Here is a 288,358-nt window from a genome sequence, read left to right on the forward strand (position 1 = left end):
GTCATGTGAGTTGCTCCCTGGCCTGCGGGGGAATGAACTCATGCTGCAAAGGGTACAGATAGCGTCATAGTTTGCGTCTTAACCCCTTGCTCCACGAGGGAGGCCCTATGAGGTTTACTTTGATTAAATGCATGCAATACTTTCAGGCTTTTGTATTATTAAGTCACTTTATGGCTGGTATTATAGTTTTATCAGTAATGCAACTTACTTGCGATCTTTCCATTGCTCATTTCCTCTTGCTTTTGTTTCACATTGCCTTCTGAAATTTTCCTATCATAAATCAGGTCAGTTCCTAGATTAGAGTTGTGGGACTTGGGAAGAGAAATGTAATCAATCCCTATAAATCAATGCTAAGGCAGCATCACCTTTATAGCTGATAAATTTAATCCCAGAAGTATCATTTGTGCTTCAAAATGCTCTTTGGAAGGCAAGTATATCAGGACACTAAAAGATTCAAAACGTGATTAGTCTAGACCTGTAATTTTAAACATTAGTGGTGATATGAAGAACATTAATAATTTATTAAACACAGCTTTTTGGAAATGCTTTTCTTTTTAAGTAATATAAAACCATAGCAAATGTTTCCATATAAAATATGTATCATGACTAAGCACAAAATGGCTTTGTTAATAAAATGATGCAATATAAAAATTCTATATCAAGTTTTAACCCTTTGGGACCTGAACATTTGTTCATTTCTTTCTTTTTTTTTTAAGATTTTATTATGCATACAAGAACTGGGGTACAAGCCAGAGGTGCGTAGGGTGAGAAGAGTCACCAGAGACAGACTGGGGAGAAGAACAGGTGGGCTGACTGAAATACACTGCTGAGGGGAGCAGTATGTGAGATAGGAGAGGTCTGCTGTGCCATGTGGGTTGGCTCCTTGGTGGGGCATTGAACTCAGGCCATAAAGGTGATAATGCTGAGACTTAACCCCTAAGACTTAACCCCTTGGCCACTAGGGAGGCCTCAGTCTTGATAAGTTTTGAACTTAGATAGTGTAGTGTAGTACATTTACTTAGGTCTTTAATTTCTCTCTGTAATATTTTGTATTTATCAGTGTACAGATAATTCTTTTTCAGATTTATCCTCAATTATGTAACATATTCGATGCTATTATAAATATAATTTTACAATTTCTTTTTGTCATTTATCCATTGTTAGTTAATATTTATGGCTAATTTTTGCCAATTAATCTTGTGTTCTATAATCATGCTAAACTCATTTATTAGCTCTAGTAGCTCTTTTGTAGATTTCCTTGCATTTTCTACTTAGATGATCATTCTGTCTGAAAATGATATATTATCCTTCTTCCTTTTCAATCTGGATGCATTTTTTTCCTTGAGCTATTTTGTAGGCTGAAGTCTCCAGTGTCATGTTGAATAGACATGATTAGAGATGACATTCCTGAAGTGTTTTTGATCTTAGATGAAAAGTATTACATCTTTCACTATTAAATACAGTATTAGCTATAGGGTTTTCTGTAGATGGAGTTGCCTGTGCTGTAGGAGCCTGGTATTGGGGAAGCTGCTTTTGCCATGGGGGCCTGCCCTCTGAGCACTGCTAAGCTAGGAAGTAAAACTTACTTCTGCAATATCTCTCCTGCACCCTTTACTGATAATACTTTATATTTTACTAGCTGGCAAAAAAAAATATTGAAAGATCTATCTTCATTTTCACAGATTAAACAATGAAGAATAAATTTGGATATACAAGGCAATATATTCACAATTGACTTACTTCCTTTCAGGGATTACTATGTCCGTATGTCCATTATCTTGAAAACTGTTGTTTCAAGTATCTTGTTTATTGTTTGGTGGTTTACAGTGGAGGGACAAATCTGGTCTGCCACATCATTGTACCCAGAAGCAAAAATAACCCTTTTCACTTTATTTCGAGTAGTAATTTGGGCATACCATCTGACACCTTGTAGAATCCTAATGGAAGCACTTATATATTTTTTTCATATGGTAGTTTTTTCATATGGAGAACTGTGTTATAGTATGGTGTGGTGCTCTGTGACATATGTAGGAGACTAACAAGCTTTTGAGAATGTTATTATCAGCAGGACCATTGCCAGTGTAGATTGAAAAGGACAAAGACTGTTGGGCAAATGCTGTTGGGCTCCCAACACTCTACAGGCTGGAAATGGGCTGATACAGTCACTCAGTTGCAAACATATGTTACCCTCAAAAAAAAAAAAAGGAGGAAAGACTCCAAGGGCAGAGCCCTGGGTTTAAAGAGGCACAGAGCCCACAGGCACAGAGGGAGCAACCAGGGGAGCCATGGGTACTGAGACCTGCAGGACCATGAGGCACAGATTACGCCTAGGTTTTGAAACTTAACGGAATTTATCCTGTTGGGCACCAAATTTGCTGGAGAAAAAGTGACACTTTGATTTCCTCCATTCCTTCTTGGAATGGGAGTGTCCATAATTTTTATCCTATGCTTGTCTCACCATTACTTCTGGAAGCAGATAACTTGTTTTATTCATTTCACACAGTCCACGGATGAAGAATTTTACTCCAGGATGACTCATACTCATACCTAATTTAGATAATAAGATTTGTGGTCTTTGAATTGATGGTATTTAGATAAGATTTTGAATATAGAATTGATGCTGCAGTAGGTTGAGATTGTTAGGAATGTAGGGATGGGTTAAAGGTATTTTTTTGTGAGATGGATGTGAACTTAGGGGGATCTGAGGACAGACTGTAGTGGGTTGAATGAGCTCCCATAAAGAAATGTCCATGCACTAATTCTTGGAAACTATGGTGTTATTTTATTTGGAAAAAGGATCTTTGTATATTTAATGAAACTGGGATTTTGAAATGAAATCATCCTGGATTATATGAGTGGGCCTTAAATCCAATGGCTAGTGCCCTTATAATAGACATACAAAGGACAGACAGAGAAGAGACAGGCAATGTGACCATGGTGGCAGAAATTAGAGTGATGTTGATACTTGCCAAGGAATGCCTGGAACCACCAAATGCTGGAAAAGAGAAGGAACAGATAGTACCTTAGTCTTTGGAGGGAGCAAGTCTCTACTGATTCCTTGCTTTTGGACTTTTGACTTTGAGAGCAGTGAGAGAATACATTTCTGTTGTTTTAAGCCTCTGAATTTGCATGTTTGTTATAGCAGCATCAGGAAAGTAGTAGATTTTGGTACAAAGACAAAGCTTCCATAAAGAAATGCTCATGTACTGATACTAAGACAAAGTAATCAGATACAAAGGATCATATATTGTGTGATTTCTTTTAGTTGAAATGTGTAGAATACACAAATCTTCAGTAACAAAGTAGATTGGTGGTTGCCAGCGGTCAGGGAAGGGGGCATGGTTGTGACTATCAATGGATATAAGCTTCCCTTTTGGGGTGATGAAAATGTTCTGAATATTAAATAGTGGTAATGGTCATATAGTTCTAGGACAATACTTAACAGCCACTACATTTTTCACTTTAAAAAGGTTAATTTTATTTTTTTGAATTATATATCAATACAGCTATTGTAAAAATTTAGTATTGTAAAATTTTCTTATTGACTTTATTTTTGTATCTCTTTTATCTTTTCCTTATTTTTTTTCAAATAAAATTAACATATCTACTTGGCTCATCCCAGTAGAGACATAGGAGACCTTCAAAATTACCATTTTATATTACCACATGATTATAACAATAAAAATACTAAGTGGATTTTGAGGATTATTTTGGTAGCTCTTTTAGCCCTTAGGCTTTATCCCACTAAGAAATGTAGAACCCAAAGAGTGACTTGAAATAAATGTTTGCTTCATATCAGTAGTGTACTCATTTGATACAGAATTAAGTTTGTCTTTCTTCTCAGTTTTAGGGTTGCTTTCCCTTTATTGATTTAATTTAATCTATTTCTTGAACATTTAAAACATTTACATGGGTCAAAAATCAAAACTATGTTAAGAGGTATTTCAATAAAATCTTGCTTCATTTCTATTTTTGCTCTCCCTGTTTCCCATGCTCTGCCTCCTTAAGCTAACTCCTTTAGTATTCTTTTCTTTTTTATCTTTCCAGAAATTCTGAAAAAAAAGTCAAAATAAAAAATATACATACATACATACTTTCTTAATCCCTCTCATAAAAAGGTAGCATTTTATTTTATTTTTTAATGATTTATTTATTTATGCATGCAAGAACTGGGGTATAGGACAGAGATGTGGCAGGTGTGTGTGTGAGAGGATTCAACAGTGACATAGTGGGGAGCAGAACAGGAGGATCTACTGAAATACACTGCTGAGGGGAGCAGCAGGTAAGACTTTAGCGTTCTGCTGTGCCATGTGGGTCACCTCTCTGACCGGGGATTGAACTTGCATTGCAGTGGCTGCAGATAGCTTCATCATGCTGAGACTTAACCCCTTGAGCCACCAGGGAGGCCACAAACGGTAGCGTTTTATATATACTGTTGTGTCTTTTGTGAACTTAATATATACTGGAAACCACTCAAACCAGTCCTTATCAGTGCATAGAAATCTTTTTTTCCCCTATGACTGCATATACTTAGTTTTGTGGGTAGTTTATTCAATCACTTCCTTATTGGTGAATATTTGGAATTTTCCAGTCTTTTGCTATTATAAACAAACAATTCCGCAATGACTAACCCCGTGAATATGTTGCTTGGTATTTACCCACCTTCAGTGTCGATTTCTAGAAATGGGGTTGCTGGGCATAACGGTAAATGCATCTGTAATTTACTCCCACCAACAGTGAAGGAGATGCCAGTTTTCCCACACCCTCCCCAGCCAAGTGTACTATCAAGGTTTTGGACTTTTGCCAATCTGATATATGAGAAATTATATCTCAAGGCAGTTTTAATTTACATTTATCTTATGAGTTGAGGTTAAGCATCTTTCACACATATTAACAAATCCATGGACTTTCTTTTTCTGGAATCTTTTAAAGCTTTTTTCTATAGATATTTGGGTCTTTCTTTTAAAAAAAGAATTATTTATTTATTTATTTATTTATTTTTTTTTTAAGATTTATTTTTATTTATTTATACAAGCACTGGGTACAGTCAGAAGCGTGGGAGGGTGAGAGAATTCACCAGAGCCAGAGCAGGGAGCAGAACAGGCAGAAGGACCGAAGTACACTGCTGAGGGGAGCAGCGGGCGGCAGGAGAGGTCTGCGCGCCATGTGGGAATCTCCTCCGGTGGCCGGGGAGCAGCCGGGGATCGAACCATCGCTGCAGAGGCTGCGGGCAGCTTCGCAACCCAGCGCTCAACCGCTGCGCCACCGGGGAGGCCTGTATTTGTTTTTTTTTTTTTCCTCAAAATTTAAAAGCTTTTACATAATGGTTCTTTGTAATATAACTTGTAAATATTTTTCACAGACTGTCATTTGACTTTTTCTTAAATTGCTTTTGAAGTGGCAAAAAGAATATAACAACGTAGTTAAAGAAAAATGCCTTATTATTCTGCCTCAACATAACTTATTTTTTAAATCCCCTTCTACATATATCTGTATTCATAATTAAAGATGATAAATTCTAATTACTTGCCACATCCTTTTTATTCTGCTTTTGTTGCTTAGAATTAGGGAATAAACCCTTGGATTAGTTGCATTCTAATGGGTTAATTTGTTGACATATGGTAATTTCTTAAAAAGCAGAATCAGTGTGTTCTGGCATCTGGAGTCCTGATTCAATTCCTGATCCCCCAAGGTTACTGGAAGTTTTCTCAGATGAAAATTAAACTCCCTTAACACTTGGAACTGAGTTAGTCTGGGGCCAACAATTGGATGCCAGAGTTTCATTTGTTCTCTTGAGACTAGTTAAATTCCTTGTCCTTTTTTTTTTAATTTTATTTATTTTTTTTAATAGAGGCATGTTTTTTTCTTTATTTATTTGTTTGCTTGTTTTGTTTTTGTTTATACATGCACTGGGTACAGTTAGAAGCGCGGGAGGGTGAGAGAATTCACCAGAGCCAGAGCGGGGAGCAGAGCAGGCAGAAGGACCGAAGTACACTGCTGAGGGGAGCAGCGGGCGGCAGGAGAGGTCTGCGCGACATGTGGGACCCTCCTCTGGTGGCCGGGGAGCAGCCAGGGATCGAACCGGCGCCGCAGAGGCCGCGGGCAGCTTCGCAACCCAGCGCTCAACCGCTGCGCCACCGGGGAGGCCCTAAATTCCTTGTCCTTTATGCTTGTCCTTAGCCATCAACACCGTGCCAGCACTCAGAAAACTCTCCACCCTCACCTGTCCTCTCATTTCAGTATGACTGGTGCTTCCAGCACGTACCCAGTTATATTCTCTCTCTCCCCTTCTCTTCTTGCCTTTTCTTCCTCCTCTTCTCTCTGAGTCATGGCCTTTTATGGTTTTGTCTCTATCTCAATATCCCATTTACAGTTAACAATGTGGAGAAAGATTGCTCAATATCTAAATCTAATAGAATTTTTTCTATTGGGGATGCAGGAAGTTAATGCTTCCCCTATTCATACTCCCACACTTCCCACTCCAATCTTCCTTTAAATGTTTTTTCTTTGGCAAATGCAATGTGACCAGATTTATAATTCTAAATAAATAAGAAGCACAAATTTATGATTTTTTTTTTTAGAGTTTGCAGCTCTTTTTTGATGTAATATAAACATTGGACATCTAAGTAATATGTAGAAAACACATCGAGCTTATTTTCATTTCTTATTTTTAGAAAGACAGTTACATAAGGAGTCCAGACACATCTTAGTTTGAGTGCATTTCTTATTGTCCTATTTTTCCTCCTTGTTAAATAGGAGAATATATATATATTGGGGGTGTGTTAGTTATTTAAAGCTGACAATATAGGAGCACCTCTTTTCCTGTTCCTATTTCTTCTCTAACCCCAAGATTCCAGAACTTCTAAAGCTATGGTACTAGTAATAGTGGGGCCTTATATCAAACCATCATGTTGTACACATACAATTTTCATTTGTCAGTTATAACATAATAAAACTGGAAAAAAGAAATAAAATATATATTAGCACACTTACACAAACATACCCCGAACAGCATAACCACACGCTATTGTATCTGGACAGCATGCTCGTGTTCACAAATGGTTTTGTGTATATTATCTTGCTGGGTTCTGGCCAGTTAGTCCTCTGACAGTGGTTTAGTTAATGCAATTTGTAAAATATTCTAGAAACATAAAGAACTCATATAAAGTCTTTGTGAAAACTTTAAACATTTACCAGCTTTCTAGAGATATAGTTCACATATATCATTATGTAAGTATAAGGTATATAACGTGATAATTTGATATATTTATAAACTTTGAAGTGATTATCACAATTACATTAGTTAATGCATCTATCATCTCACATTGTTACTTTGTTTTTGGCTTTTAAGATTTGCTCTTTTAACAAATTTCAAAAATACAATGTTGTTAATTATAGTCACTATCCTGTATATTAGAGCCCCAGAAGTTACTCGTTTTACAATTGGAAATTTGTATTTTTGATCACTTTCACCCATTTCTCTCACAATTAAGCCACAATTTCTTTCAACCACAATTTCAACCACAACCTAGTCTTGGATTTTTTTTTTTTAAGAGTCCACATATAAGTGAAATTACACATATTTCTTTTTCTCTGTCTGACTTAACTCACTTAGAATAATGTCCTCAAGCTCCATTCATGGAGACTTAAGTGGCAGGATTCCTTCTTTTTTGTTATCTGAATAATATGATATTGTATATGCGGCTATGCTTTGCTTAGTGAAGGGGGGAAATGCATCATTAGGTGGTTTTGCTGTCGTGTTAATATCATAAAGTGTAATTACACAAACTTAGGTGACAAAGCCTTCTATACACATAGCCTATTGGGTTCACCCTTGTATAAGCAGTCTTCTGTTGCCTGAAATGTCATTAAACAATGCATGACTGTATATGCAAATGTATATGTATATTTATATGCATATCACATTCTCTTCATCCATTCATCTTAGATTGCGTCCATGTCTTGGCTATTGTAAATAATGCTGCAGTAACCATTCTTTTCATAAAAACATGTTTATTCAATACAGTGATTTCATTTCTTTGGATAAATAGCCCAAGTTGGGATTTCTGGATCATGTGGCAGATCATATTAAGATCATATTTTTAATATTTTGAAGACTATCCATTTTTTTTTTTACCAGTGCATGTACCAATTTGCATTCCCACTAAGAGTGCACAGGGGATCCCTTGTGTCCACATCCTTGCCAGTTCCAGTATTTGCTATCTCTTTTCCTTTTTTAATTGTGATACAGTTGACATATAGCATTATATTAGTTTCAGGCATACAGGATAAGGATCAATAAATGTATATAATGCAAAATGATCACCACAAAAAGTCTACTTAACATATATGACCATACTACTTCTCTTTTTTGATGACAACAATTCTATAAATGTGAAGTGATGTCTCATTGTGGTTTTTTTTTTTAGAGATTTATTTATGCATACAAGACTAAGTGTAGGCCAGAGGTGTGCAGTGGGTGGGGCGAGAGGATTCACTAGAGACTGAGTGGGAAACAGAACAGGCAGATCTACTGAAATACACTGCTGAGGGGAGCAGTGGACCAGAGAGGAGAGGTCTGCTGTGCCACGTGGATTAGCTCACTGGGATTGAATTCATGCTGTAGTGGCTGCCGATGGCTTTATAGCACTGACTTTAACTGTGCCACCAGGGAGGCCTCTCATTGTGGTTTTGATTTCTATTTTCATGATGATCTGTGATGTTGAGCAGCTTTTTGGGTAACTTTTCACTATTTATATGTCTTGTTTGGAAAAATATCTATTCAGGTTTTTTGCACATTTAAAAATCTTATTATGAGTAAAATATTTATAAAATAAATTATTTACTATTAACTATTATGAATTCCAGATGTAGTTTGGCTATTAATCCCTTATCAGATATGTTTAACAAATATTTTCTCCCATTACATAAGTTGCCTTTTCACTTTATTGGCTATTTCTTTTGCTGTGCAGTTTTTTTAGTGTGATGTAGTACCACTTGTTTGTTTTGCTTTTGTTTCCTGTACTTTGGATGCGGTAGCCAACAAATCATTGTCAAAACCATTATCAAGGAACTTTTCCTTTATACTTTCTCCTGGGAACTTTATGGCTTGAGGTTTTAATCCATTTCATTCATTAATTCATTTCATTAATTCTATTTCATTTAATCCATTTCATTCATCTATTAATTCCAGTTAATTTTTGTGGGTGGTATAAGATATAGGGGTTCAGTTTCATTCTTTTGTATGTGAATATCCAGTTTCCTCATCACCACTCCCTGAAGAGACTTATCTTTTCTCTACTGAACATTCTTGGCTCCCTTGTTAAATATCAGTTGAAAACTTCAAATTTAAACCTTCAATCAAAGTCTTTTTGATTACTTTCTATGGTTTCAGGTACTAAAGATAATAACATATAGCAGGTTAAGAATAATAGACAGTAGAACAGAGTGTGTCAAGCTTTGCTATTTTTTTTTTTAAGATTTATTTTACTTATTTATACATACAAGAAGGTTCAGGCCACAGGTGCGGGGAAAAAGAGAATTCACCAGAGATGGAATGGGGAGCAGAACAGGCAGATCTACTGAAATACACTGCTGCGGAGAGCAGCGGGTGAGACAAGTGGGTGAGACAGAAGAGGTTTGCTGTACCATGTGGGTTAGCTCCCTGGTCAGGGATGGAACTCATGCCTCAGTGGCAGGCCATAGCCTGATAGTGCTGAGACTTTAACCCCTGCACCACCAGGGAGGCCCCAGGCTGTGCAATTCTTAACCATTTATCTGTAAGTCTAAATGGCTGGGGACCATTTTATGTATGGATCTAAGAATTTGTTAAATCTTCCACAATTTTGCTTTTCACTGTGTAAACCATTAATTGGGAGACTACTATGGTAATCTAGTAACCATAATCACTGAAAAATTAGTGAAATCTTTTAACATTATTAATTAAAATGATGAATGTTATTTCTATCTTAATAAAAGCTCATTCATTTGTGTCATTAAAAAACTTTGTTTTGGGCCTCCCCTGGTGGCGCAGTGGTTGAGCGCTGGCCTGCGAGGCTGCCCACAGCCTCTGCAGCGCCGGTTCGATCCCCGGCAGTCGATCCCGGCAGTTGGGGAGGGTCCCACATGGCGTGCAGACCTCTCCTGCAGTGCCCGCTGCTCCCCTCAGCAGTATGTTTCGTCAGTCTGCCTGCTCTGTTCCCCGCTCTGGCTCTGGTGAATTCTCTCACCCTCCCGTGCTTCTGACTGTACCCAGTGCTTGTATGACTAAATAAATAAATCTTAAAAATACAACAACAACAAAAAAACTTTGTTTTAAAAATGGTTAGTCCCATTTTCCAGTCTGTCAGATATGATTTTGTTTTTGTCTGTGCTGTCTAAACCACCAAGTGTGATTTTTAAAATCTAAATGTAACATACGTTTTCCATTGATGTTCTTGCCTGAGGCATTCTCTTCCCCATTATGACCAGTATTATAACAACATTCTATTTTTGCTTCTTCAGATTAGAGTAAGAGTAGATGAAGAATGGAAAATAAGGCTTCTTTGTTGGGGCTGCTTAGCAGTTATCATGAGTGTATAATTTCTGGAACTAGACAGAGCCAAAGGGCACTGTTAGTCTTTTAAAAGCAGCCAAGAGAGATCATTTTCCTTTGTTCCTCTATCATTACTGTGGGATCGTGACATTTTCTCCTCACACGATTCAAAAAATTGATCTGCACAGCTGCCTCAACAGTCCACCTGCCATAGAAAAATGATTCTGAGAGTGTGCATGACTCCCATGCTTATTGTGTGTGTAACCAGCTCTCATTTTCCCATGCTAATGAATGTTAACTGATAATCCCTCTGGGGTCCATTTTAGCCACCAGTTTCAGCCTTTTCCTTCATCAGCTCTTCTATGAGCACTGCTCACAAGAATGGACACAGTGAATACACTTGTGTTTGATCTCTTTCATTTCCCTTGACCTCACTCTATATTCAGAGGATATTTTCCTATGTTTTCACAGACTCCCTCTTCCCCTGACATGTTTAAAAATATGATGAGCCTCCTCTGCACTATTCTGGCCTTGTAGGACATGTTAATTAACCAGTTTCCATTTTATCCTTCTGCTGTTGCAACTTCTACTTTATCTCTGCTTCCTTGATCTACACCTTTAAATGGTTGAAAATCCCAGGGACTCCTTAATCTCTTTGCTGTTCTGTAGGAGACTGGACAATGGGGTTGGTTGCCATAGATTCAGGGACTATCAATAACAATCAAATCAGCTTGCCTGCATTTGTATACTTCTCTGATTTAAGAAGTGCTTGTCTTCGCCTCACTTAGGTCTTTCATGCTGTCTCCTGCTTGTTGAGGCCACAGACTGCGTTACTCCATTCAAATCTCTCCTGGCTCTATTCCCTCCCCAAATTAAAGTCTTTCCTATCTTTGAATTTCATTTCCTCATGACCTTACTCTTTTGAGGATAAGGCAATTGGCAGGTAGCCTCTAACTGACACTTTAGATGCCCAATACCCAGTTCCTGCTCTGTCTATGTACTCTGGCTTCTTTTTCCCATCTTGTTTCTTCCAGAGCTAATTTAGCTCTCTTTAGCTTATTTTAGTTTAATCAGCATTGGACCTGTATACTGATTTCATTCTGCTTCTCCTGGGTCCCATGACTTCCTTTTTTTTTTTTTTTTAAAGATTTATTTATGCACACAAGAACTGGGGAATAGGCCAGAGGTGTGGGGGTGAGAGGATTCATCAGAGACAGAGTGGGGGAACTGTACAGATGGATTTACTGAAATACACTGCTGAGGGGAGCAGCAGGTGAGACAGGAGAGGTCTGCTGTGCCATGTGGGTCACCTCCCTGCCCCGGGATCGAACTCATGCTTCAGTGGCTGTGGATAGCTTCATAGTGCTGCATCTTAACCCCTTGTGCCTTCAAGGAGGCACCCATGACTTCCTTATCAAACAGGTTCATGTGGTTACTCACTTGGGGGAACCACCCAGGTTCTAGCAAACATTGTATTTTTGCTGTCACAACTATCCTTGGTTGAGGCCTGACCTGACTTGGGAAGTTGTTTATGATACTCTGAGAAATTAATCCAGGGCTATCCTCCTCCTTCTTTCCCTCTTCAGACTCTTTCCTGCTCAGGTCATCAAGGATCTGCATATCATGGTTTATATTAAGATGGCTCAGTAGGGCCTCCCTGGTGGCGCAGCAGTTGAGCGCTGGGTTGTGAAGCTGCCTGAAGCCTCTGCAGCGCCGGTTTGATCCCTGGCCACCGGGTGAGGGTCCCACATCGCGCGCAGACCTCTCCTGCCGCCCACTGCTCTCCTCAGCAGTGTACTTCAGTCCTTCTGCCTGCTCTGCTCCCTGCTCTGGCTCTGGTGAATTCTCTCACCCTCCCGCACTTCTGACTGTACCCAGTGCTTGTCTAAATAAATAAATGAATCTTAAAAAAAAAAAAAAAAGATGGCTCAGCAGCTGTTGGCTGGCAACATTAGCATGGTACCCCATAAGTCCACACTTGGCCTTAGAATTGTTCTAACTCAAGACAATCACTGAAAGTTGAATGAATTTGAGAAGAATCATTTGGGAATTCTCTGACTTATATAGCCATCTCCCTGGGATACTGGTAACAGTATGAGTGGAACCTTGGGAGCCTTAGCAGGTCCATTATGAAGATATTTGTGAGCAGAAAGAATTTTTGTCATCCCTGAGGCATTCTGGAGCTGGATACATAGAGCTGACCCATTATTTCAGCAATATTACCTTATTTACAGCCTTTGTTCTGTGTTGGATATATAGTTTGTTAGTAAGGAGATTTATGATGGAAACATTTCTGATGGAAAAATCCCCATATTTTATATTTTTTGCAATATACCCTGTAAGTATAAGTCAAATCCCTGTTTTGGAGTCCAAACAAAGATGTAGTTATTTGTTTCAGTGATGGGGAAAAAAGTAGCTCAGTGTGACCTCCTAAAAGATGATTTGGTATATCCCAAATCAAAGATGTCCTCTGGAATCAATTCAGACATGTAAAGAGCAATTTGATTACAAAAGGTTTTTATCTACAGCTGTCCTTAGATTCTAAACCACTGTACTATGTCTTGTTTACTTATTCAATAAATATTATGTGTCTACTGCATGCCAAGTACAGAATTAGGTACTGTGGACATAAAAATAAAGAAAATGTAAGTTTTGTCCTTAGGAGCTTTTCTTCTAGGAAAAGGAAATGGACTATAAACAAATAATAAAATAAAGTATTATGCAAAGTACATAGAGTGCATGTTGGGGGAGCAAGGAGGGTGTGGTCAACTCTGTGTGGTTACTGGGAAGGCTGTGGTTAGAAAAAGGTTCATAGAGGAGATGTCTATTGAGCTGTGTTTTAAAGATGTTAATGGGTTAGTAAAGTAGACAGAAAGGAGAAGGATAATCTAGACAGGACAAAATGTACGCAAGATTTTAAAGAACCACAAGTAGTTTAATATGGCTGTAATACAGGAAGTATGATGCATGGGAAAATTGAGAATAGTTGTTGAAGCAGAAAGAGATTGCGTGGTGGACAAATTGTTTTCCCCTGTCAGCAAGTAAGAGTCTTGGTTGGGGAGTGGGATGGAGGGCATATTGTGACAAAAAGGGATTTTTATTTTAGAAAAATATATCTAGCAGTATAAAACGAGATTGGAGGGAAGAACAAGAAAAAGGGAAGATTCAGGAGTTACTGTAATACAGGAAGAGATTATGAAGACCTAGACTAAAGCAAGCAATGGTAAAAAAGGAAAATAAGTGACAAAGATGTTATGAATGCAAAATGGTGTGTTAGTCAAGATGTCGTGCAGAGGTGGGGGTTACAGAAGGGCAAACATCAACCATAACTCCTAGGTGAATGGATCAGTGGTTGCTATAGTGAATGTCGTGAACCCCTTAAATTCATATGTTGAAACCCAACATCCAATGTGATCATATCAGGAGGTGGGGCCTTTGGGAAGTGCATCTGTCACGAAGGTAGAGCCCTCGTGTATTGGCACTAGGCCCGTACAAAAGAGACTGCAGAGAACTCTCCCACTCCTACCACTATGTGAGGACACTAAGGAAGATTTTTATGAACCAGGAATTGAGCCCTTACTAGGTTCCAAATTTGCTGGTGTCTTGAGCTTGGGTTTCTCAGTCTCCTAAACTGTGAGTAGTAAATTTCTGTTATTTGTAAGTCACCCAGTTTGTGGTTATCTGTTATAGCAGCCCAAATGGACTAAGCCAGTGGTGATATACATTGATTGTAGACTACTCATTTTGTAGAACAAAAAGAAGTTTTTAACAAAAGTTTAAAAACTTTTGTTTATTAAAGTTTGCCTTCAGAGAGAATTTTATGGATAGAATTTAAAAAGTTGAGGCTTTTATTCATTTAGATATTTGTAAATATTGGCAAATATTTATAGACAGCTTAATTTCAGTGATTAACACCTGGATCAGTGCAAAGTTGAAGGTTGCAATCTCATTGTGGACACAAAGCACACATACATGAGATTCCAAGACATATTGTGAGACAAGACTGTGGGGTAATAATTATCAAAATGCAATGAATATTAAAATGTTCTTTTTTTAAAGATTTATTTTATTTTTACAAGGTATAGGCCAGAGGCACGGGAGGGTGAGAGAATTCACCAGAGACAGAGCAGGGAACAGAGCAGGCAGATGGACTGAAAACACTGCCAAGGGGAACAGCGGAGAGACAGGAGAGATCTGCCATGCCATGTGGGTATCTCCCTGGCCGGCCGGGAATCAAACCCGCACTGCAGAGGCTACAGACAGCTTCACAGTGCTGCACTCAACCCACTTTGCCACCGGGGAGGCCCTAAAATATTTTTTAATACTGCTATTTTTGAGAATGAAATAAAATATTAATAAAAAAATCATTTAAGCTCATTTAAAAATGCCAATGGTAAAACAAACAAACCCAGATGGCTCTTGTTATTGTAGACAATTAAAATGAAGTCATAATACTAGCACTACGGAAAGGATAGACTTGTATTGTTTTACAGAATAAAACAATTTTTATGAAAACAATTTTTATGATGGAAGGGATATTAACCATCATTCAGGTCAAGTGATTTCCCACCATGGAAATCCAGAGAAGGAGTGATAGTTATGGTTTCTCCCTCCTGAGCTTTTAAATGGAAATAGAAGTCCTAGGATTTGTTAGTGACTTATATTATCTAAATAATAGGGTCTAAACAAGATCTTAGAAAAATAAAAATGTAGGACAAACTCTACATGAAACTATGGAAACAGAATGGACTATTTTGCTTAAAATAGAATACCTATATTTAGGAGCTTTTAGTCTGGCATGACCTTGACATTAAGCCAACACACTAGTTTTAAACCCCATCCTCTACCCTTTGTATCTAAACTATTGAGTGGGCTTAACTGCTTTGCTGCAGCAATATAAAAATTGAATGCAAATTGCATATTTCTACCTAAGGATTTTAAAACATTAATCTCTCTGGGCAGCAACTCTTTTTGAGTGTGTATTTCACACACTACACAATCTACACATTCTTTGTGACCACTTCTTTGATTAAGCAAGGGATATGCCTGTGTTGAGTTCTGGTCAGGGCTTAGGAGCTTCCTGGCCTAATCTCCAGGCTGTCAGTTGTTAGCTGAGTGACTCCAGCCCCTCTCTGACTCTCTCTCTCTCTCACCTGTTATATAAAGAGATTAGACTAGAACAGTGGTTCTTAACCTGGCTATCCTGTAAAGTTAACTAAGAATACCTTGGCAGGCTTCCTTTTCAGAATCCCCATTTAACTGGTCTGTATTGGGGCTTAGGTATTGATTTTGGGGAAAGCGTCCTGAATTGATTCTAATGTGCACTCAGGGTTGAGACAACTAGACCACAAAGATCTTTTTAAAAACTTATTTTATGAAATAACGTAGACCTGCCAAGTGACAGACTTTGTGGATCAGAGACTATCTTTTTTTTTAAGTTATTTTTAAGATTTATTTATTTATTTATACAAGAACCAGGGTACAGGCCAGATGCGTGGGAGGGTGAGAGGAGTCACCAGAGATGGAGCGGGGAACAGAGCTGGCAGACTGACGAAATACACTGCTGAGGGGAGCAGTGGGCAAGACAGGAGAGGTCTGCCGCGCCATGTGGGACCCTTGCCGGCCCACTGGGATCAAACCGGTGCTGCAGAGGCTGCGGACAGCTTCTCAACCGCCTCAACTGCCTGCACCACCAGGGGAGGCCCCAGAGACTATCTTTAATGAAAAGAACACAAATTGCAAAAAAAAAAATTATATGTGGAAGAGGATATTTATTTAGAAGTCACAACAAATTACACACTTAAAAAAGCTGACAATCAAAAAAACCTGAGCACTTCATTAAAAAAGAAAATGATCTTATAGTTTTAATCCTGTCCGTGTCTGAAGTTCTATTTCTCTGAGAGTGGTTAGGCATGAAGAAATTTTACTCAGTCAATAAGAAGAGCAGCATGTACTTTAATAAACTAAAAAAATTAGACTTGAGGCTGTTGTGAGATCAGTTTCTGGGTGACAATGAGAAACCTAGCAAACAGGGAGACGCCACACTGACACAGCATCTGTGAGCACCAGAGGCACAGTCTTCCAAGGCTGGTTTGGAAGATTCTATCTTTCAAATTCAAAGAGACAAAGTTTCTTTAAAATCTTTACTTTCTCGATCTGTGTACTTTGATTTTTTATAAGCATGTATTACTTTTGAAATTAAAAAATACTTAAAAAATTCAACCACTTGTGGGCCCTCTCTTGTGGTACAGGGGTTAAGTCTCAATGGTATCATTGCTACCACCTGAGTTCCATGCCTGACCACATGGCACAGCACCTCTCCTATCTTGCCCACTGCTCCCCTTAGCAGTGTATTTCAGTGGGTCCACCTGTTCTGCTCCCTACTCTGTCTCTGGTGACTCCTTTCGCCCCTTGTAACTCTGGCCTTCCCCCCAGTTCTTCTACTCAAAAATAAATAAATAAATCTTTAAAAAAATTCAACCACTGGGCCTCCCCTGGTGGCTCAGTGGTTGAGCGCTGGGCTGCGAAGCTGCCCGCAGCCTCTGCAGCGCCAGTTCGATCCCCGGCCACTGGCGAGGGTCCCACATGGCACGCAGACCTCTCCTGCCATCCGCTGCTCCCCTCAGCAGTGTATTTCATCGGTCTACCTGTTCTGTTCCCCGCTCTGGTGAATTCTCTCACCCTCCTGTGCTTCTGACTGTACCCAATGCTTGTATAAATAAATAAATAAATCTTTAAAAAAAATTCAACCACTTAAAAACTGAAACTGCCCCTCCCAAAACAGAAGCAAAATTCCAGATAACATTTATATGATTACATTATAATGTTCAATTTTGTCAGATTTTCTTTTCCTTTTTTCCCAGATCTCTTAGGAATTAAATTTGGATTTTTGAGCACTTAGTAGTTCTCTTTAAATAGAATAAAATATGTTAAGAGTTGACAAATACTACAGACAGAAAAAAATAACAGAAATACAAGATGTTTTTATTAATTAACCACAAGTTTTTATTAATTAACCCCCTTATTCCCACTCTGTTTACTCTTTGCTGTTTCCTTTGACAGCATTTTTGTCATATTTTCTGTAGTGAACAGAAGAAAAGATTCCATTATGTGTGAGTTGTAGGTTTCGGTAGGATATTCGGCCTTGGTACTTATATATATGATTAAGGCATGGGGTGGTAGACATTTTGGCCAGACAATATTCTGGATATGTCTGTGAGGGAGTTTCCAAATGAGATTAAAAAAAACTTTTTTTTCTTTATTGAGTTGACATTGGCTTACAACACTGTAAATTATTTAGGGGAACTGGTTCACACCTCCTCAGATATATGTGAGATTAACATTTGAATGATAGCCCGAATAAGCCAGATTGCTTTTCCCAAAGTAGGTAAGCCTTATCTAATCCAGTGAAGACCTAAAAAGAACAAAAAGGTGAGTAACGGAACTCTTTGTGCCTGACTGTTTGAGCTGGGACATGGTCCTTTCTGCATTTTGATTGAATTAAAAAGTAGGCTCTTCATTGGTCTTGAGCCTGTTGGCTTCAGACTCTAGCTTGTTGACTGTAGCTTGTTGTCTTTAGCTTGTTGACTGTAGATTTTGGGACTTCTCAGCCTCTATAACTGCGTGAACCAATTCCCTAAATGAATTTCCCTCTATCTCTCATCAGGTTCCTCTAGAGAGCCCTGACTAATACAGTTTACTCACACACTCTCTGTGAGCTGGCAGGCACAATGTCACAGTGGTTATAGTGTGTTTGAGTGAGTGGTTATAGTGTGTTTGCAGAATATTCCTGGATGCCCTATTTGTTCTGGAGCAACTAATCATAATCTAAGTGTGCATGCATATATAACTGTGGATCGGAAAACTACACACACTCAATGATTCCCTAGGCCTCTTTCCCCTTAATTGGAGCCCACAAATGCTCATGGAAATGCCAATGCCAACAGATAGGAGTGCAAGTTGAACTGGAAAGAGACTGAGGTCTTGAAGTGTTACGGTTAAACTATCTTACCTTTGCAATTTTTTTTAAAAAAATTATTTATTTGTGCATACTAGAGCTGGGGTACAGGCCAGAGATGCAGGGGGTGAGAGGATTCACCAGAAACAGAGTGGGGCACAGAACAGGCAGATCTACCAAAATACACCGCTGAGGGGAGCAGCCGGCGAGTCAGGAGAGGTCTGCTGCGCCACGTGGGTTGCTCCCTGGCTGGCTGGAGATCAAACTCGTGCTGCAGAGGCTGCAGATTGCTTCATAGTGAGGTGCTTTACCCCTTGTGCCACCAGGGAGGCCTACCTTTGCAAAAATTTTTTTTTAAAGATTTATTTATTTAGTTATACAAGCACTGGGTACATTCAGAAACGCGGGAGGGTGAGAGAATTCACCAAAGTCAGGTGGAGAGCAGAGCAGGCAGACTGACAAAGTACACTACTGAGGGGAGCAGCGGGTGGCAGGAGAGGTCTGCGTGCCATAAGGGGCCCTTGCCCAGTGGCCGGGGATTGAACCGGTGCTGCAGAGGCTGCGGGCAGCTTTGCAACCCAGCGCTCAACAGCTGCACCACCAGGGAGGCCCACACCTTTGCAAATTTTATAAAAAACTTATGAATACATGAATAAGGACCTTCCCAATATATTCTTATAAGTGTCATACAAATGAGGGTTGTTGAAGCTTAACTGCATTAGATTCATAGTTCGCTGGACTCATCTATCATTTCTTTAGGGTTATTGTACCCTAAATGTTGGGAATCTAAAGTGGGGCAGGGGCATTGTAGTTGCAGAGAAACCCTGCCATGATATGCTGTTAATTCTGAAAAGTTCAAGAAGATACTAAAGCATTCATGAGAGGTGAATGAAATGATTGGCATGAGCTCATGCAGTAGCCAGTTATGAGTTGTGACTTTTTTATTCATATCCTTCTTGATCCTGACTATAATTTGACATCATCTGGTAGAGGATACACTTTGTCATTTATTTATTTTTTTAAAGATTTATTTTTTTTATGCATACAAGAGCTGGGGCACAGGCCAGAGGTATGGAGGGTGAGAGGATTCACCATAGACAGAGTGGGGAACAGAACAGGCAGATTGAACGAAGTACAGTGCTGAGAGGAGCAGTGGGCGAGACAGGAAGGGTCTGCTTCGCCATGTGGGTTGCTCCCTGTCTGGGGATCAAACTCGTGCTGCAGAAGCTGTGGACAGCTTCATAGATTGCGTCATAACCCCTTGCGCCACCAGGGAGGCCCCACTGTCATTTATAAGTAAAATTATATTTGCCAGATGGTTCCTAAATAATTTTTTTTTCATTTAAAAAGGACAGGTTTATTAGGAAAAGGAGAAAAGAAGAGAGAGACACATTCAGAGATTCAGGTAGGCAAAGAGCTTCCGCTGCTCTTTGCAAAAGGAAAATTTTTGTGAGAAGAGAAGGTTGGCAAGAGGGTCTCCTGGTGGTGCAGCAGGTTGAGTGCAGCACTGTGGAGCTGTCCGCAGCTTCTGTAGTGCTGGTTCAATTCCCTGTCAGCCAGGAAGATGCCCACATGGCGTGGCAGACCTCCCCTGTCTCACCTGCTGCTCCCCTCAGGAGTGTTTTCGGTCGTCTGCCTGTTCTGCTCCCTGCTCTGTCTCTGGGGAGTTCCTCACCCTCATGTGCCTCTGGCCTATACCCCAGTTCTTGCATAGATAAAAATAAATCTTTAAAAAAAAAAAAGAGAGAAGGTTGGCAGGAGAGCTGCAGGTTCCTAAATAATGTGATTTAAATGCTCATTCTTCCTAATTCCCCCCAAATCAATAAATCGGATGGGTACCTATAAGAATGAATATGTGCACAAAAAGGGTTTACCTATGCATCTGTAAAAAGAATTCCATTGTCTAAAAGGAGAACTAAGTCTGAGCTCTGAGTAAGGTTTCGGATCTTGTCCAGAATTTTGTATCGGCAGAGCAAAATTGTACAAGCTCTAAATACAGTCTCAGAACATACAGTATAAACTAAATGTATAAATTAGAAGCTGACTTTAGGTCATTAAAATCTTAAAATGAGGTCAATTCAACTGAAGGGGGAAATGACAATATTATTGTTTGAAGCATGCTTGTTCCACCAGAGGCATTCCAACTAACTAATGAGTTATTGCAGAATTTGTTGCTTGCTTGCAAAATTCGTTTACGAGAAGCTTCTTTTGCAAGATTGGTGGTTGTAAGAATTCTTCCAGGAAGTGAAATGGTGATGTGCTTTGCTCATTGTCAGGTGCTTTGAGTGTCTTCCTTGCAGGAAGATGGAGGCTAACTTCAATGAGGAATGTCTATCACTGATAAGATTGATTAAAAGGGAAATATTTTAGAGTCTCTATTTTGATCATGCTGTCCCTTTCAAAATGGGATCTTTGGGATGCTAAATATTCCTTCCAATATTGTCATTACTGCCCAAACTTTTTTTTAAAAAAAGATTTATTTATTTATGCATAGAAGAGCTAGGGCACAGGCCAGAGATGTGGTGGGGTGAGAGGATTCACCAGAGACAGAGTAGGGAACAGAACAGGCAGATTGACTGAAATACATTGCTGAGGGGAGCAGCAGGTGAGACAGGAGAGGTCTGCTGCGCCATGTGGGTAGCTCCCTGGGCAGGAATCAAATTCCTGCAGCAGTGGCTGGCAATGGCTTGATAGTGCTGAGACTTTAACCCCTGTCCCACCTCAAAAGTTTAGGTGTTATTGCAGTTCTTTGAATATCACCAGTGTTTGAAACTATCAGAATTTAGAGTTAGATTATAATCTTTGGAGACTAAGACTATTATAATATAATGAATATATAATGTCCATAAATAGTACAAGATCCATTAAGTATCTTTTTGTCAAAGCAAAGTATGACTATAAAATACTACAAGACAATTTTCTCCTATGATTCACAAACTAGTTCTGAAGGTAATTTTGTGGCAGGTACAGTGGATGGATTCAAAGTATTGCATCCTTTCTTCTATAGAAGAAGGTGGGAAGCAATGATCTACATTTCTTGGACATTTTTTCCAGCTAGCTGCTCAGATAGGGTTGGTTTTGCCAAACGGATATTGGCAAGAGGTGTGGAAGGAGGAGTGAGCCATGGGAGACAATGACAAGACAGGAGATGAGTCTTCCTTTGGGGAGACATTTGGTTTTTCTGGGACACTTCTAATTGAGGTCCAGGTTCTGGTCCCTAACATTAGAAATGCCAAGTAACTTGAGTTGGCAGCACCGGTTCTTGGCTGGATGATCCTCTTCTTCCTGATATTGCTGCTGGCTGTGTAATGCCCAAATCTGCTCCCCTGACTTTCTGGAGATTCCCTAAGGTGGCTAATAGTCTCTAAAAATTTCTTGCTACTTAAACTAGCAATGACAGATTTGCTTGTCTGACTAATACAAACTTCAAATGAGCAATAGAAGCATTGCTGGAACAAGTATGGAGCCTCCCAAATCAGAAGCTTGGAAACAAAAAATTCATTTGAAAAATTGATTTTGGTATTGGTTTAATTTTTCCCAATTTCTTTAGTTAGATTTCATATTGGGGAACTAGATAGTTCTTAGAAACAATTCAAGCAAAGCTTTTTGCCCTCTTTTAAGAAAGTTCATTTTGTTCTACATAAATGATACAGAATGCTTGGAATTAGGGATCCTGTAGACTCTATCCTCATAATAGACTGGAGAACAGGGAATTGCTAATGAAGCTTCAGTAGAGATGGGGAATTCTGGATATTAGTTCTCACTCTTTGGTAAGCTGGTTTACATAATTGTTTTATGCATATCTATTGTATTTCATCCATATGATTCACAAGGATGCCTGAAGTTGTTTCTGTTATTTTTGTTTCTTATTTAGCCTTTGTACTTACTGAGTGTAAACAAATCTTCAATCATGCTGCTTGACTTATTGATGGGTTAGGTGTGGTGGCCTGTAAGGGCTATTGAGGACTGTCTCTGAGGTAGCAATTGCACATATTCAATTCACAATGAAAAGAGACTCAACTTTTGGTTCTTGTGGGTTAATTATCCAAAGCTAAAATGATCATATCTCTGGATTCAAAGACTTTGGAAATCATTTTGTCCGCCCCTACATGTATATAAATCATTTCTACCATATCTTAGTTATAGGGCTGCTCTAACAGAGTATCTCACACTGAGTGGCTTTAAAGTTGTAACTTTACTGTCTCACAGACTTGAAGTGTGAATGAAGGTGTTGGCAGTGTTCGTTCCTCCTGTGGGCTCTGGAGAAGGCTCTGTGATGGCTTCTTTCTTTATTTCTGGTGGTTCCTTGACTTGTGGCAGCATAACCCCATTCGTCACATGACGTTTTCTCTGTATGCATCTGTCTCCAAATTTTACTTTATTTAAGGGTACTAATTCTATTGGCTTAGGGCCCAACTTAATAACCTCATGTTTTGTAAAGTTCTAAAAACAGAACCCAAGAACTTCCATTGTTTAAACATTTCAATCCATTCACAGTTTTAGTCTTTCTACTCCTGCCTGCCCCATTCATTCTCTCCTGTTTAGCTTCTCCTGTTTAGCTTCTCAGTGCTGGCCCTCTTCTGTTTCTCCTTCCAGACCAATTCTCCACTATTCTGCAGGCTGTTCTGTGCCCTGAGGCTGACTTGCACGGATTGCCTCAATGACTGCTTTACTCTTGGCTTCCAATGGGGTAAACCAGCAGGAGATTAGAGGCAGGCAAAGGAGTGAGACCTTTGAGACTGCTTATTCTCTCAGTTTTCTACCTACAGGGCCACAGCCATTAGACCTTGTCCCTCTACGGAAGCTAGCAGCTCGCACTTGGTGGCTTGCTCTTTATCATTCTCTCTGTCCAGCTTTGGAAAGCTGCTTCCTCCTCTTGGCTCTTCTGGCCTGGTGTGGCAATAGTCAGAGTCTCACTCTTACTATCCCCAGGGTTCTGCATATCCCTAACAGTTTCCTCACACCTTGCCATATCTTGGGAAACAGTCGCCTCAAATTACTCAATGGATTTGGCAACTTTTTTCCATCGGAAGCTGACTGGTACATATCCCTCTCCCACCTCCATTTTCTAAATGTGGTTAGCTTCAGTTATTGAGAAAAATATGAATATGTAATCCATACTAAAGGAAGAATGAATGATAGCAAAATCCCTCAGGCTCATTTGATGGAAGCAGTCGTGCGACAAAATGAAGGGACTAACTGTGGTAGAACTAACCCCCCTCTCCCCCAGTATCCCTCTAAATCAAATACACATCTCCTGCACATAAAACTGACATCAGATAAAATCACTTCTTAAGCTTTTCAACAAAATGGGCCTGGTTGACTCCTAAGGAGTCTAAGATGACAGTAACCTTAAGTAACCTGAAGTAAACATCATGTTTCTTTAAAGGGTCCTATTTTATTTTAAAAATGTCTGAGTACTTCTTTCTATCCCAAATATATCTCTGTTTGTCATATTATTTCAAAAGTATAATAAAAAAGACTATCTAGGAAGATGCCCTCTGTTTATCATGTGATTTTGCTAACAGCAGGCAGCCCTGGGTTCCTGGGGACACACAGCCCCAATATGGGAAACTTGAAATGAAGAGAAGTGGGACACATTGATAATGTTACCACTTATTTATTAGAGTCTGCCACATAGATTATTCCAGATCCATATCATCTTATGTACTTTAGAATCTTAGGAAAGTCTAAAGCATAGGAATAATATATTTTACTTCTTTATCATCAGGGCATATCTATTTGAATTTTTTCTTTTAAAATGATTTACTTGTGGATTAAATTAGTTTGATATACAGTGCTTTTATTTTTTAATAGGTCCTAATCACAGCATTTTTTTCCTACCAATCATTGTAACATTTCTCATGAATTAAAATGCCTTATGAGAGCACAGTCCCTGATTAATAGGCACCATGGGGTTTTCCTTAAGTCATCTCCTTTCATTTCATTTGGGGAAGTGAATCAAGAAAGTTTTTAACTACTTTTTTCTATGGTCAGAAATGCTTAGAATCCTGAAGATTCTTGATGAATAAACTTTATTTTTATTTTTTTTAAGATTTATTTTTATTTATACAAGAACTGGGGTACAGGCCAGAGGCATGGGAGGGTGAGAGGATTCACCAGAGACAGTATGGGGAGCAGACGGACTGATGACACTGCTGAGGGGAGCAGAACAGGCAGCAGTGTCTGCAGGAGAAGTCTGCTGTGCCATGTGGGTATCTCCCTGGCCGACCGGGAATTGAACTCATGCTGTAGAGGCTGAGGACAGCTTCACAGCACTGTGCTCAACCTGCTGTGCCACCAGGGATGCCTGAAGAATAAACTTTAAAATAAATTATAATTTATTATTACTTTTAAATATATAGTTTTATAATGACCTTATGTTCTCTCAATTGCCTCCTTAAGAATCCTATCACCAAATACAGTCACATTCTGAGTGATTGGAGTTAGAGCTTCCATATATGAATCTTGGAGGAAATATGATTCAGTCCACAATAGTATTTAAATAAAAGTTTAAGGTTCATGTTGCATTTTGTCAACTTGAACTATAGTTTTGATTCTGAAATACTGAGAGTAGAGGAGAAACAAACTTAATTTCCTTGAAAACTAGAATGGAAGAAGTACTAGAGGGTGAAAAAAACAATGGTCTAATTGTGTGCTATAAGAGAAAGGAGAGGGGAGGGAGCAATTAATTATTAAGTACCTACTATCATGCCATGGCCCATCAGAAGGCCAGTGGAGTATATGTTGAGACTCACAAAAGAGACTGGATCAGAGGAATATGTAAACTGTTCTTCACTACCTAAAGGTGTCACAACCTTTCTAACTGTCAGCTTTTTCTATCAAACGTGGATAAGAGCACCCTACTCAGCATCTAGTAAAAGTGAATACAAAACACAGAGAAAATAGAATTCCTTAAAAGGGCACCTTCACTCCTATGTTTATAGCAGCATTGTTTACAATAGCTAAGCTAAGGAAACAACCCAAATGCCCAAAGATAGATGACTGGATCCAAGAAGATGTGGTACCTATACACAATGGAATATTACTCAGCAATCAAAAAAGATAAACCCATGCAGTTTGCAGCAATATGGATGGAGCTGGAAGGGATCATGCTCAGCAAAATAAGCCAGAAAGGAAAAGAAAAACACCGGGTGGCTTCACTCATAGCAGGAATTTAGAAAACCCAAATAAAGGACCAGAAAAAAACCTAATTATAATAAAGTAAAAATCAAAATCAACAAGCAACTATAAACCAGAGACACACTGCGGGAACAGGAGGAAGGAGGGATTAGGCTCAAAACAAGGGGAGTGGGAATTGTATGGGGACTATAACCAAGATGAAAATGCATGCATTGTGCAAAAATGAAAATTATGTAAAAAGTGTATAAAATAAAAAAATTATAAACAGGTAAAGGAAAAAAAAAGAAAATAGAATTCCTGCCATCTGTTAACTGCTGTCACATATACATTTATTTTAATTTAGTGGTCAAAAAGCTGTGATTCAGACAGGCTGGGTCACCTACCTGATATCACACAATGACCAGCTTACAAGTTTAACAAATTTGTATGGTTCTAGAATCTTACACCAATTGTGGTTAAAAAGGTGGTTCAAACCTAGCCATAGTGGTTCAAACCTACTCTCCACTGCTGACCTGCTGTGGGTCTTAGATCAATAACCCAACTTCTTTTCAACCCTTTTCTTCTTTATGAAATGGAGATAATGATATCTACTTTTTGGGACTTACGAGTAACAGAGACCATATAAGCTAAGTTGCTGTAGGTGGTACAGTAGCCATTGTATCATGTCATCTTTCATTAACATTGTCACCGACTGTCAAGGAAATGTTGGGAAAATTACCTTCCTTGTGTTTCATTTTTTTCATTTTTAAGATTGAGGTAGAGAGAGCAGGACTGGAATTGCTTTAAATCAGGGCATCTCAAACTAGAGACTTATATGGGCAAGGCAGGTAACTGAGGGCCTTGAACTCAATGTGACAAATGCCAAATTTCAAGAATCCAGAAATCTGGGTCATTCGTTTGAAATCTCCCAATGTAAAAACTAGTTTGGGTTCTAATTTTGAAACGCACACACACACACACACACACAGGTATTTGTGAGTTTTACCACTCACCTGATAGTGCCAGGTTATAGTTGACTTATTTTTAGCTAAATAATGCCTAAGATTCTTTTAAACTAAATATATCAGATTCCATGTCATAAAAGAACAGTTTCATACTTAATCTTTACTTATCAGAACCAGGGTCATGGTTCAGTCTTTGACCTGCACAATTCTAATTGCTCTGCGAGTAGTTTTTCTACCCACATTTTCTCTCCTATGCCAATCCCATCCACCTTATCCAGTGTTTGTAAAGTTCTGCTAATCGTGTAACTGCCCCATTTAGAAACCGTTGACGACTTCCCATTGCCATTAGAAAAGTCTTAACTTCTTAGCCAGAAGTGACCAGCTTTCCTATCTTACTTCCTTTCTGAGCTTCAAGTTTCCCAACATCCTTGAGATGTCATGCCCCAAAGAGCTTCTGTTGCAGTCTCTCTCCAGGTGCTGCTCTGTCTCAGAAGTCACTGCCCCAGTCACACAGGTGAAAATTCTGATTATGATTCAGGGTTCAAATCAGATCCTTCCTCACTCTTAAGGTAATTCCCTCTATGGACCTTGTTCCTAGAAAAGGTGCAGGGCCTCCCTCGTGGCACAGGGTGTTGAGGGCAGTGCTGAGGCTGCCTGCGGCATGAGTTCGATCTTCGGCTGTGGGAGCAACCCACATGGTGCGGAAGACCTTTCCTGTCTTGCCGCTGCTCCCCCTCAGCGGTGTGTTTTGGGACATCTGCCTGTTCTGCTCTCCACTCTCTCTAGTGAATATTCTTGCCCCCCCCAACTCTGGCCTGTACCCCACTTCTTAAAAAAAAGATTAAAAAAAGAAAATGTGCAAAGAAAAAAAACTTATCTTGAAGTCTAAATTGTGGGAGACTGATAGTATTCTGTTTTAGTGGCATATAGAGGGGATAATATTAGTTTTCCAATAGCTTGAATTACTTTGCTCATTCTGTTTTGCTTCTTTGTGACATAGATGAGCAATATTAATAAAACAACATTTTCTAAGGCTAGTAAAAACTTTCCAGGGTTTCAGAACTTTTTTTTCTAAGGAGTACTCTCTCTCTTTAGGAAAGATTAAAGAAGGATGAAGTAGCACAGAGAGAAAATGCATCTTTTAATTTATCTATACATCTTTAATTTCTACTTGGTGCACATATCATTTCTCCTGCTAGTGTTTAAAATTCATCTTGGGTCTAAAATGAGCTAATTTTCACAATAGTTCTTTTCTGTTGGAAAAGTCACATTTTTTTCTGGTATGAACTTTCACCATGAAAGCCAAGTAATGAAAGAAAGAAGCTGGCGATGCTTGGATGTATTTCCATTGCATACATGCTAGTCAACCCGGTCATTCTTCCGTTTAGGCAAACTAAATCTAGACTCTTATAGCTCTAATTTTCACAAAGGGAATGACATAAGATAATTCATTTATCATTTCAATCTCAGCCCTTGATGACAGGTTTTGCAGCCCCCAGATGGAACACTAAATCCTTTAAAATTACTTCCCTGGTGGCTCAAGCGATACATTCTATTTGTACTGAGTCATTTTGTATTCATTAGTTACAACAAAAGAAATAGAACAATTGTCAATATATCACTGACATCCAAATAGAAAAGAATGTAAAAATCCTGGTAGAAGCAAAGCCACTAGTAGTAACTAAAAATAGTATGGTTGTTTGAAGGGAATTCTTGGAGTTTTTTCTGCCATCAGATAATAATAAAAAAAAGTCATCAACAGCTAAAAAAGATAGTTAGGAGAGGAGGGAATTTGAGTGAACTTTGTAAAGAATGTTCCCCAAGTATATTATATTAAAGAGACGATGTTTGAAAAGCAGGCATCTCTGAGCTCCTTATCATTCTGTACAGGAGGGATAGTTCCCCCTTTTTAAATTAAAATAATTCTACTATGCTGTGCTTATGAGTTGGATCTCAGAAAGCCAGGTTTGATTTGTCTTTCTTTTAAAGGACTGGCTCTGAGGGAATGAGGTCAGGTTCAGTGACTACCACCCACTAGCTGTTTCTCGGCCTGAGCATGGAATGTGGTCGGAGGCGGGCAGCAGTTGAAGGACCGGCTCATGGTAAGCTTGTGATGCTCATGCTCCTTAGTCTGGGGAAGGAATGCAGAAAGGCTTGGGAGGAGTCAGGAGTTGCGAGTAAAACCACAACTAATGAGTGGAAGTTTAGGTAGTCCTGTAAAAACCAGAATCGTAGTCATTGAGGTCATGGTTCCATAGGGTGACTGGTCTTGCATTTTTGTTTAAAAGCTATACTGTTTCATCCTTTAATCTATTTAAATATTTCATTCTAAACACATGCTTCATCTCAATCAGTTGATGAGTTCCTAAAAGTCCTATAAGGCACACTGGGAGAAAATTTAGTAAGGGAGGTGGGAACATGGGTTTTGGGACATAGCTCATCTGGGTTTGGATCTCTCTCCACATTTTCTTTTTTTTCTTTTTAAAGATTTATGTATTTATGCATACAAGAATGGGGTACAGGTCAGAGGTGTGTGTGTGTTTGGGGGGGTGTTGGGAGAATTCACCAGAGACAGAGTGGGGAACAGAACAGGCAGATTGACTGAAATACACTGCTGAGGGGAGCAGCGGGCAAATCAGGAGAGGTCTGCTGTGCCATGTGCGTAGCTCACTGGCCGGGGATCGAACTCATGCTGCAGTGGCTGTGGATAACTTCATAGGTTGCATCTTAACCCCTTGTGCCACCAGGGAGGCCCTCTCTCCACATTTTCTAAGCCAATTAACTTAGGGTAAGTTGAGGATCATCTCACAGCTTCAGCTTCATCTTCTCTAAAAGGGATTTCTGGGCCTCCCTGGTGGCACAAGGGGTTGTCTTAGCATTATGAAGCTATCAGCAATCACTGCATCATGAGTTTGATATCAGGCCAGGGAGCTACCCACATGACCCAGCAGACCTCTCCTGACTCTCCCGCTCCTCCCCTCAGCAGTGTATTTTAGTCAATCCTGTTCTACTCTCCACTCTGTCTCTGGTGAATCCTCTCACCCCCTGTACTTTTGACCTACACCCCAGCTCTTGTATGCATAAATAAATAAAATAAATCTTAAAAAAGGGGATTGCTAATATATACCTTACAGTGAAGATGAGATAATGTATATAAAATATGTAATCAATCCTAGTATGACAAACAAGAGGGATGATTATAGTTTAACTTTTGCAAATACTTGGGACGTGGTGGGTTTACTCATAAGAAAGAGATCCTTATGGTTGAAAAACAAAAAATGAAATGAAACAGATGAGGATACCAAATGTTGGACCCTAAATGACTTATGATGCTTTATTGGTTTGACTATAATTTCCCAGATGGGGAGCTAGTCCTAGAGAAGTGTGTAGCTTGCTTGAAGGAAAAGATTCTGGACCCCTTGTTTTCTAATACTTAGACAGGAAAAAGGTGATTAAAAAAATGAATACAATAGATAGCAGGGCATAATTATAACCATGGCAGCATTTACTAACTACCAACCTTGTACCAGACCTGTTCTAAATATTTGCATATGTTATCTCATTTACTACTTACAACTCTGTGAATTAGATATTGTGATTAACCCCAGCTTGGAAACTGAGGCAAAGATGTTTAGTAAATTGCCCGAGGTCATACAGTCAAAAATTGCAAAAAAAAAGTAGGAACTGCACACTGAGTTCCAATCAACCACATCTAACACAGTTCCATGTTATCCATTTATTTGCTTTCCTGTGTTAGCCTTTAGGCATGAGGAAAGATAAGTTTACAAGCTCAGGTCTTGATCCTGTAGAGTGTAAGGGAAGCTAATATTAGGGCCTGAATATTCAAGTTGTGGGGGGGGGCCTGTCGAGAACTGTGTAGGGTCCAGGATTTTACCCTGTTTCCTAACATGGTAGCCTGCTACAGTTTAATGGATGCTGGGGAGAAGAGATTCCAGAGTGAGGGACAAAAGATATTATTACACGGCAAAGGTAACAAGCAGAGTATTGGTATTACCTGTTCTGGGTCTCCAGGCCCACAAGGTTCTGTGGAGTGATGCAGAGATTTCATCATGGACATGTGCACATACAGTGAGCTGCGTTACAGGAGAGGAACATTGAGCTTGCAGGCTAAACCATTGTCAACAGATGCAAGCCTGGGGGAAATGGTTCTTCTTCCCCCAAGGTTGCAGTCCACAGACATATAACCCTGAGACACAGCCTGGGGTAAGAATGGTCAGGGCCTGGCACACTCACAGAGACTGGGAGTTGCTGAGGATTCACCTTTCTCCTCTCTCCTTCCTTTCTCTTTCTGTCTTCCCTCCTTCCTTTCTCAGGTACAGGTGGCAGTGCTGGTAATTATGGAAACCTTTCAAGGAATTTGTGAATCTTTGGGGACAAGTTTCTTCTCTTCACAGGGAATCCTCATGATCAGCTTTGGAGTATCTGGTGTACTTTTATTAAGGGAAGTGGCAGGTTCTAAAAGGTCCTGACTGGCAGATTTTTGTCTTGGTTACTTCCCAGAGGTGCTGCCCCATTGCTTTGTTCCTTTCTTGGGTGACAAGTGTTCAAGGAGTCAGAGTGCTGCAGTTTCCTGGCTGGGGACTTGCCGTCCTAACATGGACACAGCTGGTTCCACACAACTTCAGCCCTGCCGGGCCCTCAAACCACAGGGTAGAGTGATCACCTGATAAGTTCCTCTTCCGTTGTACACAGTTGAAATTTAGTTCTAAGTAAGGATATAAATGCCAAATTCTGTTAAGGATTTACCTTATAATCTCATAGTGAACTATATTGTATTATATATTTGAAATTTACTAGGAGAGGTGATCTTAAAAGTTCTCATCACAGGAAAAACAATTATAAATTTAGGTGGTGAAGGAAGTTAACTAGGTTTATAGCAGTGAACATTTTGCAATATATACAAATATCAAATCATTATATCGAACAGCTAAAACTAACATAATGCCACATGTTGATTATATTTCAATAGAAAATAAGATTTTAAAAATAAAATAAAGAAAAAAGAAATTGTGTTCCCGGTGGCGCAGCGGTTGAGCGCTGGGTTGCAAAGCTGCTCGCAGCCTCTGCAGCGCTGGTTCGATCCGCCACCAGGCGAGGGTCCCACATGGCGCGCAGACCTCTCCTGCCACCCGCTGCTCCCCTCAGCAGTGTATTTTGTCAGTCTGCCTGTTCTGTTCCCCGCTCTGGCTCTGGTGAATTCTCTCATCCTCCCGCGCTTCTGACTGTACCCAGTGCTTGTATAAATAAATAAATAAATCTTAAAAAAAAAAAAGAATAGAGACACAATTTAAATTTGTCATAAAGGTTAATTATCTGCATACATCTTCACAGTCTATGTATAAAGGTATATTTCAATATTTTAAGAAAATGTTACTTTACAGACACAATTTGTCCTTTCTTCAACAATATCTAATTTAATTATATTAATGACAAGTACATGTTAGATTTTTTAAGTATGTGTATTTAATGGTTTTCCAGGAAAACCATTATTTTTCTATTAACTCTCAATATAACTGCAGTTTTTTTCATTCATTAGAGTCCCAAAGATTTAACTTCTGTATAGATGAGGACCACATACTGTACAGATGAGGACCACATACTACATGTATCTTCCCAGCCTTTGCAGGTACACACACACACACACACACACACACCTTTTTGCAAAACTGGAATCACTATATTTATAACATTTTTTAAAATGACCTGGATTTTTAAAATCATACAATCTCATTGGGTTGCTCTCAGATCATCTGGGTGATGTACCCAGTTATGTCAAGACAAACAAAGGATCTTAGGTCAACCCTCATCAAACTCCAAAATGAAAAATTTTTTTATTTATTTTGCTGTTTCTTCCTTTTCTTTCTCCTCCTCCACCATTCCTTTTACCCTGTTAACCCTTTCTCCCTCCCTCTTCCCACTTAATTTTACAAACCTCACTTCATTTATTAGTGTCCATTGGCTTTTGTGTTTTGCTTTGTTGATTGATCCACATCCCTTGTATTATACATGTATGTATAAATGTTCAATCTCCTTGTCCTTCTGATTTGCTTTTCTACAATAATTCCTTTCATTTTGCTATAAATTGTGACATTCTACCTTGTCTTATAGGTAAATAATATTCTACATCTTCTTAATCTAATCCTCTTCAGTGAGCACTGATAGAAATTGCTTTCATGTCCTAGCTATTGTAAATAATACTGCAATGAATATTGTACAGCATATAATTTTTTGAGTTAATGGTTTCATGCTCTTTGGGTAGATGCCCCAAAGTAGAATTGCTGGGTCATGTGGTATTTCCTTTTCATTTATTTATTTATTTTTGGGGGTTAAAGATAAATCCAGATTGTTTGCCAAAATGGCAACACCACTTTACATTTCCACTAGCAATATATTGGGATTCTTCCTTTCTCTACATTCTCTCTAGCTCTCTAGTATCTTTGGGGTCGTTTTAATATGTGCCATTTTCATGGGTGTGAGATGATATCTCATTGTGGGTTTGATCTGCATATCCCTTACTATAAGCAATGATGAACATTTTTCATATATCTTTTGGTATTCTGGAGATCCTCTTTGATGAATCATCTGTTCAGATCTGTTGCCCATTTATAAATTGAGCTTCCTTTTTATTTTTATTTTTTAAAGATTTATTTTTATTTATGCATACAAGAACTGGCATGTAGGCCAGATGTGTGTGTGGAGGGGCTGGCGGTGTGTGAGAGGATTCACCAGAGACAGAGTGGGGAGCATAACAGGCAGATCCACTGAAATACACTGCTGAGGGGAGCAGTATGTAAGACAGGAGAGGTCTGCTACACCATGTGGGTTAGCTCTCTGGCAGGATATCGAACTCATGCAACAATGGCTGTGGATAGCTTCATTGTGCCGAGACTTAACCCCTTGTACCACCAGGAGGTCCCTTGAGCTGCTTTTTTAATTGTTAAATTTTTTGTATCTTAGATATTAACCCCTAATTAATTGAGTGATGTGTAAATATTTTCTCTTCTTAAGTAAGATGTCTTTCTAACCTATTATTGTTTTCTTTCACTATGTAAACTATTTTTATTTGATGTAATCCCAATTGTTTATTTTTGCATTTATTCCTCTTATGGGTTGAGTCTCCAAAGACATCTTTAAAATTGATGTCATGAAATGAATGGACAATGTTTTCTTCTGTGTATTTTGTTGTTGACGGCCTTATATGTATTAGATTTGAGGCTTAGAAAATATTCTGAACCAATAACCAGTTCTTGTGTCTGGGAGGCCTCTAAAGTAAACCTTTAAGGAGGAAGGGAAGAGAAGGGAAGGGGAAAAGACTCCTTTTTGTTTTCCCTGCCCCTTTATTTAAGGCCATTTTTTTTTAAGACTATATGATATCTCAGGCAATTCCAGAGGCTACTGTTTTTTTAAATATGAAGATTGGGAAAGAAGCTATTTATGTATAAATTGGACAGATTAATGGCTTAGAGGAAGCATAAGCAAGCCTGGAAATTCTAACAGAGTTAATAGTCATGTGCTGCTAATCCCAGTGTTCCTAACAAGGAACACTGGTCTAGACAATTCAACTATTTTTTTTTTTTATCATATGGAATAAACCATGGGTGGCAGGACCCCCATAGAGTCCATTTCTTTCTATTAATCCAAAGATTAGGGCTGAAGGAGGTATACCTGGCCTTTTCCAGTCATTTTTTAACTATGAAAGAAAAAGCAGAAAAAATGTCTCTTGCTAAATGTTTTCTTCTTGCTTTCTATATGGGTAGCTAATTGGTCCTTTTACATTCTGTCTGTAAATCATGGTCTTTCTGGTAGTGGCAATAAAGAATCTATTGGTTTTTAGAGCTGTTTCTAGTTTAACTATGGTAATTGACCATGAATAAACACAGTGTGTGCCAGGGATACAACTATTTGACTTTCAGCAGGGAAGCCCTCTGCTGGCACCTGATGTAACAGATTGAGTTTGCTATAGAGCAACTGATGTTTGGGGCTGAGGCTGAAATGAGAGAAGGGGTGAAAATGCTTGGAAGGATGTAGTAGGAAGCAGATCAATTCTGTTTGGATCTAGAATAAGCTCACAGGAGTATTCAGGTCTAGGAAATGCCACTATCCTTGTCTGCCTTGTTAGTAGTAGGGTACTGAACTTTGGACTTGGCTGATAGTTGGAGTCATATTTGTGGAAAAACAATGGTGGGCTTGATGGAGATCTCCATAGGAGGGGACGGTGGAAGGAAATGAGGAAATAAATGTCTTTGCCTTGTTTGGTCAATTGGCAACTGCCAGAAAATTAGTGCTGTTTCAACATGGACTTTAAGCACACACTGACTGTTCTGTGGAGTCAATTGGCCTATTTTGCTCTTTAAGTAGCAACTGTAGATATGGTGGTTGTTAGACTAGAATAAAATGGTAACAGATACAAAGTGCTTTGAAAAGTTAGCTGCTATACAATTATAAGGAGAGAGTATGATCAGAGTTAAGAGCATGGACATTTAGGTTACTTGGCTCATATTCTCCACAAACTCACTGGGCACCTTTATCAAGTTATTTAATCTCTCTATACTTCATTCATCACATCTGAATAAGGCCAGGGTCCCACAAAGTGGCTTAGCCATGGCAGTGATGGCCGTTGTAGTCATCATACTGTAGAGAAACAACTTTCTTCTCTCCGCAAAAGTTCAACAGTGTACTCCTACTGGCTACACCTAATGCAGTCTTTTCAGTTCTCATCTTATTTGATTTCTCTGCAGCATTTATGCATCTGACCACTCCCCTCTTAAAAGTTTTCTACTTCTTTGGCTTCTGTGACACTCTTTTTGGATTCTTTGCATACTTCTCTGACCACTGCTTTTAATTTTCCCTCTCCTCTTGGATCATGGTGTCCCCAGGGCCCTGTCCTTAGCCTAGCCCTTTCAGCTGACAGAAACAATGAAGGCCTTTCTGACCCTTTCTACTCTGCCACCCCTCCAGTCCAGGTCTTGGCCCCATTCCTGCACTCTTTCTGCAACTCTTCTACCTGTTCACTTGCAACACCAACCCCCCCCTACACTTTTGCGCTTGCCCTTTCTTCTGGCTCTCAATGAAGGTACAATAGATTAATGGATATTAGATTCTCCAGTAGCACTTTGTACAGAATTACCACGTCTTTTTAGGCTACTTGCAGGTGTTTTCCTTCTATTAAATAGGGTTCCTCAGCGAGGGGTCCTGCGTGTTCATCACTGGTCCCCAGAACCTACTTGGTTCCTGAGACACTGCGGTTGTCCACGGCACTGAAGAAAAACGAACAGAAATAATTACTTTATTCAAAGTTGACTTTTTGGGAGACCTGCCTCTCCAGGGCTCCAGGCTCCTCGCCCTCCCCCATCGCCCTGGGTGAAGGGCAGCCGGGTGGCTCGCAGCCTTCGGGTTGGGCTGGGCTGCGGCCCGCGCGCCTGCGCCCTCTGCCGCTCTGCTGCCGGCGCGTCTGTGCGCGCGTGTGTCTGTTTGGGGAGGCTTGGCTGACAGGCGAGAAGCCTGGGGAAGAGTTCAGCCGGAGTCACAGTCTCATTCACTGATTTCTCGGCGGCTGGACCGAGGCTGCTTCCCCAGGAGGCATCCAGCCACTCCTGTATGTCCACAGTCCCCCCCTCGCGCCGCTCCACTCCCAGCCAGACTGACCGACAGACTCACGAGTGAGTAGCGGCTGCTTGTGCCCTCCGGTAGCCCGGCGGAGTACCGTCCTGATGACTGTGTGTGTGTGTGTGTGTGTGTGTGAGAGAGAGAGAGAGAGTGTGTATGTGTGTGTTTGTACACACGTGTGCACGCGCGCTCGTGCGTTTGCAGGAGGGTGTCCCTGGGATTCCTCGCCGGCTCGAGAGCTTCCCGCCGGGATCCGCGCGCCCCCCGAGTGCGTACCGCGGCGCGGGTGCCCTCCTAGGCAGAGGCTCCGACGCCCCCGGCGCCGTGTGCTAGTGGCCGGGATTTCCCCGTTCAGCGCGACCGCGGGTGGGGTTTCCCGGGAAGGCTCCTGGGTAAGGAGGCGCCGGGGAAGCCCGGCTGGGAGCGGCTGGCAGGCCGGCCGTGTGGGAGCGGGTCTGGCCGCGGCGTGGGAGCCGCAGGAGCGGCAGCCCCCGGCCGCCTGCCCCTCTGCCGTTCTTATCCTTCCTCCTTTCTTTTCCTCGGCAGCATCACAAAAACGCGCCGGATACTGAATCCTAATACAGTCAAGTCCGGCTCTTTTCTCCCACCAGGTGTGCACCCCGTGCCCCCCCACCCCCACCCCCGCCCCAACTCCCCACCGGCCTGGGAGTGTGGAGAGAGCTTAGGGCCGGAGGTTTTCCCGGGACACACCTGTTCTCAGCTGTCTCTGAATGCAGGCTGGGTGCGGGGGCGCAGAGGGGTTCCGACACATACACACCGGTGTGTGTGCTCGCGCGCGCGCACCCCAGTTCCACACTCGCGGGGTGCTCGCCATGTAAATAGCCCACTTTCCTGCCCGCCCGCGTGTGCCAAGTCGGCACCGTGGGCTCCTGGCGCGCTCTGTGACAGCGTGCCGGCATCTCTTTGTTTGATTGTAGCTTCCCCACCCCTCCACAAAGCAAATTGATTTTCAGTTTCGCTTGACGCTGCGCGCTGGGACTTCGTGTGGGCCGCAGCCTCGAATGCCCCTGGTGTTTGTAATTGAATAGTTCTTACGGGCGTGTGTGTGTGTGTGTGCGTGTGTGTGTGTGTGTGCGCGCGTGCGTGCGTGTTATTTTTAGTGTTGGGAATAAAGGGACAAGCATGTTGACCTTTTTTGCTGCTGCCTTGGGCTTTGAAAACGTGTCCTTAATTGATGAAGCAGACGGATTCACTTCGTAATCGCACACACGTGCCTGAGCACAAGTGTGTACACGTATTTCTACACACGTAGCCTCCCCCTTTCCTTTTAAAAATTGGGACCAAGAATGCATTGTGTGTTTGTAAACCCCCCCCACTCCCCCCCCCAAAAAAAAAACAAAAATAAAAAACTTTCCTTTGTTCTTTTGGGCATTTTCTATTTTGAGTAATGGAGTAGGAGTACCAAAGGTGGCAATTAGTTCACTCGAATAAAAGACACTGCCTCTGAGTCAGAGCTACCAGGTTGATAATTATTAACATATAAAAGCAGATGTGCTGTTTAAGGCAAAAGGGGCGGGGCGTGGGCAGGTCGGCGGTAGACAATGAGGCAGGGGCTCAGCCGACCAACTGCTGGTTATTGTTCCAGCACTGGAGGCTGCGCTCCGCGGCCGCCTCCTCTAGGGCTTCGCTTTCCGCAAATTCCTCGGTCCCCCTCGGGACCGTCAGGGTCACCCAGCTCTGGCCCCAGGGCGGCGGGACGCCGGGACGCCAACTCCAGCAGCAGCCGCCCTTCGCTGACCGCACTCTATCTGCTTTGCAGGTTGGCAGATTTGCGCTCCAGGGTGTCGCAAGCCGAGGCGGCGAGGACAGGGCGCGTCTCGCTTAGCCAGCTCGGCGGGATGCGGCGCGGACAGCGCTAACCTTCCCCTCGCTGGGCACCGGGAGTTCTCGCTTCGGGCAGCCGTCCGCGCGGTGGTAGAGGGGATGCGCCTGGGACGCGCAAGGCTCCTGCCGCGAGCTGTCGCCCGGAGGTGGACGTCCAGCAGGACTCATCGCAGGACCGCGCGGACCGCTGCCCCCCGGGGCAAGCGGCTGCGGACCCTCGGGGCCAAGTCTTCCATCAGGATGCCCTGGGCGCCTCCCTGCTGGTGAGGATGCTCTGCCGCGCAGCTCTGTATCCCCGGTCCCGGTTCCTGGTGGGCACGACTGCACGGGCCCTTTGGGTTTGGCCAGAGGGTGAAAAAGTGAGTTTAGCGATTGAATTCGAATTCTGAGAGCCATGGACCAAGGAAGTGGGCTGCAACCCCAGGCGGGAGAGCAGCTGGAAGCAGCCGCCACAATAGGAGCTATCCAAAATAAATGTGAACCAGAGACCTTTAGGTCCAAGAGTTTACCCGTCCTAAATAGCGCCTCCTGCCGGCCAGACCCGAGTCCCACGAGTGTAGACACCAAGCTAAGCTGTGCAGAGTCTTTGGGCCACCAGGAATCCAAGCAAGGCCTGAACCGTTTGACTCCCAGCGCTTCTGCCCTGTCCACTTCACCAGAGGTGGCAGGACTAGCTGACTGTAACCACAGGGTGGATGTCAGTAAAACCGTGTCGGTGTCCTCCGCTTTGGCCACGCTCCAAGGCAGAAGGTGCCTCTACTTGGTTCTCACGGATTCCCGTTGCTTCCTGGTCTGCATGTGCTTTCTTACTTTCATCCAGGCGTTAATGGTCTCTGGATACCTGAGCAGTGTCATCACCACCATCGAAAGGCGCTACAGTCTGAAGAGTTCTGAGTCGGGGCTGCTGGTCAGCTGCTTTGACATCGGGAGCCTGGTGGTGGTGGTGTTTGTCAGCTACTTCGGGGGCCGGGGTCGGCGGCCCCTGTGGCTGGCGGTAGGTGGACTTTTCATCGCTATTGGGGCTGCCCTCTTTGCTTTACCTCACTTCATCTCACCGCCCTACCAGATTCAAGAGTTGAACGCCTCGGCCTCCAATGATGGCCTGTGTCAGACCGGCAACTCCAGGGCGACTTTGGAGCCTCCTGCTTGCCTGAAGGACTCGGGAGGAAATAATCACTGGGTCTATGTGGCTTTATTCATTTGTGCACAGATTCTCATTGGCATGGGCTCCACACCTATTTATACCCTGGGACCAACCTACTTAGATGACAATGTCAAGAAAGAAAATGCATCCTTGTACCTAGGTAAGTCTTTCCTGTCTTCTCAGATAAGTGAACTGAAAACTCAAAAGGAAATGCTTTCTTTTACATTTCCCTGGAGATTTCGCCTCCACCCCCATCTCCTCCCACACACATATTTAAGCATTGAGTTTTAATTTACCTGTTAGCCTTAGCAGAGTATATTTTTAGTTTGAGAAAGAAACAAATAGTTGCGAGTTCTTTGAACTTATTTTGAGACTCACACTTCATATTTGCGTTTCCCAAGTCATACAAACATTTAAACGTGGGATGTCTGTCTTGCTGCCTACCTTTGGGAAAGTGCTAACTTATCTTGTTTCTCGGCTAATTGCTGTACACCTGGAAAGGGTTCTGGATGGAACAGAAGTACCTGGTGTGTGGGAGTGAAGTTTTGGATTATCTTATGCTTTCACCTATTGCTGCTTCTCATTCCTGTCCTTCACAGCAGGGCTCATGAATTACCGAGACTATGTAAAACATACTTTATTGCCTCCATACCTGCGTTTCTTTCTTATCACCTATAACACGATAAAAAAAAAAAAACATTTGAGTGATATCAAATGACCAGGTTATCTTTACACAGAAGCAACATCACAAATTGTAAAGTTTATCCAAGGCTATTTTTGTGGATGGTTGAAGACCCTCAATTATGTGCACTTGGGAGAAGAATCATTACTGTTTTCTGAACAGCTGTGACTTTTGGATTTGGCTGACTTGTATGAATCAGTTCCAGTGGACAGGGGGTGCCTGGGTTAATTACAGGGTGCTCATGTTGGGCCAGGTACTCATGTGGATAGGATAATTTAGTTACCAGAAGTCTATGAATGTCAATAACCCCCTCTACTAGCCATCTCCTCAAAACTCAACTTCTTGGGAATGGATTTGAACCTTGAAAAGGATTAATAGTAGTCATACTGGATAAAATTTTTGTTTTTCTACATTTCTCTACTAAAGTCCAACCAAAAAAGATAAAAAGCTAAAAAATGGCAAAAAATATTACATAAATTTACAATTTATTACTATGTGCTGATACAAGCTTTGTGGGAATAATAAGATTTCAAAGGACAGTGAAGATAATAACTAATTAGTAGGACTATTCCTCAGTACAACTACTGTCAACAGAAGCTGTCATACAGATGTCTGAGTCATTTGTAGTCTCCAATAACTGGCCCAAATGGATTAGGACAAGAGTTTTAGAATTTATTTTTATATTTTTTTAAAGTTTTAAAAAATATTTGTTTTATTTGTTTATGAATCCAAGAACTGGGGTAGGACAGACTTGGGGGGTAGTGAGAGGATTCCCCAGAGACAGAGTGGGGCACAGAACAGGTAGATCTAATAAAATACATTGCTGAGGGGAGCAGTCGGTGAGGCAGGAGAGGTCTGCTGTGCCATGAGGGTTAGCTTCCTGGCGGGGATTGAACTCAGGCCACAGTGGTAGGCGATAGCTTGATAGTGCCGAGACTAACTCCTGTGCCACCAGGGAGGTCCAAATTTATTTTTATTATTGAATACAAGAGAAAGAAATTTTCATTCAGAGCAGAGAGGGATGGCTTGCTTGCTACTATGTCTTCTTGTTTTCAAATATTGACAGATTTTATTTATTTATTTATTTATCTATTTATTTATCTATTTATTTATTAAAGATTTACTTATGCATACAAGAGCTGGGGTACAGGCCAGCGATGCGGGGGTTGAGAGGATTCACCAGAGAGAGAGAGTGGGAAACAGAACAGGCAGGATGACTGAAATACCCTGTTGAGGGGAGCAGTGGGTGAGACAGGAGGGGTCTGCCTCATCATGTGAGTTGCTCCCTGGCCAGGCTGGTGATTGAACTCGTGCTGCAGAGGCTGTGGATTGCTTCATAGTGCGGTGCTTAACCCCTTGCGCCACCAGGGAGGCCCCTTAAGACAGATTTTTAAACACACAGAAGAGTTCAAAGAATACCATTATTTTATTTCACAACCTAGATGCAATAATGGTTCATTTTTCATAATTACTTTATCAGCTTATGAGTGTGTATTATGTATGTAATATATATTTTTTGGATGAGGGACTAAGTCCTTTGAAAGTGTTGCAGACCCGCCTAACATGCATCTTCGGAAACAAAGGGCTTTCTTTTATGAAGCTGCTGGAAATAAACAGCTATTCTCTTAAATATCAAATAGCTAGCCCATATCCGTGTTTCCTGACTTGTCCCCTCAAAGATTTTGTATAACTTTTTTTTCCCAAACAGGAGCCAATCAAGATTCACTTGTAAAAAGGTCTTAGATGGTGCCTCACCCTTTTTTCTTTTTCAGTCTCAGACTTTTTGAAGGAACAAGATTAACTAATTTATGGAATATATCACATTGGAGATTTATTTTATTTTTTTCCTGATAATGTCACTTATATTGTTTCTCCATTCCCTACATTTCTTATATACTGGAAGTTGAGTGTGAAAGTTTGATTAGGTTCAGACAAAAGATTTATAGCCAGGCTACTTCATAGGCAATGCTGTGTATTTTATATTACACACATCTGACTATTAATTAGTGATGTTAAGTTTAATCACTTGGTGGATTGGGTGATTGCCAGATTGTTCCAATATAAACATACTCTCCTCCCTTTGAACAGTGATACCTTGACTCTATATAAACATCCCAACATTTTTTGTATTCTTGCTGATGATTTTCTTTATTTATTGTAAGAACACTAAGATTTAACATTTTAGGAAGTAATTGCCCACCAAAAAGAAAAACAACCAGTGCAAAGTAGATTCATCTTACATGGCGAGCACTGTGCTGCAAAAGGGAAACCAAAAATGAGACATAATTCCCACACCTGAGGAACTTTCAGTGTGATGAATAAATACAGACAATTCAGGGTAGGAGTATGAACTGACCTGTGCAAAAGGAGGAAAGAGACAGAGGGTGTTTACTTTCCCCCAACCCCTCTCCTTTTTTCCCTTTGCTTCTTCCTTTAGATATTGATTAATAATTGATTTTATTTGGAGAGGATTTTGATGTATACATTAGGACAGTTTTTATGGACAACTCATAAGAATTCTGTCTCATATACAATGAATCTCAGTAAAAGCTATGTGTTAACACTAGGAATCTGACATGTCACATTTAATGTTCTGAGATAGGAATTGCTTTCCCTATTTCATGGATGAGGAGACTGAGGCTCAAAGAAGTTAAATGATTTGCTGAAGTGCTTCCAATCCTGTCTGACCCAAAACCTGAGCTATTCTCCCTACTTTGTGTTCTTTGACAAGAGGATTTGATAGTCAATAGAAACCAAAGGATTTGCCATGTTCAGCAGAGTTCTGAGAAAGTGCAGAAGGACACAGAGTTGGCCCAAAGTCACTAGAACCTGATCAAAACAAGATCATTCTCTGTGGACAGCAGGTTGTGTAGATTACCTTTGTAAAAATTCAAATTCAAGAGGCTGCTCTATTCTTAGAGCATGACAGTGTTAACCTATTATGATGTGGAATTTTTCCTAATAAATAACTGGTTGAATAGTTTTGTTATTTTTTTTACAGATCTGTTCTTCCATATTACCCAACTCAGTTTTAACAGTTTTTGTCAGTCTTTTAGCTTGCTGTTAAACCACAGACAAACAAACAAAACAAAGCACAACAAAAAAAAAATGTAGTCGGTTAGTAATTACAGGTAGAAACAAATATCATTTAAATAGAATATAAACATCTATCTTAATCTTTTGAAAATTTGATATAAGCATTCTGGGCATTTTAGCTATAGAAGAGGTGTGGTCTTAGATGAAATATACCAGGCTTTGTACCCACCTAATGCACTAACTCTGTAAGGAGAGTGGGTTAATGTTAACCTGGAGCATAGAGGAAACTTTTATACATTAAGAAGCAAGGTTAGCAACTAGACCGTGATTTGTAATTGTATCTTGAGGAGAGAAGAAATGAGTTCCTTTGGGGGCAAGAAATTCATGAACTAACAGGGAAACGAGAAAGAACAGCTAACCAGGTGGAGCAAGAAAAAATAAAGAGATGTCATCCTAGAGCAGAAAATCAATACTCTGATTGAATCATAGGATAAGTAATGATTTGCGTGGGCCAAACTTTGACCAAGCTATGTGGGTGCAGCCTTTCCACCCATCTTATGTAAACCGTGATTTCACGGCCAAAAGAGAGGTAGTCTTAGAAAGTGCACCAGATGAGAATGCAGAAGAGCTGTATCTCAGTCTGGCTCTACCAAGCACTGACTGTAAAACTTCAGGCAATCCCCTTAACTTCTCCTGGTCTCTGTTTCCACTGTAATATTTTGAGGACCCATTGGGATTATGTGTGCAAGCTTTTTGCCAGCTCTAAGAGGACATACTCTTCTCTATTACAGCAGAAATGAGACTCCTTTTAGTGTGGGCAGAATGGGGAGTGGGAGATATGTTCCCCTTTCTGAATAGGAAAACCCTGAAAACTTATATTTTTTATAATTAAATTTTTTTTTTTAAGATTTATTTATTTATACAAGCACTGGGGTACAGGCCAGAGGTGCAGGAGGGTGAGAGAATTCACCAGAGACAGAGCAGGTCGCTGAATAGGCAGAAGGACCAAAGAACACTGTGAGGGGAGCAGCGGGTGAGACATGAGAGGTCTGCCTCGCCATGTGGGAATCTCCCTGGCCGGCAGGAATTGAACCCATGCTGCAGAGGCTGCGGACAGCTTCACAGAGCTGCACTCAACCCGCTGCACCACCTGGGAGGCCCTATTTTTTATAATTTTTATTTTTATTTACTTTTATTTTTATTTTTTTTTACAGAATTAAAATTTATTTTAGATGGTAAAGTTTTATACATTTTAAAAAATGAAAATTCAGAAGTCTCAGAATGAAACGATCCGTATTCAACATTATAAAGCTATTTTTAACAGTGATTAAAGTAGTGAAAACATTTTACCCTTACAAAAATGTTACAGAATTCAAATCACAACTTGGATCCTCAATGATTCAAGTGTTTTATCTTATACAGTAAGGGCTGGATCAGTTTTAAGAAAATTTTTCTGGATATGCTGGGCTCAAGTCCTCTATTATCACCATCCATCAGCTCACACAGTGGGATAGCTGGCTGCTGAAGCAATTCCACAGTGGTTGTTTTTATCTTTGGTCAATTTTACATAGCCATTATCACCCCATTCTGTACCCCTACTGTTCTTGACAATCCAAAATTTATTGTTATTTGAATCTGTTCCTTCAAAGCCATAGCCAACCACCAGAACACCATGATCCAGGTCTTCGCTGCTGCAACTTGGTTCATAATAAATATCTGATTTATAGAACTGGAAGGACGAATGGCTTGCATCAATAGCAACAGAGATAGGCCCCACAGTAGCCACTGCCTTCATAAGGGTCTTCTCCCGATTTGGGATATCCACATAGCCAGTGTCATTGGCAGCAGAAAACTCAGGCTTGTATTTACAAGTATCTGAGTCCTTTGCAAGTCTTCTGAGTCCAGCCCTCCATTGTCCTTAATATACTGGAAGGCATAATCCATTAGACCACCATTGCAGCCTTCATTGCCTTGCGACTGTGAACAGTCCACCAGATTCTGTTCACTCGATGAAACAAGTTTTCCAGTTTTCCAGAACATCTGTCCTTCAAGGGAACCAGTTGCACTAAAGGCCCAACAAGAACCACACTGGCCCTGATTCTTTATAGGAGTTACAGAGCCTTTCTTTTTCCAGTCCACAGATTTGGGGACTTCAAGCAAGAAAGGTGATTGGAACATTTTCCCCATCTTCTTTTGTTTCTCCTTTTGAAAGCCATTCATCACCTGCTTGAATTCTTCATTGGTCATATCACCAAAGGAATTCATGGCCATTGTGAAGCCATGATTCCCTAGGCTGTATTCCCGATTGTGCAGTTCAATCATTTTCGTATTTTTCTCCCACACTGCTCTTCTCCATCCTTCTTCACTCATGCCATAGAGTCTCCTATGAGTTGACTTCCACTGGGACCATTGTGCATCTAAAGTCTGATCAAATTTTGGAGAAGCTGAGCTTATTCCCAAGCAAAGGGCAATCAGGAGAAGTAAAGGATTCATGTTGCAAAAACCTGCGGCAGCCACCACTGTGCAGGTGCACAAACAGACGCACGCAGCTCTTAATAGGTCGCAGGGCCAGAAGTTTATTTTTTATAATTTTTAAAAAGGAAAGAAACATTGAAAATGAAATTAGAATATTGTATAGGGAATGTCTCCTTAGAAATGTTGCACAGGAATATCTTGCTAAGTGTTTCAGTGATGTTCTAGCTGGATTAATTAAATTTTCTGAGAACCCACAGTTTTATCACCAGAGCATGTCAACCTTTGATGAACATTTTTCTTTAATGGATGAACATTTATGTAATGCCTAGAGTAACATAACAAAAGCTCCTTTGAAGTTTGAGAGGCCTGTGGTGTCCCAGTAATACCAGTTGGTCTTTATTTATCCATATAGACTGTGGCAGAACATTTGGTGAATAAGAACCAGTTTCAGGACATAAACAGAATATTGCATTTGTAACAGTAAATGCCTGTTGGCTGCTACTTTTTTTTTTTTTTACATTTTCTTAGTCTTTTAGAAGAAGAGTGAGTTTAAAATTAATTTAGTGGGCCTCCCTTGTGGTGCAAGGGGTTAAGCATCAGCACCATGAAACTATCAACAGCTACTGCAGCATGAGTTCGGTCCCCAGCCAGGGAGCTAACCCACATGGTGCAGCAGACCTCTCCTGTCTCATCCACTGCTCCCTTCAGCAGTGTATTTCAGTCAATCTGCCTGTTCTGCTACCCACTGTGTCTCTAGTGAATCTTCTCACCCCCACCCCCTGCAGCACCTTTGGCCTATACCCCAGCTCTTGTATGCATAAATAAATAAATCTTTAAAAAAATAAAATTAATTTAGTAAGTTTAGTTCTATTTCATCAAGATTTTATCTGAATATTATATATGTGTATATACACACATACATTATTATACATTTGTTCCCTTTTTGAGCTACGTTGCTCTTTCTGAGTATGAAAAGCCTGAAACATATTTTTTAAGTTGAAGTAACATTACATTAGAACAGTATCTAAGATTCAGGTATGCATCATTAAAAATCAATATCTATATACATAATATGAAGTTTACCACTGAAAGTCCAATTCTCCCCTTCACCATATAGTTAAGCCATTTTACCCCTTTTATCCAATCCCCTGTTTCCTTCCCTTCTGATAACCAATAATTGTTTTTATAGTCTAAAAGTTTGCTTTTGTTTTATTTAGTTCATTCATTTGCTTTGTTTCTTGAATATGCATATGGATGAAATCATACAGTGTTTGTCTTTCTTTGCCTGGTTTATTTCACTAAGCATAATAAACTCCAGGTCCATTTATATTGTTGCGAATGGTAAGATTTCATCTTTTTTTTTTTTTTATAGCTGAGTACTAGTCCATTATGCATGTATACCAAATCTTCTTTATCTAATCATCTGTTGATGGGCACTTAAGTTGTTACCAGCTTTTGACTAGTGTAAATAAGGCTGCCATCCATGTGGAGGTGCCTATATTTTTTCAAATTAGAATATTTATAGTTTTCCTATGCCCAGAAATAGGAAAAATGAATTGTATGAAATTTCTGTTTCTAATTTTTTCGAAGAATCACCATACTACCTTTCATAATGTTTGCACCAACTTACATTCCCACCAACAGATTATAGGGGTTCCTGTCTCTCCACATCCTCTCCAACACTTGCTATTTCTTGTCTTTTGAATAATAGCCATTTTTGCATGGATGAGGTGATATCACATGGCGCAACATATCTTTTTTTATCATAGGGGGAAGAAAAACCCAAGTCACTCCTTAGAAACTTCGTAAAGAAAAATCTTGATCACATTTTAGCAGTGTTATATGGAACAATTTATATCTCTATATAAGATTTATTTGTAGTAATAAAAAACAGACACACACACACAGAGCCTCCAGGCCAATGTTTTCTAGAACCATATCACTAAGTGTATCTGTGGCTTTAACAATTTGGGCATTTATCATCTTGATCAACAAGCTTGCAGGGTAGTCGATTAAAGGCTGGTACTGCCTTGGGTGGGGCCAGTGCCCCTCTCTTCCTGCTGACTCTTTGCAATGACTACTGTGCCTCAGGGATCACAGCCTGTTCCTCACAGAAGTAGAAAGTGAAGGAAGTAGCCCCTTCTTCTCAAGTGTGCCCTGTTCACTAGAACGGTCTGTTGGCCACTTCTAGCAAATGCGATTTTGGGGAAGGTCAGTTTTAGAATTTTTAGTCTGAATCAGAGAGGAAGACAAGTGAGATAAGTGTGGACTGAGTACCAAATGGCCTCTTAAAATGCAGGACTTCTCCCCTCTCCCCCACCCATCAGTTATACTAATCCAAATGCCATGTGGCCCTAGTCTTACTGATCTGTTTGTTGGTATTTTGAAAGAGCCCAATAAATAATCCTGTTTCCCCTCACTTGAGTTCTGAGTTAATTTAGAAATAAGTCTAAGCAAAAAGCACAAGGACAGCAAATATCATTTTTAAAACAAAAAGCAAGGTTGAAGAATGTAGCACATCTTTGTGCAAATAGACTTTCTAATAACCCAGTGGCAAGTAGAGTTACCCCCTCAGCCACAGGCAATGCTGGCCCCCAACAACGTGGCATCCCCAGGTCCCCCTATGTGGGGGAGATCAGGGGTTGCATAAGTAAGACATATGCCAATGTGGAGCAAGCCAGAATTTTTACTTCCCTTCTGCAAACTCACTCCCTAGAGACAAAAAAGAGTTGTTGAGCTGAGTATCTCAGGTTATTTTCAAATCCAGTCACATCAATCCCTCCCCCTTTTCTGGGGGTGGTAGGGGGTGGGGAAAAGCCAAGTGGAAATATACACTCTTTCTTAAGACAAATGTTTTATTCTGCTTTAGTTTTGCTTGTCTTGTTGACAAATGTGTTCATCTTTGTAAGCCACAGAAAATCCTTTTGGGAAGTAGACTCTGTATAAATCATGAATACATAAAAAATAATCTCCACTGAAAACAAACATGAGGGAGAATGTTGATTGAGAGATTTGAAAAAATGATCCAGGATACATGGAGAAATAACTGGAATGGATGCAGTGTCCAGAATGAGAACAGCTCAGTATCTGCAACCTGTGGCAGTTCTTGTAGGATGTTAGTGAATTTCACATATACCCGTGACAGAATGGATATAACTTCTGTATTCTTAGCAATTGTTGAATTTATAACAGCTTCCTGGTGGTCACTTTTGGTCTCTAAGCCAAACTAATCAGTGTAAGATGCTGAGAAACAGACTTCAGATTATAACTGAAAAACAAAAGGGTTTACTACCTGATGGTGGAAAAGAAAGTAGGGTGTGCATTGATTTGTTCAGTAAACCTACAAATTAGTAGTATTTATAATAAAGCTTTCAAACTGATTTTTATTGACCTCTTCCTTTACAGTGTTATGAATTCTGTTATGTATGTGGCCTAAAACAGTCTTGCAGATGAGTGGATAAGAGGATGTGGCATACATACACAATGAAATACTACTTAGCCATGAAAAAAGAAGTGTTCCTATTTGTGACACGTGATTGAAACCAGAAGGGATTATGCTAAGTGAACTAAGTTAGGAGAAAAACAAATACTTGGTGATTTCATGCATTTGTGGATTATAAGGAAAAAGCAAAGGAACAGACACAACTATACCAAAACAAACCCTAGAAATCTGACTGCAAAATTGAGGCTATCAGAAGGGGAGGGTCCCAATGAACTATGGTAGAGAATCAAGGGTGCTTTAGTGGGGGATGTGTATGGTAACATCAGAAGAGGTGTGCATCCATATCCCTAGATAATATACAGTACTGTAAATAAAAATTGACACAAATAATTTAGTATTAAAAAACAATGAAGAAGCCAAAAATGACCCTTCAGAAACTTTAACATAAGAGTGCATCACTGGGAGACCCTGTTAAAATTCAGATTCTGCTTCTGTTAGAGGTGGGATCTGAGATTCTGCATTTATCAGATCCTCACATTGAGGTCAGCATGACCTTCACTTCAGGCAGAATGAAGAGCAACAAGAGTATAAAGACCACAGATCTTTAGCTCTTTACACAGGTGGGCAGTCTCTCTTGGGACTTGGGGTTAGAGTCACTGTTGGTGAAACCAGCTGCTGTTTGAAGTTCTACTTCCTCAGGAAGAACCCATGATCTCTTACTGCATTTTCAAAAGTAAGATGTCAGTTTTGAGTAGTTCATAAACAGCAGCTGCTTTTTTAAAATTTCATAATTGTGTGCCATTTTTATCAGTACGAGCTCAGTGGGAGAAGGTGGCTTTGGACAAATTGTGTTCATATTGATATTAACCAAGGGAAGCACCGCTGTCTTCATTCCTCCCACCATCCTGAGGCTCTGTACTGACAGATTTCTCAGTCTGGTGGAACTCAGTATATTAGAGGTTATGTCTGTGAGTTTGCAACCCCAGGTAAGCTCACTTATATGGCTCTTTGGTGGGTGGAAAAGAAAACAAACCCATACATTTGTCTCTGCTTTTAAATTTTTAAACAATCTAGAAATTTTAGCAGTGAATTGGGTGTTTGCTGACAGAAAAATGTAAGATTTGGGCATATTGGAAGTGGTTAAATAGAGTGTGGTTCAGATAGTTTCCCTTTGCAAAAGGGTGGTCAAACAAAAAAGGGACCAACCAGATTGGTTGGCTGAGTTGTCTCCTTCAGCGATAGTTTAGCTAGGATGTGTCCTAAAGATCATTTTATTTAGCCCTCTTTGTGCAAATGAACATTTGACAAGTGAAGAAACCCAGACTCCAAGGATTTGCTCTATGGAAAACAACATGGCAGTTTCTCGAGAAATTAAAAATAATTGTCATGTGAGCCCGCAGTCCCACCTCTGGGTATATATCCAAAAGAACTGAAAGCAGGAACTCAAAGAGATACTTGAGTTGAAGTTCATAGCAGCATTATGCACAATAAAGAAGTGGAAGCAATCCAAGTGCCATAGAAAGAGGAATAGCTATAAAAACGTGGCATATGTATATAATAGGATATTATTCAGCCTTAAAAAGGAAAGAAATTGTAACACTTTCATCTACAACCTGGATGAATCTCAAGGACGTTATGCTAAGTGAAATAAGCCAGTAACAAAAAGACAAATATTATATGATTCCTTTAAAGTTCTAAGAGTAGCCAGATACTTTAAAAAATGTAATTTTTATTTATTTTTAAAATAACTTATTCTTTTAATTGTGGTAGCCAGATTCTTGGAGACAGAAAGGAGAATGGTGGTTGTCAGTGGCTAGGAGCAGGGAGGAATGGCCAGTGTTTATGGGTAGAGAATTTAAGTTTTGCATGATGAAAATTCTGAAGATTTTTTTGCGTAACAATGTGAATATAGTTAGCACTATTCACCTGTACACTTAAAAATGTTTGTTGAGGTAAAAAAGATTAAAGAATTTGTCCAAGTCATACATCCAACTAGTATGCAGTCTAAATTGATTATGTATACATTATAAACCTATTTGTATGAAAATAAATTACTGCTAGATAAGTGGAATTTAGGACAAGCCCTGGATATAGCATCATTTCTCCCCAGACTATACAACCTTCTGACACATATAGATTGACATGTGCCTCAACTTCCACCATGACTTTTTTTCAAGCATGTGGCAATTTCAAGTCATTTGTTTTGGGTATAACTTAAAAAAAAAAGAATAGGGAGTTTGGAAAATAAAAATTGGGGCTAAGTGGATTTGAGAGTAGGCGTATTGGAAGGAAACCTTCAGAGAGAGAAATGAAAGTGAAGACATATGCTTGGGTGTTCGAATTTTACTGAAGTGTCTTAGGGGGCAAGAGACTGAATTTTTGGAAATGGAGATTGTGGGTCCATATTGATGTGTTTCTGCTGTGTCAGGAGCTCCTGCAGGACCTGTGATCTCACCCTATGTTCTCCCCATTTTAGAGAAAAAGGGACGTGAATTCCACAGCCACCTGGTCCTCCTCCAGAACAATTTACAGTACTCAACTGTTGCGCGTTCTAAATCTCAGTTCCCTATCGAAAACTGCATAGGTTACAGGTGGTTTTCAACTAGGGGTAATTCTCACCCCCAACTGTAACATCTGGAGTCATTTTTTTATTTCTTAACTTAGAGGGGGCCCACTGGCATTAAGTAGTATTCTGGCGAGTGCATGGGATAGGTCCTCACAACAGAATTATCCTACTAGGAATTGCTACTGTTATGCTTGAAATTTTCTTACTCTTAAGCATTCAAATTACTTAGCATCTTGTGATTTTTATATCTTGGAACTAGAAGTAGAAATTGCTTGGTGATGACTCTGAAAGCATTGACCATTTGGATGGAGGAGACTGAAAAAAAAATCTGTCTTCTAGCAAGAAAAGGACAGGAAATATAAATTGATGGTGTACTACCCCTTGCTACATCATTGCTTGTTAGATACCATAGTATCTGTACTATATTGTGAAGTTTAGGACAAGCTATAATATACTATAGTAGATTATTTTTAGTAGGAGTAAAAATAGGAAGGTTTCCATGGTTTTAAAATAAACTTTTATTGTGGCTGTAGTTCCCATCAGTTTAAGGAAATTTTAAGAGAAAAAAAAACAGAAAAAAGCTTAATAATATTAAACTACTAAAGAAAATTTTAACCACAGAGATTTTCTGGACCATATTTTTGGAGTTGGAAATACTGTAACCCTTGAAGAGGGAATGATGTGTGTGAATGCATGTGTGTGAGTGTGGACACACTCAGATCCCTCTGGATCTGAGTTCTGTTTTAGTGGTGGTTGGCTTTAGTAAAGAAAACACCAGGATGAAGAATTCTGGAAAGTCACAAAGCAGTTAATCAGCATTCTAAAGCACAGTTCATCAACCAAACAATTGGACCTTTAGAGGAGATGGAGAGTAGGTTTAATGAGAGGTTATAAAATCTAGAATTTCTTTTGAAAGGAAATGTGAGCTTCCTTAACTTAAAAAACAAGCTTTTAATATGTTTTCATATGTGGGGTCTAACAAGGACTAGTTTTAACAGCAAATATATTAAAGAAAAATGTTTAATATGTGCCAGTCATTTGTACTAATTGTTTTATCATATTTTATCTTCAGAGAACTCTATCTGGCAGTTACCTTTTTTTTTTTTGTAATAATAGGTTCATGATATTATATTTACCATCAACCATTTTTTAAGTGTACTCCTTAGTATTATTAAGTTTATTCATATTATTGTGCCACAGATTTCCAGAACTTTTTCACCTGAAAATACAGAAACTCTATACCCATAAACACTAATTCCACCTCACTGCAGCCCTTGACAGCCCCGTTCTGTTCCTATTCTTCAGGAACTTTAGATACTTGATATGAATGGAATCGCACGGTATTTGTCCTTTTGTGACTGGCTTACTTTTCTCAGATTAATGTTCTCAAGGTCCATCCATGTTGTATCATGTGACAGGATCTTTGTCTTTTTACTAGCCATGTAATATTCTATTATATGTATATGTTCCGCTTTCTTGATCCAGTTATCTGTTGATGGACACTTGCGTTGCTTCCACTTCTTGGCTATTGTGAATAATTTTGCTATGCTCAAGGATAGGTAAATATCTCCTTGAGATCCTGCTTTCAATTTGGATATATATTCAGAAGTAGGATTACTGGATCATATGGTAACTATTTTAAATTTTTTTAGGAATATTTTTTGTGTCTCTTATCATAGCTGTACCATTTTACATTCCCACCAGAATGTACAAGGGTTTCAACTCTGAATCCTCACCAACACCTTTGTTGTTCTTTTGAAATTGGCCATCCTGATAAGTACGAGGTAATATTTCACTGTAGTTTTGATTTGTTTTTCCCCAGTGATTAGTGATTTTCAACATCTTTTCATGTGCCTCTTGGTCATTATATTTCTTTGCTAGAGAAATGTCTAAGTCTCTTTTTCAGATTATTATTTTTGTTGTTGAGTGGAGAAGTTCCTTAAACATTCTTGATATTAATGCCTTACCAGATATATCCTCTTATTCTGTAGGTTGCCTTTTTTTTATTTGAAAAAAGTCTTTCTTACAAACTATGATAACAGGAATTAAAAACCCTCCATGCTCTGTAGGTTGCCATTTTACTCTGTTGATTGTTTTCTTTGATGCACAGAAATTTTTAAGTTTGGCGTAGTCTCGTTTGTTTGTTTTTTGTTTTTTTGTCTATGTTTTTGGTGGTGTATTCAAGAAATCACAGCCAAATCCAATGTTCTGTAACTTTCCTCTCATGGTTACTTCTAGGAGAATTAATAGTTTTAGGTCTGAAAGACTAACTGAAAGTTAGGACTTTAATTTCATTTGGGTTCATTTTTGTATATCTTGTAAGGTAACAGTCCCACATCATTCTTTTGCCCATGGATATATTAAACAAAAACATTTACTATATGCCATATATGCCAGGCATTGTGCTAAAGATTTCCCAATCAGCATACCATTGAAAAGGTCTCTTTTCTTCGTTATTTAGCCTTGGTTCCCTTGTCAAAACTAGGCAGCTACTTTTATTTTTCACATTTTGTATGTGAGAAAGTCAAAGTTAAATAATGTATTCAAGGTCATCTAAAATGTGGCAAAAGCAGGTCTCAAGGTCATCATTCCAAAGTCTGTGATCTAACCACCCACCTTTTGGAGAGAGGTGCGAATGGAAAAAGTTTTTAAACTTTTTGGTATACCCTTGGCTGAGTTTCTTAGTTGCATTATATGTAAAGGAGATTAGGAGATAAGGTCAGTGTTTTCTGCCTGGGATTTTTTTTTCAAAGATTTATTTTTTATTTATGCAAGAACTGGGGTACAGGCTAGAGGCGCTGGAGGATGAGAGGATTCACCAGAGATAGAGCGGGGAGCAGAACAGGCGGACGGGTTGAAGGCACTTCTGAGGGGAGCAGCAGGCGGGACAGGAGAGGTCTGTCGCTCCATGTGGGAATCTTCCTGGCTGGCCGGGAATCCAACCCATGCTGCAGAGGCTGTGGACAGCTTCACAGCACTGTGCTCAACCCGCTGCGCCACCGGGGAGGCCCCAGGTCAGTGTTTTCTTAGATTACTTAAGTACTCTGGTTCTGTGCCTTGTTCAGCTTAGCTTGATAGGCTCGTGCACTTGGGACTTGGGTCTGGAGAGGAGTGGCTGGTTCTGCCTTTCCTTGAGACATCAGAAGTAGGCTCTTGAGCATTTCCTTATCCCCTGAGGGCGTCAGTATCTTACCTAGAGACTGCTGTCCTTGGGGAATCAGTCATTCCTTTTGCTCTTTTTCAGGCAACTGTGTATTATCTGACGGTAAATTCAGAGTTTCCTTCTCCTCCTGGGAGTTACGATTGCTTGCAGAACTGTCACCCTACAGAAAATGCTAATGCTGGTTACCTCACATAACTACAAGGGCAGGTGCAGGTAACTCTTGCTTAAAAGCAAAGAGCATATTCATACAGTTAATATTTTCAGCAGGGTGAAATTACACAATCTGAACTTGAATTGTAAATTTTCAGACTTTCTAGTATGGGAATTCTTAGCTTTAATACTTTACCAATAATAATAATAGGTTTTGGTCTTGTCAGGTGTATTTCTACTTTTTTTTGGCCTTATGTTCATTCTTTGGAAGGGCAAATAAATTGTAAGGTGATTTTTTTTTTTAAATAAAAAGTAGGGAGAAATTTAAGTGAACAAGACTTAGGGAATCCAGACCTTGGTCTTTCAGACTGTAACCAACTTCTTTTGAATGTAGAAGGGTGGACCAACTCTCCTCATTTGCAAAGTGTCTTTGTATTATCGGGGGGAAGTTATGTGCCAATGTTTTGTCTAGAAATTTACTTCTGTCCCTGGTGTTGAGTTTCAACTGGAAGGGGGAAACTTTCTTGATTTTAGCTGTATTTTAATGGCTTTCATTTAGGTGAAGGGCACCAGCAACTTTTAAAAAGATGAGCAAAATCTGAAAATTTTCCTGTGAGAAAGACTTACTCTAATATATGTGTCTATAGATCTATAGATCTAAGAATAATGATTCCAAAATTTGGTTTTGCTGCTCTTTAAGATGTCTAAAGTTATTTCTTTGTTAGGAAAACCTCAAAAGAAAGTTGTTTCAATTTCTTTAATAGGACTGGTGGGGAGCAATTTCTTTAATAGGACTGGTGGGGAGCAATCAAGAAAGGAAGAGTGAGGGATGGTACATTCTCAATAGCTAGATTCAGTGCTTTTTGGGGTATGCAATAGTCTCCTATAAAACACACACTTTCCTTCCTCTGAGGTTCTAGAACCAGGCCTCACATGGATTCTCATGGAACATGTCTGTGTCACTTATGCAAGGTCTCATACCCCTCTCGGAATGATTAATTTAGGAATGAAAGCTTCCAGGTCATCGAGTCTTGTAGAAATACTCAGACAAACATAGATGGCCAGTTTGTAATTTGACACAAACTCAACTGTAATTACTGATATGACTGATCACATCATGTGATCTTTCAGGACCTGTTTCCTTTTCTATAAAATGTTCTAGTTTGAGCATACCAGGAAATTTATAGTCTAATCTATAGTGATTTTTAAAAAACAGTTTAACTAAGGATTGGAGCATTAGAGGTGGAAAATTGTTATATATTTTATACTCCATTTTAAAGACTAACCTCAAGAACTGTCTCCTTATAATCCTTAAGGAGCTTACAATATAGTTTGTCTATTTATTTAGCACCATCTATTCTGGACAATTTGAGATGACCTGTGTACAAAGTCTAGTCAATCATTTGACATCTCAAGATTTCAATTTTCGTGTTTGTAATCGATGGAACTGAACTAGAATTTCTAGATCATATTCTCTGCTTTCTTTTGGATCTACTGTGGTATGATTCTAGAAGTAAACATACTATAGGCATTTGAATCTTGTAGGTTAAGGGTGTAGCTCTTGGATAAAAATGGAGCTACCATATGATATAACAATTCCACTCCTAGGGATCTACCCAAAAGACCCAAAAACATTAACTCAAAAGGATATTTGCACCCCTATGTTTATTGCAGCACTATTTACAATAGGTAAGACTTGGAAACAACCCAAATGCCCCAAAATAGATGACTGGATCAAGAAGATATGGTGTATATATACACAATGGAATACTACTCAGCAATAAAAAAGATAAACTAATGTCATTTGCAGTAACATGGATGGAGCTAGATGGGATTATGCTCAGTGGAAATAAGTCAGAAGGAAAAAGAAAAATATCAGATGGTTTCACTTATAGGAGGAATTAGGGGAACCAAATAAGGGATCAGGGGAAAAATAACATAAAAACACAATAAAATAAAAATAAGCAGACAACTATAAATCAGAGACATTCTGCGTGGGAGGGGTAGGGGAGGGATCAAAATGAGGGTGGGAAGAGCATAAGAGACTGTGGTGATGGTGCACTGGTGAATTGGTGGTGGAAATTCTTTGGGGACTACACCTGAGAAAAGAAAGCAAACATTGTACAAAAAATGAACAATGATGTAAAATATATATAAATAAATTATTAAAAAAAAAAACAACAGTCTAGCTGTTGGAGCCGGGTGTCTGAGTTCAAATCTCAACTTTTATGGCCAGTGGTGTAACCTGGGGCTGTTCTGTGGCCTTTGTCTGCCTGACTCCTTTTATTACCGTGGGGATCATAGTGAGCCAGTGTGAACTAACTTCTGTGATGCACTTAAAGCAGGACCAGGCCCAGCACATGATGAAGCACTCAAAAAAAGTAGGCTGTTATTATGTTTAAAAGACTAATCCTGTTTAGGAAAAAGCATGGTGTTAACTTTTGTTGTAGCTAGCAGGGTACAGCTTCTCTTGTGGAATTTCTGAACAGGTTGCCTGCCTCACAAGCTTTGTTCAGTGTGCTCCTGTTAACTGCACTTGCTGGGGTAATTGTGTGTTAGCCTTACTCTGAGTCAGAAGACATATGGTTTCCATTACATCAGGGTACTCTTGGCTGGCCAGTGCCTCTTCTGAAGACATCCACTACTCCTGTGTGTTCTTCTTCCCTGTCCCCGGCACCCTCCCCGCCCCCCCAGCTTGGACTCTGTGCTACCTTAGTCTAGAGTATCCCAAAGTATCCCTGTTATCCTTCCTACAAGTAAAGGATGACCAGGGGAGAGAGAAGACAGAGCTTTTGGGTTATAAATAGCTTCCTGATGAGATGCTCTTGCTAAGGGTTTCTGATAAATGTGATGGGAATTGTTGGCTATAATCAAGTTTAATTGCTAAGGAGCATAGGGAAGTAGCCCTAAACACATGTGCTGGTGGATTATATTTGTGCTTTTTCTGTCCTATTCTAGACTTAAGAATCTCTGATTAGGTTTCCAACCAGTGAGTTCTGGTTGCGTGTGATGGTAACCTGGAGGTTTTTGTGGTTTCTGGCATGAGCCTATAACTCTCATGGGAAGTCCACTTACTGCTATCTTGATTTATTATGGATGGGGAGAAGAAATGGATTATATGAAGAAGTGGAGAGTTAGTGCTGTGGAAATACAGACATGAGCCTTTTTGCCCAACTCGTCTCATAGAGCAGAGACATGTTTCTTGAGTGTGTATGTGTGTGGGGGTATAGGAAAAAACTCAAAATGAGTAGAATAAATAGTTACATTTTGGGGAGTTGCTTCATTCTGCTTCCAAGAAGTATGGCTTTAACTTCCTATTGCTTGAGTAGAAATTTTACAGTTCTTCTAATTCTTATTTTTCAGATTATTTTCAAAACCTCTTTATTTTTCCCTCTCACTCTAATCATAGTGAATTCATTGATTTTTCTATGTTTAATTTCCCATAAAAGATCTTACACTAAAACATGAAAATGATGTCTGAAATTAAGTTTGAAGTTCTGTCAATGAAGTGTGTGATTTGTGCCTTGATATCACAGGTGATTTTTGAGTTATCAATATTTGTTATTATTTCTTTTATCTTTATGGTGGAAACTGAAACAGGATCCCTCCAGCTCCCTTCCTATCCACTTGTTAGCCATTTATTTCTATCTATAATAACTTTCAAGTGTTTCAGAAAATCTCTGAAGATTCCACTTCCTACCCTACATTCTCAGCCAGCTTGCTTTGCCTTAGCATCTCCATTTGTGCTCACTGCCTGGTACCTTCTCGCAGCTCAGTCCTATGGATTCTAGTGGACTGTTTCCTTAGATTTTAGTTATGACTTTTCCAGGATGCTGAACCTCACTCTTCATGACTCTCTCTGCAGCTTGGCCAGTCTATCTATCTATCTATCTATCTATCTATCTATCTATCTATCTATCTATCTATCATCTATTGGCCTGCCCATCCATCCATCCATCCATCCATCCATCCATCCATCCATCCATCCATCTGTTCATCCATCTCTCCTACTCAAGCTTTCTGAGCCTCTATTTGGGTCTGGGACACTGGAATTTGCCTGTTCTAGTGTGGAATTCTGACATTTAAGCCACATACAAGTTCTGCACTGCACACAGCTCTCATTCCTGGCAGAGATTATCTTGTGTTTGTAGCTTGTGGGTTTAGCAGAACCCAGTGTTAAAGTGGCCTGTGATCATGGCTTACTGTGAGTCAGTAGCCATTGCTGTGTTTCGTGCTGCACTGTCCTCACCTTGTCCATCAACTTGCTGATGAGGCTACCTGCTGAGCTCCTGGGGGCAGGACATGGGAGGGATACTCACCCACCCCCATGGCAAAAAACAAGAACAAGAATAAAACAGAAACACACACTCTCTTCCCCTCGCCTCCCTAACACCCCCTCCCCCCAAACAACCCCTCAGGTCAGTAACTGTATCTCAAGACATGGAAATGTATAATAATAATAATTAACTTGGCATAATAATGATGATATAGTAATTATAATCATGGTCTTGTAAGTAGCCCTTGGGAGGCAGGGTGTTTAAATGTTCCACTATGCTGATTTTAAGTGAGTCAAATGATTCTAGTCCTTTACAAATTTTCTTTTGACACATTTGACTATATTCTGATAGATTGTCTTAAAAAAAATCTTTTACCAAGCAAAATCTTCACATGCTACAGAAACAATTATATTTAGGGTTAAAAAGAAGCATTCCATTTCCTCTTTGGTGTTGATAGCCTTTCGGATATTTAAAAGATTAATGGTTATTCTATCTCAGTTATTAGGCCAAAACATCAATGTTGATTTTTTGTACATTCCTTTAATGAGTTGATTTGAGATATACCAGCTCATTTTTAAACCTGTTAGGTTTGCCTTGCTTTAAGAAAAGTTGATATGCAAAAAATAAAACTGACAATAAGTAGTTTATTCAGGTGGGAAGGTAAATTTTTATATTATATTAAGGTTTTTTTCTTTATTATGAATTATTTTAGCTATCATTACAAAAAATATACTTTTAACTTTTAGAAGCATATCCAACCTCCTCACATATATTCTAATTCCACATATTTTATTTCTCATTACAGAAACTAGCTAATGAATGGCTTTTTTAATTTGGCATCATCTGTGATTCTAATTTGAGGGCTATGAATCCTTTCATTGAAGTCACAATTCAAGTTTACTCTCTAGACCATAGGTTTCCATTGGGACCTCCTCTAAGTTTTAAAACATTAATGGGTGATTATTACTCTGTTTTAATTTACTCTGACTGATTTAAAGTCTTTTGACTGTTCTAATGTGAGTAGTGTAAATTAATGTTTCAGAGGAGACCTATGAAGTTTCCAGTCAAATGCTTACTGGGATTGCTATTTGCTAATTTAGTTACTCAATAAAAACTTTTTTTTTAAATGGCTGGATATTTTATCACTGATTTTATGACCTAATTTGTTATGATGCCTTCTCTCTTTTGTATTCCTTTATTAGAGATTTTTGTTCACTATACTTCATGTCATTGTAATTTGAAAAATTCACTGATTTTTTAAAAAAAGATTGCCAGGGCCTCCCCTGGTGGTGCAGCGGTTGAGTGCTAGGCCGCGAGGCTGCCCACAGCTTCTGCAGCACCGGTTCGTTCCCCTGCCGCTGGCGAGGGTCCCACACACACAAAAAAGATTGCCAGCCTGTGTGTTACTAGGTTCAGGAGCTGATTCTGCTAGTGACTTTGTACAATCTAAAGTCCATATTGCCATTAAATATCAGTTCTCCAGGTATGGGACTAGTATGTCAACATTGGTGATAATAAGTATTGCTAATGGACAAGTTTCTAATTTCATTATTATTAAAATCAGATTTTTTTATGTCCAGTTTAGTCATTTTAACATTGTTGTGTTTTTATCTCATTAATTTCCAGAATTCCCCTTTCTGGATTTAGTTTCCTATAAATTATATGTAATTTATAGATTAGAATGAACTCATTATATTTAATTAATTAACTCCCCTTTATAGTCCAAGTTTTTGTTAAATGTGCTTTTCTCGGCCTCCCTGGTGGCGCAAGGGGTTAACCACCGCACTATGATGCGATCCACAGCCTCTACAGCACGAATTCTATCCCTGCCGTCCTGGGAGCAACCCACATGGGCCAACAGACCTCTCCTGTCTGGCCTGCTGCTCCCCTTAGCAGTGTATTTTAGTAGATCTGCCTGTTCTGCTCCTCACTCTGTCTCTGGTGAATCCTCTCACCCCCTGCATCTCTGGCCTATACCCCAGCTCTTGTATGCATAAATAAATAAATCTTTTAAAAAATGTGCTTTCTTTTCTTTCCATCCAGAAAAGTTTTTCAATTTTTTGAGAAGTTTCTTTGTAGCTGCCATCTTCCTCTCATAACATGCATTTTTCTTATTAGAGCTAGAATTTATCATGCCAGAATTTTCCAGTGAATTTCCATTTCCCCACCCTATATCATATATATTGTTTCTCTATTAAGTGATAGACTGTGTTTAAGGTTTTGAAATAAACTCCCAGGGGTTTATGTTTTTGAGTTGCACAATTCCTGTCATATAAAAAAATACAAGCTTTTAAGAGGGGTGGAGGATCAGATGCTGTTGAAGGGTACAGATACATAATGAGTAATATGTCACAGAGATCTGATGCACAGTATAATGAACAGGGACAATAATATTGTACTATAATTATGAAACATGATAAATGCAAATAATAGTGATGGCATTATATAAATGTAGTGATGATGGCAGTGTGTAAATATATCAAAGTAACACACTGCACCTTAAATTTTACGCTGATCCCTGCTATATGTATCCAATTGAAAAAATACTTTGAGATACAGACACCCTCTCTTCAGTAAGTTGGATATTGACAAATTGGAGCTGCGTTTTGATGTTCTCTGAAGGGAGGCGGTGTGGGAGAGGAGGAAGAAGTAGAATTGGCATATGATGCCTGAGCCTTGGTGTTAGACATGGTCCTGCCGCTTAATCACCATGTGAGCTGAGCCTCACAGCTGTTCTGGCTCCTCTCATTAACTTGCAAATATTTTAGACCTGGCAATGTGATGAAGCGAGAGAACTGAATACAATATCCTTTCATTTATCAAAAGATTTTAGGCACATCCTCTGAACTAGATTCTGAGTTATGACAAGGAACTGGACTGTCTTAGTTTAGTGGGGAACCTAGTTTAATGGGGAAGACAAACAATAAACAAGTAAATGATAAGAAATCACAAATCATGGTAAGTGCTGTAAATAAAGGAAATTACGTGATATTATTGCGGAAGAGATACTTAAACAGGGATCCTTCAGAGGAAGTGATGCGTAAGCTAAACTTAAGGGATGTTTGAAAACTGTGACATGTAAAATTCAATATTGGTACCTAATTTTGATGTCAAAAGCCCTAAGATGGGATTTTTTTTTTTTTTTTTTTTTTTTTTTTTTGTGGTGGGACCCTCGCTGGCGGCCGGGGAAGGAACCGGCACCGCAGAGGCTGCAGGCAGCCTCGCAGCCCAGCGCTCAACCGCTGCACCACCAGGCGAGGCCCTAAGGTGGGATTCTTAAGCATGTCTGAAGAGTATGCTTTACTCTTGAACTCTCTGCAGAGGGGATTTAGTAGGACATGGTCAAGCCCCTAAATCTGGACTTTTTTCATTTTTCTTTTTTTTTAATTAAAAGCATCTCAGATGATACTGTTATTCTGACAGGTTTGGAAATTGTTGTGGAGAAGTCCTCATCGGAAACAACCATTTCCTTTCCAAGGAATGACTTGGCTTCATCTTATATCTTGTTCTCGGGTTGTCATGTGTTGCTGCTTCTGTCTCCACATTTCTGAGTTTCTGTGATTCAGTCTTTGGGCCTCCCCCAAAGCTATTGTGGAACTGACCACATTTCCAGCAACTGCAAAACTTCTAGTGGCTATAAGATGCCATTTACAGGGGTCGGGGCGGGGACAGGGGGAGGAGGAAAGGGGAAGGATGTATTTTGAGTGTATATCTGGAACTCTGGTGCATAAAATTGTATAATAAGTAGAATGTTGTGGGTTGTTTTGCAAATCAGAATGCTTTTTTGTAACTTTATATCTATGGGAATGTATTTGGACTCCTATGGAAAGTAAGCTTGGCCATTTCTCACAGCAGAAATCATGGCACTTTCCCCCTTTGCCTAGTTTTAACATAAATTTAATATATATGTATACTTACACTTAATCTATTTTTATATGTATTTTATATAATTGAGTGGTTTAAATATGGGCTGACTTATGTTGAGATTTTAAGGTCCAACAAAAGCTTAATTTGAGTCTTGGAGGAAAGAATCAGGAGACTGGATGTCTTTTCTTGCTCTCCCACTGAGGGTTTCAGGGATGCCAATAGCAGTATATTTGAGAACACAGTGTGGCCACTGGGATTTGCTAGCGAGATGCTTTTTAAAATTTGTTTATTTCAGAAATCCTCTTGCTCTCTAAGCTGTATTTTAAAGAGATTGGTTGCTTGCCATGTGGTAGGGTTTAGTTTCTGATAGTATATGGCTAGTGACAAGTAATCTTTTGGGACACAAGTTGTCCTTAAATGGAGAATAGGCATTGGAACAGTGATTCCTAGGGTGTGAACTCAAGTCGCCTTGTTGGCCCATCATTGCTGCCTTTGGGACCATCAAGACCTGAATGATGATGGTCATTCTCTGCTGAATAAAAGGAGTTGACATCTGGTGCCTGAGCACGGTGACCTTTATAAAGCACCATGTGACAGTGAGGGCTCACCCTTTCCTTTACTCAAGAACCCATAAACTTCAAGTCTCCCCTGGCAGGAGGACCTTTAGATGGGGTGAGTAACTCATGAATTGGTCTCTGATATGGCTGTTTGTCTCCCACAGAATGTCTCACCTTTGTTTCTGCATCATTTCCACACTCATCCTGAGATGTGGGAGTTTACTGGGGAGCCTCCCATTTGATGTGCTATTAACTATGGAACAGACACTCCCTTCCTTTGGTTTTCTTTGTCATGCTGAGACTGCAACTTGTACAAGGCGTCTACAAACAATGGACAACAATGGGGAAGTAAACTCAGATAACATAAGAAGCCTAAAACTAGAGATTATAAGAGATAAGCACACATATCATCTGATGTCCATACCAGGGTGGCTCCTGGACTGGTGGCCAGTCCTGTCGTCACAGGCTGTAAACTCTCAAGAGGGAGACAGCCTTGTTGTCTGGGTTAGTAGACAAAGCTTGTACCTCTAGTGAGAGGCAGAGTTGGGGTGCTGCCCAATGGGGGAGAAGGGTCTGATGGACACAGGGAAGATGGGATGTGTGCAAAACAGTGTGGAGCTTGCACATCTATCAGTTTGGCAGGAATAGAGCATCTTCCAGAAGGAGCAGGACAGCATTTGCTCCAGATTGTGGAGGGCCTAGAAGATGTTGTGATTTATAAATGATACTTGTACCCCTAGCTTTTTGCATTTATAATCCTTGCTTGATTTGGCACCTTCTGGCAAAACGTTTATTGAATATTGCCCCATTGTCCATATTCAGTTAGCAGAAAGTGAAAATAGATAAATATGAGAGAACATAAATTATCCTCTAGAGTGTTTCTCAATATTAAAATTAATTGGTTTTGCTGTATTATCATTGGGAATACAATCTAGGAATCAATTTACGATGAGAAAGCCTGTGTGTGTGTGTGTGTGTGTGTGTTTCTTATTCTGAAGAAAGTTAACCTTTATTAGATAGAGCTTTAATTGTTCTAGGGTAACTGCTTTCTCTAAGTTATAACAGATGGTAAAATGGCCCTCATGTGTATTGAGGTAGCTGTTAAACTGATTAATTCTCAGTGGGACATTGTGTGTTAATTAGGGATTTATTTCCATAGGAGGGAAAAGCAGCATGTTGCCATGTATGGTAATTCTAAGACTTAAAGAAAATTTGAGAAATTAGTCCATTCCCCTGTAAAATGCTCAAAGGACTTTAAGAGAATTGCTCACAAGTAATAGAATTCTAGAATTTCATGCGTTGACTTTATTTTAAAAATAATCTAGACCAGTGGTTTTCAAACTTCAGTGATCATCAGAATCACCTGGAAGGCTTGTGCAAATTGCTGGATTGCTGGACCCTACTTACTGGTTCACTAAGTCCATGGTGAGCCTGAGAATTTGAACTTCTACCAAGCGTTCAGGTGATACTGATATCACTGATCTGGCAACAATTCCCTTTGTTTCACAGGTCATTGGTTTTATAGGCTTCACTAACCAACTCATTAGTTCATCCATTCAAGAGATATTTACTTCTCTTCTCTCTTCTCAGACAGTGTTTTAGGTGCTGAGGGTAGCAGTGGTGTGCGAGACAAAGCCCTGGTCTCGGGGAGCCTCTATTCTGTGCACCAGGCAGTACCTGATGTGACTTGAAGCAGGGATAAGGCCACAAAGGAAAAGGACATCAAGTAGGAAGTGGTAGGGCAGTGTGTGGTGGCCAGGGAAGATCTCTTCTGGCAGGTGAGCTCTGCAGGCAGAGGGTGTTTCAGGTCCAAGAAGGGGTTGAGGTGTCTGAGGCTGGTCTTTGGGAGTCGAGGTATCTGAGGCTGGTCTTTGGCTAAAGTAGGGAGTGTGATCAGAGAGGAAGGCAGGATGCTGGTAAGGGTCACACACATAACACATTCCTGTTACCAAATAATTTTGGGAACTGGTCTCAACAACATTAAATTTTTTCTTTATTGCAGAATTTCTTTTAAGGAATTCTTTAGAGAAATTCTTAAATTCTTTGAAGAAAGTCTTTACTCTGTTGATATCCATTATAAATCTCCAGGAGATGGAGGTATTTAGTCTTTCTCCAATTTAGATGACCACAAAACTTTTAATTCCACAATTATCTCAGACTGGTGTTCTTTGAAACCCATTTGGGAAATCTTGATCTACTGAGTTGTTCTCACTTTTCAGCTACAAAAAATGAACTAAGAACAATGAAAGGACTTGTCCAAAATAATGAAGCCTGAAGTCATGGGGTGGTGGAAGGAACATTGACTTAGGAGGTGGAAGACTATACTTGAGATTTTGCCCTAACATGCTGCGAATGCAGGAGGTGGGGGTGGCTGTAGCATGTCACCTGAACCCTGTGTTTACTTCCCTAAACTATAATGAGGGGTGACATAGTCTGCTGCTTGATGATCCTGGAGTCACGCTGGGTGAATGACTACTGATTTAATTTATTTATTTTTTCGGATGACTGAATTTGTGTGGGTTAAGGCAAAGGAAAAACATTGGGAGATACACATAAATATATTCATCAAATATCCCCATTTTGCTGGCAAATGAATATAATTCTCAGAATTGTAATTAAATTCTGAGAAAATAAAACTGTAAATCATACAATGTTGGTAAAGAAAATAAGAAACAAATAAAGATGAAGATCTATCATAATGTACTTTGTTGAAAAATTTTAACATAGATTTTAATTTGAATGAAATTTATAATGGATTTGAATACAAATGGTTAATATCACAAGTGAAACCTACCTTTTTCTATGGTGCTTTTTGTGGAATTGTTGAGGGAATAATAAAGAAACCTCTTGAATGTGGGTCTGTTATTAGTTGAGGTTACTTTGGACTAAAGTTGTCTGGACCTCATTTTCTTCATCTATAGATGATAGACTCATGGTTCTATTAATTTAAGCTGCTGTCTTAAAGATATCTTTATTCTCTACTATTTAATTTTGATTTGATATTTTTTGCCTTCAAAGGATTACATTAAAATCTCTGTCAAGGTGTGGCTTGCACCTGAGGGATCTAGGGACTCAGGAAGTGAACTGTATAAGGTAATGTGAACTCAGGGGTGTTTTCAGGTGTGGGTTATCCCTGCCCCCCTGGCCATTCTGAGTGTACTTCTTGGTCCCCTTGTGGTTGGATGGGGGCCTTGAGTCAAGTTTTGACCAATGACTCCTGTGTGTGTGTGTGTGTTTGTGTGTGTATCCGAGGCTATGGGTTCCCCCCACCCACCCCCACCAAGATTTTTTGTTCCCTGTCCTAGGAATGGCGACATTCTGGGGTGATCAACTTGGCTTCTGGAATCACATATCATGCAGTAGATCCCCCGGAATTGAATTGTGAGAAAGGAGTAAATCTTTCTTGTGGTTGTAAACTGCAAGATGTTTTGGGTTGCTTGTTACAGCTACATAGTATAGCCTATCCTGACAATTGAAAACAGTGAATTGGATAAATCTTAAGAGACTAGAGGAAGAATAGCTACTGGGAAAATAATTATTTTAAAGAGAAGATGTCACTTGGCATCTTCTTTGCTCTTTAATGCACTTTTCCTAAGGAATTCTGCTGTTCCTTGAAACAAAGTTTATTAACTTGGTTAAAAATGAACTAATGGGGGCCTCCCTAGTGGTGCAAGGGTTTAGCACCATACTATGAGGCAATCTAAAGCCTCTCCAGCACAAGTTTGATCACTGGCTGGCCAAGGAGCAACCCATATGGTGCAGCAGACCTCTCCTCACTCGCCTGCTGCTCCCCTCAGCAGTGTATTTCAGTCAGTCTGCCTGTTCTGTTCCCCACTCTGTCTCTGGTGAATCCTCCCACCCCCTGCATCTCTGGCCTGTATGCCAGCTCTTATATGCTTAAATAAATCTTAAAAAAAATGAACTAATGAGTATAGATTCTATTATTAAGTGTTCAAATTGATATACACTACAGAAGCACATAGTGCAAGAGGTCGTCCACATGGGCTTAAGATCCCAGATTGGGCAGGATTGCTTGGGTTCGGTGCCTAACCCTGTGTTACTTTAGGCAGGTTTTTTAAGCTCTCTGGGCTCCAGTTTCTCCATCTGCCAATATAGTATCTATTTCATAGGGTTGTTGTGAAGAATAACTGTGTTAATGTCTGTTAATAGGTTAGACTGGTGCTAGACCAGACACCAGACAGTCAATAAATCTTAGTTATTCTTTTCCCTCTTCCTTCTCCTCCCTTCCCTCTTATTTTTATTGACAAAGGAAAAGAGAGCCGAAGACTAGACACAATATTAATTAAAGTAGTTATCCCTGGGTAGTAGAATTCTGAGTGACTTAGTTTCGTTTTTTCTGTTTCGATACCACATTTCTTTGCAATGAATGCACATTGCTTTATAATTTAAAAAACTGTTTAAAATAATATATTTACTATGATTATTTTCTCAAAGGATATATGCTAATATCTAAATCAAACCCTATAGTTGCTGCTTTTGTCTCACTGTTAGTGTTTTCATCTGCTCTGAAAACAGCTTTCCACTTGACTTTTCTGTTGTGTTAGTGATTATTTCTATCTTTTGGTCATGTGAAATCAGTAACTTTCTTGGTCTCTTATAACTTATATTAAGTTATGTATATACATTATAACTTACACATTCTATATGCAAGTCTTATATCTTCTTTCTCTCACTATTGTCCATGACCCTCATCTAGTTCAGAATGCCACTTCATGATTGTGCTACTGGGTATTTATGTCTATTGGCTTTTAATCCTTACAGAGGTTTGCCAGACTAATGTCTTAAAATTCCAGTTGGTTGTATCATTTCTTTGCTCAAACACTTGTAGGGGTTCCTCAGGCTCCCCATTACTGAGAACAAATTCTGCTTTCCTAGCTTGACATTGAGGCCTCTCCACATTTGCTTGTTCCCTGATCTCTCAAATATTCTGCTATTCCTTATTTATGATGTTTTCTACCATGTGTCTGTATGTGAGTGTCTTTGACCTACTGCCCCCTTCATGTTCAAACTTTACTCATCCTTGAAGATCTTGCTTAAATATATCTTCTGTGAAAGTGTTCACATCTTTGCCTTTGTCAATTGCAGCAGCACTGCTTTGTTCATTTGATAGTTAATCACTGACTTGTGATTTTTTGATTTAGAAACAATATTAATCGCTGTGCATTTTAACTTTCCTGTGTTTACTGCCTCTCTCCAACCAAGGTGTAATATTTCTTTTTTTTTTTTTTTAAAGATTTATTTATGCATACAAGAGCTGGAGTACAGGCCAGAGATGTGGGGGGTGAGAGGATTCACCAGAGACAGAGTAGGGAGCAGAACAGGCAGATGTACTGAAATACACTGCTGAGGGGAGCAGCGGGTGAGTCAGGAGAGGTCTGCTGCACCATGTGTGTTGCTCCTGGCCGACTAGGGATCGAACTTGCGCTGCTGAGGCTGTGGATTGCTTCATCATGCGTTGCTTAACCCCTTGCGCCACCAGGGTGGCCTCCCCTCCCCCCAGATATAATATTTCTGAGGGGGTTTACATTCCCTAAAACTAGTATTCTGAAAAAAATTGGTGATAGATGGTTGCTGAAGGATGAATGTATCTTTAACATTGGACAGAAATAGATGCTAGAATAAAATAGGTTTCCTTTTTTTAAGAAAAAGAAAAGACAGAAATTTGATTTAGATATTTTCCTTTTTGACTTTATTATTTATATTGTTTTTCATGATAAACTGAGGTTCTTTTAAATGTCAGATCAATATTTGCTTGACTACCTCTCAAAGAAAACCTTCTGTAATTCACTTATTAGAGAAAGCCATTAAATAGTTGAATATAGGCTAAAGTCCATCTAGTAAAATCTCAGTGACAGATAAATGCTCCTGTTGTTTGGAACTCGGATTGTGTTGCACTGAAGCTTGAGCTCCTTGAGGGAAGTGACTGCTCTTAATCATCTCATGATCCTGGTGCCTAACAGTCACTGGCACATGGTGAGTGCTGACTGCGCATCAGATGAAAACTACAGAGCAGTTCTGCTGACTTGGATGGAGGGAAAGTTACATCTCAGATATTTTTAAATATATTAAATGTATGCCATGAACTTAATATATTTTTTATAATTAAATGTATTTATTTTCTTACATCATAGCACCGGTGAAGCATCACCGCAGTTCCGTGATCTTCCCTCCCCTGTTGTTTTTTTAAAGATTTATTTTCTTTAGGCATCCAAAAACTGGGGTATAGGCCAGAGGTGTGGAGTGGGGGTGAGAGGATTCACCAGTGACAGAATGGGGGGCAGATAGGCAGATCTACTGAAATACACTGCTGAGGGGAGCAGCGGGTGAGACAGGAGACGTCTGCGGCACCATGTGGGTCAGTTCTCTGGCTGGGAATCGAACTGGTGCTGCAGTGGCTGCTGATAGCTTCATTGTGCTGAGACTTAAACCCCTGCACCACCAGGGAGGGCCCCTTCCCTCTTTTGACTCCTCTTCCATCCCCTCCCCTGCTGGATATCTCAATTCCATGCTCAGCTTACAAGTTTTGTATTTTTCCTGACCCTTTGATGGACCTAATATTTTTCCTCAAGTAAACACAACGCAATTTTCAACGGCTTCGACAATAATTAAAAACTTCTGGGGCCAGGCCTCCCCGGTGGCTCAGCGGTTGAGCGCTGGGTTTTGAAGCTGCCTGCAGCCTCTGCAGCGCCGGTTCTATCCCTGGCTGCTCCCCGGCCACTGGAGGAGGGTCCCCCATGGCCCACAGACCTCTCCTGCCGCCCTCTGCTCCCCTCAGCAGTGTGCTTCGGTCCTTCTGCCTGCTCTGCTCCCCGCTCTGGCTCTGGTGAATTCTCTCACCCTCCCGCGCTTCTGACTGTACCCAGTGCTTGTATAAATAAATAAATCTTTAAAAAAAAAAGTTTCTGGGGCCTCCTCTGGTGACGCAGCGGTTGAGCACTGGGCTGCGAAGCTGCGCTCAGCCTCTGCAGCGCCAGTTCCATCCTCGGTCGCAGGCGAGGGTCCCACATGGTGCGACAGACCTCTCCTGCCACACCCACTGCTTCCCTCAGCATTGTATTTCATCAGCCTGCCTGTTCTGTTCCCCGCTCTGGCTCTGGTGAATTCTCTCACCCTCCCACGCTTCTGACTGTACCCAGTGCTTGTATAAATAAATAAATAAATCTTTAAAAAAATTTTTTTCACTTCCTATTGTGGATTGTGTCCCCCAACACTCCCGCTTAATTTAAAGCCCTAAACCCTGGTGTGACAATGTTTGAAGATAGGACTTTTAAGAAGAAATTTAAAGTTAAATGGGGTTAATCGGGTGGGGCCCTGATCTGATAGGCCAGGTGTCCTTGTAAGAAGAGGAAGCAATACCAGAGCGCTCTCCACACGTGCACAGAGGAAACACCCTGTGAAGACACGGTGAGAAGGGCCTTCTTCAAGCCAGGAAGAGAGGTCTCGCCACAACCCTGCCTGCCAGAGCCTCGATCATGGGCCTCTAGCCTCCAGAAGTACAAGCAAATGCATTTTTGTTGTTTAAACCATCTAGTCTGTGGTGTTTTGTTAGGGCAGCCAGAGCTGACGACTCAATTTCCTGACATCTATGTACTGGATTTACAGCAGGTACTACTTGATCGTGACTGTTGCCATGCTGACTGTTGCCATGCTGACTTTTCTTCACATTTCTGGTTCTACCTTCCAGCAGGCTGACAATGCTGGTTGGCTGTATGATTATCCTTGCCTCCAGTATTTGTTCCTTGAAACCTACACCAAACACCCATGACTGACCCTTCCAGATAATGGAAGAAGAAAGCAGATGAATGTGATCAGAGAACTTTTGGGGTGTAGGTACTGAGGGGTGGAGACAGGAAGTCTCAGCTCTGCATCATTTGACAGCCAGTGACACAAGGAAAGGGTAGCTCTTTGCTCTCTTTCCTTTCAAAAAAATAAAAAAAGTTAGTTATATTTGAAGGGAACACACTCTTACATAATGACAGTCTTGGCAAAGGCTCTCTGTTCCTGTCAAATTCTCTGAAGTCATGACAGCCTCTGGCCTTACTTCTTTTCACTCAACCAGTCATTGATGTTTATGATGCCCTCAGCATATCAAAGGGCTTCCTTGACCAATCTCATGTGTCTCCTGCTCTTCACATTCAATGTCCTTGACCATTTCCTTGATGACACTAAAGAGAGAGAAAACTTACTTGCCTTTCTAAATCCAGGTTGATTCTCCTCTTAGGATTTTTTGGGTACATGTAGTACTATTACACTATGCATACTCTTTTTTTGAGCACGGTGGGTCAAAATTGTGCATGGAAGACAAAATAAATGGGCAAAAGAGGAGCCAACAACTGTGCAGACTTATTTACACCTGTTATTGGCTGAGGGCGATTGCGCTTTATGCTAACTAAGCCTCGCTGGCCCAGAGTTTGCACAGTGTTGTCCCCAAACAGTTTTGACTGTTTGAAAAAAAAATTCTGGTCCTTGGGGGATAGACACAGGATGGTACTGAAATTGATTGTATATGTTTCCAAATAAAATATAGATGTTTGAGGGTAGAAATATAGATGTTTATATTTCTTATAAATATTTCAGAGACTGATAACCTTTAGATAAATCATCAGTATGTGGTATTCCTGAGGTCAGTAGGTGTGCATGTTGGTATCCTGCACCTCAGTTTGCTACATGGAGGTGTGATAGGTCTCCTCACACCAACAAACAATTCTCCAACACCAGCAGGGTATCTGATAATTCAATTCAATTCAATACTGACATTATCCCCTCAGAGAGAGCATCAGATTCCACAGGTCTCTCAAGACTGCCCTCCACATCAGACACCGCTGCAAGTCTAGGCTGACAGCAAGTCTTCTGACCAATGAGATACAGACTGGAGTTCCCCACAATCCCCTCCTCAGATTTCAGGTGCCCTGAATTTTACCTGTGTTCTGAGCAACTGGTGAAAAAATCAACTTTCCAGGACACCTTCCTCAGATTAGATTAATTTGCTAAAATGTAACATAGAACTCTGGAAACCCACTTGCTCACTAGGTCACTAATTTACTACCAAGTATTTTATTTGGGAATAGCCTGAAGGAAGAGATGCTGAAGGCAAGGAATCAGAGACAGGTACAGAACATTTATGCCCTCTCTAGTGCACCATTCTCCCCAAATCTCCATCCATCCATCCACCAGAAAGCTCTCCGAAGTCTCCCAAAGCTCCTTCTTTTCAGTTCTGATGGAGGCTTTATTAATAGATATGATTGATTAACTTGACCAAACTCAACCTCCAGGTCGTCTCTCTTCCTTGGAGGTCAGGGGAGTGATCCTGAAAGTTTCAACTCACCAAGGACAAGGCTCTTTTCCCTAGAAACCATTCCCTCCTCCTCCACCCTTTCCCCCAAATCACCTTATTAACATGAAAAAAAGATACCTTTAATTCTCTCAACACTTTGAAAATTATTAGGCATTGATAGATGTGAGTCAGGAACTGTGGATGGAGAACAAAGATGTGAGAAATAGACACTTCTCATTTCATTACAACCAAGTGACCAAATATATATATTTCTTATAAATGTTCTCCAGATAAATTTATTCCAGAATACAGCATGTATTATTACAGGATCATAATAAAATATTAAACTCAAACCCTTGTCTTAGTGTCTGCTTCTAGGGAAATCCAATCTAAGACACTTGCTACAGCAAAGACACTCATATTTGTAAGAAGATAATTTTAGATTATAGTAAGACTGTGATTTTAGTTGGAATGCTTCCCTTGTTCTGTAATTAAGATGCACAGTAGGGAAGCATCTTATTTAAAAAATAAAATGATCATACATTATATTGTTATAGTATCTGATTCATTGTTTGAACTAAATGAATATTAAAAATGATAATTACATGTGTAATCAGTTTATTCTAGGGTTGTTAGAGTGAACTGTTCACTGGAGGTATAAGGGGCTATTATCACTATCACTCTAGTCTCATACATTACAATGTTTGTGCCTCTTAGAGAATCATATTTATAAAAATACCACAAGATATAATGTAGGCCAGCAATTTTCAAGCTGAGCTGGCAGGGTTTGGATGAGAACTAATCTAAATCTAGGGTAAATGTGGAGGAATGAGTGAGGAAAACAGAATCACTTAAGCTGCTTATGATGGCTATGACCTAGGACAGGTAATGAGATTGGCTGTTTTTTCTTTTAAGATTTATTTATTTATATATACAAGAACTGGGGTACAGGCCAGAGGTGTGTGCATGTTGGGAAGTGGTGAAACAATTCGCCAGAGACAGAGTGGGGAACAGAACAGGTGGATTGACTGAAATACACTGCTGAGGGGAGCAGCGGGAGAGTCAGGAGAGGTCTGCTGCACCATGTGGGTAGCTCCTTGGCTGGGGATTGAACTCTGTGCTGCAATGGCTACAGACAGTTTCATAGTTTTTGTCTTAACCCCTTGCGCCACCAGGGAGGCCCTGGCACAGGCCACTGGATGCTAGTTTTGGATTCAGCACATTACTGTCCAAACTAATATGAACACTTTGAGCCCTTTCATAGCTTATTTTTTTTTAAATCAAGTATTTTCTTATGGTGGTAGTCAGAATAAACAAAAATTTCAAAATTATGGAATGAGCATGCACAAATTTACTGAAAGAAGCAAAATTGCTTACAGGGATGTTTGTCAACATATAATTTTGGTCAAAGGAACAGAACTAGTGAATAACCTAAGAGTTGATCCTGTGATTGTCTGTATTCCCTGAAATAACTTGAAATTATGTGATTTCCCCCCTATTTAATTCTACCTCTGATCTTTTTACATTGGCCTCAAGTGATTTTAAAATCCTATAATCAGAGAGGTAAAAGTAATATTCAAAAAAGAGAAAGCTGATCAAATAAGGGGCCAATAACGGTATTGAGTTTACACCACGATTCAGGAGGGTGTTTTTTATTTTATTTTATTTATAATTATAGTATCTTTTTAAAACAATTTAATGTATTTATTTAATATATTTTTTACATCATTTTTCATTTTTGCACAATGTATGCATTTTTGTCATGGTTATAGTCCCCATACAATTCCCACCCACCTTGTTTTCATCCTACTCCCTGCTCCCAATCCGTATTGTGTCTCTGGTTTATTGTTGCTTGTTATTTTGATTTTTACTTTATTATAATTAGTCTTTTCCCTGGTGCCTTATTAGGTTTTCTAAATTCCTGCTATGAGTGAGACCATCCGGTATTTTTCTTTTTTTTTTTTTTGGCTTATTTTGCTGAGCATAATCCCTTCCAGTTCCATTCATGTTGTTGCAAACTGCATGAATTTATCTTTTTTGATTGCTGAGTAATATTCGATTGTGTATATGTATCTTCTTGATCCACTCATCTATTTTTGGGCATTTGGGTTGTTACCATAGCTTAGCTATTGCAAATAATGCTGCTATAAACACAGGAGTGCAGCTGCCCTTTTGAATTAATGTTTCTGTATCCTGTCCCACCCAGGAGTGGGGTTGCTGGATCATATGGCAGAGGAGGGTGTTTTTTAGCTTGATAATAGTTTTGACATCAAAGTTGGTGGGGAGATTAAATGAGAGATTGTGAACTGGTGCCTGGCCCTTGTTCTCATATGATAGTTACTATAATAACAATTGTAGTCACATATGTTACAATTAGTGCAGAAAATATAATAGCAATGACAAATATTTTTATTGTTACTACTCCTCTACTATTCTGCATTTTATTAAAATTTTGAAACCCCCAAATTAGTTTCGCACCTCATTTCTTGGCAAAACCAGGTCTGATCTGATATGACTCTAGTTTCAAAATCACATATAGTATGAGTTTTCATTAACTTTTTTTTTATATAGAGGCATGTTTTTCTTTCTTTCTTTATTTGTTTGTTTTGTTTATACATGCACTGGGCACAGTCAGAAGCGCGGGAGGGTGAGAGAATTCACCAGAGCCAGAGCGGAGAGCAGAGCAGGCAGAAGGACCGAAGTACACTGCTGAGGGGAGCAGCGGGCGGCAGGAGAGGTCTGCACACCATGTGGGACCCTCCTCTGGTGGCCGGGGAGCAGCCAGGGATCGAACCGGCGCCGCAGAGGCCGCGGGCAGCTTCGCAACCCAGCGCTCAACTGCTGCGCCACCGGGGAGGCCCTTTCATTAACTTTTATTGCAAAAATGTTCACATGCTTAATTTTGGAGTGCCATTCTAGGACTTGAGGAGAAGTGGGGGCTGTGGGACATTACATAATAGATAGCATCACTCATTCTTTTACTTTTGTAAAATGTGAAAACTTCTTATTCTAAGAGACATCTTTTTATAAGGGTTTGGACTGAAAGATTGTGGATCTTAATCCATTTTATTATCAAACATGGATAACTTTGAATAATTACAATAACTCATAAGCAGATACAGAGGACTAGGATGGTGAGGCTAATGACTTCTTTCAGGTCAGTGAAATGGATATGACTCAGTCATGATAATAATGTGGAAGAAAGAAAAAGCTTGATATTTGTAGCATATCTGTGTTAGTGAAGGTTCTCCAGAAGAACAGAACCAATGGAAGATAATACCCTAATGTGTAGATGTATTATAGGAATTGATGAGTGATTATGGAAGCAGAAAGCTCTCCATTCTGCCATAGGCAAATTGGGGAATCCAGAACCTAATGGTTTAGAATTCAGTCCCAGTCTGAAGGTCTGAGAATAGGGAACTGCTGATGTTAAGTCTTGGAGTCCAAAGAATGGACACCCAGGAGGTCTGATGTCTGAGGGTGGGGAAGATGGATGTCCCAGCTCAGGAAGAAAGAGAGGGTCTGCCCTTCTCCTACCTTTTTGTTCTATTTGGAACCTTGAGATCGAATGATGGTCACCCACATTGGTGAGGGTGAATCTCTTTCCTAAGTCTATTGACTCAAATACTAATCTCCTGCAAACTCCTTCACTGACACACCTAGAAATAATGTACCAGCTACCTGGGCATGCTTAGCCTAGTCAAGTTGACACATAATATTCACTGTGATAACTTCCAACGGGAAAATGGCACCTCAATTTAGGACATGTATAAATATGAATTTTGGTTTATAAATAATGTTTCAAAAGTTAGAAACAATAGTTACTCTTTATTCATTCTTTTTTTTTTTATAGAGGCATGCTTTATTTATTTGTTTGCTGGTTTGTTTGTTTTGTTTATACATGCACTGGGTACAGTCAGAAGCACGGGAGGGTGAGAGAATTCACCAGAGCCAGAGCGGGGAGCAGAGCAGGCAGAAGGACCGAAGTACACTGCTGAGGGGAGCAGCGGGCGGCAGGAGAGGTCTGCACACCATGTGGGACCCTCCTCTGGTGGCCGGGGAGCAGCCGGGGATCGAACCAGCGCCGCAGAGGCCGCGCGCAGTTTCGCAACCCAGCGCTCAACCACTGCGCCACCGGGGAGGCCCTATTCATTCTTGTGCTCTTCAAAACAAGGCATTGATTTGTGCCATATGCCATGAACTGAAGGGACATAGAGCTCCTTCTAACTTCATGCTTGGAGGTCTGGCCCAGGTAGTGGGGAAGAGATAAAGATACATCCTTGGTGAAAATAGACGACTGGATCAAGAAGATGTGGTACATATACACCATGGAATATTACTCAGCATTCAAAAAAGATAAACACATGCAGTTTGCAGAAACATGGATGGCGCTGGAAGGGATCATGCTCAGCGAAATAAGCCAGAAAGAAAAAGAAAAATACCGGATGGTCTCACTCATAGGAGGAATCTAGAAAACTTAAATAAGGGACCAGGAAAAAGAATAACTATAAGAAAGTAAAAATCAAAATCCACAAACAACTAGAACCAGAGACACTCTATGGGGGACAGGGGGTGGGGAAAGGAGGGATGAGGTCAAAATAAGGGGGTTGCAATGGTATGGGGAATATAAAAATAAAATTTAAATAAAAAAATAAAGTAAAAATATATCCCTTAAAAAAACAAAACAAAACAAAACAAAAAGATACATCCTTGGTGGAGACCTGCTCAACCCTGGGATGCAAAGTGATTTCCACTCCTCCCTTGGAGGCAGCCTTGCATATTCATTCTACTAACAACTTTAATGCATCTTCACTCATTTTTCCAAGCTCATATATAGTCAAGGAATTGGATATTTAACTAACTATTCTCTTGGAGTAGTGATTTACTTGACAAGGCTACCAAGCCTTTTACTTAATTTTTTTTTTAGGATATTTAAGTAATCACAGTATTAATTCTGACCTTTCCCTAAATATTTTACATTAACATTATTTTCCCTCAGTTATCTAAATGCTTTTAGATGACATTTTGAGATTATCCAGATTAGCAAATACGAAATTTAGTTCTTCAGTTCTTTGTTTTTTGGTTTGTGCATGTGTTTATGTATGTGTTTGCTAGATCATAAAAAGAGTTTACTTTTTTGAGGAGAATCAATAGCTGTCTGTTTCTAAGATTTCTTACTAATTAATAGCATTGTCTAATTAATTAGCATTGTCTAATAGCATTGTCTAATTAGTTAAGCTGCAAAGATGCATTGCACTTATGAAAACTTGTGTATGATATTAATCAAATGTAATTTAAACACTGACGTCTGCTTGGCACAGCTTAGAATTCTCTTGGTGTTTGGGTTTTTCCCCTTCAATATATTTGCCTACTGGTGAAAGTTCCTGGGTATAGTTGAAAACTATACAGATTGAATTGGCCCTGGGAATTATGAGATAGTGGTAAATCTGTATTATTGAGTAGGAACTAAGGTAGAAAGAGTTGCCTCATATTACATGTTTCTTTTACTCAAACCATCCCTGATATAAAATGCAGAACTCTTAAAAAGAGCATGAGAGAATTATAACTAAAAGCATTTTTTATGACCACAGCTGACATTTTTATATACTAGTTTCTTTGGTATTTTTGGAAGTATATTAACTTTCCATTTTGAACTATTAAATATTGCAATACAGCTATATTACCTTTAGTCAGAGGTCTCAGAATTAATGCTCTGTAAGTTGTGAGATTACTTTAGAAATGTCCTTGAGAAGTTGATAAAGTGTATGAGTAAATTTGAAAATTTGACACAGTAAATTCATGAACACACTTCTAAGACAATTTTGCTCTGAAAATTATAGTATGAAAATCCAGAATTTTCTTTTTTTTTTTTAAGATTTATTTATTTATGCATACAAGAACGGGGGTACAGACCAGAGGTGCGGGGGTTGAAAGGATTCACCTGAGACAGAGTGGGGAACAGAACAGACAGACTGATTGAAATACACTGCTGAGGGGAGCAGCAGGTGAGTCAGGAGGGGTCTGCTGCACCATGTGGGTTGCTCCCTGGACAGGGATTGAACTCGTGGTGCAGTGCTGCAGTGGCTGTGGTCAGCGTTCATAGGTTGCGTCTCAACCCCTTGCGCCATCAGGGAGGCCCCAGAATTTTCCTTTTAATGATTCTGTCTTCATGTTGAGATTTCTTATGAATTATTTGTTGTTGCATAAGTTAATATCTTTCTGTGAGGAGAGCAATAATGATGGTTTGATATTTGATATATGTTGGGTGTAAACTGTGATTTCATTTAAATCACATGAGAGGGCATGTGGCACTGTGATGTAAGTGTTTGCTTTTTGGAGTCAGGCAGGCTTGGATTTGAGTCTACCGTTGACTGGTTTTGTGACTTCCATGTATTCTTTACCATTTCAAAGGCCCAGCTCCTATAAAATCGGAACTAATTGAAGTTATCGTTTAAGTGTTTTTGTTGGGAGAACTAACTATGGTGTTTAAAAAGCATACAGGAGGCACTGAAGTATTTGTTGTCTTCTTCCATTTTTTTTTTTAAGATTTATTTATTTATTTATACAAGCACTTGGTACAGTCAGAAGCACGGGAGGGTGAGAGAATTCACCAGAACCAGAGCGGGGAACAGAACAGGCAGACCCACGAAGCACACTGCTGAGGGGAGCAGCTGGCGCGGCAGGAGAGGTGGCCAGAGATCGAACTGATGCTGCAGAGGCTGCGGGCAGCTTCGCAGCCCAGCACTCAACCGCTGCGCCACCAGGGGAAGCCAATGAGGGCTCCTTTTTCATGAACATCCTCTACTCCCCATTCTGTCTCTGTTGAATCCTCTCAACCCCCCACACCTCTGATCTACACCCTAGTTCTTGTATGCATAAATAGATAAAATAAATCTTTAAAAAATTAGACAATAATTGTAGCTACCTTAAAGGTTGCTGTATGATTAAATGAGACAATGCATATGAAGTCTTTTAGCAGAATATGTTAAATATAATAAAGGCCCTATGTCTTTTCAGAGTAGTTCTGCCAATGACTATAGACTTTAATGACTAACCTGTCTTTAAATGCAAGAACAAATTTTACAGTGTGCTCTACAGTAAGTTGTCTTTCTGTACTAATTCCTGTGGACTGATGGGGAACATAAGCAGACAATATTGAAGGTGCCATAAAAAATTGTTTATTATTAGAATATATATAAATTTCAGTGGATGACCATGGTGATGTTTATGGGGACATTTGCACAGAAATTTATTTCATTTGTGCCTAAATATTTCTCTAGACTTGAACCTTTCTTATGGAAATTATGTGTCTTCTAGTGACTGAAAAATAAACTGGAATTGTATCATAACTGTGACTGCTTGCCTGGTTCTTAGTAGTGACTTACCTTTCCCAGGAGATAAATTTAATCTGCTTTTAACAGCTGGTACACTCTTCTGAGTCTTCACTATAATCACTGAAGTAAATGTCATACAACATATTTGGAATGTGTTTTTCAGATAATGTACATTTCTCTGCCATCCTTATGGCAACCAATTACTGATGAAACGAGATGGGAATCTAAATAATGAGCTTCTTTTTCGTTTCAGATTCTTTTTTTTTTTTTAAGTTTTATTTGTTTATTTATTTATACAAGCACTGGGTACAGTCAGAAGCGCGGGAGGGTGAGAGAATTCACCAGAGCCAGAGCGGGGAGCAGAGCAGGCAGAAGGACCGAAGTACACTGCTGAGGGGAGCAGCGGGCGGCAGGAGAGGTCTGCGCGCCATGTGGGACCCTCCTCCAGGGGCCCGGGAGCAGCCGGGGATCGAACCCAAACCGGCGCTGCAGAGGCTGAGGGCAGCTTTGCAACCCAGCGCTCAACCGCTGCGCCACCAGGGAGGCCCTCGTTTCAGATTCTTTTAAGATTCTTGCTACTAACAGTTCCAAGAATATTTTGATTTCTTAGCTCTTGTGGATTAATTTCTTAAATAGTAAAGGCTATGTACTACTTCTAATTAAACTTTTGTTACCATTTCTGTATTTTGAAGCTTGTGTCCCTACATAGAGAGACTATCCATTTTGGTTTCTGATCAGGCCATATTCTAATTTTGGTCCTGCCATTCTTCCAATTGCTAAGCTCTTTAACCTCACAGATATATGGCTTTCTCATTTGTAAATATGGAATGATATATTCTCCCCCCTCCCATAAATTTGTTAGTGTTGAATAGCAAAAAGGCATAAAATGCTTACTATAGTTTCATATCTTAATAAATATTATATATGATATTTTATTTCACTGTGAATTACAGTTCAAGTGAAGTATTACTTGGGATTTATTCTCTCATAAAATGAATCTAAGAAATTATTGACGCTGAAAAATTGATTTTAAGATTTATTTATTTATTTGTACAAGCACTGGGTATAGTCAGAGGCGAGGGAGGGTGAGAGAATTCACCAGAGCCAGAGCGGAGAGCAGAACAGGCAGAGTGACGAAGTACACTGCTGAGGGGAGCAATGGGCGGCAGGAGAGGCCTGTGCGCCATGTGGGACCCTCGCCCAGCAACCGGGGATCGAACTGGTGCTGCAGAGACTGCTGGCAGCCTCGCAACCCAGCGCTCAACCGCTGTGCCACTGGGGAGGCCCAGGAATTTCTTTTTTAATAAAGCTGTCCTTTTACATTTATAGTTTTTTATTATTTATTTATTTTATGTATTTTATTTATTTTATTTTATTTTTTAGATTTATTTATTTATTTATACAAGCACTGGGTACAGTCAGAAGTGTGGGAGAGTGAGAGAATTCACCAGAGCCAGAGTAGGGAGCAGAACAGGCAGAAGGACCGAAGTACACTGCTGAGGGGAGCAGCGGGTGGCAGGAGAGGTCTGCGTGCCATGTGGGACCCTTCACTGGTGGCTGGGGAGCAGCCGGGGATCGAACCAGCACTGCAGAGGCTGCGGACAGCTTCACAACCCAGCGCTCAACCGCTGCGCCACCGGGGAGGCCCTATTTATTTATTTTTTAAGATTTATTTATTTATGCATATAAGAACTGGGGTACAGGCCAGAGGTGCAGGGAGTGAGAGGATTCACCAGAGACAGAGTGGGGAACAGAACAGGCAGACTGACTGAAATACACTGCTGAGGGGAGCAGCAGGTGAGATAGGAGAGGTCTGCTGCACCATGTGGGTCACCTCGCTGGCCGGGGATTGAACCCATGTTGCAGTGGCTGCAGATTGCCTCATAGGTTGCGTCTTAACCCCTTGAGCCACCAGGGAGGCCCTACATTTATAATTTTTAATCCATATGGATGACTTGTTAAAAATAAAACATTTAAAGAGACGTGGTTTTTCCAGATACACATCTAAACAAAAACTTAACCCATATCTCTGTGATTAAAATCATAGCTTATATAATTAGAAATAACTTAGAGGTAGAGACACCCCAGTTCTTGTATGCATAAATAGATGATTATTAAAAAAATAAAAAGAATAGCATATGCAAACATGTAGTTGATACTTGAAACAGAATAAACAATACCTGTCATTAGTATATACAAAGGTTGGCAAACTCTTCCTGTAAAGGTACAGATAGTAAATATTTCAGTCTGAGGGCTGTACAGTCTTTACAGCAACCTCTCAACTCTGCTACTGAGGTGTCACACACAATTTATAAGTAAATGCAAGTGACTCTGTCCCAGTGAAACTTTCCTCGCTGGATTTGGCCAGTAGTTTTCTGACCCCTAATTTTTACAGCAGTTTAGGTTGTGAGAAGTCATCATGAAGTATTGGGGAGATCTATCTTAAGAAAAATTGGAGGATTGCTTTACAAATACTCCTCCATTGGAGATTTACTCAGTGCTCACAGCATCTCAGGTGCCTTTTTAGAAGGTGCTGTTAGATCTAATCAGGATAAACGAAAAGACATAAAGAAAATACTAAAAAATTACAATTACTCATTGTAATGTCACTACCCGAGCTAACAAGTTTTAATACCTGGTTTATTTCTCTCTAGTCTTTTAAAAAATGACTTTTGGAGGCGTAATTTATATATATTAAAATTTACCTACTCAAAGTGTGTAATTCTATGGTCTTTAGTAAATTTGAAAAGTTGTGCAAACATCACCAGAACTTAATTTTAGAATATTCCACTTCCCCTCCCCCAAATTATCATGAACAAAATGAACATAATTAAGGTGTATCATTGGATAAGGTTTGGCATCTACATAGATCCCCATGAACTATCACTGCAATCAAGACTGTGAACATAGCCAACATTGCCAAAAAGTTCCTTGAGCCTCTTTGCAATCCTTCCCTTTTGCCCACCCCACCCGCCCTTGGGTCACAACAGATTTTTTTTACTAGTCTGATTAGTTTGCATTTTCTAGAATTTTAAATTGAATCATACAGTATGTAATCTTTTATGTCTGATTTTTTTCACTCAGAATAACTATTTTGAGATTTATCCATGTTCTAGTGTGTATCAATGGTTCATTGCTTTGCATTATTAAATAATATTCCTTTGTATGAATGTACTACAATTTGCTTATCTATGCACCTCCTAGTGGACATTTAATTTTTCCCTAGGTTCTATCCAAAGAGTACAAAGATGCTAATTCATAGGGAAAACTGCAACTCTGTGTTTACTGCAGCACTATTTACAATAGCCAAAATACACAAACAACATAAATGGCCCAGAACAGATGAGTGGATCAAGTAGATGTAGTATTTGTACATCATGGAATACTACTCAGCAATCAAAAAAGATAAACTCATGTCATTTGCAGCAACATGGATGGAGCTAGAAGGTAATAAACTAAGTGAAAAAAGACAGAAAGAGAGAGATAATTACCAGATAGTGTCACTTATATGTGGAATATAGAGAAACCAAACAAAGAATTAGAAAAAGACTAACTTTGAAACCAAACTTTAAAACATTAAAACTGACCATCGATCTAAGCCATCCAAGAAAGGAGGGAAAGGTGAGGGAGAGAAATGAGAAGGAAGGTTGGGGAAGGGCAGAGGCCACAATGGACTATGGTGGATGAATATGGATAATCTGGTGGTGGGAGAACTATGGTGACCACACCTGAGGGGAGAAATCCTGTATTGTCAAAGTATTAACAAGGAATGATACTTCATTAATAAAATAAATCAATAAATAGAAAAAAACAAACATAAATGTTAAAATGATTAGTTGCATTATATCTCAAAATGTGGTTACTAAATACTATTATCAATGTTTCTGTTTTTCTGTATACAGAATGCAGTGATAAAGGTCATCATGATACCTATGGTGAATTACTGTCCATAAGCTTGTAGCCAATGCACAAATGTATCAGCGATGGATGAGCTTAACTAGTTCACTGATATTATATCTTCACTGAGCACTGTGATATTTCATTTTTTCCTAGTTATTTAGTTATGGTATCTTATTGTTCACAGCTTCTAGTTCTTTGATAAAGTGAAGCTAGTTTTTTGTGGGTTCATTAATATAATGATTATTTGCTGATGCCTTTTCTGTTTGTATTCTAAAGGAAACCGCTCTTAACTTCTAATAGAGCTTTAAACAAAAAAAATTGACCTAATTTCCCCCTTACTTTCTTGGTAGCTGTCCTTGTGGTCTTTTGTGAGGATTGGATTATATTTATAGATGATAGTCATTGACAAGTGGCCAATTTGATGTTTTAAAACCCTTCCTCCCATACCCAAGAAATTAATTACATGTAGCTGGTTACTCCAATTTGTGCATTTGTGTTCCTTTTTAAGATACAAGGTATTTTAAATAAAGGTATTTCAAAAGGAAGTTGTGAATTTAAAACAACCATAGCACACTGAGATAGTTAAACCTCTTCCCTTTCCTTTTGTGACCTAAGATGTCCCCTGGATGCTTTAGCAAAGTGATAGACCATTCCCTGACTGCTTTGGCAGCTGTTCTTATGCTGTCAGGCCTCTGTCAAAATAACTGAATCACTAAAAAGAAATAAAATTTGCTATTCAAAGTAACCAAGATCAAAGGTCTTTTGTCTATCTGTGCTTGCAAGTGGACAGAATGAGCAAGAAAATATTTCTTTTAGATCTGGCCCTTGGGTACTGTGAAGCTCCTTGGCTAGTTTTCAAGAAATGATGCAAGTTTAATGCGAATTGGTGTCACTGCTGAGATAGCGCAGTGGAGTGTGGATTGCTTTTCATGTCCTCTTGCTATCTGCAGTGGCTGTGTCACCAAACATACTCAAGAGGGTGACCTCCTATCACTATGTCCCAGATGGGGTTTATTAGTCATATGAGGATCTAGGCATGTACACAAAACTTTTGTCTGCGGGACTGTCTGGGTGTAATCCTATGTTCTGAGACTGAGCTTAAGTGATTCTGTAACCTAAACCCCTCTCAGCAACACTTCCCAGCAGCATTCAGTGCCACCTGGGGCAGCAGAGAAAGTGGGTCCAGTGCCAGAGGGCACATGGGGGAGCAACGGACAGGGTGGTTAGAAGTGGGAGGTGGGAGGCAACTTGGAAGCAGAGGATAAATTAGACTCCAAGTGCAAGTGAGGGCAAAGCAAATCCAGGCCAGTTACTAAGAGACTATAACTCTGGAAACCTAACTAGGGAGGGGTTTTCTTTTGGAGGACTGTGCATCAATCTTATTTACTTTTGCAATGCCTGCTCCTTGTCCTATGGATCTGATATCACTTAGATGAGTGAGTGCCTTCTGACCTGACATTGTGGAGCCGTACTCAACCATTTGTGGTATGACGTCAAGAAGGAGCTGACTATATGGTCATCTGTAATATTAAGATCTTTGCTAGCTTTGATTGAGCCCCTTGGTTTTACACGTCTGATGAGGCTCATGGTTGGCTGGCTGGTTGGTCACTGTGGGAGTTCTAGAATCATTTCTTGTGATTCAGGATTGGGTTGAGTTACCCAGTATAGACTCTTTACAGTTCAGATCTGTTCCCCTGGCTTCCTCTCTCCCCATGAAACAGCTCAATTTGAGAAAATCTCCAATAATCCACATTGGACTTTTGTGAAATGGAAATGGAATGGAAATGTCAGTCTCAACAATGGGTGAAGTAGGTGCAGGTGAGTGTTGCAGAGTGATGTTCTATCTTCTCTTCAGTAGCGACTGGGCAGTTTCACCCAGAGGACTCTCCCGGGTGAGTCTGGTGCTGCCTGAGGAGCCTGCTGGCTTGTCAGTTTCACACTTTGGACCTGGGTGTCTTAGAGTCAGCGCTTATTTACTGGAGACCTTGGATGCAAAAGTCATATTTTCTCATTACTAGGTGATGTGAGAGTCAAACTAATCTACTCTGCCCGCAAAGTGAAATTTGAGACCTGCTATGACCCTGAACCACTGGACATGCAATTCAGTTTGGATAAAGAAGTGACTACGGGGCCTCCCCAGTAGCACAGTGGGCTGAGCTCAGCGCTGTGAAGCTGCCCTCAGCTTCTGCAGTGCAGGTTCGATTTCTGACTGGCGAGGGAGCAACCCACATGGTGCTGCAAACCTCTCCTGACTCGCCTGCTGCTCCCCTCAGCAGTGTCTTCGGTCCGTCTGCCTGTTCTATTCCTGGCTCTGTCTCTGGTGAATTCTCTCACCCTCCCGCACCTCTGGCCTATACCCCAGTTTTTGTATGAATAAATAAATAAATAATAATAATAATAAAGATTTATTTATTTATTTATACAAGCACTGAGTACAGTCAGAGGCGCGGGAGGGTGAAAGAATTCTCGAGAGCCAGAGCGGGGAGCAGATCAGGCAGACTGATGAAACACACTGCTGAGGGGAGCAGCAGGCACAGCAGGAGAGGCCTGCGCTCCATGTGGGACCTTGGAGGGTCTGTCGCGTCATGTGGGCCCCTCGCCGGCACAGCTGGGGATCGAACTGGCACTGCAGAGGCAGCTGGCAGCCTCGCAGCCCAGCACTCAACCGCTGCACCACCGGGGAGGCCCAATAAAATCTTTTTTTTTTTTTTTTTTTAAAAGAAGTGACTACAGAGATAGCAGGGAGATAGGCCCAGGTGTGATAGGAGGGCAGGCCCAGCTTCAAATGGGCCAAAACTGATCACAAAATAAGGAAAATGTAAGAGACAATCATAGTGAAAAAATGCTGTTAAAAAAAGATATCAGAAGAATACAAAAAGAAAGAGAAGCTGCTAAATACTTAAAGTAAGGGACAATTGAGAGGCAATACAAAGTTTGAAGTCTAAAATCAAGAGAGTTAAAAGAATTAGACTAATGTAAACTGGACTAAGTAAGCAAACCTAAGGTGTGAGGAATAGAAGATAAAAAATAATTTAAAAGAATACTTGAAAGTTAATTAAAACGCCAATGAAAATATTTTAAAAAGATAAAATACATTTAAATATAAAGACCAAAAGCTAAAATAGTTTAGATAGAGGAGAGATACATCATGATCAGTCTGTAGGGGAAATGTTAAAAATGTGACGAGAAATGTGATCAAAAATAGAAATTAATATGCTTTAATGTAAAAAGCACAAATGATCACAGAATAGTTGAAAAGTAATTTAAGAAGAATGGAATGGATTGTACAGCCTGATGACTATAATTAATACTGTATTACACATTTGAAATAGTACACAATCCTTTACAACTACAGTATTACTAGTGTCTTTCAAGGAAAGACATTCCTGTGGTTTCCCTAGGTCAGAGGAGGTCCACGAGGATCTGGGTTTTACAAGACTGGATGTACAACACATGTGGGCTGTAGAGCCAGCTGTAAATCAAGTGATAAATACAACATTCTGGGGAAAATAATAGGGAGTGACCATGCAGCTGCATATAGAAAGCAGAGACTCTGTGTGGACTCTATATGAAAGTATAATCAGGGCAGAAATAATGGCCAACGTTACAGGAGACAGGCTAGGGGTCAGGTGAGGATAGAAATGTTAGATGAGCAATGCGAGATAGCAAGAGCAGCAAGTATGAGAGAGATGACTTCGGGTGTTTCACTATCTGAATCTGTAATGAACAAGTGATGGGCAAACTAATGAGCAAGACATGTCTTTCCAGGAAGGAAGCAGATTCAGACATAACAGAAGCCAGAGACTTGGGTTAGGAAGAAGGGTGAAGAAATTCTTTGTGATATTTTTCTAAAACAGTGCATTAATAGAAAATTTGAGATTTGGTGAGGTCAACAAATTAGAAGACAATTGCCATAGAGAAGATAGTTTGTTACAATTGCCAAGAAGAAGGGGCACACATGTCATGGAGGGTCCCATGAGGAAGCACAGGATGAGTAGCAGGCAGAGAGGGTGAGGAATTGTGAGCAAGAACCTTTATTGTGCTGCCCCAGGGAAGAATGGGTTGGCAGGGTCGGTAGGAGTAGAACTGGCTTCTCTGAATAATTTTTGCAGGCTCTGGTGTATGAAGGCTGTCCTGAGTTGTTTGGTACCGGTTGTGGGGTGATTAGGGCAGGTAGACAGTGGCATTGAGTATGAGGTTAATAAAAAGGTTGTTGGTGTAGGCTCTTGATAGGCTGATTTGCACTTGAAAAGTTCACTCTCAGTTCAGATGAGTTGTTCACCTTCTCCAGGAGTTGGCTAATACTGGGAGGGGCAGTCCCTCCAAGTTAGCAAGGACCCAGATGTCAACTGTAGGGTAAATGATTGTCAGGTTTTTCTGACCTCCCCCCATTAGGATTGATGATGGATCCCTGCAGTCCTGAATGCATGCCTGATGGTGGGCACCTGGAGTAGGGTGTGGGCATACGAAGGTGGGTACACCTGGACTAAGACTGGGTTTATAAGGGCAGTATCATGAAGATGCTAGCAGAGAGAAAGAGTAGCAGGAAGAGAACAAGCAGAGAAGCAAAGGCCACAAGAGAATGTCCAGGGAGAGAGAAGACTTGCTGGGGGCTGGCAGGCCTGCCAGTCTTCTGGCCCCCCAGCACCCCTGCCTGCTGTGCACCTGGTAAATCCCAATAAAAGCCTGCAAAAGCCACTGAGGCCTCCAGAACACTCTCCTTCACCTGTCTGCATGGAATCAGAGATCCTGTCCTATGTCTTCCTGACGCTATACAACGTATCAGAATACAGAAAATAAAAGACATGGTTAATAGAAATACGTAATCAACCCATATGTAATCAATCTTCCTGAATGGCCCTTATGCCCAAACATTAAACCATGTGCATCAGTAAATATAAAATATTAACAACTAAGTCAGCATATGCTTATGCTGTTACTATGTGCTAGGCTTTCCACATCCTTTACAGGAATTAACTCACTTAATGATGATAACAACTCTGTGAGTAAATATTTTACCATCTCAATTGAGGAAAAAGTCTCAGGTTAAGTAACTTGTTAAAGGGCATACAATTAGCAAGGCTTGAAGCAGGGATTTGAATCCAGGAGTTTAGAATCTGTGCCTCAAAGACTGCATCGTGCTATATATGATATGGCGTCTGCTGTCAAAGATGAAGAGCTACATCTAAAAATAAGACAGAAATAATTGGGGAAGTAGAAATAAAGAGCAGGGCATATTTACTCTCAACTGAATTGAATGGTCCAGTGTTCTTTCAAAGGGAAGTTGGGCATGGGTATGTGAGACTATCCATGCAGTTTAGAAAGAAAAAGCTGGAATTTCTATTTCTATTACTAATTTGTAGAACAGCCTGAACGGCCAGTACAAGCTCTTTATCATGAAAGAAACCAATGAAGGTCTGATGCGCTCTAATGAGACACAATCCCAATAGATAAAATTATCGAGTGAAATATGGATTGATGTCTACTGTCATTGAAATGATATACACCAAAGAAGAGGTTCATCACTGACATCGCCTATTGTTAATGACAGTAGAACGTTCATTGACCGGATGAGAGTGATGAAGTAATGTGTCATGGGAAAGAACACAGCAGTGAACATCACTGACAAGAATTCCTGCTTTTGCAGACCTTATGTTCCAGTTGGGGAAGACTGGTCAAAATGCACAAAGGAAATATGTTTGATGACAGTGTATGCTAAGGAGAAAAATAAAGCAAAGAAAGGGTAGGCGGAGTTGGTGAAAGTGTTCAAGGTTTAGGTAGGATGGCTGGATAAGGCTTCAGTGAGAAGGAACTGTGTGAATAACTACCTGTAGGATGTAAAGGATGACCTATGAGGAAGAATGCTACATACATGCACATGGACATGCACACATATACACATGCACATGTGTGCACATGCATACCTGCACATAGAACAAGTGCTAATACCATGAGATGGGTATGTAAGAGGAGGTATGGGAGGTTAAGAACAAAGAGGAGGGTGGTATGACCAGTCTAGTAGATAAGAAGAGGGATAGGAGGTGAAGTGGAGTGATAATAAGGGATGTGTGTACAAATATGGAAAAGGACTTTGGCTTTTCCTGTGAGTGAAATGGGACACCATTGGAGGGTGTGAACAAAAAATGACATGATCTGGCTCATGTTTCTAGAAGATCATTAAAGCTGCTGTGTTGAAAATACACTGTAGGAAAGTAAGGGCAGAAGCAGGTATACCAGTTGAAAAGTCTATAGTAGTTTTTCAGATGAGTGACAGTGATGGCCTGAGGCAGAGTAGAGGCACAGAGAAGGAGCTAGATATGGGATATGATTTGATGGAACAACCAGCATTATTTATATTCAGAAGCACACTGTGGGTAAATACTAAAAGTTTCCACTCATAGAGATACAAGATGAAAAAGTGGAGTCTGCTGGAATAGACAGTATATAGTCTCAAGAACCTTGAGGATACAGGTCACTCTGCTGGATGTGGGTGGGTCCTGAAGAAGGGGTAATATTCAGACAGGTAGAAAGACTTAGGAGCACCATGAGGTCTGAGGGGAAGGGAGGTAGCTCTCCCAGGCTTGTTCTGAGCTTCTCTCTGTGGAGAGTGCTGAGCAGTAGGTTTTCAGGTTCCCATTCCAGAACTCCAGGTAGAGCAAATTAAATTTTTTCTTCAGGCATTGAGGGTGACTGGGAAGTCTTGATCAGGAGAGTGAGTGGTATGGGTTTGCTTCAACAATTGGCTCCTCTAATAAGTTCTAGAAGAGTGCCATTGGAGGAGCTTCCATATGACCCAGCAGTCCCACTCTTAGGAATCTATCCAAAGGACACAAACACATTAATTCAAAAGGATGCCTGCACCCCTATGTTTATTGCAGCACTATTTACAATAGGTAAGACTTGGAAACAACCCAAATGCCCCAAATTAGATGACTGGATCAAGAAGATGTGGTATATATACACAACAGAATACTGTTCAGCAATCAAAAAAAGATAAACTAATGTCATTCGCAGCAACATGGATGGATCTGGAAGGGATCATGCTCAGTGAAATAAGCCAGAAGGAAAAAGAAAAATACCGGCTGGTTTTACTTATAGGAGCAATGTAGGGGAACCAAATAAGAGACCAGGGAAAAAGTAATTATGATAAATTAAAAAATAAAACTAACAGGCAGCTATTAATCAGAGACACTCTGCAAGGGAGGGAGAGGGAAAGGGATGAAAACAGGGGAGGGAATGTGTTCTTACACAAGGGACTATGGTGATGGTACACGGGTGAATTGGTGGTGGGAATTTTGCCTGAGAGGAGAAAACATGCATTGTACAAAGAGGAAGAATGATGTAAAATTTATATATAAAATAAAATTAAAATAAAAAAGTGCCATTGGATAATCAAATAATAAATGTTAACTGAATAGCCAGACTGAATTATTTTCTAAATGGGGCTAAGTTATATAACAAGTTCACTGACATATATTTATACTTATTCACATATTTTAATATATTTATATATGGTATAGTTGCCATATATAGTATTGCATAGTGTATAAATATGCATATATTTTTTTCTGTTAATGATTCCGAAGGAATTATAAGTGTTTGCTACATTTTAAAATTCCCTGATTATATAGCTGAATTTTAAAAAGTCTACATCTACATTTCATAAAGTAGTTATCTAATTGGCTTTCCATTCACTGGATAATTGCGAGGTCCTGCCAGCTTGCATGCTGCACAATGCTTCTTGGCACTCTGAGATTATGTTCTCAAGTGCCGCGGGCATAAACAATATGGCGGAAATACCCTCTTCCCTGTCTGTGTTTGTAAGACAGTCTCTTTCATGCCAGAAGAACTATTTTGGGAAGATGATTCATGTCACATTTTGGCCTCATTACAGTTTTAAGTTGTAAATGGTGCTGGTTCGCCTGAAGGTGTAAACATAAATTTTATCTTCACATGCATATGGGAATACCTGGAACTGGAAAAGTACTTTCTATTCTTGAGTTCTGTTTTAGGCTATAGACAGAGAAGTTAAGATATTTATCAAAGTTCTAATTTTATTTTATTAAAAGCATGATTTCAAAAGAAAACCCATTACTTGAGGCTGTGCCTTTATTCTCCATTTCCAAACACAGATGGAGAAGTTGAAGAACCTAAATGTCTTATTGTTACAAGCAGATGATTCTGTAAAATAAACACTGCACTTTTTCTTTTTGGAATAGTGTGAAAATTGAGAGCAGGTGTTAAATTACTGTCTGTAGTTACAAGTAACAGAAGGTACAAGATTAGTCTGTTTATTTAGGTGTAGATGATAAAGTAAGGTGTAGCTATTCTGATTATTCCACTTTGCTTCCTGGTAAATAAGCACTATTGAAAGGAATCAGTAACCCACTTATTTACTCAGTGATTTGAATGCAGGTGATAGTGATAGAAATAAAAGACATGTATCAAGAGTTTGTTCTCAGGCCTAGCACACAGGAGTACTTTAAGAGTGTGTATTGATGTCTCCAAATAACTGAATTTCAACAACATGAAAAATAGTTGGTGTGTAGTGTGGCTAGATTTTTCTATGACTTTCTAAGAATTTCACATCTTACCTTAAAATTTAAAAATCAGCAAAATATTATTTTTTTAAAATTTTAAATCACAGGAGTAAAATCAATATAAAGGAATGACAGCAAATTTGTTTTGTTTGTTTTTTTGCTGTAAGTTCATGTTGATGACCACATTTTTTTGGTGAAAGTACAACCTTTCTGATCTACTAACAGTAAGACCCCACCTCACCCCTGCTTCAGACATGTGTTTTATTATTTTTTAATTCTGCTGTGGATTGGTGCTTTTCATTTGGACCTTCTGATTCATGCCGTTTGAGGAGGTTTAGTGATTTTTAACTGAGATTCCTCAGCTACCAATAAGACAAATGCATTGTGAGAAATTTTTTGATTCTAAAGTGGTAACTTGAAAAATACTAGTGATCTGAGGGCACCAGTTTTTCCAGTCCACGCAAACATCCAGCTTCAGGGGAAAATCTGGCATTGAGTTCCCTTAAATGTTAGAATCTCCTAGCTGTGTAAATGACATCTACTCTTTTCTTCCTATCTTGAGACTTCCTTTGATCTCTTGGTTACCTGGTGACTGCCTCATTAATGAGGTGGGGTCTGATAAATCAGAATTTTATAATTTATTGGGTCTGGGGTGTGGTCTGAGAACTTATATTAAACAATGAAACAAAAGCAACCAAAAGTTTCTCCAGATGATTCTAATTTTTTAAAGATTTATTTATTTATACATGTAAGAACTGGGGTACAGGCCCAGGTGCAGAGGGGGTGAGAGGATTTACCAGAGACAGAGTGGGGAACAGAACAGGAAGATTGACTGAGATACACTGCTGAAGGGAGCAGCAGGCGAATCAGGAGGGATCTGCTACACCATGTGGGTAACTCCCTGGCTGGGGATTGAACTTGTGCTGCAGTGGCTGTGGCGAGCTTCATAGGTTGTGTCTTAATCCCTTGTGCCGCCAGGGAGGCCCAATGATTTTAATGTTTTAAGAGGATAATAATAATTAAATAAGGGCCGTTTGTTGCCAATCCAAATATCAATATACATAGACCCAATATCTAAAGTTCTCTGTTTTTGAAAGTCTCGAATTGGGTTAAAATGTGGCTCATGCATGGTCTGACTAAATTTAGACAACTAATGAAATGTTGTTATATTTCACATTTCCCCTTCTGTCTTCTCAGCCATCATGTATGTCATGGGAGCACTTGGTCCTGCAGTGGGATATTTATTAGGTGGTCTTCTTATTGGTTTTTATGTTGACCCCAGAAATCCTGTTCACCTTGATCAGAATGACCCTCGTTTCATCGGAAACTGGTAAGTCTTGTTTACTAAATTTTTCATTTCATGTATTATTATTGATAATTAACTGATAGTGTCATTGTAGTTAAGATAAAATTTTCCCCAATGGGAAGATGAAACAAAGCTAATCGACACCTAAGAAGTGGTGGTAGGCAGAATAACAACGTTTAAGATATCTATGATCTAATTCCAGGACCTAGCAATATTTTACCTTAGATGGTAAAGGGACTTTGAGGATGTGATTAAGCTAAGGATCTTGAGATGAGGAGATTATCCTGGATGACCTGGATGGCTCAGTATAGTCTCAGGAGTCCTTATGAGGGAAAGAGGGAGTCAGGAGAGTCAGGGTAAGACAAGGAGAAATGATGATTAAAACAGAGGTTGGCGTGATCTGCTTAGATGGCACCGTGGGCGGAGGACTGCCAGTGGACTCTGGGAGCTAGGAAAAGCCAGGAAATGGGTTCTTCCCCAAGAGTCACCAAAAGGAATGCAGTCCTGCCAACCCATTTTCAACTTCTGACCTGCAGAAGTATCAGATAATAAATTTGTGTTGTTTTAAACCTTGGTGTGATCATTTGTTTTAGCAGCCAGAGGAAATTAATATAGCCAGTTTGGGAACATCAACTTAATCCATACCCTTTAGGGTTGTTTCCTTTATAGCGGACTGGAGAAGAAGGACAGTGTGATGGAGTCAGGACCTTCCTGTGTATTTTAATCATAGCTTTCATCATCTTTTCTGTCTTTACAAAATGATTTTTTCCATTATAAAATGAGTTTTTCTATTATAAAATGATTTTTTTCCATTTCCTTCTTATATTTGTGTTTCTGCTTTGTCAGCCTTCCCCCACTGCCCAGAACTCTAGCCCTGCTTTTCCATTGTCATGCTCTTAGTGAATCTTATCACTTGGTAACTGTTTCTCTATGTGTGCTAGAGATTTAGCTGCTCTGTCATCTGCCGGCACCTAATTGTCTTGCTAAATAAATAATGAGAACTCTAATTTTGGGTGTTATGTTATTTATCCAAATAGCCAGCACTGTGTTTGAGTTCTTTGTGATTCTCAACTTGAATATAATTTTTTTTTCTTAGTGACTGCAAGCACTAATGGAAATTATTGGCATCCCAGATTCATTTAACATGGATTAGTAATATGCATGTGCTAATAAGAAATTTTCATTTTATAAAAAGAATAATTTGGTATTAGAATTTAATGTCAAGTAATTGCTTTCTAAAGAGTTTCTTAGAGTACTTGTATTTCATTATGAAATAATAAACTCATAACTATGAGGTATGTGGTAATACTCTTGATACTATTTTCAAAGCAGTTAGTAAATATTAAGTTATAGATCACTCTTTGTAAGATATGCTCTTTGAAGGTGGAAATACTAAGATCTAGATGAGCCTGACCTAGTGGAATTTTAAAATCCCGAAAAGGAAGCAACTCCTTTCTTAGTATTAGGGGAATAACACAGGAGTTTTAAGTTATTGACCAATACTGAACTTTTGGTTTCTACTATTGTTTTCTTTGCCATCCTGAAATAAGTCAGAGGAAGGACTTTCTTTAATTTTCAGAACACTAAAATATATTTGTGACATCCATTATATGGTCTGTGTTCTATATAGATGTTGATGAGAAGAGCATGGTAGAGGGACAGAAAAAGGCAAGGAGGACCAATTCAGAGGCAGGAAGGAGGAAGAAGCCAGTAACCTTAGACTTACAAGTGCTTTTATGCTGTCTTTAAAAAGCTTTCTAGTAGACAGCAATCCAACTGGTAGCAATTTCCACTCTGCCACTTAATAGCTGTGTGACCTTGGGGAAGTTACTTAGAGTCTCTTTGTCCACTTTTTTTAAAAAAAATTCAAACCCATTTAAACCCATAAAGTAGAAGTAATTATATAGTACCTGCTTCATAGGGCTGTAAGGAATAAATTAGTCTATATATATATAGTTCTTGCCACATAGATGTTAGCTACTATTCAGTTCTTTAAATTTAACCAATGTTCAGGTAGCTCAATTCATTTTAATTACTCAATATTAGCTCTACGAATGATAAAATTAATCAATATAGAAATATATAATAGGGGTCTCTTTAAAAATGAATGCTGTTGGGTCTCCCTGGTGGTGCAAGAGGTTAAGACGCAACCTATGAAGCTGTCCATAGCCACTGCAGCACGAGTTCGATCCCCAGCCAAGGAGCTACCCACATGGCGCAGCAGCAGACCTTTCCTGACTCACTCACTGCTCCCCTCAGCAGTATATTTCAATCTGCCTGTTCTGTTCCCCACTCTCTCTGATGAGTCCTCTCACTGCCCCGCCCCCCATATCTCTGGCCTGAGCCCCAGCTCTTGTATGCATAAATAAATAAATCTTTAAAAAAATAATAAAAATGAATGCTGTTTAATGACTGATGCTATTTGAAACAGGCTTGACCAAAAACTAGTTACTTGATACAATGTTATTTTATATGATGCCTACCAGTAAATATAGGTTTTTCAATAAACATATTGAAAAGGCAAAGGAATGAATGGATGAATAATTCATATTTATCACTAATATTTATCAGATGCTTACTATCTGTCAATCATCACACTAAGAGCTTTTAAAAACATTTTCATGTAAACTTTATGGCAAATACCTATAGTCACTAATATGCCCATTTTGCAGATAAGAAAACTGATGCTCAGTGTTTTGAATTCCTTGCCCAAAGTCTCAAGTCCATGAAGCTGGGATAAGAAGCTAAGTCCAAGGCAGAGGTCTTGGCAATAACTAACAATTCCCCTTCCCCCACATACTTAGTGAATAGTTTGAGATTAGATTCATGAAAGGTAGTTAGATACCCTGAATTTTTAATTTTAGCTCTTACTGCTGTATCTTGTTCCATACAAGATATAGCTCATAACTTGTTATCTTTCTCAGCTTCTCTTTGGGGGTCTCTTGGTACCATCATTATGTCATATGCCTATATCATTACTGGAGACCATTGAAGTTATGTGGGCTGGTTTGTTCTGCTTTGAAATGATCTGAACTTTTTACTTTTTGCTTATTTGCTTAATTCCTTCCCTTTTCCTGTTATTTGCTTTCACTTTGGGTTATTACCAGGGTATCTTTAATATTTACATATAATTTTTTTAGATTAATTTTTTTAAAGACTTATTTATGCATAGGAGAACTGTGGTACAGGTCAGAGGTGTGGGGGGTGAGAGGATACACCAGAGACAGAGTGGGGAACAGAACAGGCAGACTGGCTGAAATACACTGCTGAGGGGAGCAGGTGGAGTCAGGAAAGGTCTGCTGCACCATGTGGGTCACTTCCTTGGCCAGGGATCAAACTCGTGCTGCAGTGGCTGTGGATAGCCTCATAGGTTGTGTCTCAACCCCTTGTGCCACCAGGGAGGCCCCTTACATATAATTTTAAGCAATATCTCTGGATGGGGCCTGAGTGCAGATCATAAATGCACAAAACTAGTTACCATGAATTGATTGCTGATTTTGCTGTATTTTATTAGGTTCTTTATATATATATATATAGTCTTATCAATATATCTTATCTATCTATATATATATAGTCTTATCAATTAGAATGATCCTGAAAAACATTTATTATTGCTCTTCTTTCAGATGAAAAGACAGTTTAGAAAGTGAAATAGGATATTAGAGCTAGTAAAATGTGGGATTAAAAACTTGGTCTGTCAAAGTCACAGTTCAAAAAACCATCCCTTACACAAATGCTGCCTGCCCTGTTCTGGAAAAAAGGGAGGTAAGGAACTCCCTCTTGAGAGGCCTAGGGAACTGAAAGAGCTCAGGGGACTTGAACACAGTTTCCCAAAAGAAAGGGTTAGATTAGTGAAAACCTTATAAGTGGCCAAGTATGAAAGAGGCCAGATACTATAATAGCTATGCCTCTTACAGACAGATGACTTTAATTTTTAAAACCTATCTCATTCAAGTTATTTATTCAGGAAATTTTTTTGAGCACCTAATTTGTTTCAGGCACTGGGTTCATGATTACATTCTGTATAATTGAGATTTCTCAAAGTCTGCCCTGAGCAATTTTCTCAAAATAAAGCTATTTTATGATTGTTCAAAAATCTTTTTATTTGATATTGCTTTAAATATCTTTGAAATTAACATAATGGGTTATTAATGCCTGGTTCTAAGAATCATTCTTTTAGCTAAACTGTGACCTCTAGCAGCTCATAATAGCACTTTAATAGAAGCACTATTTTTAAAAAAATGAATTATCACTATGAAATTGATCTATATTCTTACTGACTTGAATTTGACATTAATGCTTAAATCTGCTTGTGTTCCTGTCACAAGTGATGGGACCATGTTAACATAGAAGACAAAATACAAGCATTTACGAATGTGGACGCTTTAAAGAAAGTTTGAAGTGGAGGAATTCTACTATGGAAATGACAACCTGTTAGGTAGGAACAAGTTCTCTATTTGCTGAAAAATGATTTAAGAGCACTAAGAAATTGCCCTTGTGGAATAGGCAGCAAGAAGTTCCTGTCTTTAACCCATGGCTCTAATGCAGAACTAGAATTTGAGTTCCACTGGGTATGTGCTCTTGGGTCTTCACAGCATGGCCACTTCAGAGGAGCTGAGAAACAGAATCTCACTTCTAGAAAACAATGTTCTACATCTCCTACCAAGTTCTCAGACATGTCTTGATTTTCCCACCGAACTTTTATAACATTTATAGTCTATATATACTACACAATCTATCACTCAATTGTATACATTCTTGGCATTTCTTGGGGATTATTTTTTGTATGTTTAGCTGGATTACAACTACATTATATGTTCCTGAAGCAAGGATCAAGTGTAAATATCTTTGATAGCCCTTGTGCTTGGTAAAGGATTGTGAATGCTGTTAAGAGGCGCTGGTGATTCTGGCCACTGTGACAATGTGTGGGTTTCTCCCCTACATCAGGTAATTCTCTGATACCAGTTGGGGTTCCTACAATTCAACTTAAATCTGCTGCTTAAATCAACAACTTTTGGAGATTGAACACACTTTGCCTCCAGGTCGGTTGGGGTAGGGCTGAAACTTCCATTCCCTACTCATAAAGTTGGCTTCCCAGGCAATCAGCCTCCATTTTAGGGTTAAGTAGGGGCTTCTCAACAAAACTTGCAGCCAAACTATAGATCTGAAGCATACACCAAGGGAAAGAGAGGGAAGAACACAAGGGACTATGGTGATGGTTCATGGGTGATGTGGTGGTAGAACATTTATGGGGATGACACCTCAGGAGAGAAATCAAATATTGTACAAAAATGAACAACAATGTAAGAAAGTAAAAAAGTTTAATCAATAATAAAAAAATAGGGACTTATCCAAATTCATTTCATTAACATAGCAAAGGACACTTTTACACTTCAGAATTTCAGGGGTTTTTGGAGCTCTGTGCTAGAAACTGGACTTAGGCTAAACAGATACTTCTTGTAAATTACCACGTCAAAGGAGCCAATACATCCGTAATTCCTTGAAGGAAAATATTTGAATGCCATCATTAGTCTGAAGTATATTTTACATGAGATATCAATGGTTTTCTTTTAAGAAAAATATGTCTGCAACAATACATAAAGCATGCTATAACAATATCGATTAACAGAAATAACATACGTGCTCAAAAATACTGGAGTGAAATTCTCAATAAGCTACTGAAGTTGGATAAGCTTATCCAACTTGCTATTTACTTTGCAACTGATCATGGTAAAAGTTTTCTCTGGAGAAATTTATCACCACAAACTTCTGCTTTGCTAGTTTTTTCTCACATGTGTTACAAAAGCCATAAATGCCATTCACATTTCCTGATTTTTTTTAGGTGGAGTGGATTCCTCCTTTGTGCCATTGCAATGTTTCTTGTGATATTCCCAATGTTTACTTTTCCAAAAAAGCTTCCGCCTCGACACAAGAAAAAGAAAAAGAAAAAATTTTCTGTCGAAGTTGTTAGTGATGACGATGACGTTATGAAGGAGAAATCAAACAATAACGAACAAGTGGACAAAAAAGTTTCTTCTATGGGATTTGGAAAGGATGTCAGAGGTAAAGGATACCTTTTGAATAAATAAGAGCATGCTACTTTGTATCAGTGCTACTCAAAGTGGGTGCCAGGCCAGTGCTGCCTATCAACTGTATCAGCTAAGTAACAACCAAAGTTGAGAGTAAGTGAGAAACTTAAAAAAAAATTGACAGAGTGATTTTGTGTCTTTGAATATAATAAAAATAATAATAATGAGATACTTTGTGCTTTCATTTTGTATATTTTTAAAATTTTCTAATTCATCTTCAATATATTTTGCACAAGTATCAGTATATGATAGACTGAAAAGAATATTAAGTAAATGGTCCTTCTTCACAGGCAGTTTGAGAAGCACTGATTTAGATCTTAAAGATATAGACATTTATATATGTATATGTCATTTACTGTAATTAGAGATATCTGATTTTTAAAATACTATTGCTTTATATAATGGATGGTTGGTTTCAGGGGAACATTTTCTTTTGAAAGAAAGAATAAGAGGAGTGTTTTAACAATGATGGGTAGATGGTTTATAAAATCTGTTACTATTCTTATTTTCTTATCAGTGTTTCTGATAAATTATCAACTTTTTCACCCTGTGCCTAAATCTCACATTTGTGGCCAATCCTCCAAATTAGGACACAGAACTAGTTCAATTTATTACTTTCACTTGTACAAGCTCCTCTAGTGGCATCTAGACTGGAACTTCTAGCTACTCTTGCTCCTGTTAAAAAGAAATCCTGTTTTACTAGGTGCCTAACATGAAAATGTCTTGTTAAAAATGATTCAGTTAGTGTTGACAATGCAATCATGTTCAATCAGAATATTTAAAATTAATTCAAATTTATTTTGCACATAATTGCTTTCCTTTAGAGTATCTAATAACTCTATTAGGAAATGACAGTCAACTAAATATTGAATCTGATTTTCAAAAGGATAAATTAAGTCACTAAGAATCATTTCACTGTTGCTTTGTATTACATTTGTATTACAAAGCTTAAGTTCATTATTAACGTCTTGATGCAATGGATCTAAAGATCTCTTGCAAAGGTTTCTTTTTGAGTTAACTCAGTTTGATTCCCAGATCCTCTTTTCCCTTGCCTTGTTTCCTAGAACAGGGCTTCTTTTGGTCTGCAGGGGAAATTTTCAGGGAATCTCCCACTTCTCTTCCTTTGACTCCTGTGATTAGTCCAATAATAAACTGACATGAGAGAGATTAGCAAGAGACTAATTTAATTTCATGTAGATAGAGGTCCATAGGATATGGAACTTAGTGAGTTACCAAGACAGCCAGTTTTTATAGCATTTAGACAAAGAAGCAATAAATCTGTGACAAACATGAGACAAAGAAATTCTTGAATTTTTTTGTTTGGACAATGAATTTAGTGAGGTAAGCAGAGCTTGTTTATATAGCTTCGTATTCCTGACTCTGATGATAAGGTGTCTCTCTATCTCTGTGTGGGGACAGTTCCTTTCACATAAAGATTTATTTCCTGCCTTCAGGGAGACAGAGAGTAGGAGGGTCAGAGAAGATTTATGCTTTTAAGAAAAGGGGAAGTTTGGGGCTACATTCAATCCCTGTTTTTTTTGTTTGTTTTTTTTTTTTGTAATTCAAAATAATCAATATGCTATTTTCACATATCTTGGGGCAGCCTGATCTGGGACCCAGCAGGCTTTTATTTCATATTTGAAATTTGCTTACCAATATCAGCTTCTTTGTAAAGGAGCTGAAAAGATAGCAATCTGTATTTCCTTAAAAGAGAATGCTGTCGGACATGCAGAGTGGTGGTCTTTTGGAAAGTACTGTTGCAGACAAAGCTCGAAGAAAATATATGATGCTTTCCACTCCCCACCTCCACATTTTAATGATAGACATTGGGAAAATCTGACTCAGTGTTTCCAGGTTCATGTTATAAATTATGCAGGAATCAGACTGTTTTAAAACACCACAAAAGGCAAAGCAGAAATTTTAGGGTGTCTGCATCACCTTCCCATAAAGCGATTAGCATTGATTGCATCAAGATCTTACCAATAAAAATAAACACTTAAAATATTTAAGTGAATCAATTTTCCTGAGGCTTAAGGTTCAGCATTTTAAAGTCTTCTAAATTTAGCTGGGTATCTTCCTGAATAGAAAACTTTTGGTGACAATTAACCATAAGAAAAATTTTATTTTTGCGTTCACTTTCAATTTAATGGCTTAGCATATTATATAAAATTTATTAAATAAAATGCAAACGACTTTTTTCCTGCTAGACATTTGCTTATATTAGTGTATAATATTTTTTATAGCCCTAGCTAAATAAAACCAATATATCTGGTGTGATGAAGTGATTTAAAGATGCCATTGAAAGACAATTTTGTTTTCTAAATGATTATATTATCATTTAATTTGTTGTTCACTCTATGAAAGTGTTGTACTCCATGCTGTAGCATGTATGAAAATAAGTGAGACACAGTTTTCCTTCCTTGAGCTTACAGTCCACAGAGGAAATCAGAACGTGTGTGGATGGAAAGACCATAAATGAAGAGAGACAAAGTGGTGTGAGGTTCAAATGCAGACAGGGCAGCACTGAGTTGAGGTCTTAGGGAAGGTTTTTATGGAAGGGGGATTTGAGAAGGACCTTGAAAATCTTGAAGCATTGGTTAGCTGGAGGTGGGTGGTGGGTGTAGATGTGGTTGAGAATGCTGAGTGAGTGCACTGTGGTTGTGTCTTGGATACACATGAAGAGGCCTAGGAACTAAGATTGAAAAAGTAAGGGAAGACCACAGAGAGCCTCAGGTAAACTTTTCCTGAAATTTTCCCTAATGGATAGTGGCAAGGTAGAGCTGACATTTGGAAGCACTCTAGTGGGTGGACTGGAGAGAGAAGGAAGTGGAATAGAAAAAAAAAGGTGTGTGTGGTGGGGGGAGTTGTCTATGTATAGTGTTTTGAACAGAGTACTATGCTACTCTTCTGTTCAAAGTTTCTATGCTTTCCCATTTAGTCACAGAGAAGTCCCCTTTCTATTTGACCTAGCAGAGCTATGACTTAGCTCCTGATTACCTCTTTGACACCACCTCCTTCTTGGAGTTCCACTTGTTTATTCTTCCCAGTGGGCTCATCATTGGACTTCAGATGTGACAGTCATGCCCTCACCTCAGGGCCTTTGCAACTTCCCTCCCTGATTCAGGAATTCTGGGGTATGATCTGATAATTTGCATTTTAACAAGTTCCCTAGTGATACTGATACTGGTGGTCCAGGGACCACACTGAGAGAACCAGTGCTCTCGAACATAGTTGGAAAAAGCTTTGTTTTTCATAAAGAAGTTAGAAGATCTCTGTGTTTCACTAATGATGATTAAACAACATATTTGGTGACCGAGAAACTCAGAGTCAAATCTGAAATCCAGGAGGGATGTTACAGACATATTTAATTCTTTTACAGGGAAAAATGGGGGTTCTGTTCTATTATGTTTTCTTTATTTCTCATTCATTTTTTGTTTCCTTTTCCCTTTATTATTTTTTTTTTGCAAAGTGTGTGTGTGTGTGTGTGTGTGTGTGTGTTAAGTCAAACCTTTATATGGGACTGATAAACTTATGAGGTAAAAAGTAGATGGTAATAGCCCTGGCAAAGAATTCCTGAAAAATAAAACTCTTTCTACTCAGGGCAAATTAACAGTGGGGTTACTCATCAGAGGAGTATTTGCTTAGAAAGATATATAAAAATACTCATTAGCGTCAGGTTTAAACAAGCAGGATGGTACTGTGGCCAGTAACCACTAATGATGTGTTTTGGGTCCTAACAGCTGTCATTTCTGTCCACTGTGAGTAGTGAGTGTCTAGGAGCCCCGTGTGCTGGCCTAAAAGTGACCGGCATGCCCGGGTCAGCAGGCTATTCTACTCCTTTACTGGCAAGTCCCTATGCCTTTGCCAATGTTGTTATGGAGGGGAGGGAGAAATTGCAATACTTTCATGGGACTTGTATTGGGGCAACCAGGGGACCATTTATGTCAAAGAAAGTGAACAGGAAATAGGGGCACTTGAGTCCAGTGTTAGCTGAATTTCTTATAAAGAACAGCTTTAGTTTTGCTTTCAGAGAAAGATGCCATTAAAAATGGTTTGATGCTCTTGGAAAACAGATTTTGAAAAGCTTTATCTCCTGCATGCCCATGAAATACACAAACAGGTCCAAGACTTACAGACATGAATGGAGTTATTGACATTTTCAATGCATGGTGCCGCGCTCTTCCACCCATCTTTTGATACACCAGGTAGTTGAAAAGTATACAGATAATAAAAGCTAAAAAATTAAAGGAAAATGACAAATTGAGCCCTTTCTCTAAGTACTAAGGGACTCACAGAGTGCCAGGGAGAGATGTTAAAGGAACCTATTTTATAATATGTACCCGAAGGTTTTTTTTTTTTTTTTGACAATTATTTCAGACCTTTACTAACAGATGCCTGCAATTTGTTCACTCTTTTGAAAAAATCAAGTTGTGGGGCCTCCCCGGTGGCGCAGCGGTTGAGCGCTGGGTTGCGAAGCTGCCCGCGGCCTCTGCAGCGCCGGTTCGATCCCCGGCTGCTCCCCGGCCACCGGAGGAGGGTCCCACATGGCGCGCAGACCTCTCCTGCCGCCCGCTGCTCCCCTCAGCAGTGTACTTCGGTCCTTCTGCCTGCTCTGCTCCCCGCTCTGGCTCTGGTGAAGTCTCCCACCCTCCCGCGCTTCTGACTGTACCCAGTGCATGTATAAACAAAAAAACAAACAAACAAACAAACAAATAAATAAATAAAAGCATGCCTCTATTAAAAAAAAAAATCAAGTTGTAAACTTTTATTGCAAATTAAAAATGAGGCACTTGAAAAACTCAGTTTGACTAGATACAAAATAATTTTAAAAATTTTAAAAGTGTACTGAGAAAAAACAGTCTTTTTAAAAAGAAAACCACATTTGTCATTACAAAAAAGAGACAGCTTTAGGTAAAAATAATAAAAACCCCATGATGCATAGATAATGCAGATAGTTCTGGTTATCTGGCCAACCCGCAAAAATAAAGGGCTTTATTTTAATAAAGCGTTTTATAAATAAAGGGTTTTATTTATGGATGTTAACTGAGTGATGACATGGAAGAACATTGTTATTGAAAAAAGAATATGTTGCTTACATTTTCCAAGACAAGAAAGAGACTCCAAGCTACTCAGGGCCACACAGGAAGCACCAGTTTTGAACAGGACACTGAAATAGAAGTCAGGGGAACCCAGGTCAGAGCCTTAAGGGTTTCCGCAGGGAAGCCAGGGCAGAGTAAGCAGTTTCTTGACTTTAAATGATCCTAGCAGGCTCTGGGTGGAGGGTGGTTGATGCAGCCAGGGAGGTTGCCTAAGATCATTAAATCTGGAGATACCTAGTTGGTGTGTGAGAGTTAGAGGAGGTCCTTGGGGCTGTAGATGTAGATCGATCGGTTTGCTTATTAAAGCTGTGCTCCCAGATGAGTCCTTGCTATCTCCAAGAACTCATTGTCCAGTCTCTCTCTGGCCAGCAAGCTTTTTAAGATATAAAAACAAATTGTATGGGGAATATAAAAATAAAATTTATTATTTAAAAAAAAAGATATAAAAACATAATGAAATATTGAAAATAAAAAATGTCTTGGGTGACATAACTACATTTCAGTCAATGACAGACTACATATATGACTGTGGTCCCTCTGTAATGGAGGCAGAAGTAGGCTGTGACACCTAGATTTGTGTAAGTACACTCTATGATGTTTGCATAGAGATGAAATCATCTAACTACTCATTTCTCAGAACATGTCCCTGTTGTTAAACTACACATGACTGCAATATAAAAGCTTTGTGGCATAGTCAGAACGTGCTCTCAACTCGGCTGATTCAACTATAGCTGTCAGATGTCCCCTTCACCTTTTCCCCCCACTACCTTAGCTCTCCCCCTGGGCCTTTCCGGAGACTTCCAGGCTTGAAGTTAGGGCCCTGCCCATATGCTTTGTATTTTAGAGTGGATCAGGTTATTTTTTAACTTAATAAAAATCCCAATCTTTTTCTTTTTTAAAGATTTATTTATATATGCATACAAGAACTGGGGTACAGGTCAGAGGTGTGGTGGGTGAGAGGATTCACCAGAGAGAGTGGGAAGCAGATCTACTGAAATACACTGCTGAGGGGAGCAGCAGGCGAGGCAGGAGAAGTCTGCTATGCCATGTGGGTAGCTCCCTGGCCAGAGATCAAACTTGCACTGCAGTGGCTGCCAATAGCTTGGTAGCATTGTCTTTAACCCCTGTGCCACCAGGGAGGCCCCCTCAAATCCCAATCTTTTATATAATAATGACACCCCCCCACACACACATGCACACATTCTTATTCTTTCCATTTTTACTCCTTGTCAACGCCCGAACAAGGCAATACCTATGCCTTGGTTGACTTTAGACCATTTGATACTTTCCTCAAATTTTACTTTTATTTAAGAAGCTGGCATTATCTAAGGCTTTTAGGAAAGGACTAGACTGGTTTCCAAATATCATTTATTGAAATAGATGGCTGGCAAAATATCTAGCTGGAGAAAATTTCTCTTTCCTTTTCTCTTTCACAAATATCTTCAATGAGCAATTGCAAGAAGATGAAAAGTCAGGACACATATATGAAAAGTTCAAGTCCTTGCCTTTAAAGGGAGCAGAAAAGAAGACAGACATAATAAAATAAATAAAAAGGTTAAGTCTTTTTATGCCTTATTTTTATTTTATATATGTTTTTATATCATTTTTCATTTTTTGCACAATATATGCATTTTCATTTTGGTGATAGTCCCCATACAGTTCCCACCCCTTTTATTTTGACCTTAATCCCTCCTATCCACCTGCCACAGTAGTGTGTCTCTGGTTTATAGTTGCTTGTTGATTTTGATTTTTACTTTATTATAATTAGTCTTTTTCCTGGTCCCTTATTTAGGTTTTCTAAATTCCTGCTATGAGTGAGACCATCTGGTATTTTTCTTTTTCTTTCTGGCTTATTTTGCTGAGCATGATCCCTTCCAGCTCCATCCATATTGCTGCAAACTGCATGAGTTTATCTTTTTTTGATTGCTGAGTAATATTCCACTGTGTATATGCACCACATCTTCTTGATCCAGTCATCTATTTTTGGGCATTTGGGTTGTTTCCATAGCTTAGCTACTGTAAGTAGTGCTGCTATAAACATAGGGGTGCAGGTGCAAAAGGTTAAGTCTTTAAATGGAGTTATGTACAAAAGGAGGAAAGCCTGAAGGATGAAGAAGGAGGAATTTCTAAGTCAGATGCTGGAGCCAGGGAAGACTTCCCTTGAGTGATGACAGCTTTTAAAATCTTTTTAAAATTTGATATTTTTCCAGATTGTAAAAGCAACATATGTTCATGGTAGAAAATTCAGAAAGCATGTAAACATATAAAGAATAAAATAAACATGAATTTCAACCATTTTCCTAAAAATAAATGCCTAATTTTTAATAATAAGGAAGTTTATTTTAATACTAGTGGCTGCACACCATAGTGAATGTCCTAAATGCCATTTTATTATTTGCTTTAACATAGTTAATTTTTTTTTTTTTTTTTGTGGGACTCTTGTCGGCGGCCAGGGAACGAACCGGCGCTGCAGAGGATGCGGGCAGCCTCGCAGCCCAGCGCTCAACTGCTGCGCCACCAGGGGAGGCCCTATTTGCTTTAACATAGTTAATTTTATGTTACGCAAATTTTACCTTAATAATTTATTTTTAAGAAGCTATTTAAAATTTCTACTTGAATTTAAACAAAATGGGCTAGTAAACTTCAGATAATTTTTTTTCAAAAGAGATATTATGTCCAAAATATCTGTCAGAAAAATTTTGAAAATTATTAACAGGAGTCAGTATTTTATGTATTATTTAATCTTTATAACTCATGCTTGGATATGAATGTAATTTTCTAAGTAGTCAGTGACTTGACAGTCATAATAATTCAGCTATTATAAAAAATAATAGACAACCACCACTCTTCATTCTATTTTCAGTTTAAATTAAAAAAAGAGGTCCAAAGAACAAAATTGATAGCTTAGGTCTACTTTCAGAAAAAAAGTCAACAGAAAAACTGATGTGGAAGCAGAATGTCAGCAGGTAAAAACAAACACACAAACAACACCTTACGGGGAAAGGAATTTTCTGGCACCTAGGGAAAAAAAATCAGAAAACAAATGAAATTTTAAAAATATGTTAAGACAAATTAACATGTGAAAATTATTATTCATAATTATGACTTTGAATTGTGAAGAAAATGTCAAATTATGCTATGGAATCCCTTGTATTACCAGTTAATACATCAAAAATATTTAAAGCTCTGTTGATTAAAGATTCACTCACCCTATTATCCTACAAAATGCCTCTTTTCCAGATATGCTGGATAAATGAAATATATATATGTCCTTCTTCTGTCAGATTTTAACTTTTCATGGGATATTTAGTTTATAATCCTGTCCAAATTCCTTAAGCATTCTTTAACTTCAATGAGTAATACTTTAAAAAGGTCATCTATTTGGTCCTTTACATTTTTCTGTGTTTTTGGTAAGTCCACCACAATGTGGACCACCCTTGATCTTATGACTTATGCTTTCATAAGACCTAACTCACTTCCCAGGAGGAAATTCGGCATCTTTGGAATGGACTTAATTTTTTCACAAGTAAATGGATATAGTTGTAGTCCAAAGCATTGCTGCAATGTAATAAAGAATGTCAGTAAATAAATGCATTCCAAGCATGTCTTTTGAACTGAAGATATGAGGCTATATGAAGGTCCTGCCTTACAGCATTTACCACTTTCTTGAAAAAACAAAAACCAACAGCAGATAGGTAAACATGTGCAGCTACAGAAGAAAAATGAGCAGTGATTTGGGCAATGTGCCTGGGACCACAGGAAGAGCATCTGGGGCATGACAGCTTCCCACGGGTGGAGTCCTAATCCTGAGACTGGATAGAGGAGCTTGCCATTTGCCTAGCAGACTCTGCAGATGACAATAAGTAGAACCGATCAGACAGACCATGGCCTCATAGGGAGATCAGGGTGGGCAATCACAGGGCTTCAGACTGGAAGGACTGACACAGCCCTGTCTTATGGGGCCTTGTAACTGAGGTCAAGTTTACATTAGCTGGACCTCTTCTTTTGCTTGTTCAGTACCCTTTTTGACACATTTTATTCAAATATCATTTTGTGAAATGTAAAAAATGTTTCAGTAGGGCAAGACAGCAAAAAAGGCATGATATAGGTGCTTTTAGGTCATAAAGGACAGAAGCAAATTTAAGCCACCTGAGATGTTGGGTTTATGAAGTCAAGATCCCAGGGAGAGGGGAAGCCTGGCCTCCAGTGGGGTGTTGCTTCAGATCCCTCTGCATATTCAACCGCATATAAACTGTTCTCACTCAGGTCTTCAAACTCAGTGCCTAGTGCACCCTCTGATGTCCCTGGTGCAAATAATAAGGGACAGCAAGTGAATCTGTTCATGGTCTGTTTTCCCCTGGAGTGCCCCAGGCCTCTCATTTTTCATAGCTTTTGGGTGGCCTTCCTGGAGTACCTTTGCCAGCCTCCTTGCCTGACCCAGCCAGCTGATTTTGGGAAGTCAGGTAAAAACCCTGCAGCTGCTGAAGAGGGGGTCTTTCAGAGTGGCATATCCTCATAAAATCGTCTTCAGAAAGGAATACATTTCTCACCAAAGTGAATGTAGTTCTTCGTAAATATTCCTTTACTTATACATGATTCCTTTACTCTTTTATTTGTAATTTATAACTCCAGTGAGTTCCTTCTTCTGCCCCCTTGAAAAGATGATTGCATCTTTCAGGTCTTTGCTCTTCTAAACAAAGACCTTATGCTCAATAGATACTTGAAGTTGTAGATTTGTTTTATGAATGAGTATAAAGCATTCCATGTGTTAGAGAATGGTTTCCCTAAGGTCAAAAAATTAAAAACATATCAATGCTTGTCTCCTATTATGCTGTGAGCTATGGGGCTTTAGAGAACAATAAATTACAATCTCTGCTCTCCCTGACTCTGATTCAGTCTCTTATAAGCCCTGTTCCTTATCGGCTTTCACAAGAATCCATCCATACAATGAATTTCAGATTTTCTGATATTTTGGTAAAAGGGAGGGATTGTGACAATTTTTTTTTTACTACTTAATGCACAAAAATGTTGTCAGTGGACTACAACTGAATACCTGATCCAGGTGCACATTATGCCTGGGGAGAGTTATCTACACTGCTAGTGAGGTCATGCGGGAGGGAGCAAAATAATAATGAAAATAATGTGGATTATTATCATTATATCCATATCAGTGATAGTAATAATTCTTTAAAAAGTGAGTTCTGTGTGGGGAGGGGGAAGTGTTTGAATAATTTGAAAAATAAAAAAGTGATTTCTAAATATAGTCTGCTTTATGTCTCTTGAATTTTAGTGCTTTGTATTGAATTTTGTTCCTACCCTACTGTAGGATATTAAACATTTCCTAAATCTCATAGGCATTTCTGGTTTTATTGTCAGCTTGCCCTTATAATTGAATTTGTAAGATTTCTTAGCATTAAATGATAAATGATAATCACTATCATTATTACATCTCTCCTTCATCATGCGTTTTACCCCATTTTTTGTTTTATAATGGCACAATTATAAATGACACTAAGGAATTTATCTACAATATATTCTGCAGCATGAAAATTAGATGTTTGGCTGAAAATTTATGGACTTAGCAATCTCTTTGCTAATTTAAATATTTACACCTTATGTTTTTGAAATAATTTTGACTGGACATAAAAGCCACAGAAATTACGCACAGTGTGTTTGCGTATACTACAGCTTATTCCTCAATTACTAATGTTTTTGACCCAGCTGAGATGTCCCAGGCTTGATGCTTAATGGCCTATGCTAGTTCAGTGTGTTTCTTCCACATACACGGACACTCCCCTACTTGACCCCAGGACAGATATTAAAATCAGGAAATGAACATTGACTCAGTACTACCAGTCAGACTACAGACCCCATTCAAATTTTGCCAGTTATCCCAACAATGGCCTTTATATTTAAGATCCAATCCGGTATCATATTTTGTATTTAGTTGTCATGTCTTTTGCCTTCTTTAATTTGCATCAGTTCCTCATCTTTTCTTGTCTTATATGACCTTGATCTTTTAAAAAAGTCAAGCTAGTAACATTCTAGAATATGCCTCAATTTGGGTTTGGTGATATAGCCTCCTGATTTATGCACTATTGTGGGCATGTCACTGACATGATGCCATGTTCAGTGCATTGTAATGGAAGCCACACTATGTTAACTTGCCCTGTTACCAGCTAGGTGCACACAGGAACTCACTTTTTTTTTGTGCCACTTTGTGCATGTCTTTAAGTGATGATGTGCTGCTAGTATTAATTTTAAAGTTAGATGGGGACAAAATGGGGCCTGATGGTCCATGTCAAGGAATAAGAATGCTTCGGTGGCTGGTGTCGTGAGGTGACATACCTCTGAGGAGATGTGAAGCTATTCCCTTAAATCATACAATGTTGAAAACTAATTTTACCTCAATAAAAATATTATAATTTTGAGGTTACAAATACATTTTAGCAAGTGGTGAATTTGCAAATATTGACTCTGTGGATGATGAGAATCAACTATATCTTGTTCTTATTATGCTTTTACTTACTACATTTAACATCCATTAAGCTTAAATTGTCCTAGATTTGGTTACTGAGAATCATTCAGGCTGTCTTTTGTGTCCTGATATGTCCCACCTTTCTTTGAGCACTTTATTACTTTTTTGCTCAGCAACTTTTTTCTAGGTTTGTCTTGATATGCATTTATGATCTGCTTCAGCTTTGAAGTCAGACATTTTTCCAAGGGGTTCTGGTTCCTTTTAGTGGAAAATGGCATTTAGAAAACAAGAACCATAGCAAATGGGCTTTTACTACCAGGGTGTCATATACATCTTAGTTATTTGCCTATCATTGTATCTTTACTACCAGGGTGTCATATAACATCTTAGTTATTTGCCTATCATTGTATCTTCCTCCCTCCCTTCCTTCCTAACTACCTACTGGGATCATAAATGCATTATCAATATTTCCAGTTCTAACATATCTAATTATTCCTTTCTCATACTTGTAATTTCCTTCTCTGGTGGTTAAAAACACAATTTCCCATTATTCTCCATATAGTAACATATTTGTTGATTCCCATTCATAAACAATGCTCCAGTCCCACCTACCAAAGACAACCCTAGATCCCTGGCCCCTCATTTCTGCAAGGCACATAGGCTGAAAGTTCATCTCCAGCAAAGGGAAAAGAAGAAGGTGAAAGAAAAAGAATGATGCTATCTTAAAGTTGTTCAAAGTATGAATTTTTGCTAAATTCTTCTTAAAAAGCAGGCTTATTTTTGAATGAAAGAAAAGAGAACCATTGCATATATCTTTAGTTGCTTTTGAAATTAGAACGCTATTCTACTGTAATAAGTAGGTATATAAAAAAAGCAGTTTTTTATAACTAGTGTCTTTTAGATATATATATATATGAATTGAATGAAATCACATTATTAACATGCAAATATATAAAAGTATATATGTGGGAATCCCCTTTTATTAATCTTTTCCAATCTTACATTTACAGAATTTCTGGATGTTATGTATATGGAGAACTGCACATTTGATCATACATAAATAGGTATATAAAGTAGGTACATAAAAAAAGCAGTTTTTTATAACTAGTGTCTTTTACACTATGTAATATGTGTGTCATCTTCTTAGATTAAAATTTTTATTTTATATTTTCCCCAGTTTTATTTAAAGTTTTTTTTTAAATTATTATTTAAGTAACATTGGTGCACAACACTGTTTATGATTTAGGGAAACAGGTTCGCACCTTCTCAAATGTATGTCACCACACCACACCCACCATCAAAGCACCCTTGTCCCTTTACCATAGACCATTGGGTACCTCTCTACTTTGTTCTCAGCCTCCCCTTCTAGTAGCCCCAATAGTATAGTCATATTTCTAGTTTAGCCTCAGTTGTGCACTCATATTTTATCTCTCTTTTTAAAAAAGTATTTATTTATTTATGCACACAAGAACAGGGTTACAGGCCAGAGGTGTGGGCAGTGAGAGGATTCACCAGAGTGGGAAACAGAACAGGCAGATTTACTGAAATACACTGCTGAGGGGAGCAGCAGGTGAGACAGGAGAGGTCTGCCTCGCCATGTAGGTTGCTCCCTGGCTGGCCTCGGATCGAACTCGTGCTGCAGTGGCTGTGGTTAGCTTCATAGGTTGCATATTAACTCTTTGTGCCACCAGGGAGGCCCCATATTTTATCTCTTCATTTCTTTTGTTTCTCAACATTCCACAATATGAGTGAAGCATCAGGTATTTGTCTTTCTCCATCTGATTTATTTCACTTAGCATATACTCTCCCATTCAATCCATGTTATCTCAAATGGCAAGATTTCATCATTTTTATAGCAATGAACAGAAAATAGAAATTGAAGCTTTAAATAAGAAATCCCCCAATGTTTTCAATTTAACACATTGATTTTTAATATGCCAGCTAAACTTACTTTGATCATAAATGTTGAATGGAAATCTTAATGTTCTAACTTTAAAATTTTGGATATAACATTTTGATTTACAGTGTTTACAAGAGAATATTGGGTAATTTTATGAAGCATTTTGATGATGTATATTTTTCTGGTGTGTTAGTCCATGTTAAAAATATAGTGTGCATCTTAATTCTTCTTTTAAAAAGTTCATTTAAACTTAAGGTTATTAAATTAAGATGTAAAACATTAAAATTAATTTACATTTTAAAATTATAACAGGATATAGTCTTGATTTCCTAATTTTTAAATTCTGGTGAATAGGCTGTGAATTACAGCTAAAATAACAATTGCTGCTAAACTGCTGTGAAATAATTTTATTATGCTGTAACATAAAGAGATAACTGTTCTGGTAGATGAGATTACTGTATGTGTCAAAGAAGAGTGCAATTTATTCTTCCTGTGAAGATTCGTAAAGATTATATGAATTGAGTGAAATCACATTATAAACATGCAAATATATAAAAGTATATATGTGGGAATCCCCTTTTATTAATCCTTCCCAATCTTACATTCATAGAATTTCTGGATGTTATGTATATGGAGAACTGCACATTTGATCATATGTAAATAGCTTGCTTTGTTTGATTTTTACATAAACACGTAAAAATACAAACACATGTATGTATTTATTTCTGCAGCAGCTTGATTTATTCATTAATAAAAGTACTCTTTGGTGTTCCTTTTATGCTGCTACATAGCATAATTATGCTGCTACTGAGCATAATTCCTTCATTTTAACAACTGCAGAGTATTTCATTATATACCATAATTTACTTAAATTCATCCCTCCCATTTTTTGCAATTATAACCAATATTACAATGAAAACATTTGCACATACATCTTGATGCATATATGTGGCAAGTGTGAAAATAATGCCTGATTCCAGAACAAAATTTTCTCTTATTTGAGAGGCAGCTGTGCATGTAGAGAACCCCCACATCAAGTTTTCCTTCTCTTTTGGAGATCATTTCTCTTTGTTCCCCAATCCAAACTACCTGGGAGTGTTTGATCTGGTGGCCTGCCCCTTATGCTCTTTTAGCTATAATATTTCCTGTTTTATAATGAGGCTGGAAGATCAGAGCCTGACATCATTACAAGTTCTGTTGTGGGTGTCTGGGGGGCCAGAGAGATGGCATCTCAGAAGTACATTTTCTCAGGGACATGTTAGTTCAGTGAAGTAGAAACTGTAATTTTAGTACTGTGTTGTAGGTACTTCATGCTATTAGTAGAATTTGAGATCTTGTTGAAGAAGAATGTTGCTTTAATCAATAAAAAGTGCAATTAATTTATTTTAAATAATTTTGGAGTCAGGAGTCACAGGCTGGGCACTTATAAGGATATTTATATGTGTGTTTGGATTCTTTATTTAAATTTCTTATCCTAGTTGAAAATTTGTAAAAGTTGAAAATCTTAGTAAAGATGACAATTTCTGATTAGTCATCAGGTTTTTTCTATTTTTATTCTCAATTCAATATTCTCAATTGTTGCTGAATGGCTATTTCCAGTTCATTGCAAAAACAATTCAATATTATTTTATTTCCCATCCCTTGTTTATAACATTCATTTGTCATTTTTGTCATTTTGTAGACCTACCAAGAGCAGCTGTCAGGATCTTAAGCAACATGACATTCCTTTTTGTGAGTTTGTCATACACAGCTGAGAGTGCCATTGTAACTGCTTTCATTACCTTCATTCCCAAGTTCATCGAGTCACAGTTTGGTATTCCAGCTTCCAATGCCAGCATCTACACTGGTAAGGCACTGACATTAGAGATCCTTGAAAACATGATCATTTCTGACCACTAAACTGAAATGCAATGAGTGAAGAAGACAAAGTTCATTCTAACATCGAAGTATTAAATAAGTCCAATAACAGCGACCTACCCCCAGATTTTAGGAGGAGGAAGTCTTTGAATGCTTTCTTTTTGATGCATATTGTATTACCATGTGATATTTTTACCAACTGTATTTTGGAAAGGGAGAATGTTGTGCATATATGTTTTATGATTTTCAGTTAAAACGAATAAAATAGGCAATGACATTCAAATTTAAATCTGAATGTATCTTTTCACAGGTTTATATGAGTCTTAAAGAGTTGCATTTAAAAAAATTGATAATGTTAAATATAGATAAGTTCAATGGAGTCAGGATTTCTTTTATTTTTTTTTATTTAAAATGAGTATTTTTTTATGTGGAAGATATTTTTGTTTGAGGTGCCATTGGTTTACATTACTGTATATGATTCAAAGGAATAGGTTCACACCTCCCAAGATGTGAATCACCACACGATACTAACTCCAGAGCACCCATAACCCTTGTCATATATCACTGGGCCCCCTCCCCAACTTTGTTCCCATCCCCATTCACCTCCTCTAAGTGGCCTCAATTCTGCAGTCATGTCTAGACTTTGGTATAGTTCTCCCAGTTCCTCTGTTTGTTCCTCTGTATATCCCACATATGAATAAAGTTATCCAGTATTTGTCTTTCTCCCACTGGCTTATTTCACTGAGCATAATCCACTCCAATTCCATCCATGTTGTCACAAATGGCAGGAGTTCTTTTTTTTTTTTTAAAAGACTTTTTTTTTTTTAAGATTTATTTTTATTTATACAAGTACTGGGTACAGTCAGAAGCACAGGAGGGTGAGAGAATTCACCAGAGCCAGAGCAGGGAGCAGAGCAGGCAGGAGGACTGAAGTACACTGCTGAGGGGAGCAGCGGGCGGCAGGAGAGGTCTGCATGCCATGTGGGACCCTCCTCCAGGGGCCGGGGAGCAGCCGGGGATCGAACTGGCGCTGCAGAGGCTGCAGGCAGCTTCACAACCCAGTGCTCAACCGCTGCGCCACCGGGGAGGCCCAGGAGTTCATTTTTTTTTTATAGCTGAATAGTATGCCATAATTGTCTAAGTGCCATAGCTTCTCGATCCAGTCATTTGTCATTGGGCACTATGTTGTTTCCTTAACTTGGTTATTAGAATTAGTGCTTCAGTGGACAAAAAGAGTATATAATCTTTTGAGTTAGTAATTTTGTATTCTTGGGATAGATGTCAAGGAGTGGAATTACTGGATCATATGTTGGATCTACTTTTAATATTTTGAGAAATCTCCGTACTGTTTGCAATCCTAGAGGGTCTCATTCCCACCAACATTTGTTTCTGGGTTTTTTTTTTTTTTTATATGTGATTTTGATTTCCATTTCCCTGAGAAGTGATGATGATTATTTTTTTGTGTTCCTGTAGGCCGTATGTATGTCTTTTTTGAGAAATGTCTATTTAGCAACTCTACCCATTTCTTTGATTGGGTTCTTTGTTTTCTTTTTATTGAGTTGTATGAGTTCTTTGTAGATCAAGACATTAGTTCTTTGTGGGATGTATGATTTGTGAATGTTTTTTTTTTTCTATTCAGTAATGTATCTTTTTGTTTTATTGATAATTTCTTTCACTTCACAGAAGCTTTTTAGTTTGATGTAGTCCCATTTGTTTAACTTTATTTGTATTTTCCTTGCTGTTGTAGTTGGGGCCCCAAAGTCATCCCTGAAACTAATGTTGTAGAATGTTTTGCCTATAATTTCTTCTATGTATTTAATGGATCCTGGTCTTATATTCCAAGTCTTTAATCCACTTTGCATTGATTTTAGTGCATAATACATATAGTATAGTATAGCATAGCATAGCATAGCATGGTATAATATAGTATAGAGTGGTCTAGTGTCATTTTTCTGTATGTGGCCATCCAGTTCTCCCAACACTATTTGTTGAAGAGACTTTCCTTCTCCATTTTATACTTTTGACTCTTTTTCTAGTTCCTTAAGATGTAAGGTTAGATAATTTATTTGAGCATATTTTTGTTTCTTGGTGTGGGCCTGTATTGCTATGTAATGCCCTCTTAGAACTGCTTGTACTGCATCACAGAGGTTCTCTAGGTTGTACCTTCATTTTCATTCATCTCCAGGTATTTTTCAACTTCTGCTTTGATTTCCTCATTAATCTAATAGTCATAAAATCAAATTTTTCCTTTTACAAGTATGAACAGATTTTAATGAAATCACTGAAGATGCTTAAGTTAGAAAGGAAATCTAAGACTTCTTTTTTTAGAAGATACTTTATATTTGTCAAACTGTTTTTAGGATACTTTAATATATGAACCCAGAGTATATAGCATGCAAATCTATTTTTCGTAGAAAATTGAGTGGCCAAATCTAGAAAACTTAAATAAGGGACCAGGAAAATGAATATAAGAAAGTGAAAATCAAAATCAACAAAAAACTATGAACCAGAGACAATTTTAGGGGGGCAGGGGCGGGAGGGGAGGGATTGGGGTCAGAATGGGGGGGCTGCAATTGTATGGGGAATATAACAATAAAATTTATAAAAAAAAAAAAAGAAAATTGAGTGGCCAGATATACATTATACATTATACAAATAACATTATGTATATTTCTTTACTGGTTTCAAAGATGGTCAAATGACTATTTACTTGAGGTCTACGTTATTAATGAAGTATATTTAAACAGTTAAATGAGAATTACAAGGACTTCACTGATGACTTTGGCTCCCATTTTCAAATCTAGATAGTTTGAATTGTTTGAAAATTAACAAACACCACTATATTGTGGTAGAAAGAAAAGTTGATTTAATGTTTGGTACTTTGTTCTCTATTTCACTTTGTACATAAAAAGGCAAACATAATTGGGTTGTGGATCCATAATGGCAAATATTTTTATTAGGAGTATACTACTGTGATTCATTATACTTTGGACATAAATGTAGGTTTCCCCTATTTGGTTTTCAAAAATATATGTGTTCCTATATTAAGGTAAAATTTATTTATTATTTTAAAAATATTTATTTATGCATACAAGAACTGGGATATAGGCCAGCGGTGTGAGGGGTGAGAGGATTCACCAGAGACAGCGTGGGGAACAAAAGAGGCAGATTTACAGAAACACACTGCTGAGGGCAGGATCAGGTGAGTCAGGAGAGGTCTGTTGTGCCCTGTGTGTATCTCCCTGGCCAGGGATTGAACTTGTGCTCCAGTGGCTGCAGATGCTTCATAGGATGCGTCTTAATGCATTGTGCCATCAGGGAGGCCCTAAGGTAAAATTTATATATTATCATTTGGTTATCAGAAAATCTGAACACCCCATTTCTAGTTTAATTCTTACACTAAACTTTTTTTTATTTTTTAAAGATTTATTTATTTATTTACACAAGCACTGGGTACAATCAGAAGCGGGGCGGGGTGGGGGGAGAGGGGGATGAGAGAATTCACCAGAACCAGAGCGGGGAGCAGAACAGGCAGAAGGACCGAAGTACACTGCAGAGGGGAGCAGTGGGCGCGGCAGGAGAGGTCTGTCGCACCATGTGGGACCCTCGCCTGGCAGCCGGGGATAGAACTGACACTGCAGAGGCTGCGGGCAGCTTTGCAGCCCAGCGCTCAACCGCTGCGCCACCAGGGGAGGCCCATTACACTAAACTTTTGTTGAACAACAATTCTTTGACAGAGGAACCAAGAATTATCTTGTAGCTGTATCTGAAGCTACATAGTGGTTAAATGTGGAGTATTTGCAAGCATTTCCCAAGCTAAGTTTCAACACTAAAAGGTGTTCCTGGAAAGGAGAGCAGGGCTTTTCATAACCCTTCAAATGCCAATGTGATTCATGAAACCTCTAGAAGAAAGTTCAGACTACATTCTTTCTGAAATTTATTTGGCCATGAAATTTGAGTTTTTTAGAGGATAGTTTTCAGAATAATGATCCTCAGGACACATATTGGGAAACACTGCTAGACCATCCTGTGTGTCCCTGTCCCAGCCAGACTGGGGAGCAGAGCTGCCTGGATCATTCCTTTCCCCTCCCCATGCTCTATTTTGGCCCCTGGGGTTAGTGGGTTCAGTATTGAGCTAGGTAGGAATTGGTACACAGTGAATGCATATTGGCCAAAGTCATTTCTATTTCTGGTAGAGGTAGGGCCTAGAGAGATAGCTCCTTGTGGAAACATGCAATATTTAGCTGCAGAGCTCCCTATGGTGTGTCAAAGCAATAGTCTCTGAATGTGGCTCGCTTGGTGAGGATGTTGGAGGATTGACTAAAACCAACTGATGGAATTTGCTCATCATATGCTCCAATATCAGGAGTATTAAAGAAGCAATATCACAAAGTGCCAGTTCCATTCTAGTTTAATTATCGGCATTTAAAAAAATCATTGCTAATACAATTTATATAATATTTATAGTTTCCTGTATTCAGACAAAACTCTTTATTTTCAGCCCACATGCTTTTCCCTTCCTTTCCAGATAAACAACCAATTATAATAGTCAAGAGATAGTAAGATTGATTAAGAGTAGAGGATGGTCTGACATATTACAATAAAAGCAAATAAGGGTGATAATCTATTTAAAACTCACCTTGCTTTTTTTAATTTTTCTCAATCGAATCCTTACTCTCTGAGCAGAGATTTTTAAAGACTTCTTTAATTTAAGGACTTTTGTTCTGTAAACTCTTTCTATGTCTATAAATGACATGGGGGAAAATAAGAATTTTAAAAGGTTCCCATCTGTGGTAGGGAGAATAGAAGGTGATACTAGAATAACTTATTGTGCCCAGCAACAAGGAGATGTCTCAAATCTAATAGGGACATTCCAGAAGGACATAGACAACAGTTTAAAGGAGATCCCACTAAAAGAAATAGAAACAAACTGAACATCAAAAGGAATAATGATGATAATGGAATATAATACATTTGGATTTTAAAAAAAAGGAAAATGTGTACATCACAATGAGATAGATAGAGGTGGGTGAGAGGGGAGGGAAAGGAATGAGCTCTTTTACAGGAAAATGCAAACAATAATGTTGAACCACTGAAGTAATAATTGATTTGGACAAGGTCATTAAACCATCGGTTTAAATGTTGGGGATCATGATATCAATTTGAACAATAAAAGTTGAAAAATACCTTTATAATAGAGATATAGGATGGTCTTAATTTTACCCAAATAGCAGGGCCTCATGTGCATGCAATTGTGATTATGTGAGAGACACACAGACGTCACCAGCTGGCTATTCTTGTCTGTATGTTTTCCTCTCGACCTGAGATATAGGACAACTGACCGGAACATCTCAAATAATTCAATGAGATGAAAAATGATGTGAGTGAAGGCGACTGCTGCTTGATCAAGACAGAGACCAAGGAGCAATAATGTGAATATGTGAATCTTTATTGCATATTGTGTATATAAACAAAAATATAAGCAAGAAAGCAAAATACAGTCAGAGTGGGCGTCCATTAAGACTATTGGAGAAATTTGTATGGGTTGTGAATTGGTGATGTTATTGAATTAATGCTGACTTTCTCAGGTGTTATAGGGTGCTGATGCTATGCCAGAGACATTGCTCAGTCCTGAAATATGCTTACTGAAGTATTTATAGGTGAAATGTTGTGACATCCATTGCCTATTTTCAAATAATTTAGCAATATGGAAGTACATGATATGATGTTAACAGATGGGGAATTTAGTGAGAAACATGAGGATTTATTTATTTATTTATTTATTTACTTACTTACTTATTTTTTAACATGAGGATTTATTGCACCCATTTTTTAAACTAATTTTTTTAGTCTGATATTTTCAAAATAAAAGCAAACAAGCAAGAGACAAAAAATAAAATAGTTTTAATTTATTATTTGACAAAGTTTTTGCACTAAAGGTCTTTTTTCATTTAAAAATTATTTGCATGGGGCCTCCCCGGTGGTGCAGCGGTTGAATGCTGGGCTGCGAAACTACCCGCAGCCTCTGCAGTGCTGGTTCGATCCCCGGCTGCCAAGAAGGGTCCTACATGGCTCGCAGACCTCTCCTGCTGTGCCCGCTGCTCCCCTCAGCAGTGCAATGTGTCAGTCTGCCTGTTCTGCTCCCCACTCTGGCTCTAGTGAATTCTCTCACCCTCCTGCACTTCTGACTGTACCCAAGACTTGTATAAATAAATAAATAAATCTTTAAAAAAATTATTTGGATGAATACCTTGACCCTCCATCACAATTATTTGGGCTATGTTACATGATAGAGTTGAAACTCCACACACACTCCAGAGGGGAACATTTCTTTGCTCATGTGCTCACCCAGATCATAGTTGGACACTGGCTCTGTGCACAGCACTGAGCTTTGGGTGTGGATGGGAAATACAAAGAGTCAAACCAGGACCATTAAGTTCCTTTATGATCCAAGGGGAGACAGAAAGCTTATGATGTAAGTGTAGATAAAGATGTTATTATATAGATTAACAGAAGTTTTATGTTACAGGTTTTGGTTGATGGAGTAGTGTGGTTGAATTGTGTTATTGTGTTTCATGGATAAATGACTTTTAACCAGGCTTTTTAAGGACAAGTAAATTTGACCATTTGGAGGAAAGGCATTTATTCCATATGGTGGATAGCTTAAGAAAGGCAAAGAGCAGGGAAGGGTAAGGATTTTTCTAGTGAGGAAAAAAGGCAATTTGCTTCCCAAGACAGAATTAGGTTCTCTAAAGGTGGGGGTGGTGGTGAGATGAGCTGTGAACTTTCTGACATAAATACTGTCAGCACCATTGGGTTCATATCATTATGTTAGGAACACCTAAGGGGAGGTGGTGACACCAGTGTCTCATGAGGATGTCATCAAAACCCTTTAATTGACCCATGTCATCCCTTTGGTTTATGTATCTACACAGCAGTGGGTCAGTGTTCACATTATACTCTTCCTGTCCATGGTCTTCCTGCTAATCCACTTGGGGTTATATTTTTTGATTGAAACTAAATATTATGAAGTTGATATTTTGGAAAAACCTGAAATGATAATAATTCTTAAGGAGGAGTTAAATGGAGTGGCCTTGATTCTTGCCACTTCGGGTTACTAGATGCATGACTTTGGGCAAGTCACTTCCAAAACTTGAGCTACACCTGAAGCTCGTCTATAAATTGAGGATAATATTTCTCTGCTTCCCTATGTGTACATGGTGTGCTAAGAATCAAGTGAAACTGTGATTTGTTCTGCAGCTTACCTAATTTCAATAGGCACAGCAATATAAATGGAAAAATATAACTTAATTATATATCATAGGAAAAAGTTATTTATGATGGTGGTAGCAACTTATATTTGAAGAAATGCAACTTGATGATCTGAGACTGAGACTGCTGTAATAATAATGAAGATGGTAATGAAACAATTGCTGACATTATTGAGTATTTATTAAGTACAGAGCACTATCTAGGCATTATTATATGGATGACATCATTTGATCCATGTAACTGATGTCTATGCAGTAGATTTTATTGATTATGCCCATTTTTCTAGATGAGGAAACAAAGTTCTAAAGAGGTTTAAATAACTTGCTTGAAGACATGAAAGTAATGAGAGTCAAGATGCTAGAGTTGTGCTCTTTGGAATGTACAAATATCCATATGTGATTTTAATTGAATATGATAACATGTAAATGTTATCATTTCCTTCCTTCCTTCCTTCCTTCCTTCCTTCCTTCCTTCCTTCCTTCCTTCCTTCCTTCCTTCCTTCCTTCCTTCCTTCCTTCCTTCCTTCCTTCTTTCTTTTCTTTCTTTTCTTCCTTCCTTCCTCTAGCTTTATCTTCTGATTAAGATTCTAGTCTCACCAGTTCCATAGTAGCCTTTGCCACCGAGCCATGGTGAACAACACTCATTTTCAGAGTCTCATGGGTTTTCTGCATTGCCTTTGCTTCCTGAAACCCTGCCCTTTGGTGCACAGTTATAAAAAGCTACACATTGGTTTGTCTTTATAAGGGAAATAGACTTGGACAATCCTAATTTGCTTTCCAATGGAGAATAATCAAGATAATTATGTCTGTGGTAAAAGGTTTAGGTTGGGGTGTAATTTAAAATAAATACTGCAAATTTATTGTTGTCTAGTGCACCAAATACTGACCATCTATGTTCAGCCATTGACTTGGAGTTTTGTTGAAGAGCTTCAAGGCACTGCCACTGAATTCCAATTGCGGCCTTTGGAAATCACTGTATTTTTAGATGTAAGAGAGTCATGAATGTGTTTTGATTGGTTTCATTCTTCTGAGGGCATTAACAACTTTTCTATTCCAGTTCTTTAATTTTATAAGAATAATTTTTAAAATTTACTTTGTGGTAATTTTATAAAAATGAACATAGATTTTTTTTTTTTAGCATTGAAATTAAACTTTTAAATGCAGATAGTACTTTGGCATTACTGACCATTTCCAAGTCGGGCGATGGCATTTGTAAGACCTGCACCAATACCACACTCAAACATCATGTGCCCTGGGACAGAAGAGGAAGGTCCTTGCAAACCAACTTCCTGCAGTGGCCACTTATCATCTGGTTTCTATAATTTTAAACAATTTTGAGATGAATAGAGGGTATTAGGAGCTAAGTGTGACCATTACAGTCTCTTTGTCTTTGGGGCAGAGAGGTATTTATCACACTGACTAACAATTGTTTTTCTTCAATGCTGATTGCAACTTTTGTAGGGGGTTAGAGTAGACAATAAGTCAGGATACTCAGATTCTCTTTATTTATTCATTAACCAATTAACTTAAGACTTGCTTGAGTGCCTACCATGTGGCAGGTTCTTAGCCAAGGCTCTAATGGTGACAGTTAAACAGTGTTCAAAGGCTTAAGAAAACTCCTAAGACCCAAAATGACAAGCTAACATGCAGATCCTCTTCGACAACAGCATACAAATAAAAAATGTACTTTGCAGTCCTAGGTTTCTCTGAAAGGTGTGGCAGGACCTGCTTTCTCTCTTACATCAGGCTCCACTTACAAATACATGGAACACTTGGAACCAGATCCAAACCAGAGTCTTGGCTGGAGTTTTTAGTTTGTTTAAAATACTTTTTATATTCTACAATCTTTTAATATTTTTCAGTGTTTTGCTGGTCACATAGATTCCTGCTCATAACCAGCCTCAATAGCAGAGCTCTCCAGGGATCTTTGCAAGACCAGATGCAAATCATCATGCTTACTTTTATCAATAAATAATGCTGACAATCTGGTAGAAACCACCCCCAAAGTCCTCAGATCCATGGTTACGGAGCAACAATATTAATCAATGTGTTTCGTGCCTTGACTAGATGTCTGTTCTCCAAATCAAGCCTCTTGTGGGGCCAGTTTCCCAAATTTCCATTATTTCCTTTATGATTCTTTGCCTTTACCAGTTTTCAGAGTATTTGAACATGTATGTCTAGCAAGTTTATCTAGTGACCAGTTAATTCAAAAATATTAGGTTGAGGGCCTCCCTGGTGGTGCAAGGAGTTAAGACACAACCTATGAAGCTATTCACAGCCTTCATGAGTTCAATCCCCGGGCAGGGAGATACCCACATGGCGCAGCAGACCTCTCCTGCTCCCCTCAGCAGTGTATTTCAGTTGATCTGCCTGTTCTGTTCCCCCACTCTGTCTCTGGTGAATCCTTTCACCCAACCCCTCTGCACCTCTGGCCTGTACCCCAGTTCTTGTATGCATAAATAAATAAATCTTTAAAAAATTATGTTGAATTCATGATTTTTTTATGTTTGATGTGCATTAATCTCTTGCAGTCATTATTCTTTTTTGATTCTCCAGTCCTCTAATCTTTGGCCATTGGAGCATCTTCAAATTAACACCTATATCCTTTGGCAGTATCTTAGTAGTCTTATGGTTTCTGGTGACTCCCTCATCTTATGCTTCCTGCCCAAACCTGGGATTAGTCATATTTCTCCGAGGAAGTCTAATTTCTTTTAGAGGAAAATGATATTGGAAATCATTGTCAGGACCCTAGGGGTGCTTGTTGTTTTCATGTGGCAATGTTTTTAGGTCTTCCGAATCCCACCTCCAAACTTTATATTCTCTTTGACACTTTCTCTTTCCCCATCCCTCTTAACCTTAGACATTTATTAATGTCTATTGGATTTTAATAAATATTTTACTTTGGTCAATTGTCTGCTGTGTAAATGCCCAATATTTGTCTTTGTCATTCATTCTAACTTGCTTGCCTATACATCATTCTCTTAAACTTCTTCCATTTTGCTGTAAGTGGCAATAGTTCATCTCTCTTTATGACTGAAATGTATTCCATTGTGTGGTTATACCACATCTTCTTGAGCCAAGCTTCTGCTGATGGGCACTTACGTTGCTTCCATACTCCAGCTATTGTAAACAATGTTGCATTAAACATTGCAGAATATATATTATTTTAGGTGAAGTTTTCTTTCTTTTGTTTTTTTGGCTAGATTTCCAGAAGTGGGATTGTTGAGTCACAAGGTATTTCTATTTTAGTTTTTTTTTTGAAGTAACTCCCAATTGCTTTCCAAAATGACAGAAACAATTTACATTTCCACCAACAGTGTTAACAGCTAGGCCTTAATAAAAAGAGAAAGATTATGAGGTTATACGGATATTTCTGCTTCAAATATAAGATTATAGGTAATATCTTAGCTTCAATTGATATTAATTATATTGTATCACTTTGCTCTAATGCTAAAACTTGTTTTTCCTGATTTTAATATAATTATTTTATCCAAATGTGTGTGTAATAATTTCAAACCAACTGTATTGTTGATAAGTATGAAATATGAAATATAGTTTTAGATTTCCATGTGGTTCTTTTTGTCCATAGACTGACTCTTATGAATATACAAAATACTGTGTCTTAAATTCATTTGAAGTAATTCTTCTCTGTTTGATTATGCCAACAACTTGAGATGCTGTGGAGTTTATTTGCTTAAATTTGCTTTTGGTTTTTAGGGATTCCTTTATTTTTATCTCTAAGTTAAATTTTTTTTTTTAACTTGTGGAGGACATTCCGAGAGGCTACTTCTCTCTTGGGTAAATTCATTTCTCTCCCTCCCTCTATAGGTCATATTTTTCTTACTTAAATTTTTTTTAATATGTAAGTTAATATGTATATTATGTATGTAATTTATATACTATATACATAAGTTTTTTTTTTTTTAGATTTATTTATTTATTTATTTATACAAGCACTGGGTACAGTCAGAAGCGCGGGACGGTGAGAGAATTCACCAGAGCCAGAGCTGGGAGCAGAGCAGGCAGAAGGACCGAAGTACACTGCTGAGGGGAGCAGCGGGCGGCAGGAGAGGTCTGCGCGCCATGTGGGACCCTCCTCAGGCAGCCAGGGAACAGCCGGGGATCGAACTGGCGCTGCAGAGGCTGTGGGCAGCTTCGCAACCCAGCGCTCAAATGCTGCACCACCAGGGAGGCCCTATACATAAGTATTTTATATCAGTATTTCTCCTGTTTCTTATCCCAGACTTGATGTGCTGTACACTCTGTTTTACCCTACATCAGGGTCAGAACATTCCTCATCTGCTCTACAGCCATACAGTAAACTGTGGTATGGAAGTTATCAGAGTCTGTTCAGCCCTCTATTGAAGGACATTTGGTTTGTTTTTATTCTTCTGCCATAATGACACATACAACAATCTGTATAAATAATTTCATACTAAATAATTTACTTGTCTAATATACTTTTTTTTAACTATTTAGTTTAATTAATCAACTTTCAGATTGTCTTTATTTTGGCAAAACACTGATTCCAGAGAAGGCAGGGAGACTGAGAGCTCATGAGTATGTTTGTCATATAATATTCAACCCTCACCCCACCCTCCAAGTTTTAGTATTTATCATCAGATTGTTACCAGAATCTAATGAAAGAGCTTTTTGAAAGCACTTTGAAAAATCTGTATCTATATATTTTTTAAATTTGGGAATCCAAGTGAAATTGGAGTCTTCAGTATGATCCTGTACCATGATGGTAAACGTAGGTGACCTTGGTTAGGCTTCCACTCTCAGCGAGGCACAATGACAGTGATGGACTTCCTAAGCATCCTTTGCAGCTCTCACAGCAATATTAAAGGGGAAGTCCTACTCTCCATGGTAGAGTTCATAAAATGGGGGCACATGGAAACATTTTCACAAGTTGTTCACCCAGCAATCCATAATACAGGTCCATATTTTATAGATTGGTCTTGTCCTCTGGGGTTAGGAAGGCCTTTCATTTTAGAGTATTGTGCTAACTCTCTCTCCTCCAACTTTTTACTTTTGGGTAAGACATATAGTAGCATCATTAAGAGGATCAGTTTGGATGGGAGAGAGTACTTGCTTGCTTTTTCTTTCCATCCATCCATCCATCCATCCATCCATCCATCCATCCATCCATCCACAGATATTTGTAAAACATCTGTTACAGGTATGACTCTGCCAGGTACTAGAAAAACAAAGATGATAACAGAGGGAGCCTACCTTTAGGACCTCATAGTCTAGTGACCATAATGGGCTCCCTACTTCTCTGGACAAGTACTTTAACTCTATGAGGGTTAAAGGATATGACAACTAAATGAAGAAATATAGTGGGCTTTTCACATGTTCCAGTAAGTAGCTATTAGTAATAATGACAGAATTTTCTGAGGTACTCTCAGAAAAAAAAAAAAAAAACTTAGGCAAAAGAGTGAAATTAAGGTTTAAGACTTGTGGAAACATGTATAGGAAAGATTATTTGGAGGAAATGAATTCTAAAAATAAGGAGAGAGAAAAAGTGTGGCCAACAGGTGGTGGGAAAATGAAAGAGAAGGCAAAAAACTTAATGCTAAAGTGAAGGATACAGGGAGACCTAATGAAGATGATATCTGAGTAACATACATGACACTGATTTCAACTGATTCAGTGTTGAGCTAAGTGTTGAATCTTTATATATCTGATATATTTATTGTCCATTTATTTATTTTTTATTTTTTAAAAGATTTATTTATTTATTTATCCAAGTACTGGGTACAGTCAGAAGCGCAGGAGGGTGAGAGAATTCACCAGACCCAGGGCGGGGAACAGAACAGGCAGACTGACGAAATACACTGCTGAGGGGAGCAGCGGGCGGCAGGAGAGGTCTGTTGCGCCATGTGGGACCCTTGCTGGTGGCTGGGGATCGAACCGGCGCTGCAGAGGCTGCAGGCAGCTTCACAGCCCAGCTCTCAACCACTGCGCCACCAGGGGAGGCCCTATTGTCCATTTATTTTTCAACCTCAAATAAATCTATTTTTTACAACTCTTGTGGGATTGGGGAAGAAGTTTTAATTTCATGTATTCGTGCAAAGAAATGTGAGTTGACTATGTCTCTCAATCAGATACAGTGTTTTTGTTTCATTCACCTTTATCATCACTAGCATAATTCTTATATCTGTGACTTTTCTTTCTATGCATCCACTTATGAGGGGTTTTCTAGATTCAGAGGACATACAGTGTTCTCCAGATTTCTACATCTGCAATCATTTTCCAAGATGACCGTTGATGTTCAGAACAGCTCAGAGTTTCCCAGAGACACTTAGTCATCACAAATAGTATATTGTGTTCACAGATTAGGATTCACTTAAGTATAAAAGTTGAGTTGAGAAAGATTAGGAAACTTTTCAAAAGGATTGAAAACCTAGGGAAAAGAACAAAGTGCCAGAAGCAGATAAAGAATATTTCTGCTACTAAGTGCACTGAGTCCTTGGTTAAATCAGCCTCCAAGAGAATAAATAAATACATTTGATGAATAAATTCAATACATTTGATGAATGAAAGTGTTGATCTCTCTGACCCTTGGTCATATCTCTAGAATGAGATACTGAATTTGATGAACTTTTACCAAAGATAACTAACAAACATCTCATCACCCCCACCCTCCGAACCCATAAAATCCCCTGATTTTTGTGAACTACTTTTTCTAGGTACTCAAGTTGATGAATGTCTTACATTTTATTTTGGATATATGTAATACCATTTCTGGTTCAGTTTACATTACATGGTGCATATGAGATTGAATTGCTACACATGTTGCCTTTTTGGAGGGACTGTAACAGACTAAGATAGCTCGATGGTTAAATTACTCCTTTTGAGAATTCAGGAATTTTTTTTAATGGATATGGTCTTGTTTAGGCAGATACATAGCCTACTAAAGGGAAGTGATCTCTATCTGCTTTGTAGTAGGCTGGCATGCTTCTGGAGAAAGGTTGTGGATTTTGAGTCAGAAAGCCTAGATTCAAGATTTGCCTCTGCCTCTTACTTATCAGCTATATAATCTTGAAGCAAGTACTAAATTCTCTGGCCTCAGTTTTACTAGCTGTGAAATGATATCATCTTATCCATTTTTTTATCTTATCCATTTTATAGGGCTGTTGAAGATTTGGGTGTTTAAAAATTACTTATTAAATGTAAAGAACAACATAAATGTTGATTATTAATGAAAATGATCCTGCTTTTCCTCTCTATTTAACAAATATTACATCCTTCATAATTGGACAGGAGAATCAGGATTATTATTGAAAGATACAACAAGGAAGGGAGGAAAATAAGGGGTAGAGTATAATATTACCTCAGTTTTAGAGATCTATAAATAAAGGTATAGGCATTAATTGAAGGTAGTGGCGTACTGGAGCGAGACACAAACTGTCTGGCTCCCAGCTCCTGCCACTGCCTCTCATTTCCTCCAAGATGCTTTCTGATAACTCACAAAAATCCCATACAGAGCTAATGAATAGCTTGTCCTTTAACTATGGCCAGGTTATGGTTATTGCCACACGGGCAGGAAATACCTTACACTTTTCAGCTAAATAATGAAACATGCTCAGATATTAAAATTAGAAGTTGAAATAATTTGTATCCTGAGCTTTCTCAGGATGGACACAGAAACTTTGCTTTGTCGCCAGGCTCTGCTTCCCATTGTGGCATCTTTCCATTGACCAGAGGGTGGAACATGGGGTCATATGGATTTGCTACTATTGGACTGATTACAGTCTAATAGTTAATTTTTTCAAGTCATTATGCAGAAGTGTTTCCTATATTTCTATTTGCAATAAAGATGAACATAATTGTGTTGGTTTTTTTACTAACGTGGATATTTATGAAACATGTAGGCACAGACTTATCTGACCTATGCAAGGGCCATTTTGTGTATGCTTATTTTATGTGGAGTAGTTCAGTATCATTTTATGATTTTTTTCCTTGAACTTATTTGAAATTTTTATCATATAATTGCAATCGGAAATGCAGTTGAGCTTGGTGGAATAGTTCATTACTGAAGTAGTCCTGGATGCTATGTAAATGTCCATATCCTTTGGTAAGATTTTTCAATAGAATGTCTGTATTCAGGTCGTTACAAGTTTTTTTTTTTTTATTTCAGCCTTGCTCTTATAAGTTCATGTAATCAATACGTTGCATTTGTAGTTATAAGATATAGCTATGTAAAGGGAGATAGAACTGTGGATAGGTAGATCTAGCAGCAAATTCTCAATTTGTACTACAAAGATTTATTTATTTGAAGTCATTGGCATTAAGTTTGCTGAACAAAGCTTTCTGCGCCCTAATTACAGTTTGTGGAGCAAATGTTTAAAATATTTAAGAAAACAACTTTACAATTTGCCTCGTATACTAAAAAAGTATCAGGTGCAATTTCAGTGCTGACAACTGATAACAGATAAGTCTTATTTGTCTTTAGATCAGATTTCCAGGAATTGCTGAACAAAATACCTGCATAAATTTTGTGTTAATATAAAATATCTTCCTGTAAAGAGTGTTGCTTTGTGGTGTGTGCTCCCAGCCTGTCTTAGGATCACAGCTCTACTATATTTATTCCCGCCATTAATTGATTCCCTGCCACCTAACTATTCAGAAGGGAATTGTGATGCATACAAACATGAGCAAGGGATTTTAAAGGAAGAAATAAAATAGAAGAAATAGTGTGGAATGGTTTCATATTATGAATTTTTATGTGTGGAGGAATTTTTTTTTTTAAGATTTATTTATGTATGCATACAAAAGCTGGGGTACAGGCCAGAAGTGCGGGGGGTGAGACAATTCACCAGAGTCAGAGTGGAGAACAGAATAGGCAGACTGACTGAAATACACTGGTAAGGGGAGTAGCGGGCGAGACAGGAGAGGTCTGCCTTGCCATGTGGGTTGCTGCCTGGCTGGCCGGGGATCGAACTCATGCTGCAGAGGCTGCGGATTGCTTCATAGTGCAGTGCTTAACTCCTTGCACCACCAGAGAGGTATTGTGGAGGAATTTTTAGAGCAACCAGTCATTAATAGAGAATATGTATGCATACCATACACTTGTGAACAAATTTCAGCATTTTTGTCGAAAGTTTTTTTTTTTTTTTTAAGACAGTGTTACTAAGTGAAAAAAAGTTGGAGTAGAGACGAGGTTTCAACTTTAGAAGTAACAATGGATTAAGAATTCAGGTAGCAGATTTCTTGTCTCAGACCTACAAGAATTATGGCTTGGAAATCATACTTATTTGTGATCCTGAGACTTTGTTAGCTTGGTAATATTGAGCTAGTTGGTGATATTGGGCTGTTTCTTAGTTTCCTTATCCATAAAATGATGATAAGTTGTAACCTATTTTGTGGGTGTAAGTTCTTTAAAATGTGAGGTGCTCTATAAATTTACCATGTTTATTATATTGTTATTTCATTTTCTCAGTCTATTTATTTATCTGTGTAAGCAGAAAATACCTGTTCTCAGAGCTGTTGTATCAATTGATTAAATAATTTGTTTGTGTTCTTTGTAAAAACTATAAAGATTTTTATTTCCCTTGTATTATTTTGGGTTATTGCTGCTAATTTTGGATAAAGTTGAAATCAGCTTGATATAACACATTTAACCTTTTATCACAGCATTTATTCTTGGTGTGTATCCCATGATTCAAGATAATAATATGTAAGATTCTTTGAAAGGAATTACTTTAAAATATAACTGTGAGGAGTTATCTGCTTCTCTAAGTTAAAAATTAATCCAAAGTACTTCCCTTTCTGAAATAAATAGAACTTGGATGAATTAACCCACTTTTAAGGGGAAAACAAGTGACTTAAATAGTTTGGAAAAAAATCACACAAGAAAACAAATCTTTGTAATTTAAACATGTGTTTATGAAAGTGTCAGCCTCAATAAATCCACTAAAAGCATTGGATTTAGTATCCGAACATTTTATGCATGTGCCTTGCTTTAACATTAACAAATTATTGATGTAAGTTGTCACTCATTCTCACAATCTTTTTTTTTTTTTTTTTTGTCATTTGTAAAGTGAATGAGTTGAAGAGATAACTCTGAGCCCCTGGTTAATCTAAGATTACATTTTTTCTGAGAATATCAGAGACTTAAAGTAACAGAGGCTTAAGCAAAATGGATATATTTTTTTTCTCCCTCATCAAAAACTCTGGACATAGGACAGGGCTGGTATAGTGACTGCGATCACCCAGACTATTTTCTTTCTTTCTTTTTTTTTTTTTAAGATTTATTTATTTATTTACACAAGCACTGGGTACAGTCAGAAGAGTGGGACGGTGAGAGAATTCACCAGAGCCAGAGCGGGGAACAGAACAGGCAGACTGATGAAACACACTGCTGAGGGGAGCAGTGGGCGCTGCAGGAGAGGTCTGCGCGCCATTTGGGACCCTCCCTGGCAGCCAGGGATCGAACTGGCGCTGCAGAGGCTGTGGGCAGCTTTGCAGCCCAGCGCTCAACCGCTGCGCCACCAGAGGAGGCCCCATGCAGACTATTTTCAATTTCTGTTCTTTATGAACTCGTCTCATGGAAGGAGAGGTTTGGTTATTATCTGTGCACTTCAAGCAACAGAGTGGTAGAAATTGGGAAGAAAAACATGGATGGAAGTGCTGCTTCTGCATCACATTGGTCAGAACTTATCACATGACCACAGCTGGTTGCAAGCTGGGAAATGTAGTCTGTACCAAGTGGTTATAACTGTTACTGTTATAAATTGTTACTCTAGGAGTTAGAATCCAATTGGGCAAAATTCAACCTGCTGCCTGTTTTTGTAAATAAAATTTTGTTAGAAAACAGAATTGCCCACTTGTTTATACAAGTCCAAGACTACTTTAGCAGAGGTGAATAGTTCTAACAGGCACTGTCTGAACCACAAGATGAAAAAAATTTACCATCTGATCCGTTGTAGAAAGAACTTGCTGATTCCATGACTAGAAGACTAAAAGGTAGTCATCAGGGGATAAATGGCAATCTTTGCCACAGCTCCCTGCCAAATTCTAGCTATATTCAATATACAAAGTAAATAAGTAAACCCAAGCAATCTGATATGATATAGGAATAGTTTTGAACATATTAATAAATACTAAACCACAAAGTTCTTTCTTGTTCTAACAGTTTGAAACTTAGGTTGTGCCCATTAAATTGTCTTTTTTTTGTTATGTTCATTTACACGTGTAATAATCGTTGCTTTCAGTTCCAGCCCAGTTGTTTAAGATGTCGGCTACTGCTTTCCAATTTTGAGTAAAAAACTACCTTACTTGTCATGCACCCTACATATCCTTCATTTTGGTGAAAATAAGAACGTGGAAAGATACAGTGAATAGAGAAGGATTTCTGTTCTTGTCACTTCTATTCATCATTGCATTGGAAATTCTAGCCAGGGCAATTAGACAAAGAAGCCTAATTGCCTTTTGAGACTTCAGGTTCAAAAGAGAGATGTGAAGCTATCTTTATTTATGAATTATGTGATCTTGCATAGAGAAGATCCTCAGAGATCCACTAAAAGATTATTAAAACTAGTAAATGAGTTCAGTAAGATTGAAAGATATAAGATTAATTCACCAAAATACATTATATTTGTATACACTAGCAATGTACAATTTAAAAATAAAATTATTCAATTATATTTACTCTAGCATAAAAGAATGAAATACTAATAAATTTAACAAAGAAGTAAAAGCTTATGTTCTGAAAACCACAAGACTGTACAAAAATAAAAGAATGCCTAAATAAATGGAAAGATATCTCATGTTTATAGATTGGAAGACAATGCTACTGAATTGCCTATATTTCCCAAACTGTTTCACAGATTCAGCACAATTCCCATTAAGACTCCACATGGCTTTTTTTTTTTTTTTTTTTTTTTTTTTTGGCAGAATCGACAAGCTGATCTTAAAATTTATTTGGAAATGCAAGGGGCCCAGAATAGCCAACCAGTCTTGACAAAGAATAAAGTTGGAGGATTTAGACTTCCTGATTTCAAAACTCAGTGAAAAGCAATAGTAATCAAAACAATATGAGATAGGCTTAAGATAGACATAAAAATAACAGAATAGAATTGAGAGTTCAGAAATAAATCCCTACATCTATCGTCAACTGGTTGTCTACAAGGATGCCAAAACCATTCAATTTCTTTAGCAAATGGTGCTGGGTAACTAGATGGCCATATGCAAAGTATGAAGTTGGGCCACTTCTTCACACCATTTAACTCAAAGTATATCAAATATCTTAATGTAAGAAATAAAATATAATACTCTTAGCAATAAACATTGGCATAAATCCTTGTGATATTGGATTAGACAATGTGATCAAAGAAAAAAGTAAACTGGACTTCATTAAAATTGAAAACTTTTGTACCTCAAACAATATTATCCAGTAAAACAATCCAGAGGAGGGCAGAAAATATTGGCAAGACATGTATCTGACAAGGGAATTTTATCTAGAAGATACAAAAAATTCTTATACTTCAATAGTAAAAATGTAAATAAATCAATTAAATGGACAAAAGGCAGAAATAAACCTGCACGGGGCCTCCCTGGTGGGGCAGGGAGTTGAGCGCAGTGCTGTGAGGCTGTCCGCAGTCTTTGTGGTGCAGGTTCCATCCCCGGCCCACTGGGGAGCAACCCATATGGCAGTGACCCACATGGTGCAGCAGATCTCTCCTGTCTTGCCAGCTGCTCCCTTCAGCAGTGTAATTTCGGTACATCTGCCTGTTCTGCTCCCTGCTCTCTCTGGTGAATCTTCTCATCCCCCGTGACTCTGGCTTGTACCCCATTTAAAAAAAAAGAAGTAAACCTGCACATATATGGAGAGTTAATCTGAGACAAAGGAGCCAAGAGTATACAATGGAGAAAGGAAAGTCATCAACAAATTGTGTTTGGAAAATTGAATAGCCAACTGCGAAAGAGTGGAACTAGACCACTCTATCATACCATATACCAAAGTTAAGTTAAAATGGATTAAAGACTTGGACGTAAAACTTAAAACCATAAAATATATTGAAGAAAACAGAGGCAAAGTACTCTAAGACATTGGTTCTTGGGGCCTCTCTACCAGTAAGGGAAGCATAAGCAGAGATAAACAAATGGTACTACATCACACTGAAAAACTTCTGCACAGTGAAAGAAACTGTCAGTAAAACCAAAACAAATAAACAAACAAAAATCCTACTGAATGAGAGAAAATATTTGTACATCTTATATCCCACAAGGGTCTAATATCCAAAATCTACAAAGAACTCAAACAGATCAACAAAAAGAAAACAACAAAGGTTTTGCACTTGGCACTGGTCCATATTTCTAGGCCCCGTGTCTATGAACAAAAACTAAGTACAGTAACTGAGTACCAAAGTCTTCAGAGGCTTAATGGATAATTGCAATGGATTATTATTTTGCTAGACATAGGACTTTGAAGAGTTGATACTGCAATGAATGAACCTTGAAACATCACATATGTATTAGTTTATATAAAATGCCCAGAATAGGCAAATGTATGTAGGCTAAAAGGAATTTAGGGCCTGCAAAGGACTAGGACCCTAGTTGGGAGGAATTGGGTGTGATAGTTAATAGGTACAGTTTTCTTTTTGGTTTAATGAAAGTGTTCTAAAAATGATTGTATTGATGGCTGCATGTGTCTGTGAGTGTAGTAAAAATAAACATTGTCCACTTCAAGGACATTTGTATGGTATGTGAATGATAGCCCAGTGAATCTGTCAATGAAAAAATAAAGAAACACAGCATCTTCAAATTAGTGAGTTGACTATGTTTATTAAATGACTTTTTTGGTCCTCTTATTAACTTGGCAGCATTCATATGCCTTAAAGAGAAAAATTCCCACCTGGCCCTCGTTGGACAAGGTTATTCCTACAGATATAGTTTAGGTGTGTGGAAGTTTGTCTCAAAGATTTTTTTAGATCGAATTTTAAAAATCTGCCTATTTCTCCCAGGGGAAGGAAAGCTTTGTCAGGTTTTTGCGGCTTGGCTATTAGTGGGTATAATGACCATCAACCGCTGGGATGGGAAAGCTCAGAGAGCTGCTGGATTTGGACAACAATAGAAAGAGAAGTTGGAAAATGCTGATGAAATAGATCTTGCCCAAAGGGCCTCCAACGAAGGTTTTGCACTTGACACTGGCCCACATCTCTAGGCCTTGTCTCTATGATCGGAAACTAAGTACAGTAACTAAATACCAAGGTCTTCTGTAGAGGCTTAATTTGATAACTGAAAAAGTTAATAAGATCCATTATTTTCTTATGAAATTTCCTCTATAATAGGCCTTTTCTCCCCTCTTTTGCAGCAATTTATTCAGAGCTTTTGCTGTTTTACCTTAAGCTTCCCAGAGCCAGTAAAAAACGGAAGTAAACACTGACTTTTGCATTTCATCATTTCAAGTTGTTTTTGCCCTCTGTGGTTTTATTGCCTAGATGCAGAAAACTCTTTTAGGTTTCTAAGCCATAAAAGATGAAATATTAATTTGATTTGATTTTTAAATCCCTTTTATGACACAACTTGGCATTTGCTTTTATGTATTACTTTAGCCAGAGCTAAAACCTGAAATGAAAAGTGTGGTTGTTTTCTCTGCTGAATGTACTTTTTTATTACCTTTCTTTCAGTGCACCCAAGACCTTGAATCTCTGAGATTGGGGTTCTCATATTTCTCTCCTACTGCACAGTGTTTCTCTGTGTTGGCAGAGTTGAAGAATGGGTATTCTCCATGAATAACTATTTGCTCTTATATGAGTTAAATATGAACTTTATGTTGATATATCCATAATGAATTCCTGAAGGTTCAGGTTTTAAGAAGTGTGTAATTCCTTTGAAAATCTTTATTAAAATTTTTAGAAAGGCTATGCCAGAAATTTCAGTGCATTCCCTATTGGTTAGCTGCAAATTGTCCCATCTGAGTCATGGTGTGGCTGTTGCTGCGTACTGGGCAGAGGAAGCTGTGGCCGGTAAGGTCTGCTTCTGACACTGTGTCCTTCAGCTGAAGCTGTAGAGGGACAACACTTGAGACAGGCTGTGGGCAGCAACCCTGTGTGTGAGGCTAGCTACCCTGCCAGCTATCTGTCTTAAGGAAATCCCTTAAAGAACTCCCTTATAAATTCTTCCACTCAGCTTGTATGTGTCTCTTTAGGTACCGGTAACTTTGACGAGGCAAATGATATTCAGTTCAACACACATGGGCTGTCTCTCCTAAGCCAGTCACACAGGACATTGTTCTGCACTTTGCTATTCTTGCTTTATTGTTGACTTGAAGTTAAGGTGTGAAATAACATGGGTTTAAGAAATAGTCTAGGGTCTCCCCAGTGGCGCAGTGGGTTGAGTGCAGCGCTGTGAAGCTGTCCCGGCTGGCCAGGGAGATTCCCTTATGGCACAGCAGACCTCTCTTGTCTCACAGACTGCTCCCCGCAGCAGTGCTTTTGGCCCATCTGCCTGTTCTGTTCCCCGCTCTGTCTCTGGTGAATCCTCTCACCCTCCTGTGCCTCTGGCATATACCCCAGCTATTGTATAAATAAAAAAAAAATCTTAAAAAAAATAATCTATTCTCTGTCTTAAACAGCCACTAAATTATTAAAAAAATTGGTAAGGTTAAATAAATTTGCATGATATAATTAGTTCATTGTGAATGGATTTCTGAGATTTTTCACAAGTATGATATCGAGATATATAAAAGAGAAAATATATTTTTGTGATTTAGGTATAGTTTGTGAAAATGTAGTTACTGTGTCTATTCTCATACCATTTAAAATTTGTTAACCCCAAGGTTTGGATTTTAAAAATATTCTCTTTTCTGTTTGGCCCCACTGATAGTAATTGGGTTTTTTTTGTTTTTGTTTTTTTTATTGGCGACAAGAAAATGTTTGCAAGGGAAAGTGGAGACTTAAAAGGGTAAAATAATTTATTCTCAGTGATAGGAAAGCATTTGTTTTGTATTTTGATACTATAATTTTTGATTATAGTCTTCAAAAAAGTTAAATAAATGTGAGTGTGTTTATCTGGTCCACCCTCATTAGGCATTTCCTCATTTATGAGGCAGAAAGAATACCACATTCCTTCTAATCTTCCCACTAGATATAAGATGCACCCTGATTTTGAGTTCCTATGAAGGAAAAATTATCCTAATTAGACTATGACACAAAACTAAGATATCGCTGATTGTGGGACACATTCTGATTTCAGAGCAACTCAAAATCCACACAATTTTGAAATATGAGAGATCATATGTAATTATCCCCGTGTTTGGCACAGAGCCAATATCAGTGTGTGTGTGTATGTGTGTGTGAATGTGTGTGTGTAAAGAGAGGTAAGGAAGGAGGGACGGAGGAAAAGAAGAAGAAGAAAAGAGGGGGAAAGAAATATATAGAGAAAAATACAAGAAAAGTATGAAGATGATAAAGATACTGTCCCTACTCACAGTATAGAAACCTTGCTGTTTAATTGGGAAGACATAGAAGTGAACACAAAAGGTGGTGGAGGGTTTCACGTCAGGGGTTTGTACTGGGTGCCATGAAAGCAATTGTTCTTAATAATAGCCACAGCAGCACAGTTGAAGTTCCCTGAATTGACAACATTCTTTTTTTTTTAAAGATTTATTTATTTATGCATACAAGAGCTAGGGCACAGGCCAGAGATGTGGTGGGGTGAGAGGATTCACTAGAGACAGAGTAGGGAACAGAACAGGCAGACTGACTGAAACACACTGCTGAGGGGAGCAGCAGGTGAGACAGGAGACGTCTGCTGCACCATGTGGGTTAGCTCCCTGGCCAGCCGGGGGTCGAAATCGTGCTGCAGGGGTTGAGGATTGCTTCATAGTGTGGTGCTTAACCCCTTTCGCCACCAGGGAGGCCCCTGAAAACATGCTTAATTACAAGTAGATTGCTTAAGTTTGTCTTCAAAATTCAATGTTCTTCTTGTGTTCCAAATCATGCATTACACTTAGGTATGTTTCGCGATGTAGATAATGTCTATCTTGATAAAGGTTAAAGAGGAAATACTTTACCAGTATTTCTAATATTGGTGATTATCTGAATGCTATTAAAGTGTCTAAGATATTTTGACTTCATGCTGCCACATTATAAAGAGCAAGCAATATTGTGACCCAGAATAAAATCTTCACTATTTTATATCATGGAATATTAGTGCTGAATCAGGTGCTGAGGGAAAGAAAGGAAGCAGGAGAATTAAGTCATACACTTTATTTGGATAAGTAAGTAAATAAAAAATTTTCCATTGGAAGGCAAGAAGATGGTCTCTGATATTTTAGAAATAAAGCAGGATCCTTTGCTTTGTCAGTACTTAATGCAGCAGTGACGTCTTTGGACTCATATATATATATATAGAATAGCTTATTAACTAACAAAGTTTTATGTGTTCAAGAACATGTAGTAATTAAATATCAAGAAAGGCCTCCATACCAAAAAATACATGTTTTATGTTAGACTCTAGTAGATTAAGAAACATATGGGAATTTGCTTATGGAATATAAGCAAATTATAATTATGGAATAATTATAATTCCAATATATTTGGGTAAATGTTAAACTCACTAATATTAGGCAGATAATGAAGTTCATATTTATGTTGATGATGTTCACTGATGTGTGAATGTGTACTATGGGTCAGACACTATTTTAAGCAATTTGTATCATCTTAACTCATTTAATCCTAACCATCCTCTAAGGATGAGATAACCATTCTTTTTTTTTTATTTCGCAAAACTGATTTTATTAGATTATCTCGATTTTGTCAGGTATACAGAAAAAAAGTCTAGAAACAAACCTATCACAAAATTAGCAATGATTTTCCAGGTGCTGGGATCATGGGTGATTTACATTTTTTTCTATATTAATCTATATTTCCCAGCTCATCAACATCGACCACTTTAATAATTGGAGGTCTTAAAATCTGAAGTTTCAAGTTTTAGCAGAATGGTGAAATGAGGGAGTTGTTGGAAATAATTACAATAGAATGTGTCTGGGTCTTACTTCCTTCTGATCTTCATGGTCTCTAATGAGAAATCCAATGTCATTCTAATTGTTTTTCCACTGTAGAAGCCATTTCTCTAATGCTACTTTGACAGTTTTTTTTCTTTGTCAGTAGTATAAGTAGGATCAGATTTCCTTAGATTCATCCTATTTAGGATTCACTTCTTTACTTGAATTTGTAGGTTTATGACTTTTGTCAAAGTTAGGAAATTTTCACTATTTCTCTAGTACATTTTTTTTTAAGATTTATTTATTTATTTTTACAAGCACTGGGTACAGTCAGAAGTGCGGGAGGGTGAGAGCATTCACCAGAGCCAGAGCGGGGAGCAGAACAGGCAGACGGAGGACACTGCTGAGGGGAGCAGCAGGCGCGGCAGGGGTCTGTGTGGTCTGCGTGCCATGTGGCCAGGGATCGAACAGGCGCTGCAGAGGCTGCAGGCAGCTTCGCAGCCCAGCTCTCAACCGCTGCGCCACCAGGGGAGGCCCTCTCTGAGTACATTTTTAACCCACTCTCTCTTCTCTTTCTGAATTCTGATGTTAAAATTTCCATAGGTCCTGAGGATTTACTAATTTATTTTCCTGTTTTCTCTCTGCTGTTTAGATTGAATAACTTATTCTATCTTCCAGTCAACTGATTTTCCCCTCTATTCCCATAATTTTGAGATAACCATTCTTAATCACGTTTTACAGTTGAGAAAATCTCAGAGCTGGGAATGTTCAGAATATACAGCTTGTAGGTGGCAGAGCTGAGATTCACACTCAGGGAATCTGTCTACACATCCCATACTCTTACCTGAGTTTTCTCCTTAGACCCCCTACAGTGGAATTTACCTCTTTCTTCTACCACCTGTTCCTGAGGTGGGTCCCAAGCTTGGTCCACATTCTCCCATCTTTCCGCCTCTGTCCTCACTCCCTACCACTCCCTGTTGTTGGGCAACAGCTGATACCTTTCTATTCTGGCCTATCCCTTGGTCTCAAATTTTGGCCACTACAAAGCTGGAGTAGCTGGATCAGGTGCTGAGGGGCAGAGGAAAAGAGGACAGAGGAAGGGAAGGAGATGGGGAACTCCTGTAGGTTGAGCCCATTTTATATAATTGTTTCGCTGTTCCCCACATAGGGCATGGGGAAGTCGAGAAGCCTCTATGGTGGGAAGGGGGAGGGATTCCTAGTCCCTCCATGCCCTTCTAAGCTAACACCGAACTATTGTCGCTGCTTTCTTCAAAGCCAGGGATTTTGAGAACGGGCATTGAAAAGGCTCCACAGTGCCCTCCTCCCTGCTCCCTGATACCAGATCTTCCCTACTCACCCCGCAGGTCTAAAATTGTGATGAGGAAACATTTCAGTCTCACTCAAGCTGGAGATCTGAGTGATGTACAGTTCAGCCCGAATGAATAGTCAGATGCTTTCTGTGGTGATCGTGGGTTTTTCACTCAGCTACACCCTCATATTTACTGATGATGAATTTCCTGTTTTTAAGAGCTGAATACCAATTAAGGTGCATGTAGTCAAATAAATTATACTGCTTTTAAAGTATGACTCAGCTATGAACATGGGGATTTGTTTTGCTGTTTTATCACAAGGCTCTAGAATAATACCTGCCATTCCTTAGATCGCTCAATTGTTCAATTGAAATAGGAATTTTATTAACAATCCATTTTCACTCTGAAGGTAAAGCATTGCCTATTTGATCATGTAAGTGTGTAGTTTTCCCTAATGAGGAGGATACTTATTAACCAGCTCATACAAGGCCTAGAGCTCTGGTCAGTCTGCCTGAAAGATTTCAGGGACTGACTGCCTCGAAGAGGCGTGGTGATGTGGACGGAACTCTGGTCTGGGAATCAGAGACCTCAATGTTTATTCAGGCTATTTTCCCTAATGTGTACTGTCAGGCAAGTCCCTTCTTTGAACCATTAATTTTCTCATCTGTAAAAAGACTATTAATGATTTTTATAAAATCAGGAATGTGGTGGGATTGCAAGACAAGCAGTGGTTGCCAGACAAAGCCCAGACTTTGGATTAATGTAGCCTCCTCTTTGCTTCTTTACGTGGGTTGGTGAACAGGCTGGAACAAGCAGTCCAACTGTGTGCAGCAATGCAGCTGCAGACTTCTGGAATCTATTATCATCTGGACCTACAATACTCTCTATTTGCAAAACCTATTGCATATTCTTATTAGTGTTCTCTTCATTTTCCCACAAAGGTTATTCCAACTCTTGGCCATATTTAATGTTTTTAATATCATTTCCTTCTAAGAATCAGTTTTGTTTTCAATTATATAAAAAAAATCAAACTGAAGCTATGGAAGAATCTATAACACATTATCAATTCTCGAAAGGAAAAGGCATAGAAATAAGACCAAAAGGAAATATGCCAGCATGTAAGCAGTGAATGTCTGTTTCTTCATATTTTTTCTAGGCTTTTCAACTGTTGTATTATAATATATACTATATTATGTTTTCAAAATAGTGGAAATATATCAAAAAACCAAAAAGCTACTATTTGTGCAACTATAAGCTATCCATTGACTTATCTCCCCTCACCAACCCCTACCCTTATCCTATTCCCAATGTAGATGAAGAGGTCATCTCTTCCTCTCCAGGGTTTAATCTTATCTCCTGTGCTATTAATTCTACATTCTTTTGATTTCTTGAGAATCTTATACTGACATTTGGCAAACTTTTCCCTTCAAATGCATATGTAAGTCCCCTCCAAATCTCAGCAAACCTTCACAAAACTACCCAGCTTCTACTCTGCCTTGTCCCCACTCTAAACCCATACTCCTCTGTCGTTTTACAGCCAAAGTTCTTAAGTCTGAATTCCATCTCTAAACCCTCATGATTGGCTACTTGACCCACTGCAGCCTGGTTTCTATCTTCACAGCACTTTTAAATGACTTTTACCAAGATCTCCAGAAACATAGCTGTCTCATTTCAGTTTATCTTATTGCACTTCTCAGAGGCATTTGACTGTTGTTTTTCTCCTGGAAACTTTCCTTGATTTCTATAGCCAGATGGTACTGATAACCACTACACTTACATTGAGTCCAGTATATGGTACACCTTGTCAGCAGCTTATATGTACTGTCTGTAATCTTCACTCTAGTGTAAAAGTTAGACATCTGCATTATAAAGTCAAGAAATCTATTTTAGAGAGTTGAGGGAGCTGGTACTTGATCACCTGGAGGGGGCAATGAGGATTTGAAGTATAGTCTTTCCGAGACCAAATTCCAAGTTTTTCTCCCCTTTTAAGACATTTGCTTTTCTTAATTTCCTCTGAGAGCTCATCTTTTTATGTTAACTATGAACACTGGTGCTCTTCAGGACTCTGGTTTTGGATCTCTTCTGATTTTGTTCCATCTGTCTAAATATCTCATCTCTGCCATGAATTTTGTTACAAGTTATAAATATCCCCTTCCAATTCTCCCTGTGCTCGTTGTCCACAGGTTCAACTATGTGAGGCATTTCTCCCTGTCTGTCCCACCAGGCCCTTTATGCTCAACATGGAATTCACATTCCATGCTCTCCCACATTCCTTTCCTCATGTTTTGGATCCTTGCTCCCACCTGGGTGTCATGCAGCTGATTCCCTTGTCTCATCACCCTTAGTGAGTTGCTGTGTGTTCTGTGATGAACCTTCTAACCTTCAGAGCTTTGCCGTTGCCTGACCATTTCTCCTTTTCTAGTTTTTACTCCATCTAAGGCATCTTCCTTCTCATTGCCAAACACAATCTTTGTAACACGAAACTCCCATCTTGTCAGACCCTCGCTCAGAAAACTTTAGTGGTCTCTTATTTTCCAGATATACAACCTGAACTCCTTTCCATGATCTCTCTTGCTCTCATTCTTCCTGACCTCTCATCACCATGGCCCATGGCCTCCCAACAGCTTGCATTCCATACTCTCAATAGTTAGGAAAGCTTTGAAGCCTCAACTTTGTTGCCTTGTGTCTCTTCGCACAGTTTTCTTTGTATATGATAGTCATTATATGCTGCTTCATTGGAAATTTTCTGTGTCATCTTTCAAATCCTGAAGATGCCTCATCTGTTGAGCGGCAGCTTAAATACTGCTACTTCTGTGACACTCTCCTTGATTTCTCCTAGAGAAGATTCAGGCACTTCTTCCCTTGCATTTCCCTGCCCTGTATTTAAGTTTTATTGTACTCTGTTTTGTTTGTTTCTCTTTGAGGTGGTGAGCTTCTTGGGATAGGCACTATGACTAATTTTTTAACTTTGAAATATAATGCACCCAGAAGTGCATTAAACAAAATTTAGAGATAATGAATAATCATAAAGTGAACACTTGTGTAATTATTATCCAGGTCATGGAGTGGAGAATTATCAGTACTCCAGGTATCCCCTGTATCCTTTCATAGTCCCACTCTCTCCCTTACTCTCAACTTTTATCCTAATGACTTTCTGGGTTTTCTTCCTAGTTGTACTACCTGTAGATGCATTTCTTAACAATATTGCTTAATTTTACCTGTTCTTGAACTTTATACAAATGAAAACACATGGCGCTTTCTGTTATGGTTTGCTTCTTACAATCAACATTTTGTTTGTATGATTCATTCTAATAGGTGCGTGTACTGATGTTTCTTAAGCTTTATTGCTGTAGAGTAGCATTCCATTGTTTGAATATACTGCATATGATGTTATCTAGTAATACACATTAGGTTTAATTTCAAGTTTTGGCTATGATAATGCTTCAGATGTCTTGTACGTTCTTTCAGTAATTGTGTGCATGAATTTCTTCACAGTATGAATACAGAAATGGGAATTGCCTGTGATGGAGTCCAGCCCTACCAGATTACACCCAACTTTTTTTCAAAATATGTCACAGTTTGACCCCACCAACAGCATGGAGAGTGTCCATTATTCTATATCATTGCCATTCTGTGTATTGCCATGTTTTTTTTTTTTGTTTGTTTGTTTTGTATTGCCATGTTTTTATGGACATCATTGGTATGGGGTAGTAGTTCATTGTGGTTTAACTGTGTATTTCTTTGATATCTTTATTGGTCAGGTGAATTTCCTCTTAGTGAAGGGTCTTGTTAAGTTTTGCTCATTTTTTTTTAAAGGATTGCTTGTCTTTATTCTCTTGCATTTGTAAAAGTCTATTCTACTTTCTGCATATGAGTCTTTTGTTGGTTGAATTGTTGAAAATAAAAAAACGCACTGAAGACTTATTAATCACAGTATTTTAAAATTCTTTACCTTAGTAGAAACAGAGTAATTAGAAAAAACAAAAAGTAGTACACATTACTTCCAATTAATCTTGTCTTTCCTTTCTTCTCTCCAGGTGTTATTATTGTCCCCAGTGCCGGTGTTGGTATTGTCTTGGGAGGCTACATTATAAAAAAATTGAAACTTGGTGCAAGAGAATCTGCAAAACTAGCAATGATCTGCAGTGGTGTGTCCTTACTGTGTTTCTCAACCTTATTTATTGTTGGATGTGAAAGTATTAATCTAGGGGGCATAAATATCCCTTATACAACAGGGTAAGTATCTCGGAGGAGCGATTTCATGATTTAAGTACAGAGCCCTGTGCTGTTTCTCACTCAGGGCAGACTTGTGCCCCTCCTATTCAGGCAGGTCTCATTGTGCTCGATTTTTCCCTCCACATTGCTCGTGCTCTCAGAGGACAGAAGTCGTGGTATCTCCATTGTCTGTATCTTTTTTGACTCCTAAAGTATCTCCCATGAATTTTGATTATAGCGAACGAGGAGAAAATGCTTGTTGGATGAATGAAAGGTGTCCTTTTGTTTAATGTAATGTTTTGAATAGGTATTGCAATCATATTGTTTAAAGACATAGAATTCAACGAAAATATAATCAGCTATAAAAGTCTTGCTTCTACCATGTTTTGTGCCCCATTTCTCTAGCAAAAGACAAATAAGGTAACCACTTTAATTTTTCCTTAATTCTTCCAAAAGCTTTCTGTACAAGAATCTATGAATATGTATTTTCAATTTTCCCTATTTTGTATCCCCAAAGAGAACATTCTATACATAATTTCCAGAGTCTTTAAAAATATATAACTTAAGTTTGGAGATCGTTCTGTACCAGTTATAATAATATGAAAAGCAGATAACCCTTATATGACACTACTGTTTGCAAGCATTCTTCTAAAAGATTTACATATATTAACTCATTAATCCTTACAACAATCTTATCAGGTAGGTACTGTATTATTGATTTTACAGGTGGCAAAACTGAGTACAGATCATACATATTTAGAGTTATTTTGATAAATATGAAATAAAAGACTATCTTAAAAAAATGTACCAATCTGTGGCACTTGCCAGTTTCTGAAATGTAAATATTCCCATCATGTTTGATTTCAAGCCACCAACATGAAGACCATGAACTCTGAGGTGGGAGGAGACACTCAGTCACACATTGTTAAATACTTCCATCATGCAGATATAATAGACTTAAATAACCTAGTCAAGAGCATAGTTAATAGTAAAGTGTCATAAAATAATTAGGGTGTGAGGAGTTGGAGTATTTAATCTTTGCTTTAATATCATGCATTTAATTATAAATTTATAGACTTGTAACTTATAGAATTTAATTTTTAGTAATTAAAAATTACTGGCTGTGCTAAAGTAGTTGGCAAGATTGCTAAAAATTTGACAGTAGGATTTGTTACCTAGGACTTAGTCTAAGATTACCCCCAAACAATTGTCAGAGTCTGTGCCCTTTTAGTCACTGTATAGCAACCCATGTAATTCTGTTTTGCAATTTAACCAGTCCCTTTTTGATGGGCATTTGGGTTGTTTCCAATCTTTAATTATTAAAAACAATGCTACCATAAATAGCCACATGTATCCCTTCTCATATGTGTCTTGTATTTGTAGAATATATTCCCAGTTGTAGGACTGCAATAAATATTACTAAATTGCCTTCCTGAGTGTTGTACAAAATTGTACACCAACAATGTACAACAATGATCTAAGTGTTGACTTTCTAGTCTTGCTGCCAAAAAAAGGCAGAAAGCTCTTCTTTGAGAATTTTGAAAATCTTAACTTTTATTTGTTGAGTACATATGGATTTTATTAGGATCTATTCACTGGACATACTGCATTGTCTAGTTTTTGGTGCTTGGTGCCAACAAATGCTCGCAGTGGAGTTTTATGTTATAAAATGTTCCATTTAAAATTTGAATAAAAATTTTAAATTTAATTTAACTAACCTAAAATATGAGAGCGAGAGAAATGTAAATAAATATTCCCACCATGTTTGATTCAAGCCACTAACGTGAAGACAATGAACTCTGAGGTGGGAGGAGATGCTCAGTCACACATTGTTAAATACTTCCATCATGCAGATATAATAGATTTAAATAACCTATTCAAGAGCATAGGTAATAGTAAAGTGTCATGAAATAATTAGGGTATGATGAGAGAGAGAGAGAAGGAATTGCAAAATCAATGTTTATTTAGATGACAGAGTATGGCCATTTGTCACTAGAGTTTCTTGAGATGTGTATGATTTCATGACAATGCCTCTTAGGATGGCATAGGAAACAAAATTTTTGATAACTGAAGGGCAGTAAAACAGAAGAACTCAGGTTTCTGAGTTGAATATGAATTTGAATCTTAACTCTGCTTGGTGAGTTCCTTAAGCTACTTTGAGCTATTTAGCATCCTTTTCAGTAAAAGAGGGTGATGATAGTAGTATCTTAGTACATTTGAGCTGCTAAAACAGAATGCGACAAACTGGGTGACTTAGAAATAACAGAAATTTATCACAATTTTAGAGGCTGGGAACTCCAAGATGACGGCACAGGTAGATTTTGTGTTTGTTAAAGACCTGATTCCTGGCTCATAGAGGGCAGTCCTTTTGTTGCATCTTCATGTGGTGGATGGGTGCCAGAGATCCATGGAACTTTTTATAAGGCACTAATTCCATACATGAGGGAGCCACATTCATAACTGAATCACCATTGAAAGGTCCTACCTCCAAATACCATTGCAGTAGGGTTTAGTTTCAAAATGTGAATTTTTCAGGGCACAAATAAGGGAGTCCTTATTTCCCTGGCTCCAGTCTGCACACAGTGCCTCTCTGGACCGGCTGTCCAGCTGTCACCTGGGAATCCCATTTGCCCCTCTTCACATTGCTCCCCTGTTTTCTGTGGACACCGCTTTTTTCATATACTTCCTCATTTGTAGAGCTCATCCCCTTGAATGAGCTGCAACTTAAAAAAAGACTTTTCATGAAATAGCTTTTTCCCCCCTTAACTCTTATATTTGATTGCCAAGTTGACTGGGTGAAGAATTTTGGATGGACCATTTTCACTCAGAATTTCAAAATTTTGGTTCCATTGTCATCTAATGCTGTTATTGGAAATATGGTCTTATTTACACCCCCTCCCCCACAAGTCCTTTGTATGTGGCCTAGTTTTCCTTCCTGGGAGCTTCTATTTATTCCCGGTATTCTGGATTTCCAAAATTTCACCATGATAATAATTGGATTTTTTTTTTTTTTTTTGGCTGAGCACTTGGTGAGCTTTTGAATTTTGCTTCCCATCATTTTTCCTTGTCTCTCTCCTTCATTGATCCTCTGCTTTTCTTATTCTTTACTACTTTTTTTTTAAGATTTATTTATTTATGCATATGACACTGGGGTACTGGCCAGAGATGCGGGGTCAGGGGGCAGTGATAGGATTCACCAGAGACAGAGTGAGGAACAGAACAGGCAGACTAACTGAAATACGCTGCTGAGGGGAGCAGCGGGCAAGACAGGAGAGGTCTGCTGCGCCTTGTGTGTTGCTCCCTGGCCGGCCGGGAATCGACCTCATGCTACAGAGGCTGTGGATTGCTTCATAGTGCAGCGTTTAACCCCTTGCGCCACCAGGGAGGCCCCTCTTTACTACTTATTTTAATTTAATTTTTGGAAAGATTTCTTCAACTGTATTTTCCCAGCCTTCTGTTGATTTTTTTAATTTTGGCTATCCTGTTAATTCGTATTAATTTCCAGAATTCTTTCTTGAGTTTTGATTGCTCCTTGCTTCTGGAATATCTTCTCTTTTTTCTCCAAAATTATTTAGTTTCCTTCCTAAATTGTGTCTGTATCCCATAAATGTCTACTTAATTTTTCTGTCTTGATTGAGTTGCAAACTTCCTTCACCCTTCTGGTTATCCTTGACTTTTTCTTGGTACTGAAGAATTTGAATTTAGAAAGATGAGTAATGGCTGTGTCTGAAGATAGGACATGTCATTTGCTTGGGTCTCACCGTAGGGTAATTTTGAGGGGCAGCTGGCATTTTCATTGGGGTGCTTCACTGGGGTCTAACCTAAAGAGAAGTATATTCCAGCCTCCGACCTGGGCTGTGTCGTGGTGAGTCAGGGTTGCAGGGAGGGACCTGAGTCTAACAGTACATTTTGCAGACTTTTACCCAATTTCTCTGTCATCATTCTCAACTTTCACCAAAGTTCCTTTATGTGTGATGCTCTTAAGTCCAGAACCTGGTTCCTTTTCTCCAAAAAGCAGAAGGGTGGGAGAAAGAGTAGTTACCTACTAAATGAAGGGTGTGTGTGTGATAAGAATGTGCTTATAATTGTATCATATTTGGACTTCAGCTTTGTTGTCTGTCATCAAATTCTAATCAAGTTCTATAGGCTTGTTCTTTTCTTCATTGAAAAAGGTACATGGGAAGAAAAACTGTTTGAGCCTGCAAATTTATTTAAGTGTCTTTACTCTTCTGTCATATTTAGATGATAGCTTGAATGGATATTGAATTGTAGGTTAGAAAAATGTTTTCCTGGGAACTTTGAAGCATTGCTTAATTTGGCATCTAACATTTAATGTTAATAAGAAATTTAATTCCAGTCCTATTTCTCATTTCTCCATGGCCAATTTTATGTGGAAGTTTTTAGAATATTTTTTTATTCAGGGTGTTCTGGAATCTCATAATGAATGTTTTAACTTTGACTTTGTTTAGCCTGGATCCTTCCAATATCGCTTTCTCAGATGTTTTCCCTTTGTGCCCAATCTGAGGGAGCCCACTCTCGCCTCATTCTATCATATTCCTCTTTTTGGCCTCTCCATAGCTTTACCAGTATTTGAAGTGATCTTGTTGAATTATTTGCTTGGCTCTTGTCTCCTATCTTTATTATACGAGCTCTTGAGAACAGTCCCAACACCTATCTCCATAATAGTTGTATCCCCACCATCTAAAACAATGCGTGATATTTGTTGCATGAGTGAATGGATGAATGAATTGTCTTGGCCTATAGAGCTTTGTCCATTCATTGTATGAGGCACTCACTTAATTCTCTAACTCTAACACACATTTTTCACTTCAGGGAAATTTTCTTCTACTCTAACTTTATGCATTCTCTCCATTTCATTTTCCCTGTGTTCTCCAGAACTCTATTTAATCAAATGTTGGAACTTGTGATCATTTCTAGTCATAAGTATATGATCTCATCTATTTTGGCCTGTGTGTTTAATTTGCTCTTTCATATTTCGTATGCCTTTTGCTATAAGAGATTCTTCTCAACCTTATTCTCCATTCTTTTTTTTTTAATAGAGGCATGCTTTATTTATTTATTTGTTTGTTTGTTTGTTTGGTTGGTTGGTTATACATGCACTGGGTACAGTCAGAAGTGCGGGAGGGTGAGAGAATTCACCAGAGCCAGAGCGGGGAGCAGAGCAGGCAGAAGGACCGAAGTACACTGCTGAGGGGAGCAGCGGGCGGCAGGAGAGGTCTGCGTGCCATGTGGGACCCTCCTCTGGTGGCCGGGGAGCAGCTGGGGATCGAACTGGCGCTGCAGAGGCTGTGGGCAGCTTTGCAACCCAGCGCTCAACCGCTGCGCCACTGGGGAGGCCCTTATTCTCCATTCTTTATGTACATTTTTAATTTTTTTAATTTAATTTTCTTAAAACACTCTTGTTTATTTTTTTTTTCCACAAATAGGATTTCTCCCCTCAGGTGAGAAATAGCTTTCTCACTACCAAAATGCCCACAGTCCTCCACCACACTCCACTGAGCTCTCCTCCAAGCCTATTATCTACTTACATGTGAAATCTAGAGAAACTGCATTTTTTATTCTGAGGATACTTTTTTCGTTTTATTCTGATGTTTCATAACATCCTAATATTGTTTTAGGGAGTAATACCTTCTGAGATCTCTCTGTGAATATTGTTAGAATTTTTTTAAAACTTTGTTTCTATGGCTTACATTTCCTTTAACGGTCAATTTTTCCTTTTGTTAATTGTGAGCTTTACAGGTTGACAAGACTGAGTTTAGCATCTCTTAAGTTTTATGTCCCCACAGCCCTAGTAGCTCCTTAAATAAAAGAATAAGGGAGTTTTATTCTAACTTGTCAACATCTAGAGAAGTTTCACTTTTTGAATTTCTTTCAATTTCTTTTTTTTTTTTCAATTCAAATAAACATTTATTGAGTTCAGATTACATAGGACAGGTTAGGTGGTAAAGAGATGCCCTCCCCTGTGTGGGTACAGTGCCCTCCACCTGCTTCAGCTGGATGCATCTTGTCTCATTCCGAATCCTATCATGTTCAGGGGCTACTTAGAAAGGTGTGATTAGTAGAGCAATGGAGGGTCTGCTTTATTTTAAACAAGATGTTCCTCCAGCTCAGTGGTGTGTCTTTCATTGGGGTAGATGGATCCACCAGAGGCCTCAGTGGCTTCTTCCTCAAAGATATAGGTGTTGGATTCCTTATCAAAAGGAACTTCATAAGTTTGAATGTTCAGATGCATGTTAGTGGCTGTTACTATTTCATTAACAAAGTCTGCATAAGGGTTCAACTCTATTTTAGTGAAGTTTGTGCTAGTGGTCAATTTTATTTCATCACTGTCTTCTTCATCGCTATCTGCTCCATCATTGGTCTCCATGCCATATTCATTATTTTCTGTCTCATGATCTTCATCAGTGTCTTGTGAGTCTTGTGAGCTTAATTTCACTACACTCGAGGAGTCTGCCTGGGTGGTGGGTACGTCTGTATCAATGTAGGCCTTAAAAGTTAAGGCCTCCATGTCATTATAGTTGTTTGGGTCATCGGTGATTTCTGTGGATGATGTGGGAGCAGCCGAGGCCAGGGTGGCACACCCGGCAAGATGAGGAAGATCTTCCCCAGCATGGTGCCAATTAGGAGACACAGCACTGGAGGTCCAGAAGGTTCCAGAAGGCAGAAGGCAGGCCCAGAGGTTCTTTCAATTTCTTTAGAGAAGAGCTTTCTGATGAATTTCTGGGCCCTGCATTGGGGATGGAGGTGGGAAGATAGAGGAGTATGGAAGGGCCCACTGACAGTTGTCTCTCCCCAGAGGTCCAGCGAGCCTAAGTTTTCAGCTTCATGTTCACTTTCTTCCTGTTCCATTTGCTGACTTTGATGTAAGAGTCTTGTGAAGGTTGTTGGGGGCAGGTTGGCTCCCTAGGTACCCCCTGTCCATTTCACATAAACCTAGACCTATCCACTTGGTGTTTCCATGACATTCAGTGCACACTTTCCATTTCTCTCTTCTAGTTTTATTCCTTTTCATCTTTCATTTATTTTTTTTAAAGATTTATTTATTTTTATACAAGAGCTGGGGTACAGGCCGGAGGCATGGGAGGGTGAGAGCATTCACCAGAGACAGAGCAGGGAGCAGAACAGGCAGACGACAGACATACGCTGCTGAGGGGAGCAGCGGGTGCGACAGGAGAGGTCTGTAGCACCATGTGGGATTCTCGCTGGCCGGCGGGAATCAAACCTGTACTGCCAAGGCTGCAGACAGCCTCACAGCATAGCGCTTAACCCGCTGTGCCACCGGGGAGGCCCTAATCTTTCATTTTAAGTACATTCTTAGAAGGGAAGGGAAGGCAGACTCAATATCTTACCTGCTTTTAATTTTTTTAAAGATTTATTTATTTATTTATGCATACAAGAACTGGGATACAGGCCAGAAGGGTGGGCAGGTGGGAGGATTCACCAGAGGCAGAATGGGGAACAGAATAGGCAAACTGACTGAAACACACTGCCGAGGGGAGTAGCGAGCAAGTCAGGAGAGGTCTGCTGTGCTATGTGGGTTGCTCCCTGGCTGGGGATCGAACTCGTGCTGCAGTGGCTGCGGAAAGCTTCATAGGTTCCGTCTTAACTCCTTGTGCTACCAGGGAGGGCCTTACCTGCCTTAATTTTAAACTGTAAGTCCCCTCAAGACTTTTAAAGTCTTCACATTACATCTGTCTTGCCAATTTTGAATCAACTGATTCTGTAGCAAGAATTCCATCTTTGTGCTGATTGGCTACATTACACATTTATGAGTTCCAATCTTAGCAGGCCCTCATCTTTGCTGAGCAATCCATTTATTTGGCCCTAGGAAAGCTTCTTTTCCTTTGCTCTACAATGGTTGTTGCATCTTAAAAATTCTTTTCTTCAAGGTTTTTGTCTTTCTCATTCTTGTTTTTCTTAATGGACAACCTAATATTCCACATGAGTGAGAAAACAGAGGTCCCAATAATCAACTCCTTGACTTTATCTTCCCTTAGTCTCCTTTGCCAGAGAGTATATTTCCCTTTTTTCTTTCTAGTTTTATTGAGAAATAACTAACATCTATCACTGTACGGGTTTACGGTAAACAGCATAATGGTTTGATTTACATATATTATGTAATGATTGCCAAAATAAGTTCAATTGATAATATTATTTTCAAAGGCAAATACCAGTTCCGTCATTTTCTAGCTGTGTGACTCTTCAAAAAATTACCTAATGTTATTGTCTTTTTCTCACATGTAAAATTGGTGATGCTCTCAATCACCTGGTTATAAGAATAATTATAGTAAACAACTGTTGTTGAAAAAAATTAAAATACTGCTGAAAGGTAAAAACATGAAAAGTCAGTATCTCCTTCCCCCACCCTCAAATTCTAGTATGAAACATTCAAATATTTTAAAAAAATGCTTTCAATTTTGAGAATTATGTAAGGAAAGTTTTCTGATACTTCTTAGCATAGTGTCACTGTGTCCCGAAAATAAGTTAGTTTTTTATTTTTACTCCTTTCTCTTCTAGATCACACAAAACAGCTCCTTTTTCTTCTTTAGAAGATGAATGTCTGGCATCTACCTCTGCAGACAGATGTTGCTTATATAGTGATGCTGAAATTAGTGTAAGCTTGATATAAATACACAGCTTAATTACCTAAATCCATGATTTATGGTACTTCTCATTTACTTGTATTCAACAAAGAACCAACTTGATTAGGGGTGCTGGAGCTGCTCTAAGAATCCAGCCATCCTAGTATTTGCAGTATGTCTTCAACTAAGTTTATAAATTAGCCAAAGAAAAACCCAGTTTCCATGGCAAATTCTTCTGACTTTCAAAATACTTCTAAAAAGATAGTCTGAATTGAGTGAGTACAAATACATGGTGGTATAGCTGCACAGACATGCCACTTTTAGAGTAACAGTTCCCTTTGTGTGAAGAATAATGGAACTCTTTCTTCAATAGGGTGTGGGCTCCTTTTCAGCCACCATTTAGCTCTTTACTGGTTGCTCTTATGCAGTGTACAACCTGTTCATCCATATGTGATTGGCCTATGTAGTGAAAACTGTTTCTTGTTCTAGAAGACTTTGAGATTTGTATAAGGAATTCCCCTCCCCCTTTTAATTTATATAAAGAGGAAGATGAAGGTAGAGAAGAGAGAAGCCTTTGTTAAGCACTTGTTTGGCTCAGGTATGGTAACTGTCACTTATGTATATTTTTGTAACTAATGCTTAGAATATCAATCTATTGTATGTATTATTCACATTTCAGTGAAAGGAAATGAGACTAGAGATTAATTGCTTTGCCCAAAGTCACCATTAATAAGGAAGGGAACTGAATAAAATACTGAAGGAACTGAATAAAACCCAGATTATCTATAACAAGATTATTAACAATCAAACCCTGATTTTTCTCTCAGGGTTTGTGTAATTTCTGAATGCCACACTATGATATTGTTTTAAATTTTGATTTTCATCTAGGCACCTACACCTCCTGAGTGAGAAAGTTATAGGGAATGTATCCTTTTCTATAGTACTTGCATTGTCCTCTGACATATCAGTACAGCTGAGGTATAGAAGTAATGCTGAGTACACAGCATACCTACTGCTGCTGTTCTGCGGCTCTCAAGACAACCAGTCCAGATTTTCATCCTGGCCTGCCACATACTGGCTGGGTGAATATGAGAAAATCGTTTAACTTTCTGAGCTTGGTTTCTATATCTTTAAGGTGAGGATCCAGATTTTATTTGTCTTGTTGAATTTTTATGATTGAATAAGGTATTGGAAAATTTGTTAGCCTCTCTGTGCCTCAATTTTCTCATCATAAAGGTGGTTTATAATCATAATATTGCTCTCTTAGAATTCCAGAGGGGATAAAAAGTGATAAAACCCATAAATAATAAGCAATATTTAAATAACTCTAATGATACTTTTCATATTTTAATATGAAAAGAAGGAGGCTCAGAGGGATTAAATAGCTTGCTTACAGTCACAAATAGAAAATGAGAGCTAGAATTTGAACCCAGGTTTCTCTGATTCTGAATGCAATACTTTGATTATTAAATTATTTTGAAGATGGAAAAAAGTACAAAGCACAGTATATAAGCCAACTCTATTTTCAAAGAAATTGAATAAAAATTATGGAAATTTATGTGGACTCATAAAAGGCCTTGAACTGCAAAAGCAACATGGAGAAGAAAAAGTGAGAAACAGAGGTTTTTACATTACCTGACTTCAAACTTTATTATAAAGTACTAAAAATATATGGTGTTGGCACAAAATTAGATACATGTATCAAAGGAATTGAATTGATTGCCAGGAAATAAATCCACATACATGACTACTTACAGCATCTAATCTATGATAAAGCAGCTATGACCATAACACTGGGAAGGGACAGACTCTTTAATAAGTAAGAAAATTGGAAAGCCATCCATAAAAGAATGAAATGGCATACACAGAAGGAAATTCCATGAGAATTTAAGATTCAGATAAAAGATCTGCAATAATAAAATACATAGAGGGAAACTTTGGTGACACATTCCATGCTATCAACGATAAAGGTATTTTTGGTGACTTGACCCCTGTGGCAAGGGAACTGAAAACAAACCAAACAAGTTAAAAAACTTTTATACAGTGAAAGAAAATATGAGATGATTAAAAAGACATCCCATTGAATGGGAGAAATATAATTGTGTAATATATAACTGGTAAGGGATTAATATCCAAGATACATAAAAACTCATACAATGAAAAAATAAACAACCTAATTAATAAATGGGCATCAGATATGAACAGAAAATTCATCTGAATTTACCCAGAAGGCCAACAGATTTCTCAGTCCCATCAACAGAGATTCTAGTTCAGCAGGTGGGGGGGAGGGGGCGTGGAGCCCAGGAACTTGTGTGCTAACAAGGGCATCAGTCTGGATCTTCCTGTGTTCTGCAAAATGCTTTGCACACTTGAAAGTATTTCCTTTTGATGATTTGTTTCAATAAGTCTCAGGAAAACATTTGCTTCTGTGAAGTGTCTGACACCTAGAAGGAAAATGTTTTTTAGTAGTTGCTGACTTTCCTGTTTTACCAGAGCTCCTAGACAAGGGTCTTCTAGATGGAGGTGCTAACATTTAAAAAAAAAATTAACATTGTCTTTATCAAAAAATTAAGTCACCATCTTCCTATAGAATGAACCTGATGTTTCTTGTTGTGTGCTAGCAGAATATTTACTTGTTTTTACTGAGTTAACATTGATTCACAACACCATATTGGATCACAACACCATTCAAGGAAATAGACTCACACCTCCTCTATGTATATCACCACACAGGGCAGCAGAGCACCCATACTAGAAATGTTTATTTTGATATGATTCTAATTACCTTTCTAATTAGGTATCTAATATAAAGTTTAAAAGATTATAGTAATAGCATTTCTTTTTAAAAATCTTTTGCTAGGGTAATGTTGGTTTGCAACGCTGTATATTATTCAGGGGAGTAGGCTCAAACATCGCAGTTGTGTGTCCCCAAACATATCTGCCACCAAAGCACCCATCACCCTCCACCACTGCCCTTTGGGCCTCCTCCCTACTTTGCTTCCCTCTCCCCACCCTCCCCTTCTAGTAGCCTCAATTCTGCAGCCATATTTGTAGGATTTGCTTTGATTTAATTTTATTTGTCCTATGTGTATTATAAAGAAACAAAACAGAGGAACCTGATAAGCTATTAGTGGTTCATGAGAAAATTTGAATTTGATAGCCAAGATATGGAAACAACCTAAATGTCTATCAGTAGATGAATGGATAAAGAAAATATGGTCTGTACACGCAATGGACATTCAGGCAAAATAGAAAAAAACTGCAATGAACCATGAGGGTGTTGTGTTATGCTAAATGAAATAAGCCAGTCACAGAAAACCAATACTGCTTGACTTTACTTATAAGAGGTATCATAGAGGCATGGAATGGAGATTTCCTGGGGCCAGGCAGAGGGGAATATGAAGTTACTAATCAACAAGCCTAAATTTCAGTTAAGGTGAATCAGCTTTTGTTTTGCTGTACAACATAGTACCTATATTCAGCAATAATGCATTGTGCACTTAAACATTTGTCAAGGGGGTGGATCTCCTGTTAAATGTTCTAACCACAAAAAATAAAAACAAAATTCAGATTTGAGTATCAGATGCTTTTTCTTTATGAGAGATTTAGGAACTCTAATTAATATACTGGTCCATTTCCAACTCAAGTAATTATATTCCCAGCACCCACAATTTCCCTGCAGTTTTAATTAGGAAATGTGTTTTGCTTCCTCTCTGTGTCTGCTGAGATATATTTCACACAGGTGTGTCCTAATCATCATACAGCCAAAGAGCCAGGATTTACTGGGAAAATTGTGGTTTCAGTAATATTTTACAGAAAAACTTTGCATAATGTGAATTATTGTGCTTCACTCTACCGTTTCTCCAAATAATTTTTTACAATGGAGTTAAATCTCATGTCCATGGACAGAATTTTTCACCAGTACTAAGTCTTGAGAAATCATTTAATAATTCCAGCGTTATTATCCTTCATTTATCAAGTGTCATCCTTTGAACTTAAACTATGGCCTATTGTATCTTCTGGTTTGTGACTTGAGCTACTGGCCCAAAACTTTTCTGGAGATTATTTCTTGAAGTCTGAAATGACAAGGAAGCAATTTTCTTTTTCTTTGGTCAGCAGTGACTGTTGGACAGTGAGCTACCAGTCCCCACCAGTTTCAGAAGCCTGAAGACTGAAAATTTCTTCCCTGGAGTTACTTATCTCAGGGTGATTTTTAAAAATAAGTTATTCATTTTTATATATTTTCCATCATTGCTCATTTTTATACAGTGTTTGCTTTCTCCTCTCAGGTGTAGTTTCCATAAAATTCCCACCACCAATTCACCTGTGCACCATCACCCTAGCCCTTGTGCTTTTCTCAGGGTGATTTTATTGCCCCAAAGTACTAAGGCTATAGAAATTAAACCGATCATTTGTTCATCCATACCTTTATTGCTGCTTCCTACAGGTACATTTCACCTTCCTTGTCTCCATCCTGATTTTGCCATCTGTCACTGCCAGTCTTTAGCTAGTACACTGCTACCAGCCCTCAAGGCATCTAGCATTTCTGGCCTGATCACTCCTAAATTCTTTAATTAAACAATTCATCTCCATATCTGAGTTTCTCGGACAGCTTAAGATACTGAAGTTTTTAATTTTCTTAGCCACTTTTTAAATATTTTGACACCATACTGAATCTTCTATCCTGACTACTTTATAAATAGAATTACAGTTTATTTCTATAAGTATATGGACTCATCTATCTTGGGCTCTATTTGAAGACATAAAGCAAATTTGTTTTACTTCAGTTTAAGAGCATTGAGGGAATATGAAATATAAGCAAATTTTCTTTCCATGGAGTACAAATTTTATAACTGAAATCTAAATAAATCCATATGAAAACTCTATATAATAACTGTTTAAGAATAATAAGCCTTTTAATTTCAAAAACACCTATGAACATTATTAAACTCAGGATCAATTTTGCCATTCCTTTATCTCATATTCACATCGTCAAGAGAAAATGTTCCTCATGTAACATTAGCAAGGAAAATTGAATTTAAAATTTTATATAAAATCTTGATAATGGTATGCTATTAATGTTAACCTATTTGCATATTGAAAAAAAAAAGGCCAGAAGGTAATATACTAAAAGCATGTTGGTGGTTATTCTTGGGTGGCAACATTATGCATACATAATCCAATATTTCAGTCTTCTAATGTGTTCCAAATTTTCCCCAATAAATATGTGCTATTTTAATAATAAATGAAGATCCTTCAAAACACTGTATAAGGGACATGTCATTTTATTGAAAACAATTCTGGCTTTAAGAGATTGTCTGTCTAAATTGTAGGTTATTTTATTTTAGTTTCAAGTTATACCTGGTTTGAATTTGTTGGTCACAAAGTTAAAGGAAATTTAAAAATAAAAATGATTAGATACAATAATGACTCTTTTTATAGCCCTCTAGTAAACCTGCTTTACATGTACTATCAAATACTCCTTTTTTATCCTGCTCTCCTCTCCTGTGGGCTGGAGGGATATTAACCACCATAGCATAAAATATTTGACCTAAGGTCATATAGTTACTAAATTATAGGCCCGAAACTAGATTTTAATTATATAACTACTGATTATTTCCCCACCACTCTTTGTAGAAATAAATTAGAATGAAAACTACTTTCTTGAAAAGAAAGATGTCATGAAGACCTTTTGCAATTTTCATGTTTGTGATTGTGTCACTATTATTTGTTAATGCTCCTGCCATGTGTAGACAAATGAAAACACAATACTATCTCAGTGCCTGGTTTGTGCTGGGCACAGTGCTGGACTCTGAGCATTCATTTATTCATCTAGTCCTCCCAACAATTGTGATGTGGACATTATCATCTCTTTTTCACAGATGTGAGATCTCATTAGATTTCTTCACAGCACTTGTGAACTGTAGATATTGGAATTGAACCCAGCCTTTTCTCACGCTAAGGCTCATGGACACTGAAAGCTGAACCCCAGAAAAGCTGCTTGAGATCTTTCTCCAGGAAGGAGAAGAAGTAGTAGGAGACTTGTGTCAGAGAAAAGCAAAGCTGGAGACACTTACACAAAGCTGTCCAATTAAGGTTTTAAGAGTACAGGCAATGGAGGCAGAGTTAACTGGGTTTAAATCCATCTCTGATTCTTACTATCTGTATGAACTTTGACAGTAGCATTCTCTCAGATCTTTAGTTTGCTCAGCCAAAAGATGGAGGCACAGTTATAATAGTTTTAATAATTATAATTCTCATGAAGAACAAATGAGGAAACTTAACACAGAGATCTTAGCACACAATACCTGGAGTAAAAATAGGGCTTTGTTAATGTTAGTTTTAGATGGTAATGATGATTATGGTGAAAATAATAATAATTATAAGCCTGCAGTTGCATGGCTATATATAGCAAGGGAAGGTTTTCAGTATGAAGCCAAGAGTTGAAAAGAAACATTCTAACCAAAGTCTTCTTGATGACTGAAATTAGTTGATAAAAATTAATAAATTGTGAGAAAGATAAAAGTTTTCTAGTTGCTTAGCATACTTTTGCTTAAATTTTTTTTGATGCTTGACTCATTTTGCTCCATGTAACTCATGGTTCAGATGCATGGGTTCCTACTTTTCATATCTTTTAGGGAAAAACAAGAGGACACAGAAGAAGGTTAAGTCTTGGGTGAGGTGATATGATAAAACTGCTGGTATGTTTGTGTGATCTGAGAACAACTGTTTCCTTACAGACCCAGCTGTAATGGCTGTATGGCAAAGATTTTTACTTTTGTGAATCTGCATTCTAATTTATTATTGATTTCATATTATTTAAACATTGATAACTAAGCAATTGATTTACTAAAGATTGGACAAATTTGCTCTTATGCCTTTGGCTGATTTTCTTGAAGCTTCAATGATTGTGGGGCATGTCATTATATTTCTTACAGTTTTTCTTTTCCTTATAATTAGCAGTTTGCACTAGATAATCTCTGAGAATTCTCCTACCTATCCAATCTTGTAATTCCATGATTTTCATAGTAAGCTATCTTGGGCTTATGACTCTCAAACTTTCAGTTTGAACAATGCAGTTCTGAGGCATTGTTAGACACTTGTTCTTTGCTAAGAATTAACACTTACATTGACTCTGAGTTAACATGAGTCTTTAATTTGGAAAGCTAGCTTCTCAAAAAGTACTTTCATTTATTGGAAAGGTCATGCACAGAATAAGTATCGTGTACTTCAGTCCCCAGTTGGGCTAAGGAGGGGAAGCTTACTGTTACGTAGATTTACTTATACCACTAACACAGCTATTATAATCCACTCTGTTTTTAGAAAGTGAGTGATAATCAAATAAGACATTCTTAACAGTTACTTATTTTTTAAAATCAGCACATTGTAAAAGATTAGCCATGTTGGCATCTTTATTTTTTGGTGCCACTATAGTCTTTCTGCTAATGACTTTTTTTGTAAATGCCCACTTCTTTTTCTCTGCAGTTTGTGGTTGTAGTTTATTTTGATTTTCTTGTCTTTTCATTATGTATTAGTTCTTTGCATCAGACACCATGAACTCATTAGAAAAGCAAATATATCCAAGAGTCACCAGAGACTGCACCTCAGTTTCCAGAAATCAGGAAATTTTGCCTTTCTGTCATTAGTGTGTTTTGAGCATCTATTGATAATCTCTTTAGATACCTTTCTTTTGAGTAGGCATACCAATAAAAAAGAAGGGCTTAGGATCTGTGACAGTCATAAATGAACACAAAACTTGCTGCCATAAGGAATTTCTTATAATTTCTAAATAGCAATGATAATAACCACATTGAATTAATTTAAAGCCTGTCATCTTTGGTGACTAAGTATGCATACATATTAAAAGCACATTTTCCATAGTCATGCTTTGAAATTTAGCTCTTGAAAAACTAGTGAAGAGAATGATACCCACAGAATGATTTTCCGTAACGCCAGTTAACATAGCACTAATTAGTTTCATAGTGAATCATTGGCCTCCCCGAACCTCAATTTCATCATCTGTAGAATGTGGTAGTAGATTTATTTTTTTTATAATTTTATTTTTTAAATTTAATTTAATTGTATATATATTTTACATCATTCTTCCTTTTTGTACAATGTTTGCTTTCTCCTCTCAGGTGTAGTCTCTACAAAATTCCCACCACCAATTCACTCATGCACCATCACCGACGTCCCTTGTATAAGAACACATTCCCTCCTCTGTTTTTTTTTTTTAAGATTTATTTATACAAGAACCAAGGTACAAGCCAGATGTGCGGGAGGGTAAGAGGACTCACCAGAGACAGATCGGGGAACAGAACAGGCAGACTGATGAAATACACGGTTGAGGGGAGCAGCAGGAGAGACAGGAGAGGTCTGCCATGCCATGTGGGTATCTCCCTGGCCGGCTGGGATCAAACCCACACTGCAGAGGCTGTGGACAGCTTCACAGTGCTGCCCTCAACTGCCTGTAACACCAGGGAGGCCCTCCCTCCTCTGTTTTGATCCCTTTCCCTCCCCCTTCCCGGCAGAGTGTCTCTAATCAATGTTTTCCTGTTAATTTTATTTTTTAATTTATTATAATTATTTTTTCCTGGTCCCTTATTTGGTTCCCCTGCATTCCTCCTATAAGTGAAACCATCTGATATTTTTCTTTTTCCTTCTGACTTATTTTACTGAGCATAATCCATTCCAGCTCCACCTATGCTGCTGTGAATGGCATGGGTTTCTTTTTTGATTGCTGAATAGTATTCCATTGTGTATATATATGTGGTAGTAGGTTTAGAACACTTTCTCAAACTTCAGCACTTTGAGATTTGGCCAATTAATTATTTATTGTGGAGGAGGATATGCAGTGTGTATTGTAGGATGTTTAAAAGCATCCCTGGCCTATACCCACTAGATGCCAGTAATACCCCTCTCAGTTATGACAAACAAAAATGTCTCCCAACATTGCAAATATTCCCTTGGGGGGGTAAAGTTGCCCTGTGGAAAGCTACTGGTCTAGAATCTGATTTTTAAAAGGTATTTACAAACATTAAAATGGTATTCTTCTAAGAATTTACGACCATAATAATCTTTAATGCCTTGTGATAAAAATTTCTTCTATGCAGTGACATGACTGGTTTTTTGTTTGTTTTTTTGTTTTGACCTTTTCTGAAGGTTTTCTTGATAGAGTTTATTGGTATGAATTTGTCCCTTTCATTAAAAGTTGAGGACTCAGTTATCAAATGTGAAGGAGGCCACGAGAGAAAAGCTTTGAACAAATAAGCTTTTATGTTTATAGGTTACTACTGATGGTTGGGATAGACTATGTTACTAGATGAGTGATACTTAACAGTCATTAAAAAGTAAGTCCTTTGGGGCCTCCCTGGTGGTGTAGGCGGTTGAGCTCAGCGCTGTGAAGCCGTCCGCAGCCTCTGTAGCACCGGTTCGATCCCCGCCGGCCTCGGAGCAACCCACAAGGCGAGCAGACCTCTCCTATCTCGCCTGCTGCTCCCCTCAGCAGTGTATTTCAGTCAATCTGCCTGTTCTGTTCCCTGCTCTGTCTTTCACCCTCCCGCACATCTGGCCTGTACCCCTGCTCTTGTATAAATAAAATAAATCTTAAAAAAAATTTGTTTAAAAAAAAAAAGTAAGTCCTTTGGTGGTTACTATAATGGAGGGGTAAGGGAGGGAAGTACATCAGGTCAAAGGGATCAATTGTAACATGAAGGATAGAATTGGACTTTTAATGGCCAACTTAATGTAGTATATATTCATGTTGATTTTTAATGATGCACACCTGAAAATTATAACGGTGTAATTCAGTGCTACTTCAATTAAAAAAGAAGTCTGGGCACATAATAGACATTCCAAAATATTTTTTGAACTTATGGATGGATAGATGACTCAAGGATTGAAGAATCTACTGTTGTTAACTCAAGTATCTGTAGGAACAGCAATTCATGAATGACAGTTAAAAATGGTGGTCACAAAAGTGAAAGAAAGGGGTCATTTTTTTGTGAGCACCCTAGAACTCCTTTTCTCTTTCCATGAGTCTCCCCTACTCTTGTAGGGTACCTGCCTGCCTCTGTTTTTCCACAGCCATTTTCTTACAATTCCCTCCCTATCCTTAGTTGCTTCCCCCTGCTTCATATTTGTTGTCTGAATTGGTTTTATTGGAGGGTTTTTTTTTTTTTTCCATATTGTATCATTTCTTTGACGCGGACATCATGAACTCATGAGAAAACAAAACCCACCCTGTTTGACTGTGAATCCACATCCGGGCATTCATAAATAGAAGATTCTTTGATCTTTCTTCCCTGGTTGTTTGAGTCAAACTATTGATGTGATTCCTGATCTTTGAAAATCATTTCCTTTTGATTTTCTAGAGATTTGTGTCCTTTTTGATTTATACTAGAATAGTTAAAGTTTTTGATCAAAGGAAACTGTGTTAACTGTGAATGAATAGATGCCATGTTGACACCCTCAAAATAAGGTTATTGATTTGGTGCAGAAAAATATTTCCTCCATTCCACAGTTAAAGAAATTGAGACCCAGATTTCTTAAGCCACAGAGCCAAGCTTCTGCAACAAGTAAATAGCTACAAGGACTAGAACTGCTGGGCCCAGATATTGAGGCCAGGTCCCTAGCACCGAGATGGAGGTTAGAATTAAAGCAAGGTAGATTAATTTGGTATAAAAGTATTGAATCTATGGTACCAGAAAATTAAAACCATTTTCTTTATATTTTGTTTTTTTTAAAGATTTATTTTATTTATTTATGCATACAAGAGCTGGGGTGTAGGCCAGAGGTATGAGGGTTGAGAGGATTCACCAGAGACAGAATGGGGAGCAGAACAGGCAGATCTACTGAAATACACTGCTGAGGGGAGCAGCGGACAAGACAGGAAAGGTCTTCTGTGCCATGTGAGTTAGCTCTCTGGCCAGGGATTGAACTCGTGCTGCAGAGGTGGCTGATAGCTTCATAGTGCTGAGACTTAACCCTTTGCACCAGGGAGGCCCACTATATTTTGTTTTAAAGTCATAAGAATAATTATCTAGGATTGCTACTTCACAGTACCATAACTTTGATTTTATTGGGAATGCCTTTTCTAAAATAGTCAAAATTCTTAATGCTAAGAACTTTTCTATTAGTTTTCCTTTAGTAAATGTTGCTTATGATCTGCTTCTCTTCTTTCTTAGACCTTCTCTCACCATGCCGCATAGGAATCTGACAGGAAGCTGCAATGTTAACTGTGGCTGTAAAATACATGAGTATAAGCCAGTGTGTGGATCAGATGGAATTACATACTTCAATCCTTGTCTGGCTGGCTGTGTTAACAGTGGTAATCTTAGCACTGGGGTGAGTATATTTCACATGCTCTTATGACTTTTGTTAATCCAACATCCTGTGACAAAGGGCAGTTAGAATTCATATGCAAATGCATGAATTCAATCTTCCTTTCAAGAAACTGCAAATAACCACCAAAAATCCTTCTGAAAAAAAAACAGAGAGGGAAGAAAATTAAGCAGTGTATCATCTTTTTTTTTTTTTTTTTTTTTTTTTCCGGGGAGGATTGGAGTATTTGGGTGCAATGATTTGATTCCATAGCAGCTCTCTCCTACTTTATATTCTGTGCCCACTCAGTGAAACTTGGTAAGGTTGAGCATTAGTTCTCTCATTTGTTACCCTGACAGAGCCCTTGTGATGAATTTGAAGGTCAAGACGATTACCTTAGGTGCTGATAGAAGAGAATCAGACAGCACCTCCCCTGATCAGTGAAGATGGGCAATGTCATTTCTCATAGGCTATCAGTTCAGACTTAAAAAAAAAAAAAAAAAAAAAAAAACTTTCAGAGTAAAGATATTTCTGTCAGTTCAAGAATAGGCTATTTTGAGAATTCCCTTCCCTGTGAATTATAAATAGGCTGTCATACTGTGGGAGAAGGTTTTCATGTTCTACATTGATTTCATCCTTTGCATAAGAGCAGATTGTAGGGGACTTTTAATTAAAAGGGCAAGGTGCACTTGCTGGCTATGTGCAGGCGATAAGGGATAACACCATTGACAACAGGTTTTGGGAAATCATGTTTGATTTCTGAGTTTGAAACCATAATGATAAATTAAGAATTCCCGTTGCTGCATCTCCATTATGTAATTGGTGAGCTCCAATGTGTGATAAGTAGAAAGAGACCATGGGATCTGTTCTCTGTGGCTAAATCCTTCCTTGGGTGCTGCCCTCCTTCTTATGAAAAGACCAGTAATCCTTCCAGCACAGATGACCAAACAGAGCCTGATCTTTGTATTTGTTCCCACTGCCACTCTAAGTGTGTGAAAGGCCCAGGGCAGCTCATGTGCACTCAGCAAAAGCAACATAATATGTAGGAAGGTTAATTAGCTGTTACACTTGCAAAACCTAGGTCCCTACATTATCTGGTTTCAAATGAAACAGCCAATGTTTTGTTCACTGTTGTCGACATTGAAGTCATCATGGTTGCGTTATGAACTCTCAGCTTTTATTTAACAGAGCTCTGAGTTATTAACTCAAAGCTCTGAGTTCAGAGCTTTGCTACATGCTCGCTGAGCACAAATACAAGTCAGGCTTGGTTCCTGTTGTTGAAGGGCTTCTCAAATTGGAAAGTCCAAAATTTAACAGCCATTGAAGTAGCCTACAATTTTGACCAAAAATGAGTGTAGGATGTGTGAATGCTATAGAATTAAGTATTGGGAGTGTCTTAAGAAGAGCTTAGATTTAAACCCTTTTGAGTTGAAGATTTTGGTATTGTTAGCCACTTTGGACAGCCTCACTGAAGCTGTTTCCAATGGAAAATTTTATATCAAGAAAATACTGGAGTCATCATGGAGTATTTTAACTTGACTTTGTCTTAATAGTCCTATGCTGAATTTTTCTTCTGACTGGCATAAACTGGTCTTTATTGTCACTTAGATAAGGAACTATACAGAATGCACCTGTGTCCAGAGCCGGCAAGTGATCACTCCACCCACAGTGGGACAGCGCAGTCAGCTCCGCGTGGTTATTGTCAAAACGTATCTCAACGAGAACGGCTATGCCGTGTCCGGAAAGTGTAAACGGACCTGTAATACCCTCATCCCGTTCTTAATTTTCCTTTTCATAGTCACCTTCATCACAGCATGTGCCCAACCATCAGCCATCATAGTAACACTCAGGTGAGAATGGCACGCAACTCCTAGGGTGGGTGACAGACTCTGAATTGCCAGAATATATATAGTCTAGTGCTGGAGACCAATGTGGTCAATTAGGGAGCAAAGCAAAATTACTTTGTGTAGCACAGAGCTCAAACTTTTGCTTGGAGAACTTAAGAGAAGTGACCTTCCCATGACAGGAAGGTTATAACATTTGGTATTCCAGAACATTTTGTATTCAAATGGTTCCGTTCTGATGGTTTAATGAAGTGGATTTTTTTTTTTTTTATTGCCTTTGGTGTTTGAAGTCTCTGCTCTCAGAGCTTTAGCTTTAGGAGTTGAAAACTATCACTGTGTTAGCTACAAGATGCCTGGCCCAAAGGAGGAAGGAAATTATTTGATAAACTGCTAAATCATGCATACAGCAAAGAATATTATCTCTAACCTTGTACACAATTAATATCTACAGAATTAGTGACCATTTATGCTGGACCTGCAGTTCAAAAAGATGATTTCATTAATTCTGCTATCACATAAAATTTTGGAGTTGAATCAAGGAAATAGCAGAGTAGGAAATATAATTTTCAGTTGCTCATGCTGTGCTTTATTTACCATGTTATACATACTGTTTGTGGTTTTTGGGCATCTAAGAGAATATTGAAATTACCCTAATGGAAGTCCTATTTAAAATGTTGACACTGGCATGGTCAAATCAATATGTTGGTATTTGCAGTAAAGATTGCAATGGGCACGAGAAAGAAGGGGGCTGTGTGGGAACAAGAAGATGACACCCACAGCAGCTTTGGTTGGGGTGGGGGGGAGGCTGGAGGTGAAGTGCAATGAAAGAGTGAAGAAAAGGTGTTAGTCCTTTTTCTACCTTTGACTTCCTTCCTGGTTTCTCTGTACCCCAAAATGCTAGCCACCTTGTGAGAAGCACCTGGAGAGGCTTCATTTTTCAGCAGAGTGATGGGCTGCTTGTTCTGTCTATTCTGGCTTCCCTTCCATGGCATGCTGAGTTAGACATTTCCCAGCCAACCCTTGACAGTAAGATAACAGCATATGAAAGGCCAACTGGTTTAGTCACTTAATTCCTTCATCAGCAGATATTTATGTGCAGCTTGGGCAAATTGTTATGAGAAAGATAAGTTGGGGAAATGATGGCGTGTGAAAATTTTACATTATTTATCTCCAAACCAGTGTATGTGGGATAAAAGGGGTAAGATGCTTCATCATTTTTAAAAAAACATGGCTTATCAATAAATATACTCAATCAATTTCTTCAAATTTTACATCTATAAGACATGTTAAAAAAAACTTCAGTACGGGCTGTTGTTCGGTAGTGTTGAGACATGGCAAATCACCAGTTGGCTTCTAACCCAAAATTTCAGGAACAGAGCCCTTTAATCTTTGCTAATTACAAAATCAGTAGACTTCAATCTTTCTGCCCTGTGGGAATTTACCTGGAACACAAGTTTTAGGAAAAGAAGAACAAATGAAGTGACTGGGAGGGATTCATTCTTTCTGTAACTTTTGACTTGTTTCCTAAGTTTTTTGGCTATACTTTCTTATTCTATATTTTTCCTTGAGAAGCTACGGGAATAATTTTCACTGTATACACTTACTGTTCTGGCAAGTTCAGGCAAGCAGAGAAAAAGAATGCAGTATTAGGATAAAATGCTGTAATTAAAAAAAAATAGAACTGATTCTAGAAGTTCTGTTAGAACCATTTCTTCATCTTCTGCCTTGAGCTTTTATATGATTATTTACACAGTAACAATTAGAGTCAATGGGAGATTTTTGGTGTCTTCATTGGCGAGACCTTTCTTCACTGATGTAGCTATCTGCAGTCTCGTTTGACTATTGCTACATTCTAGCAAATTAAATTTTTTGGCATATCACCTCTTTGGTTCCACCCTAAGCAGCTCTACCCTCAGCAGACTTGGCTTGACATTTATTTTCTTAAGGCCATTATTTTAAAACATTTCTTTCCTCCCCTCCCCTCTTCACTGTAGGTCTGTAGAAGAAGAGGAGAGACCTTTTGCGCTGGGAATGCAGTTCGTTTTATTGCGAACACTTGGTATGTTTCTGAATTTTCAAGTGTGCCTCTTAGTTTCTCTTTGCAGATGGCAAATTCTTACTGTCACTTAAAAATGGCAATCAAGTCAATTGCTACCACTAGCAGCTAGATTTTACAGGTTAGTGTTGAGGACACAACTTCCTTATTTTCTTCAGTGAACGAAAAGCTGACCTTTTCTGTCGTGTGATGAAACAAAACAAAAATGGACTTTAGATCAGTTTCTTTTTCACAATGAGCATAAACTTGGGCTAAATTCCCCACAGGGTTTCATACAATGAGAAATATTGAACTAAGCAACAGTGATGAACTTATAACCCTGCTCCCCCCCCTTTTTTTTAACCTGAAAGGGATAGCTATTGGTGCTCATTTTGTTCATGAAAATTTCAATTCCTTGCTTCTTTCCAGAAGTTTTATTGGACTGGGAAAAAAGCATCTCTGTCAGGTTTTCTGAGGAAAAGAAATAAAAAATTCTAAAAAGAAAAGAAAGTTCTCAAGATTGACATATAGATACCCTTTACTTATTAAAAAGAGATGCTTGTTAGAGCCATGGCAGTGTGATAAATCACAGAGTTCATTTGGCAGGAAGAATATTGCTCTGAATTTTACAAACACTGCACACCTCTGATGATGTCTTGGAAGAATGCATGGGAAATGGCATGTGAAGTAATCCATTCCCTTGATCAATTTCAATGTATTTTTAATTGAGGTCCTCATCATCCAGCCTTTTTTTTTTTCCTTATGTGACAGTGTGTCATTTTCTTCAGCTGTTATTTCTTTCAGTAATCAGTATCATTGTCCATAAGACAAAAAAAAAATTAGTTTTTTGATTCAAATTTTTTATTTCTAATTTGAAGGGTGAAACATTTTTAAAATAGTATCTTCTGATCCTTTGAAACATCAATTCTCTCTGGAATTCTAAAGTTAACATATGTTGTGGTTGATGGTCTAATCCAAGAATGAGTGCTTTCCAGTGAGCCTCAAAGGCTACTGATGCATTGAATGTGTGCATTTATTTATTTGTTTATTTATTTATTGGCAACAAGAAGACATTGAAGGTACCATTTCCAAAGCATCCCCTTTAAGAGAAATTCTGACAGACTTTGCTGTAGTTAGAAGTTTGCCTATACTTCTGCCTTATATTTTTGATTGAAAACAAAAGGCTGTTTTATTTTCAAAAATGGAAAATTTTTGGCAAAAGGGTAGTTGATTAGGAAAAGAAAAAAAATAATTCATTCTTTTTGCTTGGCCTAACTCCAATACCATGGAGTTCAGGTGACTTGATGCAGCTTCAGAGGTAAAGGTAAGTAACAGGTGAATGCTGAGCATTAGGAATGAATGGAAGAAGAATATCTCAGGCATTTATTACTTAGTCAACCCAAACGTAGGTTCTATTGATTGTGAAAAAGTATAGTTAGACCAACAAGTCAATTTCCATTTCCTTAAATTCCAAAGCAAAAAGAGTTTTAAGTACTTTAATAACATTAAAATTTAATTGCAGTGAGTAGATCTCATTTTAAATGAATGCAATGTATTAAAAATGTATCACTCATTGCCTCCTAGGCTATTAGCCTACCTGTCCTCCCTCCTTTTTCCCATCACTTTCTTGTGACTTTATACTCTTCTTGAAGGTCCATGGGCTGTGCTAATAGATCCTTGATAGCCAAGCTGATAGATGCTTGACTCCTGCCATTAGCTTATGGGTAACGGATTTGCAAACAGTTTAAATCCAACCTGATAGTTGATAACATGGAAGGATATATGAAATGAAAAGTGAATAAAGTAGCATCTAAATGAGTCAGGAATTGAAAGGAAGCATCAATATTTGCAAGGTGAACAAGTTAAGGATGGGGTTGCAGTTTGGCAAAGGGAGTAACGTGATGAAGGAAATCTACTTGGGTAGATTTTCTTATGGGAGTAAAGAAATGCCTACATCATAGTCCAAACAATAAAGCTACTACTCATCACATATGTTTCATAAACTTCAAAGATGAATTTTATGCTGTAATGAGTTCCATATCCCAAGTGCCTTTATACAATTGCCATCTGATGTGGTTTCTGACATAGGGGAGACAATGCTTTCCTCATATTCTTCCTGCATGTAAACACTAACCCACAAAAACTAGGGCACTGAATTTCAGTGCATAATAGAAGGTTCTAGTATAGCCTCTGGAGTATTTAACAACAAAATTTAATTTTTAAGTTTAAAAGGATTTCCTAATTGCATTTTTAGCAACAGACATTTTTATGTTCCTGAAAACCAATAACACATTCTGACTGAGTCACAAACTGGAAGATGTAAAACACTTCAATTTGGTGAACATTTTTGTAGTAAATATAAGATGTGGCATATATTTAAAAAAATTGAGGCACATTGGAAGATCACCCCCTTGGCTTATTTTAAAGCAAACCATTATATTGCTAATTTATAGATCTGTTTTGTCTTAAAAGGTGTGCTAAATATTTATGTTTTTCTCCCCCACCCCACCCCCAACTTTAGCATACATTCCTACTCCAATTTACTTTGGCGCAGTGATTGACACCACCTGCATGCTCTGGCAACAGGAGTGTGGAGTGCAGGGATCTTGCTGGGAGTACAATGTCACGTCATTTCGTTTTGTCTATTTTGGTTTGGCGGCTGGCCTCAAATTCGTTGGCTTTATTTTTATTTTTCTGGCCTGGTACTCCATTAAATACAAGGAGGATGGACTGCAGAGGCAGAGGCGGCGAGAATTGCCTCTCAGCACTGTGAGCGAGATGGTAGGGCATAACGACAATGCCAGTAAATATGCCCGAACTAGATCTTGCCCTGTGTTCCACACCCAGGGAGAATTTCATGAAGAGACTGCTCTGCAAAAAGGGATCCAATACACAGCACAGACCTATCCGGGTTCCTTCCCAGAAGCAATAAATTCCTCTCCAGACCCAGAGCTGGAAGACAGCCCTGCTACCATGGAACAACCCTCCTGAAACTTGAAAATGGAAGACTTTAGTTTTGTTGGTTGAGTTGAGTATGGCGACTTGAGAAACACCCGTGCCTTGTTTTCTTTCTTGCTTTTTTAACCTCTAAAAACACAATCCTCAGACCAACAAAACTCAGTATACACAGCCACTACTGATTGAGGGCTGGATACCTCACCAAGACTGAGAGCCTTTTCCCCCCTTCTCTCCAAGAAGGAGGCATTTAGATAGATTTGTTACCATTTCTGCTATGATAATTTAATGCTCATACACCAATAGGGTACAAAGCTGATGTACATGATTAACAAAATCATGGAAAGTGTAATGACAGTACATATCATTGGGATACACTCCAAACCAAGGTGAGCTTGACCATGACTTTTCATTTACTAATGGAAAGCTTTAGATCTGAACACCTACTGTGAGTTCTGCTACAAAGCACAAATGAATTTGCCTCAACTATGCAATCTGATTGGGAAAAAGTAAGTGTGGCATGCTACTTTTGTTTTCAGAGACTGAAACAGACATGTTTTTGAAAAGAGGAAGCTAAACTTTCCCTAAAGTACTGTTAATTGCATTTTAAGCCATAGCAGAGTTATAAATCAGGTAGAGTTTTTTAAATGCTTCAAAGGAATCATATGAATGGCATGATAAACGAATAGCTACTTCATTTCATAAGACATATTCTTTTAGTCTGTCTGCCTGTCATAAGGTAGAGAAGCTGCTGAATCATAAATCTGATAGTTTGAATATGAAATTCAGTATTTCATTAACTGGCTAAACGATAGAGTTAGAAATTGTAATTTGAGCTGTATACCGAGGAAAGAAACTGATGACTTTTTCATCCAAGAAATTGGTCAAAATTTCTTTTAGTTCTTAAAAGCCTACATAAAGGTGGTCAAGAATTATAACTCAAAATGGTTGGGAAAAAAATTCCAGAGAAGTAAGATTGAGTCATTTCAGTTCTATGCCTGGAAGCACTAACAAAGTTGTATTTCCTTTTTTATCTACATAAATGTGCCGTGGTGGCTTTTCCTGAAATTGAGTAATTAAATCAGGAAAGTTGTACCTGGGATATAAAAATTGCTCGAAAAAAGGAGGAGGGAGACCTGGGAGTTGGGCCTACAATATGATCCTAATTAATGATAGGAAATTATTTAAACTGGTCTCTCCTAATGAATCTTACTTTATCAGAGTTAGAATCATTGCAAACCTCTCCTTGATTACATCCCAAGGTCACCTTCCTGAAGTAATTCTGAGAGAGGGTTTTTCTGTTCCTGAATGCACTTTGGATTATACTTCATCATTCTTTTCAATACATCCCTGTACATCATGTTGACTTAGGCACCATGCAGAAAGTTCTCAAGATAGATGCAGTATGGACTGATAGATAGAAAGTTAACTCATGGCGTCTGGCTACTTAGGAAAAATCATGACACTTCAGATTGGGAGAAATTAAAAGGACAAAATACCAGCAGTTTCTGCCAAGGTACCCATGCTTCTTTAGGACTAATTTGGAGAATGGCTTACATCTACCGTAGAAGGGATGTGGCCGACAGAACTGCCTGATGATTCAGGCATTTTGTCCTCCATCCTTGACTGCACTTATGGAGTTGTATGACTATTCCCGGATAGAGGGTAGAGTTGTTTTCTTGTCTAGGAATGGTGTTGGTTAAATGTCCTCTTGGTTGCATGCAGGTTTTGGAGGAGGTTCTCACTGCTAGACCGAATGATGTCTACAAAGTTTTGTCCCAGTGGTCTCAGGGGACCAGGACTTCACTTTAAGCAGTTTCAATTGGCTAAATCATAAGAAGTGCTGTTGCTGTAATTGCTTTGGTGTCTATCAAACTTTGGTCAATGTGGTGCAGGTTGAACGTGCTCAGAGAATATTGCTGATGAACTATTGTCTACTCTGCGAACTGAGATTTCACTTTATGGGAAGTTTGATCCTTGACCAGAGAAAGCTTCAATTTATTTTGGAGCTAAACAGATGTAGGTTGGGGAGAGATGGTATTTTCTTAATTTCTCCTTCTTTATTAAGAAACGGCATCTGGAGAATTTGGTGGGATTGGCACTTTTTTGTAACTCAGATTGTGTGTTCTAACACTGTTAGAATTTCTCTCCTCTTGGTAGTATATTTTGAAAAGGATCCATTATCACAACTCCAGAGTAGTGAAATGATGGCTTCACCAAGTAATTAGAGAGGCATTTTTTCTCTACATTGAACAGTCATTCAGTTCAGCAATTATTGAATGAGCACCAATTATCTATAAGGCACCATTTTACTCAATTACCACCTGTCACTCCATGAAATTCTTGGGAATCAATAGGCCAGAGCTCCAAAAATTGACCCTGCATCACAATGTTAATATTGTACTTCCTTGAGCATCTGATACTTATAAATAGCAGGTTTATCATTAATGTGTTTTTGGTGAATATAGAATAAGTAGTAAAAGTTATGGGAGATGATGTTTTGGTATAAGTAACAATTAAGAGTTGTTCCCCAAAATTTGGATTCTAAGTAGCATCATTGGAATATTACGTAATTAACTAAAGTGACTATTTTGTAGACAACACCGTTTAATTGTGTGTGTGAGGTGTTTATATGTTTAATACTTTGTGATCCTTTATAGTCACAGCTCCTATTATAAGTTTTAATTGCCACTCTCCATGAGTTTTGTCTTTTAATTACTTGCTTTGGGGAAAGATCATCTTGTTCCTTTATAAACTCTGTAGATTAATGTACTGTTTGACTTTAATATGCAAATACCATATCCTGAGTTGAGCCTATTAATTTAGAAACTCTCAAGAGCTGGGGTGGGTGATTGTAGCACATTCATATAGTTATCTTCATTAGCATGAAGCCCTTATCCTCTGTAGGTGGATTTAGTTCTTGAAGACAGTCAAGTCATTTAGAACTAAGGTGGGAGATAGGAAAGGAGGAGCAGAGAGGAAACAAACGAGCATTTGTAGAGAGTTGACTATTTGCAGAGCATTCTGTCAAACACTTACTATTCATCACTGACTTTAATGCACTCAATAACTTTGAAAGATAACTATTTTTATTCTTAAAAAAAAACAGATCATACAAACCAAGGATTAGAGAGGTAAAATAATTTGTTTAGAATTATACAGAGTGGCCCATAAGCTTCAGAGTAGGTTTCTCTGTCACATTGCTCATTGCTTACAGCACCTGTGCATGCAATTGCTTTGGTAAACAGAGGCAAGACGTGACTATAAAATAGTAAGCTGAAGTCATTTCATTCTTTTTGATTTGTCACTGTTGCTGAAGAGTAGAGAAGTTTACTTCTTTGTGTAAAGTAGAAAAAATATCTAGGAAATATAAAAATGTAATGCCCTGATTTCAAGGTAAATTTACATTTATTTAGCTATTATATTCAAAATTGTCATAATATACCTCAAGTATTTATAGTCATATGTCTTATGGCACAAATCCAAATTTTGGTGTTAACATCAAGTCTCAGCAGAGTTTCTTAAATGAAACCAGAGGAAGGGCAGTTCAGATTTGTTGAATCTGAGCTTTGGGGCTTTCAGGTGTGTGTATTTCCCCCTTTCTCTTTCAGAATGTCAACATTTTCATTGGTTTTTTGATGTATATTCATTTTGTTCCCTAGAATACATGAACATTTTATATGAATATACAAATAATGTTCCATAGTAAATGAGCATATCTGAACTGTTATATTATGCACCAAACCTCTGGCCCAATTGGTACCTTTAGTAGCTTTGGTAACAAACTGTAGCATGCATTTGAAAATGCCCACTCTCAGAAGAGGGAGTCACCTGGAGGAGGGCTTAGTGGAAGTTATGGCAATCCTGTATATTCACCAACCACCTGGAATGTTCTTCCTTGGTCCACAATGCCAGCTTGCAAATTCTTGGGTGGGCTTGGAACCAGAATGTTTCTTTCTGCAGCCTGTTGTATGTCAACTGTACTTGCTCCAAAGAGTCATAGTTTGTAGGAAACTGATGCATGTATAGAAATTCTGTAATATGCACAAGAGCAATAGGAAAGTCCAAATCTGGGAGCCAAAAATCTTATGATTTTGTATGAACTTAAAATGTCCTAGATGGCACAAATATATGAATATAACTATTGATATATAGGGGCATACTGGGAATTCCAAGTAGCAGATAGATATCAAAATATTGTATAATTCCAGGATTGTCTAGACTGCAGGTTTGCTAATTCTCAGTCACCCAGACCTGTAGGTAGGCTTACATGTTTTGCATTTCCTCTTTCCTAGTACACAAGGGAGTGCCCTGGCTGCCAGGGGAAATTAGTGACCTGGTGCACTTGATCTTTTCTGTCTCCTCTCCTTTTCTCATATTCCAGGCTGCTGCTGACTCTATCTGTCCCAGACTTCTTGCTACAGTGGAATCAGATCTGTGTATGTTTGAAGAGGTTATTTTAAGCATCATTTTTACTCAACCCTAGGAAGGGTCAAATATGCTGAAAACCCTCCCTAGATGTTTGCCTTTGCAACAATACTGAAAAAAAAAATGCATCGGTGCTAAAAAGTATTTGATGATGCACGCTTACCACAAAAATGTGCCACTGAATTTGCAGTATTTCACTGATAAGGGGCTGCATGTGCTCTGCTTTTGGAAATCTGGAGATCTTCCCAGAAATCAAGCACTCATTACTCTCATTACTACAGTTAATCTTGAACTTTACTCTGCAAAAATGAAGAGTATAAGGGGGAATACTTTTTCTATAGAAAACTCAGCGCCTTTGATATTTATTTTAGCAAGAATAATCAGATGCTAAAAATAATTTCAGAGAGAAGAGGAAAAAATATTTCAGATTATCTTTTCTTATTTCTTCTCCAAAAAACTTACACCCATGTAAGGTGTTTTTAATATTGGGGTTTTGAAGGTGTTGTCTTTTCCTGGTTTCCTATTACATGTTATAATTGAAGGAAAAGATATTATTGACAACTGCAGTATTTGCAGGGACATATTAAACCAAAGGGGTGAACAAAAATGTTTGAAGTTTGTATCTAGAAAGGGATAATAAGAATAATTGGTAAGACTTTATAGTGGGCATTTTTCTTAAAATACATACCTCTACCCCAAATCCCAAATGTTAATTTGGAAGCATGAAACAGGCAGGTCAGTGTCTGACTCTTTAGTTAAAGGAAATGTAATACTTGTTAAATCAACTGGCATTAGGATCCAAGTTGAGTGTGCGTTCAGTGTGTGTGTTTATGTGTAGAGGTGTGCTTGTGATGAAAGACTGTGTTGAGTTTTTCCATAAAGGAGTTTAATTTTGTGATTTTTAATATGAATATTTATTTGGAGACCTATTAGGATAATTTAAAAGATGTATAATTTCATTGTGTTTAATAAAATCTATTGTCAATGTACTAATAAACCTTGGTTTACAACATCTTGAATACTTGATCCTTGAGAATTAAGAGAAAAAGTAAAAAAAAAATGAATAAAGTGTGTTGGACTGAAATTAATTTGCTTTTAGGATTTTTATGATTTGAAAAGATGAAACAATGTGGCCAGTGTGCTCTCATAATGAAGACACAGAGGTGTGATTAGATCAAATGACTCACTTTTTTCTCTGAAAAAATGGCAGTGATGAGCTCTGTACATAATTGACAGTTCTGCCTTGAGACCAAATGTCCTGCTAGTAAACTATGAGGACTATAGTCTTAAGAACCCACAGAAGCAGGGCCTCCCCTGGTAGTGCAGCAGTTGAGCGCTGGGTTGCAAAGCTGCCCGCAGCCTCTGCAGTGCCGGTTCGATTCCCGGCCACCGGCGAGGGTCCCACAAGGCGCGCAGACCTCTCCTGCAGCCCGCTGCTCCCCTTAGCAGTGTATTTTGTCATTCTGCCTGTTCTGTTACCCACTCTGGCTCTGGTGAATTCTCACCCTCCCATGCTTCTGACTGTACCCAGTGCTTGTATAAATAAATTAAAAAAAAAAAAAACACCAAAAAACTCACAGTAGCATATTTTTCATTGAATCACCACAGATAACACTTTTGTTTTTTTAAATTAAATTAATTTATTTTTAACTGAGGTAATATTGGGGTATCCCCATTAGGTATTACCACCATAGTGTACCCATCACCAAATTCAACCATATTCCACCACCATAGACTATAGCACTTCCTTCCCTCTTTGTTCTTTCCCCTTGCTCTTGCTATTTCAATCCTGTAGTCAGCTATCAAGGGTTAATTAAGTAGTCCATCATTTATCTGTTCAAATTCAAACAGACTATGGAACTGCACAATTATGTATCTTGAATTTAGTTTATGTTAGTCAGATTAGGCTGAGTTGTGCTTAAATAACATACTCCTCAACCCCTTAACTTCAGTGGCTTCGTAGCACAAACGTTTATTTCTCATTTGCATTACACATCTACATAGGTCTGTTCCACATAGTCCCTCAGGGATCAATCTGACAGAGGCTCTAGCATCTGAAAGCTGTATCATCTGGAACTTTCTAGATTGGTCTTGGTTGCTAAGGCAATGAAAGGCAGAGCCCAGTGAAAGAGAAAGAAACTTTTCTTTCTCTCAGGCTGAAAGTGACACGTATCACTCCTGCTCATGATCTGAATTAGTTCCATGTTCCTGCCAAACTGCTGGGACTCTCGAGGTGTAGAGGAGCCAACGGTGAATATTTGATGGGAATCAGTCACCACCATACAATGGACTAGGATAGGTCAAAAATGATTTCCAAAGGAGTACAATTATTATCCTTAAAATTGATAAAGGGGAAATTCTCAAACATAATAAAGCATGACTTCCGAAGCACTAAATATCAAGCCTTGATTTAAAAAAAAAAACAAAAACAGTTGCAAGTTCCATTTCCCCTAGAGTAGCAAACTAATTGCTCACACATCCCAAGAGCTGGCTTGAGAGTGGAGAAAGAACTTGTGCTCAGACTCTATCCATGGAGAAGCAGTGCTGAATTTTGATGTCTCTTTTGATAGACAGAGTTTTCTAAGGACACAGGCATCTAAAAATTTTGGGTGAGAGGCGGAAGGAGGTAAAGGAGCCATGGAAATAACAGCATGACTCACGGACTGAAGCGCGATGTGGTTATATTTAGAACTTTGCCTCGAATGCTCTATAGGTGGAAAGCGGGGCAATTGATTTCCATTTCTCACTCTATCACCCCCTTTGCGCACTGAAACTAAAGGGTCAAGGTGGCCCGAGGGACATGCATTATTGGGACGAATGTGTGCCCGTCTGTGTTGACTTCTGGGTAACTACTTGTTTCCTGCTCTGGAAGCCATGCCTGCAAAGAGCAAATAGTATCCTGTATCCCAAACCCCCATCTTCTCAATTCAGGCAAAAGGATTGCTTTTGAATTTCTTAAGTAGCTCCTTTCTGTGGAGAAACAGAGCCATTCTGGACATTGGGCTTTTCAAAATAGATGCATGAGAAAAAAAAATTTCTAAGAAGTGAAGAGAAACAAAGAAAGGTTGTGAATGTGACTACTTATCTTCCTTACTTTAGCCCCAGACTTGGTGCAATCTCAGTATTTTAAAAGCTGTTAAAAGAGGATTCCAGTTCCTGGGATCATGCTCAGTGAAACAAGCCAGAAAGAAAAAGAAAAATACTGGATGGTCTCACTCATAGCAGGAATCTAGAAAACCTAAATAAGGGACCAGAAAAAGACTAATTATAATAAAGTAAAAATCAAAGTCAACAAGCAGCTATAAACCAGAGACACACTACAGGGTGGGGTGGGGGGAAAGGGAGGAGGGATTAGGGTCAAAATAAGGGGGGGTGGGAATTGTATGGGGAATATAACCAAGATGAAAATGCATACATTGTGCAAAAATGAAAAATGATGTAAAAATATAGAAAAGAAAAGAAGCTTCCAGTTCCCTTTTTCTCTTTAAAATTGCCAGCTGGGCAGACGTGGCCTCTGTAACTTTGGGTGTGGAAGCCAGAAGCCAGTTTAATTGCACAAAGTCATTGGAAAGCGAGGAGATCAATATTTGGTGCTCATTTTTGAATTTAAACAGCAAAAGTTTGATGCAGTACCAATTCATAATACAGTATAAATCAGGAGAAAGCTACAACTATTGGTCTTTTAAAATGGCTAAGATCCTAGATACTGAAGAAAGAAGGGGCTTGGCACGGATCGACTTATTCTAGATGTGTTCTTGTCAAAATGGTAGGGCTACTTTAGAAATCAATGCAAGTGGCAGCTTTGCCAGGGCCCAGACCCTGACCCAGCACAAAGATATCTTTACTTGCACTAGAGTGACACCTAATGGTCATTATGGAAAATACATACTCTACTAATCAGCCCTTCGGGTTCTGGGCTTGACTTGCGTGAGGATCTCTTCTGCTGAACCTGCTTATTAGAGCATCAGTTCTGCTCTGGCTATGGGCCACCTGCATGGTTGGGGTTGAGAGGTAGGGTAATATGGGGGAAGAGGAATTGGACAGAGGAGGAAGATTCTGAAAACTTCAGAGTCTTAGGAGGCCCACTGCATGGGAACTGAAAGGTATTCAGAACACCAAGGTTTTTTGTTCACCCTTCATTTGCCGCCAGCAAAGAGAAGCAAGGGTCAGCACAAAAAATCCAGCATTTGTAACTTCCTTCATGCCTCCACTCCCAACCCTCTGCAATACTTTGCCTACGTCAGGGATCAGGGACTCCACGGTCCCAGTGGCAAAGATTTCATCTTTGAAAGTCATCCTCTCTACTTAGTTCATATGGCAGTGGTCTTGTTACATGCCCAAAGGAATGTGCTGGTGACATCTTCATAATCAGCAACTTCACTCAGGGGAAGGTAGGTTATGAATGTGGTCAGTTAATTCTCATCCTATTGGCTTCAGTCTTGGTATGGTGTCAGTTTTCTCTTACTTGGGGGGAGAGTGCAAATTGGAAAAGATACACTATCTGGTGGTGGTGGTGGGAGTCCAGGAGTGTTTACATGGAAGGAAAATGTGAAATTCAAAATAATATGAGAATTGAGGTTGGATGAAATCTCTATATGTTAAGATGGAGAGTGGAGACATTCCCTGGGAGGGTGGATGGATAATTAGAGAAAAGGGCCTCCCCAGTGGCTCAGAGGGTTGAGTGCAGCACTGTGAAGCTGTCCACAGCCTCTGCAGCATGGGTTCGATTCTCAGCCACCCAGGGAGATTCCCACATGGCACAGCAGACCTCTCTTGTCGCGCTTGCTGCTCCGCTCAGCAGGGCTTTCAGTCGTCTGCCTGTTATGCTTCCGGCTCTGTCTCTGGTGAATTCTCTCACCCTCCCGTGCCTCTGGCCTATACTCTAATTCTTGTATAAATAAATAAATCTTTTTTAAAAAAAGAAAGAAAATTAGAGAAAAATTTAGACCTGGGCAGCTGGCACTAACCTAGGGGAAGCTATTATCAGTCACGGGTGAGGCAGATGGGGGCCCATGGCTGGCTGGAAGCCTAGAAATTCATGGCGGGCATTAAAAATCACTGAAAATGTCTGAGCAAAAGCTGGCAGTGAGTATGGGATGTGTTAGAAGTAGAATGTGTGAGGGGTGGGGAAAGTGGTAGAGGCAATTTCAGACTTCACAGCAACTTCTGCAAGGAACCAGCGTATGGACCAGACTGAGGACTGAATTATGTCCCTCAAAATTCGTATATTGTAGCTGTAACTCCAATGTGACTGTATCTGGAGGTAGGGCTAAAAAGATAGTTAGTGAGGTCATAATGGTGGGCCTAAATCCAACACAACTGGTGTCCTCAACTGGTGTCCTGGTGCAGAGATGCTCAGTAGAGACCATGTGAGGAGAAGAAGCCATCTGAAAGTCAAGAGAGGTGCCTTGGGTGAGACCAAGCCTGCCTTCACCTTTATTTTGGACTTCCAGTCCCCAGAACTGTGAGATAATACATATCTGTTCTTTATGTCAACTGATCTTTGGTATATTGTTATGGCAGCTTTAGCAAACTAACAAATATGGGTTTCCACAATTATCCAAGTATTGATCTGGCAGGTCCTAAAGCCCCTCACTTCCCCTCCCTTTATTAATTACCTTCTGATCTCTAGACATTTTATAGATTATTAGCCTTTCTATCTGAAGGGAGTGAAACTCCTCAGGAGATATGAGGCAGACATAAGTGTATGGAATTTGTCAATCAGAAAATCTGAAGTCTTAGAGGGTGGTAAGCTTTCCAACAAAGTTCACAGTTCTCAAAGAACTCACACTGCCTTCCATGGTTTCTCTTCTTGCTTTTAAAAAACTCCATTTATGCTGCCTAGGACTAGCTACATAATTTGTGGGTCCAGTGACAATTGGAAATATGTGATACTTTGTTCAAATATTGTTAAGGATTGCAAGATGGCAATACAGAAAATTAAACCAGGTGCTGACCCTCTCTCACTGTACCTGCCTAGGTGGCTTGCTGGGGAAGCCAACTTGGTACTCTGTGCCTTGTCCTCTCTGACAGCAATGAGGAAAACCCATGTTGAAATCATTCATCCGAGAATGTTCTATAACACTGAGTTTGGGTCAATTTTTCCAGTACACCTAATATGTTATCATGTAAATTGAGATCAGGACTTAATTTTACTTTCAAGGAATAGGTGCGCCACAAAATGTGGGTTAAGTTCATTTCTCTGAAACAGGTAAGGTTTAAAGACCTTTTATTTCAAGAAATATTGCTTCTAGACTTTCATGAAGCCATAATTGTTCTATAAAAGTATCACAGAATATTACACAAGATTAAAAAAACACAGTATGCTTTCTAATAACTTGAGACCTTTATACAAAGTACATCATTCATGACCATAAATATGTTTCTTCTGTCATTCAGCTGGTGACACACACATCTGATAAAGAGCTAGTTAATTTTAACATATGTACAGAGTCTATGATAAAGACTTAAAAGCTATCAAAGATTCAACTATAGCATATTAAATTTCCTTTTAAAAGGTTTATCTTAAACACTTAAAGAAACCATAATTTACCTATGCATTTGAATCCTCTAAACATAGAAGAAAATCACTGTTAAGCTAGGAAAAAAACTCCTTGCGATGTTGACTAGGGTATGATAACTCTAAATGAGGTAATCCTTTTGCGGGTACTTAAAAATCTAATACACAAGAATATTGTCAAGAACATAGATTTTTAAAAGCAGTTTTAAATTATGACTTTAAAAAATACCTTTTGCTGCTACTTAAAAATCTAATACACAACAAGAATATTGTCAAGAACATAGACTTTTAAAAGCAGTTTTAATTTATGCCTTTAAAAAATTAGAACTTGGTGAAGGCCTTAAAAATAATACAATGCATATGGGGTGTTTAAATTATGAAACATTCAAGAGTTTATTTCTTGAAAAATCCTTATATAACTTCAAAACTGAACATATTTTCTCAACACTTAAGCTTATTAGCCAGGTCAAGAAAGCAAAACAAGGATTAAAAATCTTCAGTCCTTTCAGCCTGTTAAGAAAATAGCAAAAATTTAGCACTCTGAAGCATAAGATGATCACTTTGAGGCCAGGCACAGAGAGAGCAGGCAATCTTTGTTTTTATTTTATTTATTTATTTATTTATTTATTTATTTATTTATATTGCCAACATCAGTGGCCATGCCTTTCTGCTAATCAATTTTAGCAAGTCAAGGTAAAACGCATGCAATATTTCCTGGCAAAAGCATATGTATGCTAACAACAAGTGACCCATAATGTGTGTCATCTTGGGTTTTGTGACAAGGCTGTAAAGCACATAAGACTAATCAGATAGATGTAGCATTCTGATCTCAAAGTGCAAACTCATTGAACTAGAAATGATGGCACTGAAGAATTCCGGTGACTAAAAAGGAATCAAAACCACCTTATGCAGGCCAGGGAAAGCGCGTTGAAAGATGCACCGAAGATGTGGAGGTTTAGAATCTCAGAAAGGCACAATTTTAGCCATCTTCGTTGGATAACATTGTTTTGCAGTGTCCCTACAACTTTCAAAAGATAATACTGTTATAGTATCCCCAAACAAACAGACAGACAAATAACACAAATCAACCTTTCTTGACAGAGTCCTGGGGCAGACGGCTTGCACGTGCACTGGTTCACTGTACATGTAGCCCTCGGGTAGCTTGGAATGTGAGTTGTATGATTACCTTTATGAGTTTACTAATAAAAAGTTTCAAAAATACTGTGTCATGGTAGGGTAATGATTTCATCTAATCAGAGGAAAGTGGAAAGGAGGCACTGCCTTCTAGATGCTGCAAGTTACCCCTTTTGTGGTTGTTTCCACCTTGCTCAGTGTCCTCTCCATGCTGCTGGAGTGAATAGGCTGCTTCATGGTGGACATGCTGATCATAGTATCAACATCAGAATGCACAGGAAGATACAGCTGATCTTGGAAAACATCTTTTCCTGGACCACCATCCTGGGGAAGTTCTTTCTGCAGCCTATCAGGCCACAACCTGGGGCTGGCCTGGAGCGCCAGCTCATTCATGCCATTGCCACTGAAATCGGTTTCAAAGTGATTTCTGTCTTCATGATCCATCCACTTTTCAGTTTTATGATTTCTCCAGTGTTCAGAATTCAAATGACTAACTTCTGGAATGTCGTTATTCCATTCAAGTTTACTCTCTAGACTGAATGTTGGTCGGTTCAAATGCAGGGTTCGCAGGTCAGCTGGCAAGGTCAAGTGAGGCGCTTCCCCAACCCTTTGCCGCGGGTCTTCATCCGACTCAGCGGAAGCCATCTCTACTGGTGCAGAGAGCTCAGCAGATCCAGCCAGGAACCCATCCCTCTGAACAGTTTTGGGCTTATTTGTTTGATTTTGCTCCTGGTGACTGTTCAGCAGTGCAAATACTCTATCTACATCCTTCAAGTAATTAGTCCAGTCACCCAGACTAAGTCTATAGTTTTGTCTGTCCACATAGATGCTTTCATTTACACTGTATAAATCCTCCAGGCCTTGCCAGTTGATGTCTGCAGTAAGACTCGGCAGTTTAACCTTCCCATCCATCCCATAACTGTCCTCTGTGAAAAGAGAGATGAAGGTGGTAAATCAGTTGCAGAAAACATTTCACCTCCTCTGACAGGCAACTGACATTGCTTTTAAGAGAGTGAGTCAATTTTAAAAATAGCAATAAAGGGCATTTCCCTCACTAATTTGTTATCAAGAGTTGGCCTTTAGTTTCAAAAAAAATAAAAAAAAAAAAACCAACCAACCAAAAATAAAACCAAACCCAAAAGCCTGATTAACAAAAAATTGGAAAGAGGATCAAATAAATGAAAACTCTCTGTGGGCACAGTTGGTGCTGGCAATGCGCTGTACTATCAGTCAGGGGACTAGGTTTTTCCTCCTGGCTCTACCCTTGTCATCTCTGCAATTATGTGAGTGGGTCTCTGTGCATTTTGGTCCCCATCTGTCAAATGTGGGACTAGTTGTGTAATAAAAGCTTTACTACTTAGAGGGTTGTTGTCTGAATCATAGATTTAAACTTATCTTAATATAATAGGCAATGTTTAGTAAGGTATTTTTATTTTATACTTCCTGTCATTAGTATAAAACCAAATTTGAAGGCAATTAAACTCTTCAAATCAAATGCTTGAATATTTTTCTTTGATTTTCATTTGCCCTAAAAGTCCATGTCCTAGATAAATTAAACTTTGAGTGGTTTTCACAGCATGTAAAAATGGTACCAGTGCTTTCTCTATCAGCAATTCCTACCTCACCAAAATGATTATAGTCCTGCAGAAAACAGTATCTTTTGTCTAGTGGAGCCCAGGAACCATTTAGAAAGAAATAGCCTAGGTTAATGCAATTAACTGCCCACAGCGCAATACAACTTAGCAGAAAGAACAAATAAAACTACAAAAAATTGACACCCTCAGTATAACTGGAAGACAGAAAAATCTATGATCTTTAAATCATCTGTACGTGAAAAAAGGTTAGTATTGAACCCCAGCAGAGCTGGATACCATGCTTAGGACACAGTCCAGTATGGAAAAGAGAAGGAAGAGAAAATGGAGCCAAGAATTGACTGGAAACAATCACCAGAGTGTCCACCGATGTATAAGGTACTATAATTGCAATCTGACAAAGAAGAAGAGACTTAGAAGTATGCATGAGGGCCTCCCTGGTGGCACAAGAGGTTAAGCATAGCACTATGAAGCAATCTGCAACCAATAAATAAATCTTTAAAAAAGTTCGATGCCCGGCCGGCCAGAGAGTCACCCACATGGTGCAGCAGACCTCTCCTGTCTTGCCCACTGCTCCTCTCAGCAGTGTATTTGTCCATCTGCCTGTTCTGTTCCCCACTCTGTCTCTGGCGAATCCTCTCACCCCCCGCATCTCTGGCCTGTACCCCACCTCTTGTATGAATAAATAAATACATCTTTAAAAAAAAAGAAGTGTGCATGAAATGAGTCTTTGAAAGACATTGCTTTGGTGAGAAAAAGATACACAAAGGAAAGGGAAAACATCCTTTGTAATTTGGGTGATAAAGGAAAAAGGAAGCCTAAGGGAGGAAATTTCAGGTCCTGTAAGAAAGAGAAACAAAAAATTGGACACACAAACCACTGCCACCCCTAAGTAATAAAAAATAAATAAGTAAAAAGGATTCTTGGTGACATGGACATAAAAGGGTCTGCTTAAACTAGGAATCTTGTAAATGCTTCAGATTCTGGAAATTAATAAAAGCAACCTAAATGTATTCAAAATTATTATAAAAGAAAATAAATTATAATGAAAATGTATATTATGAAAATGCCTCTAACTGAAAAAAAAAATCCAAATGAATTAAAAATTCTCAATCAATGAATTAATAGTCAATAAATAATAATAATCCAAAAGGTTAAATTTCCTCAATCAAGCATGTGAGGTATGTGAAAACCATTTTAAATCAAAAATTAAGATGAATCAAGGAAAGTTTATATTTATAGATGGGATTTAAATTATGGAGGCTGACACGGGGAGATAATACTGAAGAATCCAGGTGGAGCCAATATAATCAGAAGGGTCTTTTTTAGGGAAAAGGAAGCAGGAGAGTCAGAGAGAATGTCATCCCTGGAAGCACAGGAGGGAGAAGAGGAGTGGGAGAAGGAGGTGGGGAGAGATAAGAGTTGAAGATGTTACATTTCTCCATAGCTTTATATTTTTTAAAAAGATTTATTTATTGATGCATACAAGAACTAGGGTACAGGCCAGAGGTTTGGGGGATGAGAAGATCCACAGGAGACAGAGTGGGGAACAGAACAGGCAGATTGACTGAAATACACTGCTGAGGGGAGCAGCAAGTCAGGAGAGGTCTGCTGTGCCGAATGGGTCACCTCCTTGGCCAGGGATTGAACTTGTGCTGCAGTAGCTGTGGATAGCTTCACAGTGCTGTGTCTGAACTCCTTAAGCGATCAGGGAGGCCCCTCTCCATAGCTTTAAAATGGAGTTTGATCCCCAGCCAGGGAGCTACCCACATGGTGCAGCAGACCTCTCCTGTCTTGCCCGCTGCTCCCCTCAGCAGTGTATTTCAGTCAGTCTGCCTGTTCTGCTCCCCACTCTGTCTCTGGTGAATCCTCTCACCCCCCCCACCTCTGGCCAGTACCTCAGCTCTTGTGTGCATAAATAAATAAATCTTTAAAAAATAAAATAAAATAAAATAAAATAAAATAAAATAAAATAAAATAAAATAAAATAAAATAAAATAAAATGGAGGCAGTCCATGAAAGAGGAGTGCAGGCAGCCTTGAAAGCTGGGAAAGGCAAGGCAATGGATTGATTCTCCCCTAATGTCTCCAGAAGGAACTCAGAACTTTTGACACCTCAATTTTAGACCAGTAAGACCCATTATGTTTTTTTAGGGCAGTGTGGTAATGTTATAGCAGCAATAGGAAATGAATACAAGATAATGCAAGTATAAACAAAAAGAAAATTACTAACTGATGTCATTTATTAATGTGATACAAAAATCCTTAATGAAATATTAGTAAAGAGAGCTCAATATTAAAGAAAATAATGTGATGATCTAATAAAATTTATTCCAGGAATTAAAGGTTAGTTCATTTTAGCACATAAATTAATATATTGGTCGCACTAAAGATGAAAATTAGCTGAGCCTTTTCATAGATGCTGAATAAGGATTTTGACAAATTCAACACTCTTCAGTGACAAAAACACTAAAACAATAAAAATCAATGTTTCCTTAACATGAAATGTATAACTTAGTCCTAGAGTCTGCCTGTCCCCTAAGGGTGAAATCTTAAAAGCATTTTCACTAAGATCAGGAATAATGTATTATTGTACCGGAAGTATTAGAGGCTTCAATTAGAGGAGAGAAATCAATTAGAGACAAACAGTTTGGAAAAGAAGTGATGCTACCTCAATGCACAAATGTATTACAGTATGCCTGGGAAAGCTAAGGGAATCAAAGACAAAATTAATTCATAGAATAAAAAAGTTAAGATATAAAGTTACTACACAGAAACCAACAGCTCTCAAATACATAAATAATAGTCTGGTAGTAGTTTTAATGATGGAGAAAAACCTTATTTACAGTAGTAACAAAGAAGATAAACTACTTGTGAATAAACTGTACAAGAAATAGGCAACGCTAATAAAAAATAAAAAGCTCTTCAAAGACTCAGAAGTTTAATTGACCAAATGCAAAAACATCCTTTGTTTTTGGAAGATGCAGAATTATAAAGATGTCAATTTCTTCCTGACAATTCTTTAAAAAAAGAGATAGAAAAATAGAAGATATTACCAGATAAGCTGCAAAAACGGCCTTTAACTTTTCAAAAACATGTTCAACCGTATTCATAACAAAAGCAAATCAAACGAAAGCCAGGCTGAGATACCCTTTCTTTCTCATTCAATTGGAAAAAATTTAAAAGCTTGACAACTGTCAAAAACACTCCTTGATGGTGGGAATGCAAAATGGGATTCCCAAGTAGGGAATTTGGCAATATTTTAAACATCCAAATATATGTTTACCTGTTGACTCAGTAATCCCACCACTAGGTATTCTCTGAAGACAATCTCAGCAAAATAAAATATATATGCACAAGGCTATTTATTGCAGCCCTATTTATATTGCAAAAATGAGAATAAATGAAATACCCATATTTAAAAGAACAGATGATTAAATGATGGTGCATCCACAGTGTTATGAAGTGCTGAAAAAATAAGGGAAAAGCTCTATGAACCAATAGAAAAGATAAGAGTTTAAAGTGAAAATAATATCTTTAAATGAAAAAGAAACCAAGGATAATAGAGTATATATAGCATACTACCTTTTTTTAAAAGAAAAAAATCAAGATAAATGAAATCTATGTCATTGGTTTGTTATTGCAAGAAGAAACACAGGAAGGTAAAGCCAAAACTAACGAGGTCGGCTCTCCACAGAACATGACTGGAAGAGATTGTGGGAAGGAGAAATATTTCTCTGTATGGGTTTTCTATAGTTTGGACTTTTGGAACTATGTTAATGCATCACATGCTGAAACATCAAATCAAATTAATAATGATGAGGGAGAAAAAACCTAAAATGGAATGCAAATAGAAATAAACAAAACTTACTATTTCAAATTAATAACATAACCACAGTAAAGAGGACACAGAACTAGCCTAAGTAAATTTGAACACAGTACTATTTTCTCTTGTTCTAAAAACAGAAAGAACTGAAAAATACATTTGTCCTAGTAGTAGCATGATTTAGCAATTCTGAAATTGCTCTCTGCGTACTATAGCATAAAACAAATAAGTTCATCCATTGAGGGCATGAAACTACATTTTTCACTGTTTCAGAAGGAAGTTATAATATAGAAATTAGGAACAGTAGCATGAATCTCATGGGATTGAATTAGAGGTATCAGTGTAAACATAAGTTTCTAAGTATATCTAGATAGCTAGATCCACACATAACTCTAGGAATAGAGTAAGAATAGGAATAGACATCTCTACATAGATATATATTTTAGCTCTATCCATCGAAAGGATCTAGATACAAAGAGGCCTCCATAGCAACTTTACACACCTCAAACCCAGGTATTGGTGTTCAAGTGACAGTCTCCACTTAAAAAGGAATGGGAGCTCCTTGGAGAAATGGAAGATTTCAAATATGGGACTATAAAAATGCAAATGAACCTGGAACATATTGCCAAAAGCAGTGAAGTGCTCAAAAGATGGTGGGAACTTGCCAAAAGGACACAGAAGCCACCTGAAGGGACACGATTGGCAAAATCTGGAACAAACTGATCATCAGAATCTCCACAGAATAAAATGAGGCTCTATGAGTTCATATTGATATAAATACATAGGAGAGAAGGGGTATTTCTTCACTATGGTAGAAAAATCACTTAAGATATATAGCAGGAATGACAGAGTTGAAAAAAATCACTATGTTGTAGCTATCAGCAGCAGCAGCATAATTCAGGCAAAAATTACAAATTCTTTTGATTACTTGACTAAGGTGGTGTTTGCTGAGTTAATCTTCCTATAAAATTGATGATAATAGTACTGACCTCATAAGGTTATTGTGAGTATTGAGTTAATATATGCAAAGCACTTAAGAGATGCTGGCACATAGGAAGATTTATCTTCCTCTAGCAAACAGTTGTCAAATTGGAAAGTGGGAACTAGAACATGACCTCACTCTGACCCAAAAAAAACTCATAACTATTTATTTCCTCTTGTCTGACCAACGCGAATCCTCTCATTTTATTTTTCCAAGTTTAACATTCTTGAACATCTCCCTATTGCTTTAAGGATAAAGACCAAATCCTCTGATATCATAAAATGAGGACAACCAAATCGGGTACCCTAATGGTCCTCGTTTATGTCTGTTGTACTGGGATCCTATTCAGTTAGCATTTATACAGAATTTTTTTGAATTTAAGTTTATAGTTTTAAAATATAACTATCTTATAAAACTACTGACATTTCAATATTAGTAAATACATGTATCAAAATTTATATAATTTTGTTTTTAGCACCACTCTTCGCAGTCAAAAACATGTCTGTTTGAAAGACGCGATGCGTTATACAGTCCTCCCACATTCAACACTCTTCATAAAATAGGCTGTTTACACTCTCTTCTTTCACTTTCCAGTGTCGACATTCAACATTCAAATGTTGCCTTTAGCATGACTGCCAATTGCTCAGGAAGTTTCCTTTGCCTCCTTGGACTTGGGTTGGGGACCCTTACACGGCTGTGTAACACCAGGCTTCCCCTGTCAATGCACTTTGCACTGTGATTATACGTGACTATACTCTCCTTGAAGGCAGCACCTTGCATAGAGGTGGTCATGCAAAGTATTTTCTTTTTTTCATTTGTTGACCAGGAAAAGAGGATTTTTTCTTATATACACATATATGTATGTGTAAATATAAATGTATACATATATATGCACACACAGGTTTTTGTACATATATACATACATTTTTTAGCTATATCCAAAAGGTGGGTTTATTACAAAAAGGGAGAGAAGACTAAAGGACACTTGCACAGATACAAATGGGCAGAAAGAGCTGTCCTTGAAAGGGACAGGTTTGCTCCAAGAGAGGCCTACATAGACACAGGCAGCAGTCTGGTGAAGAGAAGCACCTGCACAGTCACAGGGTAGGAGAGCTGCTGCCCCCTCGGTCCCCCCTCCCCCATATATTGAAGTCAATAAAAGGTAAATTTCATGCTTCAGTTGGGGGAAGATGCAACACTTTCCTTTGCTCTTCCATGGCACAAGAAAAAAGGCACCTAGTGTAGAACCACTACTGGAAAAGTAAGATGAATTTATGAATATTTTTTTGCAACTTAGATCACCCTGATCCTGACTAGGGTGGTCGCAGTTGTGTGAAGAAAAGCTCATCCCCACCAGTCCACAAGGCTTGTCTGGCCGTGTTGCCGCTGGGTTTCAGAGCCCGCCTGCCCTCATGTGGCACTTCCACAGGGTCCTCCCCGCACAACGCACAGTGCTGCTGTCTTTGGCCCACACCCTGGCAATCCTGACCTTTAGTCCCCTCCTGCTTTAGGAGGCCAAAATCATGTCCACCCCTCCTTAACCACAAACCCTGGCCTTGACCCATCCCACACTCAACAGAAAAACTCAACAGCACCAGTCAGGCAGCAGCATAGGAGTCCTGAGGTATGACAGAGAAAGGAGAAACAGAGGAATCTTCATTAGAAAATATAGAGTTGGGTCTCCGGTGGCACAAGGGGTAAAGCACAGCACTATGAAGCAATTCTCAGCCTCTGCAGCAAGAGTTTGATACCGGCCAGCCAGGGAGCAACCCACATGGTGCAGCAGACCTCTCCTACTTGCCTGCTGCTCCCCTCAGCAGTGTATTTTAATCAGTCTGCCTATTCTGTTCCCCACTCAGTCTCTCTGGTGAATCCTCTCACCCTCCCCTCCCCCCCCCGCACCTCTGCCTGTTCCCCAGCTTTTGTATACAAAAATAAATAAATCTTTTTTAAAAAAAGAACAATATAGAGTAGGATTGTGGATGGACATGTGGATGGAGTATGTTGTCAAAGGATGAGGTTGAAGATGGTGGTGGAGGTGTTGATGAAGCTCTCTTAGTGTATTTCTTACAAAATATAGTAAGTTCTTTGCCATTATATTGTCACTATTCTCTTTCACATATGGTTTCCTTCATGTAAAAGTTCTGCATCTCTTATTGGGACGTGCTACGTGCCAGATTCTGTTCTCAGTCTCTCACCAGCAAGGCTACAGGATGGCACAGCTCTGACACACAGCCATGTCCTCACATCCACAGGCAACACGAGGCACAAGCTGTCGTTACAAGGGAGACAGTCAAACCAAGCAAAAACAGTGTAGACAGAAGTGTGTTTGCTGAAAGGGGAGCCTGGTGTGTTCTGCTGGCCTGCCGGGAGCGGACCAGCAAAGTCATGAAGCAGCCTCCACAGCATTGGACTGCCTCCCGCAGCCGCAGGAGCGCTTCTTGGACATCAGCTGGCAGCAGCATCAGTTTCCATGTGCAATGGGAAAAATCGGAAAAATAAACACCTCCTCCACCTGTGGACCCTATTTTATTTCACAACACTAAAATTATTGCTTTCAACTCAAGCCAAAGATGAGCTCCTGGATCATAAAGGTCGCAGTCTTAGCTGGGTACTTGCACTGAGCTTGTCCTCACTGGAAATTGACTGGAAATTGACCTGAGTGAGTAAATAGGGCATTTCAGCTGCCCGTGCCTTCTGCACAGACCACAGCAAAAAACCAGAAGCAAAACAAAGTTGAATAGGGGAATGACTTGCTTTTTCAAGACTTCTGACTAAGTTTAAGGAATAATTTTTGAAAAATCCATAAAACAGAGGCAGTTTAAAAACTCTTAGTCAAAATTTACAAGACAAATTTCCTAAAATATTTAAATTTTCAATTCTTCAGTTTTGATTAACATTTTTTCTCAAAGTCCTCTGTAATCAATTTTATGATTAAAATACATTTAATTTGTTTTCTAAAAAAAATCAAAATCTTAAAGAATCAAGGTGTCTGGTATCCTTTAGAAAGTGGCATCACTCGAGAGCTGAATATTGGCAAACACCAAAGCTTTTCCTAGCAATTCTATTCATGATGGCTTGTGCTATACCTGTACCCTTTCAACCTAGCAGGATACAAAAGCAGGTATGTCCACACCAAACACTTTTGGTGACCACTATGTCCCCTGGTGTGACACATGGCTTCCTGCTTCCATGTGGCTGTTAACAGAAGTTGCAAGGTATGGTGTGGTAATAGCACCTGAAGGAGGTGATTCTAATCCTCTACATGATAAACAGCACTGTAAACCAATGTTTCCTCAATTAAAAAAAGGGGGAATCTGAAAAGGTCAGTCATTTTGAGTTATCATATATCCTTAGATTTGTACTTTGGTAAGGAAATTAGAAGAATAAAAAGCAGCAGATCACACTGTGTCATCCTGAACACACGCTTTCAATAACCATGCCACCAGGAGGGAAAGTCAAGCAAAAACGAAAACACCAACGGGGTTTCAAAACAACCCAGAAATGATTGAATTGGCCCCACCAAGTGGTGGTTGACAGGGATCAAGGAAGGGGCAATCCCTGTTTTTTTGTCATTTAACTATGACTGGAATGCAGCTAAGCATCGTTCATTTCAAAATTATCTAGGGAAGACTTGATGGAGAATAACTGATTCAGTTCTGACCAGGCTGTGTCCTAAATGACCTGTTAATATCCTTTTACCTCTTTCATGACAGTAATGAAAGCAGGCCAAATAGAGACTCCCTTAGCTATAAAATGGAGTGCATCATAAAATAACTATAAAGTCAATATTTAGTGTTAGTTCCATTTAAAATGTCACACTTTGGAAATGTCTTAATGTGACTCATGGGAAGCAGGCAAACAGTTCTGGAGGATGGGATATTACCTCGTCAGCCCATAGCCCTGGTGAGACCAGCTTAGGAATGGGTTCTTCTGCTCTGTTTTGCGTGAGCTAGGGGGTGACGAGGGGTTGAGATGGGAGCAGTGAAAGGAAAGGTGAAGACAAGAGACAAAAGAAAAAGAAGAGCTATAAATGGTTATCAAGTATTTGCTAAAGTTCAGCTTCCTTTATTTATTTGTTTCCATTTCCCCTACCACCTTTCCTTCTGCCATTTAGTTTCTTGTCAGACCTGGGAGCAGCCCTTTGAGATGAGGATGTGGAGACCAGAGCTCAGGAGGCAGGAGGGGTAACATGGGGAGGATAGAGTACCCTGGGTGGTGATATTTTTTTGCATCTCTGAGATAATATCAATATGGGTGGTACTATGTGCATGTTCCTTTGATGGAAGTTTTCTCCTAAGTGGATTCATTAATTAGGATGTTGACACATCCATGGCTCAGATCCCCCACAGTAGAGGTGATAAGATCAGTCCTCTCTAGTCCCACAGGCTTGTTTCTGACAGCGCTGCCTGAGGTCTGTGTTTGGAGTAGAAAATTATCAAGGGTTGTCGTAGCCACCAGACATCCAGTTCTCCCAGAGCATGGGGAGGGAAACTGGACTGATGGAGATTGGAGGGGAATAAATGGATGGGCTGAACCTATTTATGGAGCTTTTGTGTGTCAGGCACTATTGTTTCCATGCTGTGTTGAGATCTTTCTGAGAGTCCAAACCCCTAGCACCTTGTCTTCAAGCACTATCACCCTACGGAGCTCCTGAATCATATCATTGCTGCTTCTCACCACCGAGTTCTTAAGGACTATTAACAAAGAAGCTCCTTCTATTTCCCACAACCTCAGTTTAGAATGCTCTTAAAATTCCCACCCCTCTCTTTGTGCCTTTGATGTTATAATCTATAAAAACCTTTAACTAGTTTTCACTGTTTCACCACCAAATCAATATGTAAGCACTCCAGAGAAAATTCCCCTGACTTCTCCCTAGAGTCTCCCAAATTTCCCTCTGCTCCCCCTCCCCCACATCATTCCATGCTTAAAAACAATCATCCAACAAGCAACAGGCATGGAAGCGAGTAAATGCTCAGAGAGGTGCCTTGTGAGCTGATTTAAACACAGAATGACAGACCTGCAACCAAGACACAATATGGTGAAGAATGCTGTTAGAACACGCATGCACCCCAAGCTACATTCTAGGCCACATGGTAAGAAACAGAAATTAGTTGAAATGGCTGGCCATGCAATTATGAGGAAAGAAACTGCCGAGGAGAATAAAAAAGTGTGAATACCTGTGTAGGTCATAGCTTCCTCCATCTTTATTTCCTGATATAGAGAAATACAAGAGTAATTTGTTAGCTTTAGAACACACAAAACCATTCACTATGTAGTTGTCCACGTACAACGTCTAAATCCTAGAAAGAAAGATATTGTGTTAATTACACACAGAGCTGAAGTCCAGCAGTGTTTTTCTATTAGACAGGTTCAAAATGAGGATTGAAAACTACAAATAAATGTTTAAGAGCAAACACAGTAAGAGTACATGAAAAATAGGTGATGATGTGAAAGCAGGAGTCCATTTAAAACGGTACTTTCAGAAGTCCATGTACATCTGAGTAAAAGTGAAGTTTTGGTTATTTTTAGACAAAACACCTGAAAAAATAAACTGACAATCATCTCTCTTATGAAGGGTCTAGAAGGTGGGCAGGACTACTGAAGTGTAGCAGCAATAACTGTTTCCACCTGGTGGGTCCTTTCATCATCACAGACTATCAGGCTTCACTAAGGAGAGTACTTATGTCGTCACCAATAAGAGAGCAATGTTCTTTGGGGGAGAAATATCTGGGTGTAATATTTCTAGTGACTCTTATAGTTGGTTTAGTTTCTAGGACTCAGTGGGATGTCTTTTTTGTGGGGGAGGGGGTAAGATTCAAGGAAAAGATGAACAGATAAGCAGGATATTTGAAAAGATTTGAGCTGAGGGAGGTCAGTGACCAAAAGACCTATTTTCCAAGTTAAGCCTGAACTTGTCTGGCTGGCAGTGAATTCCACGGAGTGTTAACTGAGAAGTGTTGACTGATAGCTGAGAGTTTCTTATGAAACTCTTATAAACTGAGAGGCTTCAGGACCCTACCATGGTGGAAATGACAGGTGGTGATCGCTTTGGGAGGCCCCCACCCCGTGTCTAGTTCTGTGACCCAGGAAGCCACCTATTCTATTGCTGGTGATGCTGGCTTTGCAAGGGACCCACAGAGACACAGGCTGTGAAGGACACTGGGAAAACTCAGCTGCACCATAAAATGCTCCTGCAAACTGCTTCCCACTTCCTGTGAGTCCAGCTCTTCACCCTTTTGGTGTTGGCATGCAGTGCCAAAGCTCTTGCCAATGACAGTTCTTTCTTCTTCCATGGACAGCTGGTATTTACATTTCTATAGGAATTATAAGAAAATAAGTATTCTCGCTAGCAAGGAAAGAGTTAGGACAGATCCTGACAAGGAACTGCATCCCCATGAGCCAAAGCAGAAAGTGCAGACTAGGTAGGGAACGTCTGGCTTACTTCATGTAGGCCCTCTTCTTATACTTTTATATCCCAATATAGTGAATTGCTCAAATATCTCTAGTTTCAGATGGGAAATTCTGGCAAAAGAAATCTAATTCACTGTGTCGTGGGCAGGAATCCAACTGGGAGAGCTCCAAACTGTGATAAGCACAAATAAGGCATTGTGTGTTTCCTTCCAAATTGTATTTAAAAAAAAAAAGGATATCCTGGTTTACCTAGAGTGTATCTTATGGCTGTTGACAGCAATAACAAATATATCCCCAAAGCTTACATCCCATCTTTCAATGGATGCTTGTATGAGAAATCAAGCATTGCTAAAAGGACAGACCTGGGGAAGATATTGGAATGAAACAATTGCCAAGCCCTTAAAATTTTCATGAATGCACCCAGAGTTAAAGTTAGAGAACAAATTATGTTTGGAAAGTTTCCCCTATAAGCATTTCAGACTTTCTATGCATATATATGTTTCAAAGGGAGAAAGCTTGACAACAGGAAGAATTTTCCAGGTAATATAAGAAAAATATATTTTCTTCCTTACCAGATTCAAGGCCCTTAGGTCTTGGGTTGCACTGTTTATACCCTTGACAACTTCTGAGCTCCATCAGTTGTACATGTAACTGATTCAAAATGCCCCGTTCTACTGTATGCACTGTATTTGTAAGCTGTAGACGAAAAGCCAGAACAATACATTGAAGCTCATGCTCTGGTTATTCTATATTCAATACCCTTCATAAAAATGAAAACATATTGACTCACCTGATAAGGATCTGTATTCATATCAAAATATTCCAAAAAACCAGTGGCAAATTCGCAGAACAGAAAATTATGTGTCTCATTAACTGTACGTAAACACCAGTAGGTGTTATTATTAGAACTCGTACAAGCACAGAAAGATCCCACTGTTATAAAAACAAAACAAAACATATAAACAAAAAGAATGAGAAACATGTAAGTAGGCTAGACATTTCAGTATTTCCTCATCTTTAGACATTTTCCATTTCCATTTTCTTCCCTGCAAATATTGTGTATGTAGTTAGATGTTTAAAATAACTATGTTTTCTCCTCTTCTGATACAAATTTGCTCTGAAACTAGGTGAAAGTGGAAAAAAAACATAGCCATCTATGATTCTGATTATAGATTGAAGGCTCAAGTGAAATTTCAGGCACATTAGTTTGCCTGCTTGTAACCATGTGAGCCAGTGGTCTGCAGAACAGGATGAGTGACTAGAGAGTGCGAAAGAATATATTAGAATGTCTATTAATGGTTATTTTTGACTTTGTTAAGGAAGGAGAAAATATGGTTATTTGACAAAGAGATGGACTTTGTGCCTTGCCTTATTCTTTATATTAGAGGGTCATACATCACTAATTGCACAAGGAAAGACAGATTCCCCAATGTGGTAAAGTCTGGAGAAGGCTGGAGCCCAGCTCTGTGGCTTTCAGGACTATGCCATTTGTGTTCGCCATATACTCTCTCCAATACTTTAACATGAGTTGGGTTGTGACCATGAATATCTTTTGTCATGGTCATTGACAAAATAGAAGTTCATTGGTTAATGTGCACAGAGTGTATCAAAAGAAAGGTCAACTTAAAAAACAAACAAGTAAATAATAAATAAAAAACAAATCTCCCACACTTCTTTTACAAAAAGGCTAAATTCCAAATTTGCTGACTTCTATAATGATAAGTGAATTTCAGAAATGTGTTATTTGGCAAATATTTTTAAAACTACAGGGAAAGGTACACTTACAGCACTCATTGTACATTATGTTCTTTGCTGTATTAACCTATTTAATCCTTAAAATGACCTTACAGACAGAAAGTATTGTTGTTATTATTCCCATTTTACAGATCAACAAACTGAGGCACAGAGAGTTTAAGTAATTTCCCAGGCAACACAGCTGACAAATGGCAACAGGGATGTCAGGCCAGCGGGTTTACCAGCAACCACTCCATGCTACAGTCCTACTCAACATTAACACATTGAATCTGTTCTCTTATGTCAAACAATGTTGATAAATTCTTATTTAAGAAATTGTTTAATAGACTTATTTTTAGAGCAGTTTTAGGTTTACAGCAAAATTTGAGCATGAAATACAGGGAATTCTCATAGATCCCCTGTCTCCACAGGTGTATAGCCGCCTCTCTCCCCACCCCCACTGTTAGAGTTGATGAACCTAACTTGACTCATCATTACCCAAACTCCATAGCTGACACTAGTGTTTACTCTTGGAATTGTACATTCTATAGGTTTTGATTAATGTATAATGACTTCTACCCACCATTACAGAGTCGCATAGGGTATTTTCACTGCATTAAAGATCCTTTGTCTTCTACCTATTCATCTCTCTTTCCCCCATAGATGATTTTTGAAAGAAATCATCTTAAAAATCTTAAAAAATAGGTGATTGCATGGTTTCATTATTTTATGATTTTTCATTGAAAGTGCTCTAAATGGGGCCTCCATGGTGGCACAAGGGGTTAAACACAGCATTGTGAAGCTATCTGCAGCCTCTGCAGCACTTGATCCCTGGTCAGTTAGGGAGCTACCCACATGGCACAGTAGACCCCTCCTTCTCACCTGCTGCTCCCCTCAGCAGTGTATTGCAGTACATCTGCCTGTTCTGCTCCCAACTGTCTCTGGTGAATCCTCTAACCCCCACACCCCTGGCCTCTACCCCAGTTCTTGTATGCCTAAATAAATAAATAAATCTTTAAAAAAAAAGGAAAATGCTCTAAATGCTAGCTAAAATTTATTTTATTTATATGTGAGAGTTTGCTCACATTTATACACATAAAAACCATAGATCCTAATCTGTGTAGATATGTTCCAAAAAACAATTTAAATGCATTTTGAAATCTCTTGATAAAAGATATAAATACAATATCTTCTGATTGCATTGAAAGAATAACTGACAAATCTCAGCAGGGGTGTGGGGAATTTAAAAGTGTAATTTCACAAAAATGACTACTTAGTTGATTGGCAGTATTAAAAAAATAAAAGTTCTGATTTATTCAACACACCAACAATGAACATCTATTGAGCAGCCACATCTTTCTGAGTCATCTTTCATATAGGAGAGATAACAGCAGGAGATATAGAAGACAAAGATAGAAATAAGAGGCAAAAGAAATGGAGGCAAGAAAGAAAATCAGACTGTAAGTGGGGCAACTTTTTCATTTATTTAGTTATTTAGTGATAGAGTAGTAGTGTGAGTGGGAAGTTTGTCAGGGTTTAGGTATTGTGTGAAATAACATTATCCTGGAGAACATGGTATTTTCAAACAGAATACCAAAAACATTTCTAAGAGAAAAAGTAAATTTTTGGCCAAAATTTTCTAACTGCTAATACAGAAAATAGTAGGAGTCATCTTTTTGGAATCTTCCTCAATCCTTGTATTATTCTGCTGAATTCCTAGTCTAAGCAAATGTAGTGTGGGTCACATGCTCTAGGCTTGGCAGAAGGAGCGACTCACAGTTCCAGAAGGGGGCTGTCTGCCAATGGTTGTTGTCGTGTGTGAAGCAGGTGAGGCCAGGGAGGCTGCACTCCTCTCCCTTCCGCTGGCGTTTCTTCTCCTTTCTCTCCTTCTTCCTCCTGCGGTTCTCCTTGAAAAATTGCAGTTTACTGTCTACCTCTTGAGCAGCTTCCCTGTTCCAACAGAAGGGATTTAAAAAAAATTAATCCTTTTCATTGAAGTTACATTGTGTCATAATATTACATTTTTTTCAGGTGTGCATCATGATAAACCAACACTTGTATTTTCAATGATCAGAAAATCCTTTCTGGGCCTCCCGGGTGGTGCAGCGGGTTGAGTGCAGCATTATGAAGCTGTCTGCAGCCTCTGCAGTGGGAGTTTGATTCCCGACCAGCCAGGGAGGTACCCACATGGTGCGGCAGACCTCTTCTGTCTCGCCCGCTGCTCCCCTCAGCAGTGCCTTTGGTCCGTCTGCCTGTTCTGCTCCACTCTCTGACTCTGGTGAATCCTCTCACCCTCCCACACTTCTGGCCTGTACCCTAGTTCTTGTATAAATAAATAAATCTTTTTTTTAAAAAAGAAAATCCTTTCTCAATTAAAAATAGGATTATTATGACTCACACACAAATGTTTGGACACATGATAACAGGTACACAACAATAGATGACGTTTATTTTTCAGAGAGGGCCTCAAAGGGTAATCCGCAGCAGTAAAGACGAAGTCATTAAGTGACAACCCTCTTAGAATTTCACTAGCTTTTATAGGATCACTTTTTTCTTTCTTATTTACAAACAAAAACCAATAGAAGTAAATGTCAATGTGAATCCACAGGTCCTGGCAGCCACACCTTTTGGATAAATGGCTAAAACTAAACCACTTCCTTGTGGTTTAGTAACTTTCAGTCAAAGTCAAAGCCAGTTGGATTACCTGACTTGGATCAGGTTACTAAAATTCTTTGAAATTTCCTAAGCAATAGGCTTGGAAAGACTTTTTTTTTTCAATTTCTAGTTTTTTTCTATAAAGGACTCACATTTTATTGAAGCTCAAATACTAAATTCCCTTTCCATGAAAAGTTTTCTATTATTTTTTAAAAAAATCTATATTTCTTTTCACTTTAAGTAATCATCCAATATGGTTGCATGCCCCTCTGTTGAACACATGGGCCTAATCAGAGAAGTCTATAGAAAGCAGTACATGGAGTAAAATCTAGCTATGTTCCATACATCAACAGAGAGCTCATGCAGAATTAGAATAGGACTCTGCATGGCAACCCCTCAAAGGATTCCACGGTCTCTTGGCAGGTTTTGTCTTGCTCAATATGCCCTAGTTGAATCTACTTTTTCCAAGCAGCAGTCCCTTGGAACACAGCAGTCCCTGCAGCTTTTCTGATGTGGCCAGTGGACAGTCCTGACTCCAAGCAAATGTGGAAAACAGAATTACTTACTTGAATGGGTGAAGATGGCTCTTTAATTTCTCTTGCTTTTTTACACCTTTCTCTTTGTTGTAATAGCTGCAGTCAAGAAGATTTAAAAAGTGAGTTGTCAACAGAAATGAATGGAAGCATCCAGAGGGGGAGAGGAAAGGGAAGGGTGAGGACAAAGAGGGAAGGAAGCATAATGGGCTATTGGAGGTGCAAGCACCCTGGTGGCGATACCTGATGGGGGTATCCAAATATCATTGCCATTAAAATTAAATAGATAAAGTGAATCTTCATAATCATGCATTTGATCAAACAGTTCATTTTATAAAAAGAAAGTAAAGCAGAAGACTCAGAAACTAAACATTCTAAAGGAGGACTGTGGCTTGAGGCTCTATCTTAGCCTAATGGCACTATTTTTTAAACTTTTTTCACTTTTCTACTTAGGCTCATGATATGTTTAGTTTGACCTAAACAGTTTAGGTCTTCACAATTTACGATAATGCGTTCAATTAATTAAACTGTCTACTGGTTAAAGGAGAAGCAAGTCAAGTGCTTATCACTGTAAAAATGAGTTTGCCAAGGAGACAGTAGGAGATGCTCACCTCTGCTTACTACAGCCACATTCCTCAGGCTTTCTTCTCTTCAGATGTCCTCTCACTTCTCTTAAATTCTTAATTTTATCTTGCAGAGCTTCAATCTGGAAAACACACATTTGAACAATTCCATTTGAAGATCAGGATTTTCTTTTCACCTTCTTTTCCTGAGTTCCATAATTATATTCATTTGAGATGATAACTAATTTAGAAACAACCTGGTCACAGGATATGTCTACCTTTTGTATGCCAACCGCTATGTTACGGAGAAACATTAATAGATGTCTCTTTTATAATTGAATAATTATCTCATAAAGACTTTAAAAGGTCATGAATATTTTTTTTCTCATTTGATTTTGTTTATGTCAGCACTCTGTCACTGGAGAAAGATAGATAACCTGTTATTCTCCTTTTCACATAATTACAAAAAAGATGAAGTATACATGCAGCATGTCCCATGGTCAGGTCAGGGCTGGGGAGCTGTCTTTGCATCTGGAATCTACCTTGGAAACAAAGCCATGGCTAACCTCTTTATCTATGTATGCTTTGTGGTCCTTCCATGCTCTGGCTGATTGATAGAGTTCTCTCTCACAGTGGATTGTATCATTTGGAAGAATGAAGCACCTGTAAAAATAAACAGACAACAAAGCCATTTGAAAGAGTTCTGCAATCTAATACTTAAAAAAAAAACATTAGAAATAGCAAAGAAACAAAATCATTCTCTCAATGAAGTCTTAATCTGGATACAAACAGTAATTTGAAGTTGAGTCATAGACTTAGTGGAAATGTCTTCTGACTACTGGCATAGGCAAAGGATGGTGTCAGAGAACACCCCTAAGATCAGTCTTCAAGGGCCCATTCAATATTCAAACCTCCATGAAAAGACACTTCCAGAAAAATCTGGTTTTGAAAGTATAAATATTGTAGGAAAAACTGAGTTTTTCACAGATATCCAAAGACTAGTCTCACAGATAAAATCTTGTTGGATTCATGGTGCCCCAACTCCTCAAATTAATGAAATGAAAGAGAAAACAAAGATCTTGCTAATAAATTCAGAAAGAAAAAGTTTCTCTATCAAGAGATTAAGGAGGTTGTGGAAGGAAATGAAGCATCAAGGTGTCCATTGAAAACTGCGGGATCATCTTTTCCCTGTCTCCATGATTCCAAGGTCCTCTGTGCTTTTGGGATCTGGACAGGTTATGTGTTTCTGAATCTTATGCTTCCTGATAGCCTATACCATCTCTTTAGAAACTTCTCAAGCCACAGTTCACTTTCCGGCTGTGTTTCATTTCAGCCTGTGACTGTACCTGCTCTGAGCCATATACAGCTTGGGAGCCTCTACCAGTCTTGGTTATGGTTCCATCTGTTTTCTAGACTTCCACTAAGGTAACTGCTTAAGGGCAGGACTCCATGACGGCTAAGTCAAGATGTGGCAGAATCACTCTGGCTAAATTTCAGGCTGATCAATCTTAATATGAAACTGAACCCAAAACACATGTCCAAATCTATATTTTGGACTCCTAGTTGCTTCTTTAAACCCCCAGTTGTTGTGTGGGCCAGTATTGGGTCACTGTATTGCTGAGTGATAATACGTTTTTTTAAAGGGGCAGAATGATGCTATTTGGGGGGAACATCATGAACATCGAAAGCCTTCCTACTTGTGAGTCACTCGCACGGTGGTGGGCAGGGCCACGGTGTTGCCGCTGTCTGCCAGGACCGAGTCTTCATTTCCTCCGCCGGCTGCCTGGCGACCTGGTGCCTTGTGGCCTTCATCGTGACGCTTGGCAATGTTTCTGGGCTGCAACACTTGCAATTCTTCCTCTTCAAGGTTTATGTCATATATTTCACCTTCAAATTCGACTGACAAGGAACGTGTCTGCCGAGTATGGACAAATCTGGGCTTGTACTCTAGAAATAAGGGAAGCGGCATTAATTAATACAAATGTAGGGACACAATTTAGGAGAAAAGAAAACAACCACTGACTTGACAAGCATTTTTGGAAGGTCCAAGGGGAAAGTAGTGCATTATTGAGGGGCATAATGGTGCTGTTGTCAGCCCCCTGGAACTCGCTTCTCTGGCTTTATGATGGCACATCAACCAGTGTGACAAATGCCAGGTTTCTCATATGATCCCTCAAGTGATATGGGGAGTCTGGGTGACCTCCAAGATCCTTTTAACTTATAGAAAGTTGAGAATTTTTACACTGAGTTTCCAACATGACCTAGGTAGTTCTTTTGGAAAAAAACTCTAAGTCCAGTGAGTGATAAGCATTTATTGAATTTTTGCTAAGAATTGATCTTGCACTTATCTCTTACACACAATCTTGAAAAATAGATATTATAATAAATCCTTATATTATTTTTTTCATATTGTTAAAATAGACTCATGGATTTGGTGTTATTCCTATTTTATGGATGAGAACACCAAAGATTTGAATTTTTTAAAGATCTATTTGTTTGTTTGTTTGTTTGTTTGTTTGTTTGTTTATTTATTTATTTATTTATTTATTTATTTATTTATTTATTTATACAAGAGCCGGGGTACAAGCCAGATGTGAGGGAGGGTGAGAGGATTCACCAGAGACAGAGCGGGGAACAGAGCAGGCAGAGTGATGAAACACACTGCTGAGGGGAGCAGCGGGCGCCATGTGGGACCCTTGCTGGTGGCTGGGATTGAACTGGCGCTGCAGAGGTTTCAGACAGCTTTACAGCGCGGCTCTCAACAGCCTGCGCCACCAGGGGAGGCCCACCGAAGATTTGAATTTTTTTTACATTTTGCAAGTTTATATGACTGTGGTAGCTGGGACTATAACAAATTCTAAAGTCTTCCTATGACGTTGGGCTGATATTTTCAAAAAGGTAAATGCTCCAGACACTTCTATTTTCACAAATAATAGAGGATTGCTCTAAGAAAAATTTAAATTTGCAAGTGCTTTCATTGTCCAGTTGACTTTATTATCTAGCAGATGAAGGATAAAGGTGGGGAGGCCGGCATATTATCTGGTCACTTTAGACCACTGCTAAGGCCAAAGTTTGCTAGATAAGAGCTATAACATGCAAACATTGGCTCCTGCTTATCAGATGCCCCACGGTCTGTGCATATTTTTAGTCCCTCTCCTCCAGCTTGCTTGGTAAAACAGGAAGGGGAGCACATAGGCAGCTGAATGAGAAACATCCAGATGAGGAGAGGCCTCTCTGACAGCTGGTGCGAGCGTTATCATCATGGAAAAGAAGAAACTCCTGCTCTCAAATCTATGACTCCACACGTTTTGAAAAAGTGACCCACATTTCCTAAGCTCATGCCCCACATTGAAAAATCAGCACACATATGGAGCCTCCCTGGTGGCGCAGGGGTTAAAGTCTCAGTGCTAACAAGATATCACCAGCCTCTGCAGAATGAACTCGATCCTCAGGCAGGGAGCAACCTACATGACGCAGCAGACCTCTCCTGACTCACCCGCTGCTCCCCTCAGCAGTGTATTTCAGTCACTCTGCCTGTTCTGTTCCCCACACTGTCTCTGGAATCCTCTCTTCCCCATCTTCCTCCCCATCTGGCCTACACCTGAGTTCTTGTATGCATCTTTAAAAAATATATAGTTACGGGCCTTCCTGGTGGTGCAAGGGGTTAAGCACAGCACTGTGAAGCAATCCACAGCCTCTGCAGCACGAGTTCGATCCTGGTCCCCTGCCAGCCAGGGAGCAACCCACATGGCACAGCAGACCTCTCCTGACTCGCCCGCCGCTCCCCTCAGCAGTGTATTTCAGTCAGTCTGCCTGTTCTGTTTCCCGCTCTGTCTCCGGTGAATCCTCTCACCTCCCCCAGCCCCCACCCACCCCGGCCTGCACTCCAGTTCTTGTTTGCATAAATAAATAAAAATAAATCTTCAAAAAAAAAAAAAAAAAGAAAGAAAGAAAAATCAACACAAATAATGGTCAATGCTGTGGAGCAACATCTAACTCCCCGGGAGAAAAGAGACTCCTAGTTTCTGTTAGGAAAATATCCGAAGTCCTTGTCCCTTCTTGCTTTTCCATTTGCTGTCCTTGTGTGAATTATTGTACTTGGTATTCCCTCTCAGAGAGGAAAGAAAGTTTCCCAAATAAAAGGTCCATTAAAAATTTGTTGAAAGTTGTGGATATCTAGATAACGTAAATGTATACAGAGAATAGTCTTAAAAAATTGGATAAAATGTTAACCAATTTGTGATCCCCTGAAGTTTATCTGTGGAGTACCAGATAAAAAAGACTGTTCTCAGGGCTTCCCTTGAGTTAGTGAACAACCATGTAGACATAGAATTAAATTTAATGTCTCTTGCTTATTTCAGATCAGTCTTGAATCGCCACAAAAATAAGTCACTTTTCTTATTATGCCACTAGATGGCATTAGACTCATTCTTTTATGGAAGGTGCCAGACTGAGTTTTTATTACCTATATAATCAATCTTAGGTATCATAGATGCTTGATAAGAGTTTTGATAAAGAAAATGCTGGGTAGTGCTATTTATGCTGAATTCAACTCGCTTGACCCTGCCCACGGACAAGAGGAATTAGAAAACAGAATTGTGCTGAAACAGATAAATGCATTTTCAAGTTTCCTCCCTTTCGCTCCCTCCTCTTCTCTCCTCCATTCTGTCTCTGTTGCTCTCTCATTCTGTCTCTCTCAGTAACTTCAAAGTAAGACAGACAAATCAGCTTATCAGCAATAAGTATAATAATAAAATTGCCCTAAACCATTCTTTTTATGTCTTTACAGCTCTTTTACGTGTATGTTTTTTTATGGTGTTTTACTGAATGCATTTCACTCCATGATTACATTAAAATGTTCACAAAGCAAATTTTCAAATTGTTTTAGTGTGCATATTTTAAACAGATCATTTAGCTTTTAGTCCTGAAACTATGCATTGATGATAACAGAGAGGTAACTCTTTTGTCTGACATCCATTCCCAAAGGCCTCAGCTTGCCACTAAGGTAGACGCAGTTAATGGCTTACTTGGAGTCCCCTGGTTTCTCAGAAACTGCCTTTGACTCTTCCGCTGGCTTCTGCTGGTACGATAACCAGACTCCCCACAACTGCACTCTTTATCCTTGTCGTGGAAGTCGCGAGAATAGAGGTTCCTCGTGCTCTGCCGGACTGCGAGCAGGTCACTGGAGCCTTTACACTTGTGAATTCGAAGCTTGCCAGATGTGTCCTCAATGCACTGCCACTTCTACAAAAGGCAACGTGAAAGCGATTTACCAGTCCTGATCCAGGTGTTTCTTGTTAAGGACTGCTGCCTCAGCTTTTAGAAACACTGGCAACTCCATTAAAGCGAACACATGAAGAAAGGCAAACTTTTAAAATGTCCCTGCAAGAAGTAGACTCCCAGTTCTCTCAGTTATTTCTTTCACTGGAGGCAAATACAGATGACAAGGAAATCATTGGAAATCAGAATTACCTCAATGACACAAGAGTCAAAAATTGATACATAAATCCTCAGCATGCAGACTAAACAGTCTTGAATGAAATATGTACAATCCCTTAACGCACCAAGCCACAGAACACAGCTGTCAGAACTGTTTTTGCTAGACCCCACTTTCTCTGGAAAAACAAATGTGGCTGCTTTGTTCTCTGCCCCTGATTTTCTAATGTGAGCCAGGAAAGAGTGGTACATGAGGAAGACAGCGATAGTTTAATCTGGCTCCACCACAGGGCGAGCCAACTTTCATACCCTCAGACATTAGCAGATGTGACAAATTTCCTTTTGTGCCTTTTCTTACCCTCCTCCAAACAATGCACACCCCACACAGCTCTGCTCTAGAGACACTGGTCACATTCCCAATAGATGCCTAGAGAGTGGGTATCGGGTTTTCTAGTTTGTATATTCTGCCAATTCTACGGCAGATACTGCAGATTCAATCCCAGACTGAGATGACACAGCACTGGGTCTCGTGCTTCTGCATTATCACTCTGGTAGAAAGGCTACAGCTTCACCTGGGAGTTATTTCATAGACACCTCTGTATCTTACTTAAAAAATGTAATAACCTTTCTTTTACTTTCTATTTTCCTCTTTCTCCTTCCCAAAACATGTTCATTTGGAAAGCAAGAAGAATATTGACCTTAGTTTTAAGCTGACTGTGGTTGTTACAACATGCTATGATGTAGCATGTTAGGCTTCGGTCTTTTGTCTCCCCTTCCACATATAAGTGTTGTGTACAATTTTTTTTAAAGATTTATTTATTAATTTATGCAAGCACTGGGTACAGTCAGAAGCACAGAAGGGTGAGAGAATTCACCAGTGCCAGAGTGGGGAGCAGAACAGGCAGAAAGACTAAATACACTGCTGAGGGGAGCAGCGGGCATGGCAGGAGAGGTCTGCGTGCCATATGGGACCCTTGCCGGCAGCTGGGGATCGAACCGGCACCGCAGAGGTTTTGGGCAGCTTTGCAGCCCAGTGCTCAACCACTGCACCACTGGGGAGGCCCTGTGTACAATTATTTATAAATACTTTTCTTTAAATGGACACATTTATAAACTGGCTAAAGCAAGGCTGTGCTAGTTTACATATTTTCAAATACATACTAAAATTTAAAAAACTGTTAAATAAAAGATGTTCTTTCATACATCATGTAAAATGATTTTACACAACCTAACATTGTTCATGTACCATACTTTGGGTGACACTGTGATTTCAGACTCTCCTAATGCAAGGTCAAGTTTGACCAGTGGTCTCAGCAGAAAGTGACATTTGTGTACTAAATGGTGCACAATAGACCAAGAGGCAGAGCCAAGGTTTGCTTTTCTTACAGTCACATGCCTTCAATAAATGTTGATTTATGAGAACTGTGTTTGAGCTTCCACTTTATAATTCCCAAATTCAAGATACATAGACTTGCACTTTAGCTGCCACATATTCTTTCCCATGAGAAGGGAAAACACATATATTTATGTGTTATATTTATCAGATTGATGAGCCTTGCGGGGAATGTATGTATTTATGGGTGTGGGTGGGAAAAGGAAACTGTGTCCAGAAATGTACTGATGAAACCAGGTCACAAAATGATTCCATTTGAACAAATGAGTACTGCCAGTAGGACAATGTCGCTCTACCGAAGAGTGGCCAATGCTTTTCACTCTCTCTCTATAGTCAGCTGACAAGTGACAGAATTGAGTTTTCATACACTTAGCTGGTGGGGTTTGTGGCACGGTCAGATATGTCCAATTAGCTAGAGGGGGTGCCATGAAATTCTCAAAAAAGTTCTTCATATTAAGAAATAGTTATATACCATAGCACATTTTTGCTGGTGAAAATGTCACTAAATATGTGATGACCTTCCATAGCCTGAAAGGTTGGGAATCAGTGGTGCTTGAATGTCTGTCTAGACCTGTACCTATTAACACCAAATAGTTTTTACTTATCCATCCACTTGGGTAATCTCTTCCTTAAGCATCCAAAAACTAAGTATGACTTAATGCCAATTATAGCTAAAGAAGAGACAAGTGGATTCACAATTGATGGTCAAGTAGAAACTAAGAAGTGCTCTAATTGTTTCTATCAAACAGAACAGTTAGGCTGACTTTATTCCTGAAAATAATGGCCTTCTGTCTTTTTGTGGATCCAATTTACATCAACTTTAGCACAAAGACAAGGCAAATACCTTTACTCTGACAGTGGATGCTTCCTTAGTTTTATGAGAACAATGCATTAAAAATTCTGCCTGTGGGGCAGGTTTTTTTTTTTTTTTTTTGTCTGAGACAGCTGTGGGTACAAGTAGATTCCTGTAGAACACAAAAGTGAAGCCAGAATTTTTAGTGACATAGCCTATTTGGAATTCAACCTGCTTTTCTCCATTAACCAAACTTCTTGTTGATTTTCTATGGGATAGAGATGAAGGGAAAGGGTGCTTCTTTCCTGAAGCACTAAACATAACCACACCTGAGGTCTGGCACTATCCTGGGCATGGAGGATGTGTCACACAAAATCAAATATACATATGCATGTATATGTACATATGTGCACACACACACCTACATACACTATATGCATATGTGTGTGTGTACCTTCACACATTCTTGTGTAAAATAAGAGCCACTGACACAAATACCAATTATTTTCTATACCGTGAGCCCTTTGAACAAGTCATAAACCCTATCAGAGAGAGTAATTAGGCAGCGGTTGTGAAATCTTCTTAGTGGCCAGCACACTAGGAATTTTAATGAAACATAATTACCACACATTTGCCAGAGTCATTTTAATGTTCAGTGTCATGAATATCATGACATTTTTTATGGCTGATCAATAAAACCTTAAAATGGCTACAGCTAAAATGGTCATCGAAGAAGATGTGAAGAAAGATAATTTTTGAAAGAATTTCTCTGAAACTCATGCTGCACTTAAATGGTGGAAATAATGAGATGATTTTTCATTGTTGAACACTTTCAGTCATCAGAGGAAAGTGTGGGCTTGGGGGTGAGGCACCTGCTAGTGGAGCCTGGAATCCGTCTCAGAAGGAAGTTTTGTTAAGCAAGTACCCTTGACAAAATGTGAATGTCACACAGTCTCCTTTTATTTACACTCTTCAAATCCATCAACAAATCAGTGAATTGCCAAATCTGTCTACATTTTCTGCGAGGACTCACTATTCCTTCAAATTCCCTTCCTGCTTTCTGGAAAAATATCACTTCAATTCTTCTGCTGCCTCTCTGCCATATTAGTCTGCACTCATAATTTAGCACACATTTATTCCACAAATATTTCTGTACACCTACAAAAAGTAGGTGAAGTGGTAGATAAATTATTTAAGTAATTGTTAAGTTATTAATCTATTCAGATAATTTCTTATTTCATTTCCTCTACACCAAAATTTGGAATCAGGGGCAATGTCATACACTGAGTTGTTCCCTGAAGTTAGCTCAGAATCTAACTACCCTGTTGGCTATTCTGTCTTAGTGTCTTTGGTTGATTATATATACCTGTTGTCAATAACACTTGATAAAGAAGAGAAGTTGGTTATTTTGGTACTAGGATTTATGTGCACAGCTAATTTGGTGGAATCAAATCTAATGAAAAAGTATGTTGAATGTTCTTCAAACAATTCCATTTACTGCCACCTTTACTGCTATTGTCATCATCCATTGAACTTTTACTTGATGCCAGGTTCTAGGGTTATATGGCAGGATTATGTAAATTTATCCATCTAATCTTCACAACATCCTAAAGTGCTACCATAATACACTTATTGGAGTAGGATTTTGTAGTAGTTAATATCACCTGTGATTTGGGAATGACATGTTATACCCATATTGATGTGGCTTGGTGGAAAGAGACTAGTTTTTCAAATTAGAAAAGCCTGTATTTGAATATCAGCTCATTGCTTTGTGCTCATAAGAAAGGGAGCTGCAAAATTTAAGTGTTTGCAGGCTCACAAGCATCTAAGATAACATGCAGAAGAACTTAGCACATAGACACTTCAACAAAGAAGTTTCTATTACCACCACGACTAGTGCTACTGCTTCTACTATGACTAATACTCTTATCACACACACACATACATACTTATTATTTAAAGAGTTGCATCTAAAGACATACTACTAGGTGGGTGGGGGGAGAAGGGAGTAGGATCAAAACAAGGGGGTGTGGGAATTGTATGGGGACTATAACCAAGATGAAAATGCATACATTGTGCAAAAATGATCTAAAAATATATAAAATAAATTAAAAAAAAGGATTGCATCTAATGTTAAGCTTAATCTGAGGAGGCCATTTTTAATGGAGATTATTATTGGGTTAGGGATATGAAGACCTTAATTTTAATTTTCTTTTGCTGTTATGTTTTTGAGCAAACTGCAGAATCTCTTTGTTCTCCCAGATTCTATATCTGGTCAAATAATACTTGCTTCTCTTGGCCTCAAGGTACTATCATGGGAATAAACTGTGGAGTGTTTGGAAGTTCTGAGGAAAAGATGCACTATAGGAAGGTAGAGCAGTACTACTAAAGTTGGCCTTTCAAATGGTCCCCCAGCCCTTGGGAAAGTAGTGTTTTCTGCTGTAAATCATACATAATGTAGCATCATCGTTTAGTGAGGAAAGCATGACTTTCAATCACACAAATCTCATTTTAAACTCAAACTTGTCATCCTTCTAAGCTGTGTGACTTTGTGGTCAAGTTACTTTCCCCTTTAACCTTCAGTTAATTCATACTGAAAATGGGCATAATAGTTATTTTATAAAATAGTTTTCAGCTATAAAATATTCCATGTGAAATGCTTAGACAATATTAATAGAAATCTGGTTACTTCCTTTCCTGATGTAACTACTAGCTAATCAACATAGTTTCTGCATTTTCACTACATATTTTTCACAGATTTGTTAAGGATATTCTATATTCTTATTTACAACTATTATTTCCATTTTTATAATATAAATTTGATTACAAGTCTTTCAAAGTTACACTGCAATGAAAGTTCAATTTTATATACACACAGATTAGTTCTCCACCATATGTCTCAAGTGGATCCGGCCGCAGTACAGGTCAAATTATGTTCCCTGAAAAAAACAGCGTACAGTAATTTTCTGATAACCCTATTTTCCTTTGTGCAAGGACCAACATCATAAAAACCATCACCTACATAACAACATATATTTAGAATTTTCATTTCACTGATGGGGAATATAAAAGGACAATATAAACACCCCTGTTCAAATTGTTACTTAGCTCAGGCCATTGTCAGAGTGTCTTGCAGGTGTGAAATAAGGTTACCAAGGGACTTTGTTATCTATTTTCTTAGAAATGGGTTGAGATGAGATGGGAGAAGGAAAAGAGAAAGGAAGTAAAAGTAGAAGAAAGAAAAAAATGCTTTCTTCTATTCTGGACAATCATTTGTAAAAGTCAGAGCTGGATTGGTAGGATAAGTATGGTTCAGGGAAAATAAAATTGGCAAATTGACCTTGGCCCATAATTGATAGCCAGCACTTGTTGAGAGCTGCTATGGGCCAAGCACTGTTCCAAACACTTAATATATTCAACTCTTATGATCTTTATGACAACCCTCTGAGGCAGGTACTATTATTCTGTGAATTTTATAGGTGAAGAAACTGAATCAGAGTTGGATTAAGTAACTTGCCATGATCACCTACCATCAAAGCTGTGGACCCAGGATGCAATCCCAAGGCACCCTGACCAGGACACCAATAAAAAAAGAATGGCTTGAGGTACAGTGTGAGGCTTCAGCTGACCCTCAGTTGAGGGTACCATTTGAGAAGGTGGAGGCAACAACACACATGCAGATGAGAATGTTACTTTTAAGAGACAGAGGGTGGTGGTAGGGCAATCTGTCCAGGTGGGCTGAAAGGGAGTACTGGGAAATAACATACATTTAAAAGGGTGGTGCCACATTACATAGTTTATGAGTACAATGCCCTAATGTTTGTCGATTTCTGACTTATTTCAAATATCACTAAATATGGTTTAATGTTGTATTAAACATTAAATACAGTTTGTATTTTGCAGAATGCACAGATGCACAATTATTTAGATATTTCCTTCTTTTGGGACAGGCTGGAAGTGGGGGAGGCAAGGGTTAGAGGTTGAGCCGTCCATATCGGACCCCTGTGCAGAAGAGGCCTCAGGCAGAGAAGGGCATGGGGCACTCAGACCTTTGGGCCATATCCTCTGGAACAGGAGAGCTGGGGAAAACGTCAATAAATATGTTGTGATTATAACTGGGGCTTGGTGAGTTTATAGAAACAGGCCATCAGTTTCTGGCAATCTAAGAATTCTGGCCAGGTCTTATGGATAAATGTCTTTTTATTCCTGTTCTGCAGCTGGTCACAAAAGGTTGGAGGGAACCATGATCAGAGCGATAATCTTTGGATGAGAATACAGATCTTGGAGCTAAACCAGTTTATGCTCAGCAAATGACATTCGGATTTCCTTTGCTTGACACTAGGGTCCTTTTAGAATTTTAAACAAAGCTTTTTTATTTTACATTGCTATAATAGAAAGGTAAACTAAATTGCAAAGATGCTGGAATTCAACCACTCAACAAAAGGATATGACATTTACTCTATAAAAACAAAAGAACTGCTCTTTGCTCTAAAATGACAGTGAGTGTATAAAATGACTTCAAAATTGAAAGCCTAGGAAATTTGTATTTAATGTAACCATTTAAGCAATTAATGCTATATATAGAAGCAGGGGTAGAAAACCTATAGTGCTCACCCAATGTGAATAGTTCCCAGTCTTGGCGGCTCACAGGAATCACCTATGAGCCGGCAAAGATAACCAGGGATGCCTGGGTCCCATCCCCAGAGATTCTGATTTAATTTGAGCAGAGCACTTGTAACCTATGTGATACTAGTGTGCAGTCAGTACAGCTACTGCCCTAGGGGCTGTGAGTGGGTTCCAAACCCATGGTTTTCAGCCAGGCAAATGCATGTATAATTTCAAAAGGGAAATCTAGTATAGTACACTTTTTTCAAAGGCAGTGAGTTCTGGGAAATAAAGGCTAAGCATGAAGTGAAGAGTAGCTACACTTTCTCATTTGGGGGTTGTAGTTTAAGATTTCTGGAACTAAATTTCCTTCTTAGGAAAATGATATCATTCAATGAGTAGATTTAGGAGACTCCTTCCAACTCTAATATTCTGTGGTTCTTATCCAGGTAGAAAATAAAGATGTTGGGCCTCCTTGGTGGCACAGGGGTTAAAGACTCAATACTATCAACTCAGCACCAGCCACTGCAGCATGAGTTCAATCCCCATCCAGGGAGGCAACCCACAAGGCAGAGAAGACCTTTCCTGTCTTGTCTGCTGCTCCCTTCAACAGTGTATTTCAGTAGATCTACCTGTTCTGCTCCCCACTCTGTCTCTGGTGAATCCTCTCACCCCCCAAACGCCTTGCACCTCTGGCCTACCCTCTAGTTCTTATACCCATATATAACTGAAAAAAAAATCTTTAAAAAAAAAATAAAGATGTCTTGGCCTCACCTCCAGATATTTTAATTTGATTGATCTACAGTGAGGCAGTATATCAACATTTTCAAAGATCCCCAGGTGATTCAAATGTTCACAAGATTAAGCATCACTGATCTGTGATCTCTGTTGAACCAAAGTCTTTTCAGGTAGAATTAGAGATTTGCACGTGTGTGTGTGTGTGTGTGTGTGTGTGTGTGTGTGTGAGTGTGTGTAGTGTGTCTGTACACAAATGTGCTTCGGGTGTAATGCCAACTGATAGAGTGGTAGGAATTTACCCAGCCTCATATTCATTCAGGAACATGGACGTAATGCAAGCACATATGTCCATGTTGTCTTAATTAGTCCCTGCTAGTTGTGTTCATAGTGGAGAAGGGAAGCCAAATGTCTGGGATTCTAGCCCATTTTAATTCCCTGTTGGTTTCCAAAGAATGAAAGCAACAGGTAAAATGGCTTGAACAATAAAAACCCCCAACACTTGCACATTGCTTTATAGTTCATCTAGCACTTTACGTGTGTGATATCATTTTATCCTCAAAAGATTGAAATCAATTTCCTCCATTTTAGAGGCGGAAATCTTGATAACCTGGGGAATTTAACTGTCTTGCCCCATAAAATACAACTATAAAGTGGCAGATGCCAATATTTTAATCCAAACCTTTTGATTTCAAACTCTTCTTTCCTTTATTTATTCTACTTCATGCATCCCCATTGACCCTACAAAACATTCCTTAGGTGACCAGCTGTGGGTGGAAAAGGGTACACTTTCCTTTTGGGGATTAAGAGTGAAGAGAATGAGACTAATAGTTCTGCTTTTTCCTCTACATTCCATGGAGGGTCAAACCAAAGAGATGATTGTGTTGTCTTTGAATGAGGGTAGTTACCTGAGTGAAAGGAGGAGTAGCAGGGTATTGGTCAGGTGTGAAATCAATGTCAAGGCAGAGATTCCAAGCAAGTTAGTTCTAGCCTTAGTTGTCACCTTGATCCTGAGTGATACAATCTCATTATTCTGGACTTTTTTTCCCCTTTTTTTAAAAGTCAATGATACTGTAACTAAAAAGATAATCTCCAAAGTAGTCAGAAAGCGAAAGGCTAAACTTCTATAGCATATAACTAAGCCTATCAGGTTTGACCTACACATTTGGTAACAGCCTTAAGAGGCTCAAAATTTTCCTCAAGTTCTGATTCTTAAGCTATCATTTGAGCACCCAGTAGAAAGTGATCCTCATAAGGGATATAGTCTCATTGCTTGTTCTACTAATTCAGGTACTTCTAAAAGAGATTGTTGCTAATGTTATCATGTATCTTTGTGATAGAATCTAAACAGACTGATTCACACAGAAATAAAGCAGGACAAGAAAATTTCAGAAAGCTCAATATCAAAGCATTTTATGGGGACAAATGAGATTAGAAAAATATAAAAAAGCAAAATGAAGTTTTTCACATAGTTAACATTCAGAACATGAATGAAAAGCTGGTTCCAAAAGCATCATAATCTAGTTCATTATATTTGCCCTTTAGAACATATATTAGAATTCTAGTGCAAGCCATATGAAGAGGCTTGTAAAATTGTACACTGAAAGGTAGGATGTGTACCTTATTCCCAAATAGCTATAATGCTCACCACTTAGAGAGCTAAAATAGCAACAAAATCACCAATTTGCATGAGATATATTTAACATTTAACATTTCCAACTCCTGAATAAAAGTAAATTAGCCTATTGAGGCTGGCTCATAAAAATCATTTTGGAGCTACAAAACAATTCGGCGGTTTTAGTCATAATAATACTTACAGCTTCCATAAGAAGGATTTGAAGACTTCAAATTAAAATATAATGAATAGGTCTAAACTTCTTCACTAAACACTTGAAAATTAAGACTTACTAGAATGCCATGTAGGCCTGGCTTTATCCCTTCCTTCAACAACTCTCACTCCCCACCCTTTTCTATTTCAAAGGAATCCCTGTGTACAAAAAGGAAACAGAGAGTGTGAGGATCAAGTTGTTTATTATGAAAGTCTCTTCAATAAGCTAGTTACCATATAATAAGAGTATAATGAATAAAGCCATTTTCATAATAGCCAAACTATCCACTTTTTGTGTCTGATATCTCGACACAGTGCTGGCTGACTATGTGGATTTTGAGAGTTCACCTAAGATTAAAAAATAAGAAGAACCAGAAAAGATTTGAACATCTCTTCACCTAGTTAATGCAACTTATCTTGAAATGCAGCAAGTGACCTGAGTTTTTAAACTACAACTCATTTGGATCCCAGCTTGGTCACCCACCAGCTGCAGAGTTGTAAAAGGGGATGGTAATGACTACTTCACTTGATGTGAGGATTTAATTGAGCTAATATATACAAAACTACATGTTCAGAGCCTTTCATACGACACATGTTCAATAGTTTTTGCCTCTCATCATGACACAGCATTTCTTCTAATATAGATTTCAATCAAAAAAATATTAGCTAGTTTGTGGTTATCTGTTCCCACTCTTTTAAAAGCCGGCCTAAACCATTTCTTTAGTTCTAAGTGATAGTCAACGATACATTATTGTCCTGAATGTTACAGTAATGTAAGAGGATTAATGAAGAGGATTCACTCTAATGAAATATTTAACATCAGAAATTCCGTGAGGAGTAGAAACAATAAATAAACAAGAATATGGTTTCCTCTTTTATTCCAATCTTGGTTATGGATTCCATCCTCTTCTCTGGGTTAGATGACATTTGACTTAGTCCAGGGTGGGAAGATCCTATCATGTCTCCTGGGTGGCTTACAGCCTAGAGGCCCAGCATCTACCCATGAGATTGATTAAGTAGCCTCTTGACGCTTGGCCCTTCTTGATTATCAGTTAACAGAAGCCCTGTGGATGGCGACTTTTCCTCAGACGGCACCAGTCTCTCATGTTTCTAAGTCAGCTATCCATTTCCCATATCTTTTGTCCTGAACTAGTATTGGCTAATTGGGTTGATATTTAGAACTCTCTCTGAGAGCACCACCTTTTTGAACTGGAGGAAGACCAAGCAGTAAATAGGAGGCCCAGTGTGGATCAGGTAGACAATTCTCAGTAAGGGGAGAGGTCAATTTGAGCATTCCATGACCACTATGAGAAGCTTATTTATACACAAGTGAACATTATCTTATATGCTGAAATCTTTTAAATTAGAATTTGGGAAGCATGTGAGAAGTGGTGAAGAAAAGTGATGTCACTTACCTGCCCGGGTTGCTCACAGGCCGTCTGGTACCTGGCCTGCTGGCACAGTTCTTTGACCCTTTCATATTTGGGTAAGTGATTTGACTGTTGGATATTCTTGTTGGACTCTTCCTTCTTTCGTAGAAATTTTCTTAGAAAGGGAAAAAGTTTCTTTGGTCAGAAGTGATCTGAATCACCTTCTCCAAGTCTTGCCTGTTCCTTTTCTTGTCCCTGTCATAAAACTTCACATTCTCGGGCCTCCCCATGTGGTGCAGGCAGTAGAAAGCCATGCTGTGAAGCTGTCCGCAGCCTCTGCAGCACCGGTTCGATCCCAGCCAGTTGGCGAGGGTCCCACATGGTGCAGCAGACCTCTCCTGTCTCGCCCGCTGCTCCCCTCAGCAGTGTGTTTCTGTCTGTCTGCCTGTTCTGTTCCCCGCTCTGTCTCTGGTGAATCCTCTCACCCTCCCGTGCATCTGGCCTGTACCCCAATTCTTGAGTCAGTCAATAAATAAATCTTTAAAAAAAAACTTCACATTCTCACAACAGCAAGAATAGATGATAAGGCTCTGTCCACAGATAAACATTTGTGAGCCCCCTGGGAATATTAGGCACTCTGAAAATGAGAAGGCAGAACAGGAAGATTCATTTTCCCCCAAAACTATGGACTTCAAAACTTTGGGCAAAAGTGTTTAGTTTTACAGACTCAAAGTTCTGTTTCTTAAAAAAAAAAATTACACATTTTTTCACTGAACATCTGTACAGAGAATAACAAGACAACGAGCATTATAAATCAAAAGGGGAAGGCCAGAATCATGGGAGCAATTACAATCTCACAAACTTGTATATATTAAACTAGGAAAGACACAAAAGGAGTAGAAAGGAGGGTGCCAGGAGGATTTGGGAAGTATAGTTGAGAAAGTCAATTAATTGGAACCAAGACTGAAACATGCAATAGAAAATCCATACCACATAAGGGCATTGGTCTAGTAAATTTGTCCTTTACAGTTCTGATGCAACAACCATTACTCTGCTGGTCAGCAGAGAATGAGTAGCAAACCATTCAATCTTGTGACTAGGTTTATGAAATCTACATGCTTAGTAAGCCAGAAAAAAATATGTGGGGAGAAAACACCCCGCAGGGAGAGCTGCCCACTAGGACTGATTCCCAGAAGCACCCCAGGAACCAATAATTACCCTCTTTCCACGAGGAATGTATCACGCCAAATTTTGGCCTTCTTGTTTGTTCGAAACCTGAAATCAAAATAATAATATTTACTGTTGGCATCTGGATGTTTTTCCAAATGGATTTCTGCTAACAGTTTATTTAAAGAAACACCTCTCCCTTCCCGCAGACCATGACTGCATTTCCATCAATATGCTGCTCACAAACAGCTGAGAAATTTTCAGCTCAATGTGTTCCTCATGGGCAAAGCAAATTTTGCCTCCGTTTCTTTCAGCTGCTGGTTGGCTCTGGGCACCAGTGTGCTTGCGGCTGGCCGACGGAAAGAAAATGGACACACCTGTTACCTGGCTTTTCCAGGTCCAGAAGTTTGAGGACAGACTTGCCGTCCACGTCAGGAGGCGTGTCGAGCCCAGCGATATCCAGGATGGTAGGAGCCAGGTCAATGTTGAGAACAATCTGTGGGACTCTGCAACGGGATGGACAGTTAGGCCCCAGAACCAGTACCAAGGAAAGTGAGGCCTAGGGCTGCTTTCTCCACACCATGGCTCATCGACTCAAGCTTCTCCCCCTCTCATCTCCTCTGGTCTCCTAGGGATGGGTAGCGGCCTCAGGTCAGGATGGCTGAATGTCAGCAGCGATGGCACAGAGCTGGACTACTGATGCTCACAGGGGTCAGGCTGGAGAGGGGCCTACGTCCTTCAGTGCTGGCTGTACTTTCAGATAATTCATAACCTGATGAATGGGTTGTATAGAATGTAGACATTTTTCTAAAACCTGATATTCCATAACTCTTCTGGTGAACTGAAGTTTGAAAATCAATCTTCTAAAAATGGGCATGAGGTTTTTAGAGTTGAATCCAATCTATGCTACCTAGTCTTTCAAACATAAATTCAACTTGAGATATGACACTTTTATTCTGAAGTGTTTGAATGATCTGTTTCCAAGGATCTGAAGAGACATAATAACATTTTTCAAAGAAACCCCCTCGACCCTTAGTTCAGTGGAAGCAGCAGCAGGTGAGGCACATGGATAAAGGTCAGACTACCTGGGTTCGAGGCTGATGTGGCCACTGCCACGATCGGGGATCCCGAGAGGCTCTGACTCTGTCAGCCTAGTTTTTTTAGTGTTAAATCAGGGGTCTAGGCTAGATGCTCTTTAAGGGTCCTTTAGTTTTTGAATTCTACTTGCACTCATTCTTTACATTCTTCCTGCAAGTGTTTCATGAATGTGATTTCATTTTATGAAATCATTCTGTTGTGACTGGCAGGGCATATGAAACCCATTTTATGATGAGAAGGCTGAGACACAAAAGGATACAGTGACTTGCCTAGTGAAACAAAACTCTGGGCCCTCAGACCTCTTTTCTTTTAACAGAAAATCATGCATTTTTAAATTTAATTTTCTCTAAAAATTCTTTAGCAAAAATAAAAAAAAAATACAACTTTGAGCATGGCATTTGTTGTTTTTTTAAAAGACTGTATCTCTGATTCACAAAAGGTGGGGATAACTCACCTGAAGTCACATTCTGTGAGTGAATATGACACAGAGACCATGTGCCATGGGTCCTGGCCAATTTGGGAGAATGAGTCACTGATAGCATTATTTTTCCTTCTCTTTAAATAGTACACTTTGGTTAATTTAACATGTGGTGGGCAGGAGATGGGGGTTGGGTGGGTTTTCATCTTCTAAATGACCACCCTACAGACACCCTTTTTTGTTTTGGAAGAAAGGAAACCAGACACTGAGATTGGTAATTGAATTATATCAGATGTACATGAACTACGACAGTGGAATGTGCAAACAGAGAAATACGTACACTGATCCTGGTTCTACACTTGGACCACGAATAAAGAAAGGCACTCGGATATCAAAGTCATATGGCATAGATTTCCCCTTCACCAGTCCAAACTGCCCAATATGGTAACCGTGGTCAGCAGTATAAATGATGTACGTGTTCTCCAGCTCCCCTGTTTCCACCAGCATATTATAGAGCTGAAACACAGCACAAAGACAAGTCAGAAGCAATTGTGATGGCAGAATAGGACAAAAGTATTCTCCTGATTTCCCTAAATCTTTTTTCCATTGCTTTTAAAAGGCAAGAGTTACTTTAATAAGACAGATAAACATGATCTACATTCTCTTGTAGCTTATAGTCCTGGAAGAAAACGTTCAATAATATAGTTGAAATACAACTCTTTTGAATCTGGCACATTCTGCTTAAAGGTTTTGTTCTTCTACTTGGGGAAAAAAAGCCATAAAACAACCTTCAACACCAAAGTACATGTTTTACTTTGAAAATCCATTTTAAAACCACCACGCATATTTAGTTTTCAAGGGTTAAAAACAGGCTGCCTCTGAATCTAGTCCAGTTAGATCCAACATTTAGACAGGTCTCTTTTTGGCTTATGTTTTAAAATTCAGGAAATTTCAAATAAAAGGTTTGTATTTCTGGTTTCACTTAAAAAGTGAGAAGATCTGGATCCATGTTTCCATGTGGCAAATATTAGTTGTGACTGAGTAGTTACTACTTGCTTTATATGTGACAGATAATTTCAACTTCACCCCAGTCCCCACCATTTCTTATTGCTTTATACTGGACCTGTTTTAGTTATTTCATTATTACATTAATTCCTGATTTATAGTGTTTTGATTTTTTATCTTCTCTTTGTCACTGAATCCGTAAGAACCAAGGTTGGAGAAGTAGACAAAAGGGGTGACAGGATGAAAGAGTCATTGAACTCTCTCTCTCTTTCTCTCTCACTCTCAAAATAAACGAGAAACAAAAAGAAGATTGGCAGTAGTAGGTCTACACAAGGAAAGCTGCAGCGAAACCTATCAATGAGGCAAATTCACGTGCTTACCCTTTCCACAGAATCATCCACTGACATCAAAGTCTGAAGCCTTTTGCGGTGTAGAACATTTGTAAATTCCATGTGGATGGGCAGCATGGGTCCGGTGTACTGCATAATCCAGTGTTTATCCATATTTGGTGCATAGTTGTAACTAGGAGTTCTGAAAACATCCAGAAAGGAATCTTTACTATACATTTTTCACTTAGACATTTAGAGAAACATCTTGAGTTAAATAAAGGTTGTGAAATGATCATCTAAGAAAGATTATTTAGACACTGCTAACAGATCTCTCCCAGGGTTTTTCCTTGTATTTATAAGATTTGAAGTCTTTACCATTCCAAACAGCACATCCTCTGAAGGTATATGGATTCAAACTTATAAAACCAGGACTGGTTTTTAAAATTGCAATTCATGCAAACTTATTTTGGTTCATTAGATAAAAGGCACAAACATGTATCAAGATGGTCATGGTTATGTTACAAATCCACAGATAAAACTCAGTAATGTACAAGGGAATAAATTCATCATGGTGTTAACTCAATAAAATGTTATTGTTAATTAAGATATTAAATATAGTTACACATATGCAATGAGGAATGATACTTTCATGAGGTATGAGCACACCCCCAACATATTTTTCTTGAATTTATTATTTTATTGATCAATATGTCTCTATGAGCTTTTAATCATTCCTAACATTTTGTTTTAGATATCAGAAATTTAATTAGATTTTCTGGAATTATAACTAAGTCTACTTTTGCAATATCCACGTTTGCCAATAAACCTTATTTTATAGACAAATCAATGTAAGTGCAGGGCATAATTTTTGTTAATCACAAGGAAGTGGGTCTTTTGTTTAGGAACAGGTCAATTCGAAAGCCTATATTCATCTTTTGCAGAGTCCAATTGGCTCATTAGGATCCCATAAAATACGTCTTTCTCTTTGAAGCCTTACCTAACTCCCTCGACCATCAAATGCTGCCACCTCACGCTACAGCAATTCTCTTGTTTATATCTGACCTCTCCAACAGACTATAATGTACTTGAACCTTCTCCTTAGATGTTAGTAAGGAAATAGAAATTGCTTAATATTAAAAAAATTATTGACCATTTAATTAATTTAATTATCTTGGCTATTCTGGGAAATTTGTCATTTCCATTTCACAACTGAAAAGACTGTAGCTTTGTAAAGTTAAATGACTTCCTCAGATTAACAAAGTTAGCCTAAGTCCATTTGCTTTAATAAAATGGAAGAAATGTAAAATGAGGAATGTTTCTATATCTGAAATTGCTTCTAATATGCAGCACAACTTTATAGCAAGTCTCACAGAACAAGCAACCATCTATGTTGGTTGAGAAATTTGATGACCAGTTTTTGTTCTGGGGAAAAGCCCATCAGTGAAATATTGTGGACAATGATGGCTGAAGATCATCACTTATATCAGAAAACTAGAGAAACAATCAGTCACTGGGAGCCCAGTGACTTCAGAAGCCTTAACCGTATACTTCATTGGTTTCCTTAGGGCCTGCTTCCCATGGGGCAAACTCAGAATTCCTGAGATACATGATTGAAACACGGGGATTTCCATGCATGTGGAGCTATGTAAATGCTGCCCATTATAATACATTTTTTTTTTGCCAGTGGGATTTACAGGTTTCTCTTTTGATAATTGAAAATGATATTTTGGTAGAGAAAGGTAGCCTGATGACCAGTAAGAGCGATGGTTAACTGAAAGTGTAAAAGCACAAAGATTGATATAATATTTGGAAACAGAAGACACTGTTTCTAAGGTGTACAAGCTGTGATCAGAAGCATATGTCAACTGCCTTTTAAAGGACAGATCTATAGAGTGAGAAAAGCATGTATGGCTCAATTTGCTCCTCTATAAATGCACCTTCCTAAAATGTTGTTCTGAGGAACAAATTGATTTATCTATGTATTCCACCTTACTTATCTGTGTCTCTCTCTCCACCTACTTCTCTCCCCCCACCCCACCCCGCTCTCTCTCTCTCCTTATCACTTAAAAGTGCTTAGAACTGAGGAGTTTCCTACAGGAGTCAATATATAAGCATACTCTACAAAGTATCTTGGTCGGAAAAAAATATTGTGGCATTAAAAAACAAGCTCTTCCGGTAGCCCCGGTCATTCTTTCTAAGAATGAACTTTTAATATGCACTTTCCTCTTCTTATCAAGTAAATGATTCATGAACCAAATGGTCTCATTTTGGATTGAAGGGTTCCTCATATCTAAAAAGGAACAACAGGCAGATTCAGGCTCTTGTAGCTCAGGAGCTGAGAAAGAGCTTAAGCCCATATTTTTCGTCCTTCATGCAACATGTCTTGTTACAAACAGGATTAGATAAAGAGGCTGAGGAGGAGGAAAGAGGGGCCTTCTAAATCCCATTGAAAAGGGATTTTCACCCATGGGGGTAGTTTAAGGTCAGAGAAATGTAACAAGCTGGTCACGAAAGGTCCTGTAACCACTCACTGATACGCCCTGGAAAAGAATATGGCTAGAAAAGATGACACAGGGTTTCTCTGTAATACCTAAACATCCTCCTCTGACTGCCTTTGATGTTAGTTCACCTTAATTTTAAAATAAATCTAGCTGACTTTTAAAAACCACAAAACCTCAACACAAATAAAAATTACAATAGGGAACCCGAATGCAGACTCACAGTGGGCAAATTATATCTTCCACCGGTTACCTTGATGTGCTTGGCAAAGCTCCACCTCGCTTTGAGGAGCAGGGAAGGTTGCCGCAAATTACAAGCCTCCAATTGGACCCTCAGATTTACAGAATGACATATGTTAAATCTGGCTTATATTAAAAGGGAGAGTTAGGTCTGTTGTCAAAACTGTTCTCCTCCGCCCTTTTCTCCCCTTAATTTCTCCATGTGGGAGATGACCCCCTGCTTGGGGGATGAAATCCCAGGTGGGATCTCAGTGGGGTGGGGGAGAGGTATGCTTTTGCCTTTTGAAGGAAGACAGACTAGACTGCCCCCTCCACCCCACTTCCCACAGAAACGCAGCTGTTGAGGGACCTGCAGGTGGAAGGTCGGGGGTCTCTGGAATTGACAATGTTGTTGAAAAGTGATCTCTTGCCAAAGACCTGTGGTTGCCTCATGCTGGGGTCTGCAGATTCCTGGAAGATCCAGCCTTCTGTCCCTCAGTGATAATTAAGGCTTGCTTCCTAAGTAAGAATTGACTTATAATTATTCAAACAGGGCCTGGGGCTGCCAGCTGGAACACAAGCTACTGAAAGAGGCAGGTAACTTGTTTTAGGGAAATTGGAAAAGCACATATCTAATTATTCCCGAATGTTTTTGAATCCGATCCAAATTTTCATCCCAGTTCTGTTAGTTAGTAGTGTGTGATCTGGAGCTTCTGTTTTCTCTAAGCTTCTATTTCCTCATCTATGTAATGGGAATAACAACTTTAAAGAGTTGTTGTGAAGGTTCAAAGAGATCTCAGAAACTCCACAGAACAAATCCTGGGATCACACATCATACTCACACTCCCAAGGAGCTGCGAATGGTCTTATTTAATAGTTCATTTTATTGCTGTGACAACCCTAAGGAGTAGGCAGGTCCTCTTGTAAACAAAAAGTGTACGCAGGTGGCTCTGAACACAGGTGCCACAGGACTGTGTCTATGATATCACACTGACCAGGATCCTGTGCCACAGTCCCCAGGAAGCAACTCATAGTCACAGTCATAGATCTGACACATACCATCGGCTTCTGTAAAAAGCGAAGTTTTAAAATTCTGTCTTCAATCTGACTAAATTATCAGCCACTTCTGTTTCCCATTCACCCGCCTCCCACCAGCTGAGTGTCTACCTTTTTTTTGGCAATTACAGGGTAAAATCTGACCCACCAGGCACTCTGGATGCATCAGAAAAAAGGTAAATAACTTTGGCTATTTGCTTTAAAATTGAAAGAACAAAGGATCAACAGTCATTTTGGAATTTCTGTTGTTTCTGTTTCATTTAAAAAAATTTTTTTTTTGGTTCAGAATACAAATTTGTATCAGTATACTCCTTAGGGTTGTCACAACAATCAAATGAACTAGACCATTCCCAGCTCCTTGGGAGTGTGAATATGATGTGATTTAAAAAAAAAAGTCGTATCTGTGCCTTGTCTGGTAAGACACTGTTGCCCGTTCAGATAAGGGTTTTATCTACAACTATGTACATTTAAGAAAATATATAGTTAACCCTCTATAGACCATTCCTATATTTTGAAGTATGCACTCCTCTACTCATTGCAGGCTTATTTTCAATAACCAAGTCACAGAAACAGTTTAGGTGGCCAAGGGCAGAAGAGTGGATTAGATTTAGTTTATATATATAATGGAATACTACTCAGCTATAAAAAAGATGAACGTTTGCCATTTGCCACAGCATGGAGGAACTGGGGAGAATTATGCAAAGGGAAACAAGTCAGAAGGAAAAAGACAAATTCTGGATGTCATTTACATGACATGTCATTTACATTACATTACATGTGGAATATAGAGAAACAAAGCAAAGAGGCAAAACCAAACCAATAACAAATCCTTGACAACTGACAGCAAAACTGAGGTAACCCAAAGGGGAGGGTGGCCGGATGGAGTAAAAACATGGGGTAAAAACATTCATTTGTAGAGGTGTGAACTTACAATCCCTAAAAAAAATAAAATGATGTAAACAAATTTTACTAAAAAATGAAATTATTCTCGTATTTAAAAATGTTAACTTTTAGCAAAGCTTCCCTGTGTATGACTCTTCTCCAGTCATTATTTGCATGGATTTATTGCTCAGCATGCCCTGGCACAGATCTTTCAAACCACTGCATTAGTAGATTAAAACTTCATCATCATTGCCAAATATTTTTGGGCTTTGATTTTTTTCCCTGTATTGCTTATTGATGTAACAGGAATAAGAATTATAAAAATCAATACTATCACCTTTCTTTTTGATGGATGAGTATTTGGGGAAAATAATTTCTATTAGCAAAGAAATTGTTTCAAGAGATGCATGTGTTTTACATTAAATCCATACTTGGGGAGTTGCAAAGAACTTAGCAGTTCATTTTTACCAAGGATGGCCTTTGTGTCACCCGAGTGAAAATATATTCTAGTGTTTTATATTTTAACATGTGTTTTCTTCATTTGTTATTTAGTCTCAGACAACAACAAAAACTCTAATGATCTAACTTAAAGGGTATTGGTAGCAGGACCACGAGTCTTTGAGAAATGAAATAGGTCTCAATTCCCAGAATAAAGCCAGTTATACAGATTTAAGACACACTCACATCATTAAATTGGAAATTCTATACTTAATCTCCCAAGCCATACCATCTCAGCTTTCACTAAAATTGAACTTACTTAACTTTGTGGAGATATTGCCCACTTGAGTTCAAGTGTCTTCAGATAACATTGGAACACATGCAAATAATACCAAAATGATCTTGATTATAGATGTGTCATAAAAGAAATTTAAAGAGTCTTGTAATGTTGCTGTAAACTCCAATTAGACTCCTGCCAATAGATGTATAGGGATAGCTTTTACTATTAATTGTGACTATAATGGATATCAAGCAAGCCTGGTTTAGAAAATCACCTGGGCCCAAGAGATTCGAGTTTTGGATCTGGGTGTGTTCTTATCTACATATGCGACCTGGGCATATGTCATTTGGTTCTTTAGGAAAAAAATTGGAGGCCTTTATTTTTTAATCTAGAAATCTATGGAATTAGACTGTATAAAAATATATCTTAAATCCATGAAACCTATTTAAATAGTTTGAGACTGTTTAGAAATGTCTTCATGTTAGCTAAGTTGGTGGGATTAACATGTTTCTTTACTTTCTAAACAAACATGTCTCATGCAGCGACTACAAAGGGAGCCACGCTCACCAGTCATGGAGAGACAGAGATGAAACACTGTTCTGCTTTCAGGAAAGAGCTCCCTTTACAACTCCAGGGCACCACCCACACGGTATTTGGTGTGAATATGGTTCTCTTGAGTTGTGCATCTGAATTGTGCGTTTGACTTCAGGCATCTGGGTAAACAGCCAGTGCAATAGAATGATCAGTAAAGACAGAAAGACAAAGAGGAGACACAGACAGGGAGCAGCTAGTGCTGCCCAAATCAGAGATTTTTATGGAGAATTTAAAGTTATCTCAACTTCAAAAGTATTTCCTTTTATATATTTGTTAAGTAAGGAATGAAGAACATGCAGGTTATTTTTAAGATATTTCTTTACAACTTTAGATAACAAAAGTGTTTCAAAAATTTTGCTCTGAAGCTTACACAGATAGTTTTTCCTTCGACATATTATGTTCATTCAAAATTCTACTTTCAGAATGATTCTTGCAAGTTAGTGGGCATGGATTATTCTACCAACATTTCAGCTTTCACTTGAACCTGTGCATGTATGTGCACAGAGGGTCATATAGGCTTCCCTGGTGTGGGAAGAAAATACTGAAAACAGGAACTAAAAGTTTTTTTGAAGATGATTGGAGGCATAATTGGTAGGTAAGTGGTAAGGGAGTCTCTAGTATCCCATAAAGTCACTGGGTAGGCTAATCGAATCCTTTCCTCTCACAGCTTTGGTTCACAGGTGCACAGAATATCACATCACTGAGGCCAGGAGAGAGAAATTCTATCAAAGTGAGAGTGAGGATATACAGCATTACCATGAGGAGACTCTGGATGGAAATAATTTGCCGAAAAGTACAGTAGGTTCTAGCAGTACTGAAAGGCATTATGATGAGGATTATTATGACAGAGGCCTCCTCACATGTCTTATAGGTCATGAGTGGCTGAGCTACTGTCTGCTGATACAGTATGTCCTGTCATGAATGCGTGGTAATCTGTTCTCATTCTTCTTTGGTAGGCATAACCTCTAGCCTCAGTTTGTAAAGCAACAAGCCAATATTGGTCTTGCTTCCTTCTTTTGTTCGGAACAGCAAACACTGTGGAAACACGATACATTCACTCCAGGCTGGGAGGGTCAGAGAGCTATAACCCAAGACCAGATGAAAGGCATCTGGATAATGCTTGACCACCAAGGAAGGAAGCCTAAAGGAAAGTGTTCACGTTACGTCCTGCTACCAGCTGAGTCTATGGCATCTAGCTCTGTTTTCATACGGCCTGCTAAATATTTCTGCAAAGTACTTAACTTCTTCCATCCCTTTGCTTTAATGTTTTGGCTAAGGAAGCCAGTCACTCAATAGCTCCCTGCACCATAATCGGTAGCTTGTTTTTAATTTGTCTCACTTCTTTTGTCTGCAGACTGAACTGTGAACCTGTGCAGTCACTCACACTGGTTCTCTTCAGTCCCTTCCTTCCACAGCAGCTGGGGAGCCCTTTACAACAAAGATGCCAGGAATTCAAGGCTAAGTTCTGCGGAAGACATAGCAGATCTTCACATTCTGGCTGCACCAAAGCCCAAGGCTTAGCAAGAAATAGAAGTTGAATCCCTCAACCAACCACATGAATTTTTATTTTTCTATGGCTAAAATTGTTTTCCAAACTGGCAGTTGCCTGTTTCATGCAGGCACCTGGAAAAGATAACACAGCCCAGATTGGTGCTTATCCTGTCCATGTTTTTAGAATGACCAGGTGTGAGAGGCTTGACACAATGTGGGTCTTAGCTTGTCAAGAGATTTGTCACGTCCCAATAGGCAGGTATCAACCTGTCATTTCTCTTGCTGCTTCCCCTAAACACTAAGTTGAACCAAATGAAATTGTACTTTTTGTAGGTCAAGAAAGGCCAATACTGCAGTTTTAGGATTCTTTTCAATAGAAAGAATTATAGAAAGAATTAGCATCTATGAATTGGCTTCTATGTCCTAGGCCTTATGTGGAGACTTTAGCTCTATCGCTTTTCTTAGTTTTCATTCACGACGTCATGTTAAGTTGCTAGTATTATCCCCATTTTACACATGAGACAATGGAGTTTCCAAGAGGTTAAAGAAATGACCCACAGTCTTAGTTAAGGAAAACTGGGATAGACTCTGAGGTGTAAACTTTTCACTCTGCATGCGTGTATATTTTGTTTTATATAGTCACTAGTAAGGCACAGGTGGTTCATTTGAACTACTAATAAAACCTACCTGCATGTGAAATATTATGTCACCTCGATACTGAATGACCTCCAGGGACTCTGCTTCTGATTATGAACAAATTCACCCAAACCCACCCAAATACTCAATATTCTGAAGGTTTCTCTTTCTACTTTTACCCCTGTGGCTATTATTGCCCCACCTTCTTCAGTTCCTAAGTCACACCTTATGTTGTTTGACATGGTGACCACTTATTTGTGTCAAATTCTTTTTTGAAATCATCTACTCAATCTTAATCCAATCTCTGTGAAGCCCGCTTTGAATGGTCCATGAAGTTTTCCTGGTTCCCTCAAAGATATGAAAACATCTTTCCCTTTCCCATTGAACGCCTGCTCTAGAACTTACCACTTCTGATCCTATTGGTGATGTGGCTATTTGGACACTGCCCATACACCCCTCAATCTGAGGTTCAGGACAAACTTATTCTGTAAACGATCCTCATGGTAAATACTTTAGGAGAGGCAGGTCATTCAGAATCTAACAAAACAACTCAATTCTGCTGTTAGAGTGTAAAGGCAATCATAGGCAAGACCTAAGTGAACTAATATAGCTGTGTGTTTCAATAAAACCTTATTAATAAAAACTGGTGGCAAGTTGGATTTGGCCCTGTGTGCTAACCCTTTGCTAGTTTATTAGTTCTTGGATGTTAGTAACTGTCTTCCTCATGTTTATATCCCTGCCATCCTGTCATCACAGACAGCATTCAAATACACTTAGCAATAATTAGAATTTTTAATTGCCAAAATCACAGATTTAAAAAAAAAATTGTTAGTCTTGATGCTTTAAGAGCTCTTCAGGTCCCTTTCCTCGTGGATTGTTGTCTGTACTTGCCACTAAGCCGTCAGATCCTCGTGACCTGCGGCTGATTTTCCTGTAGGCTCAGGACCTTGCATTAAAGTGTCAAAAGCAGCTGACTTCTAGGGAGGAATACAACACCATCTTTTATAAATTGCACCTCCTCAAATTTGTGAAAATACCAACAAACTTCACAGTGGTAAAAAGTCCACCTTTGGTTGGGATTCTGCTAATGCCACAAAGGCAGCTGCACAAAATCATTTCTGATTTAAAAGTAAAGGGAAAGATGCATCCCCAGGTGTGGCAGCAGCCCACAAAGACCCTTTTCTTTTATTGAATTAGCTGGTTCCTACACTCATCAATGACCAGTAATAGCGAATTACTCATCACTCACGGGCTTCATTCAAGAGTTCAGGTGCCCGTCTTAAAAAAAAAATGAAATTAAAAAAAAGAAATATCAACATGGATGGAGCTAGAAGGGATTATGCTCAGTGAAATAAGCCAGAAGAAAAAAAAAATATTGGATGGTTTCACTTATAGGAGGAATGTAGGGGAACCAAATAAGGGATCAGGAAAAATAAGCAATAAAAAATAACAATAACAGACAACTATAAATCAGAGACATTCTGAAGGGGAGGAGGAGGGAAAGGAATCAAAACAGGGGAGGGAAGAGCACGAGGGACTATGGTGATGGTGCACAGGTGAATTGGTGGTAGGAATTTTGTAGGGACTACACCTGAAAGGAAAAAGCAAATATTGTTAAAAAATGAACAATGAAAGCCTCCCCTGGTGGCGCAGGCAATTGAGCGCAGCACTGTGAAGCTGTCCGCAGCACTCTACAGTGCAGGTTTGATCCCCGCAGGCCATGGAGATACCCACATGGCACAGCAGACCTCCCCTGTCTTGCCCGCTGTTCCCCTCAGCAGTGTATTTCATCAGTCTGCCTGTTCTGTTCCCCGCTCTGTCTCTAGTGAATCCTCTCACCCGCCCGCACATCTGGCCTGTACCCTGGTTCTTGTATAAATAAGTCAATTTTTTTTAAAGATTTATTTATTTATACAAGCACTGGGTACAGTCAGAAGCGCGGGAGGGCGAGAGAACTCACCAGGGAAAGAATGGAGAGCAGAACAGGCAGACCGACGAAGCACACTGCTGAGGGGAGCAGCGGGCGCTGCAGGAGAGGTCTGCGTGCCACGTGGGACCCTCACCCGGTGGCTGGGGATAGAACCGGCACTGCAGAGGCTGCGGGCAGCTTCGGAACCGAGAGCTCAACCGCTGTGCCACTGGGGAGGCCCCAATAAATAAAAATCTTTAAAAAAATGTAAAATATATATGAATAAAGAAATTATAAAAATAAAGAAATATTATTACAGGCTAAAAAAAAAAGTTCAGGTACATGGTTCTCTGTAGAGCAGGCTTCAGATGTTGGGCTACCTACCCACAGGGTTGATTCCGAAACACAACAGCTTACACGACTACCTTCTCCAGCGCTGAGAATGACATTTTATGCATTATTACACTTCCACCCCCCCCCATCCTCAGTAGGTTATCCACACTGCTTTCATATTTATTGCTAGTTCTGTCTTCAGTCAGCTCTGACCTTCTCCCTTCTTTCTAAATCACTTGCTATGAAAGAGATGATCTAAATACTACTGACCAGGAGCCATCAGACTATTAGTTATAATAAGATGCAAAATAAAAATGTAAAGAAAGAATTCTCTAGGGATATGTAATGACTAGCAATTAGAATGTTTTCAGCAGTTACTATTCTGTTTTCATAAGGAAGTACGTTTAATCTATGTTCTTTCTATCTGGGATCATGACTAGAAAATTGGTATAGATGAAAATGGAGTTATTTAAGCTCATAAAGATTAAAAACCAATTTTGGAGGTTTAGTGATGAAGGAAACAGATATCAATTCCCTCCTTCCTACTTCTCTGACCGCTGAATTTACAGCAGACACAGAGCCAACTGCTTTGTGTGGAAGATTGCAGGTTATTGCAGCGGATGGGAAGAAAGTGTGTTGACAGTAAAAAAAACTTGAAATCATATTCTTTGCTGCCAAAGTATCCAGACTTTTCCACCCTTGCTAGTGAGTATTGTGAGGCATGATATAGCTCTCGTCTGATCTCCTCTCCCCATGTCTCTCCACCCTCTCCCTCACCAAGACTCCTGAATCTCAAACAGAAACATCAGATTATTTTAAAGCCATGACCTGAGAAGGCCTCTCGCGTAAGCGCACTCAAGCCACTTTCTGCAGCAATACTAATAGTGCATCTGCAAAGAAGCCCCTAGAGTATATTCGCCTGGAAAATGAATCCATGTTTCCATAACCAGACCAGGGATCAGGCTTCGCCACTCTTTTGCTAGGAAAGCATACCATTTGATCACCGTCATTGTTAGATCACACTCATGAATATTATTTAGGATGACTGAAGGAAACTCTGGAGAAAGATTGTCCCCTCTTACCCTGTGTGCCTCTTTTCCTTTCCATTGAGCTACTTACAAGTGTTAGAAATGTGATTTCTTATTCAACATCTAGATGAGCCCCTTTATTTAGGTCCCTTTGCTTCACTGTTCTGTGGTCTCACAGTGGACTCCCTTGTTCTGCCTTGAGGATGTGCAGTGTGGAAGGCAACGGGGAGACATGGAGGAGCAGAGCAGGGAGCAAAAGAAAGGTCAGTGTTAAGCAGGTCCCAGAGCTGCTGTGGCTACTCACATGTGTTGGGAAGCATTGGGATACAGTTTTGAAAACTGTGGGGCTGAGTCCTCGGGGCCGTGGGGCGCAGCGTGGCTGATCACCATCATAATGGGCCTATGGGGATACATTCTCTTAGACATTTTGAAGTAATTAATGCTCTCGTTAGTGATTAAGTCTGTGAAGTAGTCCTGAAACATATATTTGACACAAAACAAAAATTACAAAAGGTGACATTCATCAGATCACATTTGCATACTGCTTTCCTCAGAAGCAACTCAGTGAATCACATGCTAAGGTCTAAAACAAAAAGAAAAACTGTACTTCCCAAGACAGCAAAACATCTTCCATAATAGAAAAATATCAGTTGCCAGTTACTTTCTAGGGTTGGTAACATGCAAAAAAATTTATTTAAAGTTATGCACAACTTAGCAATTAGGAAAGAAAAAAGTCAAGCCCTGTTTGCTCAAGATAATCATCAGATCTGGCAATCCATGAAACACCGGATACATATTTCAATCTCAGGTTTCGTTGATGTAATTCGTTGACAAAAATTTTAATTACTTCAAGGGCAGGAAACACCCACACCCACAAGATATTCACAGTTGTAGAACACACACACACACACACACACACACTGCATAAACAAAAGATTTTTCTTTAAATTGAAAATTCACCATTGGGATTTACAAAATAATCACTAATCAAAGCTCTGGCCAAAATCTGGATGCAGAGGGAAACCTACGACATTTTTATCAATTAATTTACTTGAATCACTAAATATGGGGAGCAGTCGATTTCCTGCAAATTATACTCTGTTAATTGCATAACTAAAATGATACAGCTGTTGGGATCAGAGCCCGACTTGTTAATAGAATGACTTAACCGGCAGTCTAGGGGGGCTGATACAAGTCTATAAAGGGAGGAAGGAATTGGAATGAAAAGGAAAGAAATGATGAAAACTTAAATTAAACCACCTGCACCTTCTTAGTATTTATCATTGGCCTGGAGCTCCAGGATAAAACTTTATTCTGTGCCCTGGCTGTGTTCACAGTGTCAGAGGCTTCCAGGCTTGACTAATCACATATAGATTCAAGGACCTGAACAGCTGCAAAAGCATTGCCAAAGGGACAAAATCTGTGTCACAAGTCATTGTCAGGACAAGTACACAGACTGTCACCTTCTTCCAAGGGAGTGTCTGTTTCATTCCTTTGCTCACTAAAAAAAGATATATATTCTTTTCAGACACAGTTGTCTTTGACACTTAATCAGCTGTGATAATGTGCAAGTTACGCTGATTTAGTCTTTGGAGGGACTCTTGATTACTCTGCTCTCTTTAGGACAACAGGGAAAGAAAGGTTAATAGCTTGAACAAGGAGCATGAAAAGCATCCCCACAGATAAAAAATGATAGCAACGACAATTAGTGCACTTTGTGGGAAGATGCTTAGATCTGTCTCCGAGGTCCCCACCAGCTCTCAACTTTGATGAGTCTGGAAACCTATTAGCAACATTTGTGAATGTATTTGCATTCACTGTTTTCTGAAGGCTATGAAAAAGTGAGCCTTACTCCTTATTTTCTACCAATCCCCTTAGTCAGGCATAAAGGCATAAAGGCAGGCATAAAGGCAGCAATGTGCCAAAATTAAACAAGCTTCCTTCTTTTTGATTTCTACTAATGGCTCTTTTTAGTGATATATTGTATGTAGAGCAAATCTTCACCTTCTTTTAGATATAGGAGAAAGAGACGAGTATGGTTAAGAAGGGAATAGGACATTTTAGGCCAATTTTCACACTAAATTCAAAGATATTTTCCCCATTCACGCTGATGATCTGAAAACTTTTAAAGTTGGCAACCATACAACATTGTGAAATAAATCTAACATTCATTTGTTAAAGAACCATGGGGAGTGTTGATTTCAATTTCTATGAAACTATTTTGGAAATATTAGGATCGATAGCCTTAATGGATTTTGTGGGCTCCAGCTGCCAAGGTAGTGTCCTTATCACCTAGCTAAGTTTGGTCAGACAGAAATGAAAGCAAGGAATGTGGTTTGCCAACCTTTGATCATTGCACACATCTGCGATTCTTAAACTAAATCCGAGCCACAGATAAAATACACTTCAACCCAGTGAAAAGCAAAACAGTGCAAGATGAACATATGATTATGTGAACAAGTCTCTAGAGTTGGGATGGGAACCAAAAAATCATCACAAAACAGAGTGGAAGCACCTATGATGATCTTGATGATGCTTTCATCAAAAGCTGATTGCTTCTCATCCTAATAAGGGGGAAAAATCACTATATCACGTCAGTGTTCCTTGAGAGTCATTCTTGCCTGGAGCTTAAAATTACCTTAAAATTTTCATTTTAACATTGTCAGAACATAGAAAGCCAATCTTGTGAATAGGTTAACTCACTGAAAATGACTTTTCCCCATTATGCACAAGTAAATTGATGCAGTATAAAAGTGCCTGGAAATTACCTTTGCATAATCAAATCCATGCTTTTCTTTGATGCCATTGCGACAAACAGTGTAATTATAGAAACGAGAATTCTTGATTAATCCAAGCCATTCTCGCCACCCAGGAGGGATGTAGCTGCCATTATATTCATTGAGGTATTTTCCAAAAAAGGCTGCAATGGAAAAAAAGGCATATTTTTTCGTATGAAATGACTAATCATAAATAAACTCATTGGCATGAAATTATCAATTGCAAAAGACAGTAGAACAAAAATTAACCAAGGTAAGAGTAAATGCCAAAATAATATTCATGTAATACTTTAATCATTTGACAAAGTGGCACACACACACACACACACACACACACACTTTCTTCTTTCCAAATAAAAGTAGAACCCAAGTACATGAACTACGGTTCAATAAAATCACCATAATTGTGGTATCTGGGTGCACCTGTTTCTTGTGTTTCTACTGAGGCAAAAGTAGAATGAACCCTTTTGTCAAGTAGATGTGACAAATAGAGAAGATGCCAGTGTGAAATCTGAAATGCTACCAATGAGCAAATATTGGACAACTACAGATTCAATCTTTGTGTTAAAATAAGATTTATAACTTATCATGAAAAATACTATTGAAAAACTGGTCTTTGTTTTTGCATATCCAGAGAGTATGACTTTCCTAAGCCAAGGATGCTTGGTCAACTCCATTTTCATGAGTTGTGGTTAGGTTTTATTTATTATTTTTTTTGTTACCTGTATTTTTTGTTATTGGTATTTATGTTACATATATTTCACTGTGTGTCTAATTATTGACAATAAAAAATTCTGGCAATATAGAGTTACTACACTGATGACTAATGTTTATAGAATTATAGTATAACACACTATAGGCACCATAAAGCCTCCACTGCTCATTGGACTGGCCACTGGAAGGACTTCACATTTGCAACTTTGTCATGTCCCATCCTAAAAGGGTGACTATACAGAAAGGCTTACTGATCATTTTGGAGGAAGAAAATGAATTTGGTCCTGTGCCAAAGATGACCACAGAAGAAGGACAAAGAAGAGAGTGAGGCAGGATGGGATTTTTCGGAACAAAGTGGGTTAGATTGTGAAATCCAAAACTCTGAATATCAGGAGGGTAGTCATTAATGTATTTTTTTTACATGCTTTTGAGAGAGAATGACTGCTAAATGTAGTTACGCTAGGAAAATGGGTATAAACAAATATTATTCTGGGTAAACATAGATTTTGACCAAAAATATCACGTACAAAAGATTAGAGAAAATTTTATTTTACATAAGTATGTAGGGGTGATATGTGTATGTGAATTTGCATATTATACCCATATGCACAATGTACATGCATCAAAGTTTTAATTTTTCTGATACTTATTTTTCTGATTTTTAAAAAGCTGTCATCCTTTTTAGGATGAAGCCCTGTCCTCTGGCCAGGCAGATATTTTCCATGTCAAAATCACTTCCCTGCTTCATTAAGCAGGTTTTCGAGATGCCTCCACTTATATACATGAAGAAAGTTAGTCCCTTGATGTAACTAATTAGAATGTTGAAATCTGATCCTAAAATTAAGGTACTTTGTTGATATTGCTCTTAAAGCACACCTTTCTGAATCTTAAATTCTTAATTGTATATTATTTTTGTGTCTTTATACAATAGCTAATTTGGTTGCTTTCATCTGTGATGTATAGCTACCAGTAGAAAAGCTCCACCTGGAAGTTTTACTTGCTCTTGAATATAATCATCCAAAATGAAATTATTTTTTCCTTTCCAAATTTATTTCTCTCAGATATTCTGTCATTCTCTGAGTGGAACAATTACCCTGATGGTTAACCAGAATGGCAACACCCAGCTTTCCCTTTCCACCTGCTCCACTGCTCCCTTTCCTGAGCAGTCACTTCGGCTGCCTGGGTCCTACATCACTCTCTGTCCTGGCCTCTGTCTGTGGTGACTTGACACCCTTCATGCAGGCTCAGTCTCCTGACTGACTTCCCAAGCCAGCCGCCAGGGCCTGTCCACTCTCACTGACACCTTCCTGAAATCCAGGTCCAGTCATATCACCTCTTCTCTCAAACTTGGATGAACCCTCCTTACCTGCAGAATCAAATTTAATTGCCATTCAAGGCAAAATCTGGGTCTGGAAAAATCCTTTTCTTTCCAACGCCATCTCACACATCTCTGCTAACTGCCCACCTCTGCAGCTGAGTTTCCTCCTTTGCTGTGGTTTCCACCTCTCTACACTTGCTCGTGCTATTCTCTGAATTTCCTGCTCTATGTATTAAGGTCAGAGCCATTTTATTCCCAGTCTTTGCCCCGATCCCATGGCACTTTATTTCTGTGACTCCTTTTTATCTGTGGACTTATCATATTCCTCTATAAGCCTAATGTCCCTTACACTGCAGGCTTTCGGAGAGCAAACACTGCCTTTGCCTCATTTCTGCACCCACCCCATCCTTGCACACGGTACAGGGGATCCATGACTTTTGTTTCTTACATTGGTGTTTATAGGTTCCCACATATTCTGGGGAGTCTGCATGATCTTGACTTGTTCAATTTTGTGTTTTCACTAGAATTGCAATTTTTGAAGTGATCTGGCCTAAATATTTTCATAGACTAAAGCTTCAGAGCTGCCAAAGCTTTTCCAGTTAGGTTTATTTTCTTCAAAGTGTTGACTCAAATCTGAGAAGCAAGTCAGTGTTTGCTTATCAAATGAATGTTTATATGTTGAATCTGCAAATCAATCAAGCGGTCAGTTGCCATAGGCTCACTGCTTGAGGATCCTGCCAGGGATCGATGGGTGCAGAACAAAGTGTCAGAAGGGCTCACATTAGCTATGACTCAGGATACCCCCACCCATGCTTACTACATGTGGCAGGAATTCTCCTAATGAGGGGTTCTTGTCTTCAGAGACTAACCACCTTACACATAGAACCACAAGATGAATTTTTCTTTCTGACGAAACACTGTGTGACGTGTAGTCACAGGCAGCAAACCAAGGCCACACCCCGACGACTTACTTCAGAAGGAGCTGCTTCCAGGAATCTACCACTTAATAACCTCGGGCAGCTCTTTCCTCTGGCCTGCTCCTCGTCCCCAGGGCTCTATTCTACTTTCCTCTCCTTTCCTTTTTAAAGCAAAAGACCATAGTGATTTGGAATATAAACCTTGGGGGCTAAACTTTGGGGCCTGTCTGCCCAGGTTCAAGTTCTGATGGCTATTTACTAGCTATCTGTCCACAGACAAGTTACCTCATTGCTCTCCACTTCTAATTCTCCTTCTGTAAACCCATGAAGATGTTATTGATAATAATAATATTGGGGGCCTCCCTGGTGGCGCAAGGGTTTGAGACACAGCCTATGGGGCCTTCTGCAGCCTTTGCAGCATGAGTTCGATCACCGGGCCGGCCGGGAGCAACCCACATGGCACAGAGGACCTCTCCTGTCTCGCCTGCTGTTCCCCTCAGCAGTGTATTTCAGTAGATCTGCCTGTTCTGCTCCCTACTCTGTCTCTGATGAATCCTCTCATCCCCCATACCTCTGACCTGTACCCCAGCTCTTGTATGCATAAGCAGATAAATCTTAAAAAATAATAATAACACTGGTAGGATTGTTGTGAGGGTAAAATGAAATGACACACATGCAAAGTGCTTTAAACAATAATAAGCACATAACAAGGACTTAGTGCTGCTACTGCTGATATCATCTTTACCATCACAATTATCAGTAACCTTTCAAGTCCATGTTCTGATTTTACATAATTTATCATTCTGTGGTGCCAGGGATTCTTGTACCAGCATTCTGCACTTGTGTATTTGAAAACATGTCTTGAGGGACTTCCCTGGTGGCCTAGGGGTTACGTCTCAGTGCTATTACCTCGACTGTCTGAGTTCCATCCCCACCCAGGGTGCTAACCCACATATGGAGCAGCAGACCTCACCTTTCTTGCCTGCTGCTCCCCTCAGCAGTGTATTTCAGTCAATCCACCTGTTCTGCTCTCCACTCTGTCTCTGGTGAAGCCTCTCACCAGCCCCCACACCTCTGGCCTACATTCCAGCTCTTGCATGCATAAATAAATAAATCTCAGGGGAAAAAAGTCTTAACAAGTTACGTTATTTTTCTTCCCCAACCTGACTTTGTGGTAATAAATTCTTTCCCATTTGGCTTACATTATCCTGATTATTTTTATTTTTTTTCCCTGCCACTTTTAGTTTTATTTTTTGTTTTTTCCTCTCAGGGCAGCTATGCCAAGTCATCCCTGCCCTTCCCTCATTGTTTTACTGGATAGGTTATATTGTACTGTGTACTACCCATTGTTATGGCTATAGCCCTTTCCCCAAATCCTCCCTTTATTAACTATTCCTTCAAGTCTCTTAACAGTCCTTATTATTCATTTCAGAACTCCATTTAGTGTATCTTTGTGTTAGTGGAGAGTAAAAAAATACACTTATTCCAGATGTGCCCTCACACTTGTTCCAAGAGAGATCAGTACCCACGTGTCACAAAGTGGCTCCTCAGTGTAGTCAGCTTCAAGTTACCCACCTTTCTTGTTGTGACGCTGAGACTCATTTGTAATCACTTCCTGGCCTCTTGCGACATTATGCTTCCTGGCAGCACTCTGCAATTGATTATCTGGGCTTCTAATTATTTCCCTCCAGATATATTAAATCTTTTCCCCTTCCATTCATTTTCTTGCCCATGTAACCATTATATTAAGTATAGTTTGAAGATTTTCTATGCTTTGTCTTTGGCAATTCAACTCACTGCTACCTGGATAATCACTAATAAGATGCCATCTGTCAGTCTTTCAATATCATTTCCTACTTTGAAACACCATTAAACACTTCTCTTACCAGTTGTTCAAGGTGGTAGGGCTTGGGTGACAGGGAGAAACAGTAGAAGGACCTGATTATGATTGTTGACCCTAGGTCATGCTACTTCTGTCCAGGACTATGAGTTACATAATACTTAATACTTGAATTATTGGAAATAAAGGTTTGTATTTTTAAGCCAGCAATAGTAACTATAAAAAACATTCCCAATACTATGAAGAGGTCAAATCTTATTTACTATAACAAATGTTATACTAATTGATAGATTTGGGTAGCAAATTTTTTTAACCAATTTAAAATTGTGGTCTACTTTTATGTCGATTTATATATGTGAGTCTGGTTATCCCTACTTGATTATAAATTTATTGAAGATGGGGTCTTACTTTATATCTCTTTATATCTCAGTGTCTAGTGTAGTTCTAAGCATACTATGGTTCACTGAAATATACACTGTGGTATGCTATATCAAAAATCTGTAATATCCTAATTCATAAAAATAAGTAAATTAGCTTGTCTTACTTTAAATGAATTCTACATTTAAGAAAATCCATATTAGAGAGTAAATAATTGTACTTGTCATAGGTAAGACGAATAAATTTTGCAATGTTAAAAGACATGAAAGTAGAAAATTGACTAAGTTGCCTAAATTGTATTGTTACAAAAGAATTATTTACAAAAAGATTTATTGCCAATCTCAATTAAATATTGCTCCTTTCACCACAATGATGAAGAATTAGCATGACTAAAACTTAATTCACATATTATTTTATGTATTAAGTATTATGATTATAATTTGAAAACTACAAAATGATCAATATATAATTTCAATGACTATAACAAAATTATAATATATTTGGATGGGAAAAAAGTCTTAGGCATCATTTGAGGCTAATCTCTGCATTATGTAGGTTGTAAAACTGGCCTATACACGTTCTCAGTAAATTAAATTAAAGACAGAACAAGGACTTGACTACAGCTTTCTTCAGTTTTCTTTTCAACACTTGATGCTACCTTTCAAATGTGGATTCTATTTTTACTTAAAAACTTCTAGGTTATACATTCATATTCATGCTTTCACTAGAGATTTAAACTAAAAATTTGGGAGGGGGGAAGATAAGCAGAATATTTATTTTTATGGTAGATAATCCAACAGCATTCCCACTTTACTTGTCAGAACATAAAATGCATTAGACATGTTACTATATTTCCCCTATTTTTGAACACTTAGGCTGCTGGAGAGTCATATTTTCCATGAGTAAAGTTAGAAAAATGAGGCTCTAGCCAGTCCAAATATATGCCTCAGTTCTGAAAAAGAAAAATCATGTCATACAATGGTAAATATAATATTGGATCAATTCAATTTATGTAAGTCCATGTATTCTGGATGCCTCCCAAAATAAGCATCTTAGTAATTTTTCTTCTCTGAATTGTTCATAAAACTGATCACTGTTTGTGCTTTCTTCTAGATAGATATTTAAATATAATACACATTTTAGCTTCCTTCATTTTTTTTTCAGGTTTCAGCTAAATGTTCCAAATAATGTCTTCATTATGAGGAAAACTATAAAATCTTTATACATTGACTTCCTCCCCCACTAGTTTAGTGCCTCATTAATAATTATGTTGGTTTAATACCTACTTACCAATTCTGTTAATTTCCTAAGATGCTTGTTATCCTGGTGTGATAATTTGTATATTTTCAAATGAGTTTCTGCTCCTGGTTGGATCAATATACTGTCACAATGACATCTTCTTAGTTGTCTGAAACACTTCAGTATTTTCCCATCAAAGTTAATTTTAATTTATATTGATCTCTATCACTGTCATTTTTATATTCCAATTTTCATTTTTCTGATTTTCTAATGGACACATAAAAATTAATTTTTCTAAGTGCCTATCATCCTGTATCAATTCCTAACTATTTGGAAAAGTTCTATTTCCCTCAAAAGAATTCCTTTTACTTCATAGGAAATTCTATTGTTATCTATGAGTCTAGACACCTAGGGTTGATTCTAATTCTGAAGGTTGGTTTCAGAATTAGACTTAAGTTTCCAGGAACAAATCTCTCTGAAGAAGACAGCTCCCTCTGGGTCACACGAATGCAGTGACCATTGTCATGGGAAAGACTTATGGCTTTCATCCTAGACTTAACCCATAAGGTTAGGGTGTAATAGAAAGATCCCTGAAGGCCAAGGTCCTGGCACCTGCTCTTTCTATTAGAACATCACATGTGTCATTTCAGCAAGTCATCTTCATCTTCTTGTGGGTATTAGTTTGTCTATTTGATAATAAGGAAATTGATCTAAATAATCTCTGAATTAATTCAAGTTCTTATAATCCATTGGAGTGTGAGCACAGCCGAGGGCAGTTGAGAACAAGTAGCAGATGTACTGTGCTTCTTAGAAACAACTAATATGTTTTTGTCATGGTGACCCAGGGAGCTTTGAAATGAATGGTGTTTGCATTTTTGTTTTTGCCATTTGGAAGCTTACTTTTGAGTATGCAAACTTTCACTACAATTCCAAGGCCTGCAGATTGATATGTACAGCATGTAACCTTTGCTTAGTTTGAACTAGTACTACTTTTCATTTGCCAAGATCCTGATTGCATTGTATGCTTTTATATTTCATATGTCTGTAAGATAGTTTGGAATGGGGATCAGTAGAAACATACATAAAGAAAAAAGATAATGAAGAGGAAGGGAACTTGTGGTGAGATGTGTTAGATTCATTCTATTGCCAACTACCTTATAACCTTCGACAATTAATACCCCAAGTCTCCATTTCTTCACTGGTAACATGGTCAAATCCTTTTTTTCAAGGTTGCTGTAAGAATTAGTTGACACTACTTAGCTGAAATATCTCATACAGAGGAGGTAAGCAACACAAGTTACCCCCACCTGCCCCAATCACCAAGCCAATCAACATATACATCACTTCATGATTTTTGACATTTCCTTTGTAGTGAGAACACCAAACTCTAACCTCTTAGGCAATTTCAAGTACACAATACGATATTGCCAACTGTAGTCACAGTGATGTACACCATTTTTCCAGAACCTAATAATCTCTCTTTTATCCTTTCTGGATATAACCGTGATACAAACAAGCCAGCCTTAGCGGACTACCGAAGTCCTGGCAGGGTTCCTGTGTCACTACACACTATTTCCGAAAGTTCCTATCTTGCAAATTCTGTCTGCTCCCAGAGATCAAATTATAAGGGTGTTAGTTATTGAAAGGCACTGATTTCACGTGCTTCCCATGAGAAAAACAAAATTTGGTGCTTGAAATCAGGAACAATTTCTGGTTTTGCTTCTGTGCTAGTCACATAATTTTTGAAATCCCCACCTCAGCCATAAAGTAGAGCCAAGTATATTTGTTGTCTATGAACCCCACAGGGATGCTTGATGGATTTGCAAATTGCTTAAGGCTCTCAGATAAATGGAGCTATAAATTTAAATCACTTTTGTGAGAAAGCACACTCAAGATAAGGCACTCTGAATAACCTAATTTCTTTCCTTAACATCATTAAACTCCCTTGATTCATGGGAGGAGTTTCCTCAGTGTGTAGAGATCTTGAGATGCCTGTGAATGATGAAACTATCATATACACAATCAATATTTTTATCCATAAATAACAAGCAATAAATGTCCACAGGATGGTCTGCAAAGAAGCAAAGGCCACATATTTCTCAAGTCTAATGGAATGATTAATTTCATTTTTGAAAGAGACTAGAAAGAATACATTTATCTGAAAACATTTTTTTAAAAATTTCAGAATAGAGAATATGTAAACCTCAAAATCATTTCTAAAACGCTTTAGTAATGATGTTTTTAATTCTTATGAGCTAGTACACATCATTTTATTCATTCAGCTATTCATTAATTCCATAAATAATGTTGATAATTTGTTATGTCCCCGACCCTGAGGTAGGTGTTAGGGAATTTGAATCCCCCCCACCCCCGCCCCATGATTTCTCATAGAACAATTAGTAGGAACTTACCAACATTAAAGACAACCTTCCTCAAGATATGCCATGATCCCTAGAGATTGGGAGGCTAGGTAAATGGGTAAATGGGACAAAACTTACCTATTGCAGGCTGTCTTAAAAAATTCCAGTTGCTGGGTGTTCTGGGGGGTACAACATTCATAATGTGTTCACTGAGAGTCATATGATTTTTCTTTAAGGATATCTCAATGGTATGTTCTTCAGACTAATAAGTAAGGGCTGGGGAGGATACTACCAGGAGACAAAAACCTAGACAACTTCCATTTAGGGTCTTTTTGGAAGTTCAGTTATTTCTACACACAATGCATCTTCCTTTGTCTGGGACGCATTACCAGAGGTCTATGGGTCAGAAAGTTCATCCCTTCCTTACCTGTTCTGTAGCCGGTGTTGTTAAGGTACACAGCAAATGTTCGAGGTTCGTGCATTGCCTGCCATGAGGGAGAAGAGCAGTTTTCGTTGTTGGTGTAGACGTTGTGGTTGTGCACGTACTTCCCGGTGAGCATGGAGGACCGGGAGGGGCAGCACATGGGTGTGGTCACAAAGGCATTGGTGAAGGTGGCCCCCCCATGTTCCATAATCTTTCTTGTTTTGTTCATGACTTGCAGGGACCCTGAAAGGCACAGTTCCAGGGCTGTTTAGTGGAGTGCACCACATGCACAGCCATTTATGTCGTGTCACTCAATGACTCTGTGCTCCTGATTTATTAATTTCCCTCACTTGGCTAAAAGGAGTCTATAATTTGACCAGCTCTTATTTCCAGAACAAAATTAAACATTTGGAATCCTACCCCTCTCAAGGATTTTGCAGAATAATAAACACATTTCAGCCTCTCCCCTCCTTAATCACCAAGAAAAAATGCAGACTAATCTGATAATTAAAGCTAGAATTTTAGATATGGAGCAGATTCAAAGGCCAGCAACCCTTTGAAGATTACCAGAGAACAATAGCCTATTACACAGAGCATCAAACCCCCAGCCCACCACATATGCACTGAGCTATGACATTGCAGAGATTACTAGAGATAACATTTTAATCATTTGAAATAAGTAATATGTGAAAGTCCCTCCAAAATGAATGTATTTAATTTAAAAAAAGATCTTTAATGGAACTTGTTATCCTTTTATGAACTCACCAAATATCTTACAATTTTTTGACTAGGATAGCACAAGTAGTTTATATTTTGACCTGTTTCCATGTAATTTTTAAAGACAGATGGGCCTCCCTGGTGGCGCAGGGATGAAAGACACCGTGCTGGGACTCCCTGGTGGCACATTGGGTTAAGACACAACCTATGAAACTATCTGCAGCCTCTGCAGCATGAGTTCGATCCCCAGCCAGGGAGAAACCCACATGGTGCAGCAGACCTCTCCTGACTCGCCACTGCTCCCCTCAGCAGTGTGTTTTAGTTGATCCACCTGTTCTGTTTCCCACTCTGTCTCTGGTGAATCCTCTCCCCCCCCCCCACAACTCTGGCCTATACTTCAGTTCTTGTATGCATAAATAAATCAATCTTTAAAAAAAGAAGACACCGTGCTATCAAGCTATTGCCAGACTTTGTGGCACGAGTTAGATCCCCAGCAAGGGAACTACCCACATGGCGCAGCAGACCTTACTCGCCTGCTATACCCACCAGCAGTGTATTTCAGTAGATCTGCTTGTTCTGCTCCCCACTCTGTCTCTGGTGAATCCTCTCACCCCCCACACCTCTGGCCTATGCCCTAGTTCTATTATGCATAAAAAAATCTTTTTTTTTTTTAAATGATAGGTTATTTGTGAACAAGTTATGATTCTATTGTACTTGAAAGTAGTTGAATAGTCAAAAATTCCATTTTAACTGTAAAGGATAAAATTGTAACCTAAAATTGCTGAGGAAGAAAAAAAATTCTATTTCGATTACTCTAGCCAGCCAAACACTGCAGCTGAAACACATCCAAACATTGCAGAAAAAAGCAAAGGCCAGCATTCAATGGTCTTTTCAGGACTTGTCAAGAAATGCACTACAGAGTACCACAGCCAAGCCCATTGCATTTGAATCCTGGAGCCTCAGATTTCCAACAGGTTCCACTTCTTCCAAAGAAAGGGAGAAAGTCTATGTAGTTTTCCAGCAAGGAAGGAAATCGTAATGCAAACCAGACAAGCATTCAGAACATCAGAGAAGCGTGCAACAGTCCAAATAGCTACAGTTAACTTGATTTTTTCATACACTAGCTTTTAGCACTTCCATGAAACACATGACTACAGGAGGCAGGTTTCTGATTGGGTCTCATTAGAATGCTCTAAAATATGCACCAGTTAGGAAGATGCCTGAGGGCTTTTTCTCCTTTGGTGTCTTCAGGGGACCAAGCCACCTTTTTGTCACCAGGGAATAACATGCAGTGAGTGCCCACTTCATGCTGAACATTTTATCAGCCTCAGCACTCTCAGCTAATCCCACATATATAACTACCCCCCAAAGTGGAAAATTCTCTGCTGTTTCTGATTGTCAATAGTAAGCTCTCCAAATAAGAACCTGCATATAAAAATCGCGGGATAGGAAGCCGTAAAGCAACACATACATGAAAGGGCAGATGAAGCAGTAAATGATAGAGTGCCTGGAGTCAACGTATAATAAAAATTCTGAAATGATTGGTGAAGACAATTGAAGGGAAAGGGGAAGAAAAATGTGGAATGGTCAAAGTCTGTTATTGGAGGCATGGGGAGGATGTGCAGTACACTCTGTAGGTGGTGAGAAGTAATGGAGTGACAAGAGTAGCACATTGATTTCCTGGAATGAAAACAAATAGGGAGAATTTTCTTGATGACACGTGGGAGGCAGAGTTAGCAAATAGCAAGGAGGCTGGGTAAAGGTGTAGGATTAGATAAAATAGATGAAATGAAAGTAGAACTAGGCTCTTTGTCAAAGGCATGAATGGCATACATGATGAGAAGAATGTCTTTGAGAGATGTTGCTGTGACAATGTGGCAACAGAGTTGTGTGCCTGGAGAAGGGACTGGGCTGGCCCATCAAGGCCACGGCCAAGAAGTTACAGAGACTGTCAAGCCATGGGATGATAACCTGAACTGGATGGTGCTTTTTAAATATTAGCTCATTTAATACTGACAATAACCCTGTGTCATTTGTACTACTGTTTACTATTACTGTATAATGGATGAGCAAACTGAGGTGCAAAGGGTTAAATAACATGCCTGCTGTCACACAAATCCTAAGTAGCAGAGCCCCCAGATGTAAACTCAGGCAGTCTGAGCCGGAGGCCTTGATCTTAAGCTGCATCTAAGCTGAGTACTAGCTGTGACATTGACATTTGCAAGACTGAGAAACAGAAATGATGTCTGTTAGTGGTAAAGATAAGTTTCACTTTCTGTAGTCTTGTATTTTGCTTCCTCTGGTTTCTTCAGGGAGATATTGAAAGACACCACCTGCCTTCCTCAGGGCTGGAGTGATCTCAGTAGCTCGGGCCCAGATGAAAGGAGTAGGGTGCGTGGGGTCTGTCTTTAGGAGCCGACAGGCATATCAGTGTTAATGCTGCCTCTGATCTCCATGGAGTTCCTTGATAGACTCAGATGATGGAGTGCAGGAACCACACCTCTTCACTGGTGAGTAAGGAAGCACCAGGAAGGTGAGCACAAGCACCTTTTTCTTTCTTTCTTTTTAATGGCTGTGCAATGATTCATGTCAGTCAATAGGGCTGCCTTGCGTGGCATTTATCACCACTGTGATTGCACCATTGATTTTTCACTGGGAAACAATCAAAAATTATTCTGTGATAAAACTCTTAATTAGGCATTTACAGCTATTGAGAGTAGTGGGATGGGACAATGTCTTATAGTTGGAAAGGCTCAGTTTTTGTTTTTTTTTTTAAAGATTTTTTTATTTATTCATACAAGCACTGGGTACAGTCAGAAGCACGGGAGGGTGAGAGAATTCACCAGAGCCAGAGCGGAGAGTAGAACAGGCAGAGTGAGGAAGTACACTGCTGAGGGGAGCAGCGGGCGGCAGGAGAGGTCTGCGCGCCATGTGGGACCCTCACCCAGTGACCAGGGATCAAACCGGCGTTGCAGAGGCTGCGGGCAGCTTCGCAACCCAGCGCTCAACAGCTGCGCCACTGGGGAGGCCCAGAAAGGCTCAGTTTTGTTTTACGTTGAAATTCCTCACCTCTCTGGATTTCAGGCTTATGTGCCTAAAATGCAAACTGTGCTGTTTCTTAGTTGTTATAACAATTATTTCATAGGATTGATAGCAAGCTATGGACTGAAGAGTCATAACAATATTCACAAGGCTGGGTTTAGGGGGATAAGAAAGAAAAGAGAAAAAGTCCTGAACTTGAACTTACAGGGAAACATCTAGGTTTTGCTACTTATTAGCTTGAACAAGTCACTTACCCTCTTTGGGTCTGTGTTTCTCATCTATAAAATAGAGTCGATAATAATTTCCAGATTAGTTCACAAGGCTGTTGAAGAATAAATGGGGCAGCAATTTCACTTTGTGCTCATCTCAACCAGGTTTTGCTTTCTCTTGCCTTTTCCATCTCCCTCTCTGTTATCTATGTCAGAATTCCAAAAGATGGGCCTACCTGGTGGCACAGAGGCTAAAGACACAGCACTATCAAGCTATTGGCAGTAACTGCGGCATGAGTTCGATCCCCGACGAGGGAGCTAACCCATATGGCACAGCAGACCTCTCCTGCCTTGTCTGCTGCTCCCCTCAGCAGTGTATATCAGTAGATCTGCCTGTTCTGCTCCCCACTCTATCTCTGGTGAATCCTCTCGCCTCCCTCACCTCTGGCCTACACCCTAGTTCTTGTATGCGTAAATAAATAAATAAAAATAAATCTTAAAAAAAAATTTCAAAAGCTGAGATAAGAGTAGAGGGTGTCATAGACTGAATGTTTGTATCCCCTCCCTCCAAATTTGTATGTTGAAATCTAATCCCCTAGGTGATGATAATTATGTTACGAAGGTGGATTTTTCTTTGAGTGAGATTAGAGCCATCACAATAACAGACACCCCAGAGAGCTCCTTTGTCCCTTTTCCCATTTGAAGACACAGTGGCAAGACAGCTACTGATGAACCAGGAAGTGTGCTGTCACTAGATACCAAAATGTCTATTTATTTTGTTATAACATCCCAAATGGACTAGGACAGAGGTCAGTTACTTTTTCTATGCCTTAAGACTTAAATTGTTAGTACTGAATATGGTTAAAAATACTATTTCTACCCATCTCTGTAAACACTGTTCCTGCCTGTTCTTAAAGCAAGAAACCTGACTATATTATTATCTCAAGTTGTCTTTCAGGGGAAGCCTGACAAGGGTGCTGTGGGTAATTGTCATTAGGTCCAGTGGCAGGTATGGGGGCTCTGCTGCCTGGGGTGGCTTGCAGAAAGGGAAGGTTCAGGCTTAAGCAGGTCAAGTGAAATAATCTCAGTTCCAGAGGTCCAGGTAGTGACCAGGGATGTCCACCATTGCTCCTGTAGGGGTGGGGATGCTGTGACAGCCATGGCCTTGAGCCCAGATGCTATTGTGGAAGCAGTGACTGCTAGGAGGCAAGAAGTGGCACTCCTCAGGAATCCTGCAAGATCTACCAGCTCTGCAATTTCAGAGAAGGTAAAAATCAGGGCAAAAGGAACAGAAGTCTGGATGAGATATGTGATAGGTTGTTGGAACTGGAGGACTCATTACCAGGAATTTGTCGTTTCATGCACTCTAACTCATTTATTTCCAAACTGTCAATGTGAAAAAGTTCAAGGGGGAGAAAAAGTCCCACTAATCAGAATGACTTTACCAAAATCACACAGAGAGCTTGAATTACTTCATTGACATGTTAACATTTACAATAAAGCTTTAACCTTTCTGATTCAATATCTTAGCATTTGATTATTCCATATTTAGTACCATCAAATATTAAAATTTTCATCAAGCCAGGTTATCATGTCCAGAAGAATTCAAAATCCCAGAATTTCAATAGTAAATATTCTCCTAATCAAATCTGATGATCTCATTTTGTGACTTCTGCTTTAAAGAATAAAGTATTTATAGGTATTGGGGAAAAAAGAGGCCAAGAAAGAGATAAAAAAATCCTTTTGGAGTTTTTCCAGGTCACTAAGACTCCTTATTTTTACCCCCAAAGAGCAAAAGGCCATTAATAGTGATTCTTAAGGGAATGGAGTTAAAATGCCTACAGGACTAGCCAGAGAAGAGAGTTAAGTAAAGGCAGCCAGGTAAAAGATAAATCACAGGGCTTTCTCTTCTTATTTTTCCACATTTGATATAGACATAGCTGTGTAGAACTTTTTCCCTATTATAATGAAAAAAATAGTGTGGGCATGATAATGAGGCATAGGGCAAGCGGAGAGCCCTGGGGATCAGAATAGAATAGGAAAATCCACAGAGGAATAAGGGAGGCTCCAGAGATAAGGACAACAAATTCCAAAGGGGACTAATCAAATACCCCAGGACTAGGGGCAACAGGACATTCCTGGACAAGGACGATAAAGAAAAAGGACTCTAAGATAAGGGCTGGGACACAGGGACTTAGTTCTGGGCACAGAGATATTTAGGCAGTGAGTGAGACCACCGAGAACTAACCAATCACAAAGAGACTGGTGGAGCTTTAGAATAATTAGGGAAAGAAGGTGTATGTTCCTTGAGGCACGCCTCCACTTCGGCTTCCCTGCCCTTCACTGACCTGGTTCCTCCGGCCTGGGAGTCCCACTTTATTTCTGTTCCTTTTCTCCTCAATAAACTTTTTCTTTCTCTAAACAAATCTGCCTTTTCGTTTGCTTGCCTGAGCGTCAGCGAAGTTCCTGCTGCGGCATCGTGAGACACCATCGCGGGGGGTGGCCTAGTGGCTGGGACTCAGTGCCGCCACTATAGCCTAAGATCCATTCCTCACTGGGAGACTAGGCCTGAAAACCTGACATTACGCTTTCAGTAATAAATGCAACAACTTCTTGGCCTGACTGTTGGGGAGAATGGAGCCTGGTGGGGACCATGATGACCTGGGAGGACACACCCCATCGAACAGGGAAGGGCAGCGTCTGTTCCCCTTCAAGCATCCAACTAATGGCCTCCTCATGGAAAATCAAGCCCTCATTCTTCTAAATTTTCATGAAAATCCAGAATCTGAATTTTTTGTATATGAAATCACCTGATTTTTAAAATGTCTTAATTTTAAAAGGTGTGCTGGCCAAATCTGAGATCTGAGACCCAAATGTGTGCCCTCTGCTTTAAAGAAACAATGTATGTCTAGGCATTTATGGGCTGTTAATTCCACTAATGGTCTAAGAGAAACTTTGGATCAGTGTTACTGATATGTTAGCATCAACACAAGCTCCTGACAGTGTAAGAAATGCTGTACTGATTCAGATCAATGGTCAAATGGGCTCAAAAGTTTCTTCCTCAGAGTAACACCAGGGACCATGTTGGAAAGATGTAGAGTTTAATTTCTTTTGGAAAGTTAGGGAAGTCCCACAGCACATGTGATTTTCTCTTTTTTGACTTATAAAATATTTCATGGATGGAGAGATAATAGTTTATCTTCTAGCTTTATTGAAGCATATCCTTTGATCATAGCTGCTTCATATATATTTATGTTTTTAATGCTAACATAAAATGTGGACACTGTGAATATTCTCCATTACTCCTCCATCCTCAAAGGTAACTACCACCCCAAGCTTCATGTGGACCATGTCCTTGAATGTTCTTTCAACTTAAAAATAGTGTAAATCTTCTGTCCACTAGCTTAGTCTAAAAACTTGACCCATTTACAGGTACAGACGCAACCTGTCCTATGTCCTAAATTGTGGAAAAAGCAAATCCAGACGTAAGGGGACCATTGGCTAAGTCCTTTAATCTTTCCACAATTTAAGTTTTCCACTTAGATAATGATCTTTATCCTATTTACCCAGTTTGGGTGGGATGACAATAAAACACAATAATGAGAATGAATATTCTTTGGTAAAAGATAAAGTGTTAGCCACATGCAAAGTTCTAACACTTTCAATAATGAATTCCTTATGTATCTTATTCCCATCACAAAGTACTAGTTTATTTTACTGTCCCCAAAACAAAGTTGAGGAAGTAGCCTCTATTCCCATTCAACAAGAGCTTTTAGCTCCTTTACTTGAGTTCATAAACTTTGATTGCAACTTTTCTCAGCCTTTGTACTGCCACACAAAGGTGTAGCTTGTTTCATTCTTCCTCCAAAAGAAAAGTATTTTACTATGATTTTTGTAATTATTTTCCTAAATCATATCTAAGTCTTTTATATCTTTCTGGAGGCAGAGAAGCCAAAATTGCCTGCAGTATTACAGGTGCAAACAGTTTTGCTTAGGGGAAGATTTATTTAAGCACTTTGCAAACATAATTACACCTAAGTAAAATAAAACCCAATCATATCAAAACCACAATGAGATACCACCTTACATCCATTAGGATGACTACTATAAAAATCAGAAACTGGAAATGTTGACAAGGATATAGAGAAACTGCTTTGCAGGTGGGAATGGAAAGTGGTGCAATCATTATGGAAACAGTATGACAGCTTTTCAAAAAATTAACAATGGAAATATCTAATAATTAAGCAATCTCACTTCTGGGTATGCATCCCAAAGAATTAAAATCATGGTCTTGAAGAGATACTTATATGTATCATAGCAGCTTGATTACATGTTCACAGCAGCTTGATTCACAATAGTCAAAAAGTGGAAATAACCTAAATTTCCAGCAACAGGAAAATATATTAAGCATGACCAGTATACACAACAATGGAATATTCTTTAGCTTTAAAAAGGAAGGAAATTCTGATACATGTTACAATACATATGACCATTGAGGAAGGACACTATGCTAAATGAAACGAGTTAGTCGCAAAATTCCATTTATATAAAGTACCCAAAGCAGTCATAGAGACATAAAGTACCATGGGTGACTGCCAGGGCCTGGGGGTATAGGTATTTGTTAATTTGAAAAATAAAGGGTTCTGGAAGTTAGCTGCACAACATTAACGTACTTAACACTATACAACTGAATCGTATTTTTAAAAATGGTTAAGATGGTAAAAACAAAAGACAAAACCCAACTGAAATCTAGAACTGTAGGTTTCAAGGGTTATGAGAACATTACAAAAAGCTAAGCAAACGACTCCATCAAGCAACAACCACTACAGACAGCATAGTTTTCCTACTGAGAGGGGGTCTTTTTTAAACTATTTACCTACAGTTTATGGTAGCTTTTCAACTTGTTTAGCCAACAATATAATAAAACTCATCTTTTGCATCTGTTATCTTTTTTTTTTTTAGAACCTAGAACATTATTATGAATTTATAGGTTGCTTTTTGGAAGGAATCATTAAATATCTGTTGATGGACTGACTGGCAGAAGGGATGATGACTAAATGTATAGCTGTGGAAACGTCTTCATTTCACCATTTACACAGTCTACCTGACTTCTCTAAGCTTCATTTTCTCATGCATAAATTGAGGACAGTAAGAGTACCTACTTCATGGCATTATTGTGAAGATTAAATAATTGAATTCTTAGCAGAGTGTCAGATTAGTAGATCAGGGAAGGATGTAAAGACAAATATGGAAATGAAAAGGCAAGTGGGTTGTTTGAACCTGGTCTGTGAACCTTCACTATTACATCCAATAGAGATAATGCTCTTTGTCTCCAATAGAAACCAATACTGTTCAGTAAATACTTAATGAATAAATGAACTAGGACCAAAGGTAAAAACTCAAAATCTGTTAAAAATAAATTCATCAAACAATTTTTTGATTTTTTAAAAAAAAGTTAATGGCTGTATGTGGGTAGATCATGACAAATACCCCTTCTTTCATTTCTGGGACTTGTGTAAGCTTTTCCAGGCTACCATAATTTTCTTGGGTCCATTTTGGGTTTATTTAGAACCTACTATATTCCCTGCACAGTCCCAGCAGCAAAGTTTCAACATAAACAAAACAGACTCCTGACCATGAGATGCTTCCAGTTTAGGGGAAGAGACAGGTATAGAAGCACGTGATTAAGGGTCATTCTGGAAGCAAATCTAAGATGTGCAAAGCAAAGTTCCAACCATTCTGCTTTAGGTGAGGATGGTTTTGGCAAAGGAAGGCCCTTGTGGGCAAGATGCCTGAACTGGGTAATGAAGAATAGATAGGACTTCCCCAAAGGGGTGGAGGCTGGGAGAGAAATGCAGAGAGGTACATACAAGCATGAAATATGGTGAGGGAGATGAAGTCACCAGGCTTCTTCAGGGAAGTGTGAGTGGTTTCCATGAAGCACAGAGCAGAAGTAAGAAAGGAAAAGGAGGGGCCACAGGTCCCAGAGCTCCTTTGCCGGAGGACAAGAAGGCCTTATTCTCATGGGAAACCATGGAAGTTTTAAGCAGAAGACAGCTGGTCAACTACTCAAAAGGTAATTTTGACAACAGAAGGAAAAACAGACGTTAGAAATCAAGACTAGAAGGATAGGGTGGCTCAGTGACCAACCAGTTAGGAAAAATGGGAGAGATAACATGAGTCTGTAGATCTCAACAGTGGTAAAGGGATGGCTATGAGAGGTGTCAAGGAAGGAAAATCAAATAAATTCACTTAATTTTACTTGCTCTGTAAGTGAATGAAAACTGAAACCATGAGCCACATACACACTAAAATCACAACTGCAAGACATTTTATTTAGGCATATTGCCTGAAAATCAATACCCTTGTTTAAAAAGTGAGGTAAGAGAGTGCAATCTCTGAATGACTTAAACATTCATCACCGCTGGCGGCTTTCAGTTCACTTGCTTCCAGCTGAATTCAAGGAGTTACCTTTGTGGATATCCATGGTTTGGTTTCAAACTAGAAATCATAATCCCTTCCATGCAGATCAAGTTCTGGCAAAGTGGATTTAATCCTTAAGAACCCACACCAGGGGCCTCCCCGGTGGCACAGCAGGTTGAGCACGCAGTGCTGTGAAGCGGTCTGCAGCCTCTGCAGCGCTGGTTCGATTCCCAGTAGGCCAGGGAGAAACCCACATGGCGAAACAGACCTCTCCTGTTTTGCCCGCTGCTCCCCTCAGCAGTGTCTTTGGTCCGTCTGCCTGTTCTGCTCTCTGCTCTGTCTCTGGTGAATCCTCTTACCATCCCATGCCTCTGGCCTGTACCCCAGCTTTTGTATAAAAATAAAAATAAATCTTAAAAAAAGAAAGAACCCACACCAGAGGAACTCAGCAAAGCAGCCTGGCGTGCTCTGCTAGCCCCGACTCTAGAAGACATGACTTGACCATCGCTCTGGCTGAGCATGTCTGAGCATGAGGAACTTGGATTACTCAGGAATAGGAAGGACTGATGGCTATAACAGGTTATAAAAAGCTCATAAGGGCAAGCCTTTTATCTGTCTTAGGCCACCCTGGAAGACCTTAAACTTGACTGTAGGCTTATGACTGGGGCACTAAAGAAGATGAGAGAAACCCAGATGCTACAGATGCTAAGCTGGAACCACCAGATTTTGGCAGACTTTTAAAATACTCTAGGATTAACCCAAATCAGTTAATTCCTCAGAAGAGCAACATACCTAACATGATATGTGAATTACTACCGGAAGAGAGGTAGACTACTGTAACTTTCAATAACCTAACAACTATTACAAATTGAGAATAAATCTCCCTAATGAAATAAGCACTTACAGTTCCTCTAGTGTGTATCTACATTTATACCCACCACACAGAAGTACAGCCATAATCTCATACTCTTTCAAATAACTTTGCCCAAACATTTAAAAAAATAATCCCTGACAAAGAGTTTCCAAGGTGCTTGACCAAATCCTTGACTTTGTAATACTCTGTGCTTACTCTTTTCCTCCATCCTACTATCCTTGCCAGACTCTCTTTTCTATTGAAGACCAGACAAGTAAGGTTGAAAAACAAACCAAATGCCTTATAACTAATACAAATTCATTTTATAGAACTAAATTGTTGGCCATGATTCTATGATTAAGTTCCAAATCCCCACATGTTCACTGACTATCACTGATGAGGCTGAGATTCAGCAAATTGACTGACGAGTGAAAGATTCGTGTCTCACCCAGTTCCACATCTTGATCATCAGTGAGCACAAGGATAATGTTGGGTCGGATGTTTTTACGTTCCTGCTGTATCCGTCCCCTGAACCTCGTGGATCTGACAGTCGAACAGAGGCTCCCCAGCAGCTCTGTGCCCAGGACAGCCAACACCAGAGCACAGCAAGAATACTTCATTGTGTTTGGTCCAATGTCGCAAACTGACAAAATGTCTCAGTCTCCTGGTTTCCACAGGTCTGGGCAGTCTGAGAAAAAGGGAGAGGGAGAGACTAAATGAAATCCAAACCTAAAGCACAGTTGCAGAAAAACGGCTAAAACTAAGTGAGAACTGGCAGAGAAAGGGCTGCATATGAGTCAGAAGTGGCAAACCCTCACGGGCGCTGGGTAGTTTTTTAAGTGCTTGATTTTTTTGCAAATTTGTTTTTGCCCTTTATTCTCATTCCAATGTTTCTTATTTCAATTCATGGCTGAAATACAATTTCCAACACAGAGCTCGAATATAAAGCTTTCTGACAAGAGCTAATACCTTGAATTAAGTATCCTGGTTGAATAATCAATTTCTATATTCAAAGGTATTCAGAACATCTGCAGTTGGGGTCCTAGAAGAGGGAGAAAAAACACAAAGGAAACGTTAGTCAAGAATTTTGATATAGATTTTTGATATAAAGTAGTCTTTTGAAATGGCATTATATATATTCCCACCTGCACTCCCAACAGAGAGACAGAAGGAAACAACATTCAGAACTGCTAACACATGACTCAAATAATATTTTCATTTCATAATCAGCTCCATAAAACAGTGATGAGGGTATCATCTGTGTTCACATTCTAATAGCACTCTGCATATCCGCAGGAAAACTAACAGTAGAGTAGGGAGCGCCAGCAGTGCCTAGGAAACCACAGAGCGTGTGTAGAGTGTTTGTATCTTGGGAGTGTTTGGTTCAAGCGAGCATGTGGGGAAGCATTCACTCACCTGCATACGATAGTGAGTACTTATCAAACGAATGAAACACAAAGCTGTCATTTGCCATCTGCATTATGTCACTCACTGTCCAGGAGAGATCCTTCTGCTGACAAAGACTTCATAGGAAGTGACTGGGAGGACAACCTTCCCCTGCCTCCAAGAACTCCTTACTGTCCTCCGTCAATCAGCAGGGGAAGGGGCTCCCACTAGGCAAGGCTAGTGCTTCTGTCCAGCCGAGTCCTCAGCAGCAGCGCCTAAGGGGACAGAGCCCTCCTCTGACTGTCAACACCAGCTCCACTATTATCAAGACCTGGTGCAGCGCTCGCCCACAGCACAGGGGATGCTTTGCCGCAGCAGATCTAAACCTGCAGAGCAAAGTGATTGATTGGCTCTGAGACTGGAGGTTAGAGACTACTCTTCCACATTAAAAAATAAATAAATAAATTCCTGAGGTGAGCATTGCAAAATCTTTGCAAATCTGCACAGGAGGAGATTTTTGAAAGGGTTGGAAAAATGCCCCTTTCACTTTAGAACACTAACCTGCTTTTCTCTTGGACTTTTGAAACCTAGCAAAGGACTCATCAAAAAAAAAAAAAAAAATATTTCTCTTGGTTGTCATGACAGAATGTCAGTATGGGAATTGAGGGTGCCTGAAATTAATTAGATAGCATTCACTTCATCAGTCTATCTGTCCCCACACACCTGAGGGTCTGCATTTTGATCGGCCATAATGAACTGGCATCAGATAAATAAACATAACAAAGTAAGTGTGAGCATTGATTGCATAGTAGGAGGAAAGGATCTCTGTCTCACTTCCAGGTCTTCAATTCTGGAAGTGACAAGGGGCAGTGGAAGAAAGAGAAGAAAGAGTGTGAACTGTTTACCCTTGCCACACACATTATTTTGTTTTACACAAACACACACACACATATCCCTATTATTTTAAACTTTATGAGATGTTTTGTAAACAGTTTTAATGCTTTTCACTCTGCAGCCTGTAATTATGGGGGGAAGGAGGATAAGGGAGAGTTGGGAGAGAGACTCAACAAGAAACAGGTTTTTAAACAAAAATCTAGTGTCTTCAGGAGGCAGTCCTGATTCTATCATTCTCAGAATAGCAAGCAAACCTCTGAGATTGTTTCTGTAGCTCTGAGAAAGTCAGTATGTAAGACTTGGTGGTTTTGGGTAATAACTTGGGGATATTTCAGTGACTGGTGTGCATGTTGAGCAGGGAAAGTCCCCGACTCTTCTTCATGGAGTGGTTTCTGAGCATTTGTTTTAAATCATGAGAAAACTGATAGGATCCTGAAAGTTTAGGAAGATGAAAGAAATTAGATGTCAAACAATAACTTTCTCCCACAGAGCACGCATCAGGCTAAATAATAAAATACAAAAATTTCATAGAGGCTTAGTTAGGCCTTTAAGTAGCAAAACTTTGCTCACTCCTTTAGGCCTGCAAGGGCTTGTGAGGAAAGAGTGAGCACAGGTTTCTCGCCTCCGCTACAGTATAACCCTCCTCCAAGGACCATAAGGACCTGGAAAGTGCACTTGGACTCGCCATGCAAAGCAGCAATACTCAGAGTTTAAATAATGGACCACATGCGAAACTGAAAATTCTTGACAATTAAGATGCTGATAACATTTCTTGGAACTCAACCCACTTTACTAGTTATTCTTTTCTTTATCTTATTTACTTTACTTCTTCCTTTAGGAAAAAGAAATCTAGCCTTGATGGTACCTTGTATAAACTACATTGAAAGTCATTTCCTAATAAAGAAAAGGGAGGGCAGAGTTGATGGATTTTTTTTTTAACCTATTAAGTGATCTTTTTCTCTGGTAAGTAAGTTAAAGGTACAGAAAAGACCTAAAATTTCTTTTGCATTTTATTATGGCTTCAGGGGATTCATATGTAAAAGCACAGAAATTGAGTGGTAAAGAAACCGAGCTTTCAGACAGGTCTGGTCAGCAGGAGCGCTTACTTCTCATTCCCCCTTCCTTCACTAAACCACACAAAATACACTCTTAAAAACCGGCACACAGAAACAACCTTTTAAAACCTGTCATCCTCTCCCTGCTTGGTTTCCAACTCCAGAAGGAAAAGAAGAAGAAGAAGAAGAAGAAAGAAAAACCCTGACAGACAAAATGCAGACTTGACAAAGGAGACAAGGATGAAATGCTTGAATTGGATACTTTGTGGTAGACAGCAAGTGCCCTTAGAGACTAACAATTTGTCTTGAGAAATAGTAGAAAATGGCAGAAATGTAAAAGGAGGTTTGTTTTTTTTTTCCCTCACACATGGAAAGTGAGTTGTATTCATGAATGAGGACCAGAATACAAGTTGCCTTTTCTCCAAGCCATGAAATGAAAACACCAATTGTAGCTCTGGTCAATTGGCGTAGCTAGTTCACAGGACTTTGTTTAGGGCAGTCGAGCCAAACTGTAAATGTGACATTAAAAGTTTCAAGTCACAGATAGAAGAAAAAAAGGACTGGAAAGACTTCAATGTGGACAGAAAGTCTAGTTCACACATGCTCGCCTACCAATTCCCCATACTAAATTGAAGCCTCATTCCCAGGTAGTTTTATGAGGCTCTAGAGCTCCACCAAGTTCCCCTCTGGGCAATTGGTGCTGAGCTAAAGGGGATAGAGGCAAGATGGTTGAAAAGGCAGGGGTTCTCACAGTATAATTTGGGACTTTTGCAGAGGGCCTAAGATGCTTTAGGGGAAATGCAGGAGGCTTGAGTTAGTTTGAAGAGAATACTAACACAGTATTTCCCTTTTCTCCCCTAGGTTGAGATTTGCACTGATGGTGAAATTGCAATGATGGTGAAACTGCTGTTGTCTTAGTAGCATCTTAGGAAGGAGCATTGTTTACTTTGGAAAAAAATGCCAGTTTCACTCAGATAAAGCAGTAAAATGACTACTTTCATAAAAATTTGAGTACTATTTTATTTTTAATTTTATGACAGGGGAGCACATGACAAGCCCTGTTTGCCAATGGACCATGAGGATTATCTTGAGGAAAAGTTGTGTTCAACCAAGTTGCAAGCTGAATTATACACTTTTCATTTTCATGGAACACTGTGTTTACTTGAAGGAATAATTCAAACTTGAATTTTTGGCAGACATTTTCTCAAATAATGAATGAAATGATGAAATAATGAATGAAATGAGACTATCATTTTGAGGAAAGGTACATTTGTTACCAGTGACAGAAATCTAGCTTTCAAGCTGAAATTTGGGGAAACTTGTGTCTGCCACTGTGAGCTTGGTGGCTTTGCCATAGGTCTAGCCTCTCTGACAACATTGGCATTGATATTAACAAAGGTTATTTTTGGATATTGTAAAGTGAAATGTGTTAAGAGTCAGGCTTTCATAATTCAGTGAGCTAATATTTCCCAAATGACCAAATACAGTGCCATAAAATCATGCCAGTAAAAAAATTTCAAAGTGCAAGGTGACCATTGGGTTTTAGTGTAATGGAGTATGAAAAGCTCATAGATATGGCTTCAGATTTCTTACTACAACTGACCTTTAAGAAGTGACTACCTGTCAAGTTTTGGTATAGTATCAAAAAAGTTCTACAAGGGGGAAAGCTACTAGAAACTTCTTTTCCAACTACTTATCCATGTGAGGCTGAATTTTGTTCCTATACCTCAACCAAAACAATGTATTTTAGATTTGCAAAAATGTAATCAATGTCACTTTACTCACCAATATTTTATTGGTTTGGAAAACACAATTTCATAAAACATATGATTTAACATGGATTTTTATTAATATTTTCAAAATAATGATATTTAATTTTTTTCTCAGTTTACTTGTAAATATCAATAGGCATGCTTCACATAAATCTCTTGGAAGTTCTCAATAAATTTTAATAAATATAAAGTCTCCTGAGCTCGAAAACTTGGAGAGTTTCTAAAAGTATCCCTGTTCCACTGTTAAGCCTATACTTTTTACTGCTCAGGCTGTAGATCTGGTCTTACTCACTAACTCATCTGTCCTCCTATAGACCTTGACACCATCCTATGTTCTATACACCTGGTATCACATAGGAGTTGCTTTTCTTTTTTGAAATTGTATTATTTTTTATTGAGGTAACAATGGTTTATACTATATGATTCAGACATACCATAGGTGTGAGTTCACACTTTTTTTTTTTAATTCTCTCTCTTATTTTTTTAAGATTTATTTATTATTTATACAAGCACTGGGTACAGTCAGAAGTGCGGGAGGGTGAGAGAATTCACCAGAGCCAGGGGTGGGGGGGGCAGAGCAGGCAGAAGAACTGAAGTACACTGCTGAGGGGAGCAGCGCCTCCTCCAGTGGCCGGGGAGCAGCCGGGGATCAAACCGGTGCTGCAGAGGCTGCGGGCAGCTTCGCAACCCAGCGCTCAACCGCTGCGCCACCGGGGAGGCCCCACACCTCTTTTTTTTTAAGGTTTATTTTATTTATGCATTCAAGAGCTGGGGTACAGGCCAGAGATGCGGGGGGGTGAGAGGAGTCACTAGAGACAGAGCGGGGAACAGAGCAGGCAGACTGACTGAAATACACTGCTGAGGGGAGCAGCGGGCCAGGCAGGAGAGGTCTACTGCACCATGTGGGTATCTCTCTGGCCAGGGATCGAACTCATGTTGTATTGGCTACAGATAGCTTCATAGTGCTGTGTCTTTACCCCTTGCGCCACCAGGGAGGCCCCTCACACCTCTTTAGATGCATCCCACAGGAGTGGATGAGTGATGGCATGCTGCAGTTTTGTTTGTATGTTTGTTTGTTTTAAGGATAACGCAGAGCTTCACAAATGAATGCTCACACTCTAAACTATGTGAGAGGACAAGATTGGAATAATCCAGTTAGCACAGAAATTAACCTTGCAGGAATGGGGCAAAAGCATTGGTTCTAGTACATAGCAATGGCAGTCCATAGTGAGGACAAAGGAAAAAGATAACCAAATCAGAGCAGCAGGGTTCATTACATCAGCAGCATGCAAATACTCGAAGCTCAATTTGGGAGAACAGAGTTAATCATCAGAGTGAAGTGAAATAGGATTATACCAGCGAAAAGCTGGTATCCACACCCCACCCTTGTCCCCTCACTGTCAGTCTACACACTCACATTTCTTAGGGTCAGTCTACATGGACCTTTCCTCTTAATTTTGGCTTCCAAGTTTCCCATACATCACTTATTTCTTTAGAGAAAGTCTTCAGGATGTGCTATCTGCTTTGTGATATATATGAAAACATGAAGAAACTAATTTCTTCTTTTAAAAAACCCCTGGCGGTGCAGGGGTTAAAGACAGAATATCAATTTACTGCCTGTCACTGCAGTGCAGCAAGTTCAATTCCCAGGCAGACCAGGGAGCAACCCACATGGCGTAGCAGACTTCTCCTGACTTGCCCACTGCTCCCCTCAGCAGTGTATTTCAGTCAATCTGCCTGTTCTACTCCCCACTCTGTCTCTGGTGAATCCTCTCACCCCCAGCACCTCTGGTCTGTACCCCTGCTCTTGTATGCATAAATAAATAAATCTTTAAAAAAAAATTAAAAACCCCATGGCTGGCAAAGTTCATCCACTGTTAATCCCTAAAAAGCCTGTTTCTTGATTTAATTTATTGCAATTCCAAGCAAAGAAGAGAGACAACAGTCTCCTCTGGTGCAGTGACATTTTTTCATTTCCCCATAATGATAAATCTTTCCCCACAACCAGTGGCAGCTGAAAAGTGTACACATCTGACCTGGAGCACCTTTGGGGAAACACTTGGCTAAGTGATGAGATTCTCCTTCACAATATTTGTGTTTCTTCCTTTCACCCCCCAACACTGTGAGTCCTGGAATTGGAAGGAACCTTAAAAAGTCATCTTTTCACAAAACTGTTAGTGTTGGTTATCCCTGGGGAATAATGAAGGATGGATTTTATTTTTTACTTCATTCATACCTATATTGGATTTTCCCCCAACAATCTGTTGCATTAGACTACAGGAATAAGTAAATTTCAGTTTTCTAGGTTTTCCTTCTGTCTTCTCATTCAATAAGTGGATTCAGAGAGATGATAACAAGTAGGATTGAGCAGTGATAAGAGGAAGTGAGAGGTTAGAGCAAGAAACGTATTTTTGAAACTTAGCTCCCCAAAATACGTTCAAAAAACGTATTTTTGAAACTTAGCTTCCAAAACTACATAAACATGAGCTTATCAAGAGCATTTTTGAGAATGCAAAATCCAAGGTTAAGATTTGTCCAGCTTTGGGGCCTCCCTGGAGGTGCAAGAGTTAAGCACCGCACTATGAAGCAATCCGAAGCCTCTGCAGCACGAGTTCAATACCCGACCAGCAAGGGAGCAACCCACATGGCACAGCAGACCTCTCCTGCCACGCCCGCTGCTCCCCTCAGCAGTGTATTTCATTCCCTCAGTCTGCCTGTTCTGTTCCCCACTCTGTCTCTGGTGAATCCTCTCACCACCACCACCACAACCACCACCGCTCCCAACCCACATCTCTGGCCTGTACCCCAGCTCTTGTATGCATAAATAAATAAATCTTAAAAATTTTTTTTTTTAAAGATTTGTCCAGCTTCTTTCAAAAAAAAAGGAATGAAAAGAAAGAGAGTGAGCTAGAACTTAGGAGAAGGGACTTGATATTCCTACAGCAGGAGCTACATACAAAGTGTCTAAAGGGCTTGATAGTGGTGGCAAGTTTCAGTGATGGCAGTGAGAGCCAAGAGAATGAGGGCAAGGAGATTACTGGAGCTCAAAAAAAAGGGGTATTGGAAACTTTGCTTAAATTGTATCTGGTGGAAGGACAGCAATATTGCTAAAAAGAAGTACAAATGCAGTTATAGGCCTCCTAGCTGTTATAAAGTATATGGTTTATTGCATTCAGTTCCATAAAGTTTGTCTTTGGTTTTATATATTTTGGCTATTTTGTATGGAAGAATCTAGAGGTATTAGTGTGAGTGAGCAGGAGAAGTCTGTTGTAATAACAAACTCCAAATCTCAATGGTTTAACACAATAAAAGTATATTTGTCATATACTGTAAGTCACACACATTCTACAAGTCACAATGGCAAAGAGCTATGCTCTGCCCAGTCACGCATGGACTAAGGTTAAGGGGGGCGCTGTTGTCTGGTTGCTGCAATAACCAGACCAGAGGAAGAAAAAACTAGGCAATCTTGCAAGAGAGCTTTTTATGGCTTTAACCTAGAAGTGACTCAGATGACATCTCAGATTTTATTGGATCCCACTAGTCATATGCCCCCAACTAGTCCAACTGCAAGAGGGATGGGAAATTTGGTGGAACAGATGAAGCATTTGCTGAGCACTACTGTTTACACCACAAGCATCAAGTTTCATTAGTGCCTTGTCTTTCTGTCTACACACACACACACACACACACACACACACACACACACGTGCATGCATACGGACACACTATACATATGTGTACAAATAAATTTACACACACATTTCAAATAATGCAGAAACATAGTTGTTCCTTACACCTTAAAGTATAATTATTCTTAGCTACCAAAAATGTACTTTCAATAGATTGGGGATTTTATAGTTTGTCTTTTTAGTTCGTCTCCCTGATGTACATTATCTGGGACAATACAAACTTTATTTTAAAGTTCTACAACTCTTGGGGTAATTTGAATTCTTACTCATCCCCTATCTACTCCCCATTTTGGTGTGAAGAAAATATTTTCAAAAAGATAATTAGATGTCATATTTATATTCAAAAGCATTCTGAATTTTTTGTTTGTTGTTAAAACCTATGTGAGTGAAGAGGAACACCCAAGTTTATTATATAATTAAGCCAGTGTCAAGAGAAATCCACTGGCCTACTTTTCTATGCTGTCAAACTCAGTACCAATATAATGTTCTTTCACAGTTTCTAAGGCTTAGCTACAGCAGAGTGGGGCTACAAATTCTTCCTGAGGGATCGATCCAGTTGACTTCACACAAGAGGCTGACCATAAAAGAGAAGTCTGGGAACTAGAGTGTGAAAGATGAACACATGTTTCAAAATACAAGAAAAGGGAGTTAAGACTTAAATGCAAATTATGTAAAATATCTTTTGTCGCCTCCCAAATGTATTGCTTTCAGTATAAACTTAAAAAAAAAATCAAACATTCATGTTTAAGTCAACTCTTTTGCTCAGATACATTTCCAAGATAATCCTAAAATTTAGTTCATATATAGTATTTCAAAAATAATCCTTCATAAGTTGTGTTGGAAAATATTTTATATATATGTAATTTGCAGATATATATATATATATTACATATATAACTCTAAGTCTTTTAATGGCAAAATCACCTTTAACTTGTGTTTTCTATGCACCTACATCCCTGTGCTATTGTCAGAGACAGTCTTTGCTTTAGCTGGGTACTCCCTCTCAATGACCAACAAGGATAGCTATACATTTATCAAGAAAATGAGCAATCCACATAAATTTGAAGTGGAATTTAGGCCTGCAGTCTTGGAAAATATCACTATAGTAAAACAGCAGAGCAGTTCTCTCTAGGAAAATTAATTTCTTAATCTTAATGCCTGTTATTATTGATATCCTTCTGATTTGCAGTATTTTTGTCAAATCAGATTCACTATCCACTCTCAAATCATTATCTGGACCTAGATATTTATTAATGTCTTTGGATGGTTTAGTACCTGAAAAGATATAGTTGATTTTTAAAACTATAAATTCACTAACATTTCCTGACTCAAATGATGCTACTTGCATGAAAGACCTATAATAACTTGAAACTTAAGCCTGTCTTAGATTACAGTCTAGACAGAAGTTGAGAGATATTTTAACTAATGAAAATGAACATTTTACTTTATTATTACAAAAGAGTAAATTTATAGGATGAAAATCATGTATTATCACCCTGTTATATTTTATCATATTTGGAAAATTACCTCCCAGAAAAGTCTTAGATTATGATCTATGTCCATGACTGTTGGGATAAATTTATATTTATTATCAGTGGAGTCTCTTTGTAGAAGAATTTTACACTTACTTGGACAAGTCTTTAGCTTTCACCTTGACTTCTATATAGCAAACACCCAGTGGTGTCCCATTTCCAAACTTTATATTCTCACTAACTATTCTACTTTGTTTTAAGCCTTTATTTCTCAGCACACACAATAACAGCACTTGTCACACAAAGGAACTGATATAATTAAACCAGATGATGTGCCCCACAAGTAAAATCAGCCATTCATGAAATCTGGTCACCAGAGGCCATTTCAAACAATGCATATTTCAAAGTAATCTAAAGTAATCCCTTCTCTCTACTGATTTGATTTCCATGAAGTCTTAAGCACATGTGTGCTGCAAAAGGAGGCTTATTAAAACCTGATGTGATATTAGAGATTATAATGCAACGGGGTTGGGCTAATTTTATATGTGTTTTCAGAAAGGAAAGCATTTTTCATTTAGATTTGTAAGCTAACTAAAACATTCTGAATACGAAGGTAGATATTTACTTATTAATTAAGGAAAAAATAAAGAATTCTCCCCTGCTATCTGAATTAGGTTTACATGTAAATCTGCATACAAAAGTAGAACAGAAAGTAAAACAATTTTCACTGATGGGTGGATTAGTGAAGCACAGCAAGCATTTTATAATTAAAATAACTAAGGAGCTTGGCTTGTTCAGAAAATTCTTTATGAAGTTGTTAGTCTCTGGTATAGTACTCTTTTCGCTAGTTATAGTGAAATGTTATGAAAATGTATCATAGCATTTGACAACTTCAAAATAATAGTTGTCACTGGTAGTAGAACTGGATTCTTTTTTTTTTTTTTTTTAAGATTTATTTATTTTTCCATACAAGAACTGGGGAACAGGTCAGAGATATGGGTGTGGGGAGAGGATTCACCAGAGACAGAATGGGGAACAGAACAGGCAGACTGACTGAGATACACTGCTGAAGGGAGCAGGGGTGAGACAGGAGAGGTCTGTTTCACCATGTGGGTTTCTCCCTGGCCGGCCAGAGATGGAACTCACTCGTGCTACAGAGGTTGCGAATTACTTCACAGTGCGGTGCTTACCCCCTTGCGCCACCAGGGAGGCCTGTAGAATTGGATTCTTAGAACTACTAAGTCTGGTTGCCAAAGAAGTTTATTAAACCCCCCAGTCCAGGTAGACCTCTAGAGGTTTTATTTATTTGTTTGTTTTCCTTGATTTTTTTTTTTCTATTCCCTGATTGTTTTTCGTTTTAATGCCAGATGAGAATAGAAAGAACTAGACTTGTTGTTTTTGGTCCTTCATTTCAGGATCTCCAAACATAGCTTTATATACTTGAAAAGCACTCAAAAAGACACATTTAAATGATCATAAAATGGTTTGCAAAATTGGGAAAAAGCAACATCCTGGCCCACAATTTGTTTTGTCTCATTAAAATACTACTTCACAGACCTGGTCATATAAGAGAATGGAGGTTAGCAACCTCCACTTTGGAGGAAATGTGAAAGAGACATTCTAGAAAAGACATTATGGAATCTCTGATGTTGAAGGTTTTGCGGACTAAATGATTATGCTACCCCAAAATCATATGTTGAAACCCTACTTCCCAAAATGATGGCATTGGGAAGGGGGCCTTTGGGAGCTAACTGGGGGTGGAGCCCTCATGAATGAGATTAGTGCCCTTAAAAAAGGGACCTGAGAGAGTTTTCCCATTGTCCTGCTGCCACAAGAGGGCACTTGAGAACAAACCTTCTAGGAACTGGGAAGCAGGCTCCCCTCCAATATTCAAGCATGGGAAAGATGCTTCAAGTCTTTTCAGTAAGGCCTCAGACCTCTGCATTGGCTTAAGTAGCTGAGCACTCACAAGACAGGAATATTGATAATGCCAACTACTTCATAGTTGATTGTATTATTTTTGTTAAGATGATCTTTTGCAGACTTTCCAAAAAAGTAAACATTCCAACACAATCAACCTTCACTAGACCTGGGCAACTGAGAAAGCTTTCCATTTCCTTCAACAAATATCCAAAAGTGTTCTTTTGAGCAACTCTCAAATGACCCATTCCTGTGTGTGTGTGTGTGAATATACAAAATTATTACTGGAGATTACGGAGGCATTGTGAATTACTATTCACGATAGTACCTACTATTGTTGTAATAGGGTGGTCCCCAGGAAAGGGGGAGGTTCCAGGTTCCCTGCCCCACCCAAATGGAGGGTGGAGCTGAGCAGAGAGAAAAAAGCTGAAGAGGAGACCAGGGAAGGAAGCAGGATGGAGCCAGAAGGAGACCTGGAGGAGGCACATGGAGCCTAGAGACACGTGAAGAAACTGCGCTTGCCTTTTGGTCGTGGACGGGGTGACACAGATATGGGTGAGACCCGAGGGGAGGTGACAATGGCAGCTTTTATCTTGATGTTGATTTTGCTCTTTTCCTTCCGGGCTTGCCTGGTTGTTTCTGACCCTTTTCTGTGGGTCCCCACTGGAAGATGCTTTAGACTTGTGGCAGGCTTTGGGGCCTTGCTCTGGGCCAATCCCATTTGGATGGAGTTTTACCCACGAGGGGATGGGTAACTTTGGGTGCTTGATTTAGAAACTAGATTTTTTGCCTTTCCTGTATTGTTTCCTAATTGTATTAAAGTTCCTTCCCTTTAAAGTCTCATATGTTTTGTGTTGATGTGGTGGATGGCAGAACCCATTTAGAGCAGGCAGGTTTTGGGGGGATCTGGGGCGCACCTCTCCCTGCCCTGTAACATTGTGAACCTACTCCCCAGTTTTCAAATTCTGTCTAATTATCTCTGCCAATCATCCACTCAGTGCTTGTTACCCCACCTATAACCTCTTCTTTGAGGCACTGGCAGAAAAATATAGTTGCAGTGGAAAACTATCAAATAACATGATTCAAAAAAAGTACTCATTTTTTTTTTAATTCAGTTGAACCATAAGATCAATTCTCAATAGACTCAATTGAATAATATGATCCAAAAAATATTATCAACCATATATCAACCCAGTGTGATGGCAAGATACGTCACTGGGGGAATTCCAAGTTGCATTTTTAGCTCACTGTGTAAGAATAGAGAAAGAGATCAACAAACACAAAAGTGAGCTGGAAAAGTTGGACAGTTCACTGGGACTAGGTGTAGATGACCGCACAAGACCAAAGGTCCAGGCGGTAACCTTCCAAACTACTTTGTGTATCTATATTCTTGCCACAATCACATCTTCGCAGAAGATTGGTTAGCCCTAGTGAAAAAGTGACAAGAATTTTGGAGCCTGTGTTTTCTGGTTGCCGACTTCAGGGAGTATATTCCAGCAGTATGAAGATTGCTGCACGGCCTGAGCCCCATGTAAAGGGGCCATGTCCAAATTTCTGGTTTCTCTCCTCTCTTTCCCCCTCACCCCCTCATTTTATCTCCTGCTTCTCCTTCACACCTCAGATACTACTGACCCTCTTGACTACCCAAAGTCCTTCATTACTCCCTTCTTTCCTTTTGCCTTCCTGGGTCTCCAAATTTCACAATTTCTAGCATGCGGATGAAACTTTACCTTTTATCAGGAAGTACAGTTTTGGCTAATACTGTTGAGCACATGCCAAATAGTAAACCTTTCTTAAACAGTAATTCACTTTTCCAAGACTTTGAAATAGGTACAGTTATTACTCATTTTTCTAAATGAAGACACTGAGATTCAGGTAAGTTGAAGAGTCTGTCCAAGGTTGCACTGCAAGGAACAGAACCGGGACTACCCCATATCAGAATCTTTGTTCTAAACTATTTTGTTTTTGTATTCTCCATGAAACATGGGGAGATGTCATGTATGCACAAAGATTTTTGAACTGACAAAAGTTGTAGGGAGTAATTAAGGGGGGCAAAAATGTGTCAGGTGTCTCTCGTGTGTCTAGGCACCTGCCACTGTGCCTTCCAGTAGCCACCCAAGAAGAACAAAACAGGGCATCAGTATTGCAGCCACACACTGTGTGACAGGCCCCCTTTCACCTTCCAAACAGAAGGAGACCCCTCCGAGCTCAGTAAAACAAAGAGTGGTTGCTGGGTGAGAGAGTGGACTGGTGTGGTTGAACATGAATATTCAAGACCACGAGTCACAACTCCATGAATTCGAGGGTCTCCTCTATTTGTATTTAGCATTGTGTAGTCTCAAGACAACTTGCAATGATTAATTAATCCTTGGTGCTAAAGCAGAAGGTGAAATAATTTGTGCATAGTCACGCAGTCGGTCATTCTCAGGCTCCAAGTTAGTACTGGAGTGCTTCGTTTTCCAGAAACAGAAAGACCAGACTTGACTTTCCGCTTTGTGCCTGTGATCTGAGAGAGCTATCCCCCAACCTCTGAAATTTTCTAAAGGGAGGGCAGGTGGCTGCCAGCTGTCCTTAACTCACACCCTAATGACATCAGCCTCGGTATCACCAGTGCATGGAAATTCCAGCCACTGAGATTCCTCCCCACGCCCTAGCCCCCCAGCAGGCCTTGTTCTCCAGCCCCCCGCAGGCACACCCACAGGAGCCCTCCCTGAGGCTTGGCTTCCTGGCTTGCTGGGTGGAGGAGGCACAATCCTGTTAATATATTGCACGTGGCTGCTTGTTGCCCTTTTTCCATCATGTCCTCAAGAGCAATTTGAAATGAGGCTATTCACAGTAACACTTTAACTGTCACAGCAAGGGGAAGGAGAGTCTCTAAATATGTGAATTTCCATGATACCTTACTCACATAAGTATTTAAATGAGGGGGAAATGAATAAACAAACAAGAACCACTTGAAACACACAGAATCTATATAAAGAACCCCCAAAGTTCCAGTAGCTTATAACAAAAAAAAAGCTATTTCTCCCTGCTGCAGTGGGTAGTGGTTTATCAGTCCTGGAAGCTGGGCTGAAGCAGCACCCCTATGTGAATTGTGTTATTCTCAAGACAGAAACCTGGAGCCAGAGAGCTGGTGGAAACCTGGAATGCCACTCAAATCACCTGCTTAGACACAGCGTCCTGCCCCCTGCTTACCTGCCACTGGCCAAAGCAAGCCATGTGGTACAACCCAGTGTGGGTCAGGATCTGTTCTGCTCCCCGCAAAGCTTGGCAAGTCCCCTATAGTAGTGGACAGGGACCTTGAACTCTGTTCACTTATCTGGTGGAGCTGAGGTAGCAACAACCGGGGACTGTGATTTAATCTACCACATGTGCTTTCAAAAATTAATTATGCATTTCCTAATCTTCAAAGATTACTGGGAATGTTACTGTTTTGTTTTGTGGCTCTGGGTCATCACTGGTAACATAAATATTGCCCTTGGCTATAATTCAGACTGACTGGCATGTGGGAAACCCTCTAATACAAAAATGACACCCATGTGGTGCTTGAGATTCTTTATAGGTGCTATTCAGAGTATCATTTTTAGCTCATTTTCTACCAATGATCACTTCTAGTTATTATATTTACCTCTTATTACTCCATTTTATCTTTTCTGAAATGTTAAGGAGATGGCTTGTTAGACCTTATTAGATGTGTTTAAAATAACAGGGAAGACATGAGGGTCTCTCAAATGTGACGGCAGTGGGTATAGTAGACAAACACTGTGACAAATGTCGGGGTATGGGTGCTTCATAGGGTTATTGGATTCCCTCTTGCTTTTAACTTGAGGCGGGCTGATTACAGGTGTTAGATAAATGAACTCAGGGTTTTGAATTAATTTTCACAGGAGCACCCCTGCTTTGTCATTTTCCGTATTCAACAGAAATTCTTTCCAATATATTTGACTAAGCATTAAAACTATCTGCCACTTCTTGTTTAATTCCACATATTTAATAGTAAATATTTTATTACAGCAGACTTCTATAGAGCACCTGTGTATTTTTTTAGAAACTACTAGAGATCATGAGTAGTGGGAAAAGAACCCTGCTTTTAATTGGATAGCTGTAAACAATACCAGGTATAACACAGGTATTGCTGATAACTACCCTCTTTCTGAAGGTAAGGCAGATAGCCATAGAGCTCCCTAGTATGTGCATGTTACTAACTCTGGGCTGAATCTACCCCGAACACCAAAGTGGAGTCTGATCTCTATCTTTTTTCAAATGAAAACAAATCCCAAAGCGTACATATTAGCCATCAAGGTGGATGAAATTCAAATGTTTCCCAACTTGGTTAGTGGTCCACTATTTCTCAGCTAGCACTTTCCTCTAATATATATTTATAAGGTCTGAAAGCCTGACCTTACAATGATAATAATTGAACTGTGAACAAGATTTTTCATATGCTTAGGTGGTTTCTTGTATTTCCAGTCCCATTAAAAGACACATTTGTTCTCTCATGGATAAAACTCCTTCTATGTTCATAATGCACACTGCCACTCAGGAAAGACTTTGGCATAAATTATCAAATTTGCTCATCACAACAATTTATATAGGAAGGTAGAACATTATTTGTTCTTCTCCGGTCAACCCCAAGCTTCACAGGAGGATCAGAAAGCTGGAACTAAACCTCACCTTCAGTCGTCTGACAATGAGGCAGGGAGGGGGCTTTTCTCCCTAGGCAGTTCTTTTCCACTTTACCTCGTTAATTTGTGAATAATTGCTTTGCTATTTTGTGAATGATCTCCATGGGCATAGATGTTAAAAATGTATAGGCAGGGCCTCCCTGGTGGCGCAAGGGGTTAAGATGCAACCTATGAAGCTACCCGCAGCCACTGCAGCATGAGTTCATTCCCCGGCCAGGGAGCTACCCACAAGGCTCAGCAGACTTCTCCTGGCTGATCCCCTCAGCAGTGGATTTCAGTCAATCTGCCTGTTCTGTTCCCCACTTGTCTGTGGCGAATCCTCTCACCGCACCCCCCTGCCTGTACCCCGGTTCTTGTATGCATAAATAAATAAATCTTTAAAAATACGCATAGGCAGCTTGCTGCACAAGAAGAGTGTGAGTGGCCAATTGTCACATGACATGACTGAAACTTCAGTGGTCAACTTGGATCAGGAGCTGCTCTCACTTCCTTCATAGGCAGATGGGTGAATTGAGTCAATTTTACGGTGACAAAAAAGAGATTAGATTTTTGGTGGCGAGCATAAAGTACAGGATGTATAACTGTACACTTGGAACCTACATAATGTTATAAACAAATGTTGCTTCAAAAAAATTAAACAACAATATTTATAAAGCAAGGCCAAAAAAAAGAAGATCCCCTCCCCCACTCACTGATGGAATGCTCCATGGTGTAGCAGAGAGAGAGAAGCTTGGGTCTCTGATCACTCTTGTTTTAGCTTTGATAAGCCTGCATCTAGAGTTCTTTTAGTTGAGAGAACAAAACTTTTCATTCATAAGGCACTGTTCCGATTTCTGTTGTTTGTAGTCAAATTCTCAATTACATCTCCTAACACTATTGTTTCTCTTTTTTCCTCATTCTACCACCATCTTATTTTTAAAATATACAAGAGAGTATTTTAAATCATGCTAAAAGAGCTTGATTTGTATTAGGAAGGGGAAAAATGAAACTTGTGGCTAATGTGAAATATGAAGACATAAAAAACTACACAAATAAATGTGTAATTACAACTTATGGTAAGTGCTATGAAATCCACAGGGGCAAGTAGAACATGAAATTCTCTCCGCAGGCATTAAGCTCCAAACTAATATTTAACTAATATTTAAGGCCGTTTAACATTTCTGGGCCAATTAAAGAATGTTAAACATCCCTTATTAGCTATGGAAATAAAAAACAGAAATGGGTTCCTCTATCTTTTGGTAATTTCTCAGGGTTTAATTAGATTTTATTATGATAGAATTGCTCTTTAGTTTGTTTAAAAGGAAAATGCCTGAATTCTTTATGGAGACTATCAATTGGCAATTTACCTGAATTTTCTTTGTTTTTTTTCCAGCATGAATATTTTTATATAGCTGAGGGAAAATAAGCCACATATTTTGAAGATGACTTCATGGAGAAGATAATAGTAAATTTTAAAAAGATTTATGTTTTCATTTGACTATGGTTTTTATATTAAAATACTCATAATTGAAGTTTTTTAAAAAAATTATATGTACAAAGAACTAGCATTGTTTCTGCAGCCAGATAGCTGTCTTGGATGGCCTGTTCAAGGAAGTTCACTGAGCACAACTTAATGAAGTCTATATGTATTTCTGGATCAGATTGTGCTGCTTTGAGCAGGTGCTGCAAAAGCAAGAACCCTACAGAATTTTCTCCAATGGCTCCAACAGAGCTTCTGGTGATTATCTTTTTTTTTTCTAGATTTGTTTTTTAATTATTTATGCATACAAGAACTGGGGTGTAGGCCCAAGGTGCAGGGTATGGGGGGTGAGAGGATTCACCAGAGAGAGTGGGGAGCAGAACAGGCAGATCTACTGAAATACACTGCTGAGGGGAACAGCAGGCGAGACAGGAGAGGTCTGCTGCACCTTGTGGTCAGCTCCCTGGCCAGGGATCCAACTCAGGCAGCAGTGGCTGGCAACAGCTTGATAGCATTGACACTTTAACCTCTGCACCACCAGGGAGGCCCACTGCTGGTGACTATCTTATTTTTCATGGATGCAATGAGGCAAAAAGCTGCCTGAGTATTTTTTGAAAGAGGTTCAGTAAAGAAAGAAACAAGAGACCCAAAATGGAGTCATTCATGCTAAGTCCCATCCAGACAATACCTAACCTAACTGCAGCTTTATCTCTCCCATAGTGGAAATGTAGACTAATCAAACTGGAGTTTCTTAGCAGCACCCCGTGGGGTAAAGTGCATGATAACACTCCCGCCCAACCCTCCCCTAAGGTGACTTTGCCTGAAATTATCTTTCTTTCTTTTGCTAATAACCTTACACCCACCTTCTCTCAAACAATCTTCCATTTTCTACAACATTTTGCAGCATCTTTCTAGGTGCTAAATTTGATGCTGCCTGACTCGTGATTTTTTTAGTAAATTAGAACTCCACATTTATTTGGATGAATTTTGTTTTTAACAGTTATTAGTAACACCTGCCCAGTGGTGTATTTTCATATTTCATGTCTAAAGGAGGAATTTCAACATTTTCAGAAAACACTACTTAAGATATTCTATTGTTTTCTTACCTAATTACAAAATTTTAATGTTGGACACAAAGATGATAATGAAAACAACTGTTCTGCAGGAATGTAGGGTATGTGCAATATATATTCACAAGAAAAACTTAATTATCTCTTCATCAACATATCTTTTTCATTTTCCCCTTCTTATTTCTGCAAGTAATGTTACAGGGCAACCCCAGTGTGAAATGGGTTGGCCTGAGTGTGGGTCCTTACACCCGCGCTTAAGGGACTTATAATGAAACTCAACTGCAGGTGTGTGCGCATGCACACACACACAGGTTAATAAAGGGTTTATTTACAAAAAGGGGAAATGGAGAGAGGAATAACCGGGGGAGAAAGAAAGTTCTGCTAAGCTGGGACCCCAATAGCACACTCAAGACTGGCAAAACAACAACCCCCTCCCCAGAACCCCTACCAGGCCCACATGTCTCTGACTGCTTAATTATACCCTTAGTTCCCAGCAATCCTCCCTTTGGTGGTGATGACATTATGTGATCTCTTTGGCCTGGGGTGGGGGTGGAGTCCATAACACCCTAGTTTGTGGAGTTTATTATCACTGAAAAGCTAGTTAAGTTTACAAGAGAAAAAGTAATAAACATACAAACCAAAATGCATAATTCAGTATATGTTCAACTACTGTGAAATGAAACCTATTTGGTAAATTAGATTAGTCTAGATAATGTTTCCCAAACTTTCATGTCCTGGTAACCAAGGGGGAAAAAATCACACCAATTATGTACAGCACTTTGGGGTAAGCAGATAAGGCTACTCCAGATCCAAAGGGACTCAAACCATCACAGTCCTTCATCCATCCTTAGGTTGAAGAGATACCATATCTTGATAGACCTGTCATCTATAGCCACTGCTAGGATGCTGAGGTCTACAGAGTCAAATTGGGCTGTGAGAATTTTAAAATTGATGTGGTTATTTGTCAAAAATTTATTACATTATGGTACTGAAAATAGAAAACTAAAAAAATCAGAGGCTATAATTTAAGTATGCATTGTATATAGTGATGTTTATTACAGAAATAAGAAAGACAGAATTCTGGTTGTTTGCTCAAGACAAAGAATTAATTGGATTGTTAGGGGGAGTACCATGTAGCCTCTCCCCACTTACATGCAGCTGCCAGCAATTAGTTACTGGGAACTAGGGGATGGAGCTTGGCAGCCAGGTAAAGACATATAACACGGAAGGCAGGTGAGCTTCGGCAGGTGGGGAGAAAGAGCTCTTGCTTCTGCAGCCCATCTTGTATTGCAAGATGATACTGCTGGAAGGAGATGCTCAGTGGAGGGACTTGTAGAAATACTTGGAAGACACACGTGGGCGAGATAAATCTTGAAAGGCTGACAGTGGCAGCTGTTTTCTTGATGTGGTATATAGCCTCTTGTCACAACTTTCAGAGACTCGCTTCAGAACCTATTCCCTGTGACTCCCGCCAGAAGGTGACTTAGAATTGTGGCAAGATTTTGGGCCTCAGCGGTTGCTGAAGGCCAACCCTGTTTGGTTGGGTAATTTCGAGTGTTTTATTGGGAAACTATTACCCTTTCTTCTCTCTATGCCCACCCATTCTATTAAAGTTCTTTCATACTAAGAATCTGTTTTGCTTTTGTGCACATGGTTGATTTGGGTCCCATTAGAGTGTGCAAGTTTGGAGGTCCTTAGGTACCCCTTGACTGCCTCACTAACAGGATGATCCCTTAAATTTAATCACTTAAACATAATTTTGGGGAATAATCCTGCTGATCTTGTCATCTAAATATTTCTCAATTCTGTTCCCTTTTCTTCAATGCTTTCTTCACTATCACATATTTCATCATGTCTTTGTCTCTTTTCCAGATTACTGTAACAGCTTCTTATGGTCTTTACCCCTCTTTTCTACTTCCTCTTTAAATTCATCTCCAATTCACTCAGCAACCAGAGCAATCTTCTTAGATGCTAGCCTCTTCCCTATTAAAAATTCAGTACCTTATTAAGTATGGTATGCTAACTGTGCTATACCATATGATGACAACATAAATGCCCCAAAACAGATTAGTGTATCAAGAAGATATGATATACATACACAATGGAATACTATTTAACAATTAAAAAGATAAACTCATGCTGCTTGCAGCAACATGGATATAACTGGAAGGGATTACTCCAAGTGAAGCGAGCTAGAAGGATAAAGATAAATGCCGGATGGATTCACTTACAGGTGTAATACAGAGAAACCAAAGAGCCAAGCAAAGACAAACCTTAAACAAACCTTTGAAAGTTGATCATTGATCTGAGGCATCCAGGAAGGGAATGAGAGAAGAAGGGGTGAAAATTGGGGTGGGGGTTGGGTGAGGAGAGCACAATGCACTATAGTGAAGGACTATGGGTACTTTGGTGGTAGGAGAGCTCTGATGACCACACTTGAGGGGAGAAATCCTACACTGACAAAAACATTTAAAAGGATATAAGAAAATTTAAAAAAAAAATTCAATGCCTTCCCAAGCATGGCCTTAATAGTAAAGATGCCTTCCTATTCACAAGCCTGATATGATAATTGTCCAACATGGTATCTATGTGAGCAACTCTCTTCCACCAAAATGATTAAACCCTTTTTAATCCCCAAGAATTCACAGATATTAATAAAACCCTCCTTGATCATCTCAGACATTCATACAATTCTCTAGAAACTCTGTTTTCCTCCTTAAGACTCCAGTAGCACCCTATGCATGTGGACTGTAGTTGTCTCTAGAGAATGAAATCTGGCAAAACATAGGGGTTTAGTAAATGTTTGTGGAATAAAACAAAGGATGTTGAGGTGGTAATATTCTCCTTCGTGGATCATTTTTAAATCCAGCTATTTTGATAACTGAATCGACTACCTCACCACTTAATATTTTCAGCCATATGGAAATGTCCAGTAAGCAATTACCTTGGACAAGATCTTTTCACGCTTGCATAACATAGTGTAATATGAGAAAAAATAGAACATTTCAATGGCTTTTTTAGTAACAGGTGATCCTTCATCTTTAAAACCTTTCCTTTTTCAATTTCAATGAGTCTTGATTTTTCTAAGAAATCATTTTCATTCAATAGACTAAAGACAAAATATGAAAAGTTGTGAATGTCTGACTTTATTCCAGTTTGAAAGCCTTTCTTAGCTCCTAAGTTGTCCTTTCCTAAAACAAAGGCTCAGGTATTTGGATTTTGTAGTGGCCCCACTAGCCTTCCAGCAAGTAAGGTGACAGCAAGGTGAGGTTCCTTTTAAAGAAAGCTTGGACATTAGCAGATACCCAACTACAGGGCTTAATACTGGTTTATTTCACTTTGTTTTGGAAATAAATTAACACTTGCAAAAAGAAAAATGACAATAATGCTGCAAGGTTTAGAAATGACAGGATTTTCTTTTTCTCTCTCCTTTTTTGCTCAGTATTTTGTTTCCAAGCTCCTCTCCCTAGAAACTAAGTAGCTCTCCTTTACCTTCTAGACAAGTGCTTTCAAAAAGCACTGAACTTTCCCGCTGCTTGGGGCAGACTCCTGAATGCTGACATATTCTCAAAAAGAGTTCTGGTCTTAGTGCCTTAGCACACTTAAGCTAGAAATCTCTCAAACCAAATTTATAGTCACAGACTGCAAGCAAATGAGGCTGCTGAGTGAATTTTATGACGATACACAGGAATCAGGGGTGAGAAGACGGGCTGAAAAAAAAAAGTTCAATAGGTCAAAAAAAAAAAAATCAAACCAAAAGCCAATAAATAAGGAACAAAAAATAGCTGGCTGATTACTTGTTCCCTCCCTCAGAAATAGTCACTTCCTCAGGTTGGATAACATTTAAATTCCCGACAGAAGGTTAAACGGGCCTTGAAAAGATGTGGCCTCTGAGGAATTTGAAAATCAGTGAAGGAAGGGCGAACTTGAAAATCAAAGTGGCCTTGTAAAAAGCACTACATATTATAGACTTTCATCACAAACGTGCAAATCTCCATGTCCTTGATGTTATGATAGGGTATGAGGTGTTTCTGAAGCCCACTTTGTCCTTCATGGTATAAATGGGAAGCATATAACTTTAATATCAGGGAGTGGCTTAGTCATGATGGAGAATCTTCTTGAATGATTCACATTCCTGAGGTCCCACTAAGATGCCCACACCCATGCTGAGAGTAGAGATATGAATTTTTATATCTATCTAATACAGTATAACCTCATAGATCAGAAGCTTTATGAGGAAAATCTTTTAACAGAATTATGCATATTTAATGAGAGTTTCTGGCAATAGAAATCTATTCATTGGATAATGGGTTGAAGTTATTAAGAAGAAATGTATAAAACTTCCAAGAGATTGGTACCTCTGGGGATGACAGCAGTTTTCTGCCAGGGTACTGCCTTTATTCAACAAACCTCTAAGGAATCCCACTCAGTACCACATGCTGTCTGGGATGCCCAGAAGTCTAGAAATTTGCACTTGGTTCACTAGCTAATCTCCTCTCACCTGCGGAGAGAAATGGAATGTTCTGAAAAGCTCAACTTGAGGGCTTCATGCTGCCCTGAGAGCCCAGATGTCCTTAAATATGTGTGCATGGAATCAGAGTTGCTAACACTTATAATGAAAGCTTATATTTATTGAGCACATAAAATGTGCAGGAACAATGTAGTAATCCTCCACAAAATAAAGGGATTGGGACAATTTCTTCATAGTCAACTGAAGTTACTGAAGTATTGAGATTTTAATTAGTTTTTCCAGGGTTACATAGCTAGTGGATGAGGAGTTAATGCAGGCTATCAGGAGACAGGGCCCTTCCCCAGGGTAGGGTATCCCCTCCCTAGGAGGTCATATTGGGCATGACTATCTATTATCTTACCACATACCCCTCTATGTTTGTTGCTTATGAATCTGAAACACTGGCATAAAAACATACCAGCCACACTAATCTAAATTAATAGAAATTAGTGGATGACACAGCACTCATTCAAGGAAAAAGGAAACACCTTAAGTGTCTGTGTTCTGCTGCTTTATCCTCAGTAATTTTATGTTTATCATATGATTATTTTAAAGAGCAATTTGTTTTGACCTGGAGAATGTGGTTAATAAATTACATCCTGCCACTTCCCCCCACCAGATATACTTAGCAGAGTGTCCTGACTACCAATGATATTAATAAACACCCACAACAGGCTGAAGAGAAACCAAAATGTCCTCTGACATGGAATATTGACAGTATGAATGGGAGGATCTCAACTGTTTTTAATTTAAATGAGCTGCAATATGAATTTATGCTGGTGAGCAGAGTCTTCATGGACACCCACAGGCTAGGACTCTCCACATCAAATAGATACGATGAAGACAAGTAAGATGATGCATGCAGACACCTAGGCATATATACTATTAAAAATCATGATCAAGGGTCTCCCTGGTGGTGCTAGGGGTTAAGACGCAACCTATGAAGCTATCTGCAGCCTCTGCAGCACAAGTTCAATCCCCAGCCAGGGAGCAATCCACATGGCGCAGCAGACGTCTCCTGTCTTGCCCACTGCTCCCCTCAGCAGTGTACTTCAGTCAATCTGCCTGTCCTGTTCCCCACTCTGTCTCTGGTGTATCCTCTCACTCCCCACACCTCTGGCCTGTACCCCAGTTCTTGTATGCAGAAATAAATAAATCTTTTTAAAAAATCATGATCAAGTCTACTTAATGGAGACTTTTAGTATCTAGGTGATTTCCACCATCAAAAAGAGTTAGATCATGGTGTTCTAATGTAGGGTCTCACCATTTCCTTAGGCAGGGATGGCTGTATTGTTCCCTGTTAGGTTGTGTGCATTTTCCCAGTTGGTCCTCGGCTTCACCTGCTGCATGGATTTTATTGAATAAGTATTTAAGACTATAGCCTTACTTCATCTGTCACAACTAGAGGGTGATTTGACTTTTCCCTATCCAGGACTGCCCTCTAATTTTATAATTGATTCTACTCTTATTGTGGAGGAATCATTCTCCCTCATTAGTATTCCATGTCCTTCCAGGAATGGTCTCACCTCCTTTCCCTCCCCTACAATACACATTTTGTCTACGGTACTTTCTTTTTCCCTTTTCCTCAGTCAGAGTGATTATTTTCAAGATTGGTGGTTGACCAAAAGCAAGGTCTTCAAAGCCAAGTAATTCCTCGCTGAATTATTTAAAAATTTTCACTTAAGTATTAATTAATTATGAATGGTGACTTTTGTGTTTAGAACTTAAAAATACAGTTCTTGTTAAATATGTATGACATCAATTGGACCAATGTAATACATTCATTTCATTGGCTTGGGAAATTTGTAATCTTGCCAACTTCTCAAATTGCCTTTGGACACTGCTATCTTGTCTCATTTTTCCTACGTGTCTAGAGATTGGTGAAATAAAGTCTGCTAATTCACTCATTTGTTAAGGCTACACCATCCATGACATAGGGAAGATGACATCAACCAAATTGAAATTTGTTATAAAACAGATGTAAGTATAAGGAATGTAGTATTTCTGCTTTCTTGACACTGGTTATCATGTATTATAAATCTGCAAATGACTCATGATGTTTCCAGAAATATATCCCCATTCTTCAGAGTTGGCATCTTCAATTACACTAGATTCTTGTTTCTTGTGGCATACAAATAATTTCCTTAATAACAGATTGAATACAAAATTGTCCAGTAATGGACCATACAGTGATTTATTGAAAATAGCTATTGTGTACCTCTTAATTAAAGACTTTTTTCAAAGAACCATTTGGTTCTAAATCTGTAATATTATTTTAAAGACATTCGAACAAATCATTTGTAAGTGCTTCCTGAATTTTTCAACTTATATCTTGTCCTTGGAGATAGCCTATTTAGTTAGCAGCTACTTCCTGCAAGAACTGCAAGTAAGCAAATCTGATTGTCAATAATGTGAAAAGTACATTAGCAAGTATATCCAGCCTCAAGATGAATTTAGATCATGCAGCTCACACTAAAGTCATTAACTGATTTTCCTAAAACACTGATAGTTTCCTTATCATTGTCATTCCATGGCATGGTTTTTGTCATTAGCATAACTGCTAAGAATAAAACTCCCCTAGGCCAGGAAAAATATGTGACTTTACAATTGAACCTTGCAAATATTTTCTCCTAGTCTGTTGTTTGCCTTTTAACTTTATGGACTTTTAAGCTATCCACAACCAGCCTTTGATTTGAATATCACAATAGTGACAGATTTTGGGGTAAAAATAGCCACATTCTTTCCAACTTGCTTGGTTTTGGAACAAATGGCCCAAGGGCCTGCACAGCCCAATACAACCTTGGCTTGGCTGGGATTCCAGTATCAGCCATTAGGTTTTTCAACAGTTTTTGCACAAAGCCAAGACAGCCAAATAAGCCTTCTTAATGACTTGGTCAATTAGGGTTCTAATCTGTGGTTTTCTTAATATTAGTACTTCCATTAATTAATTTATAAATTTAGGGCCTCCCTGATGGCGCAAGGGGTTAAGCACAGCACTGTGAAGCAATCTGCAGCCTCTGCAGCACGAGTTGGATCCCGGGCCATCCAGGGAGCTACCCACATGGCCATAAAGCAGACCTCTCCTGTCTCGCCCGCTGCTCCCCTCAGCAGTGTATTTCAGTCAGTCTGCCTGTTCTGTTCCCCACTCTGGCTCTGGTGAATCCTCTCATGCCCTGCATCTCTGGCCTGTACCCCAGCTCTTGTATGCATAAATAAATAAATATTTAAAAATAATTTATAAATTTAAATCTTATTTGTGCTCAGAATTATTTCAGTTCGTAGAAAGTCTATGGATCTTTCAGGTCAAGTGGGTAGTTGCCTAACTTCCTCTTGCATTTTCTTAATGTAAAATGTGTTTAAAGATTATAAAAAGTTCTCATGAGCATCTTTCTGTTTATGAGCAGACTTTTCTGCTATTAATAGTAGCAAAGTATTTGTTGTTGTTTTGGGAAAAAAGGGGTTAGCAACCTGTGTTTTACCATGCTAACGAATCTATTCACATTGCTGGCCCATTTTTGTTTTTTCAATTGAAGGGTCCTTCCCCACCCCAACTTTCCCCCCCATATTGAAAATTCTTTTAAGGTTCAGTGAAGCTTAAAGCATTCTCATGTGTCTATTTGTTATTTTAAGACACAGAATGACTTGTTTCCTTACAAGACCCTGGGGGTTGGGGTGGGGAGGGAGACTTTTAATGAAAAGATAAAAAGCTTAAAGTTATATGATGAGCTGAGAACAATTTTGTGATCCAAATGGATGTGCTACTTTATCTACGGACTTGCTTCTCAACTTTCTTGAGTGGAAAAGTGGTGACTTCATTATCATTTCTGCTTCCTAACCTTTAATCTGTTCCTCCTGAAGTCTTAGCAAAGCTAGAAATGACCTTATCATAGGTCATCAGCTGGCAAATGAATTTTGTGTCTTAGATGAAGAGCTGCTACTGCCATTAGGGATGTGAATTCCTGAGGCTGGCAGCAAAGCTTTTCCCCATGGAGGAGGAGGGTTCTGTATTTAAGTAGCTTAGAGCTGCTCCTATGTTGACATTGAATTGTAGAGCTACAACATAAGCAGAAACAAAAAGAAAAAGTTCTTTTTGCTAGTTACAGAGAAAGAAAAAGAAAAAGCGTGAATTATAATGTGCCGTCATTAAAAAAAGTGAGCCCAGAATGAAATATATTTCTAGGATGACATTAAGATGTCAGATCCTCCTAGGGACGTCTCCAAGCACAATACAAACTGACTTTCAGTTTTACATTCCCCACATTTGAGGGGAAAACAGTGAACTCAAAAAATGAGAAATCTTTTTCTTTAAAGGTTTATTTTTATTTATTTTTGCATACAAGAACTGGGGTGTAGGCCAGAGATGTGGAGGGTTGAGAGGATTCACCAGGGGAGGGGAGGAGCAGAACAGGTAGATTTACTGAAATACATTGCTGAGGGTAGGAGCAGGTTAGACAGGAGAGGGCTGCTGTGCCATGGGGTTAGCTCCCCGGACAGGATTGAACTCATGCCACAGTGGCAGGCTATAGCTTGATAGCGCTGAGACTTTAACCCCTGCACCACCAGGGAGGCCCCATGAAATCGCTTTTTTCTGCAGCAATCATAGGGAACACTCAGTGTGTGGAGATGGAAATAGAAAGGCAGATAGATGAAGCCTGGATGAAAATTTACCATGAGAACAAAAATTTGCCAAGAGCATCCTACTGGTGGGCAAAGTAAAAATACAAAGGAATACTGTTACTAAAGTGAAAACAATCTAGTTAGCAATTGTTTATACATAAATGCAAACAGAAAGTTAAAATAGCTTTAAAAACTCAACACTGAGAAAGCCATAGGGGGCAGTCTGCAGAGAGAGTACCGGAGTGAGTTCTAATCAGTGTTTGCATAGCATGGTGGTAAGAATACAGGCTCTAGCAGTGGCTAATTTCAGTCCCAAATCAGCTTCTTGCTCCCTGAACATATTCTTTAACTGCTCAGTTTCCTTTTCTGTAAAATGGGATGATGCCTATTAGCTTTCACATATTGTGGGGAAAGGTGTCAGCATTCTGCTTGAAACGGAGTGGTGGTGGGGGACCTTCAGTTAGCACCCGCCCTTTTTCATCTGCCTAGCCCCTTCTCAGCACTGATCTACGTAGGACACCAACAAGTTCAACCACTTTGGAAAGTACAATTGTCTAATTTGATATGTAATCAAAGGTTATAGAAAGCGGTGACTTAGTTATGGGTCAATTCCAGTATTGAAGTTCAGTTACATTTTCCTCTGTCTACTATAGAGACCAGATTATGTGCCCACAAACAACCTATGACTGACTGAAACCTAGAAATAAGGACATTCACTCAAATGGTACATTTTGTTATTTGAGTAGGGGAGAACAGTAAAATCCATGGAGAACCTCTGAAAATAGTTTTAGGCAGCTGTTTTGATTGTGATTTCATCAATGACAAGTTAAGGAGAAATAGGTTTAGTCCTGTAATAAGCAAGCAAGTTTTTGTCTTACAGAAATTTCAATTTTTATCATTTGTAATAAGGATTGGTACTTATATTTATCTCTAAGTTTCATTTAGCATGAATCTCTAAAAAGAGCAGACTGAACCTTCTCAATGTTCCAGTGTGTCTAAGACTCTGCATAGACTGTGGTCCTGACTACTAGTGGGTCCACTAAATGCTTGTAAAACAAATGAAAGCATATGGAGAGTAGTCCTAAATGTGCTTATTTTTTCTGTCTGCCTGAAGACCTTGATGGGTGACTGTCTTGGTAAGTCTTATCTTCAATGACAAGCCTGATACCTGAGGAAGCAGCAGAGAAAGAGAAGAACTGGGGGTGAGGTCCAGCAAGACTTCTCAGACTCTAACTCTCCTAAGACAGATTGGACTCCAGGAATCATAACTCTTTGAATGAATTTATTGCTTTATTTCATCTTTATGTTGGTCTTGCCCTGAATCAGAAAAATGAACCCACATCACCAAACTGAATAACTGATCCATAGATAATTAATAAATTGATGATGAATGGTCGCCAGCCTCCAGTACAGTGCCCCATGATTCTTAGCCTCCTGGTAGTCACACCTTTGTACAGTTCCCTCCCTCATTTAATCACCCAAGTAACCAACGGCAGACTGCAGAAATTACAGAGCATGGGAAGAGGTCATAAAAATCTTTGCTGCTCTACCTTGATGTTTTGGGTTCCCTGCTCTGGGGAAGCCAGCTACCATGTGGAAGACACACAAGCAACTCCACAGAGAGATCCACTTGGCCAGACACGGAGGCCTCCCATTAAGGGCCAGCACCAATGTATTAGCCTCTTGAGTGAGCCATCTTGAAAGAGAGCCTCTGCCCTCCATCAATCCCCCAGATGACTGAAGGCCTGGCCAGTGCCTTGGACTATAACATCATGAACAACCCTGAATTATAGCTAAGCCACTCCCAAATTCCTGACCCACAGACATTAGATGAGATAATAAATGCTTATTATTGTTCTCAGTCCCTTACAATTAGTCATTTTTAATGCAATAGATAAAATAATAGGTTTTAAAGAAGGCTGTTTGCCTGAGCGACTGGGATTTCCTTTTAGTTCTAGTTCGTGGTTACAGTGTTA

General features: G+C 38.9%; 3 protein-coding genes across 5 annotated transcripts; 1 reads left to right on the plus strand and 2 right to left on the minus strand.

Moving 5' to 3' along the window:
* Positions 1-38,444: 38,444 nt before the first annotated feature.
* On the plus strand, positions 38,445-172,757 carry SLCO5A1 (solute carrier organic anion transporter family member 5A1; the record flags this gene model as incomplete). 3 transcript variants are annotated; one of them, XM_084229372.1, is made up of 9 exons in its annotated part: positions 38,445-39,354; positions 93,676-93,808; positions 99,627-99,847; positions 115,032-115,196; positions 145,785-145,983; positions 165,752-165,911; positions 167,496-167,737; positions 169,726-169,790; positions 172,288-172,757. In XM_084229372.1, 9 exons carry the CDS (start codon positions 38,445-38,447, stop codon positions 172,755-172,757), a joined length of 2,565 nt encoding a protein of 854 aa, XP_084085498.1. The 3 variants fall into 3 exon arrangements, with proteins under 3 accessions (XP_084085498.1, XP_084085499.1, XP_084085500.1); XM_084229373.1 differs by lacking the exon at positions 115,032-115,196; XM_084229374.1 differs by lacking the exon at positions 169,726-169,790 and having other exon boundaries at positions 172,288-172,437.
* On the minus strand, positions 43,738-45,405 carry LOC311168118 (procathepsin L-like; the record flags this gene model as incomplete). The annotated part of the gene is given in 2 exon segments (XM_084229449.1): positions 43,738-44,802; positions 44,805-45,405. Coding segments are annotated over 2 exon segments (993 nt in total). The 3' UTR covers positions 43,738-44,410.
* Positions 172,758-185,698: 12,941 nt separating the features above from the next.
* Positions 185,699-258,473, minus strand: SULF1 (sulfatase 1; the record flags this gene model as incomplete). The annotated part of the gene is made up of 20 exons (XM_084229850.1): positions 185,699-185,729; positions 195,089-195,154; positions 196,383-196,416; positions 198,189-198,312; positions 198,407-198,549; positions 201,128-201,300; positions 202,572-202,637; positions 203,150-203,244; positions 203,668-203,764; positions 204,799-205,048; positions 208,129-208,345; positions 219,307-219,436; positions 220,480-220,536; positions 220,806-220,934; positions 222,285-222,460; positions 223,330-223,480; positions 234,947-235,116; positions 237,411-237,562; positions 246,613-246,852; positions 258,302-258,473. The coding sequence occupies 20 exons, from the start codon at positions 258,471-258,473 to the stop codon at positions 185,699-185,701; spliced, it is 2,673 nt and encodes an 890-aa protein (XP_084085976.1).
* Between the last annotated feature and the right edge of the window lie 29,885 nt (positions 258,474-288,358).

Source organism: Talpa europaea (assembly GCF_964194135.1).
Source record: "Talpa europaea genome assembly, chromosome: 3".
Lineage (NCBI taxonomy): Eukaryota > Metazoa > Chordata > Mammalia > Eulipotyphla > Talpidae > Talpa > Talpa europaea.